The following is a 287705-nucleotide window of genomic DNA, read 5'->3' on the forward strand; positions in this document are numbered from 1 at the left end:
TTACTAAAACCAGCATCATCTGCAGTCTTTATCGACAAATTTCGGATATATTCATTTATCAACTAGGCAGCAGTTAATTACATAAGGCATGTTAGACAGAATGTGTAACATTTGAAGTCAAACAAAAAGTGTAACAATGTAGCCCCAATTAAGGCCAACTACATCAAATTGTGTTAATATACCCCCCCCCCCCCCATGTGAAACCCATGCCAGTTTCCCATGGTTCCTATCATTTGAGGTCAACCAATTATAACAATGTTACCATCTGACCCAATCTTAAACCTATGGATAATTTTAAGATATGATTTGCCCTTATCCTAGAGTGCCCCCGCTATATAAGCATCACACGTCCCCCAACCCCATACAATTACTGTCTTGGATGTATTGATATCGAGGTGCACCGGTGGAAGGAAGGAACGTGGGATGGACGAGTTAAGGAAAAACGAACGAACGAATGAATGAAGGAATGAACAGATCAAAAGGTACACATGAAAAAATATAATAATATATTTTTTATTCCACTCTATTTCAATGTCGATACTTTAGTTTTGTTTCTACAGCAGTCATAGACAATTCGCAGTCTTAGTTTTCAGTGATTTAAATACACACGTTCACTGTACATTTAAAGCAAAAAGGAATGCAACACTAGTGCCTTCTGCGCTTCTCATATTAGGGTCACTAGCCACATATTGTCCGATGAAGCTTTCATCAGCAATTTATTATGCAGTTTGTGCAAAGTCAGGCATCCTTACTAATCAGTTTCATCCGGGACGGTGTCAACGTCACAGACGTTATGAGATTAAACTTATAATTATGTGTGTGTGTTTTTATGCGCGCTTGTGATAAATCGGCTGGCCGCCATGTATAAGCGTATCATGCTCTGATAAATGGCGTGAAAGCCAAAGCAGCAGCAAACCTTGGGTCTTTAATTGTTAATAACAGACTTAAGTCAGTGGGATGGTTTATACAGTTGAATAGAAAAAGCGATAGGACGCTGCTCTTCTGCAGACCTCTAACTTTTTATGTTACGCTTCGTGTACAAAATTATACATAGACATTTGCGGAAGTGAGACATTTTATGCAATACGTCATATTAAAAAGTATTATTACAACATAATAAAGTCATTTGGGACAGCAGTCAAATACACAATAATCTAATACGGATTGCTCAGTCACTCAATACACAATTGTTAAGTTGAACGTACATGTATTACATTGTGTGTGTCCACATCAAAGATCTCTTGTTTGGACAAGTATTTTGTTGTCCCCTAAATATAAATACGGATGAAACAAGATCTCTTCTGTTTGTCAGACCATGCCATTCAAACAAAGCAGACGACATAATTGGTACATCTATTTTTAGAGTTAAACGACATTTAATGCTACCTTGCAATTTAGATAACAATCGATTCTTGCGATGTGCAGTAGAGGAACACATAATCGAGCTCATTTTTTTCTTGTTTGATGCATGTTTTCAATCACGGTGTTCTCGTAATATATTATTCATGAGACAAATATGTTTCTTCCTATAAGTAATTGGCCTGAAAAGAATAATTAAATCTGCCGAAGACAATATATTGCAATCAATATTTGAAATAAATGATATCTTGCAGCATTTGGATATATAAGGACCATCCAGGCATGCTTTATTAACCAGTTATTGTTTTAACAATATTCTCACGATTAGAAAATCATTGAGGCAGTACACTGTAAGGTTTAAAAGAGGGCCGTGCATTCTTAAACCATAATGCCTTTCGTGACATAGGGACACTGATAACATAATACGATAGAGCGAGACAAAAATCGGATGATCCCTTGAAGCCAATACATGCTATTTGACAGACTGTTTACATGTGAGGTTCTCGGTGGGAACTAATCCTAATTCATATCATTTATATAAGAGACAAATTATTATTTCTAAATCGACTCTGTTCTTCATCCTACATGTGATTATTTACGAATATAACAAGTAAGAAGCCAAATTTAACAAGCGTTTCAAATCACAAATCAAATTAATTTTATTAAGGTGTAGTATGTGCTTAACTGTTAATTTAGAAAGAAAGAAAATGTTTGAGAAAAATATAATTATGTATGAATGGATAAATCCTGCAGAAACGCAGGTCGATCTGGAATCTAAAATAGGAAACTGTCCGCTTCATGTCTGAAAATTCTTAAATCTGAGCATGCGTAATTGGTTTCAAAGCACTTGCAGATAGATACATAGGGTAATATAAGTATCTATTAAGAACAAGGCACTGTACAACATATGTGCGATTCAATTTTAGGTGGAATATCTGAATATCAAAGTGTATTCATAAACATCATTCCAGACTAGTTTCATAAACGATTCCGGAATTCTTCTTTGGCCAAAGGACTGGAATACGGAGCAGCTTCAATCGCAAAGTAGGTGCTCTGCTCAAATTATTTTTCTGATGCATTTATTCTAATCCAAAATTTCTTATTTTATTCACTAAACTAGAGATATGTATGCATTCAACATTTGACACCAGCATTTACCATCTAAATTCATGCACGTGTACATTTAGTAGCAGATTATATGTAGTTAGGCACAGTCTATGGTCTTTATCAGACATCATGCCAGTCGTCATATAGTAAGTTCCAAAACCTAACTGAAAGTGGCAGGCTAAATGTATACAATATCCATCATCTATTTTCGCTAAAGATTAGAGAAGTGGCTTTTATATATATATATATATATATATATATATATATATATATATATATATATATATATATATATATATATATATATATATATATATATATATATTCTGCTATGCTAGCCTAGTGGTTAGAACGTACGCCTCTGATGCGGGAGGTCGCGGGTTCGAACTGCGGCTGAGTCTTAACAAAAATTATAAAAAAGGTACTAACAGCGGCCCAACTTGGCGCTCAGCATTGAGGTTAGTGTTTGGACTGGTCGGCCTGGTGTCAGGATCATGTGACTGGGTGGGCATCATGCTACATTTCTGTGGCATGATGCCCCAGTGCTAGGCATCAGTATTAACTGCCACACTGCAGACAACGGAAAAATTGTTAAAGCTACGTTAAAAATACAAATTATATATCTCGAAAGTGAAATGCAGGAACCACTGTTGCATGATTAATTTTGTCTCTTATATTATGGAAGGAAATACGGTCGAAATGCTAGCGGTAGTAGACTACTCATACTAGTACCAGTCAGTAATTATTCAATAAAATACTTTACCCTTGAGACCTTTTAAAATAATGAAAAGTCGGGAAAACCTAACATTTTCAATATAGACTCATTGCAAAATAACCCCTCACAGTTGGATTATACATGTAAGTTTTTGATGGAGCTACAAGACAGATATAAATATAAAATGTATTAGTCTGCGTCGTTTCAATCACCAATTTTAAGGTCATTTTGAAATTGGTTTATTTTATTGATCAATCGTGTTGATTCATGAATAGACTGCTACTTAAAGGCAATCAATCCTGGCTGTCTTTCCTTTATTTCCTCATTTCTGCACAAATTATCTTAAGTTCTTTCTTTATTTTTATTTCATCTCTCCGTTATTCATTTCGACTCTACTTTTATTTGTATTTAATCAGTTTTACATATAAATATTAGATTATATTTTTTGTTATATTTATTATTTTCTTTTTGTAATTGATTCTTGCTGATTGCGCTAGGACCATTCAAAGTTTGCCGAGAAACCTTTTCAAAAACGTTATCTTGTTTTGACCGTTTGAGAAAGTAAATGAATTCTAACTGGAATTTTATAGTCAAAACCAGGATCCTTTATATGGACGGTCTGAAGAAGTAAATCAATTCTGACTGGGATTTTATAGTCAAAACCAAGATCCATTTAATGGGCGAACACAACAATGGTAGACCATATTGTAATAAATTTAATGACAAATAATTTTTAACCCTTTATTTTCTTGTTTCTTGCATAAATGTTACAGTTTTAATAAATTATGTTGATATATGTACGATGTCATTTATTTTCGGCTGCATGCTAATGAAAGTGAATTCCTGTACGTCATCTTGCTACAGTTCGTAAATATCGATAAATGTGGTCTGACATCTGTCCGTCATTTTAGTTGTGTTGAACCGAGAGTAACCCTGGAGAGTAACACTTTATTCAAAACATGCGTTTATTGTCAAGGTCGCCAAAACCATTAGTTACCATTGGATTGGTAGCTAGAATCCTCAAACGGAGAGGTAATGTTAATCCAACTTAGGACGTTATTTGTACATAGCACGTTATATTACCACTGATCTCTAGAGGAACCAAAAGTAGTGGCTACTGACCGTTTTCGTGATTTTTCGAATCTGTCCAGGTTTAACCAGACTGCTTGAGAACTACTGGTCACATGATCTCTGTTTTGCGTGTTAGGAGAACATGATCCTTGTCCAGGCTCATTTGAAATCCCTATAGATGAACATGATCCTTGTCCAGGCTCATTTGAAATCGCTATAGATGAACATGATCCTTGTCCAGGCTCATTTGAAATCCCTATAGATGTTTTCTTTGGACTAAATATCATTAGCAAAAACGAAGATTGATAATGATGCCTAATGACACTTTAGTCTGCAGACACTAATATGATCGTATATAGATATTGGTGTACGTTACAATCCCATCATAATCAGGGGTCGGAAGAGATGTTTGCCGAGTACCTGACGTCATCATTTATATAGACACACGTGTACCTTACAATCCCATCATAATCAGGCGTCGGAAGAGATGTTTGCCGAGTACCTGACGTCATCATTTATATAGACACACGTGTACCTTACAATCCCATCATAATCAGGCGTCGGAAGAGATGTTTGCCGAGTACCTGATTTCATCGTATGTATGTATGTATGGTCATCAAAAACCTTCTTAATGGTACTAACAGCTGCCTCGCTTGGTGCTTAGTATTAAGAGGTTAGTGTTAGGACTGGTTGGCCTGTGACTGGGTGGGACATTATACTACATGTCTGCGGCATGATGCCCCAGTGCTAGACATCACTATAAACTGCTACATTGCAGACATCGAAGCGATATACTGAAAAATTGTTAAAGCTACGTTAAAAATCCAAATCACATCACATAACACACATGTTTGCATTGTCATCAAAAACCTTCTTAACTGAGTTCACACACACACACACTTTTCTGTCGTACAGGACATAAGTGGAAATACTCGACAGGAATGTTTTCCATTATTTACTGACATTGTTAAAGTGGCGAATCTCTGGTCGAGGTTCATATTTTAGGAGATATGTAGGTCACGCACATAGTCCTGTATGCAACTTGCACTGAAACACCTCATCTCTTCCATTTGTTTTATGTAAGAGAATTAACTTAAGCAACACTCAAAAATACGTACGCTCACTTATTTTCAATAAAAAAACTTGAACTATCAAATATCTTTCTTTATATGTAATGTGAAGAAAAAAAAAATTGGAATTTTAACGTAGCTTTAACAATGTTTCAGTCATATCGCTACGATGTCTGCAGCGTGGCAGTTTATAGTGATGTCTAGCACTGGGGCATCATGTGCAGACATGTATCATCATGTTCCACCCAGTCACATTACGCTAACACCAGGCCGACCAGTCCTAACACTAAATTCTTAATGCTGAGCGCCAAGAGAGGCCGCTACTAGTACATTTTTTAAATAAGTTTTTGGTATGACTCGGCCGGGGTTCGAATCCACGACCACAACCGAGGCCGACGCTCTATCCACTTAAGCCATCGGAGCGGTGAAATTTTTGTTATGTCTAATAACAATTAGAACCGAACAAACGGCAACATCCAACACGAACACAACTTTATGATAATCAAGCATCATTCCTTGATATCTAACAAATGAATGCATGCAATTGAAATAAATAAATACATAGATTATTCTGTGCATATTTGAAGACTGTGGTGTTCAAAAATGTTGCTGTTTCGCTTTTGTTAGATACGAAGCGTCAGATTTAGACAATAGTTACAACGACATATGTTATGCACATTAATTTATCGTAACGGCGCATAGCTTTGAATTTATCTGACCTTCGTTTGGATGCAGGAAAAAGTGGATTGCTATGTTGTTAATTTTATGTTTTCTTCACTCTCGGGGAAAACTGGAACAGTATGAATCGGACTCGTGCTGGTGGTTCTTTTTTTTTTTAGTCTGATGGGTCGAGGTAAATTTTTTCAGCCACTGTCAGCCTAAGTAATGTTCAGCATCAAACTTTGACCGTTTTCTACGGAAACAAGTTTGATCTATCTATTCAAGATGATACAGAGAGTTTGATTTGCTCATTGAAGTTGACACATGTAGTTTGATTCGTCCATTCACAACGACAGGCGATATAATTCGTCCAGTCAAGATGAAACAGAGATTTTGATTAGTCCATTTAAGATGACGCACACAGCAATGATACGACCTCCATTGAGGTTCTTGGTGTATCATATGCTACATATTTTTGGCACTGAAAGAATCATACAGTAAATTTCACTGTCATGAAAAGCGTAAATATCTTCTGACAATTGGAAATTAAGAAAGATAAAGATTTTTTGTATTAAAATGTTTTTATGGAAATGTTGAGACAAATAATACCTATTATTTGTTATATTCGATTGGCCCATGGAACTCAAAACCACTTCTAATTCACCTTAGGTGACACACTTTAGTTGAGCCGATCAGGTCTTTACTACTCACGTTAAACACTTTCTTCTGATCCATTTTTTGAGATATTAAAAGAAGCATTTTAAACTGCTTGAGGGCATCTTACATCCAAAAGAAGAAACTCAGGAAGAATGTATTTTCTCTGTATGTTCCTGGAATTTTACTAACACTTGAAGAATGCTAAATGTACTCAATAGAACGCAGCGTGTAAGCCCGAACATAAAATCAGATGTTTCAGTTGTTCAACCTCCTGGTCTTTTCGTAGGATGACTAAGATAACAGGTGAAATTCGACTGGTTTCTTCAACGGTATTTTGCACTACAAAATCCCTGTCAGTTCATCAGAACGTATCTATATTTATAAAATGCAACATAACCGATGCGGACTTTGTTCTATCCATGCTGGTGCCTAACATACGATAAAAACTCATGTTCATCTGAACTTCTAGCTAAAGTACTTTATCAATAATGTGCAAAAATTATAGAAATCTGTAAGAAGTATATTAGACTAGTAATAAACGTTGAGACATACAGCGAATCGTGTCACACACACACACACACACACACACGCATTCAGACAAGCACACACACACACACACACACACACACACACACTATCAAGGCCAGTTTACAATTGAATTAAAAGAAAATGAAAGACTATATCAGTAAGAGTACCATAAGAGTAAAGTAACGTTTCATTTTTTTAAACTAGCTGGCTCTGTTAGATAATGTCAGATAGGTTGTAACTGAAATTTCGCAGTGACAATTTAAAACTTTCTTTAATGCTGCATTTAATTTTCACATGGAACCTTATAATCAACCAGTTATATTTTGCAGTAAACGAGAAGCAAAATATTGATTGAATTAGAGGAAAGTACATTGTTCTATATTACGCGGACATTAAAGCCCGAACCTGACACCCAAAGGGTACGGGTAGTGCGCTTAGACTATCCATTCTATATGCCGTATTTGGACATTTTATTATCATTCACATATAAATTAGTTTGTGTGTCTGTTGTTTTTATATAAAAACAAACATCATTTCAACCTTTATCTGTGTATCGTATGACTTTAAAGGATTTATTAAAATTGCTTTGCCTGTAGAAACGTATAATGCATTCTCTTGTTCTCTTTCCTCCCGACACGTTCAAACTGCATATGCTCATTGGTTAAGACGTTGGCTGTGACCAGATTTTTCCAACATCTGGTACTGTTGTGCGATCTTGGGCAAGGCACTTTACTTGTCTCGGCACGATGTACCTTCAAACTCAAGTGTCACGTAACCACGCCCACCCCCAACAAAGAAAGAAGTGAAAATGGTACTTTTTTATAATCATTATATTCTCTACTGACTACATCACTTCACGCAAATAGCTAATCGCTTGTCTGACATGTGGATCGCCGACCAGTTATAGTGCCTGCGAATGTCACAAAAGCTGGTAAATGTTACAAATGACATTTAATGGTGATATTTCATGCAACGGTAAATGTCACATTTGGTGAATATGCAAGCTGAATTAACAGTAAATGGAAGACTTTGCGACATTTACTTTCAATTCTGCAGCTGCAAATGCTACAAAATTGTGGCAAATATTATTCATCAAGTACAGATTCAACGGTAACTGTCATATTGTTTCCGATAAACATTAGCTGTTTGTGTAAGGGTTTGTCATCATATCAGGTCCTTTGCGAAGATAATACAATTGAGTTCTTCCCTATTCTGTCAGTCTATGTTTGTTTTCGTTTTTACTGCGGGCGAACTTGCCTCCCTTATTCCTTCTGTCCATCTTTACCTCTCGTTTGAAACTCACAATGATGATTGGTACATTTCTTTTACTATTTACTTGCCTACCCCAATATAACTATATATCCGTCGCTGTATCTCTTTGTCTGTCTATAAATAGATGACATTTTCCAAAACTTTATTAGCTGTGCATTTAGTTTGTATTGGCCTAAACAGTCGTATTTACGACTACTTTCACAAAATTACTATATTATTTTCAGAAATAGGCAAACATGATAATACACAAACATTGCCGTTAAGAAATTACCTTGTTAGACTGAGCCAGAAAAATGCGCAACTTACGTTTATGAAGGGCAATTACTTAAGACAGTATGATTAAATTCAGTTCTGGCCATCATTAAAGCCGTCTGAGATCACCTGAAAATTAATTTAATATTCCCCGCCAACATTGCAAATGCCTACATGAAATCTTCACAAGTCGTTAATATTGACGAATTGACGGACACTGGTCATTTCTTATTTTCAGTCGTGAAAGGCGGCAACTGTTTTAAACGTTTGTCTTGAGCTATCAAACTCTATTCTCTATGTCGCGTGCAACATATATGGACATACGTGACATTTACTGGGTCTATTGCGCATGTTGCAAAAGCGGAACATCCTGTACTGACAAAAAATTCTAGATGTGATTTTGACCTGTGTTTTTGACATTTACCAGTGTAATGTTGATTTGCAAGCGCCGTCACACGTGACATGTACATGTTGTATAATGCGCATAGAAAATGAATAAGTAATCAATAATGAAGAAAAATAACAATCATCGAGAATATTGAAATCAAACGTCGATTGATTTTCTTTTTGGCAATGATAATGATAACATTATATACAACATTTAATTTATTTATATGCTTTTCTTTACATTGTTATATTTTAAAATAATATTCCTGTCAGTTATTAATAGCTCTGGAATTTGAAGTGTTATTTTTTTTGAGAGAATATGTTATGAAAAGTGTTCTCCAAAGGAACGGGAAGATGCTGACAAATTTAACGCCGACTCCTCTCTCCATGAATATAAATATGCAGTAAAGAAGGATTCAAATCTGGTGTCGTACGCGGAGAATTGATTGCAAAATTTTAATTCTACGGGAAAGTTATAAGGATGAAATAGGTATTTCGTATTAGAAATAATTTAGAGATTTAAAGCAATGATATGGGCGTTGCTTTTTGCAACGGTGCGTCATCTAAGAGGAAGGAAGGATATATATATATATATATATATATATATATATATATATATATATATATATATATATATATATATATATATATATATATATATGTTAGAAGGCATCTTTACTGATTTCATTTCGATTGCACATTAAAATTCTAAAACACGTATTAATAACACTCTTGAGGTCTCAAATGCTTTAACACGACCTGGTTATTACGGTTATAAGCCAGAAAGGGGCCAATTAAGGACGACGATCACGTACACCTGCATGCGCTAAATGCTAGTATTATCAGTGGCATTGTTAGAGTACTTGGGATGTGTACGCAGGGGATACTAAAAACTCTGTTATTATTCAGCTTGTTTGTTTTCACTATTTTCTAGGTTTGTGTGTGTGTACGCAGCTGCCGATTGTCGTGCACCTACGTCACTGATTAAATACAAGACTGAAATGGGGCAATTCAAAAATATTGCTGCTGTGCTAACATTAAATTTTGGACTAGTGAGAATGAACAGTTATAACCGGGCAAAATGAAAGTGTTTTAAATACCCTAATGTTAAATGACAACTATATTTCCTGAACTTAATGTAAATTTGAACGAGTGGAAGCGTTTTGCTTCCATAAACAAGGGAAATGAGCGCGAATAATTACAGAACAGTCACTTGAAAAACATTTCCATTAAAATAATGAGAAACCTATAATTCGAATAAAATGCAAATTGAGGCAAACGATCAATTTGCATGATTTCAGCGTTGGCATGAGGAGAGTTGGTCTTTTCTCAATTGGTCCTCTCAGCTGAATACTTCATATAATTTCACGTTCACTTGAGGCAAACGATCAATTTGCATGATTTCAGCGTTGGCATGAGGAGAGTTGGTCTTTTCTCAATTGGTCCTCTCAGCTGAATACTTCATATAATTTCACGTTCACCTTGTGTGTGTGCTGGGGGGGGGGGGACAATCCTTCAAAATACTTATATATAGGAGGAGAATGAAGTGGGGTGGTGAGGATGAAAGTTTGCAACTATTCCCTGTAGCGAAGTAAGTGCGAAAGTCAATAATATTGTCCCCGGTTGCCTCGAACCCTCGCACCGCCAGTAAGTACAATATCATAGTAGGTATTTTAGGAACCCTTGTCTGCTGCAAATAAGTTACCTCTATCAGTTACTTAAAAAGTCGACGATGCAAACGTAAATTATTATTGAAAAAATTAAATATGAGTCCCTGGTATCGTGATTTTAAAACTTTAACAAATATATGTTGCACTTCATACGGCTATCAAATTATTTGACCTGAGTTTCATATGTATCTATGACGCTATCTTACGCACGAATCAATGTCCTATATAAAACAATCAAATGAAAAATGGTATCTAACATTTGTATGTTAAGAACAAAATAATATATAAACATGTTAAAATAAATTACGTTAGATCATAAAAATTCAAGAATATTTAACTGATTATATCTAATAGATACCCATGACTTCATCCATAGAAATACCTGTTTTTATACGCGTCAATTGGAGGGTATCAATTGCGGAAAATTAGTGATTTTGATGAAAATGTACTCTATATCCACATACGACAAGACATTTTTGGCTCAAGTGATGTGTTTAATTACTAAATTACTGCCTCGTTTCGGTGTAGGCGGGGTATGGGGTTGGTTTCTAGCAACATTTTAGGTTATTTAAGGTGATGTTCTGAAGGTGTCAATCACTGACCGGAGCAGGATCAAATTGAAACGTGTATTTTGTCGTGCACACTCTAAGTGCTTATGTGTTGTTATGCTTTTTTTTTAATAGAATACGTTATATTAATCTGTGTAACATAAAAAAATTACAGACAAAAATTGTACTTTGGATGTAAAAGTAATTAAATCTACAGAATAATAATTATGCAATTGAAATCGAGAAGCACTTGTCAGCTCCAGTTACTTGTCTCGCACAGCCATTTCTATTTGAGATAGTTTTGTCACGATGTACGTTACCCCCTCCCCCTACACCCAAAGCAAAAATATAAGAAATCTTTTTCTTTATTTCATGATACAGATAAAATGGGAAAGATAACAGCATAGCTTGAGCAGTTTTTAATGAAGTTAAACAATCATGAAATGGCCCACCAACAAAACTGTGTTGTATTTTAAATATGTGCCACTGCAAGAGGAAAAGAGAAATTACTTATCATTATTCGGTTGCGGAAGGTCGTTGGTTCGAACCCCGGCCGAATCGTACAATGACTTCTAAAAATGGTAATGACATCTGTCTAGCTAGGCGCTCAGCATTAAGAGGTTAGTGTTAGGACTGGTTAGCCTGGTGTCAGGATAATGTGACTGCGTGGGACATCATGCTACATGTCTGCGGCATCATGCCCCATGTTAGACATCACATTTCTTAGAGTAAAATGATTGGGTCTTATCAAAGACATAGGTGGGCTGAATAATAATTTGTTTATATGTAAACATGACCACGTGACCCTTATCGGAGCGTAAAATTTAAGTTTTAAAACATCATATTAGAGAAGTAAGCACAGTTGGGCTTGTTCCTTTACAGTAGAAGGTGTTGTGTCGTTTGGAGTTATTGCAAATTACTTGGATTCAAAAGGATTAATTCTTTTTTCCCTGGAAAATACGTGTGCTTATATACAATTTCTGAACGAAGACAGCTCTTACAAAAATTTATTTGGATTTCCAAAACTGGAGCGATATTTCTTGTTTCTACAAGGAACTGTAGATTCAACACTAGAGGTTACATCATACGACATCGTCTTCCATCTTGGATTCTTCGTCGGGACTCGAACTTGAAATTATTAGAACATTATATTATTAGGACTCCTAAAATTTTATAAAGTTCTTAAAAGGTAAAACTAATGAATTACACAAAGCATCTCTTTAGGGAGATAAACCCTTCCAAATAAACGGAAACGTAATTCACAAACAAAAAATAAAGTTAACAAAAAATTAAAATCTTGTACAGTTTGAATAAAATTAAAAGATAAAAGATAACACAATTATAAAATTGCCTTGAATGGTCTGGTCAAAATTTATCTATGGAAAGATTTTTTTCCGATGATACATCGTCATACTGTTCCTTAATTGATTAAGATTAAAAAAGTAAAAATAAAATTCGGTCTAACAGGGTATAAAACAGTACACTCGGAAAAAAATTTGTTCCAATGTCAGAGGACGTCCTCGTCGTATACACTCTGGTCGAGGTTTCACTCCTTAATGAGGTATGCTTAAGTCCGGTATATGAGGCCCATATAGAAATTATAGTGCCTCATTTACCGGTATATGAGGCCCATATAGAAATTATAGTGCATCATTTACCGGTATATGAGGCCCATATAGAAATTATAGTGCTTCATTTACCGGTATATGAGGCCCATATAGAAATTATAGTGCATCATTTAGCGACCAGGAAATCCACAAGAGTGATAACATCATGATACCAATGTTTAAGTATTATCATATTATACATCAACACTGGACAAAAAATGACCATACGAGTTTTGAAATTCTGTGTGTGATGTGGTTTGGATTTTTAACGTAGCTTTAACAATTTTTCAGTCATATCGCTACGATATCTGCAATGGGGCAGTTTATAGTGACGTCTAGCACTGGGGCATCATGTCGCAGACATGTAGCATGATGTCCCACCCAGTCACATTATCCTGACACCGGGCCGACCAGTCCTAACACTAACCTCTTAATGCTGAGCGCCAAGCGAGGCAGCTATTAGTACCGTTTTTGCAAGTCTTTGGTATGACTCGGTCGGGGATCGAACCCACGACCTCCCGCATCCGAGACGGACGCTCTAACCACTAGGCCACCGGAGCGGTTTTGAAATTCTACTGCAGTAGTTGGATTATGATATTATTGTGGTGACAAGGTTAATGCTCCGTAATCTTTTAATTTGTCAAATAAATTTTAAAACAATAAAGAATTTCCATAAGCGTATGGGTAATGATAATGAACAGAATCATTGAATGCTTATTCAAGATGTTGAAAGTGCAAATACTACACGAGTCCATCGGTTACAACCTATCTTGACGACATCCAGCAGTACCGTATGTATGTAATCGCTTTTAAGAAGAGTCAAACTGCCAACAACGAAGACCATGATCTGCCTGAGCATAATTCGCCTGCAGACTAGGATATATTTTGTTTATTCTACTAATTGCTACTAACAAGCTGCACAGACCCAGATCTGCCAGTGCATTATGCGACGGCAGATCTGGGTCTGTGCAATTTATAGTTGGACTCGACTTATAAGCTTGTACACGCGGTAGATACTAAAATAAAGTTTCTAATTTGATAACTCTATAATCCGTATTCTTCATCTTCTACAATGTACAACGTGAACATACATATTTGTTTGATGTATTCCGTTTGTTTTTGTTGTTGTTTTTTTTATTTTTGAGGTAGCTTGGACAATTTTAGTCATATCGCTACGATGTCCTCATTATGGAAGTTTATAGTGATGTCTAGCACCAGGGCATCACGCCGCAGACACGTAGCATCATGTCCCACTCATTTGCAGTATTCTGACATCAGGCCGACCAGTCATAACACTAACTTCTTAATGCTGAACGCAAAGAGAAGCAGCTGCAAGTACCATTTTTATAAGTCTTTGGTTCGATGAAATCTATTCCTTTTTCTAAAACTAAAAATCCAGAGTAGGATTTGGTATTGTTCAAATACACGTGCTTCTGTATTTCTCACTTGAGTTGATTTGCATCGCTTTGTGTAATTTAGACTGATCCATAATACCAAATTTCGTTCAGAAAAGTTTATCCTTGAAGGTACTTTCATGGATTTGGTTATAGAGATGTTTTGAGTTTATTTATCACTGAAAATATTCTTCGTACATTTAGTGAATTTTGAAATCATTAATGATCATATTGTAATATTTGTTACGTTGCATTGTTTCACGAAACATATCTGATTAGTTTCGGTGCTAATTAAAGTGCGAATTCTTCCTAAGTTCACTCTTCGTTCTAATATAGGGGATATCGGAAATAGAAAATTCAGATGGATTTTTGACATAAATAGAAACTGATTCTTCAACAGTTAGCTCTAAGGCTTTAAATTTCGCTCAATACGTTCCGTTTTTGACGGAAAAGGCAGTTTGGTTATCTGTTGCATATTCATTTCATATTCTCGCCAGTCGATACTTTCTTTGTGAACAAGAGAAATTTAGTGAATGATTCAGTTGAAAGTTTTCTCGACACGTTGAGTTAGACCAGGATCTCATCATGAGGTAAGCTGACTTTATTCGTCATTTTAATATAGAATGATATGCATATTAATGAATGAAGTAAACTGTACGGTATATACAATACTGCATATTCTGATTTAAATATATGACAGGTTTTAGAAAAAGAAAAATTATGTTTGACCAAATTAGCTAAATGGACGAACACTTAAAAATTAACAGACCCAAATATATGAGAGTAACATGTAATGTTGTAATGATTTACCGTGTTATCTGCTTCTCGCTGCGGTCCGGTGCAGAGATTTGGACTATAACGGGGTCAGTGATTGGTTGAGGTGTGGAGGGAAAGGTAGGGCTTGGCCTAGGAAAATTTGCCAGGACGATTTCCCACAACTATGTCATGTTCAAGTGTCCGTACAAAGTGCATACAAATCTTGGTATGGAATGACTAATCTCAAAGTTGTGAGTCACTAGTCTCTCTTTCTCTCAGATACTATTTTTCGTTTGGAAAGAATACACAAAAAGAACAAGCACGTCATCATCGGGTCAAGACAGGCTCTTGTTCGTCAGCGAAAGTGTCTTCTTATTGATTGGTCAGTAACTATGTTTGGAAGCGAAAATATGATTGATTCCCTAAATCAGAATGAAAGGTCATGACGGGTCAGCCTCCGTAAAATTGTTTCTCTTGATTGAAATAATTGGTTCCGAAGGTTTATGTATATTGATCGGGAACAAGAAACTCTATCTCAAACATCCATGGGTGAAAAGACAGCGTAACGGAATTCCGCCTATGACCTTAGAGAATAGACTACCTCGATCTGTTCGCAAAACAGTTATCCATGTCTCGCATGGCGCGCTAGCATCGGACTCATGTCGATAACCTTCAATCTGAGCATGTGTACCTTGAGTTGGCATGATGTAAGTTACAGCCAAAAGCACGCCAGTTCCGCCAATAGTTAATCTGACAGGTTGATTACAGTACTTTGCCATCAACTCTTCCAAAAAGGGATATAAAGTCGTATATTTTACCGAAATTGTTCAAATATTTCGTATTTCTTAAGATTTAAAAAATATTTTAATACAAAATGACAAAACGCTTTGTATTTACAGACCATTCAGATTAGAAATAGGCGGATCTAGCACGCTTTCTGGAATTTACGCATGGCATGGCAACTCGCCGTGAACATACACAAATAACACGTTCGTAGACGCAATAAGATGTTCGCGAGCGGCAGCGATAAATATATAAATACGTTATACAATTTTCTCCCTATCATTTCCGTTATACAAGGAGCTCCCTATCCTACCAGTCTATCGCGATAGCCAAAATCCCATTTCTGTTAGGCAGTAATGTTATACCTTTAGCATCGTTCTCGAGATGCTCATATTACAAGAGACGAGGTCGATGAAGCGCCGATTGGAGATTGTGAAAGAGATCGATTTCTTAGTATTGGGAAATTCGAGACATTCGTAACACCTATCTCTGCTTTGAACATTTTTTTGTGGCTATTAATCGATAGCCTGTTTTTTTAATAAGATCTAAAGATTTAGAGACTATTTGCTGATAACGAAATCTCGTATAGATTATTAAACGGTGCGGAGATAGTAGTGTTGATAACTATTTTGTCCAGTGAGATAGTAGTGTTGATGACTATTTTGTCCAGTGAGATAGTAGTGTTGACTTTTTTGTCCAGTGAGATAGTAGTGTTGATGACTATTTTGTCCAGTGAGATAGTAGCGTTGATGATTATTTTGTCCAGTGAGATAGTAGTGTTGATGACTATTTTTTCCAGTGAGATAGTAGTGTTGATGACTATTTTGTCCAGTGAGATAGTAGTGTTGATGACTATTTTGTCCAGTGAGATAGTAGTGTTGATGACTATCTTGTCCAGTGAGATAGTAGTGCTCATAAATATTTTGGTCAAAGTAAATCAAGTTTAATGACAAATTTGTCCCATTTAATGATCAGTTTGTCCCAGAGTGCCGTTTGTCGATATTTGGAATACCATTGAGAGAGAGAGAGAGAGAGAGAGAGAGAGAGAGAGAGAGAGAGAGAGAGTGTGTGGTTGGGTGGGTGAGCGTGAAACAGAATCGATTTGAGATTCGAGCAAATGAAACACCCACCTTAGAAATGGTCTTTGTTGCAATAAAGAGAGATACTGATTCGTAAACGCGGACGATGAACACGGACAGATGAGTGGAAAGACATACAGACTTACGGGTAGATAGACAAGTAATGAGACAGAACTTTTGAAAATCTGAATTATTCCAATTTTAGTCCAGAAATCAAAATTATGAGTGTCGTACATTAAAATAAAAGTTACCTGCTTTATAAAAATGAGTCTGCATTCAATCCTTTCTTAATCTTTTTGAGACGATGGAAATCCGCCGCAACGAAATTCATGCTCAGGTTGTAATGATCGACGCTTGGGAGCTTACTGTCAATCTTACGGTGTTAACTATACGTGACTACTCTACAACTGTTAACTCTAACACGCTTTAATTTGATTAAGCATTTTAATTGACTACAAAGGTGTGACACTGGATATAAATTTTGGCTGAGCCTTGAGACAAATGACTTAACGCGCAGGCACTGAGTGTCATTTGAAGATCTAAAATATTGTCTCGAATTACTACAAGCATCTATTATATCGTACGTTTCCTACAGTTGTCTTATCCAATATTGAACCTGTTAACCGTTATAAAATGCTATATTAGCTAAGTTCATCAATATTTCTTTATCTTTACTTATTTTGCAAAGAGAGCATAACCATCCCTAAAATGAAACATGCCTGCACCTGACTGTCAAAACATTGTAATTAGGGACTAGGCTATAAGATGATGTATCCTCTGTTTCAAACCCAGGTTTCGGAAATCTCTTGAGCAGTCGAGATTGAATATGACAGGTATGGGAAACCGGAATTACTGGATCAGAAACAGCAAGATAATAGTCATCAGCTTTTGTTACCTTGGTAATAAAACTTCTGAAACGATATCAGGACTATCAAGTCGGCGGCGATCAAATTGTCATTATAAATTATGTTCAGAAACAAACAATTTGCGGTCTAGTCTGGAAGTGAAGGAATTACAACTGTTTATTGTAGTGTTTTCGTGAACATCGGAATGCTACTGTGACTCCCCCAGCGCACCTCCAAAAGATCCGCACCCCAACTAACTACGTATGAATGACATTGGTATATATATATATATATATATATATATATATATATATATATATATATATATATATATATATATATATATATATATATATATATATATATATGTGTGTGTGTGTGTGTGTGTGTGTGTGTGTGTGTGTGTGTGTGCATTGAAGCACCTGCAGCAAGAGTCTACGTATATTAAGAACATGTGTGTACAACCAAATAATACTTAGCTCTGCGTACATTAATATAAATGTACCAGTTTACAAAGATTGCCAATTCATTAACGATAGATGTGCGTGGTCTGCTAAATACTGTCTGTGTTCAAGTTTGATACTATTTCCTATTTATCCATATACACATTTTTGGGTAATTTTATGAATAATAATCCTTCCAAATTCTTAAAGATTGCCAGAGTTTACATTTGACATTCAGAACTTTCTGCCAAAAATGCTGGATTAAAAAACATTTTTTTTTTTGCTGTCCAGACAATATTCCGCGTTTTTTATATTCCTTGTTGAATGTATTGAACCCGCTCCACTTCTCTCTCTCTCTCTCTCTCAACGATAACAATACTCACGCATTATCCTTAGTAGTCATGCATACCTAATGTGGATAGTAGACTGTGCACTACAGCTTATTTATACTTCTATTTAATCTATGATCGTATAAAAAAAGTAGGACGGTGCCCGGACATATCGTATTTGTGAATCATTGTGGAAGGAAAACTTTGGGTTGATTTATTTTCCATCGGAGTGAGACAAATAGAAAGTTAATGAACCACTCTATGTTCTAAATCTCGATAATTCTCTATCGTCACGGGAAATTGCTTGGGTCGTTTGGTAACTGAGACAGCTTCATAACAGCGTGACCTTTATTCAGTACATTCGTTTTGAATGCCTTACCTAAATCCATGTAATGGTATCTATATGTTGGCATTAATGTTCATTGATATGATCTGTGTTAAGCCTTAAAATTAACCTCTCTCTCTCTCTCTCTCTCTCTCTCTCTCTCATAGCTTTTGGTTAAATATGCTTCCAGCTTTGGGAAGTTTCGCATATGAGTTTAAATCATGAATACATGTACGTGGGTCTATGAGCCACGCAACACGATTGCGTGTTTTCGGGAGCTTTTGATGGGCTTCAGTGAGTATGCTTACTTAGTAAAGACATAATTTTAGATATATAAAAAATTTGTCATTACCTGGAGATATCCTAATTGTTTTTTCACTTTGTTGTTTTGAAGTGACCCACTGAAGGAGCAAATCGTCCTAATTGTATACCTTGCAACGCAACAGCCGTTATATGAAACGAGCTTATGAGATACATACTATATTCTCGACTGTATGGTCAAGATTGTGCTGATGTGTAGTTATACCCGATATATGCATTGAACGGTCTAGACATCTGGAAAGTCTATCGTTTTACCTGTGCAACAAACTTGACAAATCTGGTTGCCCAGCACATATTTTGTTGCTAGATACATTATTGTAGCCATATAGTCCTAATTGAAAACAATCCGTGTAACTCACTATCCATTTTGCTAATTGAAAATGTCACACATATGTTTAACCCTAATTGCAAAGAATAGTTGTAACTCACTATCACTCCCGCTAATAGAAAGTGTCATACATACATATTGTTACGACTCTATGGTCATAAACTAAGCAAGAGAAAGAAACAAAACAAACAAGTTTGTAAAACAAATTAAGATATAATAAAATTATCTAAATGATAAAATAAAGATTTAAGAGGAACATACAGATTTATGAATGAAATTCAAATTAATTATAAAAGGTTCTACACAAGCCCAGAAGAATCAAATTTTGCGAATGAATTTGGGTCCTCGAATGTGCTGATGAGCCAGCATGTTTCATGTATCACAATGGCATTGCATAGAACACCTTTGGATTAATTTACAATAATCCAAGAATAATATTTTTATCCAATGTGAACTTTGTATTTCCGATGAATAATCCAAACAAATGTCTACCCTCAAATTATATTTATACACATATTAAACACATTTGTAGACTGATGTTAAGAAGAACATATGAAATAAGAATTAGCAATGAATTAATTCCAAAGTTCTCTCTTTATAGCCAGGAGTCTATTATGAATACTTATCGCAGTATAACCCACGTGACAAACTTCTTACTTAATTCCAATTAATTCCAAATTCACAATAACTACTATCAGTAGTGTGTGTGTGTGTTTAAGATTTGGATTTTTAACGTAGCTTTAACAATTTTTACTGTGACAGTTTATAGTGATATCTAGCACCGGGACATCATGCCGCAGACATGTAGCATGATGTCCCACCCAGTCACATTATCCTGACACCAGGCCGACCAATCCTAGCACTAACCTCTTAATACTAAGCGCCAAGCGAGGCATCTGTTAGTACCATTTTGTATGTCTTTGGTTTGACGCGGCCGGAGATCGGACCCATGACCTCTTGCATCCGAGGCGGAGGCTCTAGCAACTAGGCCACCGGAGCGGTACCATCAGTAGTAGTAGTAGTAGTAGTAGTAGTAGTAGTAGCAGTAGTAGTAGTAGTAGTAGTAGTAATAGTAATGATAATAATAATAATAATAATAATAATAATAATAATAATACTTTATTTACTAATGTAGGCAGCCTGACCGTATTACAAAGTACAATACTAGTAAATATTTTGTGCGCCATTGTATACATGAATTAAATGTAGTTCTTCACATGAGTATACATATACAATTTCCTATTTATAAAATCATTGTATGAAATTATAAAGTCATAACTACCACTGAGTGTATCATTAACCATTCGTGTTGAGTTATCAGAGATTGTCTAAAACGAAAAGCTGAACTCATTTAGTAAGAATAATTTCTTATAATTAATATAATAATGTTATATTATTATGGCTCACGAAGGATACAAAAATATCAACTTACGGATATTTATAGTAAACATCATTTAAATAGTTCTTTTTTAAATGGCCATAAATTGGACAAATACAAACACAACGGAATTCATCTTATACCAAATAAACAGTATTTATCCGGCATAATTCACAGTAACATTTTTTCTCTCAATCCTACATGCCTACAAGTTTCGATTCGATTTTCAGCATATGCCCTAGCAATTAACATCGTAAGAAAATATGATAATCCATATGATATGTATTGTTCCAGTTCTAATTTTAATTTATTCATGCTATAATACACACAATTGTTTTTAGTCCCCCAAATCTTGATTTAGACAGACGTGTACAAAACTGAAGAGAAATAACATGTCTTTAACTTTGGTATTCCAGGTGGCACGGTTGGTTTCGTCTAATCTTTTCAACATTAAATAACTTTGGTATGGCTAGCGAGGTCTTGCAACCTTCAGTAAATATTGAATACATCGTACAAAATGCAGATCGTACAAAGTGGGTATCTTTAGCACTTCCCTAACACTAATAACATTATTGTCAGTTATAGGAACGCTTAAATACTATTTGCAAATGTTGTATTACACAATTTCAGTATCTCTACTACATTCATATCTTTGCAGTTCTGATCCATAGCACGTAATTTCTTTTATCACAGTATAAAAAAAAAACATTTTACAAACATCCTCTACACTAAAACAGCCAAACCGTTTTGATAATTAGAAATCCTTGTAGTTGCTTTCATTGTATCTGCTTTGCTTTGTTAAAACCAACTTTGGGGTGACAAATAGACCCATATACTTGTAGTCAGGCACACATTCAATACGTCTTTCTTTGAAAAACCAAACCTCTTTTTGCTTAAGATATGTTCCATTTCTGAAAAACAATTATTTTAATCTTATAGAAATTGATCATCGTACTAGTTTTATCACGGAAATGTACAATGACATTTTTGTTGGTTCTTTTGCAGACCTATTGTATCAACAGAGGTAGCAACATCAAAGTAAAGTACCTTAAGATTGTAATAAAATCATTAGTAAAAAAGGAAAACATGAAAGGGCTCAATACACAACCTTGCTTTATACCTAATGTACATTCGAAGTAAGTAGTTATTCTATTAGGTGTTCGGACACAGCTCGAAGTAAATAGTTCTAAATTTAGGTATTCGGACACAGCTTTCCAAATTTATATACATGTCTGTGCAAATGTTCACTATTCTACCATCCATACCTTTAGGTATTAATAACGACAATAAGTTAACATGCTGTACTTCATCAAAAGTTGTTTTAAAATCGACAAAAAGAGAATTCTAAAATCTACCTTTCCTTTGAAAGTTATATGTTAATCTCGTTTAGTTCCCCTACCTCGTGATATTCCTCCGCAGAACATTTCTTTTGATTCTGTCCTTTTACGCATGTCATAAGATCTTGTGAAAGAGTGTATTTAGTTCACTAAGAACCCATATAGATGATAATGACAATACGAGATGATTCTTTCTGGAAATTGCTAAACGTTTGACTATGGTTATCTTTCCAAACGGAGCTAAATCCATTTGATCCCTAATTCCTTACATTTTAGATTGGTGATGTAGAGTTGTTGTTGTTGTTGTTCTAGGGTTTAACGCCGTTTTTCAGCACAAGATAGGCCATATATGGCGGCCAGTATAACTGGGTGATGTAGAGTAAATGTTTCCTTGTTAGTTGAAACCCGAAAACAACAACTCGGTTTATCAGCGATTAATTTTATAGTCTGGACGATGTTTCATACCATCAGCTCTTTTCCTATCCAAGCTTGCCATCTTTGTTTATTTATTTCAATATTTATACTAAGGGGAGAGAATTTAGAATATTGATATGAGCCATCAGGAGTAAGTGGCATATCATCAACATGCATAGAAATATTATATATTATATTGCCCATATTTATTCCCACAATTCTTTTTTCTTTCTACAAATTGCAAAAAATATGATTCGGTTGCTTTGATACTGGTTAATATTGGGATGAGGGTGTTGATTTGCTGATGTTTGCGGTCAGGGAATCAGTTCAAGAGTTATAAGGTTTTAGTCGTTTTGTACTAGGTTTTGGACAAACTATCCGTGGACCATTGAAGTCATTAAAAGAGAAAAACGTATACTACTCATGCATATGATATAAATCTTGACTGAACTATTGGAAAGAAAGAATATTGGAAAGAAAAGCTGGAGAACTCAAAGTTAGCACTGGTTTACCACATTGATTCTGTCTGATTTCTTAAGCCAACTCAGTCTTCGAGGATAAAATGACAATTAAAGTTTGTGATTATGTGCGGAAAGTAGAATTTTGGGTCATGTAATGAAGGTATGTTTAAATCTTTTATATTTTGATTTCTATAAATTCCCGTTCATCACAAAAGAAACCAGAGTCAAGAAATATAAACAAAAATAAACAAACCGACCATCTAAACAAGGCACTTTAACTTAAAACAGTGGCATACATCAGGATGAATGACGTACTCTGTTAATCTACCTTCACACACCAAATATCGCTTAGATATGAAATTGTATACTTTATGCAGCGGTTTATTGACAGTGACAGACTACAACTACCCTTAAAATAGCAACCGTAAATAAATGTTGGTGTAAAATATCTGAAAAGATCGTACATACGTTAGATGCGTAATAAATTATTTAATCATCTATAATGCCTTCAGACATAAAATCCATGATAACTGGGGGACACTTGTGGCTTAATAATAATAATAATAATAATAATAATAATAATATATTTATTATTTTTTTATTATTCTTATTCTTATTATTCTTATTTTTCTTCTTTTTCTTCTTCTTCTTCTTTATATTATTATTATTATTATTATTATTATTATTACTAAATATCTTAATCCACTTGAAAACCGGTTCGTACTACGTAATCAATATTTCTTCATGGCTTTGATGTTTATCATTGGTGGTTATTAATGTAAATAAGACACAAAATCAGAAAATTCAAAGAAACCAAACTATCTTGGTTAACCGAAAATGTTATGATCATGTCTACGAGACAATTTGGCTCAAAAATAGTTAATAAATTTATGATTTTTTTAGCTTGTGAGTTTTACTAGCGATGTTAACACATACGAAGGAGTTCGTTGCACCTAAAGTTAAAATTGTATTACTTTTACTGTTATTTTAAAGACTTTATTAAATTTAATGGTTTAACAAGAGACCACATTATCTAACCATGTAATGCAATGGATCAAACCTAGTGGCTTACTAGGTCATAATCTGCACATATATATATATATATATATATATATATATATATATATATATATATATATATATATATATATATATATATATATATATATATTATATATATATTCTTAATATATTACATCATGCGGCACGCTTTATTAAGGTCACGGGCATTCTAGCTAATATGCCGAAACTGGAATTCCCACCCAAATGGTATGGTACATATCGAGCCTCATATAGGATGGAACAAACATACAAGAATAATGTTTATATCTGGGTTCACTGCAAGATTCCTCTCACACTGTGCTTTTTATTGACTTGGATGATAAACAAGAGAGTTTTTGTAATTTATCCATTGGCCTCCCGCGCGAACCATGTGTATAATTTTGTGATGGCGATATGTCTGGCAATAAAAATGTTTATGGCTGTACAACTGGATGGGTTTTGATAGGCTTACTGATTTAAACATTCTGATAATCTGAGAACAGGGTTCTTTCATAAGTAAATGTGCAATGTCAAATTTTTATTTTATAATATAAACGTAACTTTTTTTAAAAAGTCATGCAACATTTCTCAGTATAAGCATTTAAAAGTGACGGATCCCAAAATAAAACGGTCGCATTCATTACTCTCCTTTTAATAGGTACAGGACATCATATCAGTCCGATTACACATCTACCAACCTGATCAATGAAGAGAACAATATTGAAATTTACGTTATTTTATTCTATTTTTTTTTTTAAAGCCGGAAGAAATGTCTTAACATATGTCAGCCACATTTTCATAACATTAACATTTTATCAACGTATTGTAGCGTGTTCTTTGTAGTAGTATGTGCTTTGTTTATTCTTTCTTTCATTTATGGCACTTCCTTATGTATACAAGTTCATTACGAGCATTGAGAAATTTTATTTTTTAGATCACCAGGCAGAGAATGTCAACGTTTTCCAGTGTAAAATATGCCATATGAATAGAATGAGAGACCAGTATTTATAAGTATCCAACCAATAAGCTTTATAAGTTCATTCTATCATACGGTTGTGAAATGATGATTTAATTTCCAGAAATAACGATTTATTTTTTAAAATATACTATCCAATGTTCATCCGCATACTTTTGTATTGCATTTACATCTTCCTCGGCCCAATTCCCTAGCATTAGCCTGGCTCTGTTTACAAAACAGTGACCCAATGGTCATAACACTCAATTAATCAACCAGGCTTCCTCCAGCTATAGACGTATATACAAATTTTGGAAGAAAAGATTTTTGCAACCATTATTTACATACAATGAAGTCTTGGCTGGGCATAGATTATATGCGTTGATAAATCAATTGTTTTCTACGTCCAGATATTTCAAGCATTCATCCTAAGTCGTACACAGGTCGACCTCTATCTGCCGATCAAATACCTGAACTCGTTTTAAGCTAGACAGCCCATGGCTAAGAAACAGTAATCATCTTCGAAATGGTCCGGTTACATTTTTATCACTAGCAGGTCAAGTTATGCTTCTAAATATACGTCTACATACATAACCGTCCTTCTTCGTGTATCGCGAACTTAATTGCGAACATATGAGGTTTGCCGTCGCATTAAACATAGGTAGTATTTTCGCAATACAAGCAATACACATGGTAACAAAAAAAAAACAAAAACAAGCACAATCTGCAAGATCAGGTCTTACCTTCTGTCGTGGTTCAAACACTCGGTGATCATAAACATTTCAATGCATGACATATGTTGCGATTCGTCAATATGGACTAATCTGAAAGCGATTTCAGTAGAACTCATTAAAGGAATCAGTAAAAAAAACGCTATCTTTTAACAAAATCCTACAGATGTCATTTTTACCTTACATAAATTCAACAAGGAGTAGGATAAACATATCTTGATCAATGTATCAGAGCGCAGATGTCACCTAAACAGATTCACTGATTGCCAGTTATTGAACCATATAATATATGAACATGATATATAAAACAAGGATTCTGCGGAACGCGACATCTAGCCTTTTTCAGAGTTATGGCCTTGGAAATTTTGTAACCTTACCTAGAATGTATCATGCTCACAGTGTCGCATTTTGGGGCCCAAAACTAGCGACAGAAATATAATTACAATATGAACCTTCTGTGTTCAACAATTGAAAAGAAATCTTTGCTTGCTGTCGAGTGCCATTGACTGTTTCAATGGCCTCAGTTAACTTTTCTTCACTGCCATTCACGTTGTGATAACGCTTTTGTATCAGCTCTCTATCTTTCTATCACTTTTCTCTTTGATACTGAGAACTATTTATTAATCAGGAAATGACATTTTCTTCACCATATTGAAGGTCTGCTGGACTTCTCATTCGTATATCTTCTCTCGTTTAGAGACTTACAACTTGTGACTTGAAGTCGTCTGTCTGTCTGTATGTCTGTCTCTCTTTATATATATTTATGTATAGTTTAAATATTTTTCTTCGAACGGTACATATTGACATATATTTCAGATGTGCTTTATTAGTGCAACGGTCACTTCCTTCGTACTAAATTATAATGAACATCATGATGATCTCAGTGAAGTCTATTGCGCACAATGGATGACAATATTTGTTTTTATTTAGATGCTATACAATGAGAAACTTCTACATCTTATTGAGTACAATTAGTTTTCGCTGTCCTTTAGAATCTAGTTATCTTGACCATGTGGAAAAAAAACATTAAACAGTTCTCGATCACATGACAACTATTGAACAATGTCCACCGGTAAGACGTTTTGATCAGGAGGTAAAATTATTCCTGATGCCCATTGCAGTCTTTTTTGACCGTCAGAATATAAACGGGTCGTTTTCACAAGTATGTTTGTCTCCTTTTTTGTGGCGGGGTAATATTTCGGTCTAGGAATACGGAAGGAAGTCAAGCTTTAAATATGATTTTTTAAGGTCATCATGGCTATCAGCATTCGATCGGATGTACAAAAAGGGTTGGAATCCACAAAAGCATAGGCACGTTCCTATGACGTTCATTTCCTACCCTTCAAATTATAGTAATGTTGGTGTATTCTAATGCAGGATTTGTTAGCAGAAGGCAAGAAAACGCTACAACAGCGAGATATGCTTGCTTCCCCCCCCCCCCTCCGCCCCCAGATCGGACTATTCAGCCACCGTAACCTCATCAAATTGTCGTCTAATTTATTACGCAAGGTGAATGTAGTTCTTGACAACGTTATAAAAGTCTGTCAAGAAACTGTGAAACCATTAATCATTTGTGACCACAGGTAAAATATAGCAATAAATAAAATTATTATCTTTAATGGACGTATCATTGAAGGACGTTAGTGTTCCTTACCACATTCTCAATTGACTCAACCTATCTTCGCCATAGAAAAGTCTGGTGCAAAAGAAAAATTCTGATAATTCCTAAACAAGCGTTACCTAAATATATGGAAAACTGATTTCATTGGTTGAGATCAGGTGATGTCTTACATAAATGTGCTGATAGTTGGACGTCATACATATTGACATTTTCATTAGTCATTGAGATACACCTCCTGCGTAGCAAATAACATTAAATTATATAATTTTAATGTGTTAATATTATTTTGGTTCGATTGCAAATATACGCACCGAAAAATATTGAGATAGGGAGAAAAGTCTTTGTGATTTCACTTCTACCAAGTTTATTTTTTAAGACGCGTCTTCTATCGGTAACAGAGGTCAATTAAACATTCTACATGTCCCTCGTATGGCTTTGATCACACAGAGTCGTGCGAGAGTCTGGTTGAACGAGAGTAAGTTATTTTCTTCTGGATAAGCAAAAAGTTGATTCTGTTAGATTGCCACTCACGGTTGGTTATGTGTCTCTGAATGTGGATTAGTTGTGTAATTTGCTCTTGTTGGATTGCCACTCACGGTTGATTATGGGTCTAGATGTGGATCAGTTGTGTAGATGCTCCGGTTGGATTGCAATTCACGGTTGATTACGTGTCTAGATGTGGATTAATTGTTTAGATGCTCCTGTTGTATTGCCGCACATGGCTGATTATGTGTCTCTGCATGTGGATTAATTGTGTAGATGCTCCTGTTGGATTGCCACACATGGCTGATTATGTTTCTAGATGTGGATTAATTGTGTAGATGCTCCTGTTGGATTGCCACTGTAACGCCCCATTCTTTGCAAAGGGTGCGGGTTGATTGGCGGATTGTACCATCTTTCAAGGTGTCCGCTTTATTCGGTTCTCGTTATCTAGGAGATGATCGCCCTCTGTGTTATTTCCCGGATCGATTAAGCTTATAGGTAGAATAAGTAGAGATCTGAGCAGATATATAGAACAGAACGACCCGATCCCCTGTATATAAAAATCAAAATTTAATCAATTACACAAACAGTGGTGATAATACAATACATTAGGAAGACTCACTTCTTTTTGGAATAAATCTTTCACTGAATATCAAAACACAAATATATTTATAAAATAGCCGATCTGTTTTACTGATAGAATTAGTTAATCATATGATCGAGTGAACAATCGAAGTCATTGCCTTGTACTATTGCATAACCTGTTTAGCTCTGGTTCACTCCAATTTCATTGTAGCTGTTCTCTGTCCTTTCGCCTTTTCTGTTTCTTCCTTTACCTTTTTCTCTCCAACCTTCCTACTGTTTCCCCTCCCTTCGGCCCTCAAACTTTGTGTGGGTAGGTGTATATGTAAGCATGTAGATACACAGAAACCTGGATACGTCAGTGGGTATGTACATCTGAGGATACGTCTGGGAAGACGTCTGAAGAGCTACATTCCACTTTTAAAACAAACAGAGAACAACCTAAATTTTCTGCCGGTTATCCTACTGGGGATAGATCATTACTCCCCTCTCGTTATCAGATCTTACTATCGATATTGAAACAGATACCAAAGGTTATTAGTCCGCCCCAGTCGGGCAAATCAAAACAAAGTTTCACAAGATTAATGTGCTTCCCAATGGCTGATTCATCATTTGTATTAACAGCACACAAGATATAACAGTTCCGTTCTAGTCTCAATTATACAAATTAATGAATGAAATTCATTATATGATTGAAATACGCTATTTCAGTGAATTCACACATTCAAGTTTTTATCATGCGTGAAATCACACTGCATGGCGTAACAACGTTAATCTCAGTCAATATGTACTCAAGTCTTTATCATACGCGAAATTACCTTCAAAATCGATGAATTGACACGGATTCTCGTAACTCATATCAACTAAAATAATACATGAAATTCTTAGAACCTAATTCCTATACAAACAAGACGACAAATGCAAACAATTCGACAACCTTATATAAAGAAGATTATTGTACGAATTCATATATATATATATATATATATATATATATATATATATATATATATATATATATATATATATATATATATATATATATATATATATATAAGCTGAACACAGTCAATCTCATATCAAAAGAATTGATCAACGAAATTAAACAAATAAATTCATGCACGAATTTCGTGAAATTGACGCAGATACTTTTGTGCTTTAAAGCGTTTCCCGCTTCTACCGCCAAAATTGTGTTTGTAGACCTTCCAGACGTCCGGTCCCTTAAACAAATGTTTTGCGAGAAAATTCTTTCAAATTCATTCTCGGAGTTCCCTGTACCTTTACTCTTGCAGCAAATCTTAGACTAATTAGATTTGTCGATGGAGGATATTTACAGCTAGGGAATATCGTGTGGGAAACACGCCACTATTTAGCGTAACCAACCAGGATGAAATATATTTACCGCCTTTTATAAAGAGGCGCCAAAATTGCGGTCAGCTTGCCCTAGGTTTTCGAATAACTGTTTCTGGAATTTTTCAGTTCTGACAGTTCCACTACGAAATCGAAGTTAGTCATGTCCCTAACAGTATGTCTGGCTGCTAGATGAACTAAAGCTTAATTAAGAATCTCTACCTCTGCCGACCAGACATTAGAAATCATTGCAGTATAGCGATGTAACAAGCGTCTGTCCTCATAAATCTAATTAATTGTTCTCTGGCCCCAAACTAATGTGCTGTTCGTAGATCGACATAAATTTGCCCTCTCACAGTCACACATGGTTGATTACGTGTCTAGATGTAGATTAATTGTGTAGATGCTCCTGTTGGATTGCCACACATGAATGGTTATGTCTTTGGATGTGGATTAGGTGTGAAGATACTCCTGTTGGCATACACGGTTGATTATATGTCTAAACGTGGATTAGTTATGTGATGCTCCAGCTGGATTGCCACACACGGTTGATTTGTTTATATATGTGAATTAGTTGTGAAGATGTTCCTAGTTTGAATATACACCACACGCTTTCCGTTAAAAAGAAAGAAGCAAGGAACAAGATAAATATTTACGTCTAAGGTCGTGATACAAAACACAAACACGGAGGAAGTGATACTTTGTTTAAATTATATTATGATTGTATAATATACAGAATCTCTTCGATATGGATGTGTTTTTTGCTAATTCGACAGCAAGATCAGTTTTGTTCTAAAACGAGCGATAGATAGATAGATAGATAGATAGATAGGAATTCCCGTTAACCAGCCTATGTTCCAAGTTTACCAAATATTTAGGCTCACTCATGTTTCAAAGCAATGACCGGATCTATGTAGATCTATAATTTACACGTTTGATTCTCGATTTGTGTGAAAAAATGACCGAGATTATTATAGAATTACTTAGTTAAAATTTAATAAAGAGTGATCATAACCAATTATTATATTCCATTCATGTTTTCCGAGGTAATAATAGTATTGTTCTCCTGAGACACCGCTAGTCCAATTGTATGTTTATTTCTGGCGTAGTGAGAAACGAGCAACGATAAAAGTTTGCAAAATAGATGCCTGCCGAAAGGATGACGTCACTTGATAACGTTATTTCTTTATCACGCCATTTTGGCCACATTATAGAAATTTCATGTTACAGCCAATATAATACGATGCATGGGACACCCTTCACTTCGTCCTCATAAAAAGCAGTTTATGTTTTTCATTTAATGTTACCTTATCTTAAATATACTTAAGTGTGAAATATACAACATTCTTATATGCTCATTTTTTTCTCAGTTAACTTGACATTTTGAGGATCGTGCCATATTTAGGGTATTATACTCACGGGCACTGCATATTGCACTCATGTGTGCCCAATAGTATATTAGGAACTACTTTGCAAACAAATCATGTACACTCACGTAATAGTTGCTTTACGTTTTGGTTGATTAAATTTGTTTCTGAATGAACTAAAGCATATGTTTCGTAGACTGCCACATACCAGCTGCTTTGCCATATTCCGCGTTAACTTTTTGATACAACGTTTTGGATTTAGGCAGGCGATAGACGCCAGATTTCACAAAATTTCTGGGTATCTACAAATGACATGCAAGTGACAAGGCATAAACTGTCTTCTTTAGCTGTTAATAAGTATGTCAAACAATATACTTACAGTTTTACATCCTGAATTTCCTCAAAATGAACATTCTTAATTCTGCATATCCGAATTACATGAGCCGTGTCATGGGTTCTCAAGCTTGATTACGCATTTTGAAATTGTACTGTAGTTTCGACTATATTCCAAGTGCAATTACACCCTCCTTGCTGCATTCAAAATGAAATACAGATTATGTTACATGTTTAGGCTCGAATAAACAGTAACACAGAAAGAGTGAAAACAACAAGCTTTTAAAAATTTAACAAATAATTTATTTTCTGGGAAAATTATGTAACAATCAAAATAGGAGAAGAACTTACAGTTTCAAGAATAACTGTTCTAATAATTTCAAATTCGAATCCTGGTGTAAAATCCAAGATGGATGACGATGACGTATGCTGTAATCAGTACTGTGCTTATCTACAGTTCCTTGTAGAAATACAAATAATGGCACTCCGGTATTAGAAATCCAAATTAAACTTGTAAACAATGTCTTTCCAAAATCTGTGTGAGCAATCTTCAAATATTTCCAGGGAATAAAGAATTACTCCTTTTGAAATCCAAATGATCTGAAAATAATTAACTCAAAATCTGGCAACAACAAAGAAAACAACTTGATACCAAGTGTAAAAGCCCGAAAACTGAGAAATCTCTCTCAAAACAAAGATTATATTGTATCATAATATGCAGTTTCGAAATTCCCCCAAGTTGCGAAATCAGAAAGGGTGGTCACGTGATCATGTTTATATCACGTACACAGAATATGTCATTGATTAGACCATTAAATTTCTCAAAGAAATAAAAAAATAAAAAAATTGTTTACGTCTTAAATGTAATCCCCTCATGACCTTGGAAACAACCAATCATTTTAAAATAAAATAGAACTTTGTTTACTAATTTTGAATCAAGGTCAGAATTTAGATCAACACCTGGTGTTTATGAAATGAATGATTCAGGTCAACCAATTGTCTGGAAAATTATCATCTCCAGTGAATAAATTTACATTATAATAGCATATACTGGAATAAAAAATTTAAAACTGACAAGCAATTAAATTAAAATAAATATGTATTAAATCAGATATACGTAACAATTATATTCCGTATCATCTTTTTGATAATTAAAATTGAAAGACTTCATATTTTCCCACATTATGATTTCTAACATTGAATGACAGATCAGAAACACACTTGCAGTTGTCATCACGCTGCACTGTCACCGCTGAAATCCGATGTACTTCATGTAGAATCGGCACAGATAAATCCAGTCCATAATCACGAAATTTCGTAGAAACGACAAAAATACCAAAATCTATTCATTCCAGATCATATGGAAAAGTTGTCGCAATGCGCATTCATTCACAATATGACTCCAAATTTCAATTTTAAGTAGACCAAAACGCCATTTTCTTTCAAAAGTTATGTCTAGCGAGCGACTAAGTTCAAATTTATCTGGGTGGAGTTAAGTGCGCATTATTAATGTTGTTGTTGTGTAATGATGAATCTGCTTTTCTGAATTAAATTTGGAATACGGCATACATTCATTTACGTTGTTTCGTGTAGTGTATTTTTGTTTACATAATTAAGCCTTAGGTAGAATAAGAAAATGAGCATATAATAAAAAATGTTACTGCATTTGTATGGGAAAATATGAACTCGTTATGTCGGATGATATACTGAACTCCCAAGGTCGTGCAGTATTTCCATCCGAAAATCTCGTTCATATTTTCTCTTAGAAATGCAGTAACCTATAATTATTATATGCTCATTTTTTCCCCGTTAACTTTACATTGTCAGAATCGTTCAATATTCCCCGATATTGAACGCGCGCGACAATACACATATAGCATTCACGTGAATAAAGGAACTACTTTCTTTTGTAAACAAACAATGGACTCAGACGCCAGCACTTTTGATTTGTAAACAAATCATGTACACTCGCGTAAGAGGCTCTTTACGTTGGGGTTGTTTAAATTTGTTTCCGAATGAACTAAAACATGTTTCGTGGACTGCAAAACCCCCAGCTGTTTTGGCACATTCCACGTTGATACAATGTTTCGGATTTAGGCTAGCTACATTATATAAATGACGGAAGATTAGGTCCTTACAAATAACATACAAGTGACAAGGTATATACTGTTTTCTTTAGCTGGTGATAAGAATGGCAAAATAAAATATACTTACAGTTTTACATCCTGAATTTCCTCAAAATGTATTTTCTTAATTCTGCAAATCCGAATTACATGAGCCATGTCATCGGTTTTCAATCTGGATTACACATTTCGAAATTGTGCTGTAATTTCAATGATAAGTGCAATTGCATACTCCTTATTGCACTCAAAATGAAATAAGCATTAAATTCCAGAGCGTCTTTTTTGATAATTGCAATTGAAAGACTTCATATTTTTCCCACATTATGATTTCAAACATTCAATGACAGAAACAGACACATTTGCAGACGTAAACACGCTTCTCCAGCGCCACTTCAATCCGATGTATTTCATGTATAATTTGCACAGATGAATCCAGTCCAGAATCACAAACTTTCGTCGAATCGAAACAAAATACCAAAATATATTCATTCCAGATCAAATGAAACAGTTGTTGCAGTGCGCATTCATTCACAATATGACTGCAAATTTCAATTTTATCTAGACACGCCATTTTCTTTCGAAAGTTATGTCGAGCGCGCGACTAAGTTCAAATTTATCTGGGCGGAGTTATGTGAGCATTAATAATGATGTCATTGTGTAATGACAAATCTGCGCTTGTGTATTTAGTTTGGAATACGGCATTCATTCATTTACGTTGTTTCTTGTAGTGTATTTTGTTTATATAATTAAACCTTAGGTAGAATAAAAAATGAGCATATAATAAAAAGGTTACTGCATTTGTATGAGAAAATATGAACTCGTTTTGTCGGAAGGATATACTGCACTCACAAGTCGTGCAGTATTCCATCCCAAAAACTCGTTCATATTTTCCCATACAAATGCAGTAACCTATAATTACTGGCCAAATAATTTTCATATTTTTTCATTCCTATATTTTCTCGTCAAAAATATATCCTTATATTTTGACATGTGACAATAATGCATTTCCTATCATGCCGTGCGATGCTTGATTGTGTATGCATACAGAAGGCACGAAAAATTAGCACATTGTAAGCTAGAAGAAATATATGGAAACTGCGTTACCTTCAGACATGTACATTCATTTTGCGGAAGAAATCTGACTCGACGCCGTAAGTTATTTCCGATACTACCTTGAAAACAGCGATGAACCCTTTGAGATGCATTGTTGAATCGGACTTGTTTTGTAATCAGATATGGCCAAATAGTTTACAAAATATCAAGAATTAAATTAATTGCACCAGATTAGGTCATCCCAACCCTTCCGCTCCTCTAAGTCCCCGATATTTATATGGCGAGCCTTTTAAATGGGTTGAAAGTGAGGTGCGCATGCAAGATGGGTATAACTCTAATATTCTTTAAGGAAATTACCATTCGACCAGAAGATCAAAACAGGTCTTTTTTGTGTGTGCACCATACCATGTATTCAAGTGATAACGTCATGCCCGGAATTATTTGTTTCTATGTAAAGTAAGGTGAGTAAAGGTACAAGGAAACGCTTAAACTACATTTTATCTTTTAAACAAAATCAGCCAAATTCGCGATCTACACATATATTTTTAGCAAAAGCAACATTTGTACTAATTTTTAAAGATATTTTTGAAACTTTTAGGCGATGCACATTGCCTGAAATTGAGTTTTGAATTGTAATCCAAACCTGAAGATGCATTGCAAGCATGAAGGATGTAGTCATATAATCAGTGACGTCATTCTAAAGACACGAAAACAGGTTACACTTTAAATGTATGTCAAAAGTTTGACCCAAATCGGCACACTATATAACTAAAAATTCATAACTTTTCAAACACTAGTTATGTAATTTTAACAGATGTGATCACCAGCGTCAGATGTATACATTTCTAGACTATTCATTTGGCGACTGATAGCGCCAACCTATGGACTTTAAAATACGTAGAAACCCTTTCATATTTTTGAGGTGTGTTGTTAAGTATATTTTCGGCTTTCAATTTACTACTCTATTTTCAGGTACAAGATGGTTCAATTAAAGTAATGAATATTAACACGAATTTAAATTCTTTGATTCGCGTCGATTATGTTTCCATTTCGGAGTAAATCTGTGCAAGGTAAATCAGAATTTACAATCGGTGACCAGTTGGTACCAAATTATCGAATATAGAAAACAAATATAGGGATACATGTTTTCCAAGTCGTATTAATTCTCTTGAAGACATTATAGGGATTTAATACATCTATTTAATTTAAAGTACTATAAAAATGTTTCCATTTTGACATGTTTGCAAATTATATTTTTTTCACAAGCGAATTGCAGATCTCCAAATTCCGGGAACTTTGAAATACACGCTACTTTAAGATTTCACATTTTCAATCAATCGTAATATCGTTGGATTTACGGGGGAAAATATAAATATGTAATAATAAAATCCCGGTTAATTAAACAGAGTTTTTTGTTCTTCTTAAAGACCCATATTTCAAGAAAGCTTGTGCATAGCTACTTTTCGAAATGGGGAAAAGGTGGGTGATTGAGGGTAGGTGTGGCGTGCTGAAGAGCAAATTTGATCTTTAAAGCTCTGATTTTGGAGAACGTTTGCATATAACCAAAAGGAAATTTTTATTTTCATCAAAACATTAGATACCCTCTACTTACTGCCATATATACATAGCCATAGGCACATATCTCATATTATTTTAAAATATAAATATTAAATGCACAGAGGATATGAAAAAGGATAATGTCAACAGGGCTTAAAATACCCATAAGAATAAAAAGAGCAAACCCCAATTATTTCTTTCCTTAAACCATTCTTTGATCAGAGCGTGTACCTCGGATGCGGGAGGTCGCGGGTTCGAACCCCAGCCGAGTAATATCAAAGACTTGTAAAAGTGGTACTAACAGCTGCCTCGCTAGACGCCCATTATTAAGAGGTTAGTGCTAGGACTGGTCGGCCTGGTGTCAGGATAATGCATGATGCCCCGGTGCTAAACATCACAATAAACTGCCACACTACAGCTATCGTACTTATATGACTAAAATTGTTAAAGCTACGTTAACAATCTACTCAATGGAATCTCCATAAACAGTCCATCGATGGGGTCCTTGTGTTTCCTAAGCAGCATCTAAACAGTTCTGACCAAATTGTACCCAGAGTTCTCACTTTATTTTCGCATCTATCTCAAACACTCATTTATTTATATAAAAACGTATCCCTGTTATTGATTTTCCTAATCAGTGTCATTGTCGGTTGTTGCTCTTCTTCATTATTCATTCTTGGTGATATGATTTGCAAAATATGGTCTTTATTCTCTACTGACACGTTAATAAAAATGTGTTTTACGTAAAATCCCCCTTGATCATTTATTAGAAGCAAATATTATTATAAGTAACCCGGGAATAATAATAATAATAATAATAATAATAATGAAGACTTTGTATAGCATCTAATTTTTAGAAGCTCTAAGCGCTTTACAACATTAAACAACACCTATAAGATAAAAAACATATAATGATATGATTACAAAAACAAACACCATGAAATTAGAAAACATTAAAAAGCATGCTGAGAATATTTAAGGTAGGAAAGATTATTAGGTCTTTAAGTTTGTTCTTGCAGTCGAAATAAGTGAGTTTTGAGAGCCCTCTTGAATATGATCACTGTGTCTTTGTGTCTAAGTTCAGTGGGCAATTCATTGCACGTTTACAAGACAAGAATAAATACATTGCTAGACTAATTAGAGTTTTATTTACAACTGCCAATCGATTCTTTCCCAGTGTGAGAGCGCAGTAAAAAATGTTAACCCATCGAATGATCCTGCAAGCATTTCTCGATTATATCATTCGGGAAAACAAACAGAGCCCACGCCCATGATGCAAGTTTACTTGAGCTTTTACGTAATGTTGGCTGTAATATTGAAGAGACGTTAACACTCTCATCTTCGTGCTCTTTTTGCCATATCTTTGCACATAAAGACGGTGTAATTATTACTAACTGAATTTTAAAATGTCATACAGTCACTAAAAATGCGGTACCACAGAAAATATCAACATTTTTTACACGCTGCTCCCCAATATTTTAACAATACGTAATCATAAATATTCAACCAATCGGAAGCCGATGTTTTACATCATTTGCTAGATTTAAGAGGATATATGCTCGGTATTTATCCCTTAAATTTCTATGACTTTGGCGATGAAATAGATGAATCTAGCGTGCTATTTACTTTTTGGGACACCTCCTCGCCCTAGAAATATAATCAAGCAAATTTTTTAAAATCTAAAAATACAAGAACAAAAATTAATAAAAATATAAATAATAAAAATGAATTGTAATAAATTTGGAGATGCGCATATGGTTATAGCGCCCGGTTTTAAGGAATTCTTAGATTTTTGTGATTACTTGTCTGATTATTGGAATTCGGTGCAATATAAATATTATTCTGCCCGAAATATTTAGCCATTTACTTGGAGCAAACGTCACGGATTAAAGTGTTGGTGAGTTTCCATGATGCCATGATTCACGAGTAGTGGATTCAGGTCCAAATCAAATGAGTGTCCATGGTTTAATAATACAGTCCCTACTAAAATCTAGTGGTGTACATAGGTAGTGTGACTGCAGTGGCAGTATTTACGGTAGGAAACCGGTAAATTACACTGTGGAACCAATAAGAAGGGACTCGGCAGATACCGTTTATGTCGCCATGGTGCCAAATGCAGTGCAGTTATACTGTCGGAAAGTGCCTGGAAACCATAGTTTGACTGGCCTAAGGTGGCGTAGTTAAAATAGTTCCCTGTTTTAAGGTACAATTGTATACTTTCTACGACGATAACTGCTGGCGGTACGGAAACCTAACGAAGAGAGGCCGTGTGTGTATGCGGATGGTGGATATTTGGCGGGTTGTTTTACCTGTGGTCTTGCATTGACTGGAGTAAAATTTACGTATAGAATTGACACGTCGGGCTTTCTAATTTAAAACTTAAGTTGTATGGAAGTCTTTGGAAATTTGGGGTAAACTTATGACTTCTAGCGGGAATCGCGTCAGGGTTTGACACCACTCGGTCACGTAAAGACTCGTGGCTTGTAACAGTATCTTAGCATGCATTTTAAAACATATTCCATAAAAGATTAATAGTGAAAAATTCTATGACAATCATACTTGAAAATTCTTTATTACTCTTATGGTATTTTAATTATTTGCCGACCCCATTTCAGTTTTATATATAAGTATGAGTATTCGTGATGTTTAATACATTTAAGGTCATATTTTTACTCCATGATACGAGTAGCATATAACGTTTCCTGCCGCCACCCTCCCTTCTAAAGTTTGCGGGTTCGTCACCAACCCAGGTAAGCCTGCGGTTGATTTGCCTTAGTGCATCCTTGTGGAATGCATTTGGGTTTTGTTTTCTGTGCATGATATGGTCAGATAACTAACTAACTAACCCACCCCACCCCCTCACCCAAGGGTTGTTACACTAACCGAAATTGAAAACGCATATGGTATCATAATGATTTCATATCAATCTGTTACATTTATTCTGGAGGACATGTTGTCTAATAGTATTAAAATAATTCGTTTATTGTTATCAATATTAGTCTATTATTTTTTACACAGAAATTTGAGATTGTAAAAATTTGCTTATGGGCTCTTTTGGGATTTAAATCAAAATCGAAAATTGTTCTTGTATTTGTCAACATTCAGTAAAACGTTTTAACATTGTAGTCTATTATAAGTATAATGAATATTATATCACATTACATAAATATCGATAACGTTGACTATTAATGTAACGTGATCACAATTATCACTACATCGTAACTGGTTTCAGCTAAATATACTACAGTTGTGCTAATGCCATACAATGTGCCGTCTTTGTCACGTACCTGTTTACTCTTGGCTGAAATCTAATATCTCGACTGGTGATAAAAAGTGTACTCCACTGACACTTTTTGTGTTCCTTTCTATTACCTCTTGTTTCCTGCCAAAACAATATAGAGAGGATACAGATATCAGTAAATAATTATGGTTATCGAATATCTAGTATCAAGCTATATATCCAAAGCGTAGTGTAATATTAACCCCTATTACAAGATATGTGCCACTTGCAGTCTGTGGTCCTGGTTCGGCCATGCCGGCTGACAGTTGCAATCTCAATCTTTTTTGCCCCCCTGCATACATAATAATGTACAGTAAGTTCTCGCCCACACCACATGTAGTAAAAGGAGACTTAGAGAAGCAACCGCTTTTGTCGCTTATTGCGTTTCGACTCCGTAGAGGAGAAATAGTTGAGGAGAAGAAAGGTCGGTTTTTAACCTCTCGAATTACAATCTACTACTTCGGCCTCAGCTTCAGGCTAGACAAGCAGTCAGAAGATTCCAATCTGATGAATCCGCTATCATGCTAAGCTTCAGGCTAGACAAGCAGTCAGAAGATTCCAATCTGATGATTCCGCTATCATGCCAAGCTTCAGAGACTACTATATATAAATAGCAAAGTCGTTTGCCCACTTATGTTTTTAACGGTCACAATTGTGACTAAAAGGTCCAAACGCTGTCACACTTGGAACATTACGAAGGACGTGACATATGAGGTAATAGCGAAGTCAATTGAGTAAGGATTTATTTTGCATGAGTATATCACCCTGTGTAGCCTTGGCATGACAAATACAACAAATCAGCGCTAATGGTATCCACTTGTTGGGCTTCTAGGCAGGTTGGGAGAACATTTGACAAAGTTCTTTTGGGAAACATACATGACAATTACAACCAAAAGCAGGACATCTGGTTTTCAAAGAGTCAAGAACAAGTTAACAAGAGACTCCGAAGAAAATACTGTTTCAAGTCAAAGAAATTGGCCTATATTTCTCATCGTTGAGTCAACTTATAAGAATCAGACGGAGTAATCTCTAGCCGTTTGTGGTAGAAAAACGATACATGTCTTGGCTGGAGAACCAAAAAGTATTTTAAAAATACGTAGCAAAGAGCCAATCACTTGCAGATTGTAGCTGCAAAGTTCACTCTGAAAATCGGCTTTGCAAAAGCAGTTTGTGCATTATTCATCAATATTATATTTGTAGTTACAATGATCTATTATAAACTACCATCAGGTATCTCCACACAAATGTCTTAGCTTTTGCAGAGGAGTCATGCGATGCGATCCATATTACTTGATCACGGAAGTAAGAACATTTTCCATGTGAAGCGTATAAAAATTTGCAATATCGACAGGTTAATTCTAAAGAACATTTGCACTCTACTGTTCAACCTTTCCCTGCCAGCATCGATCAAAGCAGGATTCCTGAACAACTTTTTGACCCATTTGAACTAAAATTTCTTACAGTGTATTAACTACTAAAACAATGGCCACAACAAGGATGACTGCAAAAGCACATCGGTCTTATCCAGTTGTATGCAGATAGACTACTAAAGATTTTCATGCAAGAAGAAAATCTCCTTCTAAAATTGTCAGGGTGACCACTTCTGATATTTCAGATGATATCTAACGCATGAAACATGAACAAGACATGAACTTTCCAGATGCCATATGTTTGGAAAGTATAACTCTACCTATCACTCTTACGCGAACGCTAATAAGGGGGAGAAGAAATCTTCCATGAACTCTGTTTTGTACCCAAGCAGATATTTCATTGCATCATGGTGAAACCAAGTTTATAATTTTGACTCCTTTTTAAACAGTGCAAAATTATCCTAAATGGAGGGTGAAGCAGCAATTCCAAATAATCACTGTAACTATGTGACAATTAAGAAACCCGTCACTACAAGAGAAAAACAAGTATGATACGGCTCACAAAAGAAGCACCATACCGCTGGCCGTATTGTTTGACGTAACACTGTGACAAAGAGGAAATCCAACGATACTGGCGAAGAACCGCTTAGATCTGGGCCACTAAAAGAGAGCAAACCTCATGTCATATGTTGTAAAATAATTTAGAAACAAGAAAGGAGATGATTAAAGAATCTACTAGAATTCTGAAATTACAAACTGATGGATCTATCTGAGTCTTAAATAAATTTGGAAGAACAGGGTATAGAAACTGAATTGCTCACTGATTCTGCACTAGAGAATCCCCACAGAAGTCGTGTACTTCTACCACTTCTATAAATATGTCACAGACAATAATGCAATATAATTGCCAAGGACGCAAGGTAAATATTGATGAAACATGTCAACTTAAAGAAGATGAGCCGCCTTTGAGATCCTTTGAAGAAAGAAAACGAACAAGATAATATAAAATAAAACTCTTACACTACAAACGTGTTTTTTTGAAAAAAAAATACAAGCTGATTAGGTCGACATTGGAGTGTCTGGCATCGTAGATGGCAAGAATCCTCAGCCAGAACAATCGCAGTTCTACATTACAGCCTATTGCCATTCTTGTCCGTACACGAAACTCTTCACTTTGCTTAATAAATCTACGCCCAGCACTCCCATCAACTAATCTGATCTCCATAATGTTACTGCAGTTAAGAGCACCTTTTTTCAAACTTGGTGACTTGAATTACCACCATGCATTTGGGTGTGCACAGATATCAATGAAAGAGGAATGAAAATAAGAGAGTTTATTTTATAACACAATATTCGCTTTTTTAATGTTAGGGTATGTTCCTAACGGCTACAAGATCCTATCTTTCCTTAGATCTAACCATCTGCAATCCATCGACTTTCACTTAACTCCTCTTGGGATGTTGGTGACGACTTTTGGCCTCTTTTCTAAATACCTACTAAGTAATACACTTGAATCACACGAATTAGGATAGCGATATAAACTGAATACGGCAGATCGAGAAACGTTTCAGTTTCTCTACTAACCAAGCTTGATAATTTAACATTTCGATAAAATAAACTACTTAACGGTTTTGATAAAATCTGGGACATCTTCGACTTTCCGCCATCATAGAGTGCGGCAATAGTGATACCGGTATCAAAACCTAGAAAGGACCATACCGGCCCTTCCGGCTGTAGTTCCGAAGTATTAACAATATCTACTTGCAAACCGTGGAATTAATGATGAATGTCGGACACCTCTCGTATATTGAGTCCAAACAAACGTCAGTTAGACTTTCCACGTTGATTCGGTGTCCAGGGAAACACATTTGATCATCTGGTAAGTCATTACAAACATTTGTTAGAGAAGCATTTATCTATGAAGAACCAGGGTCGACAAGGGGGTGGGGTGGGGTGGGGCAACCAGAGATATATCCACGAAGCCCGGAACAACACTTTTTAGTTTTAAAAAGGAAAGCTTTTGTTTTAACAAGAACTAGGAGAGGCCCGGGTGTTCCTCACCCCAGGGTCCGTGATCGCTCTCTACGGTACTGTTAAGAACATGTAGTAGCATATTCACGGAGAAAACCTCTGAGACTATATAAGTACGGCCTATTGAATTACTTATTCAGCATATCTTCCATATATAGAAGTTTGGAAAAAGAAACATTTCAACACTAGGATATAGTTGCAGGATAATGTCAGTCACGCTTTTCAAGATCAGAATAAAGAACACGGTCAAATCCCATAATCCCTGAAATGACTGTTACTGAGCCACGTTTTTAAGTGCTATATAGATACACAGTTATGCATACGATTGACAGTTAACTAACAAACAGGTTAAAATTTTGGAATATAAAACTGATGAATGCACTTCTGTAAATTACTTAAAATTAAGGATGACCCAAAACCCATCATGGGAGAGTTACTTCCCTTGTATGAGGAAAGCCGCCAATAGGAGGTGTTATTGTACTTTTTTCATATTGGACACACATACCTGACCCATGTATAGTGCATACCTTGCTATTGACCACTGACAGAGCAACACGTTATTATCGCGTGTATCGACTAACATCATGTGAAACAGGTTTGCTATGAACTCGGTTAGGAAGCTTTATAATAATGTATCGTGAGAGTATATCTTGGACAGCTGTAAAATAATTCGGTTTATATAACACATTTGCATGTTATAGGTTTGGTTTATATTTTTACTGTGATTTTTGTTACGCATTTATCATATAAAGAATTAAACATTATTATATACCGTTAATCTTGCATGTTGTAGTCTCTGATATTTACCTTTGTTTGAAAGTGCATACGTTCATAATGGACTCTTGGATGCAGTTTTCAGACATGAACCTATTCAGTTACATTTGTTAGCATATATCCAAACAAGATAAATAAAGAATATATAGGTAAACAACTAAATACATGAAAAGAAATCAAGATTCCATTCTTATCTACAAGATTTATCATGGATTTCTTGCGTCTCGAAATATTAAGTCTTCATTAATGGTCTTTTTTTCCCACCAGATTACCCATCCTTCCACTTTCCCCATTCGTTGTTTCATAGCAAACTGGCTAAGAGCGATATATAAAGAGGTAAGTGTACTATTCGTATCCGTCAAAAGATGATTGGGGATCATACGCTGTAAAATGTGAACTTTCAGTAATTTACATTCCTAAGCGCCAAATTTTTATTCCGAGGTATAAAAAAGATTGCTGCATAGTTAGCACGTGTGCCCCTTGGGCGATCTACTTTTGAATAGGTCCTATCACGCGGACCTGACCTGGCATGGTAGTTCCGTGTCTTGTACCCGGAAAATCGACTTAAAATATATGCATTTCCGTCAGTCCTTGCGAATCCCTTGAATATTGGGAGAATACTGGAGCATGCGTTTCAACAAGACAGTGGCAGAAATTATATTGAGGTGACAATGACGATGAGAAGCGAGATTGACACATGGGAAGCAATTTGGGGGTACACACAGAATATATCTCAGCATGACTTGAAAGCGAATCCTTGATATTCTGCGGCACTTGTTTTGGATTGTTGGAGCGATTTTGTATGAGAAACAAAATGTCTTATGGAATTATTGGTGTACAGTTCTTAAGACGCACAGTCAACATCAGGTTTGATTAAATAAACCCCGAATTAAGGTCTACGTTTTATCTAAATTCCCAAACAGGCGAGTCCACCTTATTTATTGGGGTGGACTCAGATGATGAAGATTCCAATTTTCAAATGTCATAAAGTCGTATTGTATGAAAGCTTGATTAGTTGGTAATTTTATAGGATTAGCACAAGTCAACTCCACCATATATGTAACCTTGCTTAAGATTATAAATGTTAGTTGTTTACCATCTTAAGAAAGGTCGATTGACTGATTCACATCTATATACCAATTATGGAATTTTATTTGATTGAAATAAAGGTAGCAGGATAATAGATATCATGCTCTGACGAATATACATTTAAGATTAGCAGGAGTAGCCATTGTTGTATTTATCGGTTCATTTGTACATCAATGGACATGTCTCCTCTTACGTCCGCGCATGTGCAAAGGTAAAGGATACTATGTATCTGTTACTGATACACAGATAGTAAGTTAAAATAGTTTCTGCCTTGGCAGGTGTGTGGTCGCGTTCAGGTTTAATTCAGCGTATCGTTTCTTACTCTGGCAAATACTACTTTATCTCCATCGTTGCAACAATATCACATTCATTTATAAGAACGCAGCAAATGGATACAGAATTTGTGTCATGCATGACTTTATAACGGCAGCTGTATGTACAAAATATATGTACAGGGTTTCGTTTAAAAATGCTATTTAAAGTCATTGAATAGCAACGGATTTAAAATCGCACAGACAATCGGCACTGTAGTTACAGTTATAGAGGAACATATTCACCCATTATTCAAGTAAGTGGTTGTTATGTTGTTTTTTTAAAAAAAATCTTTTTATTTTTATTTGTTTAATCACTATTCGTTTTTGTTTGTAATATAGTATCGTACAGTGGAACCTAAATGCATAACTTAAAATTATTTTGCCAAAAAATGACTAAATGATCTCTTTACTGATTTCTAATTCTCTGATCTAATCGAATGATTTACAAGCATTTCCGTGTTTTACAGTGTCACCAATATGGAATGATGTTCAGGGGAATCATACGCGATCAGCGTTGTAATTGAGCGCGCACTATATTGAGATAAGCTCTGAAAAGGCTGTGCATAAAATATAAAATGGTGTGTTTAGGGTATCTCAATGGATAAGATCTATAATCAAGTAAAAAAATTGATTTGTAATAATATAACAAAATTGAAAAAATTGAATTGTTTCTATGACCACATTAAAAGAGGATCTGAAGTAAACTAAGGGATCATTGTAATATGATACATGTCGACTTGAGCTGTGTGCCTCTCCTTGAAGACCGTGATATGCAACTGTATCAAGGAGAATCATACATGTAACGTTATTTTCCACTGTAACTGTGGGGATGAGGAGAGCTCAGAAGAAGCACCTGGTGGATCATTTCTGGGTACATGCCTGATTATTTTGATATTTTGTGTCATACTTACAGAGATGTGAATGGTTAATTTGAACATTATATATGTCATTTAGGTATTGAATTTGTGTGTGTGTGTAAGTATCACTTATGTAAATTTCACTGAAACTAACAAATCCTACGAAAAGATCAAAGATTTGTTATTTATTATGAGCTCATTTTTGAATTGACTGGTATAAAACATTTCCGTTATCTTTTTAATGACGAAATTACATTCATTCATTTTTCTGTTATATTTAAACTTGTTATTATCATTGGGAATCATCAATTATTCTAACTGACTCTACGGTGTAGTAAAAGTATTATCCCTTAGTAAGTGCCACTTAAAAACACAATTATTGTAATTTATTGTGATCATGACATGTTTATTGGCTGGAAGATCAATTGTTTTCATTGAAGAAAGAATGCTACATCAGTTAAGTGTACGTGATATTAGCCAGGCACAACAGTACAGTATAGCCACGTCTGGTTTAATGCCCAGTTTAACATTTTCTCAAATACAAAGAAAGGAATGCATCTCAACTTTATGTCAAGTTTGCCCATCCCTTCCTCAGCATATCGCTTTTCAAAGCTTATTCCACTTATGTGTTCAAAATAAACAACCCTTGCACAAACACGAACCAGGCTCACGCACCCAATCCCACCATCATCTTCCCTTGAGTGTATTGGGCAGCTTTGCTATGAAACCTATTGGACGATTTGACTTCATCGTAGAAAATTGGCGTGACGGACAAACTCGCGATGCCATTGAGCTGCGAGATTTAAAACATGTCATCTAGACTAAAATTCAAGATATTGCCATCAACTATATTCAATATATCCAAATAACGTTGTTATTTACTCAAAAAATAAAATATCAAACTATTTTGATGTTGTTGGAAGGGCGATTATTTTCGTCTCAAAAGCAATTAGAACGTGTGTTTGATTAAGTATCCGAGTTTATGATTTTTTATGTTACCATAAATGCGATTAAAACGTGACATTGATTAGGTATCCGATTTATGTTTCTTTATGTTACCATAAGTGATGTGCAGTTTCGATTCATTTCTTGCAAACATTCAATGAGACAAAGTTAAGTTATTGTGTATGCATGCACAGTGCAAAAGAAGTTTAAACGGAGAGGAAAAGCTTCTTTCAACACAGATGCTAATAATTGGAAAGGTTATCGTGACCTTGACAATGATAATAAAAGAAAGAGTTGTGCTTTCTTTAGGGTTCTTTTTTGCCACTGTTGTTTATTTAAAACTGATCATATTGTTTAGCTGTATGAAGTGTCTTAAACACAATTTTAAAACATATATCATCGGCAACGCTAGTCTTGATGCAACAGACCTACTTGTCTACAATTAATTATTTACACATATGGATCCTATTACCTTCTGCACATACAAAACCATATGGTCTTGTATAGATGAATGGCGGTATAAGACATAAACCAGACCCTTAGTCAATATATATATATATATATATATATATATATATATATATATATATATATATATATATATATATATATATATATATGTGTGTGTGTGTGTGTGTGTGTGTGTGTGTGTCTTTACTTTCTAATAGATTCTTTGCTGTTATTTACTGCCTCTCTTTGCGTTTTTGAAAACGCTTAACATATAAATCATGTTATCTTATTTTACAAAATGCATTGTTTTGAAAAAATAACAGCTGGAAAATGATATTTGAGTGGTAGGTTGGAAGCTTATTTCACCTCTGTCTATTAGTATGCATCCATGCGCTCAGAAGATTTGCGTTTGTATGTGTATGTGTATATGTGTGTGTGTGTGTGTGTGTGTGTGAGAGAGAGAGAGAGAGAGAGAGAGAGAGAGAGAGAGAGAGAGAGAGAGAATTTTGAAGTGATCAGCTTATAAAGACGTCGGTTCCTTGTAGTGACGAATTTCATAGAATGGGATATATCTATGTTTCTAACAAAAGTGCATTATGCACAGATAAGAGCTTTGAATTACAAATGAAAAACTATTCATACCCATTAAATGCTTAAAACAAGCTTGTTGTGTGTGCGTGTTGTAGGTACATATGCTTTGTTGACGCTGAAATGGACACAGTCTAGTGAGAATGCAGGCTAGAAATACAGAGAACGATACTGAATTAATTATATATCGCACACGTTACCGAACATTTTCAACTTTTATGCTAACCAGATGCTTGTGGAAAACCAGATTTGCAAGATAGCTGTGTCAAATAGATGAGATAACATGGCGGTTTAAACGAGCAGTATATTTCTGTGACGATTTTTGATATTTCATTACTTTTATAGCACAGCCTGGTTCTTTGTTTTCAGGAAATGGTTACATTCTTTAGTTTACAGTTGTTGCACAACGAACTCATATATATGCAACAGTGCACAGCAATTTCTTTTGTTTTCAAACTGAAACATAAGTAGGTTTGGGCCTTCATCAACTAACATAACTGAACGAATTTGATGTTAGACTCTGAGATGTTAGCAGTATTGGAATGTTTTGGTTTGGTTGGGTCTTTCACGGCACAGCAACACATGTAGGTTGTTGTTGTTGTTGTTGTAGGGTGGAATAAGAACCCTGGAGAAACCCGGGAAGAACCACCGACCCACAAAACGCTACTGGCAAGCTTCTCACTTATCCACGTTAGCCGAGCCCGAGACTCGAACCCACGAAGACAGAGGTGATATGGCAATAATCCGGAACGTTGAGCGCTTTAGACGACATGGCAATTCGGGGCCCCACATGTAGGACGTTTAGGACATAGGTGATTGGAGTAAAGTGCCTTGCCTACGGGCATACCACCGTAGCTGACCCAGGCTAGTCCTTTGTTATAATTCGAACCCGCATCCTTCCGGATTTGGAGGCTCTCCGACTAGAAAATTGAATGAATGTTTAAAAGTATGACAAGTCTTACAGTGTAGATTTACATAACAGGGGTGTAGTGCTGTGAGAACGCGTGTGAACGGTGTTCCTTTACCTTTTTGCGCGTTCCATCACACTGTTTGACCCGTCCTTTTTCCGCATCTGAATAACATGATTTCGCCTACTTCTTTATTTAGCACTGCAGCACTGTTTATATACAGTGTTTATTTTATTGAAAGCATGTTGCCAGCAGGGCCGGCGCTACCATATAGGCAAACTAGGCAGCCGCCTAGGGCGCTGATTTCGGGGGGGGGGGGGGGGGGGCATTTTTTTAAAAACATTATTGTTTATAAACTATGAAATTGATATATTCCGGGGGGGGGGGCAGAATCTAACCTTGCCTAGGGCGCCATATATTCTGGCCGAGTCTGGCGCCGGCCCTGGTTGCCAGGGAAAGCGAAATAAGAACACCTGACTGTGATTTCTATAAAGAAAATAAAACAAAAAAAAGACTATCATCTGTCTATCAATATTGAAACATGAGCTGGTTGTTTGAAGGAATTTCACACAATTCATTGTGGAAACATTTTCAGATGATGACTGTCTTGATTAAATGTTGAATGCTTTACTTAATGTATTACCGGCCTATTTTAAAATTTCGTATTTGCTTGTCATTTAAGGACAAAATATAAGTTAATAGATATTTACTATTCTGTCATTCATCCGCCCTTATAGAACATGCACAAAGACATGTAAGTGTTATATATATATATATATATATATATATATATATATATATATATATATATATATATATATATATGCAAGTTATTTATTTGTGTAAGCTCCAAAGTGTGGGTTATTTATTTTTATAAGTTACAGAGTGCAATAATGTGAATTAAATCCAACAAAAATCATAGATATACTATCACAAGTCCAAAAGTATAGAATATTTCCAATAGTCATGAATGTTATGATGTACCAACGATGTAATCAGAAATGTCTTAATGCATTCACGGTAGTTCCAAAATGATATTTTAGCCAAGAAGTACATGAGCATTTTGTAATTCCAATGAATAATTTACATAAATGATTCACCTCAAATCTCAGCACAACTGAAAATGATTCAACCGACTGATCTCGCAACAGAAGTGAAACAGGAATGAATACTTATTCAGAAAGCGTCTATTTATACAGACACAATAGAAAAATCTGGAATTCCATAGAAATGAATAATTTCTAATTGAAAAATTCCATCAAAATATTTCTGGAATATTCTAAACATCAGAAGCAATATAAACATCTTATTTACTACTCGCAACCATGAACAAAAGATAGCTATGTAAACATGTTAATTACCAGTGAACATTATCTAAACGTGCAGTCCATAATCATTTACAAAAATTAAGCACACCATATAGATATACATAACCTGTTTAGTACTTCACATATGCATATGCGTTAATCATCTTTAAATTATGAATATTATCATCTTTCTCGCTTTCTTCATTACAACCGGCCCTACTACTGTCACTATAATCCGTAGCAAAAGCTTAGTTAAGCTTTTCATTACAAACAACTATCATGCGGGAGGTCTTGGGTTCGATTCCCGGCCGAGTTATACCAAAGGTTTACAAAAATGGTACTAACAGCTGCCTCGCTTGGCGCTCAGCATTAAGAGGTTAGTGTTAGTACTGGTCGGCCTGGTGTCAAGATAATGTGACTGGGTGGGACATCATGCTACATGTCTGCGACATGATGCCCCAGTGCTAGACATCACTAGAAACTGCCACACTGCAGACATCGTAGCGATATGACTGAAAAATTGTTAAAACTATATTAAAAATCCAAATCACACACACACACACACACACACACACACACACACACACATCCTGTTATAATTTTTTTATAAAAAAAAAATTATTTCGCACTTACCATTAAAACGCATCCATTTTATTAGTATATAAAATCTTCAAAAGTAATTTTAGAATGTGCATGTAAGAGATATATTACTGCGTTGAAACAACTAGGTTGACTGTTGTAATTATCAATTTTGTTCTAGAATTATACGTCTTGAAAAATTAGAAAGACACGAGGCTATAATTATTTGATTATAGAAAATGCAATAGATACAAAATGCGATGTCATTGTTAGGGCACCGTATGTAAACGTAGATGTAAATATACACCAGCGAAATAATTTGGAGCTGTTCACAGTCGTTACTCCCCATGGTATAAATGAGAGAACGTTTGCTGCTTCACATATGCAATACCAGTGAAACTGCATGGTACTTCACATATGCAAAACCAGTGAAACTGTTTGTTACTTCACATGTACAGAACCAGTGAAACTGCATGGTACTTCATATATGCAATACCAGTGAAACTGTTTGTTACTTGACATATGCAATACCAATGAGACTGTTTAGTACTTCACATATGCGATACTAGTGAGACTGATTAGTACTTCACATATGCAATACCAATGAGACTGATTGCTATTTCACATATGCAGTACCAGTGAAACTGTTTGGTACTTCACATATGCGGTACCAGTGAGACTGATTAGTACTTCACATATGCAATACCAGTGAAACTGTTTAGTGCTTCACATATACAATACCTGTGAGACTGATTACTATTTCACATGTGCAAAACCAGTTAAGCTGCATGGTACTTCACATATGCAGTACCAATGAGACTGATTGCTATTTCACATATGCAGTAGCAGTGAATCTGTTTGGTACTTCACATATGCAGTACCAGTGAGACTGATTACTATTTCACATGTGCAGTACCAGCGAAACTGTTTAGTACTTCACATATGCAATACCAGTGAAACTGTTTAGTACTTCACATACGCAATACCAGTGAGACTGAATACTATTTCACATGTGCAGTACCAGTGAAACTGTTTAGTACTTCACATATACAATACCAGTGAAACTGTTTAGTACTTCACATATGCAATACCAGTGAAAATGTTTAGTACTTCACATATGCAATACCAGTGAAACTGTTTAGTAGTTCACAGATGCAATACCAGTAAAACTGTTTAGTACTTCACATATGCAATACCAGTGAGACTGATTACTATTTCACATATGCAGTACCAGTGAAACTGTTAGTACGTCACCTATGCAATACCAGTGAAACTGTTTAGTACTTCACATATGGAATTTCCAGTGACACTGATTGCTATTTCACATATGCAGTACCAGTGAAACTGTTTAGTAAGTCACCTGTGCAATACCACTGAAGCTGATTGGTGCTTCACATATGCGACACTAGTGATAACAAGGATAACAATGACTCTTTTAGTACTTAGAGAAGACGTGAGTGAAATTGCATTGGGTATCCCGTCTATAATTTAAAGCCAAATTAAAGCATTGTATGTTCATTTTTTTAAGGATTAATTGTTGAAAAAAATGTGTCGGTCAGTGCTAAGATTATACCAACAGGAAATCGTGTAAAATAGTATGCCTCGCCTGCTTCGCCGGTTTTTAATCCAAAATATTAGCATAATATAATTTATATGGTTGCTAACAAGGGTGATAACGGTGAACTTACACATTAAGTTTCATGACCATACATGCAACTGTGAATCGGAATCTGATAAATATTTTGAATGGAGCATTAAAAAGCACATGTATATCACTTTTAAACTGCATATGCCTTCTGCTCTTGAAATTTCAAATGTGAACATATCCATAAAATTTCATGATTGTATAATCAAAGTGCCTCATAATGTAAGCTTAAAAAGTAGATTACTGTGACCAAAATTTGCTGGTAATTAAAACTGCAGTATCCTTCAAGGTGAACGCACCAGTGATCTTCACGATTGTACATAAAATACTGCCAATGAAACAGACTGACACTCATTAACGAAACTAGTATCGCAGTTTTTGCTTGCTTGCATTGTATACAACTGTTAAATCCGGCCTCTAATCCTCATGTCTGTCCGTCCGTGCATGTGGCACTAATTAACGCAACCACTCCCGTAGTTTTTCATTGATTGTCCATAAACATGGTAAATATTATGATCATCACTAGAGGAATTACATACGCATCGACTAACCACTTTGCTCCCACAAATTTAGTTGCAATTATTGTCTTGTTTGTCTTGTAACAGTGTATGATATAATCTCGTTCCTGCCATTTATGATTAATTTCCATACAACTTGGCAAATATTATGTTCATCACCTGAAGATACGCAAATGGACAAATCAATTTCATCCTGCAGTTTTGTTAGTTATTGCCTTTATGCCACGTAGCTAAATCCAACATTTGATAATATCTTGTTAAAGGAAGATGTACATATCAATAAATCACTTTGTTCCTACACATTTTGTTCGAGTTATTGCCCTTTTCTGTAGATAAAAGCATTGCATGACAATATCGTTCGCATAACTAGTCCTACAGTGTCTGATGGGGTGTCTTCAAACTTGGTGTATGATTTGGATTTTTAACTTAACTTTAACAATTTTTCAGTCATACTGCTACGATGTCTGCAGTGTGGCAGTTTATAGTGATGCCTAGCACTGAGGCATCATGCCGCAGACAAATAGTATGATGTCCCACCCACTAACATCATCCTGACACCAGGCCGACCAGTCCTAACACTAACCTCTTGATGCTGAGCGCCAAGCGAGGCAGCTGTTAGTACCATTTTTATATCAAACTTGGTAAATATAATAATCGTTACCTGAGATGTGCGTATGAACAGATAACTTTGGTCCCGCAATTATTGTTAGACTCATTGCCTATTTTGTCTTGGAGCTTAATGCAATGTACAGCACAATCTCGTTATTGCAACCATTTTCTCTTGAAAATATTTTGATCGCTGTGAAACTTGGTGAAAGTTATGGCCAGGATCCAGTGATGCACTTATTAGCTATCTATTTTGCACCCATGACGTTTTAAAGAGTTATTGCCCTTTTTGTCTTAAAGCTGGGTGCAGGGCATAACATAATTTTGTAGATGCAAATACTCTTGCAGTATTAAGTGGATAACTGTGACATTTATTATTTATTATGGTCGTCATCAGAAAATATGTATGTTCTGTAAAACGTGTTCGGTTATATAAGTTTTAGCATCAACCATGAGTGAAATAAAGGCGTAGTGTAAGTGATGGAGCATCAAGTTGATAAAATTCCATCTGTGTGTTTGGTCTGTAGAACGTCCATCTATGTGTTTGGTCTGCAGAACGTCCATCTGTGTTTGGTCTGCAGAACGTTCATCTGTGTTTGGTCTGCAGAACGTTCATCTGTGTGTTTGGTCTGTAGAACGCCCATCTGTGTGTTTGGTCTGCAGAACGTCCATCTGTATTTGGTCTGCAGAATGTCCATCTGTGTGTTTGGTCTGCAGAACGTCCATCTGTTGTTTCAAATTTATATGATATTCTTAATTTTGACGCAATCCCCCGCGTTCGCTCCATCTTCCATTTTGTCTGTGTCAATTGCATATCATTATCATCGGCATTGTCTTCGTTGTAGTCATTAACATCATCGTCATCATCGTTGTTGATAAAAACTGGAGTAATCATTAAATTTTCTTGGAATGCAATTAATTTACAATGTTGCTTACCAATCATCTTCATATCTGTCTTGTGAAACAGAAGATAAGATGGTGTAAGAGACATAGGTGATTTTTGTTAAAATGACAGAGATGAAAGGACTTTACGGTGTATTTGAAGTATACGACCAATATAATGAGTTAGGAGTACGATTGTATTTTTAGGAAATAACGGCGCTACCCATTCGGCCACATAGATCAAAGGGATACATAACAATAGGAAAGAAGTTTGTCATGATTAATTTGCCACTTGTTTAGACATGCTATATAGAAACGCAGACGTCTATTTGAACCGGATGAATAATTTTGGACAGTTAAAAGTCGGAACACATCAAGTTCCAGGTGGGATATTGTATAAGATGTCACATATACGTATCCTAAAAATAGCAATATTAATCAGTTAAGAATACTTCTTGCCACTGTTTGCCAAGATCCTATAAAACTCGCAAAAGATTAATTACAAAACAATAGACACATGATGGTAGCTTAATACCAGTGATAAGGCTTCGGCTGTATTAATCTATTCTAATTAATGCTACAAAAAGTAGTTGCTACCACTAAGAGTGGTCTGCTTTTGTTCTGAAGAAGTTAGCGTTCTATGCATATACAGAAGATTAAATATTAACCAGTTCTACGCATTCATTTTTGCATACTAAGAAAATGGCATATACTGTGACTCTGACATTAATTGGTATTTTCAAAACAAAAGTTTTAGAGTGGCGTCTTTTCGTAAGTCAACATGTTACGTTACATTCTTCTCTACTCAACACGTTTGCTATCAGATAAGTTCACAGTCCTACACACGCTGCTAGTTTTTCCTAATGAACTATTGACTAAGTTCATATACTCGCATTCTCAAGAGAAATTAATTATTTGAAACGAGATAAATTTCCATCATTTTGCGGAAGATATGATTTTTTTATTTTTTGTTTTGTTGCTTGCTTGTGGAAATGTTACATATGGAGACCTATTTACACTCTTATTTCTTTATACCGTTCGTTTAAATAGTTTTCATTCGGAGAAGACGTATTATAGTTTAAAATTAAAACGAATGCTTGCTTGGAGGAAAGGAAAGTAATTGTTGAAGTGAAACACGAGAAAATAAAAAATAAAAAATGTCATAGTCCAGATATTGATTTGTTCTTCTGTAAAGAGTCAATATTACTTGAATGCAGATATTTTTCCTTTTTCATTTTAGCTGGAATGTATGGGATACGGTTATACCGAATTTTTGACAATGACCCTTCTTCAATAAGGAGACGTTAGACCTTCTAATCCTAAATTATTCCTCCAGATAAGGTTTATTCCTGACTGTGATTGGAAGGAACAAAAAAGGAGTCGATAACCCATCTAGACGGGATGGAGGAACAATCAATTCATAAGGCATATATAACTAAGACACTTGTTTAAATCTGCATATTAAACTTGGCATTTCCTGCCTTGCTTTTCTTCGTTCCTATAAAGACATTGCGACGTTAACGATTTCTACATCATGTATATAAAAATGAATTGTTACCTTTTAGGCTCTTTTAAACAGTAACAAGTAAAGAGTGAAGACAACTAGCTTTGTAAAATTTACCAAATAATTTATTTCCCTAGAAAAACAAGGTAAAAATGAAAAAAAAACTTACGGTTTTACGAGTCAAATCCAAAAATAATCCAAGAATTAAAAAATAGAAGTCCTATAAATAAAAAGTCATAAATGAATCTGAATTGGAACTCTGATAACAAATCCAAGATGGAGAACGGTGTCGTTTGCAATAGTCAGAGTTATCATAATCTGTCAACAGTTCCTTGCTGAACCACAGAAAATAATATTCCAGTTTTGAATTCCGAATAAAATGTCAATAAATGTATTTGTTCAAAAATTCTGTATAAGCACTTAAATATTTCAAGGGGAAAGAATTAATAATTCCATAAAATAAATTTCAACTCAAACTGGTGACAACAAAACACGTATAAGTGTCAATAGCCCAACTGACTAAATTGTCTATAAAAAAAGGTTATACACTAATTAAGGACGCAAAACAGATTCCAGTATGAGGGTCACGTGATCATGTTTCTAGAATAAGATAGAAGCTTTTCACATGCTTATCATCACCTACTCCCAGTATGGCATCGACTAAAACCAATGATTTTTACTTTGGGAAAGAATTTTGTTTACTTCAACCAACTGATTACTGAAACACGGTCAGGAACTATGTCAACATTAGATACAAGGCTTCTATTATTAGTGTTTGCATGAAGAAAAAAACAGTCAGGTCAAATACTGAATTTCTGGAAAATGTCAAATCCAGTAAATATAATTACATTACAATAGCATGTAATGGGATAAAAATTTAAAACTAACAAACAAAAAATTGAATTAAATCAAATATAAATTAAGCCAATTATACATATCACTTCCCCCCATAAAGAAAAACAAAGATTTATATAATAAAGCTTTCTTCTTACCATAGATTAGTTATATATGAGGTTTAAAAAAATAACATTAGAAGAACTCTTATGCATTATGCAAAGTGTACATGAAATAATACGTTTCTATACACAGGAAAGTGCATCTGCTATAAATTATCTTTTCCCTTGATGTGCTTGATATCAATATTATATTCCTGTAACAACAAACCTTAGTAGTCTTCGATTTTTTATTATTTTGCCGATGAAAGTAAGGGGTTTGTGATCACTAAGCACAATAATCTAAGAAGGACCTGAACTAATGTAAACTTCAGAATGTTGTAATGCCAATATCGAAGCCAAACATTCCTTCTCGATTGCTGAGTAATTTTGGTGGTACCTATTTAATTTCTTAGAAAAATAGCACACTGGATCATCAACACCGTTTTCGTCTTCTTGAATCAACAGTGCTCCAAACCCAACTTCACTTGCATCAACATACAGTTTAAATGAGTGGCTGAAATTTGGATCTTTAAAAACTGGCGTGCTTTTAAGTATGGCTTTTAACTTATCAAAAGCCTCCTGACATTTTTCAGCCCAAAGGAACTTGTTCTTCTTGCTCAATAAATTTGTCAGGGGTTCAGCAATTATCGAAAAATTGGAACAAAATTTCCGATAGTATCCAGCCATACCTAACAATTGCATCAGCTGCTTTTTACTAACAGGCACAGGGAATACAGAGATAGCCTTGACCTTAGCATCTACAGGTTAACTTGTTTAAGTCCCATACGTATGTCCTAGAAATGTTACACTAGCACGGTAAAACTCACTTCTGGATAAATTAATTGTCAAACTTGCATCAGTGAGTCTGTCAAACAATTTTCGAATTGTCGCTAAATGTATTTTTCCAGGTGTCGTTGTAGAAAAAAGGGCATTGTTAAAAATCGTTTAGGTTGGCAAAGAAAACGCATGGGAATGGCCGTATTGGTTGGCAACATCATTTGGATCAAGAAGAGAAATTCGCATTCTCCTATCGGACTAAATTGTCAATGTGAATTTATTGACATTTCCAATAGAACTAAATTGTCGATGTGAATTGTATTGACATTTCCAATAGGACTGTATTGGCAATGTGAATTGTATTGGCATTTCCAATAGGACTGTATTGGCCATGTGAATTGTATTGGCATTTTCAACAGAACTAAATTGTCATGTGAATTGTATTGGCATTTCCAATAGGACTGTATTGGCAATGCGAATTGTATTGGCATTTCCAATAGGACTGTATTGGCAATGTGAATTGTATTGGCATTTCCAAAAGGACTGTATTGGCAATGTGAATTGTATTAGCATTTCCAACAGAGCTAAATTGTCATGTGAATGGTATTGGCATTTTCCTGGAAAAGTTATACGTAGCGTACCTTAATATGTTGTTTCATTGTGCAAAATGATGACCCAACCAGTTGTTTACGCCCATAACGACGAAGTAGTCGACAGGTCTAGTAACTGAAAGAGAATTGTTGTCTTTCAAACTTGTATATTACGTAATGGGATAATAAATTCATCCCTTGGAAACAAAAGATTTATAACACCACAGTGGTGGTAAAAGTGGAATCCCCAATTTCGCGTATCGCTTTTAAAACTAATTTCTTTTTCCAAATTTGGAATACATCTGCCACTAACTAAGATATATTTCGATACATCATTCATTCTTTACTCTCTCTCTCTCTCTCTCTCTCTCTCTCTCTCTCTCTCTCTCTCTCTCTCTCTCTCTCTCTCTCTTTAGCTTAGTTGGCAAAATGTCAGACTCGCAATCCAAGCGTCGCGGATTCGATACCCGTTCAAGCCAACTCTGGTCATATGCATTGGCGTGTCCTTGGCAAGGGCACGTAGCAGCCAATACATCGGCATTACTTAACCAATAATGTGTTATTAGTGCAGCTAAAACCAACAAACAGAAAACTTTCTCATTCGCAATAGGATGAACATACCTAATATGCACCTAAACACAAAGAAGCAGCGAAGAATGGTAAGATGGTTACAAAACAAACTCTAAAGCACAACACCTATATTTCAAGTACATTTCTCATTTTTGTATATGAAGCGATCTGTTTTGTAATGAGTGATCTTAAACAACACCAATTTTATTCGATAATCCGTGACGCCGCCATTCAAAGTACATCATACACTGAATAGTTAACAAATGTTCAGTCTCTTCAGCTGCAATTTCCACGAAATGTAAAACCAAATCTTAGTTATGTATCGATTTCAGTTCTATTCATACTCACATTTATGTTCGAAAGCAGCCAAAAAATCGGACATGGACAAGTGTTGATTGGAAACCGACATCAGGTGATTGGAAACCAACATCAGGTGATCGGAAACAGACATCAGGTGACTATAAAAGTCTCATGATAAGACCTTTATCAAATCAGTCTATCGGCTTTTTAATGCCACATAAGTTTCATTGTAGAGGTAGGGAAAAAGCTGGCAAGGTCGCAATCATTTAGTTGATATATATAATGTACTGTAAGCTTTTGGATTTTCCTGCACGAGGATACTACTCACGTACCAATAATGTTCAGCGGTATTTATGGTCGCTCTTTCTACTGACTAACGGAAAACCGTCTCTTCCTTTTTCATATAGAAAGTAATTAATTAAATAGGGACATTTTTTGAAGCATTGTATGTAGCAGAGTAATATGTTGAAAGCCCTAAATTATTAGAACATTCCCAAACTTCTCTTTGTCGACGCATTAAAACGGCTGACGGTTAGTTGCATGCACACGATTTGGATTATTAATCTAAATGAGACAGCACCCAGAACAGCATCTTCGCTAGCCAAGATTCAGACATATTAACCCTATTGACACCTTGGCAAATCGATCAGATGTTTAATTTCTTTGGATATTTAATTGGATGCGGTGGCAATCAACCGCATCTATTAAAAATTAAGCTGTTCAGATATGGACACTGTTTCAACATAATCAAGACAAGGGATGCACACATCTGGAATGGACTTAGAAATAAGCGATTTCCTGTAATGGCTTTTATCTGGTACGTAGTAATACTTTCAAAACTGAAACTTAAAACGTATCCTTGTGAAGTCAGTTGCCTCCACGGTTTTGGCCTGTGTGCAATGCACATCTGCTACACGCTATTCAGCTAGTTGGCATTACATACTAAGTAAGGCAACTCATGAAATCCGACAGATGTTGCTAGGACAAAGCATGCAAATATCTGATCGATCCGCCAAGGTGTGGATAGGGTTAACATATCGGAACCTTGGCTAACGAATGTCAGAAGATAGATGAAAAGAAGAGAAGAAAAAAACATACATACTTGGTTGGATATAAGTTGTCAGTAACATTGCTAGACCTATAAATGTTGTATGGAGGCGACATTTATTCTTTCTCAAACTTCATCTATATGTTGATGTATTTGTGGCGCATCTCGTATTTTATTTGGAGAATGTCATGACATATGCAGAAATATGGGAATATGAAACTGATTGTTCTACTATAGTGTACGTCAAACAATAAATTAGCGGCTTAAAGTGAATACAGTACTGAATTCAAGTACTTGTAGATTCGTTAAGTTCAAAAGAAAAAGAAAGATTGTGATAGTAAACTGTAACGTAATGTCTCACTAACCTCGCTTCCACAGATTTGTTGAAATGTAGACAATGTAATTTACGAATTCCCAAGTGAGACGTAGACACGCCTTTCTTGGAAATCATAACAACTATAACCACGCATAACACGCTTTATTTCAAAGATGGCGACCATTGTGTACGCACGCACAACAGTGTTTAAGGATTTTGACTTTTAATTTAGCGGAATATTACTTGAAATATATTAAATAACTCTTAAATTGAAACAGCAACAATGCAAATATTATAGCGAAAGCTACATAGAGAATGAGAAACTTTGCAAGAGCGAAGCCAATGTAATTCGTCTATCAACCAGTGCCATAGGTGGCAGCGAGAAAGTGACAAACCACACTCATTGAAGAAGAATGAATGCATATTGACGGCGGAATACGTCTTTTTCTCTTTAAAGGTATCATAGATAACATCAATGTTACCAGACTTTTCATAGCTATATTCTGACAAGCATGTGATCAGTCCTTATATGATGTCCTGTGCGCGTTTTTGTTTTCCTTTGTATTATACCATCTTCCCTTGCTTGTCTCTTTCTAGCATTAAGTATGCTTGGGTTTAATCTAAATATACTTTCTTGGAATGTCACAGGCATATGTCAAGGTTTCACTGGACAGTTTATCTGGTGAATTTCCATCCGACAATGACCTACTGCAGAAAAAGAAGAATAATGTTACACTGAAGATACAAATAAAAACAATCTAATGATTTTTGTAGAAAGAATGCATATTAGATTTCGACTGCGGCAGTCAGGTTAATTTCTCTTACAACTGGTGGCTTTTATACTGAGCCAACACTGCCACCAACCCCTCTTTTTTACATTCGTTTTTGGCAGCAAAGAACTATTTTGAATATTGTCCTGTGACAAGGCAGCTAAAGGAATCAACATGTGCCTTATGCATGAATAAAGTTCACTAGTATTATCACAAATTAGCATACTTTTCATCATCCCTTAACCATCTCGATTATTAGATATTTACCTATGTAGCAGATATACGTAAAGACGTATGTCAAGTAGACCGTTCATTTGCAGCCCGAGTTACGCATTTGATCCTCAATGCTAGTCTAACCGTGACAGGCAGTCTCCAAACAAGCCAACCCATTTTCAAGCCTAACTCAAAGTAAATCTGAACCACATTACAGATTTAGCTTCTGTGTGAATTTATAAATGCTAGGCTTGTGATAATTAGCTTCATGCCTTCTACTTAAAAAAATAGGGAGGTGTCAAAATACGAAACTATCTAGTGAGACCCAAATGCCGTTTATCTTAACCAAGTTCTATCAGAACAACATATTGATATATGTGGCATTTCCAAACATTGATTATTGCAGAAAGAGTCTATGTTCTTCGACTAGATTGATGCTAATGATTTGTCAACTGCCACTGTTGACCAGGATACGGTCTGGCCATTACAAAGAATCTGTTGATAGGATCAGTGTCTTGTGGCATATTAAATAAAATATTGATACTAATCTTTTAGAGATTGATGATGACCGTATTGTTAATATCAGATTAAGGTTATCTTATAATAAGCTCGCATTCTTCATTCAGGTCTAATTACCGTGTCATAGATACACTACGGTAATCTACTTTGATTATATAGAAACAATGCAAGGCCTTAACAGTAGGTATTCAGAGTATGGCATCGTTGTCCTTATGGGTGATTTTGATTCCAATCCGGGTTCACACACAAAGGACACAAGAACTAAATGTTGCATTTCCTTTCGGTTTGCAACAATTTATATTCCTTGAATGGTGTTGATGTTTGCAGTGATCCCTGTTAGCCATATATTTTCTATTATGGTACAAATAAGTCTCTAATTGACACTTCAGTAATAGATATGGTAAAAGAGGCAGTGATAACTGGAGATGATGCTATGAACCTTTCAGATCAAATACATATATTTGGATGTTTATAATTTTTTAATCTTACAAGACGGCTGATTCAAACTTCTGTCATTTGAAGTACAATTAGAAAAAACTGACAGTAGCAAAGTACATGAATATGCCCAAGAATTACGCTGATTTGGTGGGTGGGTGCAATATGACATTTTTTAAATTAAATAAGAAGCAAATTAATTTATTGCATTGCGAAATTGTTCATGCTATAGCAGAAAGAATCTACCCATTTTAAAATTAAAATCTTTCTTAAAAACCTTCCTGAAAACTGATTTGAAGGGATTGGATAAGGCCATAATTAAAGAAGCAAGCGTGGATTCAGAATGGAACAGTTGATGGTCGAAATATATATTATTCACCCCGTTACAAAAATGCGAAAACATCCTTTTCGGAAACTCCACAGAAAATGTGTAAGATCTTTTGAAGCAACAAAATGATGAAATTGATAAGTCTGCACAGGCAGAACAAAACCAGTTTGGACAGCTATAGCTTTTAGAAACCTGAAATCTCAAAGATCGTTTAAATGCAATTTTGCGGTATTGTTTATCGTGATATTGTCGACCGGCGAGAATTATACTTTGAAACGTTGTATTCCCCTCTGAAGTTAAACGATAAGCATGATGATTTCCACAAGGACATTGGTGAAATTGTGGGAACATGGAAGGAGTCGTCCTGTAGTGATTCGTCAGATTACTTTACACATGATGAGCTTTCTTCTGTGCTTTCTGACGTTAAATCAGTGATGAAAATACTATAAATTATAAACATCTTAAGTATTGTGGAAATACACTTAGATCAGTCTTGGTTACTATTTATAACTCCATGTTGAAATTGGTGAATGTTCCTGATCAACTAAAACAAGGTCTGACGCTAACACTCTTTATGGTAGGGAATATAATAAAGCGTGATCCTAATCTATAGCGGATAATAACACTTCTTCCATTTATCTGTAAGGTTTCTGAAAAAGATTTTATTAAATAGGCTACAAAGTGGTCTTATGTTTCCTGAGTTTTAAATTAATCCGGAAGGGGGGGGGTCGGGTCAGACTTGTCTAGATTGTAACAGGACCTATTTAGCATATGAGTTATTGTGTTATGCTAATGAAAACAAAATAAAGTTGAATGCAGCTTTTCTTGACACATAAAAAGCTTTTGATGACGCATGACATGACTGTTTATTTTACAAAATACATCATATTGTTATCAATATGGAAAGTGATTGTGAACTTAAACTCGAACATGTCGAAGGTTAATATGTCGAAATGAATTCCTCGAAGATTTCTGGTTAAAAAGTAACACGTTAAGGTGGGATATTATTCTCGTGGCTTCCCACTGTGTTTATGAATGTAATATCCACGTATAAGCGTGATTTTATTATTCTTATAGTCATTGCCCCTATCGTTCTTTAGCAGATGATATGCTTCTTTTAAACCTATTGACTTCGGGCTAGGATCAGTTATAGTTTGCGTGTAAAGACTACTCCACAAAGTGAGGATTTGGGTATAATTACAACAAAAACAACATTGTAGCTTTCGTCTAACTTCAAAAGAAACATCAGACGATGGTTATTGGGTTTTGAGACAGTTCAAGAACAAAGTTATAATGACATTCAGGTGTTAATGTGTCAAAATATAGCAGAATAGATAACAAACTTAAAGAGGCTAAAGGTAAACTTGTAAGTACGTTATTCAGTTTTATTGATATAGAAATAAATATGAATGGATTTAGTCCGCTCAGAGCTAAGATTATTTATAAAACTATTGTAATACCCCGATCATTGTATAGTTGTGAACGTTGATTTAACCCAAACCCCAAAATAGACTTGTATTAGAGAGAGGCCATCGATTTTGCGCTGAACATATACACGGTATCTTTAGATATACAGGAAATGACGTTGCTTTAAGCCTATTAGGTATTGTACCAATCCAAAATTGCACTGATATAATAATAATAATAAAAAAACATTATATAAGCATTATATAACCTGCATCTTTCAAGGTCGATTCCTGGTTAATAAATCTAAATGGAAAGGTTTTGCTAAATTCAAGGTCCATTTCTCGTATGAAAATGCCCTGAAATGTAGATCTTGTAAAGATATTTTTCTTAGTCGATTTCACAAGTTATTGATTAATGGTAGCGTGATTCTCTCTGTGATATGGGAAGCAAGAAAACATTTCCAGGATATTTTAAGTCGTGTCTGCTCGTTGCCAATAGTGTGACGAAGTCTTTTTCATCTCTGGAAGAATCGACATGAACTCGTTGACGAACAATCTGTACCTCAGTGGTTTAATTTCTGTGCGTATGCAATTTTCTTACACAAGACCGTGAAAGGTTTTGGCGTGATGTTATTGATAAATTGGTGCTGCATGTTCAATATAAATTTGGTGAGTGCTATCTTAAACATAACGACCCTTGATTTGTTAATTCTTTTAAGCAATGAGCACGTGATGTGTTTCCATCTCATGTGTATTGTAAATGTTGTTTCCATGAAGAAAAAATATACAACACACGTTTGAATGTGTCGATGCTTATAATGAACGTATTCCTAGTTAACTCTGGGTCTGTAACTCTATAATTTAGTTTATTAACACCAAAATAGTATGTGGGTTTCATCATTGGTAGTTTAGCTATACAGCATTGTTATATGAAGGAAACAATAATTGCATTCGATAATACGTTTTGGAATAAGAATAATTGGTATACTTCTAAAGATACCTTTCAACCGTGACAGCAATGTTCACTTAAATGGGGTGTGTGTGTGTGTGTGTGTGTGTGTGTGTGTGTGTGTTTTGGATTTTTAACGTAGTTTTAACCGTTTTTCAGTCATATCACTACCATGTCTGCAGTGTGACAATCAATAGTGATGTCTAGGACTGGGACATCATGCCGCAGACGTGTAGCATGATGTCCCACCCAGTCACATTATCCTGACACCAGGCCGACCAGTCCTAACACTAACCTCTTAATGCTGAGCGCCAAGCGAGGCAGCTGCAAGTACCATTTTTATAAGTCTTTGGTATGACTCGGCTTGGGTTCGAACCCGCAACCTCCCGCATCCGAGGCGGACGCTCTAACCATTAGGGCATCGGACTTGAATGGTGATATCACTGTTATAATGTGTAAAAAAAAAAAAAGCAACTGGAAAACGAATTATGATCTGAAAATATGCCCAGTTAATTTTGCTTAGTTCCCATGCTAAATGTTCTCCACATATGCATGTATTATGTGTGATCATTTGTTATTGTATGATATTTCTAAACTTTAATCACGGCAACTTTATTGTTTCGTAATTTTTTTACTATTGATTGTGTTCTTCGTTATATACTGTTAACATAAATATATCAGTCAATCAATCAGACTTGACCTGTGCCGGCTTCGTATTAATGTTAAGTCACTCCGCACGGTATTAGAGTACATTTTTTCGTAGGATCAAATTCTGCGGAGAATGGAAATTGCAGATTTTTAATTAAGCTTCATTTTATGCATTTTCTTGTCGAATGTGATTGTGATGCACCAGTTTTAACGTCTAAGAATAGCATTATTTATGGATAAAGATAGAATTCACGTGATTCATGTTGCTAAGGATGCTTTGTTCTCTTTCTAATAACTAAATGTGATGCTGTTTGGTATATACATGTATCTAATTATAAGTAGTAAGATTGTGTAATATTATTTCCTCTTACTATATTGTATCTTATTATAGTGGGGTTTTATCTTATTATTTCATCTTATTATAATACGGTTGTATCTTATTATAATAAGATTATATCATAATATTTCATCTTCTAATAATAGGGTTGTATCTTATTGTAGGATTGTATCTTATTATTTCATCTTGTCATAATACGGTTGTATCTTATTATATGATAGTATCCTATTTTTTAATTGTAGTATAGTCAGGTTGTATCTTATTTTAACCATTCGGGAAAGTGCGAAACATACGATATCACTTGCAACTTGATTCTTGCACCCGAATGCATTGGCTGTCTTGGGTGCTACATAATGCCAAAATAGATGCTATACCGATAATTAGAGATCGAAATTCAGCTCTAAATTGAAACATTCATGCATCAGCCATTGAAAAGTCATTCTAAAGTTACAAAACCAATACCGAGAAAAGAATTTCAGGCTCAGAGTAGGTCCGTATTAAGGAATGATTGCATGAGAAAAACATTCTTGTAAATAGATAGTTGGTGCCGTATACATTAAACTATGAAGATAAACTTACCAAATTGTGTTGATTTTTTTTAGTTGAGAAAGTATCTGAGTAGGACAAAGTAGCCGCATTTCTGTGTTTTACAACTTATCCACTGAATACATAAAACATCGACTTAGGAAAGCCGTAGAGTAATACATGAAAGGAAAAACTGTGCTGTAAAGACAACGACTGGCATATTGAGATAGACCAAAATATTGAACGGGAATATTTTACGAAGCAGCAACATTCATGCAGGCAAGTACAGTATCAAACGCACACAATTAAGTTAGCCATGGAACAGAGTAAAATTTCCAAAGTCATTATCATTTATATTTTAGCGTGGTCTTTAACGCGGGTGTATTTCGTCTTTTTCATTCCTGTGTTTAATGTAAAAAACGAATGTAACAAAAATAAATAAAAGTTTTAATTATGTTAACTGTGTGAGTTTGTAAAATATAATACAAACGGTTTAATAGACAGAAATTTAATGTTTATAGTAAGCGACAAGCTATTTTAAAAACCAATTCATTATTCTTTATACATGTTAGACGTCGTTTCATTTGCCGTAAAGGTACAATAAATGTTTATAACGATGCAGATCAGGCGTTCGCGTAGCGCTTAGTTTGTCTTTGTTACCTATTGCTTAATGCTGATGGCATCAGATATACCGTGACCGGCGATAGCAGCAGAAGCAGAGAAAACCTCGGTATGCCAACAATATATGGAGTTAAGTATAGATCTTGATATTACAAACCGTTGGACGACTATAGATAACATTGAAAAAGATAATTAATACCAAGGTTGTTTTACATAGGTTAAATTTGATGTTATTCTAACACTAACCCTTTTTGTCTCCCGTTAAAACACACTAGGAAATGTATGCGCTTAGCGCTTATTTAGATATTTCCTTTAGAATGTTGCGTGTCCCTAATGGGATGCACTCAGGATAACGTAACATTGCGACTTCATCACGACAGTTCGCAGCCAGTGGTTAAATAAGACGTTTACTTTCAGTAGCACTACGTTCACTAGTTCCATAAATAAGCCCCAAACATGTACTGATACTGACAGACGTACTGTGATATCCATATAGTCGTGCAGTTGGTGTAATCAAGCAGGCCCGGCTCTAGGGTGTGCGGGGCCCAAGGCAGCATGCGCGGCACGCCCAAGGCAGAAAGCAATAAGCGCAGGGTCCCAAGCAAAAAACTTTGCATTGCCTGAAAGCACGGTCCCATGGCTGTTGCCTCGTTCGCCTTCCCGTAAGGCCGGGCCTGTAGTCAAGCATGTAAGCAACACACTAATATACATATTTTACACTTATCGATATTTGTCTCAGTTCTTGCATTAACCTCGGCTGAATGGTCGATTCGGCGAAATATACAGAATATTTCTGGATCAAATCCTATGGTTGACAACTTGTAAATCCACGTGGATCAACATAATCCTACATCCTGTCACCATTCCGAACTGCATGGTTACTTCCATGAGAACCAGCAGTCAAACAGATGCAACTTTCTCTCATTTGAAAGTTTCGGTGGCTTTGATCATGTGCCCGTGTTGAGATTTCCTAGTGTTTCGCCATAAACACAAAATTCGTTATCAATGAACGGAAGAGCCCGATTTATCGCTGTATCAATGAGTGTGTTTGGAAGAGAAACTCTGATTAGCTCATTCAAATATAGTGAAAGGTCATGTTGGGTCACAACGGCAAAACAATATTACTCGCGCTCGAAGAAACTGATTAAACAGGTTTATGCGTTTTCATGAGAAATGATGAAATCACAGGACATATGTCACAGGTGATAGCGGAGCGTAGCCAGTTATCGCTCGTTACATGCGAGGATGAAAAGCGTTGACACAACTGCATACCATTGTCCTTAAAATACTTGTGAAAGTATACACCTAGCAAGACAAAAACTTGACGATTTAAGATCATTTGGCATAATTTTATTTAGTTGTAAAGTTGACCCAAACCCACATCGTGTCATTAATTTAAATCAAATGAAATCTGCTTCACTGATTTTACACTCAGACCTTAACGCTGGTTTTCTCCTTATCGTTATAAAAAAATAAAGAAGTATTTCGTAAATCTACACTTAACATCAACAAAAATAAACATATTCAGAACCTGTTTGGCATATTTTACTACAAGTATCTAAGACATGTATTTGAAGGCTTGGAAAAAGCTGGCTTTCTGGTGAGCTTTGAAGCACTGATTTCATCACCACCATGTTGAAGGAATTTGCCTTGAAATGTTCCTATTTACCTAAATGTGTATAAATGAAAATTATGCTCACAGTTTTTCGTTTCAATATCAATGCGTGCTTTAACATGGACGCATATCTTTAAAAAATTGTCAGGGTTTCGTTTCCTCTTCTCATGAACGAATTTAGCATTTGAAACGGTTTTCAAAGTTCGCTATGCAGTTTCCGGTTAACGTTACCATTAGGTCTCTTTTGGGAATATCTTGTTTTTAAATATGTCGTTTCTGTGTTCTCAAGGCATTATTAAAGTAATATAGGAGGGATAATTTATTCCTTACCGTAATTAGTGTAAACATATGAATTATTTACCATCCACTGTTTACTAATGCCACACTGTTCACTCTCATCTGTTCTTGAATGACAGCTCCACGACTGCAGCAAGCCGACCATTGTGGTATTCAGGTTAACGTTTCCTAAACCATTTGGGATGCTATAACAAATACCATTTATGTTTTATCTTGTTTCAGACATAATAACTGAAAAACTGGATTTCAGAACGCTCTTTGAGGTTTGAGAAGGTTAAGGGTTTTAAGGATTTTTTTTTTGAAGATTTTGAAATGGTTACTTGTACATGACACGTTTTCTCTGCGAAAAGACAATCCACTTCTTTATACAACCCAAATCCAATTTTTGAATGAGGTGTCAAGCCTCACGTTTTGATTGTGTGCTAATTTAATATCGAAGATTATTTCGGACTTACTGGTAGCGCATTTAATTGGGAGAAGTCTAAATAAACAGCAAATGCATTATTTTCAAGTTCGTGCCTTGGGAAAGCCTTTAGGTACAGCTTCCTCCAGTTTCAATATTTGTTGTCTAACTGTCTACTTAGTCACCCGAGACGTTTAAACAATAAGGAAATTAGCATTTTGGATTATATTAAGATTTATGGAATCAGCAAAATACATCACGTCCATTTGTACTTAGGGAACATATATATATTTCTGTTATAAAAGAAAGAAAATGACGTGCTTCCACCAAACTGAAATAGACGTCTTTTCTTTCGAGCAGACAAGGAAAATTCCAGGTAATTCAGATTTATTATTTTCTGAAGTTGAATTATCCTTAAAGTTGAAAAATTTAGTTTCTTATTCTTCAAAGATTTATTTATTTATTCTTGCCTTGTTAACGAGAGGTTGCTTTACTCTTAGACTTATATTTTGTAATGGATAAAATCATTATGTTGGTGTGTATTAATTAATCATTATAGATTATGTCTGTATCCTGGCTACATGAACTATTGTATGATTGTATTCATCTTAATAATATGGCTGTGTTTTAGAAGAAATCCTGGAAACTTTACTTCAAATTAACACACATTTTAATGATCATTATCGGCCGGATCTAAAATATCTGTGTATGCGCAGGTAGTAATGGTGGTGGTGGCGATGGTGTAGGGGGAGGGGTAAAAGTAACAGATTAGTATGAAAAGAGAGGATGCGAACACATTTTTTAAATTTATGGTTTATTTTGGTGGAGATTCTTGTAATTTGTAATTTCTTCGCTTCTCATGGCTTTATTCTCCACCTCTTCCAGCAGAACTTCCAATATCCTTCTCCATCTCCTAACGTTTCTCGCTTCTCAATCCCAATAATATGCTTCTACCATCTTCTAACATGTCTCGCTACTCCATTCCAATATACTTCTATCATCTTCTGACGTATCTCGCATTTACACTCCAATATCCTTCTGCCGTCTTCTAACGTTTATCGCTACTCCATTCCAATACACTTATATCATCTTCTAACGTTTATCGCTACTTCATTTCCAACATACTTCTATCATCTTTTAACGTGTCTTGCTTCTTCATTAGAATATTGCTGGTGCCATTTGTTTCCTCGCTGCTTTTCCGAAACAATAAGGTTCTAGGTTTAATGAGTTGTTTTAGGCGAAGGGGGAAATATTGCAAAATTATGCCTGACTACTATTATATGGGCCAGTGGAAACATAAAATTAGATAAAACCGTTACACAGAGACGTTTGATGCGTCAATTATGGTTCATACATATAGTTTTATGGCGTACAGATGCGAAGGGCATCTGATTGTAAACGGAAATCATTAGTTGAGTACAGATTCTTTGATGTTGGTGATTACGGCGATAGTTACAATAAGACGACAAACGTTGTTCGTTCTTTCAAACATTTATATAATATCTAACAACGGTTAGAAAAATGAATGGAAGAAATAATGATATGCTCCAATTGCATCACGAGAAGGAAACTAGTGAGGATGTGTGCTTAAAAAGATTGTGATTGGATTTAAAACTGATTAACCATTGATTTTCTTTGCATGGAGTAGGGAGACGTAAATTAATTATTGTACACCAAGAGTCGTTTGCTTGAGACATTTTACTTTTCGCGTTGATAATTGGAATTTTCTGGTTGAATCCGTCGTGTTTGTCTATCATTAGGCAATTATGAAAATATCTTTTTAAGGTATCATACACTCTTCAGTTCCATTATTTTCGGCTAAGGAAGAGTACTCAAACTTGTCATCGCTTTTATAAGTTGTTACTGAGAGAGAGAGAGAGAGAGAGAGAGAGAGAGAGAGAGAGAGAGAGATGATAAGTACCGAGTCGTAATAAGATATTAATAACTACTATTAGTAGCCATTAGCAGCCATATGCAGTATAAGTATATAAAATTCCAATTGTTCTGAATGGACTGAAGTTTCTGCAATCTGATTGGATATAAACGGTCACGTGATTCTTATCAAGAATTTTTAACATATAATTTTTATAAATTCTGCGAACTATTTTGGTTCCCAGTTACCAGGTAATTTTACATGAAACTTTATCTATACCAACGTCTTACTCTAACAAGCCTCACCAACCAACTTTGTGATTTCCGACGAAAATGTGCAACTCATGACCGAAAACGCCCATCAGAAGTTGAAACAAGGTAAATGCACAGTTATTCCTGCATTTTAACACACCCGTTTTAACAAAGACAAAGAAAGCATATGGCAGGTTTTACAAAACGATCTTGAGAAATCATTGCACTTTGTTCAATGGTGTTTCACCGGCTGTTATTCATGTTCAGTGTCTTATGTCGAGCAAGGAATGTCATTAACAGTGTACACGAGATTGCTTTTAAAAGATCGAAATACGTAGAAATCAGGAACAAAACATGATATTACAACACGAGCCATACACAAGCGAAATGTTAGAAAGAAAGGAGTAGCCTGGTTTAATCAAGCATTTCATATATATATATATATATATATATATATATATATATATATATATATATATATATATATATTAATGAAGTTTGAGCTATGTATTCAGTTGCAGTGAAGACGATAATGAACGAAAACTTCTAACAACCTTAAAGTGATAAAATTTGCTGATATGATGACAGAAAGGAAGTAAATTAGAATTATAAGGATTAAATGATCATGGTTGGGTATTTATCGATGTGTACATTATACCTAATCACTGACAATGTTAAGATATAGTCCTAACGGTCCAGGGTGGCCGACTGACCTAAGGTTTTCGCCTTTATAGATCACTAACGTCTCACTTCTATCCGCATAGTTTCTAGTCTCGGGCTTGGCGTACGTGGGTACGTCAGAAAGCTTGTCAGTAGGTAAAATTTACACATTGATAAATACTTAACAATGATCATTTAATCCTATAGTACAAAAATCGAGTGAGAAAGTTTACACATGAACAACAGTTATGTGACATAATACTAAGTAGTAAATGCAGTTCCTATATGTTAACCGCAATATAAGACATATTCTCGGGAATATGTTGTACTAAAGTATGTACGAATTTTATAGGGAAAAATAATTGAAGAAAGTCTTAATTGCAAATAGTATACTGATTCTAGGCATAAGTACACAATTTCAAGAGACCTGATATGTCTTGAAAACATTTATTCCAGTTTTCACTGATTATACAAACTTGTAGCATTATACTAAGCAACGGCCATCACAATCATTTCAGGCATTGTTGCCAATAGCATGTGTATGTGTGTGTGTGTGTGTGTGTGTGTGTGTGTGTGTGATTTGGATTTTTAACATAGTTTTAAAACGTTTTCAGGCATATCGCTACGATATCTGCAGTGTATCAGTTTATAGTGATGTCTAGCACTAGGGCATCATGCCGTAGATATGTAGCATCATGACCCACCAAGTCACATTATCAGGACACCAGGCTGACCAGTCCTAACACTAACATCATAAAGCTGAGCGCCAAGCGAGGCAGCTGCTTATAAGTCATTGCATGATTCGGTTGGGGTTCGAACCCGCGACCTTCCGCATTCAAGGCGGATGCTCTAACCACTTAGACGACTGGAGCGGTTCCGTAGGTACGTAGTAGTTTTTGTTGTTGGTTTAATGCCATTTTTTAGCAGATGATATGCTATAACTGGTGGTCAGTATGTCTGGTGGAGGAAAACCCCAGGAAGAGCCACCTATCCACTGGAAGCTAATGACAAGCATTCTCGCGTACCCACGTATGCCGAGTCCGAGACTCTAAACCATGCGGATAGAGGTGATATGTCAGTGATTTGTAGAGGCGAGCGCCTTAGATCACTCGGCCAGAAATTCATTTTCATTATCATTAGTCTGTCTCCTTTTTTCATAACCTGGTTAGCTCAGTCAGTCTCATGCATTTTAATGACACTAAAACAGGTACTTTGAAATAAAATCCACATAATATATTTATCTATAAAATAAGTTACAATGACTTCCATTCGTACTCTTTCAGATCTGACCAGTAATTTTCGTCTAATTGCTTGTTAAATATGTAAAGACTTTAATCCAGAGAATCAAAAGAAGTGCGTTACAATTTCACATTTTGACTCCTGAAACACCACGCCCATGTTTCATTATAGATCTCACGTTATTCATGCTCAAACTAAGATCTTAGAATATCGTATTTTTAGTACACATTGAATTTTCTGCAAGCATCAGTAAATTCCATCTCTTGAATTTAGTTATATCGTATTACATGGGCTTCGTTTTAAACCTATGGACCCGTTGGATCCTCAGGACAGCGTTAAAAAGAGGGAGCACTGTACTAATTATAAGGCTGTAAACCCTTAGATCACGTCGATAGCATTATAAAGAGTGAGTACTGTACTTATTATAAGGCTGTAAACTCTTAGATCATGTCGACAGCGTTAAAAGCTGCGAGCACTGTACTTATTATAAGGCTGTAAACTCTTAGATCACGTCAGTAGTGTTAAAAAGGGAGTACTGTACCTTATTATAACGCTGTAGGCTCTTAGATCACGTCAGGAGTGTTATACGAGGGAGTACTGTACCTTATTATAACGCTGTTGACTCTTCAGAGCCCGTGAATAGTGTTACAGTCGTTTATCACATTCTGGCGGGTTCTGTAATCTCGCGGCATTGACTTTTTCCGTTCTGGTATATACTAGTACCATCTGCCGGTCGTTTCTATCGGTAGTTTTATTAAATTGAAATATGTTATCAGAACTAAATAATAAATTCTTTCAACAATATTTCCTTTTTTGGAAATAAATAAGGAAAAAATTGATGAATAGAAAATGTATCAAAGACTTATTTTTCCTTTGACCCTATCCAAGTACATATTTTGTACATCTCATACCGAAAGCCAAATCACGTCCATCTGAGAGAAATCAAGGTCATCTAATGATTATGTTTACACTCTGTTACGACTCTATGGTCTTAAAATAAATAATAGAAAAGAGTGAACACACAATCCCTTTTGTAAAATTCAACAAATAAATTATTTCCTTAGAATACAAAGTGACAATATGAAAATAACTTACGGCATTGCGAATTAAATCCAAAATAATCATAGAATTTCTAATACAAGTCGTGATAAATAAGTTTATAATTTGAATAAACTTTAGTGGATTTCAAATTATTTTCATTACTGAAGGTGCCTATAGTGACATCTAGTCTCGAATATACCAATTTACCATCGGCTTGAAATTTATGATGTGCCAACAATCTTTTGATGAATCACAATAATTTAATCCATGATGTCCTTATATGAGTTCACTATAATTCCCAGTTAATGGCTCTGTCCAAAATTATTACTGAGCACTTTGTAATTCCAGACAATACTAATTTGAATATTTTAAGTTCCAACTTAAATGAATCTGCTTCAAGATCTTACAACAAAGAAATAAATTTCCAATAAAACATTAGTATAATAAAAAAACCTAAGACAAATGAGGGCCAAAAGTTCATTTATAGAACAATGTAAGTTATGCTAAGAAGGTCTAATTAAATGATACTGAAGAACATGATAAACATAATGTCCTCGACTCATACTAAAATAATAATCTTAACAGGCACTCACAGAAAAACATAAACTATGTGTTCGTTGCTTACAGAATTAAAAATGCAATGATTCTGGTCCGGTAGACAATAAACTTGATTTTGGACACGGTCAGCTACAAGACACAATTCTATATAACCCATAGCACAACCTTACAAACAATGCAAATTAAATATGTCGTAAGGCTGACCTCGTTAAAATGTCACTTATTGCCAACAGACAAGGTAGAGGATAAGGATCGTTATGTTGAAATCTTGGCGTCCTCCCGCTATGCTGCAATCGTATAGTATGTATGTATGTGTATATACATACATACATACATATATATATATATATATATATATATATATATATATATATATATATATATATATATATATATATATATATATATATATATATATATATATATATATGAATATGATATTCCAAAAATATGTAAATTAAGTTATACTAGTAATCAACATTCATTACAATAGTTGGTGAAAATCTGTAATAAATACGTAATAGGTAATTAATTCTTGTATTTAATAAAGAGGGAACTAAACAAGTGAAAGTAGAAGAGTGACGTTTCCAGAAAGCATCACAGCTGCCTCTACAAAGTACATGGTCAATTCCTTTGATATCATGTCCATATAAAAGATGTGCAACTAACACAGTCAGCCACACCAGTGAATGAAAAAGGCGAAATTTTGCAAAGTAATTTTTTAATAACCCACCCACCCTGTGGCATAGCTAGGATATTTGGGCCTCGATGCATGGACCCCTATGCAAAGCTTACCGATGGGCCATTGCAATGTTAATGTTGCGGGTCCAAAATTACGGTATTTGATGGGCAGTATGTCGTCTATTCCTATTTTGTTTCTATATTGTAATAAAGATTATTTGTTTGGATGGGATCATAGACCACCTCTATGCTTCGCATACTCTTGCTATATGGTTGCCACGCCCATGCCCCCTCCCCCGATAAAATCATCTATTGAGCAGCATGTACCATTTGACAAACACAGTACCAATGTGGATGAGAAAAAAAGGGATGACAGAGTAGAAAGTTACCAGTCCTGAGTAGCTTATTAATTTTCAGAAAGAAACTTTGATTGTAAATTATGATACATGTGGTGAATTCACAATGATTACATTTCAAATGTTGAGGAGAGAACGTGTTTTCATGCGTCTCTCTGCGTCTTCAGAGAATAACTGTATATATCATTTTATACACTCATAACGAACGTATATATTTAATATTTTAATTTTAAGTATTTTGCTACGCACGACGTTGTAGTGTGTTATTGCTTACTTCGTTTTTATTTTATAATCTGTTTGAGACCCTTAAAGCAATTACATCATTTGCCGCGAAAATACGAGAATCTCGTTTTATATTGCAGAACATACAACACTTTCTATCAATCGTTCTTCATAGCAAAATTGGCTTTATTTAAAATATTCCCTGAATATAATGAATGTAGATACATAGTAAATAAACAATTACGGCAACTTCCATTAGCTGGCATCTTTTTATTTGTGATTCGTTTCTTGCTTGGTACCACGAGACTACGGTATGCCAGAATATTTTGAAGTGGTACTGTATTTGCAAGGCAAATGTAGCCATTACGTCCTTTTTCAGCGAGTATGATTGATAGGTTTGGCGATATTGATATCAAAGTATATTCTGAGGCTAGGTCGGGACAATTTTGTGAATTCAAAGCTTTCTTCCTTTGTGGCGCAGTCTGATGACTTGCAAATACGACCAACCCCCCAAAAGGCTGACGAAACTTTAATTAAACTTAATGCATCTATTACACTTTAGCCAAATGTACACTCGTTTTAGGACTAAGTAGAATTCACGATGCATGTTATCTTTCATTTAATTAATTTTTCTCCCTTACCGACCTTCTGATACATCTCACTCATTATATTATAAACTTATGTATGTATGTATGTATGTATGTATGTAGGTATGTATGTATGTACGTATGTATGTACGTACGTACGTACGTACGTACGTACGTACGTATGTATGTATGTATGTATGTATGTATGTATGTGGTTGATATTGTAAATTTGTTATGGATACTATTGTTGACTTTAGCATGCAAGTCTGTCTGTCTGTCTGTCTGTCTGTATGTATGTATGTGTGTATGTGTGTGTGTATGTATGTATGTATGTATGCATGCATGTATGTATGTATGTATGTATGTATGTATGTATGTATGTATGTATGTATGTATGTATGTATGTGTGTGTGTGTGTGTATGTATGCATGGATGCATGCATGCCTGTCTGTCTGTATGTATGTATGTACGTTTGTATGTATGACTGTATGTCTGTCTGTATGTCTGTATGTATGTGTGTCTGTATGTCTGTCTGTCTGTATGTATGTATGTATGTATGATGTATGTATGTATGTATGTATGTATGTATGTATGTATGTATGTATGTATAATGTGGTTGATATTGTACATTTTTGATGGATAATACTGTTGACTTGAGCAGTCTAACCAGATAATAAATCATATTGAATCAGGCGTCATTAAGCTATTACAATAATCGCCACTTGAAATTTCGAAACAGTGCTGATATATTAGCCCAATACTTTTAATATATAGGATGTACAAGATGACCGCTATCGCTTAACCGGCTTGAAGCAGCTGTTCTGAATTTTGTGCAGTTTTTCATGATATATATGCTTGTTGCGTGTCGTCCTCTACGTTATTGTGTTCATCATGTATTGGCTGTTCAGTGTGTACCTGTTTCACCATCTCCTTGTTTTGGAAACGAGAACAATTAGACTTTTTCTCAGCTGTCTTGCTCCACTGCTACAACTTCCTTTGTTGTTGAACAAACCGCCATCACGTGATACTCGCCAGTCAACCCGTTTATGCTATGATGGACCCTCATTAATTGCTTTAAATGATTACTCCCTGGCTCTCAACACTACATTGTACTCTAGAGTAAACGAACTGGGAATAGATTCATTATTACTTAAATGTAAACAGAAGCGAAAAACGAAACGTTGTTTCAAAGCTGTCCGGCGTAGAACAGGACGAATAATTCCAGTTATCTCCCTTATGCCCTTTCCGCCTCAACAATTTAAAAATTCGACCGTTAATCTAGATAACCTAATTCAAATCCCTATTAAGTCGTCAACCTTTGTGTCAACTATCCAAGAGATACCTCTGCGTATTGCATTGTTCAATGCCAATCAGTAGGACCACAGGAAATGCGCACAGAAATAGTTAATTTTATCAAAAATCAGAATATCGACGTCTTTTTCCTGACAGAAACATGGCTGAAAGCATCAGGCGATGAGCCCAAGTGCGTGGATCTAACACCCACCGGTTGCTCCATCAAGCCGTTCCCCTGGAGTATGGAAATTCGATTGGTTGCAACCTGAATATTCTTGGAGATTTCAGCTTTCACTGTGACTGTCCCGGAAACCCAAACGCATAAAAACTCCTAGATTTCATTAATGTTTTCAACCTCAAACAGTCAGTTAACCAACCCACCCATAAACATGATCACATTTTAGACTGGATTCTTCATTGACCTGATGATAATATTCTACGTTCCTCTCTGATATACCGAGAACTTGAATCAGATCAGCTCTGCATTATATGCCATCTTCCACCTGCCACTAAGACAAACCTCCGTATGATAAATAGAACCAAACTAATGCATGGCATCCAAGCAAACCTAACAACTTGCCTACCACCTACAGCAGAACAACTCGATAACTGCCTGCATTCATTGCTCGACAAACATGCCCCAGCTACCAAAGTGCAGAGTATCAATTCAAAAGTGTTCTCCATGGTATAGCAGTGTTAGGGACCAACTTCGCACTTCTAAAAGAGACCGCCGTAAAGCTGAGAGGCTTTGGCTTTCCACCAGACTCACTATTCATAAGAAAATCTATGAAGCCGCTAAGAAGAACGTCACAAGCATAGTCCATGCAGGAAAATCAGCCTACTACGGTACTAAGATCATGGAATGTTCCAGCTGCAAAGAGCTATTCGAGATTGCTAACCAGTTCCAACTACCTTCTCTCTAGTCAACCATCCGGACATGTTTGCAAATTTCTTCCGTGACAAAGTACAAACCATTAAAGATAAGCTTGACACTACAATTTCAGTTGACTCGTCGTCACCATACAGTTGAGATACAGAATTTGAGCGGCAACCATTAACAGCATTTGACCCTGTCTCTACGGATTTAATACGTACAGTCGCGATGAAGAGTGCACCAAAGTCATGTGACCTTGATCAAATTCCAACAATACTGCTGCTTGAGTGCTTGATCCATTATTGCCTTCACTAACTGATGTTATTAATACCTCTCTCTCATCCGGGGAATTCCCATCATTTTTCAAAATTTCCATTGTAAAGTCTCTGCTGAAGAAACCAACACTCGACCATAACGATTTAAAGAACTACCGCCCAGTTTATAATCTCCCATTCATATAAAAAATCTTAGAAAAGCTGTTCTATCCCAAGTTGTATATCATCTGAATTCAAACAGTCTTTTTAGCAATGTACAATCTGCATATCGCACTTGCCACAGTACTAAAACTATTCTTCCAAAAGTAGTTAATGACATTATCTCTGCTTTGGATAGAGGAAAGATTACAGTCGTCACCCTCCTTGATTTGTCTGCAGCATTTGACACAATAGACCATGATACATTACTTCACCGTCTCCAGCATGTATTTGGCATTCATGATACAGCTTTACTGTGGGTCAAGTCCTACTTGGTTAACAGGACACAAATTGTGTCTGCAAATGGAATACACTCCCGCCCAGTTAATCTATGTTGTGGTGTTCCACAGGGATCTGTTGTTGGACCTGTTCTCTTCATTCTGTACACTAAACCGCTCTCAAGTGTCATAGATCATCATCCAGTGTTTCACCAGTTGTACGCTGAAGACACCAAAATATACAAATCTAGCCACGCAGCTGAAGCTGATGCTACCATCAAAGGCAATTAGAGGTGCATTTCTATGTGAAATCATGAATGACACGTAACAAGCTGCAGATGAATGATGATAAAACTGAGGCCATTCCGATCACAACACAAAGACTTTCTCATTCACATCCTTTACCTCAAACAATAAATATCAGCAACACCAACATTAAATTCACACAGTCAATACGAAACCTAGGTGTCAGTCTGGACAGTACTCTCACGTTACACCAACATGTCATGAACATATGCAAGGCTGCATATCTTGAGCTGAGACGCATCAGCTTCATTCGCAAATATATTTAAGTTGATACCACTAAAACACTTGTAAGTTCATTAGTACCTTCAAGACTGGACTATTGTAACTAAATTATGTCTGGTTCATCTCAATATCAACTTCAGAAACTTCAAAAAGTTCAAAACACAGCTGCTCGGATCATACTTAGAGTACCACGATCAGAGCACACCTCCCCGCTGCTCTGTACCCTACACTGTCTATCCATTCGATCCAGAATCAAACACAAAATGTGTTCTCTGTGCTACGTTTCACTGACGGACTGCAGTCCGACATACCTATCCGACCTCACCCAAGTGTACACACCAGCAAGATACTTACGCTCCTCTTCTGACAATCGTATACTCATTATTCCCACTACGAAAACGAAGTCATATGGACAATGTTCTTTTGCATACCAGGGCCCAGCAACGTAGAATGAATTGCTCACTGAACATGGACACAAAAACACAGTGATCTCATTCAAGAGTGCCCTTAAAACTCACTTATTTCGACTGCAAGACCAAACTTAAAAACCTAATAATGTTCTCTACCATAAATATTTACAGCATGTTTTTATGTTTTCTAATTTCATGGTGTTTGTTTTCTGTAATATCATTATATATGTTTTTATGTTATAGGTGTTGTCTAATGTTGTAAAGCGCTTAGAGCTATATCTATATATGGGTAGTTGTTAGTTGGATATAGTTAATTCATCTGTCCTGTGTTAGTCGCTATGGCAAATTCTTTTTCACAGCTACCCTATTAATTTTTCTTTTGCATACTAGACGCAGCGTTTCGCGGAATATTTCTGTTAGAGAAAAAAAAAATTAATGGGTAAACGTGGTTATTGGCAGCAATGTCTTGATTCTTAAAGGAAGGAACAGAGCCTCTATAACGTGTATAAAAAGACTTCCAATGACGTAATCAAAACAATAAAGCCAATCACACTGATCGATGAGATATAAAGACTGACTTAGCAGTTCCTGGGGCATTTTCAGTTTTCTATCCTCTACGCGTTTGTATTGATAATTGACAAGCTTTCAGCACGATAGATGTATGTGTCTGCTTTCATTGTGTGCTAAACGCCTTTATCCACCAATTAGGAGCAAACTACCGGTATTTGTAAATGCTTTTATTGCCGGATGTACATGCATCAATTTCATGTAAGTAAATTGAAATTCATAATCAAACACGATTGTAATAAAGCAATGGTCAGGTTTTCACAAACGTGCTTTATGTCTTTGACTGCACGTTGCATCAATCATTATTTCTAATTGTTAAATTATGTATTTATTCTTTGCTGTTTGATCGATCGATCGTAGATAGGTAAGCATACTGAGACAAATAGATGAAAAGACAGGAGAAACATAAAGAAGAGGTGCTTTGACAGAATGCCTGATTGGGTGATAGATGAGGCTTTTATGCAGCCTTTTAAAATTTCAGAACTTAATAAATTTCTTCTATTATTCAGACTTTTGTAAAAAGAATATATATCTGGGTGGAAAAACGTTCATATTTCGCCTTACTATTTTGCAATGAACAAAATAACAAAATAACAAATAACAAAAGAACAAAAATAACAAAATAACAAAAATAATAAAAATAACAAAATAACAAAAATAACAAAATAAGAAAATAACAAAAATAACCAAATAACATTCTAGAAAAGATACAGATTTACATCAATAATTGTGCACTATCTAATGTGATGCCTTGAGCTGAATTTGTATGGAAGTTATTTGTGTACAATTCACAGCAGTAAAGAAAGTAAACGTTAAATGCAAGAATATACAAGGGAACAATGAGTAACGCCATGAGTACATTTCTCTGAAAGCATCTTAACACTTTAAATGCTTTTTTCCCTCTTTGACATCATTATTTTCGGTTTCCAGTTCTCGTGAATTGTTTGACAGAAAAAAAGACAAACTATTCGATACGGCCCTATTTTTTCCAAACATATCTTTAAGATAAAGTCTGATATTGTTAAATCCAGGTAAAATTTCTTTCGTAAAGTCTTGAACAGGTTTATATTTAAGGGCAAAGACAGAGGTGATACAACTTAAGAAACCTTTGTAACGGAGATCATATTGCTTTAAACATCGCTCATATACCGTACGAGACGAGCATATATGAATCGTCTCAATAATCTGTAGCCATCTTTAAATGGACAAACCCGCCAAAGAACTTTGTTTCATCTGCAACAAAGCAGATACAAGAGAACCAGCCTCTTGTGTTTATTTTTTGGCATAAGTGTAATGGTGATAACACATCCTGGAAGTCGATGTTTCAATAACACGAACAGGAGAAAACACATTTCAACTGCATGGATTCTAACCCACGATGTTAAATTTGTCCTGTTCCCTCAATGATGTACCTCACTTGCAGATAAGTGTTGTTATCTTGGGTTTTAAATGTATGTAGCGATTAAGAAAAAACTGTTTGGCTTGTATGTGGTTCTACATGCATCCAAGGCAAATAAAAAGCAAAACATTATGAGTGTTAAATTACTTGTAAATACCTCACTGAGACGTAAGGTTGTTCTACTTCAGGAAGAGTCGAACAACATATCAAAACATGCATCTGACATGTATTCAAACACCTGGGAAAGCAGCCATAATTCAGCTCGTATTAATTAATTCTTTCAATAATAATTATGGGTGTATAAATATATGGCAAGATTAATATTGCATTACGAGGTTTACAACACAATATTTGGGAAGCATTTAATAATACATGGGTATTGTTTACACTCATCCATTGTTCTAAGTTTAACCCGAAAGTGACATAATAATATGTAAGTGATTCCTCTAGACAGCTCGGCAATGAGACCGTGATTTCCTGGAACATAAAATTTATTGCGACATTCTTTTTTAATGTGATACCGGTAAGTGCTTGGAGATTAATTTTTCTTATGCTATTAACGGGTATCAGTAAGAGTTGATTATGTTGAAACAATTAGTAATTAATATGACTCTGTGTTTAAGCTTGATTACAGCTGAATGTTATGAACGATATGAATCTTGACAACAGATTTTAGACTCTTTATATCTTTTTACCTTTGCAACAATCGATTTTGCTTCCTCGGATCTGACTGAAATTTCGGACATTGAAAATTAATACAAAATCAAATCGTGTTTTCGTTGAGAAAAAGCAAGAAAAAAGGTCCTTAATTGTATCTTGAGCGAATCAATTGATAAGACAATAACAGACTTAAACGTTGTGCTCTTTCTTTGGTATTTTATCATACACTGAAAAACTTAACTTCTCTCTTTGCGATCTTTAGTGCGTCAAACGTTCCTACATAAAAAGCACGATATTCGGGGTATTGGGCTGCTAGCATGTGAAAAAAGTATTTGGCGGTATTCATTGCAGAATGTAAACATTCCCAACTACTCAGATAATCACCGAGAAAAAAAGCATCTTAAATAAAAATAACCAAAAGAAGAAAAAACAATTCAATTTCTTTGGGTTTTAATAACAAATTTGTGATAGAAATTTTTACTTGATCGTTCTCTCTAACAGTATATTTATTTCATGGATTGAAGAAAACAATATTATTTATTTTGAAATGCGGCTTTTGGATATAATCCAGTTTCAATGATGCAAAAGCGCTGTTACACGCAAGTTACCTACGTTCCTCTTCTGACAATCGTATACTCATTATTCCCACTACGAAAACGAAGTCATATGGACAACGTTCTTTTGCATACTGGGGCCCAGCAACGTGGAACGAATTGCCCACTGAACTTAGACACAAATACACAGTGATCCCATTCAAGATTGCTCTTAAAACTAACTTATTTTTACTGCAAGAACAAACTTAAAGACCTAATAATGTTTCCTATCATAAATATTTACAGCATGTTTTTATGTTTTCTAATTTCATGGTGTTTGTTGTCTGTAATAATATCATTATATATGTTTTTTATGTTATATGTGTTGTCTAATGTTGTAAAGCGCTTAGAGCTTCAAAAGATTAGGCGCTATACAAAGTCCTCATTATTATTATTATTATTATTATTATTATTTTTATTATCATTATTATTATTATTATTATTATTATTATTATTATTATTTTTATTATCATTATTATTATTATTATTATTATTATTATTATTATTATTATTTTTATTATCATTATTATCATTATTATTATTATTATTATTATTATTATTTTTATTATCATTATTATTATTATTATTATTATTATTATTATTATTATTATCATTATTATTATTATTATTATTATTATTATTATTTTTATTATCATTATTATTATTATTATTATTATTATTATTTTTATTATCATTATTATTATCATTATTATCATTATTATTATTATTATTATTATTATTATTTTTATTATCATTATTATTATTATTATTATTATTTTTATTATCATTATTATTATTATTATTATTATTATTTTTTTTTATTATCATTATTATTATTATTATTATTATTATTATTATTATTTTTATTATCATTATTATTATCATTATTATCATTATTATTATTATTATTATTATTATTATTTTTATTATCATTATTATTATTATTATTATTATTATTATTTTTATTATCATTATTATTATTATTATTACTATTATTATTATTTTTATTATCATTATTATTATTATTATTATTATTATTATTATTATTATTATTGTATAAACCTATAGGCAGCGTCAAGATTGGTGCTGCAGTTGTTAAGTTTCCATCAATAGTTGCTCTAGGGAAGATAAACATTCACCATCATGTGTAACATACACAAAGTACATACTCTGACAGAGAGATAGAAATGGACACAGATAGAATATACATATACAAACACATGCGTACAGATATAAATATCCGAACGATTTTGTCTTTCTTCTCCAACACGTGATGAAATCACAGAACGAGAATCGATGCGTATTTTTAGAGCTATTACGGAGAGTGTTTAAACTTTTTGTTTGGTTGCAAATAACTTTATTTCTATATGTCTATATACTGTGTTAAACAAATGGAAACCTTCATCAATTAAATTTGAAATGTTAAAAAAAACCGATGAAATAGTGACAAAGATTATGATGAAAACACGAACCCATAGCCATTTAAATAAAAATTCTTCTCCCCCATCCATGTTTTTCTTCTCAGTACAGGACAACATACATTGTTTGTTAGAGACGGGCATTTTGGAGCGTTTTTTTTTTCGTGAAGTACATATCTGTGATCATGTACTTCATAACCAGAACGGCTGACTGTAATAGAAGGGTGTAACCATTTCGTACAATGAGAAAATAGCAGTACAATCCGAATTGGGGAACAATTGGAATCCTTCGGCCTTTCTAGTTGAACGGGGAAGTACCGAATATTGTGTTCGGATAAATTTGACTGCATTAAAATAGAAATAACACGCACAGTATACCCGGCAAGAAAACCAGGAGTTCCGTTTTTAAGTACGTGATATCAATGGATACTGGGTACCGTGTACATTTCCTGATATTACATTTCATTATGTGGTACCATTCTTCTTTAGTGTTTCTTACGTTAGTATATAAACAGTAACAAAAACTTTTGCAATATTTGTCATGCTGTTTATGGTTTCTTTCGTTTTTTTTATAACAAATATATAGTTTTTAGTGATGTCTAGAACTGGGGTATCATGCCGCAAACATATAGCATGATGTACCACCAGTTACATTATCCTGACACCAGGCCGACCAGTCCTAACGCCTAACCTCTTAATGCTGGGCGCCAAGCGAGGCAGCTGTAAGTAATATTTGTATAATATCATTGGTATGACTCGGCCGGGGATCGAACCCACGACCTCCCGCATTAGAGGCGGACGTTCTAACCACTAGGCCACCTGAGCGCTTAAAACTATAGCAGATTTCAATTAAACATGGTAAGTATTTAACATAACATAATATTACATACAATAACAAAGCTTCAGCAACGTCTCATGACTTAAAAATTGCTTGTCCATCCGTACTGTTTGCAATATTTTGGGTTTTGCAACGTAACTTTATCCGATATTATTGGATACACATAAGAATTGGATAAGAAACTTCATACTGAATAAGTCTTATACAGTTTGTATTTTGATCAATTATAAAATCGAAGAAAATTTCTACCCTGGTACCTGACCATTAAAAACAGAATTAAAAGACTTTTCATTTCGTAAAGAAAACATGAGATTTGTCTGATTTACAGTAGTGTGCCCGCAGAGCAATTGTTCCTTCTTTTACAAGTTACAGCCGAGACATAGGCATAACGTTTCTGACATAGTTGTTGGTACATGAGTCAACGTGAACATTTGCAAAATTTGGCCAGTTTAACGACATTGTAGCATGTACTGTCGTCAAACTTAATTCATGTATTATTATTGGAGGATGCTAAGTATATCCTCCACATGCAGATATTGACCTAGGTAACCGACATTTCACGCTTCAGTGAATACGCTAAGCTGTTGCATTTACGATCATGAAACTTAATGATAAGTTCGACATGGAGGATACTACTATCAGCAAATGTAGATCATTGCAACCTACATGTTCAAGCTCAAGTGATCAAAAAATTAGATGGGTGTGTTGACATTTGAAATCATCACTTGCAGGAGGTGCATATATGTAATTTTCATGCTCAGGTTTTGCATTTACATGCAGATCTGTGTCAGAGACAAGTCAAGCACCAAACATCAACGATCAAGAAACACACAGACCCTCCCCTCGCTACACTAACGTAAGCCCTTCTAAACAAACGTAAATACAAAATACTACAGGATAAAAGGTAAAGCTGCTAAAATTCCTTAAAGGGTTTATAAAATAATAACGATATAAATACAAAATCCTTAAAATATATTGTCACATCTTGAACATATACTGTAATTCTTCAGAAAGTATCTGAATTTCTCTGGTCGTACTTCATCATAAAGTTTCTTATTCGAACTGCCCTCCTCATCCCTAAAAATACAAAACAAGACCACCACCACCCAAAAAAGGAAAAAACAAAACAAACAAGTAAAGAACGATCCCCCAAAACAAAAAACAAAACCAAACAATCCCTTATTAAAGGGTGAAAGTCAATGTACTCCATAAGAATGCATTCCACTGATAGCAAGATATGTACCCTAGTCGGAATACGCCCTTCTGAATGTATGCATAAGTCGGGAGGCGGGGTTGGGGGGGCGAGTGGCCGAGGACAAATTCGTATGCCTAAAATGGAATTCAATTTGTATGCTTAAAATGGAATTAAATTCGTATGCCTAAAATGGAATTAAATTCGTATGCCTAAAATGGAATTAAATTTGCTTATTGAGCATGCATAGTTTGGTATTTGTATCTAACGACATAATCATACGTCGTATTACATAAACTAGTGGATAGTTTGGTATTTGTATCTAACGACATCATCATACGTCGTATTACATAAACTAGTGGATAGTTTGATGGTATACAGAAGAGCCAGTTCCTTGGATTAAGTATTAGTTCATAAGATCGAAATGCTCCAGAAAAGGCATATGTCCCGGATTACGTATCTGATCTTACTTCTGGAGGTACGATTTGTACGCTGATCCGTAGCTTTGGTTCATTCGTTGTAGAGACTTTCAAATTTGGGACCATTATATATATATATATATATATATATATATATATATATATATATATATATATATATATATATATATATATGTGTGTGTGTGTGTGTGTGTGTGTGTGTGTGGTTTGGATTTTTAACGTAACATGCAATTACACTGGCATATTTTCTGTTTAATAATAATAATAATAATAATAATAATAAAAATAAAAAACAACAACAAATATAAATCTTACTCACCAAGGAGTTTATTCAGTTTTTCGATTTTTATGTAACAAAAATTGTTCTTGATGACATGCACACCTGAGCGCGTCATCGAGAATCAGAATGAGTATTAATAAGATACGAATGCATTATAAAATAATGGTGTTTCAATTAAAACATGTGTGCACATAAGGTGAGCCGATCTTGATAGCCTTCAAATGTGCATAGCTATTATTAGATGGATGCTCAATATCAAAAACTTGTTAGGTTGTTTTTCCTATAAAGCGGTAATTATTTATAGATCCCGTATCATATTCTTCCTTGCAGCATGTGCTCCCTGTAAATGATGTTGAATCAAACAAGGCGTACACATGTTTAATACTCACCAACCCATACAAAGTCGGTCGAAGGCCACGTGATATGCTTTGACCGATTTTCTTTTCCTTGAACTAATAATGAACCAAGCCGTGCCAGCGCGTACATATTTTCCTTACTTACTTTTTTTTTTGTGTATCTGCGTTTCAGACATACTGTTACAATGTTCTATACTAATTCACATCATTATCAACATGCGGTGTTCTATTCTTCATGGTAAATGCACTTTATTTATGAAAAAGGTTTTACGTTTTGTCTGAATTCATTTTGCACATTCGAGTGAGAAACATCTGTTTTGTGTTTCAATTTTTTTTAAACATTAATAACTCGTTTAAATGTTAATAAATGAATATTTACTGTTAGTTATGTAAGAATATACTTAAAATTATCATCGTCCTCGCGTATTCAATCTTGCAAAATAGAAATGTCCCACTTTTTAATTTGGCTATTGAGATTGTTTATATCAATATGTTATTTATTATTTTTATATTTCATGCGTGCTCTTTGGTACCTTGGGTTAAACTTTATGTACTCCATCTATGTATGAACACGTGTATTTGTTTTTTTTTTTACCTGCATAAGAATGAGCAATACGTTATGTACATGAAGATATCCATTTCTTATTTTACCTGCATACAAAGCCTATCATTTCATGCCCTACTACTCCATGACTGAAAACCATTGATCTTTCTGATTTTGAACATAATGTTCTAATCCTTTATAAACACTGCTGTATTTCTCTTAGTTAAAAATTCTGCTTGAAAGAACAAAATGGACATTTATAAAGTACCTTTATGGGGTAAAATTTTCAGGAAAATAAGACTAGACATGTTTAAGTTAGACAGAGTAAATATAAACCCAACAAACAACAATTAAATGATTCCATTAATGTATTTTTGAGGGACGAAAACGGCTTATATCTGTCTAGCTCATTTGTATTTAATCAATGATTACTAAATTTATATATTGGATAAAGAAAGCAATTACAGGGTGAACACGCATATTTTGTAGAAGGAAAAGAACTCATCACTTTATCAGCAGGTAAGGAATATTGTCAGCATTAAAATTAAAATTTAATGCAATATAATTAAATTAATAACGAAAAGCAGTGGACGTATAGTCGCAACCATGACACAATATTGTATGATGCGGAAAAATCCGCACATGTGGTCAGCCTATTATATAACAATTTGTAACCCTTAGTTACGTTTACAATTGTTATACTATGTTAAAATTCAATCAAAAATAACTCTCAACTGTACCCTGATACCCAAGACAGAGCAGTTGGGAAATACAAAAAAGCAACTTAGTAGTTGGAATGAGACGGAGAGAATTCACACATGCTATATATACTTATGTGCAACTTTTCCTGAACATTTCTCTTTAAACTTTAATTTGAATACCATCTCAAGGTGTGGGTACTTACTGTCTGTCTGTCTGTCTGTCTCTCTCTCTCTCTCTCTCTCTCTCTCTCTCTCTCTCTCTATATATATATATATATATATATATATATATATATATATATATATTAAGCCCATTACATTTATCTAATTTAAAGTTCGTATGTCGAAAAATTAATATCAGTTTCGTGTGATATGAAAAGTCACATAAATCTTTAACGAACGTCTTCGATAATTGAAATTGTAATTAAGATGAAAGCCAACTCATTCTTCCAATCATCGCTTTAAAAATCAATTACCCACCACAAGCTCAGGAGCATTTTCAAAGTGAGGGATCCTAGTAAAACCTGGGATGAGATGATACTGCACACTCATAAAAGGGATATTATGCCCTGGAAATTACATTGTTGATAAAGCGTGTGATTTGAATTAGAACTCATTTATGACAACATTTATTAAAAGTACGAGTTGTGCAATGATAGTTTTCCGAATATAATATTTACTGAATTCGACTCTCTGTCTGTCTGTCTGTATCTCTCTTTCTTGGTAAAGAGGGGTTGTTAGTTAGATTTGGATGTCGTTATCTAGAAGATGACCTCCCTCGATTTTATTGCCTGGTGTGAGTGGAGAGATAGAACATCAACAGATAACTGAACATAACTATTGAGAAGAAAAAAGACAATAGGGCCCCCTTTAGACAAAATAATAACAATTTAATCAATGACATACACTAATAGTGCCAGATTCAATTCAAGCAAATTTACGTTACGAATTTCAATAGCAGTGTTCTATTACTGATTCGTTTCATCATGATAACGAGAGTGGTAAAACAAGCACAATGTCCACGCATGATTTGCATCACCTAGCGTTGCTTCCCGTCTTCGTCTTCGTGTATCCCACGTCTTCCCACCTTCACGTGTATACGTCTGATTTTTCTTAATCATTTTATCCTAAACGCTCGATCTCTTATCCAGACTTCCGTCTTTCGGACTGTCCCAGACTGTTCCAGAGAGCTGTTTCCCTGAAGGAAAAGATTAACACTCAGTCTCTATTTGTATCACCTTCTATATGTATATAAAATTCTCTCACTTTCGATACACAGAAAGCATAAAATAGCTATCAAAACACTGCATAAACTCTGACATAAGGTGACCTAAACGGTTAATGGTCGTTACAAATTTAGACTGTATTTGGACTCTTCACATAAAACCTTGCTGGCTTGAATGTACTAAAAGTTTAATGTTCAAGGTATTCAGTTTTAATGTCCAATGCTTATTAAAAATTCGATACATTACACACACACAAACTCTCTCTCTCTCTCTCTCTCTCTCTCTGTGCCCCCCCACCCCCATTTGGATCATGATCTTGTATGATTGCAGTCTAACAGTGAAGTTTGCACAAAAGTGAAAAGTTCTAGTAAAAAACGCTTCACATAAACTGGAGCACATCCTTTCATCGATTTTTGTGTATTGAAAAAATGTGGGGCATGCGGAACATGTACTAACATCTTGAGCATACAAATAAGAATTTTAAAAAAAAACATCAGGCAAGTTAATAAATTACGGATCCAGTTAAAAAAATACTATTTTGCAGGAGAGGGTACAAAGTTCATCAAACATCAAATGAATTAGTGTTATTTTTTGTAGTAAAATTTTCACTTACACACCGTTCACAGCACACACACACACACACACACACACACACACACACAGCACCACCACCACCACCAACAACAACAACAGCAACAACAAAATGTGAAGAAAATAAGTTCGCTAAAGTGAAAGTATTTTCCTCGTCTTGATCTGCTGTTCAGCAACGAACGTATTACAAGCAAAACAACATAAATATTGTTTGAAACTGACTCGCAAAATCGGGCTAAGCATTTCAAAACACCGAGAACTCCAGTTTTTTTAGATGCAGGGTGTAAATGTAGAGAAAAACTATAATCTATCACTTTCTCATGATGCCAATAACCTATCATCTCAGGCGTGCGACTTAACACGAGATAACATGGGCTAGTGGCTTTGTTGGAATTGTTAAGAGATTTATTTCAGCCAAGATATAGGATTTAAATAAAGGTGTCTGCGAAATAATGCTTAATAACTGTATTTAACAGTCGGATGTCCTGATACAAATTACGCTTATACTATTGTAGTGTCTGCAAATTTCGGTACATGCCATACCTTTGTTTGAGGAGTACACATAAACATAAGTAAAACTTATTTTTTTATTTTTTTAGGTACCTAAATTTTGCAAATTATTAGTAAGATAATTCTTGTTATTATTCTGTGTCAAATCTTATAATAATAATAATAATAATTAATAATAATAATAATAATAATAATGAGGACTTTGTATAGCGTCTAATCTTTAGGAGCTCTAAGCGCTTTACAACATTAGACAACACCTATAAGATAAACAAACATATAATGATATGATTACAAAAACAAACACCATGAAATTAGAAAACATAAAAAAACATACTGAGAATACATAAGGTAGGAAACATTATTAGGTCTTTAAGTTTGTTTTTGCAGTCGAAATAAGTGAGTTTTGAGAGCACCCTTGAATGGGATCACTGTCTTTGTGTCTAAGTTCAGTGGGCAAGTCATTCCACGTTGCTGGGCCCTGGTATGCAAAAGAACGCTGTCCATATGACTTTGTTTTCATAGCGGGAATAATGAGTATACGATTGTCAGAAGAGGAGCGTAAGTATCTTGCTGGTGTTTACACATGGGTGAGGTCGGATAGGTATTTTGGACTAGAGTCCGATGGTGAAACGTAGCACAGAGAACAAATTTTGTGTTTGATTCTGGATCGAATGGATAGCCAGTGTAGGGTACAGAGCAGCGGGGAGGTGTGCTCTGATCGTGGTACGCTAAGTATGATCCGAGCAGCTGAGTTTTGAACGTTTTGAAGTTTCTGGAGCAGATTTTGAGATACACCAGACAGAATTGAGTTACAATAGTCCAGTCTTGAAAGTACTAATGAACACACAAGTGTTTTATTGGCATCAACTGAAAGATATTTGCGAATTGAGCTGATGCGTCTCAGTTCAAGATATGCAGCCTTACATATGTTCATGACATGTTGGTGCAATGTGAGAGTACTGTCCAGAGTAACACCTAGGTTTCGTACCGATTGTGTGAATTTAATATTGGTGTTGCTGATATTTATTGTTTGAGGTAAAGGATGTGAATGAGAAAGTCTTTGTGTTGTGATCAGAATGGCCTCAGCTTTATCATCATTCATCTGCAGCTTGTTACATGTCATCCATGATTTCACATCAGAAATGCACCTCTCTACACCTTGGATGGTAGCATCAACTTCATTTGGTGGCTAGATTTGTATATTTGGGGGACCGCTCCGGTGGTCTAGTGGTTAGAGCGTCCGCCTCGGATGCGGGAGGTCGTGGGTTCGATCCCCGGCCGAGTCATACCAAAGACTTACAAAAATGGTACTAACAGCTGCCTCGCTTGGCGCTCAGCATTAAGAGGTTAGTGTTAGGACTGGTCGGCCCGGTGTCAGGATAATGTGACTGGGTGGGACATCATGCTACATGTCTGCGGCATGATGCCTCAGTGCTAGACATCACTATAAACTGCCACATTGCAGACATCGTAGCGATATGACTGAAAAATTGTTAAAGCTACGTTAAAAATCAAAATCACATCACATCACATCACTGTATATTTGGGTGTCATCAGCGTACAATTGGTGAGACACTGGATGATGATCTATGACACTTGAGAGCGACTGAGTGTATAGAATGAAGAGAACAGGTCCAAGAACAGACCCCTGTGGAACACCACAACATAGATCAACTGGGCTGGAGTGTATTCCATTTGCAGATACAATCTGTGTCCTGTTGACCAAGTAGGACTTGAACCACAGTAAGGCTGTATCATGAATGTCAAATACATGCTGGAGACGGTGAAGTAATATATCATGGTCTATTGTGTCAGATGCTGCAGACAAATCAAGGAGGGTGAGGACTGTAATCTTTCCGCTCTCCAACGCAGAGAGAATGTCATTAACTACTTTTAGAAGAGTAATTTCAGTACTGTGGCAAGGGCGATATGCAGATTGTACATTGCTAAAAGACTGTTTGAATTCAGATGAGATACAAGCTGGGATAGAACAAGCTTTTCTAAGATTTTTTATATGAATGGGAGATTATAAACTGGGCGGTAGTTCTTTAAATCGTTATGGTCTAGTGTTGGTTTCTTCAGCAGAAGCTTTACAATGAAAAATGAAGTGAAGGCAATACACACTCAAGCAGCAGTGATGTTGGAATTGGATCAAGTTCACATGACTTTGTTGCACTCTTCATCAGGATTGTACGTACGAAATCCATAGAGACATATTCAAATGCTACTAATGGTTGTCGCTCAAATTCTGACAGTATACCACTGTATTAAGCAGTAAATTGAAGGGTAGGAAAATCGTGAGACTATATAGTAGTAACATTGTAGTTCTTTTTCTAATTATATTGTTGTCTTTCATCTTTAGCACATTGTTGCTAGGTATACAAAAAATATAAGCTAAACTTAATAGTTTCATTAAAGCCTTATAATTACAGGTTACTGCATTTGTATTCGTATGGAATACTGCACGACCTTGGGAGTGCAGCATATCCATCAGACAAAACAAGTTCATATTTTCCCATATAAATGCATTAACCTTTTTATTATATCCTATTTTTTTATTTCTACATAATGCTTAATTATATTAACAAAATACACTTCACAAAAAAGTAACTGAATGTATGCCGCATTCCAAACTAAATACACAAGCGTATATTCATCATTACACAACAACAACATTATTACTGCGCACATAACTCCGCCCAGATAAATTTGAACTTAGTCGCGCGCTCAACATAACGTTCGAAAGGAAATCGCGGGTCTAGTTAAAATTTAAATTTGGAGTGATATTGTGAATGAATGCGCATTGCAACAACTTTTCATTTGATCTGGAACGAAAAGATTTTGGTATTTTCTTTGATTCTACGAAATTGCGTGATTATGGACTGGATTTATATGTGACAACTCCACATAAAATACATGGGATTGAAGAAGCGATGGAGAAGCGTGTTCACATCTGCAAATGTGTTTCTGATTTGGTCATTGAATGTTTTAAATTATATTGTGGGAAAAATATGAAGTCTTTCAATTGCAATTATCAAAACGACGCTATGGAATTGAATGTTTATTTCATTTTAAATGCAGTAAAGAGGATGTAATTGCACTTATCATTGAAATTACAGTACAATTTCGAAACGTGTAATCAAGATTGCGAACCTATGACATGTAATTCGGATTTGCAGAATTAAGAAAGTACATTTTGAGGAAATTCAGGATGTATAACTGTAAGTATATATGTTTTTGCCATTCTTATCACCAAATAAAGAAGACAGTATATGACTTGTCACTTGTATGTTATTTGTAAGGACCCTTTCTTGCGTCTGTTGTATACTGTAGATAGCCTAAATCCGAAACACTGTATCAACGCGGAATGTGCCAAAGCAGCTGGTATGTGGCAGTCCACGAAACATCTGTTTGAGTTCATTCAGAAATAAATTTAAACAACCACAACGTAAAGCACCTCTTACGCGAGTGTACATTTTTTGTATACAAATCAAAAGTGCTGGCGTCTGCGTCCATTGTTTGTTTACAATAGAAAGTAGTTCCTTTATGCACGTGGATGCAATATGTGTATTTGCACGCTAGTTCAGCTTCGGGTAATATTGAACGATTCTGACAATGTAAAGTTAACGGAGAAAAAAATGAGCATATAGTAAGTTATTTATATTTTAGAAAAAGTAAAACAAAGTGTACACTGAATGCTGTTATTTCTTAATCAGTTAACCTGAGTTCATGATTTGTCTAGTAACCGCTTCGGTGGCCTAAGTAGTTAGGGCTTCGGTCTTGGGTGTGGGAGAACGCGGGTTCGAATTCCATCTGAGCCATACCAAAGACTTCTAAATATGGTACTAGCAGCCGCCTAGGTAGGCGCTCCTTTTTAAGAGGTTAGTCTTAAGTCTGGTCCTTCTTGGGTCAGGACAATATGACCGGATGGAACTTGATACCACATGTTTGTCCCAGTGCTAGACATCACTCTAAACTGCCCTACTGTAGACATTGAAGCGATATGAGTAGTATAGTGGGCCACCCTAGCGACAATGGAAAACCCAGTCAAAAGGTTGTGGGCAACTCTGGCGACAAGAGAAATTTAACATGGGGAATTTAATGGACCACTCTAGCGACAATGGAACAGATGAGGTGACGTCACGGTACTAGTCACTCCTAACAATGTAGCAAGGACTGACCTCAATCGGTCCAAAGAGAGGGAAAAAACATAGAACGCTTGGCGGGAATGGGACTTACGGGACATATACATGTAAACACATACAACATACAGACATAGACGGATGAACATTAATCTATCACGCAAACAACTATACAACCGACTAAATAAAATTAGACAAGAAAGCAAATCTTTTCGAGGCACATAAAAGGCCATGTAAAGGGCCTTTGCGTTTTTTCTTCTATTTTCTCCAGTTCTTCAACCATCTCTTCACTTTTTCAATGATTCCTTTCTTCTTCTTCTTCTTCTCGTCTCGTGTCCAGTTAAGATGTCCTATCAATCTAAAATGTTTCTGCACCTTCATCCAGTTTTAGTTCACTTTTTCAAAGTCCTTTTTTCTTTCTGTTTTCTTTTTCCAATCTCTCTTTAGCCCAGTTAACTTTAATGTTTTTCACCTCTTCCTCTAGCACTTTTCTTATCATTTCTTCTCCTGTTTTAAATTGATCTAGCCCCCGTTCACAAAAGACCACTCTGTGAAATTCAATATGTCTTGTAAAAAACACTTCACTTTCATCCCATTATTAAGGGCCTGCTTCAATGTTCCCACTCTCACATACTGAGGATGAACGAAGCCTCTTAATTTCTCCACTTCCTCCTCTATGATTCCTTTGGTCTTACCTAAGTGTCCTAATTGTTTTAATGCCTCAAAGTGCGGTTGTGTTGTACGTGTAGGTGAGTTTGCGCACTGACAATACCCATGTCCTAGTGGCATGTATCCCTCGCCCCTCGACATTATATTTACATTCTGCTCCCCCATGCAAGTCCTTCCCTGTGTATAATACTTTTATAGAGTTATTATCTTAATAGAATATGTATGTCCATATTAATAGCTGTTTAAGGGATTGAATTATTTAATTATTAGTTTAGTACATTATTAATAGTAGACGGAAATATTTTGCTGTGTATACAGGCTCCCTGGAGAGTTTCAAAAGACATATCTTGTTTTAGACCCTAACAATAGAGTTTGTATGAATCTGATTAGTGAATTATTAGCTTACTAAATTACTAATGGAAGACAGATATCATTTGCTGTGTTACTTACTTATTTATATTGAATTAACGACTTTTTCGCCCAACAGGGGCATGTACGTCGGTTTTATTCCTGCACAACAGGATGTTTAATTACTCCTGGGAGGAAAGGAATAAGTGCCTCATGCTCCAGACATTACGTGTTCACAGAACACTGTTTAATTCAGCCGTCAGGTTGTAGGACTATTATGTCCCTAACGACCTTAATGTAGGGCTACATGAGTGGGATTGGACCCAACATACACTCATGCCTAAATAACAGAATTTCAGCCTGCCATCACTGAGCATAAGTGTCAGCAGTATGTGACGCCAGTAGCGATTGGTCGCCAATATGACGTCACATCTGGACACCCAGCTAGACGGGTGGAAATAATTCCACATCTCCGTCAATGTACGAATGTCCGTGAGAGGCAAGGAAGGAAAGGAACCCGGCAAAAAAGGCGCGAACGCACAGGAGTCCTCAACGCCAGCCCGTACTTAATCAAATAGAATCCAGTTATTTAAATGAACAATAAAAATACATGCCAATAATTTGTAAGCCATCTATGCAATTTTGCAAATCAGCTAAGTCAGATATTTTGAAAATGATTTATTATGAAGCTGGAATTTAGTGTACAGAGTGTACATTAGATATACTAATTAAATACCAATCGGTAAAGTCAAAATGACTTATAAATAGTTTGTATCACGCATAATGAAAAATTAGAGAATAAAATTTTTGATGGCGGTGACCAAACGGACCAAATTAGGATACTAAAAACAGAGATATTATCAAAAGCAGTTTCCAGCCAAAATGGAAACTGCATAATTCACTTAGGCAATTTTGGCAGGTAGCTCGAAATTTTCCATATCGAGATTCCTGGGGTCATCAGAAGGTAAGGCAGCACCTGATTTTCAGCGCTGCTATCCTCAGTCCACATGATTCAGTCAGTACCACTCTTTAGCCCGAGGGTCCACCCGTCCATTGGACTGCTAACACCCCAGCTGGTAGTTTGCTTACATACTGAAGTGTAAAGTTTCCTTCTATTATTCAATAGCAGAAGACTCGTTGATATTCAGGTATTACCGGACATATGTCTTTCTTCTTCCACAATTATGTGGGTCCATGTGTCCGCACGTACATCATGTTTCCCATGCACCCACATAACACTCCGTCAAGATACCAGTCAGGGCTCTGATGTTACTCCTTCAATGTCGCCAAAGTGAATGATTCAGCAAAGACAGCTTTCCAGCGAAGTTATTCTGCATTACACTTGGTCGTCCCGGGAAAACATGTCGGTCCTTGTTTGGCTGGTGGCTCATCATTTGATGAACCTTCGTGATATAATAGCCGCGACGCAGGCGCCAAGATGCAGTGCACCACGATGTTAGCCGGTCCACGTTCTCTTGATGGATGGGGCTATGTGTACTATTGATTGACTGACTAATTGAATTTAACATGATTTCGTTCTCCTGTACCTGTAACACGGTTTATCCCTACACTGCAGGAAATTTTATTGCTCCTGTGGGAAGGAATTTGTGCTACTACTCCCAGGTATTTATGTGATCAGAGAGCACTTTTTAATTGAAGCCGTCAAGTCATGGGACTAATTGAAGTCCCTAACTACCTGAATGGAGGGCTTGAAACGAGTGGGAAAAGACCCAACACATACTCATTGTTCATGTATGTATCCACTGAGCAGGGTGAAGTGTTTATGAGCGGGAATAGACCCAATACACACTCATATTTATGATGTAATTGTCCTGAGTTTTCATAAACACACATACACACATATTCACATCAGTAATGAAGTGTGTTTATAATCACACTACTTCACACTCACTCAAAATGGCAATTTGAATAATCTCTTTTCTAGAGTACTGAGGTAGCCCTGAGAATGGCTGTTTTTTAACTCCAAATATACCTGGCTAAAGTTTACATCTCTCGGTTCTGGCACCACAGACACATCTTCGACTCCAATCCTACTCCCAATTGATGCGTGTGGCTGGTAAAGCAGAGGGGGGTTGACTGGCTTCACTCTCACAGTCTTCATTTTCAAGGATCGTGAAGACTTCCCTCTCTCTTCTCCTGTGCCACATGAGTGGATGCTGTGGCCTCCTTATTTCCTCTTTCCAGTTTTCAGTCTGGCGAACCACTGGTCATTGTACTGGTGACAAAGGCTGTGGCTGTGGTTCTGGTAATGTCTGTGGAGGCGTCCTCACCTCAGACATGACCTCACACAGAGGTCTTAACATGAGGTGAGGCAGGATGCCTCTCATCTGTCCCTCTTCTTCTTTTTTCTTTTTTCCTCTTCCTCCTCTTCTATCCTGCCTTTTTTGGCTATAGCCTTCATAGCCAGCTCATCCAATAAAATTCTGGCATAACACAGGTACATTTGGAGTTCAAGCAATTTAGCAATTCTGTTGCTCATGTTGTTTCTTTGGCGATGGATAGCCAGACGGACGAGTCCTCCCTTTAAATGTGTCAAGCCCGGACGTGAAGGAAAACATCTACATATACCAAAACGTACATGACACATATCATCATTCCAAAAAACATGAACACGTGTACCTAAAAGTAACACTCCTCACTTTTTACCTACAAATGCTAACTACAAACACATAAAGATTATTTTTAAGAAGCTACGGAAAAGAAGTGCTTATAGACACACAAATATTTTTTAAAACTTACTAACATACAATTGCCAACTGAATTAGCATCTCTTTTCTAGAGTATTGGGGTAGCCCTAAAAAGGGCTGTTTTTTGTTGACGGGAGTTTATGGCAATCTTTTATCGTCTAAGATTGCCTACCCGTCTGGCGACAGGCTTTTCCACAAGATAAGGTCTGCTTTTTCAGAAAGAGAAGGAGAATTCTTTCGTGTATGCACGGCAGTCGACAAAACCTATGTATCATTCCTGCTGCTGCTGTTGTTGCTGTATCTCTCTCTCTCTCTCTCTCTCTCTGCTTATCAAATCTGCACTTCTCCGTCCATTCTTCTTTTTCCTTCTTGATTTCCTCCCTGGAGAGCTCTTATATCAGGCCCTCGGTCACTTTTAACATTCTGACATTATCTATCTCTTCAGGCTTTGTCTGACACGATGTCAATTCACGTAAGCTTCGTTCAGCATGACTAGTTTGAGCCCATTTTCATAGGAGGACGATTCAACAATGGATGGTCAAACTGAGAGAGAGAGAGAGAGAGAGAGAGAGAGAGAGAGAGAGAGAGAGAGTCTTGGATTATAGTGGCGTTCGTACTGATGTACACGTGTCTCTGGTTTATGTCCGCACGGCGGACTGATAAATTGTTTCGGGGGAAGGCATTAGAGCCACATCCCCCAGGTGTTATGTGCTCACAGAGCACTGCTAATTTAGCCATCATGTCGTGGGACTAGATGTCCCTAACGAGCAGAATGAAGGGCTTTCATGAGTGGGAATGGACACAACATTGCATTTGTTAATGATGTTCCTTGTGGGATGGCTGGGGTTGTGTATGGAAATTTTAGCTGCATATATTAGTGTTAATTCTTCTCTTCTTAATGTTCAAGATGTTTCGCCTGAATCTGTAGTTCTTTAGAGCTACTTTGGAGTGTGCCTGTACATATGCGTATAGCTTTTGCTTGGATTATTCGAGTCTTTTAAGATCTGATGGTTTGGCAGAGGCATAGATCTGACACCCATAATCCAGTTTGGATCTAATTCAGGCCATGTAGAGTGTTAACAGTGTATCTTGGTCTACACCCCATTGTAAACCTTTGATGTTTTTCAAGAGACTAAGGTCTCCGTTACATTTTCGTACTAATTCGGTGATGTGATGATTCTATGTGAGATGTTGGTTCGCCTTGGATATACAGGGTTGGTGGTTCTATATTGTACCCTTTGGGGGTAGGGGTGATAGTATTTCCGTTGTTTTTCCTTTTGCTAGTTTGAACCCCCATTTATCGGCCCATTTGCCGATGTTAGTTAAATTGATTCGTAGTTCAGTTATTAGTTGTTGTTTGCGTGAGATCAACAGAGCGTTCTAGATCGTTTATTATATTGTTAAATAGGGTCGGGCTTAGGACACTTCTTTGTGGGGTGCCAATCTCTAGCACAAATTCTTCTGAATATTTTGCCCCATTTATGTGATGCGTCTGTCTTTTAAGATGTTTTTGATCCATTTGTGCATGTTGCCTTTGGTTACATAGTGGTTCAATTTCACAATGAGGTCATCAGTCCAGACTAGATCGAATGCTTTCTCAAGGTCTAAGAAAATAGCTAGGAGGTGTCGATCGTATTTTCGTTTAGTATTAAAAGCTAGTTTGATGCGAGACTCGAGCCTTATTAGTTAGTCTAGAGTGGATCTTTTATTGCGGAAGCCACTTTGGTTTTGTGAGTGAAGGTTCTTGCTTTCAAGGTGATGTTTGAGTCTGCTATTTCTAAGTGCTGATCTCCATTCGTCTAAGCTGAATATGTCATTTAGGGGAGAAATCCTTGGGTCTAGGTCAGTAAAGAGGTATGAATATTAATAATCTATTTTTGTTCTGTGTGCTTGAATTATGTTTGCTCATTCCAGCGAAATATTTTGCTAGATGTTCTGTCTTTTCTTTGTTAGTTGATGCACCCTCGATATTTGGAATATTGTTACTATTTTTGCCGCGCATTGCTTTTATTTTATTCCAAACCTGTTTTGAACTGCATTGCTTGATTTCAAGGGTGGAGCAATATGTTTGCCAAGATGTTTCCGTTGCTCTTTCGATGATATTGTTCGCTTGTTTTTCTTTTGTTTTATAGTCTGTATAGTCAGTTGATTGTCCTGCATGGCGAAATTTATTGTGGGCTATCTTTTTCTTCTTGATTATATTTTTGCAATCGTCGTTCCACCATGGGATGGCTTGTTTTTTATTTGGAGTGATATCAGTTCCAGTAGTGGGGATGCTTTGAGTGACGGCTGCATTTATCGCTTCAAGGAGTTTTTGGTTGTATTTGTCGATGTCGTCTTCCCGTAGGTTGGCTACAGTTATTCCGGCGAGCAAGGAATTTAATGAATGCCAGTTGGCTTTGTCTAGTCTCCGTTTAGAAACGTTTGAGGAAGTGGCAACTGGATTGGAAAGGTCTATGATAATAATTATGGAGACGGGGGTTGCTGCCCAACGTGGAGTCTCTGTCTACTTCCCAATTAATTATAGATGCTAATTTGGGTGTGCAAATTGTTAGGCCAATTGCCGATAGTGATCCATCCTTTGGTAAAATTCTGGTTTTAGTACCATCATTTAATATGACGAGATTGTTGTTGAGGACCCATTCTTCTTTTAATTTGCCTCTCTTGTTTTGGTGCTTCCCCCCCCCCCCATCTTTTGCTATATATCATATATTCAATCGTTGTGCTGATTAATTGGGCATAGTTAAGAGGGGAAACGGCACATGGCTTGCCAGCGTCATAGATATTAAATATTTCGAATACAAGTTGCCCACTATGGATGAGTATTGATTGATACTCAAGTGGTGTGGGATTATTGGGGTCATTTGTAGTTTTAGAGTGCTGTTGGAATGATCTATTTGGGAGTGTGTCGCTGACAAAGATGGCTAAACCACCACCCCTTTTCTCATTGTCTCTTATGGTGAAATTACTGATTGAATAACCTGGGATTTTTGGTATATTTGTAGATTTATGGTGAATGAGGGTTTCTCGGATAACTGTCATGATGCGATCGTTTCATCTTGACTGCAAAAAGTCAAATAACTACATTTTAAATGCTTTGGGTCCCTATATCCATGTAAAACCAAAGTCTTCCCTATATAAAGGGACAGTGTCTTCCCTTCATGTATTCATTTCATTCTCAAACCGAACGGAGGAGCCAACATAGATAGAACTTCTGATCAGACCTTTATGAGGCGTCATACGAGAGTTTTCTTCAGACAAGCCGAAGGACTGCTACCTCTCCTTTTCTAGATAAAATAAGATACTTGCTATATCTGTAAGAATAAATGGCATTGGGCTACAAAATGTCCAGACCGTCAAAAAAGCAAGACAGGTATCAGAAGAAACAAAAGTCAAGATACCTGTTATCATTGTCAAGAAAAAGGACATCGGTCTTCAGAAACAACAGGAGCAAGAGGAAGAGAAGGGTTCCGGACAGGAATAATAAGAAGAGTACCATCCCCAAATGAAGAAACCAGACACTTCCAGAAAGAGGAAAAAGAGAAGAAAACAAGAGGAGAAAGTGAGGAAGAAGAAGAGGAAAAAAACTGTGAAAGTGAAGAAATACAACAAAATCAGAGAGAGTTAATAAATAAAAAGACAGAAAAGAAGTCTATGAATTTTTTAAAGTGTTGTGAATTGGATTGTAACTTTTCACCAGAGAATATACCCGACAGAAAACTTAAGGGTTTCTTGGTTTTGATTGTTTAGAATAAGGACCTACATTCACGCACTCATTCACACACGTGCATCCTGGGAAAAAAAGGGATTTTGAGTTTCAATCGATTTTGGTAAAATGAATGATATCTCTATTCAAAAAAAGTGGGTGGCCCTGAAAAGGAGCGTTGGGTGTTGTTATTTTGTTTTTAATTCAGGAACGGGACGTATTCAGCTTTAACTGCATTAAACCTTTGCCACGGCCAAGGCCTACTTCTGTGTTCCGCTAGTCCAATTCCCGCCAAGCGTTCTAGAAACATTTCCTCTCTTTGGACCGAATAATGCGAGCCCCTTGCTAGATTGTTACCTGCGACTAGGACCGTGACATCACCTCATCTGTTCCGTTGTCGCCAGAGCGCGTGTATGTGTGTGTGTGTGTGTGTGTGTTTCGTGAATGAGATGTTTATTTATAAATTAATTGAACAAATCTGACATCATACTCGTGGCATAATGTCCAAAAAAAAAGGATTTAACAGAATGATGCTCACTGAGTTAAACAACTGATATAGGGAAATGATGTTCTTCCTAACTGGTAACATTTAGAACATGTAAGTCAAATAAGTAATCATACATGAATCACCGTACGGAACAAATATAATCGAAATAATTGATATATGTGTATGTCACCATGGACGATCAATGTTTTAAATACAAATATGAACATTGCTTCATCTATTACCAAGGATGGATAACAAGGATAATGAATAATTGATTTTACTCAAAGTGGTAATGAATAATGACTTAGCAACGGAACAGCTGTAACTCATTGCGTTCAGTTGACGATCACGACGTAGTTCCGGTTCCACAGCTCTCGTCGAATGGTCAAAGAACCACCACGTATAACCAGCCCAATTCAGTCTGCCAAAGGATACCTTGAGAGCTTCAAAATTCCATGTAAACCCGTTGGTCTCTAAGTTTTGGTCCCTCACTGCGAATAAACTAGTACTGTCCTCTTATTCAACGTCACGATAGCCAGCGGCGTACGGGTTCCTACACCGTGTTACGACTTCCCATACAAATTAGCTAAAAATATAATAAATAGAGCCGTATAGTATATGAGACAAGGATAGGTCTGAACGCATGAGATACGTTACGCATGTGCTAACATGAATTTGTTTTGTTACATCTTAAATCATTTCATTAGAACTACTGTACAGAAATTATTATTAATATAATAACCACGTTCGAGCATGAATCTGTCTCTGACAAAAATAATCTTACTAAATTTAACAACTCGAACATTTCTCTTATTTTAATACATATCACACTTAAATGAATTCGATTTGTGTGTTCAATAATTCAATGGCTACCTTAAAACAGAATATAGTTTATATGCTGGCGTGACGTAAAACTTTAGTCTTACTGTTATGTATATTTGATTTAATTTATATTTTATTAAATTTAATTGTTTGTAAGTTTAAAAATCATTTTTTTTCAATGCATGTCAAAGTTATGTAATTTTGTTTACTAGGAATTTCATATTTTTCAGAAAAATCAGTTTGACCTGAATCTCTTTATAAATACCTAATAATAGAAACGCTGTTTCTATTTCTGACTTAGTTCCCGACCTTGATTCAGAAATCACTGAGAGAAGTAAATAACTTTTTATTTTATTTTATTCTCGGAGTAAAATGATTGGTTTTTATCAAGGTCATACTGGGGTTACGTGATTTTGTTATATGTAAACAGCCTCCATTTCACAATTATGAGCTTTCTGAATTTGCGCATTATTTTGTTTAATAATGATGCTTAAAGAAAGATCTCTGAGTTGGTCTTTTTTCATTACACTGAAAGTGTCTGTTGTGGCAGTTTAGAGTTGTTTATAATTTTTATTTAAATTATTTGGATTCTAAAGGATAATTCTTTTTCTTGGACATATTTGAGTACTCATACAAAATTCTTGGACAAGGACATTTATTTAAATTTTGTTCTTACTTCAAACACCGGAATGTTATTTTCTGTGGTTCACAAAAGACTGCAAACATCACCACTATACTGACTACAGTATACGTCATCGCCTTCATTTTAGATTTTTCGTTGGGACTCAAACTTGAATTCATTAGAACATTTCATTGCTAGGACTTCTAAATTTGTTTCGTGGATTATTCACGGAATATTTTTGGATATGATTCTTAAAACCTTAATTTCTTCTTTTTTTTTGGATTAGTGTTTTTTTCTAGGGAAATACATTATTTGTTATATTTTTCAAAGCTTCTTGTTTTCTCTCTCTCTCTCTATTGTTACTGTTTATTAGAGTCTAAACAAGTAGCACAAGATTACAATCTGTAAAATGTAGAATAAATAATTCAATATCCAATATATCAACAAATTCTACCTCATCATGGATCAGTAACGCCTGAAGAATTATTTTCCGGAAAGGGGGTGGGGACGGTTGAGAATGTAGTGGTCAGCTATTAAGTTTTACGGGCATAGGACAAAACATGTTTTGAGATGAAAACCCGAAGGGGGTCCAAGTGCCCTCCCTCTTATGCCCTTATTTATGGACGCCTATGATGAACGGATAGCAAAACGAATTATATTTCACATACGTCTGCAGCTGAAGATTGCTTTCGGGAAGGTTATTGGTGTATGTCTTTTTCAACGCAGAATCAGCACCTGGTTTGGTTGGGTATTGCCCGCTGTAAGATATGTTGCTTTCCTGACTTTTTATTTGTTCAGGAAGCATTTCAAGTTGTGGACAGCTTCCTGACAAAACTAGTTGGTTTGTGATAGTACAGTCAGACATAATTCAGGAAGTACCCTGGTTATGGTGCAGATCGTCTTTCACTGCAATATATTTGCTCGTGCAACATTGGCTGAAAGGAACTGAGTATTTTGAAAAAAAGAAAGACAAAAATAAACCACCATCGGGCAACCTGTAAGCGCTAACGAAACCCGAGCATATAGTCATCATATATCAGTTCCGTGACAGTATGTGTGTGTGTGTGTGTGTGTGTGTGTGTGTGTGTGTCTGTGGGTGTGGGTGGGTGGATGGATGGATGGATGTGTATTTATGTATGTATGTATGTATGTATGTATGTATGAATGCGTTTGCGTGTGTGTGTGTGATTTGGATTTTTAACGTAGCTTTAAAAAAATTCAGTCATTTCGATATGATGTTTGCAGTGTGACAGTTTATAGTGATATCTAGCACTGGGGCATCATTCCGCAGACATGTAGCATGATGTCCCACCCGGTCACATTATCTTGACACCAGGCCAACCAGTCCTAACACTAACCTCTTAATGCTGACCGCCAAGCGAGGCGGCTGTTAGTAAAACGAGCAAAAATCTTGCAGTGAAACACCTGATTTCCAACTTACGACCAAAGCGGACGCTTTAACCACTAGGCCACCGGAGCGGTCCATGTACATGTATGTATGTATGTATGTATGTATGTATGTATGTATAGATGGATCGATGCATGTATGCATTCATGCATGCCTGTATCTATGTATTTGTCTGTCTTTCTATGAATCCATCTTACTATTCATTTGTTTGACTATTTACAGTCTATAAACTCATTTCTATCCATCTGAATATCTCTCTCTCTCTTTATCTATCTATATATATCTACATATATATAGATGTATATATATATATATATATATATATATATATATATATATATATATATATATATATATATATATATATATATATATATGTTTGTATGTATATATGTGTATATATATATAGGTGTATATATATGTGTGTGTGTGTATATATATATATATATATATATATATATATATATATATATATATATATATATATATATATATATATATATATATATATGTATGTATGTGTGTGTGTGTGTGTATATACACACACACACACACACACACACACACATATATATATATATATATATATATATATATATATATATATATATATATATATATATATATATATATATATATATATATATATATATATATATAATCTCTTGGCATCCGTCCGTCTACGGTAGACGATGGCGTAGCTCCAAAGTACGCTTTTGCTTATCCTTCTTTTTAGCTCTCTTTTCAGCTTGTTTTATTCTTCTCTTTTCATCTGCGTTTTGAACTCCCTGCCTGACAGCTAGACGCCAGCTGGAACGGATGTTTGCACAGCTCTCCCAGTCGTTGACATTGATGTTTGCTCTCTTCATATCCTTCTTGCAAACATCTTTGTAGCGCAGATGTGGTCGTCCAGTTGGTCATGCACCTTCTGCTAAACCCCCATATAACAGGTCCTTGGGAATGCGACCTGGGTCCATTCTCTTGACATGGCCAAGCCAGCGAAGGCGCCTCTCGCTGAGTATGGAGAACATGCTGTTCATGTTGGCGCGTTCTAGAACCTCTGTGTTGGGTACTTTGTCCTGCCACTGGATGTGCAGAATGCGGCGCAGACATCTCAGGTGGAAGCTGTTGAGTTTCCTCTCGTGTCTTGCATAGGAGGTCCATGTTTCGCTGCTGTAGAGAAGTGAGCTGAGCACGCAGGCTTGGTAGACACGCAGTTTGGTCTTCTCTGTGAGGTTGGGGTTGTTCCAGACCCTCTGGTTAAGTCTGACCATCACTGCTGCTGCCTTGGCAATCCTGCCGCTCACCTCAGAATCAATGGAGAGTGAGCTGGAGATGTTAGACCCGAGGTATGTGAAGTTCTCGACAACTTCCAAATTGTACCCATCGATGGAGACAGAGGGAGGGGAGTCTGTGTCCTGTGCCATGACATTCGTTTTCTTCAAACTGATGGTCAGTCCAAATTCCTTACATGCATGGGAGAGGCGGCATACCAGCTGCTGAAGTGCATCTTCGTGTGTGATGTCAAGGCTGCATCGTCGGCAAAGAGCAATTCACGGATGAGTACCTCTGTGACTTTAGTCTTAGCACGGAGACGGGCGATGTTGAACAGCTTGCCGTCAGCCCTGGTATGGATGTACACTCCCTCGTTGCAGTCCTTGAATGCGTACTGGAGAAGCATGGAGAAGAAGATGGCAAAGAGCGTCGGGGCAAGGACACAGCCTTGTTTGACTCCGCTAATGACTGGGAATGCATCAGATGTTGTGGTCTAAGGTTGACATTGCCCGGGGTGGGAGTGGGAGACAAGCGCCCCAATCCTCCAAAATGCCCCATACGGCCTGCGTCTCTTACTGCCTCTGTCAACTAAAATCCAGCCCCTGGCCTTCGCGAGTGGTTTAGATTTGAAGCCCGGCAGACCATGTTTTCTACTAACAGGAGAAGGGGTGAAGGCGGCCCACTGGCGCCTTAAAACCAGTTGCTTCGGGTAGATGGGACTCGTAAACCTTGGATGGTAGCTCATCTAGGAGAAGGAAAACTCCGATTCCAAACCTCTGCTGCCTTGTGGCAATAGCCACTCATAGGAAAGGCTAAGGGAGTAAACGCCGACAGAAAACCCATAGATTGAGTCCCTAAGGCGGTATGATATTGACTTCAACGTCATTCCGGCAACTCCTGCGACGCCGTTGGTGCCAAGTTGTATCGGCATTCGTCGTTCCCTTGGGCACACCAGCTGCGTGGAGAGGGGGGATCTGCTGTATGGGCAACAGCTGATTCTCCATACCACCCTGCCCAGGCTTCATAGCTCCACTGGAGAGGACACTCCAGCGTTGTCGTACGGCGTCGGCACAACACGAGAAGTAGCAGTTTACCCAGAGGTGTAGCTGGGGGGGGGGGGGGCAGGGGGGTACATATGTCCCCGGGCGCCAAGGTACAGGGGCGCCAAAATGAGGCTTACAACGTTACATTATAATAAGTAAACAAGGGTAATATTCAAAAATATGATTAAACGGGGAGGGGGCTGGGGCGCCAATTTTATAGTTCGTCCCCGGGCGCAAAATATCATAGCTACGCCTCTGAGTTTACCGGTTCTAAGTCAAAGCTCGATTGGCGTAGAGCTTGGCGCCAGGGGTTACTTCTGACGGTGGGAGAGATCACCAGGTCTCACTGGACAGCTACCGCCCGCCTCAAGCTGGGCAGCCCCCAGTCAGTAAGGTGCTGCCCGCCATGGCCTGCCTGCTTCGCTGGGTGCGTGGAGCTTAGAGAACCATCTCGACAAGTGGGCCACAAAACTCTGCACCAGGAAAGACTAAAAGAAGAAATAAAAAGACTCCAACTCTTCGTTTTGCAACCTGGAACATCAGGACCATGTGTCCTGGATTGACCACTGACCTACAGCAGATCGACGATGCACGGAAGACTGCCGTCATTGACAGAGAACTCTCCCGACTGAACATCGACATTGCCTGCCTCCAGAATACCCGACTGGCTGACAGCGGCACCATCAGGGAAGCCAATTACACATTCTTTTGGCAGGGGAAGCCCTTGGATGAACCTAGGCAGCATGGTGTAGGCTTTGCCTCAAGAACACGCTAATCGCCTTCATTGAACCTCCATCATCAGATACTGAGAGAATCCTTGCCCTCCGGCTGTCAACATCCTTAGGCCCGGTCAACATCTTCAGCGTGTACCCTCTGCTCCACCTACGAGAAGAAAAACAAGTTTTATGAGGCTCTGGATCAGGCAATATCCAGTATCCCCAACAATGAAAGCCTTTACTTACTAGGAGACTTCAATGCTAGATTGGGAGCTGACCATGAGGCCTGGTCCACCTCTCTCGGCTTTTACGGAAGGGGCAAGATCAACGAGAATGGTTAGCGACTGCTGCAGATGTGCTGCTCCCACAGCCTATGTGTGACCAACACTTTCTTCAAATGCAAGGAGATCCACCAGGTGTCGTGGAGACACCCACGTTCACGCCACTGGCACCACCTAGACCTCGTCATCACCAGGCGTGCAGAACTGGCCAGTGTCCTCCTTACCCGCAGATACCACAGTGCCGATTGTGACACGGACCATTCCCTCGTGGCCAGCAAGGTGCGAATATTACCCAAGAAGCTGCACCACGCCAAAAAGAGGGGTCACCCACGTATCAACACCTGCTGTGCAAGCAACCCAGAGAAAACACAGCAGTTCATCAGCAAACTGAAGGAAGCCCTCACCAAAGTGACACCTGATGACACCATTGACTCCATGTGGTCCCATATCCGTGACTCTGTGTACAATTCAGCCATCACAGCTTACGGGAAGAGGGAGCGAAAGAATGTCGACTAATATGAGGCAAACTGGGAGGAGATGGAACCTGTGACTGAGGCAAAGAGGAAAGCCCTCCTGGCATACAAGGCTGCACCTAGCCCCAGAACACTACAAGCCCTCAGGATTGCAAGGAATAACGCCCAGAAGACCGCCCGCCGCTGTGCCAGCACCTACTGGCTGAACCTTTGCAACAGTATACAGACAGCTGATGACATCGGGGATACAAGAGGAATGTATGAGGGTATCAAAAAGGCGACAGGCCCCCCCCCCCCAGCTACAAGACCGCCTCCCCTCAAGTCCAAGACGGGCGAAGTCATCACAGACCAGGGGAAACAACTGCAGCAATGGGTTGAGCACTATCTCGAGCTATATGCAACCCAAAACAATGTCACTGGAACTGCCCTGGACGCCATTCCAGACCTGCCTGTCATGGAGGAGCTAGACACACAGCCCACCCTGGAAGAGCTCGGAAAAGCCATCGATTGCCTTGCCTTTGGGAAGGCTCCTGGAAGCGACGGCATTCCGCCTGAAGTCCTCAAGAGCGGAAAACCAGCACTGCTCCAGCCCCTACACACACTCCTCTGCCTTTGCTGGGAACAGGGATACATCCCACAGGACATGCGTGACGCCAACATCGTCACTTTGTGCAAAAACAAAGGAGACCGTAGCAGCTGCAACAACTATTGGGGCATCTCCCTCCTCAGCATCGTCGGAAAGGCTTTCGCCCGTGTTGCCTTGGCGCGCTTGCATATCCTAGCCTCCCGCGTCTACCCAGAGTCCCAGTGTGGATTTCGAGCCGGCAGGTCAACTGTAGACATGATCTTCTCACTACGTCAGCTGCAGGAGAAGTGTCGCGAGCAGCAGATGCCCCTCTACATTGCCTTCATAGACCTGACGAAGGCGTTTGACATGGTTAGTTGGAGTGGACTCTTCAGACTCCTGCAGAAGATCGGCTGCCCCCCACGTCTGCTTGCTGTCATTTTGTCGTTCCACGAGAACATGCATATATATATATATATATATATATATATATATATATATATATATATATATATATATATATATATATATATATATATATATATATACATACATACATACAGACATACACACACACTCACACACAAACACACACACACACACACACACACACACATATATATATATATATATATATATATATATATATATATATATATATATATATATATATATATATATATACATATGTGTGTGTGTGTGTTACACCTGTCATTATCCATTATTTGCTATTTGACGGTCTAAGCACCTATTAGCAGACACTTGACGAGTCTTATTATTTCGATCATTAGTCTATAAAATGGTCGGAAACTGACATTTAAATAATGCATTTACTTTTCAAAACAGAAGATTAGGAAGCTCCTGAAACTGAGTAAGCTTATGTACGAGATTCAGTTTCAACCCACAGCCAATCAGATAGGTGTTTTCATGCAGTAAACGTCTTTTTCATTGGTTGACATGCATTTTTAATCAAAGAGTCGCTGTCGACATAAATTGGAATGGTCTTCAGGCAAATACAAATTTACCTTTGGTGCACTCCATATAAGTTATTTCAGAATAATGTATTATTCTAATTACCAGAACGAGTACCCAGTATGTTGTTTTAGAGTGCAAGATCTTATCATAATATGGGCTGTAAAAATGCGTCTTAATTATCTAGATACTGCGCTTGTCTTCTTTACAAATCATTGTCAGCTCCCATCAGTTACAAACGACCATATGTGATACAGAAAACATGCAGCTTATCAGAGCTGCGCTGATGCAAATATTGTGCAAAAAAGGATTGTTTAATACTGTATTGAAACTTATTATGACAAGGGATGTAACTCCGCAAATCTTAATTGATTTTTGAACTGGTGCTTAATCGTTAAGCCTGCCTTCGAAGTTATTGAAGACAGGTTTCCACGCTGCTATAATGTGAAACTTGATAGTGATTTTGAAGTTAATAGATAGGTTCTAAGCGAGTAGGGCGAAAAAGCTTATTCCACTGTGGTTTCATCTTGTACAAGAACAATAGAACGCACTGCAGATGAAACAAAAACTTACATACTTCATTATACATACTTCATTATAAATGCTTGCCTAGTGCTAAGTTTGGATTTTATTTGTGATTTGAGATGGAAGAGGAAACATACTGTACATGAATGGTTATGTGTTGTTTACCGTGGAAAAAGACGACGGATTTGAATTTAACAGGAAATAGATACATATCTATAAATTTGCTCTAACCGTCGAAATTGTTGTTTGGTTCTTAGGAGGAGTAGAGTTGGAAATGATTCATTTCGTAGGGAAGACCAGAGCAGCGCAGTTGTGTGCAGTTCGCACAGAAACAAACCCACGTTTGGTCCTAACTGAGCATAGATCATGCGTGTGACTTTACAGTGTTTGTACATTGTATATATTCAGTTTTGGTTTAATGCTTTACGGCACAGCAAATATTTAGGTTATTTAGTGACGAACCAACTGGAGTAAAATGTTTTGCCTAAGGGCACAACACTGTAGCTTTCCAACACTTGTTCGATGGTAGGGTTCGAACCCGCATCCTTGCGGTCGTGAGTTCGGCACGCTAATCACAGAGCGACCGTGGTACCGAGAAGTATTACGTTATGCGTTGAAAGGATTGAAACAATTACATAATTAGAGGCTGTTTTATGAGTGACTACTATCTAGGAACATCCTGCATTAATGGCTTTTTCATAGGCAATTATCAGACAATCGACTGGGGACTGAAGTAAGTGGAAAATTAGAAACAGATTACTTTATGTTATGGATATTATAAAGGAATGAATGATAAATAAAATGCTATCTTTCTTTTTCTTTTTCTCTTTATTTCCTTGTTTCTGCGGAGTGGGCTTATCATATATATCTGGTCTGCAACCACTGTATTTGCATAGAGAGTTTTCATATTATAGGATGGCAAATTACGGTAGAAACAGCACTCTGCGCGGATTGTTTACATTCTGTGAATACATTTAGATCCAGTCTTGGACTGCCCATGTTGATTCTGTTCAGAGAATTTGCAAATATCAGTCTGAGAAAAAACAATGGCAAAAATGTGCCCTTTGGAGTTTGTTCGCATCGAGCAGATACACCTTGATTTCATCCCTTGAAAAGGTGTCGACGTCTTAAACATTGTGTTAAAATGTACATGGCGTTAAAAGACGATTGGATGGTATAAAGCCTATTTGATTTTACAATACTATTTTCCTTACCGTGATGTTGTATTTTTAATGTAGCTTTAACAGTTTTTCAGTCATATCAGTCTGCAGTGTGGCAGTTGAAAGTGATGTCTAGCACTGGGGCATCATGTCATAGACATATAGCATGATATCATAACCAGTCACACTAGGTCGACCAGTAAGAACACTAACCTCTTAGTGCTGAGAGCCAAGTGAGGTAGCTTTTTTATCAGCCTTTGGTATTACTCAGCAGGGGCTCTACTCTGCGACCTCCAGCATCCGAAGCGGACGCTCTAACCACTAGGCAACCGGAACAGTCCTTCGTTTTGTTTATTAATATATTTTTAGTTACTCAACGTACAAACAGCGCCGTCTAATATTCCTCGCTTTCGTTTCACGTCGTTTTTACAAAAAATGTCGTTGATATTCTTTTGAGTTGTATTTCACTCATGCTATTAAAGCAACAACTATTTAGAAAGCATAAAAAGAGGGTATGTAATGAAAACAAAACTGCGTTCGTGTTTTGTACTGAGTCTGGGGATAGAACTCGTTTGATATTGCATATGAATACGTCTCGGCCGCCGACTCAGAACAAAAGACAAATACAGTTTTGTGTATATATGTTTCGAAAGAGGAGAGTAATGTTTGTTTATCGTACCAAGACTGCGTGTAGTTGTCCTGCCATCTACATGGGTATCCGCATCACGAGTCACGTGTCCACGTTTCATAGTTCTTGATCGCTTCTGCATTTCGAACCGAAGTGGCACGTGCATCAGGCTTGAAAGGGTAATATGATATATGAAATGTAACTTTAGATCGTGTGTGTATTGTAAAACCCACTTTGTCTGGGTAATTTCTTGCACAGACAAAATATGTCTTAGTACTCATAGTTTTAAACAAACGCGTTAGTAAAAAAAATCACACGAGATTTCAATTTATAATTTTTATTTCAGGATGCGCTAATATGTTGGTTGTTATCTACAGACTTAATGCGGCAGCCGGAGTTTCAGTAAATGAAATCAAGGGAGGTGAATTGCCTTTTGATAACGGTAGGACACATCCACTTATACCCAGAGACAGAGAGACAGACAGACAGACAGGCAGACACACAGAGACAGACAGGCCCAATTAATTGTGAATTTTATGGGTAAAAGAAATCGGTAAACGGTGATATTACTACATTTTGCTTGACACAGCGTTGATTCACACCAATGTAGATTAGAAAACCTTTTTACCATTTAAATAGTTTAGTAGTCGACTGTTTACTCTCGAGTTTGTCACTTCGCCTAAATATGCCCTTTAAGCAAAGCCCACTCTCCTGTTGATCTCGTGGTTTTGGCGAGCAAATAATTTACTAATGACATGACATAATGGCTAAATCACGTTTCGTACGCTTATTAATACATATATTAATATGAATATGAAAACTATGCTCTACTGATTAGTGTTGTGTTAAGAATCGATAAGACACACGCACCCACGCACGCATGCACGCTTCCACACACACACACACACACACACACACGGGGATTTATAAATCCACTTTCCCGACACCAGGACAAGTTCACATTCGATTCAGGCAAGTTCAAGTTTGAAAGAAACTTGCCCACGGGCAAGTCCAAACATTGCTAGAGAGATGCAATATACAAGGTTTTATTGAATATCGGTAGTCTGAGTAAAATGAATAAAACACTAGCTCTGTTCTTTTTTTCTTTTTTTGGGGGGGAGGCACCGGACAAATGCCCCCCCCCCCCCCCCCGCCTAAGAATAAAAGTGTTTTTATGGTTCACTGAGTCCCCCAGATATGTTAAATTGTTTTTTAATTTAAACAGAATTTCGATCAAAAATTTTAAACTAATTTTTGACAGGGTATTTATTTCCTAGTGTATTCTATAGGATTGTTCTTCCGAGTCGGTTTCGATCACCTGACTCGGAGTCACTCTCCTAGTATCTTTGTTACCTTGGCTAAAGGTCGCCTACGTCCCGTGTTTGCTATGTGTGAATGTGCTGTATGGTTTGTTCATGCTATAGCTGTGTTCGTGTTGGGACAGCCGTCTATATCGAATTCTTCCCTAGTTGTCCTGCGATCCTTATAACATGGATCTTCTAGATTTTGTACATATTTATATTTCCAAGTTTTTAGAATAAGAAATTTGAATTTTGGGCGAAGTAACGGTGTAATAATATTTTTAGGAAGAAAAAAAACCTATTGTTTTAGTGTGTGCTATGTGTGTGTCGTTCTTCGCAAATCTATATTCTGCTGAGGTCAGCTGTGTTCGAGAGAGCTCCATATTTACTTAATTTTTTTTTACTTCACTCTCTCGAACAAGGCTACCTTTATTTATTTATTATGTTTCCGAAAAGGGTAGCCAAAATTTGTATTTCCTATACAGTTGAGTGACAGTATAGGTGTTAGTATAGATTGGTTTCTATTGTGTTGTATGTCTACTTTTCCGGACCATGTCGCATGTCTGTTCCTTCCTTCCTAGCTCAATGTGAGTGTAGGTCTCTGTCCGTGTTTCGTTCCAATAATTCTCAAAGATGAAAGAAAGGTATTAGTATTCAATATACATTTGCTTAAGTATAAATGGAGAGGTATACGTTCTACTATTATTTATCAAGAGTAGGCAGGAGTAATGTCCCATTGGGGTAACTACCGTTGGTAGTTATCATTTCATATGCCTCTCACTCTAGTTTATTTCCCTATGACTATTATTTGGCCACAGGCCCTCACTGTTGTAACGATTTAGTCAGTAATTTTATATAGTGTATTTTCAGTCAAATTCCCATCAAGATATAAAATGCTTTGTTTTTTTATATTTATCTGTTTTGTTTATTTCAGGTATTACCTTTTCCTTATTAATTTTTGTTTTTTCACATTGCATTATCACATGGAATTTAGAAAATGGGCCTATTTTACACAGTGGACATTTTGGCGGTACTCTGACCATGCACCGTCTCACTGCAGCCTCGCCTGTCAACCATGCATTGTGCATGTATTTGAAGCAGAGGCTTTGAATTTTAAGGGAGCCTAGTTTCATCCAGTGCCCCCATGCTCTGTCCCAGTTAACGTATAAATTTTCTTTTTCTGCCGTGCTTTTAATAATTTTTGTTACGTCCTCCCTTATCCAGTTATATGTTAAGGTTTCTTCTTTATTCCATAGTTCTTTTTTATCTCTATATTTTATTATTAATATTTTTATGTTTTTGAATGTTCTTGGAATTTCTAATAGTTTTATTAATTTATTATTTTTGTAAATACCGTCCCTATTTCTTATGGAGAATCCATAACGGCATATGTAAATACCTTCCCATGGACTCTTCGGTTCTACCCTTAGCCTCTTAAATCTATTTAAAATATTGCCTGCTTTAAGTAGTATACGGCTGGGGAGTCCTACCCCTCCCCTTTCTTTAGCTTTATATAGTGTTTCTTTATTAATGCAATGAAGTTTAAAATCCCAAATGTAGTCTATTATATTATTTTCTATTGTGCTTAATGCTTTGTTACTAATATCTATAGATTTTAAGATATAATTAATATGGGCGTACATGTATGTTTTCGCTACTTGTACTCTCTCCATTAGGCATAGTGGCGTTAGTGCCCAGATTTTCACATTCTGTTCGATTGCTTCTCTTATTTGTCTGCAGTTTTCCTTCTCTTCTTTTTCTCCAAAATTGACTCCCAAAACTTTGACCTTTTTCTTGATTAAATGTGGGGTAAACCTGGGTGGTTTCCTCTCCAGTTTCCTGTTTTGAGTATTTCCGTTTTCTCATGATTAATCTGTGATCCTGATGCTTTGCTAAATTTGTCAAATTCTTGGATCAGGTGTTTAAAGGAGTTATGATCCTTTATAAAGTTTGTACAGTCGTCGGCGTGTTGTAACATTTTCACTTCTTTTATATTCGGTATTTTAATACCTTCAATATCTTTATTTAGTTCAATGCTCATGCTTAGTATTTCAATTGCTATTACATATCATAGCATAGATAGTGGGCAGCCTTGCCTCACCGATCTTTTAATATCCAATTTACCCGTCTTTGCTCCATTCACCTGCCCTCTTGAAGTTATTTTTTGTACAGGATTTTGGTCCATATTTGAAATCTGTTTCCAAAGCCAAATTTCTCTAAGACATTTTGTATATAGTTGTGTTCTAATCTATCAAAGCTTTTTCTTGGTCAAAAAGTACCATAGCAGCTTTTTGTCCACTATCATTTATATGTTCAATAAGTGTTTTTATATTTAATATATTATTTTATATGTCTCTGCCTTTGGGACCACATGTTTGATTTATATTTATTATTTTCCCCATTTCCTTTTTTATCCTATTCGCTAAAATTATTGCTTTTTATTTTATAGTCCGTATTTCGGCTGGAGATGGGCCTCCAATTTTTAAGATCTTCCCTATCCCCCTCTCCTTTATACAGTAGTGTTATGATCCCTTCCCTCATACTCTCTGTCATGACATAATTTCTAAGTAAAATATTATTATACAACTATTCTAAGATGAGCGACAACTCACCACAGAATTTCGCATAGAAGTCCGTGGTGAGTCCATCTCCACCTGGGGATTTTCCTTTGCTGAGGGTTCGGATACTTTCCACTATTTCTTTTTGCGAGATGAACTCATCACATAAGTCTTTATGTGCTGATGATATCCTCTGGCACTGAATATTTTTTAGATAGTCATCAATTTTGTAGTCTTCAATTTTTTGAGATGTATATATTTGGGTGTAGTATTCCTCAATGTATTTGAGTATTTTATTTTTATCAGTAGTTTTTGCCCCATTAATTCTCAAGGTCTCCATAATTTTTTCTCCCCCTCCTAATTTCTTCTCGCTTAAAAAGCCCTTCCGCTTTTCTATATATGTGTGAATTTTCCCGCTCTCATTTCTTTACCCCTGATGTTTTCTTCTATTATTTTGTTTGGTCTATCGTTTAGTTTTTTTTTCCATATCTGCTGTGTTTTCCCTCTTTAACTGCCGTTCACTTTCCTCTTTCTCCATTTTAAATTGTTTACTTCTGATATTTGAAGTTTCAATAGCTATACTTTTTATTTTTAATTTAAACTTATCCTGATCTCTAATAATATCCATGTTTCCTCTTTCAGTAAACCTTTTTAATTCATTTTTAATTTCGTTTATAAAATTTGGATCCTCCAATAACTTATTGTTAAATTTCCAGCCCCCTTTTCCCCAGTTCTTTTTAGCTTTAAAATTTACTGTCATGTATATAAGTTCGTGATCAGAGATCTTAAAATCAATAATTCCTGCCTCTTTGTGTGTTTCTTCGTTAAAGTTTGTACACAAGAATTTATCTATTCTACTCCCTTTGTTTATTTTATATTCATATGTATATTGTTTCCTAAGTATATTAACTGCCGGTATACATCTTTAGATGTATGCCTATTTATGAAGTTTTCCATTTCTATCTTAAATCTTATATCATTGGTTGTTAGTTCCCCCTCCCTATCTATATTATCCTCTACCCAGTTATAGTCCCCTCCTAATATTACGTCTTCCACTGTATATCTTTATAGATATTTTGATAGATTTCTAATAAATTCCTGTCTTGGATATTTGTTGGAAGGCATACAGAGGTTAATAAAATGTATTTTCCCAATTTTGACATGTAGTAGTCTCCCTTTAAAATCTTTACCCTCTTCTTTTCTCTTCCGTTGGATTCCTGGTTTATTTTTAATTATTGTTGCCACCCCACCCCACCCCCTTTCACATCATTCCCCTCAAAATCATTTTTCAACAGAATTCCATTTAAGTGACTTTCACAAAAAGATATCACATCATTTTTAAGACCATTATGGGTTTCTTGTAAAAAACAAAGAATATCATAATTTAGGTCTTTATTGAATTTGGCAAGTTTTTCTATATTTATTCCATTTACATTTATTGAGTATACTTGGAAGTTCGTTTCTTCCATTTCTGGTTGCCTCCAGGTTGCCGCATTTATGGTTGCCACTTGATTTTCTTCTGATTTTTATTCATAATAAATGTTTAGACTTTTATTCAACGGGGGCACTGGCTTCAGAGTCAACCCCCCCCCGTCAAAAGGGTGGGTGGGGTTTCTTCTGTTGAATTTGTATTTCCTTTGCTTGCTTGTTCAGTCTTGTTCTCTGTCGTATTGTCTTCCATTTCTTTTCTTTGCATTTCATCCGTCTCACTCTCGTATTCACGTCCTGTTTCATAATCATAATCATTTCCAGTTTATTTGTCATTTTCCTGTTCAAATCTAGTTTCATTTTCTGTTTCTGTTTCCATTGTTACTATTGTTTCTTCTTCGATTGCTTCCTCCCTTTTCTTTTTGGTTATGGTTTTCTTCCTCTCTGTCACATTTTTCGTTTCTTCTATTGTATAATCTTCATTTCTTCCTGTTTCGCCCTCCTGGGGTGATTCTGGTCCTGTGGCTGCTTTTCATTTTATTCTCAACTTTGGTATGGGCGTGGATGTTAGAGGTTGAATTCCTATTATGTCATTCCCAGTATGGTTGTCCTGTTCCTCTTCCTCTGATAGGCATCCGTACCTATTTCTCAACGTTAGTCCCTCTTTGTTGTTTGGGGTTTTTGAAGGTCCCGATTTGTTTGGGCTAAGTACTTTATGCCACTCCGGTGTTGATTGATTCTTTATCCCTTATTTCTGTTAGGTCCATATTCGCGAGTGAGCTTCCCGTTACTTCCTTATTTTGCTCTTTTTCAGTTCTGACTTCTTTTATGAGTTTTAGTATCGGATCGGGTTCTTGCATGTTACGATTTAGTGGTGCAGCTGCCACCCTACTTGCGTACGTATCCCTGTTGGTTGTGCCTTGCGCTGTTTGTTCTACGCCTGGGCAATCACGTGGTTCGTGTCCCGTTTGAAAACATCTGGGGCATCTCCGATCTTGCTCTGCTCCTCTATACCAGCTTCTGAGTTTGAACCCATGACATAGAAAAAAGGGGTATTTTCTTTGCATCTTCTTTTTGCACATAAATAATTCTGTTTCCGGATTTGATCGGCGCAAAACCCCAAATTGTTGCCATCTTGTGGGTTACAACCTTCGCTCCGAATTTCTTTTCAACTTTTAGAACAAGTTGATCTGTATCCACTTCGATTGGAAGTCCCACAATATGAATCTCTGTTAACTTAGGCTCGATATTCTTTGTAAAGGGTTCTGTCTCCATTACCACTACTCTCATTCCTTCTATTTCCATTTCTGTCATTTCTAATAACGGAGTTCGATCTTTTGTGTATATCACATATTTGTTCAGTCCTCCATTTTTGAAGCGCATCTATCTTCCCGATCTCTGCTCCCATGACATGTAATGCCATCAGTATTTCCGCTTGTCTTGGTGCTTGTGTGGCTCCTTCAAAATCCAAAGTCTGACATCCTTGTGGATGGTGCACAAGTAGTCGTCTATCTTCTACTCTAGTTCTGAAGTACTGGTTCAGTTTAGATCTTGTCATTACATTTCTTTCCTCCATGGTTTCCATTGTAGTAAGACAAAGGCTAAATCTCTTGATTAAAGTTCATATAACACAATTCCTTGAAAAAAACAGGTACCACACCACTGTATAAAGATTCAATGTATATAAAGTTATTGTAATGTCAATACTAGGGCGGTCGTGTTATAGTAAGTCTCTTGAAATAGGATAGCACTAATCCCCTTGGGTTGAGTACTTCTCAAACCTACCTTTGGCTGACCGTCCAAGAAAGTTAATATGAACAAAATAAACACAAATGGCAAAACTAACAATAAAATAGTGCAAAGTTTCCCAACTGGAGCTTTGTTACCGTCAAACTGCGATGTTCATTTCATAATGCTTTATGTTCTGCCCTGCAATCTCGCTGCACATAATGTACCTGCCCCTTTACTTAGTGTTTATATGTATCACATTTTTCAAGATAACTGACCACAGTTTATTTCATCTATTGTACGTGTCATTTCCTTCCTATAGCCAATATCAAGTCTCAAATGTTCTCGCGCAAACTTGATAATGTGATTATTTACTTTTTAAAGCAAGTTTTGACGGATAAGGAATATACACATTAAAATCGCAATATGTGTGCGTACCCGGAATTCACCGGAATTAACCGACTTTCATGTCCTAAGTAGCCTCAGTCAGTTTCTTAGATTTCTGACCATAAACAATCTGCTTTTCAAAGCTTGTTTTGATGTCAATTTTAGAGTGAGTCTGTTTTAATTGTTAATAACACAAACTCATGTCATTTCTTTGACGGGTGTGTTTAAAAATAAACGGCATGCGTCTGTAACGATTAACCGACAGAAGAACTTCGTTCATAATATGATGGATATTACAAAATTGTAGCACTGACAAGCGGTATTTATGATCTGTTGTTTACGTGATAATTACAGGAGACCGATTCTTACTTGCTCAGCTAACAATTAAATGGACAAATGTAAGTGCTCTCAAATCATCCTGAAATTGGAATTGTGAGATATTTTGATACATGTCGGCAATGTAAGTGCTCTCAAATCATCCTGAAATTGGAACTGTGAGATATTTTGATATATGTCGGCAATGTAAGTGCTCTCAAATCATCCTGAAATTGGAATTGTGAGATATTTTGATACATGTCGGCAATGTAAGTGCTCTCAAATCATCCTGAAATTGGAATTGTGAGATATTTTGATACATGTCGGCAATGTAAGTGCTCTCAAATCATCCTGAAATTGAAATTGTGAGATATTTTGTTACATGTCGGCAATTTAAAGATGACCATATGATCATCGCAAAATAAACTTAGTGTTCACATATCCTTCAGTCGTGAGTAAAAATATTGTTAGTCTCTTTCACTCTCTGTCTGTCCTTCTGTCTGTCTCTCTGTCTGTCCCTCTGTTCCTCTGTCTGTTTGTCTGTCTGTCTGTCTCTCAAACATCTAGGATGTTTGCAAACCTTTTTATATCTATCCTTGTACAAATCTTCTTTTTGTTCTTCAAATTATAAACGCATTCTAATTCTTTCTAATGTACAATTATATACCTTTAATTATGGTCAAGTAATTTTAAGGTGCCAACAAAGATGAAAAACTACAAATTTTAAATACATAAAAATATAATGCGATGGCCATTAAAATACAACATATTTTGTTTCATGTTACTGTTTTACTCATTTTGGGATTGTTTGTTTGAGGCAAATTCTCTCTCTCTCTCTCTCTCTCTCTCTCTCTCCTACCTTTAATTTCCTAGCGTACTTGGTCTAAATTTCAGAGAATAATGAATAAATACAGTAACTATAAATGAGAACCCCCCTTCTCCAGTGCATTTCGAGTTGATTCAGTGTAGGCTAGTTGTCGTTAAGCATTTTTTTTTAAATTTCTAAATTATCGGATCAGAGATTCCCCATGTAGGATGGCTTTAATCAATAACAGAGATATGTGAGAGGGAAATAGATCAGGGTATGTCGAAAATTAGTACATAATACTTTGGTAGGAAAAGTTCTCTTTGTCAGAATTCATTTCAGGGTTCATCTCAAGAAAACTGCAGATGGTCATCAATTCGTACGAAAAATGTATTATTCATTATTCTTTATTGACTGTTGTTAAGCTTATGATATCTTGCACTGACTCGCCTTAAAACAATAATAAAGCAATACCTGTCATCTCACCTACATCCTGGAAAATTGTTCGGAGTAAGCGCTTACCTAAAGTATTTGTTTCCTTGGTGTGGATCCTTCCTTTGGCACCTCCTTAATTAATTTTAAAATGAAAAATATATTAAGTTTGCAAGTAGATTTTTAAACAGCACAGTGCTGTCATAATCAAATTGGAAATAAAAAAGTATATGATGTATGCTATATATTTTAGAAAACATAACTATCTTAATATTGAGCAAACCGTCTGTATCGTCACAAAAGTGAAATGCGATATATATATATATATATATATATATATATATATATATATATATATATATATATATATATATTGTAATAACCGGCATTTAGGGAGTGAGGTATGCATGCGGTAAACACAATTCATACAAGCCGTCCAATTCGGTATAGATTTTTTTTTAAAATTATAAATCTGTGCATTAGCAGTGAATTGCTCAAATGAGTTGACATTACTATTTTCTAGGATCCTGTGTTTTGTTTACTTGTCGATTAATAGTTAGCTGGTATAGTCTACGTGTTTTTGTGATAGCGAAAATAGGGAGTATCATGCCGGCGGCTGGCATCCTTGATAATTCGATTAATGGCTATTTCTAGCTAACAGCTTAAGACTGTACACTACATACTCAATGTGTTTATAGTCCCTGGGGTTTCATTTGTATACGTCATTGCATTTAAGTTTGTTTTTCCTCTTCTTTGTTTATTTGGTACATATAACTGTTGACTACCCTTTCATGCGGTCTACCTCGGTAATATTGTAAGAGTGCATAACACGGTTTCCGAACCATTGCTATAGCGACAGACTAACACGGCATGTGCCGCGAAATGCAAAACTTAATTTTTTTTTTCTTTCTCTATTTTTACTTATGGCAATTCATTCGCAATGTAGCAATGTGTAAAATATCCCGCTGGTAATTTCCATAAATAATCACTGTGAAAATTTACTAAATATACACATGCAATACTAGCGCATGATGGTTTGAACATTCCAACAAGGATTGTGGGTTTTGTGGGCTTTGTGGGTATTGTGGGTTTTGTGGGTATTGTGGGTTTTGTGGGCGTTGTGGGTTTTGTGGGTATTGTGGGTTTTGTGGGCGTTGTGGGTATTGTGGGTTTTGTGGGGTTTGTCAGGAGTATATAAGGCTTTGTGGGCTGCTTGAGGGGGTTCAGTCAGCTAGCAGCCATCAAACTAGGTACATCACAGTTATTGTGTTTTATTTTTTTTATTTTATTTTTTATTTTGTTTTGTTTAGTTTATTAGAGAATTATGTAACTTTAGGCAATATTTTGGACAGTAAATATTTTTTATAAAGTTTATTTAAGTGCAAATCAATTTTTATTTAAGTTATTTTTTTATTATTTTTAATTCCTTTCTCTCTTCCAACTTATACACATTCTAGTCATTTCTAATTTATTTTACAAGCAACATATTGTTTTATCATTTGTTATTTGAAATTCAGTTATATGGTCAAGTGAGTGTTGTCCTCACAGACCAGTACTTTTATTCATTTCTTTATTTATTTTCTTTATTTAATTAGTTTTATGAAGCTAAAGACATACAGAAAAGTTTTGCTACATTACAAATATATAATTCCTTTTTCTTAAATTATAGGTCCAACAAAGTTCTTAGGGAAATAAAATGTCTAAGTCATTGTGAGTGTTTTCCTCACTGACTTGACATTCTAACTTCAATTCAACAATACTTGATTATTCTAGCAATCTATAAAACACAAGTTATTTGTCTATTTTATAATTTACTAGTTGTCTAAGTCATTGTGAGTGTTTTCCTCACCGACTTGACATTCTAAATTCAATTCAACAATACTTGATTATGCTGGCAATCTAAACAATGTAAGTTATGTTTCTATTTTATAATGTATTAGTTGTCAAAGTCATTGTGAGTGTTTTCCTCACTGACTTGATATCCAATTTACTTCCATTTATACCAATACACTTCAAATAAGTATTACGCGAAGGTTGAAGTGTAAAGTCAAGCAAGTGTTTTCCTTGCAGATTTTTACATTTCACGATTACAATCAAATCATAGTTTCTCTTCTGTAGTAACCTTTAATGCAACTAAATTCACATATGGTAACTCTAATATAATCTTTACTCATCAGAAGAAATAATATAATGAACTAATAGCATAGTGCAAATGTGTATCCTGACCTTGCATGAAATTATCATATACCATACAGTACCTTCAAACAATGATAATATTTTGGTTTAGGACAAAACAACAAGACTGTCATGGTCATGAACTGGCTTTATTCGCCGTTTCTTAATAAATGAATCATCTTGTGTTATGGTTGAAAAGAAATCAAGAGTTCGAGTTTACTCCATTCTCCCCCTCCTCAGTCAGCTGATAAGAAGCATACTCATCCCTGGTGCGATACTCCAAGATAGGATTATCAGGACCTAGCTTGGCCGTTACAAAGTCTGGTGGCAGCGGTGGGATCTGCCATTGTGGAAGACAGATCCTGAGATTCAAACCCAGGTCCAAGAGAAGTTGCAAGTACCTCAGGAGGAGGTTCCGCTGGAGATATCTTGCTGATACAGAGCTCCAAACAAGCGAGTCTGGGTATACTGCACCTTAATTTGAGCTGTTGTATCTGTCATGGGCAAACGGAGCAATCAAAAAGCTCAGGGGATGAGTCAACTGACTGTCAAGCAGGACTAGATCCAAGGCAAAGGGTCCTCATGTGAAGTAGAAATGGATGCTGGATGCAGATTTCCAGTGGAATCAGCAGTTGAAGATCACAGTGAATTTGGTGAGGATGTCATCTCTGAAAAAGACAACAGGACACATATGAGAAATGAAGATTTAAACGATAATAGGGCAACTGATATTGATTATAATGCAGGGCCAAGCAGGTCATGTGAAGCTACTGAGAGAAGGTCAAGAAGATTAAATGCATCTGTCCAGGTGTTGCCAGCCACCAGAGAGTGGCAGAGGAATCTACATGGTGTTGACCAAGTTGATGTTATTGGAGAAAATGCTGAAATGGCCAAGGAAAATTCTACAGATCTGACTGGAAGCGTTGTATCTGCAGTAAGTACTGCAATGCAAGGGTTTATGAAAGAGGTATCTGGGACAATGCGGAGTATAGAGAATGTATTACAAGGGTTGGTGGCTAGGGCCCAGTCACCATCTTGTGGAAATACTCCAGCTGGGGAGTCTCGAGATTCAGTTATTGAGACAAGAAGAAGTAATAGAAAAGTGCATTCGGCAAGGACACGAATGTCACAGGATAGCGAAGGTAATGCTGATGATATTATGAGTTCATCAGATGGGAGTGATGTTGAAGTTGAAGGGTATAGTTCGGGCATTTCCAGATCTAGTCTGAATACGGGACAGGCCACAAGTTTCAGAACTGCAAGGAGTCATAGTGTGCGACTTCCTGCATTTACTGGGAAAGAATCATGGAATGTATGGATTAACAGGTTTACAGCAATAGCTGATAGGCAACACTGGACCGATGAGCAGAAACTGGACGAGTTATTACCACGCCTGCATGGACAGGCTGGGGACTTTGTATTCAGTCAGCTTCCTAGAAAGACCTTAGGAAATTTCAGAGCACTAGTGAATGAGCTGAACAATCGCTATCGTATTGTGGAGACAACAAAGACTTATGCTGGGCAATTCAGCAGAAGGAAGCAAAAACCAGGAGAGCTTGCAGAGGAGTATGCTGCAGAGTTAAAGCGGCTGTATGACAAGGCACATCCTAACAGAGACACAAGAACCAGAAGAGAAGATTTACTTAGAAGATTTTTAGATGGTCTGTATGATGACAGAGCACGTTTCCAGGTAGAATATGTCAAGGAACCAAATGACATTGATGAAGCAGTGTATCATGTAGTAAATTTTATGCAAACCAAGACACGTCCCAATGTCCATGAATCTGCGCAAGATAGAACATTTAAAAAGATGACCAGAAGGACTACACCACAGGGAGTTGAGTCAGATTTAGATGATGATTGTGAATTAATTGAGGAAGGTGAGTACGGAACAGGTGAGCATGTATACCGGGTACCAGTAAAGAATGATGGTGTGAAGAAAACACAGAATACAGTAAAGGGTGGACCTGTCACTCTAAAGACAAGAAAAGAAGACACGATAGAAAGTGAGGAATCTAGCGGGAATAAATCCCAAGACAAAGAAATTCTACAACAGATAGTTGATAAAATAAAGAAAATTGAAGATGGGTTGAAGAGAATACAGCAAAACAATATGTCCACATTGCTACACAAGGGAGGCAGGCAACAAATGCAAACTTATCTGAGGAGAACTGAGGGGAATGGTCACAATCTAACCTGTTTTAGTTGTGGGGAGCAGGGACATTTTTCAAGAGACTGCCGATTTAAGCATACAAAACTCTATGCTGATGGACCGAGGTCAAATATGCAAACTGGAGAACCCACTCTTCAAGAGAAATCAGTCACCATTCCGACTGCTTGCAACTCTGATGCTTTAAATGAGATAGGGCTGGCTCCACGGGCCTAAGTGCAGCCCCATATGACAAGGGCCCACATATGGAAGATAATGATCAAATAAATCCAGAATTTATCAGACGACGCATCCCAAAGTATGATGGAATTTACATTAAGGGTTCAATAGAAGGGGTGAAACTGATGTTTACTGCAGATACGGGTGCAACAAAGACCATTATTGCTGACAGAGTTTATAATCAAATACCTGAGGAGAAACGTCCACCGTTAAAGAAGTCTGTAACTTTGGCTGGAGCAGGTGGGACACTGTTAAAAGAATTGGGAAAAGCCACATTTCATCTAGAATTGGGACCACTGAAACTGGACAGGGAGGTTATAGTTGCAAAATTGAAGACGAAGGACTTCTTGGAATAGACATACTGTAAAATGAGAATGATGGACCTGCCGACATTTTGCTAAGCAAAGGGGTAATTAAACTTCATGGCGTAGCAATACCATGCATACAGATTGGACTTAATGATGATACAGTGAGAAACGTAAGAACAGCAGACAATTCCATCATACCAGGAAATAGTGAAGCAGTAATAGATGTTTTTGTGGATAGGAAGGAAGAAGATGGAATTATAAAACAAAATGAGTTTCTGATTGAACGAAGTGAAAATTTTACAGATAAATATTCCTTGATTGTGGCTCCTGCCCTAGTGGACACAAAAGATAAAGTCACTCAGAAACTTAGAGTACTCAATTCATACCCAACAGCTGTATCTATCAAACAGGATACACGCACTGGACAAGCATACAGACATGACGGTATTCAAATGACACTCTTTGACACTGAAGATACTGAAGAAACCAGAAATTTTAGCCAAATCCGCAGAATCAAAAATCAGAAGTCAGAAAGACAATGTCTTAGTGGGATGAAGAGTAACTTCGAAAGAGTGGATGTAAAAAGAGATATCTCTGCTGGGACTGAAAGCTGCATTGTACCAGAACACTTACAAGATTTGTATGAGAGTACTGTTGCAACAAAAGGCCCACAAGAATCAAAAGTGATAGCAAATTTACTTAATAAGTTTGCAAATACATTCTCCAGAGATGACAATGATTTAGGATTGACAACACTAATTGAGCACAACATTGACACTAAAGATGCAAAACCAGTCAAACAACCCCCAAGACGAGTGCCATTGGCCTTTGCTGCAGATGAAAAGAAAGCAATACAAGAACTGGAGGATAAAGGAGTAATACAGAAATCAACTTCACCTTGGGCATCACCCATTGTGCTGGTTAGAAAGAAGAATGGCCAGGTTTGACCTTGCGTTGATTACAGACAACTGAATGCAGTAACTGTTAAAGATGCTTTTCCTTTACCCCGTGTGCAAGATTGCTTGGATGCTGTCGCTGGAGCAGAGTCCTTCTCAACACTGGATCTTACCTCAGGGTATCACCAAATTCCAGTAAGGGGTGAAGACATTCCAAAGACAGCTTTCGTCACCAAGTATGGACTCTTTGAATACAAGACTATGCCCATGGGACTTACCGGAGCCCCAGGTACTTTTCAACGCCTAGTTGAGTTAGTACTTCAAGGACTTCAATGGCAAACCTGTCTAATTTACATTGATGACATCATTGTTTTTGGGGAAAACTTTGAGGAACACATGTTACGACTTGAAGAAGTGTTGCAAAGAATACAAAATGCTGGATTAAAATTGAAGCCAGATAAATGTCATTTACTACAAAAGGAGGTGAAATTTTTGGGTCATATTGTTAGCAAGGAAGGAGTAAAACCATGCCCTAGGAACATCATGAAAATACTAGAATGGCCGACACCTGCAAATGTAACAGAGGTACGACAAATACTAGGGATGGGAAGTTATTATCGCCGTTTTGTGAAACATTTTTCCAAGATTGTACGCCCTTTGGTGGAATTGACACGCAAGGGGAAATCTTTTCAGTGGACACCATTATGTGATGAAGCATTTGAACATCTAAAGACAGCGCTTACAAGTCCAGATATCATGGCTTATCCTTTATCTACTTGTGAGTTTATTCTCGACACCGATGCCAGTGATGTGGGAATAGGTGCTGTTCTCAGTCAATACCAAGATGGGAAGGAACGAGTGATAGCCTTTGCCAGTCGATCTTTAAACAGAGCAGAGAAAAACTACTGTGCAACGGACAAGGAACTATTAGCAGTACGTTATTTTGTTGAATATTTTAGACAATACCTTTTGGGCAGAACCTTCAAAATCAGGACAGACCATCAAGCTTTAGTTTGGCTGTTCAAACTGAAAGAACCAAAGGGACGGATAGCTAGATGGATTGAAATCCTATCAGCATATAACTTTACAGTGGAATACTGTCGTGGCACCAAGCATGGCAATGCAGATACTCTCAGCAGGTGTCCTAATCCACGTGATTGCAACTGTGATGATGTTGATATGATGGAACCTTTGCGCTGTGGACCATGTTGGAAATGTAGGAAAAGAGAAGACAACATGATGGGATATGTCTCAGCAACAAACAGATTGGGTCCTAAGCAGGCAGAGGGTCTTCAGATTGTTAATTTAGAAGAAACTAAAGATGACCATCAAGTAGTTGACAGTCTGACCTTTAATGATGTAGAACAAGTGATGGGTTCCAATCAGGCAGAGGGTCCCACTGTCAGGACTGAACAAGAGAGTGAGAATTTAAGAACTGTGAAAACCAGAGCTCAATACAGAAAGGATTTACAGACAAAGTTAGTCCCTGAAAAGGAGAACGAAGTTCATTGCAGAAAAGAGAATAAATCAGACAGTTGGGTACCGTGGACTGGAAACTACAGCATGATGAAACTCCAACAACTACAAGAAGAGGATGAAGATATAGGACCCATCATGAAGGCAAAACAAGAAAATAAGCAACAATCAAGTGCAGCAATTACTGCTTTGAGTCCAGCAACTCGACATTATTGGTTATTATGGGATATCTTAGAACTTCAGGATGGGGTTCTGTTTAAGAAGTTCATCAGGAAAGATGGCACTGGAGAACATTTACAATTCATTGTTCCTTGGGTACTGAGGAGGGATATAATGTTTCAGATGCATGACTCTGTGTTATCTGGACACTTAGGAATAAAGAAGACACGTGAGAAAACCCTTCAAAGATTTTACTGGTTTGAAATGCGGGAAGACATTAAGAACTGGGTAATGAAATGTGATATTTGTGCTGCAAATAAGAAACCCAACAAGAACCCAAGAGCACCATTGGGTAACATGGCAGTTGGAGCACCCTTAGATAGGTTGGCAACAGATATTTTGGGGCCTTTACCTCAGACACCTAGGGGAAACCAGTACATTTTGGTTGCAACTGATCATTTTACCAAATGGGTCGAAATATTTGCAGTACCTGACCAGACTGCTGAAACGTGTGCACAGAAAATACTGGAGGAGGTTATTAGCAGATTTGGATGCCCTTTGACCATACATTCTGATCAAGGTCGGAACTATGAAAGTGAAATTTTCATAAAGTTATGCCAGATGTTAGAAATACGGAAAACTAGAACAAGTGTTAGAAATCCAAGATGTAATGGACTAGTAGAGAGGTTCAACCGTACTCTTCTAAGGATGATCAAAGCCTATTTAAAGGGAGAGCAAGAGAACTGGGATTTGCACCTAGGTTGTTTAGCAGCTGCTTATCGAGCAACACCACACGAGTCCACAGGTTTAACACCAAACTTACTGATGTTAGGACGAGAAGTAAGGTTGCCTGTAGAACTTACATTTGGATATGGGCAGAACCAGACAAGAGGAAATTTCACAAGTTATGGTGAGTATGTTGATCTGATTAGAGATAGGATGCATCATGCTCATCAGGTTGCCAGAAAACATTTACAGTCTGCAGCAAGACACCAGAAAGACTTATATGATGCCAAGGTGTCTCAGAGTTCTTACCAGCCAGGAGATTTAGTGTGGTTAATAGCTGATGGTAGGAAGATAGATGTGTCACCAAAATTGCAGAACATGTATGATGGGTCATATGTTGTCAAGCGGACAATAAGTTGTTTAAATTATCTGATACAGCTGGATTCATTCGGGAAAGAAAAACTTGTTCATCACAACAAACTGAAGAAATATACAGGTGAAAAACCCCCAAGATGGACGATAAAGGCTTCCAGAATGGCGGTCCTGGCATCAAGAACTGGAAAAGAACATTAGTTATTTAAAACACAGTTCATAAATATTGACAGAGCTGGTTGTGAAGTAGTAGTATAATGTCAATTTTGAATAGTTAGTGCAAGGACTATATATTTGAAACTAAACAGGGTTGAAAAACAAGAAAAATGATAATAATATTTTTATATTAATTTTTTTTTTCTGGGCTCACCTAAGTGATGATGCATTATCTATTGGCATATCAAACTGCATGCCGCATACATTTATTTTGGCCAGTACAGGCATACAACCAATGTTTCAAGTAGACGTGTGCTCCTAATGACAATTATTTTTTTCATTTTTTTTCTCCCTCTATAGTCATGCATTGCATTCTATTGGCATATATATTATTGTTGTAAACTACACTGATATTTGATTTTAAAATGTCATGCATGCATAACTGATTTGGCTCACTGCTCTGAAGTTTGCCAATTATATGTTCAACTTACCCTGAAATATCATGCGTTGTAAACTTTAATTTTAACAGTATATTATCAGTCAGTAAATATAATACATTATATACATATTCAGCTTTTCTAGAATTGCTTATATCAGGATAGCAACATGAGTTTTTATATTAACACATTTGCTGTTTAAAGGAAAGTTGAAAACTTCAAAAATAAGTTACTTCATACAGATGTAAAGTATTTTTTTTTCTTTCTACAATATGTAGTCTGAAATTGGTTCATAGGATCACAATAGGTATGCAAGTTTGTTTCTTTTAACAGTCATATGCAGTTTAGTATTGAATAATGAATAAGTTCATTTAGTATTGTCACATATATTTGAAATTACTGAATTTTTCTTACTGTGCAATTTATACTTTATAATAGGGAAACAAAACTTGTACCCAGAATTGCTCTTAAGCTAAATTAGTGTACATATGTTCTTAAACATTTCATTGTTAACATTGTACTTGTGCTTGAAACCTGTGACATCTGTAGGCTCGGAATTTGGAATTTAAGATATTTAAAAATATTATTGATATCAGTGTTGAATTACAGTATCTATTGTTTATAGATAATCTGAGTAATTTAATTCCATGTTCTTGTTCTTGAAGATGTTGAGTTTTCTGTGTAAATTATAACCATTATATTTCAACTACTCCTACCATTACTACAGTACTTTCTATAAAATTTAAAGCATCAGTTTTGTGTATGCAAGTGCCTTCAGTGTAAATTTTAAGAGTGTTGTGAGGACACTAACACTCTTGGCAGAGGGTATTGTAATAACCTGCATTTAGGGAGTGAGGTATGCATGCGGTAAACACAATTCATACAAGCCGTCCAATTCGGTATAGATTTTTTTTTAAAATTATAAATCTGTGCATTAGCAGTGAATTGCTCAAATGAGTTGACATTACTATTTTCTAGGATCCTGTGTTTTGTTTACTTGTCGATTAATAGTTAGCTGGTATAGTCTACGTGTTTTTGTGATAGCGAAAATAGGGAGTATCATGCCGGCGGCTGGCATCCTTGATAATTCGATTAATGGCTATTTCTAGTTAACAGCTTAAGACTGTACACTACATACTCAATGTGTTTATAGTCCCTGGGGTTTCATTTGTATACGTCATTGCATTTAAGTTTGTTTTTCCTCTTCTTTGTTTATTTGGTACATATAACTGTTGACTACCCTTTCATGCGGTCTACCTCGGTAATATTGTAAGAGTGCATAACACGGTTTCCGAACCATTGCTATAGCGACAGACTAACACGGCATGTGCCGCGAAATGCAAAACTTAATTTTTTTTTTCTTTCTCTATTTTTACTTATGGCAATTCATTCGCAATGTAGCAATGTGTAAAATATCCCGCTGGTAATTTCCATAAATAATCACTGTGAAAATTAACTAAATATACACATGCAATACTAGCGCATGATGGTTTGAACATTCCAACAAGGATTGTGGGTTTTGTGGGCTTTGTGGGTATTGTGGGTTTTGTGGGTATTGTGGGTTTTGTGGGCGTTGTGGGTTTTGTGGGCGTTGTGGGTATTGTGGGTTTTGTGGGTTTTGTCAGGAGTATATAAGGCTTTGTGGGCTGCTTGAGGGGGTTCAGTCAGCTAGCAGCCATCAAACTAGGTACATCACAGTTATTGTGTTTTATTTTTTTTATTTTTTTTTTTATTTTGTTTTGTTTAGTTTATTAGAGAATTATGTAACTTTAGGCAATATTTTGGACAGTAAATATTTTTTATAAAGTTTATTTAAGTGCAAATCAATTTTTATTTAAGTTATTTTTTTATTATTTTTAATTCCTTTCTCTCTTCCAACTTATACACATTCTAGTCATTTCTAATTTATTTTACAAGCAACATAGATATTGTTTTATCATTTATTATTTGAAATTCAGTTATATGGTCAAGTGAGTGTTGTCCTCACAGACCAGTACTTTTATTCATTTCTTTATTTATTTTCTTTATTTAATTAGTTTTATGAAGCTAAAGACATACAGAAAAGTTTTGCTACATTACAAATATATAATTCCTTTTTCTTAAATTATAGGTCCAACAAAGTTCTTAGGGAAATAAAATGTCTAAGTCATTGTGAGTGTTTTCCTCACTGACTTGACATTCTAACTTCAATTCAACAATACTTGATTATTCTAGCAATCTATAAAACACAAGTTATTTGTCTATTTTATAATTTACTAGTTGTCTAAGTCATTGTGAGTGTTTTCCTCACCGACTTGACATTCTAAATTCAATTCAACAATACTTGATTATGCTGGCAATCTAAACAATGTAAGTTATGTTTCTATTTTATAATGTATTAGTTGTCAAAGTCATTGTGAGTGTTTTCCTCACTGACTTGATATCCAATTTACTTCCATTTATACCAATACACTTCAAATAAGTATTACGCGAAGGTTGAAGTGTAAAGTCAAGCAAGTGTTTTCCTTGCAGATTTTTACATTTCACGATTACAATCAAATCATAGTTTCTCTTCTGTAGTAACCTTTAATGCAACTAAATTCACATATGGTAACTCTAATATAATCTTTACTCATCAGAAGAAATAATATAATGAACTAATAGCATAGTGCAAATGTGTATCCTGACCTTGCATGAAATTATCATATACCATACAGTACCTTCAAACAATGATAATATTTTGGTTTAGGACAAAACAACAAGACTGTCATGGTCATGAACTGGCTTTATTCGCCGTTTCTTAATAAATGAATCATCTTGTGTTATGGTTGAAAAGAAATCAAGAGTTCGAGTTTACTCCATTCTCCCCCTCCTCAGTCAGCTGATAAGAAGCATACTCATCCCTGGTGCGATACTCCAAGATAGTATTATCAGGACCTAGCTTGGCCGTTACAATATATATACATACATATATATATATATATATATATATATATATATATATATATATATATATATATATATATATATAGTTATGTATATTTGATTTAATTTATATCTGATTAAATTGTTTGTAAGTTTTAAAATCTTTCTATTTTTAATTTCAGTATATGTCAAAATTGTGTAGTTCTGTTTACTAGGAACATGTACTTTTTCCAGAAAATAGTTTGACCTTGACTAATCATTTCTGTAAACACATAAGGCTGACATAGTTCCCGGCCTTAATGCAAAATTAGTAACAGTCACGTGAACAAGTTTTTATATATTTATATTTATTGTGGGAATAATAATTTTTTTGATTGAGGCTGTGTTGGATACGTGACCTTCGATTTGTAAATAGTTCTTATTGAACTTTTATTCTCGGAGTAAAATGATTGGTTCTTATCAAAGACATACAGGGGCTTCGTATTTTTTGATTTGTAAACATGTTCACATGATCCATATCAGGGCATCTGTTTTGCATAAAATTCAAGTTTTAAGCCATCGTTTTAGGGAAATGATCTCAGTTGGGCTTCTAAACACTGAGACATAAAGGTGTTTCTTTTGTTGTGTCATCTTGGGAATTACATTTTAAAGTTTATTCAGATTATTTGGATTCAAAAGGGTTAATTCGTTTCTTTGGAAATATATTGAGTGCTCATATACAATTCTTGAACAAAGACATTTGAATTCATTAGAACATTTCATTATTAGGACTTCTAAAAGTTTATTTGTGGATTATTCTTTGATTATTTTTTATTTGATTCTTAAAACCACAAGTTCTTTTTTTTTTTTTTTTTACAATATTTTTCTAGGGAAATAAATAACTATTTTAATTTTTCAAAGCTTGTTTCCTACCTTAAATATTCTCAGTATGTTTTTATGTTTTCTAATTTCATGGTGTTTGTGTTTGTAATCATATCATTATATATATTTTTTATCTTATAGGTGTTGTCTAATGTTGTAAAACGCCTAGAGCTTCTAGAGATTAGGTGCTATACAGAGTTCTCATTATTATTATTGATTCATATATATATATATATATATATATATATATATATATATATATATATATATATATATATATATATGCCTTGCAACAATAAACTTTTCGATTTCTTACAATGTATATTTTAGGGTTGGGTATGGAAATCAGCAAAGTATTGCAACGTGAAGGTTATCGCACGAGTTGTAAGTGATGTGTGGTACGAGTTGCATGGAGTATGTGACACATAGTACGATTTGTACGAAGTGATGCGCATTATGAGTTTTGTGGAGTAAGTGACGTGCCTTTGAAACATTATGCGCATAAAACTCCAAAAGCTCGGGTGCAAAACTTTGACAATCTAAAGCATTATTTAGAATATGGTTAGACTCAAAACACTTCCAAAATATTATAAACTTATGTCCTTCCCTAGAATAATAAATTTAATCAAATTATATCCAATCCATGTACCATGTCTAATTTGAAATGAATATAAGTTTCCTGGCTACAAAGCTTCTAGCTTATGGAGCTACAAGTGCTTATCTTACAATTGTCGAAAACTTCATACATTTCCACAACAACAACATTTTGTTACGGCCAGCGTGTGTCTCGATATTTCAACCTTTTCATCAGTTCATGTATCCAACCATCTCTTTGCCGTTTTCCTCCTGTATCATTATGTCATTTTCCCGTTTTCTTCCCTCCGTAACTGCCAATTTCTCTCGTTGTACCTGTCTACTTCCCTAATACTGAGTTGATGCTCAAACTGGTATAAAATAATTCAGTTTGTAACACCATTTCATGTCTACCAAAACTAACATTCAGACTGGTTCTTTCAACGGTTTTGAAACACAAAACTTCAATTTAAGCTTCAAAAGGCTAAGCCATATACAGAAAGTGGAAATATCATATTGAATCCAGTTCTATAAATGGCAAATTAAATGCATAATTGAAATTTTTCTATAAGGTAGAAGAACTCACTAAGATGATCAAATTCCTTACATATTTCGTGTATATTCCTTCAACTTTGATGAGATCAAGTGGTCTTCACATATTTTTTATGTTTGACACTAAGTTAGATACAGTATAATCTTTCAAGATTATTGGGTAGGCGCGTTTAACGTAAGATCAGGGTGAATGTTAATTCCTTTGTATCTCTGGAGATGATTCTGTTCACTACCCACTGTTGTATTGGAGACAATCCTATATAAGAATTAGGCTGTCCAGATGGCTTCAGCTTCGTTTTTAATCTGAGGAGTTTGGCTTGTTGTGATGCGTACATGATATCGACTTTTATGTTTTAGAGAATATTAATGTCCAATATCAGAGACGATGCTTTCTTCAAATTTGATTATTGGAGATTTATTTGATGGCACTAAAATGGCACATGATTTCCTGAACAATGAACTTCATAAACTAATTAAAATTTATTCTGTGATCGCTATTCTTTGACTTAATCAAGCAGTGAAGTATATGGAATGCGCGCAGCCAAGGGGCTCACTAGTTGGACATATACATGCATTTATGACAATAGAAGAAGAAAAATACAGTTAGAAAAAAGTAAATTGATTGAGCTTGGTAAGACCTGTAGATGTGGAGTACGGTCTTCCAACACTGATATTCTCCTGGGAGATGGGCTAAAGGTGGGATTGGATCAATACACGTAGGTAGTGATGAGGAAGTCGAAACAAATGTGAATTTGCTTTCTCTCAGTTTGAGAGAATGGCTTTACATGTTAGATCCCACCTCCCCAATTTTAGTTCCTACCTACCCTATCTCCCGGAGAAAGACAAAGGTTGTTCAGCTGTTATGGGAATTTATTTCAGAATTGGTGAATTCTGATACAAATGCGACTACGTTTTGGTCTATAAATTTAGCACAAACTATGAAAACAAGTTTTTCAAAATTTATTTCACCTGTAAACATGTGTTTTTATGGCTTTTGTGTGAAATATAAGGAGTCTGTACATTATCAAAACCATTACCGATCCTATATGTTTCAGACACTATTTTAAGTGCTTTTTTTTTCAAATCCTTACTTTGAAAAGTAGATTGATTTTAATTAGTTGCTTATTATTATCACTATAAGAATACATTGTGTCATTTGAAGCATGAACTCCATTCACTATGTAAATAGATACATTGACGTTACTTGTGGGCCATTTGTTCCAGCGATTATGCAGAAACATCTCATGGTATTTGTTGAAATAATCTTTCAGAAAATCATGACAATTGAGATAACCGATATTTCATGTCAGTGGGAATAAGTGCCTGTCCTGTATTGAGTTACAAAAGATTAGATAGAACTTCAAATATTTTCCATCAATTTTTATAATCTGTCTTATCACGTATTTATTTCAAGAAAACTTTATATTGTGATTCAGTCATGGAAAACATTGTTAAATCGGCGCAGTAAAGGATGGATGTGTAGTTGGAAGCACAAATGAACAAGATTTCATTCTCATTTAAAAAGGCAAACACAAAATAGTTTTCTTCCTACATTTAAAGGGAGAAAGAAATGTATAATTTGGGAACGAAATTCACATGCTTGGCCTGAATAAAATTTTTTAAAAATGTATTAAGAATAGTGATAACGTAGGTGTATTTGTTGAGTAGAAATCATGTAGAGTGGAAATGTATTTGTTGAGTATAAATCATGTATTGTTATACAACTCTACTGACAGAAATCAGTAGAGTAGCATAACAATACATGATTTCTACTCAACAAATACATCTACGTTTATCACTGTATGAGGGAGTATAATATATTTGATAGCTTCTGTGTCAGATAATTAGAATGATTAATCATTCAATTCTTAAAATGATGCATATCCAAATTATTTACCTACTGACAATCCGATTATTGAAGATCTGTTGAAAAAATATGTTGAAAATTATCTAAATTTGTTCGAAGATTCATCTGCAAGGGTTAAATATGTTTTGATTTTTATCAGTAGAGACCCTTTTTATGCCGATTTTATCTGTCTCTAGAGTGTTATTCTCACAAAATTTACTCTTATGGATTATTTGCTAAAATGAAAGTCATAAAATGAAAATGCAGATTTGACTTAAGAGTCTGACAAGCATTAACCCTAATTATTGCACACGTTGCAGATTTCATCCTCTCTCATCAACCCATGCAAATTAACAGTCTTAAGTTCGATTTAAATCTTCCAATAACATATTGTTCAATATCATTTTCGGTTACGTTCGTGATCTTTCTAAATTGTTGAGGCATTATAAGACTAATGGTCTTTGATTTTAATGCACTAGTACAGTTATTGTATTGACGTTTTACTACTCATCAACACAAATTAGGTTATTTAGCGTCGAGAATGCTGGAGTAAAGTACCATGTTCAAGGACACACTTTACAGTTATCCTAATTTTATAAATAAAAGTCTGCATCTAGAGAACCAGTTACAAGAACAAAAACTCAAGCGCCAAGTTCTTTGATACAAAGCTTTTAGCTTTATTTATAACTTTTTTTTATTTCGGTTACTTTGAAATTCGCGTCGAAGGAAATACGAGCTTTTTTTACGGGCATAATACTGTCTTTTTTCAAAGTACGTTGATTAAACAAAACATGAATCTTTAGCTTCTTAGAATGTTGGTTTTACGAGACAAATTGAACATTACTTTTACTTGTGATTTTAAAGTTTAAATCTAGTTAGTTTTTATTACAGATTGGAGCAATGACAAACAATTGTTCTTGCAAAAGCAAAAACGCAATTCTTCATGTAACTTTAAGTCACCATACTTCTTTCACGACCAGATGCTATAGTCACATTAGTTGAGAACAAGGCAGCCATGGTCTTATGTAATGGTTCTAGTCTTGAGATTTCATTGAGATCGTATTTTGATACACATTGACGTGTATCAGTCTAGAAAAAACAGATATCTCAGTCTATTTTAAATCCATTTTTCTGTTCATTTAAACCTACATCTATTAGATAATTATAATTTCCTCTTAACCTCATTCAATGTATGCATGTATGTATTTATATATGCATGTATGCATGTATGTATGTATGTATGTATGTATATGTGTGTGCATGCATGCATGTATGTATGCATGTATGTATACATGTGTTAGCTTTTAATGACACTATAATATTCCTGTCTGCGTCATTTCGAGTCTCGGATTCGGATAATGTGGGTATGTGAGAAAGATTGCCAGTAGCTTCTCGTGGGTCGGTGGTTCTTTCAGGGGTTTTCCCGGGTTCTTCCTCCACCATTAATACTGGCCGCCATGTATAGCCTATTGTGCTGAAAAATGGCGTTAAACCCCACAAAAACAACAACAACAACAACCAATCAAACATCAGGTTAGAAAACTTAAAATTTGAATATTTGCAGACAACGTTTAGGATTATATAGCCTTCTAAAATAAATGTAAACGTGAAGTACTACAAGACAAAGTACACGATGAAGATGTAAAATAATTCTTGAAAATGTAAAAAAACCTAAAATATAAAGGTACAAAATATATTAGAATTATGGGCAAAAGCTTCGAACTACATTACTCACGTTGCTGCATTACCCAATGTCCCATGTGAAAACTACTATTTAAAGTACGACTCCAGTTCTACCAACACTTTGTGTCCGGTTTAAATTTTTTAAGTAAAAGAGAATAATATTGGCAACACTTACTTGAAATTGCTCTATTATCCGTTTTCTTTCCTTTATCCATTCGGGGTATTGGATGTAATTGGTTCATTTCTAAGTATTTCCTTCTTATACACTCTTAAAGATTTTCATGGTATTTTAATTAGGTCTGGATACAGTATCAGATGCATGTTGAATATATTCCGCAAGAAGCTTCTTCAAGTTCATGGCAGGTCTAGCTGAGTTGAACACGTTATGCGAATAATTAACAATGAACACGTTATGCAAATAATTAACAATGAACACGTTATGCAAATAATTAACAATGGTCAAAACTAATGCTGAAGTAGGAATCAAATTTTAGGAATTCTAAATGCGCTGTGTACAATATTTTAGTTTTCTTCACTAAAAAGTGCTTCTGGCACACTCTGACACGCTGGTAAAACGTTAGATTCATATTCAAATATTGCAGGTTCGATACTCCTATGTTACGTGTTTAGGCTCTTTTAAACAGTAACGCAAGAAAGAGGGAAAACAACCAGCTTTTAAAAATTTAATAATTTATTTCCCTGGAAAAATACTGTAAAACTGAAAAAATATGAACTTACGGTTTTAAGAATCAAATTCAAAAATAATCCAAGAATAATCCACGAATAAAATTTTAGAAATTCTAATAATGAAATGTTTTAATTATTTCAAGTTCGAGTCCCGACGAAGAATCCAAGATGGAAGTCGATGACGTATTCTGTAACTTGTACTGTGTTGAAGTCTACAGTTCCTTGTAGAAACACAATAATTTATCCTCCGGTCTTGCAAATCCAATTTTTTTTTTTTCAAGAAATGTCCTTGTTCAAGAATTCTGCAGAAATACAATAATATTTCCAGAGAAACGAATTAACCTTTTTAGAGTCCAAATAATCTGAAGAAAAATTAACAAATAACTCAAAAACTAAAACATTAAATGTTGGTCACAACAGAAGAAAACAACTTGACATCAAGTGTTTAAAAGCCCGAGACCCTCTCTCTCTCTCTTTCTCTTTCTCTTTCTCTCTCTTTCTCTCTCTCTCTCTCTGAACATCACTATTAATACTAAATATTTCGCAAATTTGGAAATACCTATATGCGAAATAGAGGATCACGTGATCATGTTTATATATAAAATAAAATCACGCAGCCCCTGTATGTCCTTGATAAGAACCAATGATTTTATTCTGACAATAAAAGTTGTTTACTTGACCCTCAATCAAGACCTGGAACTAAGTCAAAAATAGAAACAGTTTTTCTAATATTATGTATGTAAGGAAAGATTCGGGTCAAACTGAATTTTCTGGAAAATATCAAATTCCTAGTAAACGAAAATACATTACATTGACATATAAAGAAAATAAAAGGATTCCAAAATCCACAAACAATCAAATCAAATCAAACACAAATTAAATCAAATATAAATTAAATCAAATGTACGTAACAATACCCATCCATGCCAGCTGTCTAGGCTAACTTATGTAAGACGATTCATATATAATCTATACATTTCTACACCATTAGAGTTTACCTTTCTGAATGTGCATTACCATTTAAAATTAGTTTTCTATCTATTCGAGAGGTTGGGTAGTGTTAGGTGCAGACTTAGACTGGGACAGGAAGGAGTAACGTTAACCTCTTAGCAAGAGGGGTGGATAATTGGATTTGGATGGCGATATCTAGAGGATGACCTCCCTAGATAGCATAGCCCGGTGGGAATGGAAAGATAGAATTTCAACAGAGAACTGAGTAAGACGATTGGGAAGAAATAATGCAATACGAGCCCCCTTCGACAAGAAAAATAACAAATTTCATCAAAACAAATTACTAGCGGTAATTCCATTCAACCTAAGTTATGTCAGCAGAATTTAATAGCAGTATCTAATTTGGATTTATTTCATCAAAATAACGAGGGGTGAAAAGAGCGCAATGTCCACGATTGATTGCATCACCATCCTCCCTTAACAGTGTATCAACGTCTTCCTATTTCCTCCAGAGTTCCTATTCCAAACGCTTTATTTCTTCCTGGACTTTCTAGTCCTTTATTCTGAACTCTCCTCAGAAAGCTGTTCCTTACTGCTGTTCTCTTTCAGAATTTGTGCGTCCTGGCACTAAACCCTGTTTTTTTTTTAATTAAAAGACAGCCACCTGGTCCCCGTTTCTTGTTTAATGAGGAAAGCACTTTTCACTTAGGATTCATCGGATTCAAACTACTCTCTCTCAGGAATTTTAAGATTAAAGAATTTCGACCGATGTCGTCACTTTAAATTCACACTACTTATGAAGTGTACGCCTTAATTTACTCTGCCCAATCATAAGCAGCGGTTCCTAAATCATCCAAAGATAATCATTTGTTTCGTCAGATTTAGACAGCCCAGAATCTGTGAACTAAGGTGCATATCAATTTAGTTTTGAAAATGATAATTTATCATGGGTTCCTATCAAGCGGTTACGGTTGGTAGCTCAAATGTTTACTTTCTCAGGACAGAGATGTAATGCCCTAGGCTAATCTCAATGAGTCATACATGCTAGCCTTTCAAGTTTTAACAATGACATGGAGAAGGGGGGTATGTATAGAAAAAACAGTTGGAGTGACCCTTCACAAAATCTTTTCTGGCTTAAATGTGATAAAATTTAATTGCTCAACGCATTCAACTATGAAGTTCAATAGAATTCAAACTTCGATGCTTTACAGAAGTGTTATCAGAAATCGAGTCCAACGATTGATTAAAAGATTGATTCGCAACATGGCTGGGTTATTTGTTACTAAGGAATTCAAACAAAGTGCCGAGGTTAAGAATACACCATGGCAGCGGATCTGCGTTAATCGCATCATTGGATTCGAAACCACATCCCTTCAGCTAACCACTGCATCACCCCGGCTGCTACTTCTGTTATTGGCCTCCTACTAAAAGCAGGGAGACGCATGGGACCAACGCTACATCTCTTAGTTGGCAACGAAGGGGCTTAATGTTTGACGAGCACAGTAATGTTCTCATTAAATGGCCTAGTGATTAGAGCGTCCGCCTCGGATGCGGGAGGTCGTGGGTTCGACCCCCGGCCGAGCCATATCAAAGACGTACAAAAATTGTACTAACAGCTACCTCGCTTGGCGCTCAGCATTAAGAGGTTGGTGTTAGGACTGGTCGGTCTGATGTCAGGATAATGTGACTGGGTGAGACATCATGCTACATGTCTGCGGCATGATGCCCCAGTGCTAGACATCACTATAAACTGCCACACTGCAGACATCGTAGCCATATGACTGAAAAATTGTTAAAAGCTACGTTAAATATCCAAATCACATCACTTCACACACACACACACACACACACACACATACATATATATATATATATATATATATATATATATATATCGTAATCGAGCACAAGAAACTCAGTTTAAAGAGATAGATGTAATGTGAGAGTGAAGTTGAACAGTTCTGATTAGTACATATATAACACAGGTTACAGTAGATACGTGCAGGTGTATTGTAATTAGAGAGAAGGATGCAATTAACTGTAAATAATTGTAGAGGAAGTGTTTTTAAGAGATGCGTGCAATGTCTCTCAAAATAGAGGCAGAGGAAGTCAAACAGGAGATTGTTTGAGACTGTGCAATCAAATTCTAAGTTGTGGCAAAGGATGATCATTAAAATAGGTGGATTGTCAGAGAAATCGGTAAGAATACGCATAAAGTGTTCTATAAATCAGTATTTTAAAGTATTTACGGTCGACATAGCTGAACATAAATCAGAAGAAATTTTGAATAACTCCTGCGTGTTTTCTGCCGTCAGCTCTTTAGAGCGGTGGAGGACGGTTGATTTAATTTAAGACATTAAGGAAATTTATTTTCACCATACATTTCCTGCATAGAAATATACTTTATGACATGCTTTTCTATAAATGCCAAAACTGAATAGCTTTTAAAATGCTAAATTTTTGTCCTAAGATTTCATCTGAGAGACAAAAAGTACTCAGTAGTGCTATATGAAAAGAAAGCAAACAAAACAAAACAAAAAGATACTTCAATAATTACTTACAAACGATTACAGTTTTATAGAATGAAGACATCCTGTTTTCTTTGGTCAGTATGCAGTCATTCAATCCATGTTTTTATTTTTCGAACAAATTTTGGTTGTGATTTTTATACTTTTCCAAAAGAATATGTCAATAAATATAACAGATATGTGCCAATTCTGCCAAAATATATTTTCTTTCGCACGACATTTGTCCAAAGTGTTCTGATTCTCTAAGCATTTGTCCAATTTCGATAAATTTATTGTAACAAAGAGGTTTGATTTTGTCCAAATTTATATAAGTGTTTTTAAGTTATAAACATATGCCGAAAATCTTTATGTTATGTAGCCAGCTATGTTTATTCAGCAGCGTGCATTTCATGCATTTTCCAGCACGTTTTCTATTTGTATTCATTGCATTAAGCGTTGCAGCTTGTCTTGTTTTCTTGCGAAAATTCTTTGAATCCAAACTGCAGTTTAACATGGAATTTACTAATCTTTCTACATAATAACGGTATTAAGAACATGGCTGAATCCTTGGTCGCACAAATATTGCCCACACGTTTATTTTGTTGTGTGATATATGGCTACATCCATTCGAATAATGACTGGCCCATAGATTAAGACTTTGCCATACATTTCCATGTATCCCAGATTATTCAAAATGGTTTCAATGCATTCCTTATCCGACATTCTAAATGGAAACTGTCACATATCGGTCAAAATATAAATACTACCATAGTATCTAACGTTTGCCATTGTAGAAACCATTATAATCTAAATGTGATGCGTTTGTTTAGATAAAGGAAAATTAAATAACGTCTTTCCAACACATTTTGTTAATATGTCTTTACTTGTATCGTAATGTTGTCTGATGTTGTGACCATTCTTCGTTATTTGTTCATAATGGTATATTTTCCAACAAGATAATTTAAATCTGTTGAAAATCGAAGACGAAAAGTTATCAACAGACAGAACATTAAATACGCATCAATGTACAAAGCATTTCAAGTTTCCAAATTGATTTATGCCAGGGGAAGATTTCTTACTTCATGATAAGGTGTAATTGTTGGAACTGTGTGTGAAGAAATAACTTTAAATACACCTGTTTCAAACAGATTACGCGAACCCCCCATCTCCCACTCTCTGTTTAACACATGTACCCCCATCTCCCACTCTCCGTTTAACACATGTACCCTTTAGCCGGCCATTCCATATCAATGCTGCTACTTGGCCGTCTTATATATATAAAAAAAAAAACTTTCTTGAAATACTTCGTACCATAATAATACACGTGACTTGTATGTATTACTCTTGTTAAATATGTAACCGATGTCTTCTCATACAGTCAGTGAGAAGAAGTGCCTTGAGAAACACACATTTATGACTGTCCATTATCAGATTTTAAAGATTTTTTAAATATTTTTTTAGTTTATTTTTTTGGTTAATCTACGCATAAGTTGAGCCTCGGGTGTCTAGTACACATTTTATGTTACTGTGTCAAACAACATCAGAGACGTGAGAGCAGGGGTGAATTTATGTCTACTTTATTTGCCAGGAACGATATTTTTATTACGCTGAAATTATTTTCATGACAACTTAATTTACTTGGCATGCTGGCTCTAAAGAAGAGACTTCTATAGTAGATTAAAAAGCTCTCACTATTACCCATTGAGGTTGGCTTTAATTACTTTATTGCGCGTTGCTGTTCTTTTTTCCTTTCTGTAATTTGCCAAAAATACACTCTGATTAACTAAACTAGCTGGACCGGTTTTGGTTCTCCTTGACCGAGTTTTTTGTTTTCAAAACATATGTTATGGAACCAATCCATATGCATTCGTTCACCATATGCACAACAAATACTTCTTTTGGGGTTAGTTATAATTCCTGGAGATCAGAATAAGGTTGGTCAGCAATTGATTTTGTCAAAATCGCCAAACTGCGCTAATTATATTTATAATGGATATATCCAGAAATGATGGATGGGAATGTACCCCTAAATGACACTCAGTCTCACCTGTGAGTCTGATACTGTTTTGCGATTTTTTCATTGTCAGCGTGCGTCACGTTCTTGTTTGTTACCAATAGCTAGGGTGTAATGGATAATTAACGCAACCTTTCAGAATGTTGCATAACCGAAACCTTCATATCAAGCAGCTACCAGTAGTTGCAATGATAACACTGCTAATGAAGTGCATGCGTGAAGGAAATGTAACAATTAAGATGCAACAAAAACTCTCCCTCCTCCTCCTCCTCCTCCTACTACTACTACTAGTAATAACCAGAATTATAATATAAGCTATATGGAAAATATCAAGTTAATTCACATTGACAACGAGAGCTAAAATACAATCGCCAAACACTCTTACACTAAATTCCTGGCCAGGTCTGAATCGGCATAAAGAATTCATTCGACTCAAACTTGTACTTAGGTCGCTATTCCAGACTATATGGGTCTCAAATTTAAAAAAAAACAAAACCAAAACAAAACAGAAAACAAAACAACAAACAAACCAACCAACAAACAAAACACTAACAAAACTGGCCATGTCTTGTGGTCCACTGGATACTGTAGAAAAGGTTGGTGCCTGAAATTTAACTTAAATACATGTTAAAAGTGACCAGAGTATTCAAATGATTAGGTACGTTCTAGTGAAATATCATAGGTGCTAGTAAAATCATTAGAAACCATTATTAGTACCTACACTATAATTTGTTTCTCCATTCTGTTGAATCTTGGGGGCTACAAATAAAGGGAAAACAACGGAAGCAATAATAGAGTAAATATGGGCAAATTGGAATTCAGGATACAACAAAAATATTCCCTTCTAAATTGTTATTAGTCCGATATATTCTCTTCCTCAAGAATTATAGTAACGTAGACCTTCCAATCCATTCACTGTTTGAACAGATGTCTAGGCTTAGCATTCTTCAGGCTAAATTGTATAGTCATTAGTTGTAAGCTGTCGTTATAACTCTGCTAATCCAGACATCGTATTTATGATATTAACCAATTTTTAACCAATAAGTACCAATTACTGTCATAATCTCCCCAGATACCTTGTTCTAAAAGGTAGCTTATCCCTGTTTTCTTAATTGAAAGGGCTTGCTTTGCTCTTTGCACTTTGGAGAGAGTTCGATTAGGCGACCCGAAACAGTTGGACACGTACCTACAGCACACTTCAAGAATTCGAATAATGTGCCAGATGCTTACTCTATATATTCAGGTGCAAGAAAGACGAATAAATGAACGCTTCAACGGTAGAAGCGATGTTCATATAGTAAACAATAGTATCTAAACGAATGCTTCAACGATAGATTTTGTGTTCATATTGCAAAACATAATAAATTATGAATCGGTCTGGAATCAACACAAGATGAATAATATAATGTTTCAATGGTAGAACCCGTGTTCTTCTGGAAAACATGGTAAACAATGAACTGGTCTTGAATCAAAAACAGTTTATAGCAACATGAAATCGGAAGACGTATTTCTATCTTTATTGCTATAACGCTATATTTTCATGCCATCATGTAAGCATTTTCACTTCTTTAGCATTGCCTCTCTAACAGCTCGACTGAAATATACACAGTTATCAGATTCATTAGTGCTATACAAATTCGAAAATATTGTTGGATTTATCGCGAGTTCTATAGCTGGAATGAGGCAATTAGTACAATAGGATTCGACTTGAGGGTCGATGTTAAGTTAATTCTGGACCGAAGTTATTATGAATCAAAGGGGAAAAAAGGCCGCGAAGATAAAAACCGGACGACCAATCACTATATTAAATCTGCACGCGATCAGAAAATCAATAAATGGAGGAGCAGCTACCTTTCAACAACTGCATACGCTTTGCTAGGTTAGATGCCTTCTTTTTCTCAATGTAATTATACGTTGAGGAAAATAAATGAAGTCTATACAAATTGGATAGGTTATTGTTCACCACGCTGCCCAGAACATGAACGTGCCCCATGTATTTTTCCTCAACGATATGAGAGCATGCCGCTTAAATGCATATAATGTTCTCATACGAATGCTTTCCCTACGTGTGTCCAACGAAAGCCCGCTCTTTTTTAGCTAGGGTGTTATTCTTTTGACGTTTTCAGCTGCTTCTCGTGTGTAATTTTCTCTTTTGCTTTTATTTCGCATACTATCTTAAGTTTTGTTTTTTGATATTCTTTCTCCCGTATTGTACAATTGGGACCTTTTCTATAACAAAAATGAAACAGATTAACGTTTGGTTTTACAAGCCTAGTAACATGCAAAGACATGCATTAAGCTAAATACATAAATTTGCCATGGTGATGTAAAGTAATGGTATCAGACAGAGAGTAATGGTTTGAAATTGCTGATCCAGGAAGGGTCAGGCGGCGTGCGTGCGCGTCCCGTTCCCTTCCTTTAGAAAATTAGCACGAAACAACCGGTACGTGTCCTGGAAAGGCTTAGAATGTAGGAACTTCTGTGGCTCCTGATAGAGGTTCAGTCCCAAAGACCCATCGCCTACTTGTTGAATCTCCTCCCGCCCCCAAATAACCCAACAAACAAGCAAAATATTCCTAGCAAAAAATCTGTGGGTATGTGAGAAAGCTTGCCAGTAGGTTCTCGAGGGTCGGTGGTTCTTTCCGGGTTTTTCCTGGGTTCTTCCTCCACTATTAATACTAGCCGCCATGTATAGCCGTGTGCTGAAAAATGGCGTTAAATCCTACAACAACAACCCAGCAAAAAAATCAAAATAAAAGCAAACAAAGAAACAACCCATATTTCTCGATCCGTCCCTGCAATGTTAGAACTGAAACGTGATAACACTCTACCTGTAGATGTTATCGTACAGATGCAGCTCATGGTTTAAATTCCAGCAGGTTCTATCGTACAGATGCACCTCATGGTTTAAATTCCAGTTGATAGATAGGATTTACGTAGATGTCTAGATAGATACCTTTATGATTATATGGATCAAAATTCGAAATTCAGGATCTGAGATTAGTAATTTTTCTCGTGGTTTATATATAGGTAAAACCCATTATAACGCGATTCCGCTTATAACACGACGGCAGCATGGCTCACATTTTTTAATCTAAGGTGACCTCGCTTTTTAACATTCTAAATATATGTGTTCGGAATGCCAATTTTTCGTATTCCTAGCAGATGTGTAATCGCAGCATTTCGTTTAATGTTGCCTTAACTTCCGAAATTTTCTAAAACATATTGCAGTGTTATATTTGTTAACGAGTATATTTGATGTGTGATGAAACCCGGTGAACCAAACAAACGATATATGATCAAGATGTTAGATATTACTGATATTGAAATTTCAATGGACATTTTCAGTGGGGAAGTTTTTCGACAAATTTGTGAACGCGATCCCGTTTATATCGTGATGTTATTATTTGGACCCCAATCATCGCATTATAACGGGTTTAACCTGCATTTCGCATTAATCGGACTGAAAGTTTGATAGACCATACACATTCTTATAGGTTAGTACATTTTTGTAAGTTTAGCAAATTTGTGTCATTTTCTGTTGTCTGTAGTTTTTAAGACCAATTAAGAATAATTCACATCAATTGCAAATCTCTAAATGGAAATCAATGTACAAAACACTATAAATATTTTTTTTAAAGTCACCTTCATTAAACAACACACTTTTTGCATGAGTCACAATGTCCAAGACACTCCCACCGAAATATGCAACAAATGAGTAGCTGAGTGTCTTAACGGGCTGAGGATTTTATTTCACACCGGTACTTTCTATTTAATTCACGTGATTGCTATCACACATGTTTTATTATGACGCCGTTTTAAAGGGCCGATGCTTTTATTTCCTCCCGGTGATTGATTTGCACAGGTTTGGCTGTATGCGCTAAAAAGGATGTTGCACGGCACCATATCCATAAATCTTGAAGGTGCACCTGAACCAAATTAGAACAGATGTTCTTTCGTAAAATTGCATGTGAAATGGAAAAAATATGTACACCTTACGGATTCGCCTGACGTACCATATACATGTGATCCCATTGTGGTGTGCAACGTGAACAATTGAAGGTGGGGCAGATATTTTTCATCTAATTTTAAAGTATTTTACTGCTTCCTTTTTGTTATTATTCCAAGCAACTTAGGAATCGGGCTGAATGTATTTATAATACCATTAAGAATGATATGCATTATGTTTTGATAAAATGCATGATGGTACAGCGTAAAGCTCTCTCAAATATTTTAGCCAAGATATTGGCATTACATCAATCTGTAATATTTGAACAATCTATATTCTTCTTGTAAGTCTGTTCCCAGGTAGAACACAGGGCGTAAGAGGCCACTAACAATCTGTAAGCGGTTTTCAAATGTATTATTTTCCTCCATTTTCCTCAAATGCGCGAGGCCGTGGGTTCGATACCCGGCCGAGTCATACCAAAGACTTACAAAAATGGTACTAAGAGCTGCCTCGCTTGGCGCTCAGCATTAAGAGGTTAGTGTTAGGAGTGGTCGGTCTGGTGTCAGAATAATGTGACTGGGTGTGACATCATGCTGCATGTCTGCGACGTGATGTCCCACTGCTAGGCATCACTATAAAGTGCTACACTGCAGACATTGTAGCAATATGACTGAAAAATGGTTAAAGCTACGTTAAAAATCCAAATCACACACACACGCACACACACACACACACACACACACACACCTCCATTCGTGGTTTTTATAACTTCCTATATTTGTTTTCTTGATGGTATAACTCGGATGTTACTAGCTTGTTTTCAATCCAATTTCGATTCATTTTTCTTTTTTATTTTGTTTGAAATTTCTCATGTAATTCTAAAACTTTGGATCTTCAGACATGGTCCGGTAAACTTCGGTAATGCAAGCATAATTAATTGAGTACTCGACATTTAAGCTAATATCTTTTTCGGTCTACCCACACGTAAACACATTTATATTGTTCGCAACCTAGAAAACTCGAAGAAAAATTGTAGACCCAGATCATTTCGAAATTGCAAGCCCTGTTGTCCATGTTATAAAGACCCAAATTGAGTAACCATATGAAAAATGTGAATTTGCATCTCGATTGGTTGAGGAAGGGCAATCTAGTGTAATATTATTGGAGATCTGAAAAACCTGGTGCGCCTTATTAGTTGGTATGTTGTAAAATGCACACAAATGCATTACATTTAGCTTGGTATGTTGTAACATCCACACACATACATTCAAGTTGGGTTGGCATTTTATAAAATGCACATATACGCATTAAATTTGTGTTGGTATGTTATAAATTGCGCACATATACATTCAGTTTGGGTTTTATATTGTAAAATTCACACCAATGCATTAAATTTGGGTTGGTTTGTTATAAATTTCACACAACTGCATTACATTTGGATTGGCATGATGTTACATGTGGGTTGGAAATATGAGCCGACTCTTTAATCTGTATCATATTTGAAAGCACAATTTACTGTTTCATTTTCGTGACAAATTGTCAGTTTTACTTGCTTTTGAGTATCATATACACTCTTGCAGTGATTTCCATACAATAATTATTTTAAAGAAATAGAACGTCGATAAGAATAAGTCTCAACAAATAGACAAGTGTTGTAAATAATGACGTGATATGCAGTGTGTGGTGATAGACATAGAAATAGGCAAGAGTTTCTTTTACTAAGGAAATTCAAATATATTTGTTTTCTTACGACAAGTGTTTTTAGCCTTGCTCAAGCATTGAACGTACTAAATAACGTATCACTGATAGTGCAATGCTAACGGAACCCCAGATCTCCGAGAGGTTTCTCAGACGCTACCCTGCTCAGATGACTCTTGCATCTTACTTCTAGCCGCGTGAGTTTGAGTCTCGACGTGGCCAACGTGGAGGTGTAAGAAAGCTTGGCAGTAGGTACCCATGGGGTCCGTTATTCTTTCCGGGGTCTTCCTGGGTTCTTTCTCACCAAATATACCGGCCTCCATGTATCGTGTACGGAAAAATAGCGTCCATCTGCATCCCACCCCACCCCTAAAAACAACAACAACAACACAAAAAGGTACTAGATTCAGCCTGAAGGTGTTAGAACGCTTATCGGGATTCCTGGTACAAGTATGATTTCAGTGTGAAAGCAAACAGAGCTTATGAACGCGTCCTCGTGCTACCAACTGTGAAGGCCACAGAATCATACATAAACGAGTTAGACTTTTGCTTGAAAGTAGCCGTTAGTGTTCACTGATTTGCTTGTTGGACTTGTGGTCATATAAGGACGTGGTTTCCAATAGTAATCACCGGGACCGACAACCAAAGTATATTGTTTTGCAATGCAGTGTACCAATTGTCTCTGCACTTTAAAAACCCGGGTTGCTGTGCATCATCCCACCAAACCCCCACTTCCAAAAACAAACCAAAAAGAAAATATAATAATAGAAAACATAAACAAAGAAACAAATAAAACAAAGCAAGAAACAGAAGAAAACAAAAACAAAACAAAGCGACAAAAAATTTTTACTTGAATAAAACTAGTAGCAATCATATTTGTGCGTAATGAAACGTTCACGCATTGCTCGATTATGTCTTTGAAGATAGACAGTAGAGTTATAATTTAGTGCAAGTACTGACAAGTGTTTCCTAGATATTTTATGTTAAAGTTTTGAGCAAAGTTACCTTCGTACTCTTGAAACTTTAAAAACTTCCACAACTGGGCAGAATTTCACCAACAGAATATAAGTCCTGCGTAAGTTAACCTTTAAAAGCCAGTAATTTAATTTGCTGACATTTAAGTCGGACTTACAATTGACTAATCAGGTGTCTTATGTCTGAATCCAAGGCTGTCACATCGTCCATCTTTTTACTGAAGATACGTCATTTCGAGTAATGAATTTATCCGGTGAAGGTGTTTAGCCTCCTAGTTTCCTAAATGAACAGTTTTAATCACTCAGAAGACTAGTCCGTCTTTAAACTGCATGGACTGTTTATTAGGAGTAATCAGTACAACTAAGATGATAGACCCTAATATGCAGGCACATTATGATACGGTGTATCATGATCTATGTTGTTTCTGACTCGACGTATATGCGAGTACATACGGTGCTGCACATTTTGCTTCTACATCGTCTGATCGACCTCAATAGAAACGAAAGGGTATATCAGAAGATTTAACTTAGTCAAGAATTTAAAATAGGTACGACAAACCATTTCATTACAAAGCTCCGTGTGTGTGTGTGTGTGTGTGTGTGTGTGTGTATGTGTATGTGTGTGTGATTTGGAATTTTAACGTAACTTTAACAATTATGCAGTCATGTCGCTACCATGTCTGCAGTGTGGCAGTTTAGAGTCATGTCTAGCACTGGGGCATCATGCCGCAGACACGTATCATGATGTCTCACCCAGTCACATTATCCTGACACCAGACCGACCAGTCCTAACACTAACCTCTTAATGCTGAGCGCCAAGCGAGGCAGCTGTTAGTACCATTTTTGTAAGTGTTTTATATGACTCGGCCGAGGATCGAACACACGACCTCCCGCATCCCAGGCGGGCGCTCTTACCACTAGGCCACCGGAGCGGTCCTGTAGTGTTTTATTGTCAGTTGCTTACACTGACTCTCATAGCAAAGTCGCTGCTGTTTAAAGATTTACTTAACGTACGAATCCTTGAAAACTATTTCAGTTTAATAGTTTAAATATAAACCTTATTAGGTGTGGATTATGTTACTATATTATTATTATTATTATTATTATTATTATTATTATCATTATTAGCTAGGCTATCGTATGTCTGATTGGCTGAGCTTCTTACCACTCTGGAGAACGTATTTCTAAGACAAACGTTGCAAATATATTTTCGTGGCAATTATATCATGTAGGTCTCCGATGGGTACACATTTTCAACGAGATGGAAGCATCTGGATCATAGGGGCTCGTATCGTTGCTTAAATTTGACCTGTCATACATGTACTATATAATAATTACAAGGGAGGAAACTTCTCTCCTTTCTCGCGCGAACCATTTAAGAAAAAACACTGTTATTTCAAGCCACATTTCAAGTAGCGTAATAAATTTGGTACCGATGTTTGGCTCAGGCATTCGACTGTGTACCCCTATCAAAAGTTTGAATATCATACCTTTAAGGAATGCCAAATCATTTTCCCACGGTACCGCTCGACATGTGCCTGATCGCGCCCGCTTAATATGCAAGAACAAAGCCCTGAATGGAATACTGTGCCCTCTCACTGATGAAAAGAAAATGACATCCTGTATTTATTTAGAACTTATTTTCAGTAGGCCAATGAGAAGGTAGTATTTCATTCAGTGCGTAGTTTTTGCATATTAAGCGGGCGCGATCAGGTGTGATCTGGATGTGGTCATATTGGCTGACAATATAAACAGTCTAGCCACTCAATTTCCAGTCAGCTGTTGATCAAAACTTGTTAAATGGTCTTAATTCATGAAGATGTTACAATTATTTGTTATCAGCAATATCTATACATATTTATGTTGTAATCTTGCATCTGACTGGCTGAGGTTGTTACTACTCTGAAAAACCAAATTTTGATCAGAGTTTACTCAGACTTGGTAAATAACATTGTATTATTACGTTCTTGGACAGGTTCTAGCATAATGGAGATAGCGTATATTAATGTGGTGACACTGGATTTGACTGGCTGAGCTTTTGACGCCTCAAGAGACAATATTTCTCTCACAAATTAGATTAAATGTAAATTGGTGTATATCATCAAATCATTGGATTAGTTAATCCATAAGCTATATCTATAACATTAACTATACCTTTATTTTAGGATCGCTCAGTTGGCCTATGTATTTAGAGCGTCAGCTAAACCCTGTCGAGTCATACCCAAGTCTCATAAAAATGGTACTAACATCTGCCTCTCTTGGCGCCTTGAATTAAGAATTTAGTGTTAGTACTGGTCGGCCTGGTGTCAGGATAACGTGGCTGGGTGGGATATGATGCTACATGTCTACGGCATGATGCCCCGGAAATAGACATCACTATAAACTGCAACACTGCAGACATCTATATGACTACAATATTTAATGTACCGTTAATCCATAACACACACATTTATTTTCGGAAATAATTTTACCAAACGATAGCAGAATAGGTAACGTTAGATAAAGGTTACATAGGCTAGCATATTTATAGTTCTTTGTAAGTCCTGCTTAGATAAATAGTCAGAATTTATTTTAATGCGATCCAGGTGAACAATTTCAAACCCAATCGGGCCTCTTGATTTGAAAAAAAGGATCTAAGACTAAGAAATGACCCCATCCCTATTACATTAAAGTCCTGATTAATTCTTACTGGTTTTATTTTAATACATTTTTTTGGGGGAAGATTTCATTGAGTTAGGTATTTTACGTTGATGAAACCTTTGGACTTAATGCAAATTCTAATTCCGTTTATTTTGCTACTATGTTTATTAAAGCACCACATGTAAGACCTTCTTCAGCTTTCCCGGTCGTGGTAGTGACAAATTACGACACGTAATGATCATAATATGTATCGATACTTGCCACGTGATGATAGGAGGGCCCGGGGGCATGTCGGTACACAAGTTACAAAAAAGGGATAATAATCAAAATGAGAAAGATTCCCCTCAAGAGATAGCTGTGAGCATCGAGAAAACTATCACGATGCTTATCTAATGCTCCAGCCTAATGCAGACGAATCAGCTAAAATCTTTACTCGGCTTGATAATCGTGTTTAACTATAAGTGCCAGCTGGTGTATCACCTACACTATTCAGTTAGCTATTTGAGGTTCATTGAAATCCTTTATTTGATGCCTACTCTTGCGCTATAGTGTTATAATTGAAAAGTGTAAAAGCGTGTGTGTGTGTGTGTGTGTGTGTGTGTGAGAGAGAGAGAGAGAGTTAATTGTAATGTATATTCCAAACAACAATGCGTAAATCTGACTTATTTACTGCGTTTAAGATACTGTTTAACAAGTCACTGATATCAAGCTATTTGTTTATGACGCAATGCCCTTATCAGCAGGACTGATGTACCTTGCATGAATAAGCATCGAATTGTCTTGAAAAACACTTTCATCGCTCACCTGAACTACGGACCACAATTTCCTTTGGAAAACAACTGAATTAAATGTAATGTGTTTTCCTTCCGTGATAAACAATTTTTGGGATTCAATACATGCAATGGAAAGATTGAATCGTTTTGTTGTTTTTCCTGTACGATATATTTAGCCTTGAATTTGGTTTCGCGGAATAAAAAAGAATGTGGCACAATAACGCAAACCTAGACAAGTTACCGTCGTCCGAACATTATATCCTGAAGATCAAGAGCGACAAGCCCAATAAAATCATATCATTAAACAATTAAGAGTTATAACTTTAAACTATATTTACTTTTATTTTTTTAGAATAAGGAGATATAAAATTATTTTACGTATGGAGAAACACACAAAAACATATAAATGTATATAAGCAGAACATTACACTATGTAATATTTTTTTTTTAGATAAAGGCCTCTATGACGGCGGTATCCAATTTCAGCTTGCGATCCAAAAGAGAGTACCTGGATGTATTTGCCCTCAGTAGGGTCGCGAAGGGTCATCAGAAAAAAAACATATAAGACAAAAAGGCTCGTATTGTTGCTTAAAAATGACCTGTCATACATGTACAATATAATAACAACAAGGGAGGACACTTCTCTCCTTTCTCGCGCGACCCATTTAAGAATAAACGCTGTTATTTCAAGCCACGTTTCGCGTAGCATAATAAATTTGGTACCGATGTTTAGCTCAGACATTCAACTGTGTATTCCTATCAAAAGTTTGACTTAATAACATACCTTTAATGAATGCCAAATTATTTTCCCACGGTACCGCTCAACATGTACCTGATGGCGCTCGCTTAATATGCAAAAACAACGCCCTGAATGAAATACTACCTTCTCATTGGCCAACTGAAAATAAGTTATAAATAAATACAGGACGTCATTTTCTTTTAACCAATAATTGGATAGTATTCCAGTCAGCGCTTTCTTCTTGCATATTAAGCGGGCGCGATCAGGTACATGTCGAGTGGTACTGTGGGAAAATGATTTGGCATTCCTTAAAGATATGATATTAAGTCAAACTTTCGATAGGGATACACAGTCTAATGTCTGAGCTAAACATCGGTACCAAATGTATTACGCTACGTGAAATGGGGCTTGAAATAACAGCGTTTATTCTAAATGGGTTGCACGAGAAAGAAGAGATGTGTCCTCCCTTGTAGTTATTATATAAAACTTGTAGGACAGATCAATTTTAAGCAACGATACGAGCCCCTGTGATATAAGACTGATGATCGGGAGGTCCTGTTGGTGGTCAGTTTAGGGTCGCTGCCAGTGTGTATTTAAATTGCTATTCAAGCAATATTTGTGACATGTGAAGTACCTTTGTGTAATCTGATCTATTGGGGTGCTATTTATTACATGCAGACAGAGAGAGAGAGAGAATGTGTAAATTTATTATCAATAAGATTATTCTTATTATATATATATATATATATATATATATATATATATATATATATATATATATATATATATATATGTATGTCTGTGTATGTGTGTGAGTCTGACCATTGTACAAGAATTGTCTACTGTACCGGTTTACCTTAAGAATTGTCCAGCACTTTAAAATCTACTATAAATCTTTATCAAAACTTCAAATTTAAAGGTGAATTAGAAAAGTTTCATGTATAAGTAAAATGTTCTGTTATAATAATAAGAAAGTTAGTAACATTTGGAATACCAGTTTTAAATATTATAGTTTTGTCAAGTTTCTTGCTACTACTACTAGTACTGTCCCAACTATCATCACCACCACTACCACTACTACTACAAATACTACCACTAACAAAATCTTTATTTTATGAGGCTGATACAATCGGTTCAGAAACTTATATCCCTTGTGTAACCATCAATTATCTACAAGTAGACATCTTTGAGTATCATACTTTTTGTCAGCCACTATTCTAACCTAATCCAAAAATGATTTTTTTTTCTATATTAAAATTATCAACGTACAGTTGACCTCTTCTGCATTCTGCAAAGAACAAAACTACATTTATCATTATCTATAATTCTTGTTTTGTGTAAAAATGAAATTATACGTAAAATGTTACACACTGTTATAAGCTGAAAATCCCTCAGTTTCTTGTCATCGATGTAAGCACTCAGAGATAAATAATGAATTATTTGATACATAACAGCAAAATTCATTGCAAATGCACGTGGTTTTTTCATGCTATTAATGCTGCATCCGTTTTTATCAACATATATGCAAAAAAGACATTATAATTTGCTTTAAAATATTTCAGATATTCTCGATTTGTGAAATTTTTACTGACAATTGAATCTTTCAAATCTTACGAAATTGTATTTCTTATCGACACACAGCCTACAAATGTTGCTTTCAATCCATTCATATTGAATCAATTCGTCATGAAAGTAGAAGATTCCATCACGTGCAACTATATCGATAATATGATGGATGAACTTGTCCTGCCAATTTTAAATAGAAAACTGTTGTTGTTGTTATTGTTGTGGGGTTTAACGCCATTTTTCAGCACACGATAGGCTATACATGGCGGCCAGTATTAATGGTGGAGGAAGAACCCGGAAAACCCCGGAAGAACCACCGACCCACGAGAAGCTACTGGCAAGCTTTCTCACATACCCACATTGGCTGAATCGGAGACTCGAACCGCCGCAGACAGAGATAAGATGGTAGTGGTCCGTAACGGAGAGCGCTTTAGACCACTCGGCCACTCGGGCCCCCAGAAAACTTTCGTGAGCTTGATATATTCGAATTATACCATTTTGGTAAAAATAAAATCTTTGATTAATACCTGATTCCAAAGTGTGTGTGTCTGTATGTCTGTCTGTCTGTGTCTGTCTGTCTGTCTCTCTCTCTCTCTCTATCTCTCTCTCTCTCTCTCTCTCTCTCTCTATATATATATATATATATATATATATATATATATATATATATATATATATATATATATATATATATATGTATGTATGTATGTATGTATGTATGTATGTATGTGTGTGTGTGTGTGAACGATTCTACAAATCTTATTACTTTTGTTGTAGACGTCATTTCTCAACCATGATATATTCAGTCCTTTCTATGACATCTTCAATGCGTTTCATGGCGTCTTCCATGCTTTCCATGACATCTTTGATGCTTTTCGTGACATTTTCAGTGCTTTTCATGGCATATTTTGTCCTTTCCACGAGATCTTCAATGCTTTTCGTGACATCTTCAATGCTTTCCAAGGCATATTCGGTCCTTTCCATGACATCTTCGATGCTTTTCGCGATATCTTCAATGCTTGCCATATCATATTCTGTCCTTTCCATGACATCTTCGATTCTTTGTATGACACATGCATTGATTTCCATGACATATTCGTTGCTTTCCATGACATCTTCAATGGTTCAATAAAATATTTAATTTCAACCATCTTCAGACCGCCATGCTTATGATCTAGAGAAATCACACCTTTTGAAATATCATCAGATTCTAAATTACAACAACCACAACAATTTGTCCTGGATTTAGTAGAACACAATACCTTTTTCATTATGATTACTAGAAGACAAGTTTATGATCGATGTGGTAAACGCACCATATAGTGGACACGCTGGTAGATGTTCCTGTTTAAAGTGACTAAGACAGGCTAATTTCAATAAAGACAATTGAGACAAAATCAGTAAAAATTTCCCTATTACAAACATCAACAGAAAGTTTGTTTTCTGCTCCTTTTATTGATGTATACTGTACTTGCATTTTTCTTAGATGACAAAAGGATGTTTCTATTTTCATATATGAAACAAAATCATTAGTAAAATCTATCAGCGGGTTAGCAATATGGCCGCCAATAAAAGCATGTAAATGTATTTGTCTATGAGCGTTCCTTATGGAATAAGACAGTTTTTGTTGTGTGGAAGCCATAGCTTTTAATGTGTGTGTGTGTGTGTGTGTATGTGTGTGTGTGCGTGTGTGTGTGTGTTTACTTTTAAAGTAGCTTTAGCAATATGAGTCATATCGCAGTGTGGTAGTTCATAGTGATGTTTAGCACTTGCGCATCATGTCGCAGACATGTGGCGTGTCCCACCCAGTCACATTATCCTGACACCAGGCCCGACAAGTCATAACACTAACCTCTTAATTCTGAGCGTCAAGAGTGGCAGCTACTAGTAACATTTTGTATAAATCTTTGGTATGACTTGGCCTGTGTTCAAAGCCGCGACCTCCAGCATCCGTGGCTCACGTCCACAGTTTTTAATGATAAAATGAATAGATACCTGCAGTAACAAATAAATAAATTACGATGGAAAATTAGCTGATCTATTGATGTTTGAAATCAAATACAAATTTCTTTCTTGAGAAAATGTCTCTATTGAAAATATTTCGAAATTTCCGTTTATTTACATGATATTTCGCAATTTTTAATCATTGAAAGACCATTCTCGTTATAAGAATATTTGTGATCCACATCCATCCATATCAGACTGGTCTATTTGTTTTCATTCACGTCAAGCTGTGGAAAATTCAAGATAAGAATAGAGGTAAAACTGCTCATGAGAATTATTGTAGTAACAGAAAAGGGAAACAAACTCATATGCACAAGAAGAGTTAAACAGTCGGTTTTATTTGACATTTGCTACCTTCTGTTCAACCTTTTCATTGTACGTTAACAAGGAGCCTCGTTTTCAGCCAAAGCAGACAGCATTCATTTGGAAAATGCTCTATATGTATTCGTAAAATAAAGCATCAATGAATTATTGAAAGATCTACATATTATGTTTTGTACTTATTATGTCTCTGAAGACGCAACTTTCATTTTTGTATGTAACACATGAAACACGTAGTAAGATCAAAAGTAAGTAAGTTTTTGTACAGCTAGGTAAACAAACCGTCTCTATCTATGCCATATATATGCCATGTGTCTTAAAATATGTATGATTATAATTGTTATTTTCCCAAACAGCACTCTTTTACAGCATATATGGTTATGTACATTATAGTCACAACCATTCGACACATTTTGCTTATAACAGTGGTAAGCATGCGGCTGCAAGTGGGAGAAAAATCGCAACCATGCAGAAGAGCGCATAGGGTTTATTTGTATCCCCGAAATAACTTTGTGTTGGAGGATAGCAATATTTATGACAGAGAATATAAGAAATAGTCCATGCAGTCTCGTTCGAGACATAAGTCATTCATATCATAACAGTTTTATTACTTTTATATCAGACCGAACTATTTTAGCTTGGAGAAAGAAAACAACAACAAAAAATCACATTATAGCCAGTATTTAACAATTTCTAGATGATAATTGAGTGAGCTTCCTCGGGGAAATTACATAAAGACGATTTTATTTAAACGCAGTTCATATTCTCTGATGGCTTTCTTCCCTTCGTCGGTAAATATACACCATTCTAACGGAACACATTCTGTATTACGCTTTATGGTATATATATATATATATATATATATATATATATATATATATATATATATATATATATATATATATATATGGATTTTGATCGAATTTTTAAAGATGTTTTTAATTACGATTATTTTATTCTAAATCATCTAGGCAGAAAATCCTTGAGACTGACATTTTTAAAGGACAAGAGCGTTCTCTTTCCATGCAGTCACGTAAGCACAGCGGAAATTGCCGAGTAGTTGAAATAGCGAATCCATCCATGAAGTTCCGCTTAATTACATCTTTCTGATTAGAGGCCCACTTAATTCCAAACTTTATACCTCATCAGGTCTGTCTCAAATCCTTTAAGTCTTTCCAATTTGATGAATTATGCCACAAACAAATATTCCAGTTTCGATCATCTTCACGGTTTTAATTAACCGACATAATTTTGAATGCTTCTTTGGAGGAACAGACGTGTTCGGTAATTACAAAGATTTGCAGGAGAAATTGATTACTTTAGATGCAAAGTACTATATACAATTAAGGACAAATATACATCAGTTAGGGCTTTCTATCATCAATATCGAAATTATGTGTTTACTAATGTGCATAATTATTTGTAAATTAGTGCTTATGTTATCAAAGTTTCGGAGTCTTTCTATACTTCTCTCCTATCTATGTTCAACGAAATGCAGAAAAAGACATCAACATTCTTTTTTTTATCAAACATCAACCGGAAACAAAATACATAAGTACAAGGCGCAATTACATTATTATTAGTTAATTCATGTCAAATTATACCATTCGAAGTATAAAATATTATCACTTATATATTAAACAAATGTTGGAATGTCAGACAAATTATGTCTGAATAGAATTTACTGCTATTGGAATGGTATGTCCTGTGTTGTTTCAATGTTTATGGTTGAAATATGTAAAGGCAAAATTATTTTGAATGTAACCTGACGCTTTCATCATTGTTGGTTTTTTATCAGATACACGTAGTATAGCTCTTAGTCTAAAACATTCTTCCAAAACATATTCATCTATTTTGAATTTTTAAAGAATTTGGCTAGAGACAGTTTGCACTATGCCTGCCTGGGCGTGATATCAGCAAAAGATAGTGCAACACAGTTTCACAAATAACTCATGCAACACTAATTTCAGCTTAAATTTGTAATAATTCCATTGACATTACACACATCAGTTGTATGATGCAATTATATATATATATATATATATATATATATATATATATATATATATATATATATATATATATATATATATATATATATATATATATATTTATATAAGTATATTAAATATATTTACTATATGTCTGTCATGAGATAAAATTCAGACTATTTTAAATAGTTATGACTATCCTATGATTTAATGATATTTTAAGTCTTCATTTATTTAAGGTTATGATATTATGTAACAGAATTGTTGGCATTCAAACTTGCAAACGAACACACACGTGCAGACGAATAAGCATGCAAACATCAAACCAGGCATGCCTTTGCTCCCTATATATGTATACAAAATAAATTTTAAAAAATCCCCCCCCCCAACAGTAGTTATACAAGATGTTTTAATACGTTTTATTAATTTTTTTTAGGTATCAGAGCAGATTTACATAAAGAGCGAAGTGAGGGACACTAGAAGGGAGGAACGGCAAAAACTCCTGAAGTGTGCTAGGTGAATTCTCCATCTTGAATTCCTCAAGATTCTAAGACTTTCTTCCTGTCCATGAGGGAATCAAAAAGTTATACAATTTTATTTCATCAGAGAGTTTTATTTCAGAATTGTTATAATCAAATGTTACATATCGTTAGTTGTTCAGCGCTGAAAGGATCTAATTATATTTCTAGGAATCCGATGAATTTTCGATTGAAGTGATTGATCAAGTTTAAAACACGTCAAATCTTCAAGTGTATTCGTACCTTCAATTTTAGAAAGAGAAGGCTTTTTATGATATTTTATGCTGCAAATGATACAGAATTGAAAACCCAATTTGTGTTTGCTCTATATAGTAAATACCACTAGATAAGTGCTGTGTTGGCACACAATTCCAGGAATGGAATGTATTGATGAATAGGCTTGTGCTATCTTATGGTATTGATTTGTCATCATTTATCAGAGGCTCTACAAGAGAATAATTTCAAAACCTTACCGATGTCCTGAGTAATAAATACTTGACGACAAACAAGAAAATCTGATTCATAAGTCCGGAACGCAAATGTCACAAATAGTGGAGCTTCCTCTGGATTTCTCCCGCAAGTAATTACGTGTGAGATTGTATTTTATCATCACTACGGGAGGACTGTGAAAAGTTATTGCAATTCTTGCGGCATAAATTACGCAAATGCTCGGTTCGCATATGGAAACATCAAGAAATGAATTTTTATGAGTATGTTTACTGAAATGTGATAAATTAGAAGTTTATTGAAAAGGCGGGATTTAAGACACCCACAGATGTAATGACGTGTTTCTTGGCGGATTCAAGGAGCTTCTATAGAGCATACCGTTTCAAATTGCTTTTGAGAGCAAATAAAATCAAATTCAGCCGCTTCTCTACATTCTGGTGAAGCAGTGTCAGATGATGAACTAATCAGAATATGCTATTTCAATACTTAAGGTCGTCCTATAGTCAGGAAACCAGAATGATGAATTGAACATTAGATGCAAGAAAAAGCTATCTACTTTTTGTTTCAGGCAAAGAGCCAAATATTTGTACATTGAGTACTGTGAATAAGTCAATTTCAACCATAAAACAACAATATGGGACAATATAGATCTCGAAAATTGACGTTTTCTGAATTTGCTCTTCGAAATGACATTGTTACGTCCGACCATCCCCAAGCAAAGTATTCATTCGGTACCATCTAAGGATCATGGTCATGTTGTGAATGTGCACATCGCTCTTGTACAATCCATACGCAAAAAAAACAAAGGGACATTATATGCGAACATGTGTTGGAAGCATGAATATTCCTGTTCGTTGTATGCGAACATGTGTTAGGAAACATGATGATTCCTGTACATTGTATGCTAACATGTGCTTGGTAGCATGAAGATTCGTGTACCTTTTGAGTTATTTCTTACCTAACGCTCAAAATAATTTACTCTGGATGTATACTGGTTAATAGCATTTCTCGATTTTAATGTTGCTACGTGACATGTTTTTTGGGGACAAAATTGTCTATTAGACGGAAAAATATGAAATATTAGGATAATTCAACGTTGTGGAGAAGTGATAAAACCACAAATGGAGATTCCCTATGAAAAAAACATTCGCCATTTGCCCGTTCATGAGCCCGATCTGCCAAGGAATTACACATCCGTAGTGTTTAATTCTTCAGTAGCCGGACTTGGACCATGTGAACTTCCTACGGTGAACATTTCTTTGGTTGGAGGTGAGTAAAGGCAATATTTACCTGATATTTTAGTAAATAATATAAAGTGTTGTAGTGATAGCTGTAGCCTATATACAGAAGGTTCGAAGGTTGAAGACAAGTTTGAAGCTGTCATGGAAGCATTCGATGACACCATTCCCATTCGGTTATCAAATAAACCATCTGTTTTTACTGCAGAAATTACAGCCTTATTTAAAGCTTTATACTGCATTTCACTCTTTCAAAAATAATATTCATAATCTTTTTCCAATTCATTTTTCACAAAGAAGGCCTTGCAAACTTTTATAAATGACAATCTTTTAATATATCGGATGTTACAGAAACATGTTCATAAAATCAAAAAAATGTATTATATGCTGCTTGCTGCCTATCCTTATCGGCATAAAGGGTAATCAAATGTCAGTAAAGCAGCTCTATCAACCGAAATGGTAGATTCTATATATTCACTTTAAATATATCATAAATCTTTATGTTTGCCACAACTGGCAAACGAGGTGGACTGAATATTCCACATACAAACTTAAGAACATCAAACCCACCATTGGAGAGTAACATCCTCGATTATAACAAATTGCAGAGATGTGGCGGTATTGTGCCGATAGAGTATCAGAGACATATACCTGAGAGATACATACATCTTGAACCGTGAACCTCGACCAGGGTGCACATCATACCAGTATCCGCTCACAGTGGAGTACATTTTTATCGAGTGGGATGATTTCCACCCCGTAAGGCCGACGTATTGTGACGTGAAGAGGTCGACAATCTTTGACTTTAACGTCCGCATGTGATTTTACATGCTACTTTGTTTTAGATATCTTTCACAGAAATTGAAATATGCTCACATTTTATATTTGATCTTATACTTCACATTAACACTTATTTGGAATGTTTTTCATCCAAAATTGTTGGCCCATTTTTCATGTTTAACTACCTCTATCTCCCGTTACCACCATATAACCACTTTTGTGCTGATGTGCCGTAAAATGTACTTAATACTTACATACTTATCTATTAACAGCAGGAGTAATCAACAGTTTGGCATGGAGTAGTATTTGAAGCAGCAATATAGTTTTACAGATTATAACAAAAGTATGTATGTATGTATGTATGTATGTATGACTGACTGACTGACTGTATGACTGCTAAGATATCTGCAGTATGGCAGTTAATAGGGATGTCTAGCACTGGGTCATCATGCCGCATACATGTAGCATGGTGTCCCACCCAGTCACATTATCCTGACACCAGTCCGACCAGTCCTAACACTAACCTCTTAATGCTGAGCGAGAAGCGAGGCAGCTGTTAGTACCATTTTTGTAAGTCTTTGGTATGATTCGGCCGGGGATCGAGCCCACAACCTCCCGCAACCGAGGCGGACATTCTAACTACTAGGCCACCGAAGTGGTTTATGTATATATGTATGCATGTATGTATGTATGTATGTATGTATGTATGTATGTATGTATGTATGTATGTATGTATGTATGTATGTATGTACTTGTGTTTTGAGGCAGCATAGGTAGTAAAATCAAACTTGCCTAAGTCTTATTCCTCGCATTGTCTTTGGTCCTTTTCTAAACCTTATACGGTTGCCAAAATCAAAGGTTAACGATTATTTGTAAAAAGGACAGCCAGTAAAACCTTACTATACAGAAACGAAATCTTCAAGGCTAAAATATTTGTTAGCATTTTTTTAACAGCACCATACGACTAGCTTTCAAGTTCCGTATCGCTTTCAGCTGAGATCAAAAGATCTTTTTGATGATATAAAAACATCACATATAGAATAATGATGAACATTATATAAAATGTTGAGCATTGTTCGATAAAATACTGACACATAAATCGTTGCCGTTGTCGGTGACGGTTCTTTTGTACCAGTGGTAAGTTTTGGCCACTTAAAAGTTATGAAGCAACCCTCTCATTTTGTATGGAAATGGTTAAAGGTGATATACGTGTGGTCATCTTCGATTTTCATGCCCTACCCTTTTTTGTACTAAACTGAATCTCCGAAACAATATTGTTTAATACAAACTATCATTAGATAGCAGTACAGCACAAAAGAACGTCTAAAGTTTTATAGTCAAAATACCTTGCTTGGAACTGCTGACTCACTTTACAATCGATAATGGAAAACTTATTACCTTAATATAAATTAGCAAGGAATCTTATTACCTTAATATAAATTAGCAAGGAAACTTATTACCGTAATATAAATTAGCAAGGAATCTTATTACCTTAATATAAATTAGCAAGGAAACTTATTACCTTAAAATAAATTAGCAAGGAATCTTATTACCTTAATATAAATTAGCAAGGAATCTTATTACCTTGATATAAATTAGCAAGGAATCTTATTACCTTAATATAAATTAGCAAGGAATCTTATTACCTTAATATAAATTAGCAAGGAAACTTATTACCTTAATATAAATTAGCAAGGAATCTTATTACCGTAATATAAAATAGTACTAGGATCGATTGCGATTGTAAGTAAAACCATATTCGAATTTGTTTCCCACTTGTATGCACTATGATTATTATTCATTATCCTAATAGTTTTAATAGTTTGTCCAACTACACGAATGTGAAGCTCTACGTAGACATGTAGAGCGTTATTATTTGGAAACTATGTTTCCATACTGCTTGTGCAAGGGGGTATAATATCAACTATTTTGTTGATTCGGTTCCATCGATGATCCAATACTAGTGTTAAATCTCATTTTAGGACTTGACAAAGCTTGTTTTATTTCCAATTTTCAAATTAAGAGTCCCAGTCTCGACTCGTAATTCCTGATTTATCGTTACACATTATTCTATCGAAGTACTTTCTTGAAGTGCGATTTAATGCATTTGTATAATAAGGTCGTGCAGCTTACAAAGAGGTTCCAAATGAAGATGCAGTTTCATCAATGATTTGGATGAATTCATTGTTGGATTGAGAAAAACACCATGCGCCAATAGAATGTGTGTAATAAAATAAAATAAAATCCATTTGATTAATTTTATTTCAGGCAGTCTAACATTCAGAATTAAAAAAGAATTGAACTGTGCAGTTCATGCCATTTTAAATAGCATTAAGGCCCTTTGTTTTTAGTAATATTCATTTCTTTCCATCTCCATCTAAACACAAAAGATGTCTTCAAATTTTAAACCTTTTCTGTTTGGGGAAAGGTGTGGGATCGGGTGGGGGACTGCGGGGGTAGGATATGATTTTTATTAAGGGTTACTGAGCTGTTTTTATAGCTGACATAATTCGAAAAGGCGTGTCCGAAACAAATAACTTCAGCAGTTGCGACTTTATCGGAGAAATACTGTATGCATTTGTATGAGATTGGGACGATTTGGGAAGTGAGAATTGAGTGCTTAAGTCATAAACATGAGTACTGTCAAACAATGAGTTAGAAGTGAGAATTGAGTGCTTAAGTCATAAACATGAGTACTGTCAAACAATGAGTTAGAAGTGAGAATTGAGTGCTTAAGTCATAAACATGAGTACTGTCAAGCAATGAGTTAGAAGTGAGAATTGAGTGCTTAAGTCATAAACATGAGTACTGTCAAACAATGAGTTAGAAGTGAGAATTGAGTGTTTAAGTCATAAACATGAGTACTGTCAAACAATGAGTTAGAAGTGAGAATTGAGTGCTTAAGTCATAAACATGAGTACTGTCAAACAATGAGTTAGAAGTGCTGCAATAAGCAGTATTTATTTGCTGAAACATAAAAGGAATAAAACAAAATAACGAACTAAACAGCTTGGTTTTCATTACTGATACTACTACTATGGCAACAAACTTTCTGCTCATTGTCTTGTACAGCAATAACATCAACATCATCAACTACAATGTATACTTGCTGATAAGAGTCCAGCTACAAATGCACCGATCTGGGTATGTGCAGTTTGTTAGGAGTAATCAGTAGAATAAACATCGTAGACCCTGATCTGCAGTCGTATTATGCTACGGCAGATCAGGATCTTTTTGTTGTGTGCTGTTTGACTAAACTTGCAAACGAGTGTGTATGGTATCACCGTTGCTCTCTCCGCTGCTGCTACCAATGTTACTAGCAATATAATAATACTCCCTCTGCTGCTGCTATCGAGTAACATCCTAATTGTTTGCAAAAATGTGATTCCAGAGCACCCGGTTATATTTGTCTTTGTAGGCGTATAAACTTGTTTTCATTTCCAGTCATTGATCTGATAGGTTGGGTGAATTAAGGTAATCAGATGCAGTACTTAAATTTCCACCAGTATGCTTTAATCGAAAGCAAAAATTATTCACGCATGATTTATTTTCTCTTGCATGAGTGGCGCAGATTGCTAAAGAAGATTCTATGAAACGTATGGATTAGTTGAGACAACGTACGTTCTGAAAACAAAACTAGTGCCGTTTGGTTGTATATGCACAGTTCCTGAGATGGGATGTGACTTTTATGTTGGTTAAAAAAACCTCCACAATTATAAGATAAATATGCAGGAAATCGTTTGTAGCACTATTCAGGAGCACATATAATTATCAAAATGAGATGTTATTGCACAGATATAAAGAAACAGCAAACGAAAACAATATCAACAAAAGAACCCCAAAATAACGCTTCCCCCCCCCCAGTAAATGGTCCATCGGAACCCTCCAAAATCATCAAAGTATCGGAAAACTATTTTATTGTCAATATCCTATTGATGTTTTCAACAGAACCACAAAACAGCAAGTTTGTGTCACGTTTTATTGAGATTTTATCAGTGTTTGTGCAAAGGACGTGATTCCAGTCGTTCTTGCGATACTGAACTGAGTAAAGGATTATGGTACTTGATTTGATGACATCGCGTACTAATTTTGTTTTGATAATGGACTTTTATTCTACGATTAACGCACTGCATGTTTACCATTGGTAGTAGTGGATTACTTGTATTCAAACACAAGGCATTTGCAAATAATCAGACAAGATGCAATCGTTTGTTATTGCAATTAACAAGACAGTGGCCGATCTCTGATTTTAAGTGTTAGCAAATTCACGAATCATTTGCATTAATGACTGTTGATGTACAATTATGATCGTGTTTATTGTACATTTGGAATAGTTGTTGTTTTTGTTTTATTTACTTTCATGCATCTGCTTGCGATACAGTTCGATGCATAGAAGCAACAAAAATAGCATGTTAACAACTTGCCAGTGAATCCATTGTAAAAAAACCAAACATTTTCGAAGGACATTTATCATAAATTGTGTATTTATTTGAACTGTCTCTTTCTATTGTTGAAAGCAGTATCAGATTAAAGTTCAACCAGGATCCTAATCAATTTAAGAGACCGTCCCTCTCCTCGCCTCCCAAAAATATATAAAAATTAAAAAAGCATAAAATATCGTTTCACTGCTTCGTAGGGCCCCCTTCAGAAGGGGATTCTTGGCAAATGCTTCATTTACTCCGCCTTTAATCCTGTCCGGGTTGTAAGGAGTGATCATCAATTGGTGTAATGATTATTTTGGGATTCGAGTGATTTTGTCTCACGTTAAAATGACAGTTTGCCATGACATGGTAGTCTGTCATGCGACTTTCAGTTATATCTCACGTATATGAAGGAGCATAAACGAGTGCACAGTAAGGGCCGTTTCTAGACGTTATTATACCTTTCGTGCGTTTAACTGAAGATAGTAGAAGTAATATTCTTTATCTGTTTGCCTCCGATGCTGACACAGGAACATTGATCTTTCTCGACGCCTATTTTCTTCTTTGCTATCCTATCATTGAGATAGAAAATAATGACAATGATCCATTATCGTATCTAACTAAGATCATTGATAAAATGTTTGGACGGTTGTAAAGGATCTGCCCTTATAAACGTGTCGCTCATATTAGCATTTGATGCCAACATAGCGAGATAATAAAATGAAAACTTAGACCATCCTTTATAACGTCTTTGGCTGTAATGATGACATAGTCCTCATAATAAATACAATATTAAGGGGATAGTCTTTACCCAAAATCTCTGTAAAAGCTGTGTCTCCGTTAACAATACAAAACCTCTATAATACATAAGTAAACATAAATTATGTGTAGAAAGTATACATGGTTTTATTATTTATTATTTAAAGTCCTGATGAAATTGTTCATTCTTATGTCATATTCTTTTAAATACTGTCTGTTTGTCTCACCATAAGGAGCTCACGTTTAAACAAGAAACACTAAAGTTATGTGGGTGTGAATAAAAAATAAAAGTCGCAATATCAGAGCTTACGAAGCTTATGATGAACGTTGTTTATTTATCTGGAACATTTGTTTGTATTAGAAATTAACATCCCTACAATAATGCTAACCATTCATAAGGATTTTTCAGCTGGTCCAGTAGTCCCGACCACAAGTCAACAAAAAAAACGACACAGCAAACAACAAACAAACATGTGAATGCTTCTAATTTTACACAAAGCTTATGTAAGCTATCAAGACTTCTTCATTTGAAAATGTAGTAACTACCAAACGTACACTATACCTTTTATTAATGTCTGATACATCAGATATTTAAAAAAAAAATGTAAAATAGCAAAAACAAAAATAAGAAACCCGAGAAAAAAGATATTTTAATTTTTTAACATTCAAATTGAATAGTTACATGAAGTTCAAAATAATTCTTCACACCAAATCCTTGATATGTGCGTGGGTTATTTTTAGGGCAATGCAACTGTTGAAATAATAATTATCGCAAAGACTCATGACGGTAATTATGGGAAAATAACGCGTATTCCGTTTTTTATGTACATACCAGAATATGCGACCTTTCATATTCGATAACGATCATGCTTAATATTTGCTTCCCGATCGATTAACCCATTCATTTGTAGGTACTCGCCTTTTAACTCCTCTCTGTGCGACGATAGCATCGATGAACCGTAAGATTAAGAAATGTTTAAAGCAAGACGAAGATGCTATTGTTTCTTTTTTGTGTCTGTAAAGCAGGAAGTAAACCGGAAGTCATGCCATTTAAAACGTTTTGTTCCATGCTGCCACCAACCGAATTAAAGGGACGCGACTGACTGCTATCCGTCATCGTACTCGAGTATCTCACTCATGATCATCTCTCTGTCTTCTGTTCGAGATTAGCTGATTTATATAGATAGATGACTTTATTTAAGTTGAAGAACTACTTCAGCCACAAATTATGGCAGCAAATAATGTTTAAACTAAACTATGCATTAAACTTTGTAAAATGTTATTGGCATAAATATACGATACCCGTTGTTTTGAAAGACTACAACATGGTATATGATAAATTATAATAAGGCAAAAACGTGTTAGCTAGCGTTTTCGCCAGTGATCAGCATTTTGGCAGTATAATGTGTTAAATTTGTATACTAAAGAAATTGAACTCTGAGATGCTTTGTTATCATAAAACTGGAAACAAAGGACAAATAAGTTTGGAGACATAAATCAATCTGCATATGATAAGGACACGTGTATTAGACCGTTAGCAGCTAAACGTTAAATCGAATCAATTTTACCATCTTGGTAATCGTTAGTCATGTATTCATAGGAATATGTATTCGGTGATGCTATCAATGTTATTTTATATGGAGCCGAGCTGATTGCTGCGATAAAACTTTGTTAGCATTAATTGGTATCCTCTTCACTCTAACACAATGAAATGACTTTGATTTTGGAAAAAGACTTTTGGACAAAATGCAGTTTCATAGATTCTTGTTAGAACAAGCTATCATCGGAGCCTGATGTTTTGTCTGGGTATAAAATGCAAGAAGAATTGCTAGGTACAAGTTTTGTTCTCAAGGATGGATTTTCTGCATAGGAAGGGTTAATTAAAGTTATATTTAGTGCGATATTCCACTGACAGTAAATTAGTTTAAAGTAAATGTTTATATTACCAACATTAGTGTTACTGTGCAAAGTAATCCGATGCTTTTTAGTAATGTCTGGGACAGGCATTTGTACCAGGGTGAAAGCGCGACGTGTATAAATTAGAATATAAAATATTACAGACAAATAAAGGTTATTCTATAATACTTGAGGAGACAGTGTAGGAAATACAAATCACGGCGTTTTTGCATTGCTTTCCAAATATGGTACAGAAGGAACAACAGTAATAGTAAGTGTATGGGTGCAACATTTGCAAGTTATTATATTTTAAGTGAATGCATCTCTTCAGATTTAAGATAGGTTTTGTTGTTGATCGACAGTGGCTAGAGGTAACCTTTTTCTTATAAATCATTATGGTTGAAAAAGCAGTGCGATTGGTGTACTGGTGGTCTTGCAGTTTTCTTGCCTACCACGAGAAATAACTCATCAGAGCGTACCTTGTAAATAAGGTAAGGACACATCTTGCATTCGTCATTCGCCATTAGGTAGTTTCTTTTGTGAGTGTGTTTCAAGAAACCTCACATTTCATAGAAATCTTCAAGGTAAAGCAAAAATAGCATATGCTTGAATAAAGGTTCCAATTAAAAAGTGTAGTAAAATATTTAATTCAAACAATTAAAAAATCTCATAAGCAAAGTCTGTAGGTGAAGACCAAAGTATTTCCTGTATGATATTGTGCCATTGTTTCAGAGTACATATATCATTTGGAAACGTCAAGTTTATGATATTTATACATTTTACTGAATTTGACACGTTTACGTATTGACATAAATATTTCAGAATTTGAAGCATACAGATATATGTTTTTGTCATTATCGTGATCTACATAATGAACAAGGGATTCGAATTTCATCTGGGAAGAAAAAACATGCAGAATATTTTTGGCATTACTGAATACAACGAATGAAGTCGAATGCTTCTTATATTCAAATTATGAATCGTAACGATTATGTGTTTCGTGGATTATTATTTATTAACAAAAGCTCCACTGTTACGACTATATGGTCAAAAACTAAGTAACAATTAGAAGCAATGCCATCAAGTTTTGTAAGACTTAAATAAATTAGTTATCAAAGTTATAATGAAAATGGGAGAGGAACTTACAGTATTATACAGTGAATCCGAAAGATTCCTGAAAGAGTTGTACTGAAGTCCAAGACAAATGAAAAGTTCCGTATAAACATAAGAACCGGAAATGTACTGGTCCACTCAGAATCATGATATTATCAAAAATGGCATTGTTCAGAACTCCTTTTGAATAATTCTCGATATTTCTTGAATAAATATTACAGTCCAAACATTACCACTTTCTATTTCCTCTGAACAGTCCAAACAAACCCTTTTCCTCTCAAATAATATATAAGCACATAATATATAAGTACAAAATAATCACGTGCTAAGACTGATGTTTCAACAGAAACATAATAGATGAGAATCACTACAAAATAGGAATGAAATCTGAATGCTTCGTTTTCTCCTTATATACACCTTCTCTTACGACTACATTTCATAACATACCCCCACGTGACCGATCATACTACTAATTGTAATGATTCAAAATACCTATTCATCTGACCTAACTCATCCGATAAGAATTAACTTAATTCTTCTAAGATACCACATGACTAATCTGATGTTTGGGGGAAAAGGCTGAATTTCGTAAAATGATTCACAAATAATTCTATCAATATGAACTATCAAGACGAACGTAAGCATCTAATAGTGGATCCTACGCTATTCTGCGCTCTTAATATTCCTGAATCAGACCCTAGTCACGTAGGCAAACTCTAACTAAAGATATTAACTAGAATTTATACATGGATACAATTTTTAAAAAATTAGATACAATCAGGTAAAAAATACTCCTGTACACTTAAATATTTTGACTTTGATAAAGGCTGCTTTAGATTATGCATACTAACGTCGTATTTAATTATTTTATGATAACGTGCATATGGTATGTCAGCTATTTATTAGCATTTTAATAGTCGTAATTATCACCGCCGTTTGTTAATTTAAACTAATGTACAGTTGTTGTAATTTACTTTCTCTTTTGGTCTCTATTTTAAATCACAGTTTTAAATATAAAACTGGTATTACTAACGAAATGTCCATTTGCTCCCAAAGGATCATCTCATCTCCCATGCTGTTACAGTTATATCTGATAAATTGATAACTTGCAGGCATACACTTCCATGATGTTACAGTTATATTTGATAAATTGACAACTTACAGGCATACACTTATATGCTGTTAAGTTATATTTGATAAATTGATAACTTGCTGGCATACACTTCTATGCTGCTACAGTTATATTTGATAAATTGATAACTTGCAGGCATACACTTCCATGCAATATTATTTATGCAGTAATTTCTTAAACGTTATTATAATCATATATTTTGGTAAAATAAATTGTTAAATATGACCTGATATTGTTTCTAGAACATTCTTATTGCACGATATTTGAAACCGTGTTATTCTGACCCTTAAATAATTGCAAAATGCGTTATATAACAAACTTTAAAAACAAACCGAGAATAGTCTGTTTAAAAATCCTCACTTTTTATGACGTTTATTAACTTACTAAAATTTTCATTTATTATGTAATTGCAATTTTTTACGTACCAGTTTTAAAGTTAACAGTGTACAATATCACCAAATTCTAACCCCTCTGCCATGTTATAAATGCCTTGTCTCTCATTAAAATTAAACCTCAATTCACCCCCTCCCCGCAATGTTGGTCTATTATCCAGACCAATGGACGTTTAATATTTATAGCTTGATTTATTTCTTGTGTTGTTTCAACCTTGCTTCCTGAATAGCGAAACAGCGAAGTTCCCTTTCTTTCTCCAGGCACAGATCGAAAATTGTTTGTGCAACCAATATCCCATGACATTTAAAAAAAATAGAAACGTTTTCCCATTTGAACGATTCTCGTCCCAAGTGCATTATCGTGTTTTTGATTGTATAAGTTGACGATATTGTTACGCAAAGATAAATTCTTACATAAACCATCGGCGGCAAGTAATCTAGAAGTCGTCAGATTAAACTCAAATCTAAGGCTTCAAGTGTTCCTTTCGGTTGAGATATTCTGATACATGCTTATCAAGGAAGTCAGTACAATTACTATTCGCTGCACCAGATAGTTGATGCATTTAATTGTGGCTTGATTTGTTCGCCTGAAATCCTGAAGCCATTTCATGACAGCCTTGACTACGTATGATTAATTTAGTATTTGTTGCATTAAACGCTGGAAAAAAATTAAAATTTCAATACCTCCGCCACAAAAGCAAACCTCTTCTAAAGATATAAATTGTAGTTCACGGTTCAGTAATTTTATATCTTGTTACATGAATGTTTTATAAACCTACGATTTCAGCATGGTGCCGTGCATCATATCGGTTTTGGCGGTGATTTAACTTGGCTGTATAAGGAAACGAAACAATTGTTAAGTATGTAAGATTTATACTTAGTTTACAAAGTAACGAACAATAATAATGCATCCATTATTCATATTTTCCTCAATTAACGATTGGTATGATTCATGTGTGCTTCTGTCATGTGCATATAAATTTTACTGAGTGCAATAATATGAGTGAATCTACAGTAGCTGCGAACAGTCACAAGCTTCAAGTCTCTAGAGTATCTGGTAAAGTTTGAAACCTGAGGTTCTTTCCAGAATTACGCAGACAACAACTACACAGGATGGCTCAAGTCTATTTGAAACGAAAACTACATTACGCTTGGGTCCAAGACCAAGCTTATATTCTCCCTCATCATGTCCATATTCCTGTATGCATTTGAGACATGCTCCCTGACATCAGAACTAGAGAGAAGAATCCATGCCTTTAAAGGATGTTATCGAACGATCCTGAAAATCTCTTACCAAGACACGTATCTAATGAGGCGGTGCGTCTTAGAATCCAAAGTGCAATTAGACCATTTGAAGATCTGCCCAACACAGTAAAGAAAAACGCAAACTAAAATGGTATAGTTACGTCTCAGGCTCCTCTGTCCTGTCAAAGACATTCCAACATGGTACAGTGAGAAGAATGAGAAAACAAAGCAGACAGAAGAAGAAATGGAAAGATGACATCAAATGGTCGACATACATGGACTTTTCAAAGTCCCAAAGAGCAGTGGAGAACATGGCAAAATGGAGAGGGATGTTCGCAAAGACATCCGTGGCGCCCTTACGACAGCCACGTTACGGGAATTCTGGCAAAGACATCCGTGGCGCCCCTACGAAATGAAAATAATGAATAATAGGCTGCTTTAAACATGATCTCTTTCTCTTTCTTTATTTCTCTCCTGTTGAAATATCACCTGCCTTATGCAGCAAACCCCACAGCCCACGTGCAAGGACAAACACTTATGCTAGTACCTGATCTAAAGAGTCAAAGAAAGATGCGATATTTTTTAAAACGAAGACATGAAGTTATTCGGAAGCAATCAAATCAGTGTCTGTCTTGATGAATTTATTTTGCTTCAGTTTTTAATCGTAATCGTAAGCACAGCTTTTCACATCAAAACATAGGAAAACCTTAGAAATGTAACCATAATTATATGCCCTCTATTTGTGTATCATATAGTACAATATGATTTCATATGATATAACTCTGAATAACTACTTCTACACGACACGACATTTTAATACTCCTTCTTCTTATGCGGTATATAATCTAGTTATTATTTCAAGGTTATCATTTGGTATAGTCAGGGCCGGCGCTACCATATAGGCGAACTAGGCAGCCGCATAGGGCGCTGATTTCAGGGGGCGCATTTTTAAAAAAATTATTGTTCATAAATTTTCAAATTGATATATTCGGGGGGGGGGGGGGGCGCCAAAATCTAACTTTGCCTAGGGCGCCAGATAGTCTGGCAGGGTCTGGCGCCGGCCCTGGGTATAGTCTCTGCTGCTTCTTTTTCCTGATGGTGAATTGGCTTATTTATGTCGATTGTTTCCATATATTTTTTCTTAAAGACATTAAGTATCTTTCCTTAAACCTCTCACACTCATTCATATATGTGTATTAATGCATATCTTTACTCATATTTTGTCTCATTTCCTTCGAAATGTTGCATTGTTTGGGTGAGCTGATCATCGTTTTATTTTAGCGAGCTGTTATAGCTATTATCCCAAATCGGAACCCTATCTATGAATCTAATGATCCCTTTTTTATTGTGATCCTTTTCAATACAACACTTTAAAATCCTTAGCAATCGCAATGTATCTTTCATGATTTCTTTTTGGTATTCTTGCAACATCTGTTACTTGGCACGTTCTTCTAAGGACTAATACTCATGTCATAATCATAGCAAGAAAAAATATGGAAAAAGATTGCTATATGGTGCAATCCAAAGGTGACGTTTGACAAATGAAAAATTACGTTTCTCAAAATATACCTTTCCGAATCGATGAAAAGGAGGTGGAACAACAAGATACAATATAAAACGTAAAGATGTTAGAATTCTGTGAAATCTAATATACCAGATAAAATCCCTCAGATTTGTTGTATCAACCGGATTCTCTTACAATATATAAAGTGTTCTCGGATGGTACTACCTCGTCCAGTTTCATTTTGACATTCACGTCCAGATACTATCTCGCATGGTGGAAATCAACACACTGAGCATGAATATGTTCCACTGTCATGGTATGCATTCTGTCGAGGATCACCCTTCAGAAAAGCATTATTAAATAATGTGTCCGATACGTGATCGGGAGCATACTTGCCAACGATGGGTTTGACATCCTTAAGTTTTGTGTGGTGATTTCCCTTCTCATACTTTTCGATATGTATCGAACATGCTGATTTTGTACTATATTTCAAGTTAGTATATGGAATATTCCATTCAGGAATGGGTGACTGCAGAACAGGTTGGCTGCTTTATCTGCATCTTCTCAAGTGGTTGTTAGTAAGAATGCTTCTATTTTTTTTTTTAATATTGGAGATAGTGTATCGTAGACGGCCCTCATACCTAACTTCAATTAGCCGTTCACTATGCCGTACATCCACGAAGTGCCATGAGTTTTCTTCTGTCAAACCGGAGGACAACTATTTGTTCTTTAGTAAGAAAAACATCTGTAATAAAACATTCTTCGAGTGTGACAAGATTTTCTATTGTGTTATTCTGGCGTCTGAATCCATACGAAACGTTTGTTAGCAGTTTGTTGCATATGAGCTACCAGAATACTCTTTTAATATCGGCTCTATTGTATTGCCAATAAAGTTTGTTATGATATGAGACGATAGTTGGAAGGGTTGATATGATTCTTTCCAGATTTGTGCTTGCGTATTACCGTTGCGTCTTGCTAGGACTGTCGGAAGTTACCACTTTCCTAAATTAGGAAATGTTTAGCATGCATTTAGTACTGTGTCCAGAAGCTGGTAGTAGATATCAACTGGTTCTACTGAAGTGTCCGAGGCTAGATCAAGAGTCCTGTTACTCTCTGAGAGCGAAAGGTGTGTTGTAATCTACAACATTTGCTGATTTTCAATTTAAAGGATCCTTTTCTTTTAGATTTTTGATACGGCGGAAGTTTTCAGCATACTTCTCTTGTGAGGAGTGTTTCCAGAATATTGCGGTCAATGTATTAGACATTTCTGATACTGCTGTAACCGTTTGATCGGAGTTCTTAAACTGTCCGATACAGATCTTTTTATATTTCCTGAATGATTTTAGTACCACATTCCAACTGATTAAGAGATCCCCATGGCTTCATATCTCTCTGTTTTTATGTTAAGTTGTTGCATTCTCACTGAACAGTTTTAGGGTCTTTTTCCCTTCTTTGATGTCGTCTTTGCATACACAACCAGACCGTGGTTTGCCTACTCGCTAGGTACCACTTACGTTTGTTATTGAATCCCTAGCAACGCCTTTGAATCTCTTTGTATAAAGAATTATTGAATCCAAGACTTTGTAAAAATGATCAGCTGTCAGATTAGATTTTCGGATTAAAACGTTTGAGGTCAATTTCCATCTCTCTCTCTCTCTCTCTCTCTCTCTCTCTCTCTCTCTCTATATATATATATATATATATATATATATATATATATATATATATATATATATATATATATATATATATATATATATATATATATAACTTTGGTTGTATGTAATTCAAATTACAATTGCAATCTTAGCAAATTTCTGAGCAGAAGTACGAAATGACAAGATGCCACAAAGGCTGTCGTTAAATAAGTTTAGTTGATTTTATTCAGAGGTGATTCATTTACATTAGGTAGAATGAATTTCATGTTCCGTTTAATTTAGGTGCACAACATCAGCGGGCACCCAACTATTGAAAGGCTAATCTTATATTTTCTGTAAATGTAAATGTTGCAGTAATAATCGATTCTTGTGTTAGCCTGTAAATATCATCTTAAGATTAATTGTCTGGCATTGTTTAACCATAACATGTATTTACCCGTTTGATATCAGGTGTATAAACAGCTTACGCATTTTGTACAAAACCCTACAGGTGTCTTTTATGGTCCTTTAGCTGTAAGACTGATTATTTATCTCGAGATGAATCAGGACTAAATATTCAAATGTGATCATATTCCTCACACATGGAAAGGTTTACAATCAATTGACATGAAATATTAGTTGATAATGATTTGTAAGACATTCTAATGTTTGTCTTACACCTTCCTTAGCAGAAAAGAACAGAATTTTATTGATTTGACATATTCAGAAACCCACACAGTGAATACAATACATAGTTCATATACAATGCACTGTTGCATAAATGAATGAATAATAGCGATAAAACTTGAGTGTGCACAAATCCTCGAGGAGAGAGAGATATAGAAGGAGAAAGAACTCGACTATTAGAGATGATAATCTCAGTGCGAATATTTACCTAGGTATTTTAAAGGTATTAAATCTTCATTTATGAGTAATTGTATTAGTTTATAAATGCTTGGTTTCTGCAAATGATAAGGATCAATATAAGATTTTCTCAGTAACAGGTATATAGGACATACTATGACAAAAATGATATTCGTCTTGGATCTCAGTATTTACACACAGGTTGTCATGTTGTTTGTTTGCTACTTGTCTGCCGGTCTCGATATCTAATAAGTGTGACGAATCCATGATCTAATAAAAACCTTTCTGTGGTTGGCATTAGCATATATTCCAAGATACAAAGCAGTTACATGTATGATGGTTTCGTAGCAACTACTGAACTCCAGTCTGAATGGAATATTTCGTTTAGTGTTCAGTTATAAACGATGAAAATGACGAAATATGGACCGAATTAAGTTAAAACCAGACTTTTCCATATCGTGAGATCAATATTATAATTCTCACATTGGAAAACAAGTTCTTGTAATTCTTTCTTTCGCATTCAGTAAGCATTAATTGGTATATTTTTCAAGGAATATGATTATTATTGTTTCGCATTTTTATCAGCAAATGGAGCGGACATATCTCTTTGGAAAAAGTGGATATCGGCATAATTATCCACCTACAAATGTATTGTTAGAAACTTTAACATCTAGTAACCAACTGCAATATTTTTTGTACCCGTTCTATATTGCCTGCTTTCAAACTTCCCCAAATTTTGAAGAAATAGGAGAAAACTGGAGATACAATACGACAAATAAATCACTGAGTATAAGTCACCAGACATTGTAGATTGTTAATATTACCGAGAAGTACGATCATTGCTTGGACACCTTTTCCAGCATTATTTTCTATAATACATCGAAACGAGCTTCTGTTGGCAAAACAAGTTCAAAATAATTGAAATTATATACATCTCTGTATTTAAATGAAACGCATAGTTTTCTAGCTCCTTTGTCAAAAAATCATAACCTTTGTTTTATCAATATTTGCAATCATCTTCTATCTTATATGATCTACACATAACTTATTTAATGTTGCTTTTAGACTATCTGCTATCTCTAAAAATATAACCGTATCATCCGCAAACAATGAAATATATAAAGACATTTCTTCTACAATGATAACGGCCTCTGTATTGGTCTGTAATGCAATGATATCGGCCTCTATATTGGTTTGTAATGCAATGATAACGGCCTCTGTATTGGTCTGTAATGCAATGATATCGGCCTCTATATTGGTCTTTAATGCAATGATAACGGCCTCAATATTGGTCCGTAATGCAATGATAACGGCCTCTATATTGGTCTGTAATACAATGATATTGGCCTGCAGTGCAATTACCAGATCGTTTATATGAAGAGTAAATTGAAGTGAAGAGTGGCTATAAGCGCAGTCTATATAGTCTGATATCATGTTTAAATATTTACACATGACAGTGCTAAACTGTAAATTATTATTATTATTATTATTATTATTATGTCACCTGGCATTATACTACTTTCGGCCGTAGACTTATCCTTTCATCATAATCAGCATTTTTGAAAATCAATAAAGTACACAGAATCATTTTCTTTACACAAAGTAGCTTTTGAATGCAAATATTATTATACAAATGGCGTCTACTGTATTAGTATTTGTCTTAAAGCCAAATTGTGCATCAGTAATGATATTATATTTGCTTACCACAGATGACAATCTTTGATTTAATATGCTGGTGAAAACGTCAGTTGTGCAGCTAAGCAATGTTATCCCTCAAAAATGCTTTTGTATTGGATAGATAACGTGTTTATAATTTGGTATAATAAGACCCTTGGTCCAATTTGAATGACAAAACCCGCTGCTAAACATCGTATTAAAAATCTCAGCAATCAGTTTGATTAAGGTGGAAATGACTCAGTGATGAATCCATTCAAAACTGTATCAAGGCCTGGTGTTTTATTGCTTCTTTAAATTTTATTTATAGATGAGCTAAATTGTTCAGTTTTGAGCACTGAGTTTTGTAAATATCAGTCCACTTAAATTCTGATTTATGCCTTCGTCTTGCATGTATATATCCTGCTCTAAGTGACCAGTATAAGTGCATGAAAAGATGTTGCGAATTTCTTAATATTTATTATTTATCAAACATTTGCATACCTGATCCAAATCCAACCTTTATATAGTAAATTAAATCATATATTTCTCTGTAGTGCAATGTTGTTTAAGCAAGTATCAGGGGTTAACGCTTTTGAAGGCAATTGGAGCACTGGATTCAAACGAGACCACCTGTATTTAGTAGATTTGTTGATTTGGAAGAAATATATGAATTAAATTTTTTAACATATTATGCAAATTTCACTATCAGAAAGTTAGTAAGAGTGAATAGTTTTTATTGAATAACGCATTTATAATTACTGATTACTTAGCGCGAATGACCTCTGCTTTTCAACTTGTAGAGCATAGAAGACTCTCATCTTTCAGAACTGGACTTTTTTGTTTGAGGCTACAATAATCAAAGAGTGAGCGGCCGAGTTGATATTGTAAATAATGTTTTGCTGAGGCACGATAATAATACATTCGGGAGTAGGTATAGTTAGTAGCCAGATTAATATTTTATATATACTACAGGATAGTGGAGCGATTTCTTACTAACGTGAACAATATCATCATATCATGTCAGTAATATGAATGTGTAACCATATTACTGAAGGTACATGACAATGTCTACTATCAGGAAACTTGGCCATTTTAATATAAAAATATCTCCATCAGAGCCTCAAGTTGTAAAAGTAAACTGAAACGGTACTCAACCAGACCGAATTACCGACATCCATTTAATGTTGTTCGCACCCAGTATCTATTCATTTCTTAACAAATCATATCTATTGCTTGGAAAACATGCTTGAACTATAGATATTTGTTTACACACACACACACACACACACACACACACACACACAGAGCTGTTGCTGTTACTACTATTACTACTACCACTACTACTACTTATAGAGGTGATTATCTGTCATCTGAAAGAAGATAAATCCGCGGCATCCCTCAAGAACGACTGTGTGGGAGACAAATGTGAAGATATTTCGTATATTTTCATTTCAAGGAAACAGGTCATTGATCCAAAAGACACTTTTGAAACACAAAACAAAAGGAAACAAAATAATTTCTTTTCATATGATATGACCGCAAATAATAGTTAAATATAGTAAACGTGACCGAGTTCTTTCAATATCGTAGTTTGCAATATTTTTATTGAAATGTATTGTTGCTGATATGTTTCTGGAGCATCAAGTCACCAATAAAATTGATACAACGACGTGCCGACGAGAACAATATATAAGGATTAAGTTTTGTAAGATTGTGCACTGGAACCCTTGTAAAGTAATTGCTACAAACATGCGAGTCATTGTAAGATTTTTAACATTGTAAGATTTGTAAGATTTGCAACATTGTAAGATTTGTAATATTGTAAGGTTTGTAACATCGTAAGATTTGTAAGTTTTGTAATATTATAAGATTTGTAACATTTGTAACATAATTTTAAAACATTTGTAACATCGTAAGATTTGTAACATTGTAACATTTGAGAGTTTTGTAACATTGTAAGATTTGTTGTGACTAGTGAGGAATGTTGATATTTTAGGATAAAATTTCTATTCCTCATTCAATGCAAATTATCTTTGTTGCAACAGATCTTAGTAATATTAACGAGGTGGTTTAATAAAGAAGGCCTTCTTTTTATGGTACTAACTCCTCCATTATTGTTTATATCGTATTAAAATCATATAACCTGGAGTCAAATATTTGTTTTGTGTACCAAAGACTTTCTACAATATCGCTAAATAGCAATATAATAACTTCGAACTGTATAATCATTGAAAATAAGTCACTAAGAAAATAAATTAGATGACTATTGTAGGTCTTTCGAGTCAAAGGAAAGCTTTTACAGTTCAATCAAAATAAATTCAAGGTCGGTGGATACGTTTCTTCGATCTTAATAGATTCTAAAACGTATATAATGTGTAAATCAAGGAATTGATGACAGGTTTGTCAATAGTTCTCGTGTAAACACCGTATTAGTCACTATAGCAGCTGCGTGTAATCGAGCACTTACTGCTGGAACTAAATCCATTTCGGCACGAAGATAACTTAAATCAATAGGTCATTAAATGCACCATGTTTACTTACTGATTCAAGCAGACCTAAATATGTAACCATCAGGACTAATACAAATAGAGAATAGCAGTTCCCTAGTAAAGACTCTACTCAAAGTGTCTTGAAACGATATAATTATTACCGTTTTGTCTTGTCTTCGTGTATGACAGTTTTGAAATTCAACAAACCTATTCTAATAATTTCTATGACGTTTTGTATTTTTTAATCTTGACTGTTTCAGAAAAAAGATTGGAAATGGAAGAATATGAGCTAAACGCCTGATTGATAAAGGGTATTAGAGCTCACATATTTAAATGCAATGTTTTCCAAAATATATTTCGTTTTTATCACTCTGTTCGATTGGAGTGAGATTTCTATTATACGTGATTGTAGAATTTTCGTGTAGCTATAATGGAAACTAATTTACAAAAGTATCTATTCTGTGATACCATGTTTTCCTGACGCAACATATATGACCTTATTGTTTACAAATGAATCTCTCCAATATGTCTGCAATGACGGGAATTCAGTCAGTAATTAACAGCACACAAAGACGTTATTTTGCAGATGCTTCTATTGATTCCTTTTTGGTAACGCTGTTTATTGAAACAAAATATCTTTATTTCCCTTATTTTCCCGTTATACATATCAAAAGCTTTACCGTTAAACTAGTTCCTTTACCTTTTCTAGAATACATTTTGCATTGCCTCATGTGTTACCACTCATTCCTTTAATGGTAGATATCCATATTTTATGATCCATGAACCATCATGGGATGCATTCGGTTCCGATGCTGAAGTATAAAATTAGATACATGACGTTCTTTATGAAAATGGATCTCTTTGTTTTACAAAGCCTACACATTAAAAGCACAAGAACACCGTAAAATTGAGGGCCAGTGGATCGTTACTGCATTAGTTTATGTCTGTGTTTGTCTTCCTTAATCTACTGACCTATCTATTCATTCATATGGTTCTTGCCTTCCTTTCTTAATATAAGGACTTAATGACGCTGTCGTCCACGTACGTTTGTTGACCACAGCCTTCCTTATTGCGGTAACCTCCAGCATCATGTTGTATTTCCTCATTCACTATCTTATAGAAAATCGTGGTTACGATGACCCCGTTATGATGACTCCGTTATGATGACCCCGATAATATCATGACTTCGTTTGCATTGATATTTGATTCTGCAAAAGGCGTATAACAGTTTATCAAGTATGTATGTATATATGTATGTCTGTATCAATGTTTTAGGGCACATTGGCACAACGGAGACTCCGAAATGCCAAGTAAAGTTAGTGTTAAACAAATACAAAAGGTGATTGCACCAAAATTAGAATTAAACCTTCCAAGTAAATATAAACATCCGGTACAAGATAAAATATAAACAGAAACGATTTTAACATTCTGCAAACGTTATACAAAATACAAATTGAAGATAAGAAATGTAAATTCCTTGCCACATTAATAAGCTTTATGGCATACATTATATTGTCTTACAAATCCAATATTTTCTGGGTTGGTACATCCTCTTGGTGTATTTTACAGTGGTTTAACGTCAACATAATTCTGTCTCACTGGGTTTAACGTCAACATAATTCTGTCTTACAGGGTTTAACGTAAACACAATTCTGTCTCACAATGTTTAAAGTCAACATAATTCTGTCTCACAGGGTTTAACGTCAACATAATTCTGTCTCGCATGGTTTAACGTCAACATAATTCTGTCTCACAGGGCAAGAATGTGCTCCATGGTCAACGTTCACCCGTCAGGAGCCATGCATGATTTGCCTCTAGCAAAAAGTGTATGATGCTCTCAAGTTTGTGTGAACTTTTCATGTCATATATTTTGCCAAATATATTAACCAATATGATAACTTATACAATGCGAGTCAGTATACAGAATAGTCCACTCCGAAACGAGTACCTTCAGGGCAGCGTTGGCTCCTTCATCTGCCTTTTCATAACCCTTTGTACCCGTTTGACTAGGCCGCTAAAAGTACAGAATACATTGCTTTTTCCAGATTGTACGAAAACACAATGGTACTGTAGTATCTAGGATACTAACGGATAGTCAGGTATGAGATTTTGCAAAGCTTTCGGTGTGAAACATTGATCGAAAAAGATGAAAAAATTGAGTAATTCAGAATAGTTTAATGCTTTGTGTGGGTATGGATGTAATTTCGGCAGTACTTATTGAAGCTTTATCCGGTAACTTGTTCGAGTGTCAACGGGTGTTCAAATGGCAGCTCAACTTTATCTTCATCTTTCGAACCATCTGTATACAGGAACGTATGTATGTATGTATGCATGTATGTATGTATGTATGTATGTATGTATGTATGTATGTATGTATATATGTATGTATGTATGGATGGATGGATGGATGGATGGATGGATGGATGTATGAATGGATGGATGGATGGATCGATGGATGGATGCATGGATGGAACCTTAGCACGTAAATGGCTCTGTACTGCCAACATAAGGCAATGTTCCAAAACTGTAAAATTAAATTGAATAAAAAAAATTGGAACATAAAGCTTGCTAAATAAATATATAACTGTATAAGACGAAATGGAAAACGAAAAGATGTACACATTTTGTAAGAGGTAAATACAAGAACAGATAATGGTAACACATATAAAAATCTTAAACATTATTACAATCTTTTGTATATATCGCATTCCTTTAAAATTTCCAAGATTTGCTCGGGTGGTTCGTTCTTGAGGTTTGTACAAGCAGTTAAGGCAAACTGCATCTGTCTCTCTGCGTAGAGAAGGACACACTCGACAAAAATGTGTCCCACTCTCAGAGAACACATTCCGGTGGAGGTTCGCCGATGGGGTGGTACGGCACGAGTGTGATATGTGGGCTTGCTGCGCGGTGGACACAATGCGGTTTCATCTCTCCGAAGGATACCACTGGAGGAAGTATTTGATGATCTTAAGTCTGTCTAAAGAGTTGACATTCCTCATATTTTGCTCAGTATGACACAAATGCTGATTTGAGTAGGATTTCAAGTATAGAGAATCTTCCTTTCGGAAACTGGATGACCTCGGGGCAGCTTTGGGTGCTTTATCAAAAGTATAATTGCCCCTTATAACCATGTGACCAGCAGCCAACATTTAAGAATAGTTTTCCCGGATTGGATGACAACATCATGTTTCTCTATTATTCCGGATATTAACAGATTTCAATTTGGACAGGCAATCCCAAAGATGATATAATTCGTTTTTGAGAGGTTTCTATACAGTTCAAGGTTATGAGTGTGACTGTAATATCCTCCGTAACATTGATTTAGACTTTATGAGGTAATCGGTTCGTCGCCTTCTTTTAAACCGTCTGTATACAAGGAAGTATGACTACGATAGAAGCCTCTAATTCTATTGAATTCAGTCTGGAAAGGGAAAGGATATGTGCAGGACCTTTTGAATTCGCAAAAGTGAAACAAAATCAATTGGAGGATTTGATAATCACGGTGGTGACTTGAGCATATTCAAGTTTCATATTTTCTCAACATTGATTTTGCTGTTTCTGAGGACAGATTCATATGCACATACGTGGGAATGAAGTTTGGTTTCTGAACGTATTATGGTATTGGACCTAACCAGTACATCACATGCGGGGTTAGATAAAATAGAAGATAGTTTTGGTAGGATTCTGCAGTCACATTCAATCTTTGAGAAAAATAAATGGTTCTTTTACCTTAACAAAGAGGCATTTAGAAAGTTCTAAATGCACCCAGACACTAATTCCCTTATTGTGAATCAGCTCAACCATATGCATGTAGAATTTACAAAATTGATTCGTGTATAATCGAGCGATGCTCAAGTTTCAATCTTACTAATGACCTGTATAACTGGATTAAACCATTATATTAGCTCCCCAAACTGTATTTGTCACAACTCGTATAAAATTCAGGGCTTTATTTTGCCATTTATCCCAGAGGTGTGTGTCTTTAAAATAAAGAGTCAAAACCAACCGGTTTTGTAAAATTCAACAAATAATTTACTTTCAGAGTGTAAAATGCGAAAATTTAAAACGAAATTAAAATATTGTGAATTAAAAATAGAATCCTAAAAGTCAAACATCCCTTATCAATTATGGAATAATTTCTCTGGTATTTGTTTAGCACACTGGATAATCAACACCACATGTTCATCTTGAAAAAACTCTACCACCCCTATGTCATTTACACCTACATACATTTCACATTATTGACTGAGACATGGATATGATTTTTTTTTATCAAAGACTATTGACATTTTCCGACCAATAATTATTCTAGAAATTGCTCAGGTGTTCTGCAGGTTTAGAAAACTTGTAGCAAAATCTCCGATAATATCCAGCCGTACAAAAAAAAAATCGCATCAGTTGACTTTTACTGATTGGCTATGGGAACTCAGACAGCCTGGCTATAATTTATATATGTCCTTAAAACGTTAAACTCGTTTTTACTTAAATCAGTTATCAAATTTACATCACTGAGTCTTTCACGAATTTTCGGATGGATTCCAACTGATCATTACATGTGTCGGTGTAGATGATGACTTCATCGAATGATGTAATCGTGACAATTATCTAGACCAGATGTAATCATGTTCATTAAATGTTGGAAAGTGCTATCTAAATCTTTCATCCCAAATGACATTACTTTATATTTATAAAGTCGATGTGGAGTTAAGAATGGCAAACTGTCATTTGCCTTTTCCGTGGGTGGAGTTTGCCAGAATCCTTGCAGAAGGTCAAACCTGGTGACATATTTTGCGTTTTCAAATTTGTCAATGCAGTCATTGATTCTTGGCAAAGAAAATGGCTCGGTTTTGGTCACACTATTCAGTTTATATAGTCTGTGCGCATGAGGAAAGCATTATCTGGTTTCGGCACAAGAATATATGGTGATCTCTAGTCACCTTTACTTAGTTGTATGCAATAATTCTAGAGCAATTATTTGGTATCATTTTTTGAACATTGCTGTTTGAGATGATTCATCTATGAAGATGCAAATTCACAAATGCGCAATCTACAAGTTCACTGTGATGGGAAATTTAATTTGTTCGTGTTGGAACATCTGAAAATAAGTGATCATCTTCAAATAATGGCTGTTTTAGCTGACTTGTGATTGTTTCTTGGTTAAGAATATGCCGTACTTCTGAATTCTTAAGATTATTTCCATCAACGTTTCTACAATACTACTTTATTCCATTGCTTAAATACTCACTCTATGGGAGAAGTAAAACCAAATTTAACTGACGAATGATTAACAGCACTCTCTCTAAAAAACATACTACTTTAACGTCTTTATATGGCAAAATTGTTTTCGCCTGGCAGGAATGTTGATAATACATAGCAAGAAGCATGGGCAAGAGAGACAGAAATTTATCATCAGGCTGAAATATTCTTTCCTTTGTATTTCTCTCCTACCTTAATTACATGTTTTACTAGAATGAAGATTAGTTCTTGCTACTTCATAAGCCTTTGATAACTTGTATTTTAAATCATACACACCGCTCTTGTGACCTAGTGGTTAGAGCGTCCGCTTCGGATGCGGGAGGTCGTGGGTTCGATCACCGGCCGCGTCATACCAAAGACCTATAAAATAGTACTAACAGCTGCCTCGCTTGGCGCTCAGCATTAAGAGGTTAGTGTAAGAACTGGTCGGCCTGGTGTCACGATAATGTGGCTGGGTAGGACTTCATGCTATATGTCTGCGACTTGATGTCCCAGGTCTAGGCACCACTGTAAGATGCCACACTGCAGACATCGTCGCGATATGACTGAAAAATTGTTAAAAACGTTAAAAATCCAAATCACACACACACAAATCTTATACATGGTCAAGAAGATTACTTTCTGATTTTTCCGTTGAAAAAATTTCTTTTTGATAACTTCAATGGTCCACGGACAATGTGTCCAAATACTAGTTCAATAAGACGAACCCCTATTGAAGCTTGAAACGATTTCCTAACAGCAAATAACAGAAAATCCACATCATAAATCTTTTCAGGAAAGGCGAAATTCGGTTTAAAATTTTTCAACGCTTTTACTACGGTCTCAGTTCTAATTCTTCTTAAAGGGATTCCCTCTGGAAATGTTGTGAACACACACATTATGGTTAACAAGTATTGTTTATCTGCCTTGTCTTTTAGTAATAGACAGACAAATTCTACCATTGATCTTTCTGCTAAACTGTTCACCAAATGCAGAAATATTTTGCAGATGATCCTGAGGGACCTTCTGATTGTGTTTTCCTACTATTTAGCAAGCGCGACAACATCTACATTATTTACAAAGATCACTTTAATTTTCGACCTATGTAAAGTGGTTCAAGCTCTTGTGCTAAGTCTTATTGATAAATGGCCAACTAAATGAGTTTCAAGTGCTAGACTACGATTTTTCTGTCTATACGATTTAAGAACAACAATCTGACAGCACACTGACACTTAGTCACCAGCGGGTACCTCAGGTTGTCTCCATTTTCACAAAAGGACCTCATGTTTCACAAGATAAACAAATATTTGTGTGGATTCAGTTTCGCTAATAGTTATGTGAAAATAACGTGAGATCTCAGAATCCTGTTTCTGTCTGACAAAACGTGATTGTCGTTTGTTGTCCTAATTAGAATAAAGGGATTGAGACATAAAAAGAGATAACTCTGATAAATATCTTTTGCTTGATCCATACAAGGAGCAAAATTGACCTCATCAAAAACCTGACCAATAACTGTGTCTGCTAGAGGAATAATTTCCACATCAATATAAATCTCCCAAGTTTTATTCTCTAGTAGCTTCACGGGTTGGGTATAAGTCAGGAATATCTTTTTAAATTGGATTATCTCCTAATCCAAACAAGTCTTGTCAGTAACAACTGCATTCAACACGATCTTATCTCGTTTTATGACATTTCTCAGCAGTAAATGAATACACTCGATGGGTTAAGACGTCACTAGTCCGACTGTTACGAGTCCTGAGAAAAGGTTAGGTGACAAATTTACACAATGGAGACGACCATTAAGAAATCCGTACTATATTCCCTAAATAGAAAAGATAATTTGGAGAAGACATTTCAGAAAACAGTAATATACCTGATAATAAAAGACCCTAAGAAACTTACCTGTCCCTTAAAATTTTTATATGGATAAGCTAATAACAATTAGACTGGAGTTTATTTGACTCAACACATGTATTGCTTTCAATACAAGAACCTTACTTGGGCCTCTTAGAAATAAGAAAATGTGGAATAGGTCTGTCTTGATCCTGCTGCGTATTATTCAGCATGTAGCAATCAGAGAAATAAAGTGCCAATTCTTCTTGCACTTGTTTCACAAAGGAAGAAATACGGATGTCTGATCAGTCCTATCAGAAACCTGATTCCTAAAAGTTGTGCCAGATTGGGACTTGGATTGCTAGTATGAAACTGAAATGACGTTTTACGGAATAAAAACAGCTGAGAGGAAGACCTACTGATTAAGGAACTCTGATTCAAGGAATAATCATTGTCTGTACGATCAACATTTTCTGAAGTTTCGACCCTTTGCGCAACTAGGTAGGTCTTGATGTCACTATGGACGCAACTCTTGAACTTTTCAACAAATATGAGTTGTCTGATGTAATGGTAATCTTGACTAAACTTTTTGGCTGAACACCACCTATCAAATAATTGTTCTTTTTCTCTTGCAAATTTGACATGGCTCCGTCCAGTTTCGTTTTAACAGCTCCTACAATTTTGTCGATATGCCGTAGGTACCAACTTATAGCCCTTAAAAATACATTCCTGAGCTGCATCATAATTAGCACTTTGAGGAATCGACAGTGAACTTTAGACTTCATACTATTTGTGGGTAGACACTTTTATATGGCACTAATGCCGGTTTCGTGGGCGCTGCCATTCTGCAGAACGTGGTACATCAGCCTTTATAGGAGTGACAGAATACACACGTGTATGGGTAAAAATAGTATCGATCTTTTATTAACATCTTTATTAGTACTTCTTGATTTTATGGAGATAGATGCGAATATAAAATAGAGAAAACATGGTGGGCTTCATGCGATATGAATGGATGTTCGAAGAATCGAACAAACATATATGGGACAAAGCTCAGCGTGAAATACACGGATAACTTAACGAATGTTTATGTTTGTTACGTATAAATTCCATATAACGCCGAAGAACACAAAAGCTAAGCTCATGTTTGCTCTGAACATTTCCATGACAGAACACAAACTGAACGAAACTTGTGTCCTAAACTGAAAGTGGGATATTGCAAAAAATTAACGCCCGGTCGATGCAAGATTCAGAGACACAAAATGAAGGTTAAACAAAAATGGAAAACAAAAGACCAGTTCATATCAACAGTGAAAGGATGACAAAGTTATTGCACAGTTTGAAATCAGGTGATAAAGGTGATAATTTCAACTTGTGGTATGAATGTTGCACCATCCTCTGTTGCACACTCAAGTACTTCTACATAGTATTATAAATCGGATTATTTTTTAATCATAATAATCACACTGATGTAAAACCTGGATAGACATGCAAACAATATTTACCCAGACAAGTTTTAATCCAACTGAGTTCAAATCAAATTACACAAAAGTACAATGATAGCAGTTAAACATTTGGTGACAATGATGCACTCTTGTATACAGGTGTAACAAAACAAGTGTTTTTTTATACCTTGGCTGATGTTATGACTGGATATTTAATATACCTAAATTTGAAATGCACTCGGTAAATAAGCGTGTGTGATTTGGATTTTGAACGTAACTTTAACAATTGTTTAGTCATATCGCTACGATGAATGCAGTGTGGCAGTTTATAGTGATGTCTAGCACTAGGGCATCATGCCGCAAACGTGTTACATGATGTCCCATCCAGTCACATTATCCTGACACCAGGCCGACCAGTCCTATACTAACCTCTTAATGCTGAGCGCCAAGCGAGGCAGCTGTTAGTACCATTTTTGTAAGTCTTTGGTATTTTTCACCCGGGGATTGAACCCACGACCTCCCGCACCCTAGGCGGACACTCTAGGCCACCGGATCGGTTTGAGACTTTCTGAAATTATGTCTCATAACAATTCCGTCCCGTCGGCAAAGGATATACACCTCATTTATTTTCGTAACGTTCTACGACAATCGGACTAATGTTTTCAACATGATGTCAGAGTTTTCATGACAATAATTCAGTAACATTCCCACATAGGAACAAGATGACACTTACTTTACTTTGAAAGGTTTTATTTCCTGACCGTCCACTGCTTTCTCCGAAATCAAATAGTTATAAATATCTCCATATATAACATTAGGCCAGATTCTCATATCATCCATCTATACTGTGATATTCTCTATTCCTGCAGGTTCTGAATTTTTTTCACAGGAGAGTCAATTTCTGATTAAATGTATACAGTCTTAGTGTCGATGTACGGTGTGATGTGTATTGTCTTCATTTATTTCACCTCTAGCGGAGTGAACATTAACGCCACTCTAGCGGCAGAGTCAAGTACTAAGATGGATAATTGGAGAAAGCGTCTATAATTATGTAATAAAATAGTCCAATGCTTTCCTAGCCATTTCAAATTTGCAGCAGTTTCTACAAAAATGAGGACAGTATTTATTTCCTCTAAAAGGTGGTCCTAATATAATATTTGTGGTGACATCAACATCAGAACTTGTATGTAAAGTGGAGGAGTTTTTTCATTGGCCATCTCTAACTCTTTTAATAGAAATTGCATTTTCAAATCTTTTTTCATTTGCATTTTCTATTCCTATCTGTTCTCTTTTTCATTTGTGCATTTGCCTTTGTCTCTCTTTCATGTTTCTGTAACTACACCCCTTTATGCTTTCTGCATCTGCCTGTGCCACCCTTTCTTCTCTTTCGTAAGCTGAAGCCTTCTAAATTCTATTTCCATCTGGTGTTTTAATTTCGATTCTATTAATTCCATTTCAGAACCAGATTGAGACGTACTAATCAAACCACAAAGCACTTTTACTCAACAAATAAATCCTCGTCCAGCAAATATTGGACCAAAATATTTTATTTCTTGCTCCTTTAAAGAAGCTTTTACCCCAGATAGATCATGTTTTGCAATCTGAAGCAATTCGTCTTTTTCATGTTATTTGACCCATCTTGGGTATGATTTAAAGTAAGGTTCTCCACTTTAGATAACATCGTGAATAGTGCAAGTTTGTTCGCTTCTCTATGGATTGATCAAATGCATACAATTTGAAAGATCTGACTTAAAAAATTATGATTAAAACTAATTTAAGTTTTAAAAAACAAATTTAATTTTTCGGAAGTATTTTACAGCAGTTAGTATCCCATAGAAAACTAAGACTCAGACATGGAGCCAGGCTGTAGGTTAGTTTCCTTTCTAAAACAAAGTTGTCAGAAGGTTTCCAAGTGGAAAACTAGTGCTCTGAACTCAGATTCAAATATATTTACCTCCATTAATTAATAATGATCTGAATATTTCATATAGAATCACAGAGAAAGATTAGCTATGGATTATGTTGTTTATAAAATAAATGGTACTAGTCATGTAGACCATTAATTGGATATTGGACTAAGGTCAAGTAAAATATATATTCATGGAGAAAAGCCAACAAAAACCAAACCCAACAAACAACACAACTTTAGCTTGCATAACATATGTATTACATGTGGCATAAAAGTTTGTTTAAGGTCGTAAATAAGGCCTAAAATTTGCTTCCTCCAGAACATGAATAAGACAACCATCAAGCTAGATATTTGGGTCATCATAAGTACGATGTAAAATTGGTATAGATTACTGCAGTTAATTTTCGATTTGGAAAATGTGAATTCGTGTTCTGTCTATTTCTTATTTTTGTTTGCGGTCGCCTGTTGTTGACGTTCAATATTAGGCAAAATATTTGATCTGTAGCAGATCAGTCGTCAACATACAATAAGCAACCAGTTCCTGAATTAGGGCATTTCACTAAGCTATTAATATTGATGTTGAACAGGGTGACTTATATTATGCTGCTCCGAGGCACACCCATCTCCGAAGGATAACTTTCTGAAAGGGCATTAACTACCTTTAAGTCCAATCTTTCAAACTTTTGGAGATGAAACTAGACAGACGTACCGTTAGACCCAAGTTAAATATGTCGTTAAATATGATGTGCTTCTTTGTGCTGTAATACCCTTTTTAAGTAAACACGTGTAGCATCTATATGAACATTGTTTATGAAACTGTATCTAATAAAGGCTTAAAGTTTGACATTATGGTCCATTGTGCTCCTCTGGCATTTGGATTCACACTGAACTTCAGAAAGTATGCTTTTCTATTCATGATACCAGAGTAGTCTATCGTTTATCATCCATTTCATGGTTTTGCAAATTCATCGTTTTGATGCTACAGGACGATTGTCGAAAGACCCGTATGGTCCTTTCCAGATTTGGTTATTAGTATCACTGTTGCCTCTCGCCAAGAGTTCGAGAAGTCGTCAGTTTCTCTACTTTTGTTGCAAATGTTTAACAGAATATTGAGAGCTGTGTCAATTACGTTTTTCAGAACTTAATATAGCATATCATTTGGTCCTGCTGAGGCTGATTAAGACTGTTGTTACTCTAAGAGTGACAAGATTATTGTAACCATTGCTGAAAACGTTTGATACAGCGAAGGTTTTTAGAATAAGTCTCATGCGAAGAGTTCTTGGAGAATATTTCGAATATTTTATTTGAAATTTCTTTAATGCTTGTGACCATTTCATCCGACTTCTTTAAATGCTTGTTACAGCTACTTTTATTTGTACCAATGATGATTTACCATGTTCCATGCTGACTTAATGGAGAAGCGCGAACTGAACCCAAAGATACACGATCTCCATGATATGCTCTTACTCTCTGTCATGGCACAATACTTAAGACTTTCAGTTGATAATTAGAAATCAAATGTTTAAGGACCTTTTCTTGCTCATAACATAGGTTTTGTTTTGCATTCTCTACTATGTTGAGGAATCACGGACGTTTTGGTATTGTATCCACAGCAGCATCCTGATATTTGTTGGTAAAGAAGAGCATTGGATCTACAACGTGATGAAAACGATTAGCTGGTAGTATTACTTCTTAAATATACTGGAAATTAATCACTGCCCCATAGGTCCTTGCCAATTTCCAAGAGAAGGCAAGTAAAAGAGAAAGATTGAAGATAGATAAAATAATAAAGAGTAAGGATAAAGATAGTTATACGACTTACCATTAAAAATGCAACGATTGTGTTTAGAAACAAACGCCGCTGTCGTCTTCTTTCCCTCTTTAATTCGTGTCTGTACAGCCGAAAAGTTAATTGTGGCCATTAAATTTAGCAAGCAATACAAAAGAGCTGACTGCCAGTCAATAAGATGGTCATGATCAGATTGACTTATTATCGTGTTTGAAATTTTATGTAGCTACACAAACGACTAAGGCCTGTAAAGTTGTAAAGTAAAGTAAGGCCTGTAAAATTATGTTGAGGTTTATTTGACTGTGAGATATTGTATTGTTTATGATGATGGACACTTCTTCAGCAGCCTTATCAGTATTGCTTGAAAAGCTGCTGTACGTGGTGAAGCTTTTAAAATTGATTAATTTATTTGCTTTAAAGCTGTTGTCCCGAAGACAAATATATGTAGGAACACGTTCTATAAGGAGAAGACTTATTTCGTCAATATTTGTTCTTAACCGTTGAAAAGTCCATTCTATTAACGTCATATTTATGAATGTGGAGTGATATGTGATTTCTGAGAGGTTTCCCTTGTGCGATATCAGAGGGGTGTCTGGTGTTCATACTCGCTAGATTTTCAAACGTATTATAAAGTTCTATATAATTGTCTGTTCCTTTGGGAAGTCTATGTATTTTCTTATTCCTGTCCTTGTTAGGTTTAGAGTATACATCGCCGCTGGCGTCAGCTGTTTCGTTGGAGCGGATTTAACTGGTTGCTTCGTAGCAAAGTTGTAAATCTTCTCTCGTACGTTGGGGGTCAGTGGTTTGATAGTCGTTGGGCTGGATAATTCGGTTTTTCGTTTGTAGCATTAGATGTTCTACTTGCTAGAATATCAACCTGAATTATATGAGCTAGTGCGGATTTAGCTGGCGTGTGACTCAATTTGGCTTGACCTCCGGACCACGTAATATCTCTCCAAGTACAGACATACTTTAGGAAGGTTCTTCCATCTACTAGCGGTGGCGAAGGTTTTGCTAGATGTGTTTAGTTTAACTTTGGCTTCTAAACAATTTTGGCTCCATTAAATCTCATATCATTCTCCCATTACAAGTGTTTGATCTCTTTTTCTTGTTGCATGTTAGGGCAGACAATAGAATATGAGCTCTGTTCTGTCTGGCAATTCACAAAAGAGATTTTTTAAGCATTGATGATTAATCCTGACCTTGATGGGCTCGTATGGAGCAGACTGGTGTGTTATTTTAGCCATCATTGTGTTGGCCATATTTGTGGCAGTTGAAACACCGCAAAGTATTATGAATGAAAGAGTCAACTGAGATGCTCAAGAAAGACTAAATAAAGTGTGGCAGCTGAATGGAACTATGCAAGTGTTTTACTTCATCAAGTTGCATTTACTGCGACTGTTAATTCGTTTTACTTGGGAGACGGTCTACGAACATAAGTATTCGAGTATCTTATCTCAAAGCTGTCAGGACAAGGGGCGAAGCACTGTGGTTATCACAAATGGTGATAGGTTAATTCTTATCTTTTGATGCAGTGAGAACAAATCATGGCCAGTTTCTAGAACTCAGACAAATTTCCTCATCAAAATAGCTAGTTGAATTATGCATGTTCCTTATGAGACAAGTCCTCACACTACTGATTGCTGCAGTGGCATAATAAAAATATCATTATCTGTGATCCCTATCAACCTCAGGTAGCAACATAGTATATCAATTTTGATCAATTTAATGAGTTGCTCATGTCAAGGCTGCATAGTGTTATATACGCACGCAAAGTGTAAACTTTAATCGAGTAACGCTTGCCAACACCCTCACGGCTAAATCTTTCTTAAGGCTTGGTCCAAAACACTAAAAACATCATGTAGATTAAACATAAATGGTACTTACACTATATGCTGAACATATTAACTGAGTCTCTTGAACATAGCCCCGATGCTTGGCGTGAAGATGCCCTGCAAAGGGACACAAGTTTAGCTCATGTCGAGGCAGTTTGCTCTTAGAGTAGCCTCACGAAATGAAGCGATGACACATTGCGTCTTTTCTACAACTTCCACACCGCAAGGGGTAGACATGAACTAAAGAAGTTATAAGAATTGTCATGTGAAGAGTTCTTCGAGAAAGTTTCAGCCAAAGTATTTGTGAATTATGTAGATGTGATGACCATTTCTTGCGATCTCTTTAGATGCTTTAATTTTTCCATTTTTAAACATATTCCATACTGATTTATTAGTGGTGCGAAAGATCAGCTTAGAAGCATTGGATCTCCATGTTTTTCAATTGCTGTCTCTGATATTACAACGAGCTTTGGCTCGTTGTTTGCTATAATTATTCAAATATTTCAGTTATTGGATTGACATTGAAATGGAGTGCTAGGAGGGAACAATATTTGATACGTGGAAGAGTTATTTATCAATACACGAAAGGCTACGTTCATCAAATTAGTAATGAGATTATTTTGACTGAGACATCGAAATCTTTATAATGATTAACACTCTCACAGCAACTTATCATTTTTTCTTGAGAAGCTACTGTAGGTTATGACGACTATGACTAACTATGTCCTTGAGTATTAAAACGTATCCCTGAACAAAACCCATCAAGCTGCTCATGTTTGTTAAGGAGAAGACTAATTACATCAATATTTCGCTTCATTTCTCGGCGAATTCCATTGTATTATGATGTGAGGGATTTACGAATGTTAGGAAAGTACGAGACTTCGAGGAGGTTTCATGGTGCGATATCATGGGACTATGCAGTGTCCATACCCTCTAGACTCCCAGTTATTCAAGAGGTTGACTGGATTGTGAGATCCTGTGGGGATTTCCAGTAGATTTAGTAAGTCTCTTCATGTTTTAACTAGAGAAGACATTGCCTTTGGCGGCAGCGTTCGGCTGTTCTTTTGGTGGTCGAATGTTTTCTCGTAGGAGAGTTTGGTATCGTCTATGGTACACCGGATTTTACATCCTCTGAACCTATGGGGCTGAATCTGTGTGGGTTTTTGTTTGTAGCATTAACTGTTGCTGGCACGGAATTCGCTGCCTTCAAGGTTTTGAATTTGGTTTGATCATGAGACCGTGTAATGTCTGTCTGGTACAAACAACATCTGTAGAAGGTTTCGTCTCCACCTTGGCTGCACTGGCGTAGGATTTGCCATCTGTGTTAAGTTGACATGTGACATTCACACATTTTCTAACCTCAGGAAAGTTGAGGTATAAATGTTTTAAATATGGACTAACCTTTTACTAACTCGTATGTCACCTATCATTTTGACGTCTCCTGTAGTCATCTCTTCCTGTCTGTTGTGTCATTAGGCTTACACAAATGTCACAAGTTTTTTTCACTATTTTCTTTAGAATTCTATTTTTTTAGATGCCAACATTCTTTCTTTTAAAGTATTACAGCTTTAATCACTACATTATTTAGCAGCACTTAGTAATTATTGATTGTATTATTATTATTATTATTATTATTATTATTATTATTACTATTATTATTATTTCAGATGAATTTTGTGAACCTATTTTTGACGGTTTGCTGTGTTGGCCAGCCACATCTGTTGGGAAGAATGCTTCACAGCTATGCCCTGTTGTCACCGATGGAGATAGTAAGTCACGCATATGTCCACTCAGCAAACTGCACTCTGATTTCTTTATCACAATCGCTTTGTTTAAGTGGTTATCAGAGTACGAACTTATCAAGAGATAATTTTAAATCCGTCATTTTGTTAAAGTACATGTCCGTTTGATATGCTTTTCCGTTTCGTTTCTATATCTAAAGAGACATATAAAGACTTTGTGAAATACTGAATAACGTACGGAAATAGTTGGTCTCAAACTAGGCTATTCATTTGGGTTTCCATTGTATTCATCCCCCGTTCAATTTCTTGAGCTGCCTTAGTTATGCGAAAGGCTTGACTTGCAACATAGTAGATGCAGTCTTTCTCGAAATTTCTATATGGCAGCGGTTCGACAATATTCTTTTTATGTCTAAAATTGTATTCCCGAACTTAATTTTAATTTAAGTGCCACATACAGGAACTCATTCTACAAATCTGAGTTGGGTCATCTTTTACCAATTATACCATTTTCTCGTCAGTATAGCATAAAACTGGCCAAAGCAATAACCATAATGTATATGAACTGCTATCTTTGCTTCTTATAATCGTTTGTTTTTATTATCAGTACCATATGCGTATCGAGCCTGTTTAGAAAATGGAAGCTGGGCAAGTAAGTCAGACTATTCAGAATGTCTGCTTGTCTTAAATCCTCCGAGTTCAACACCAGGGATTCCAATAGATCTTGTAAGTTCTTTTCTTTTTTAACCGAGTAACCCAGAATTCTGATAATGGTATATCTTTGGGCATTTTATGAATGCCTCGGCATAAATTAACATTTAAAATGAACTCAAAAAAGAATGTCATATTTGTAACTTCGTAGATCAAATGCAGTTAAATAGAGTTTTTATATCTAGTAGCGTTTTGCTGCACTTCATCACAATACTGTCAGTCTGGTGTAAACTAAACGGAATATTCCTAAATTTTAAAGAAAAGAATGCTCAAACAGTTTAGAAGATAAATAATTCAAAATAAATATAAATATATAGTACAGAAAGGTATGATATAAAATGTTAGATTTGATAAGATTCTGATAAATAAATAAAATAAAAAATAAGGGTAACACAAAAAATCCTTTTACACTTATTGTCAAAATTTGTTTTTAATCTGCGTTTCGTCAAAAAGCGAAGAGTTTCTCATCATAATGGTTCATTATTGGGTTATCATAAAAAGACAAAGAAAAGAAACGTTGATCTCACAGAGTGGAGATAGAAAAGCGAAAGAATGCGTTCAAATGTCAGTGCACACTATTAGGGCATTCACTTTTCTCGAGATCAAACCTTTAGAAGGTACCCGTGAGTCAGGTATGTGCTTCACAGGCGATTAACACAATATTATAAAATCTCTGAGATTTGGTCTACATCATGATACCATACTTCAGGTACGGTTTTCATGTTTCATTATTGTTTGTTTATATTTCATTACACATAGTAAGTTGAAATACATTTTATGTTTCGATGTTACTGTGACAATGGATAATCACAGGGATCTAAGATCCATCCGCCTGAGCATCAATGTAACCGACATAGCATAACACCTCGGGACGAATCCAGTTGAATTTTTGCCACCATACTCTCACAAAAATTGTGGATAGCCAGAATCAACTGGCTTAAACACAACATTCTGCTCTTTCCATATATTTTCCTGAACTTCACACAGACTTGTACTAAAACGTAAATGAACATTTGACAAGGCAGATTAGTTTTAATAACACGTTCTCCTTAACGGGATCAGATTTGCTTACTAACCACGGTACTTACCTGACTGAGCGATTGCATTATAATTATTATTATTACAGGAAATGGTCCGCCTTGCAGAAATATTGCGAGATATCTACTTCATACTCAGTATCGTGTCTCTGTTTCTCCTTATCATCACCATTTTCATTTTCTCCTATTTCAGGTAAGTAAAACGTATCTGCAATAAAATAAATCAAAACTATATATGTGTATGAAGAGAAAAAAAATCGTACATACTTACTTTGAAATTTCTGCTATTTGCCGATAACACTGAAAACCCGTTTTCACTCTAATACAAGCAATGTGTTATGCTCACATTCGATATATAACAAAGTAAATTTTGTGCGTTTACGTTATACATCTCACATACCAAATTGTCAATATATATATATATATATATATATATATATATATATATATATATACCAAACAGAAAAAAGCTAAATCTTTGTGTTTCGGATGTAACGAACCCACATCCTTCTATGGTTTAGAGACAGTATTATATACAACCATCATTTCCTTTACATTTTTATTTATCTGAGACAACTAGCTGCAAAAGAAAGAAACTACTAATGTATATACTATACTGAGTAATAGCACATAAACTTTATAACACAGATAAATCCCTTTGTCAAATTGCACTAAAATATCCCAAATTTTCTTCCTAACACTGAGATTTGTTCCATATTGTTTTTATTGCTTAATTAGATACTATGATGTTTTCACTTAAACCTTAAACAGGCATGAAATATTAAAATGTAATCGTTCTGTTATAAAGTAGCCTCAAAAGGAAATTTCTTTCTTTACCTTGAGGTTTTCGTCAGTTATTTATATTTTTAAAAAATCAACAATTCCATGTTCTGCTACTGTAAATCTTTCATCCTTTCTACGATTACTAATATAATTAGTTGCATACAATCAAGATTATTTGAACTCTCAATCTGAGGAGAAAGTTTGAGACATTTAGTGAAAAGGTTTCCAGCTGCATGTTCATAAATGAATGAACTCCCTTACATATAGGCTGATACCACCTTAGGATGTATAACTGCTGCTGAAACTGGAATGTAGACACATTTTAGAGTATTTACGTTGGATTAAAATGGATTACTTTGTTATAAACACTGATTTATAAAGAACACATTGAAACTAGATCTAGTGCGGAGCGTTATTAGGATAATGACCTATTTAAAGTAATAATTGTTGATTTAATCTGTTGCATTGTGCTATGCCACTGAAACTGTATGAGTGCTTGGTGTAATTAAATAGAAAGTACGCAATTAAATGAAAACCCATCTCATGCAATTATTATCCTTGCGGCTTTGGCGTCTTTTTCCTTTTTTTTGGTACTGTTATAAACAATACATAAAAGCGACATAATTTTCAAAATTCTCGAATAACGTATATGATTATGTACATTCAAATTCGCGAGTCCAGTCGAGGATAGCTATTGCTCCATGTCATGGGTTTGTATGTTTTATTTTGTTTTCTTTTAGGAGTCTTCAATGCAGCAGGATATCCATCCATAAGCATCTGGTTGTATCCTTTATTCTCCGTTTTATTATCATAATCATTGTTGTGGGACCATACATCTCCCAAAGACGATACTCCATGTACGACGGACCGACATATAGAGATATCGTAAGTAATCTCCCCATAATTCTATTACGAGCCCAAAAATGTAGTAGTCGTAGTTGTAGTAGTAATAGTAGTAGTAGTAGTAGTAGTAGTGTGTGTGTATTTGTGTGTGTGTGTGTGTGTGTGTGTGTGTGTGTGTGTGGTGTAATTTAGGTTTTTAATGTAGCTTTAACATTTTTCCAGTCATGTCGCTACGATGCATGCAGTGTGGCAGTTTAAAGTGATGTCTAGCACTGAGGTATCATGCCCCAGATATCCCACCCAGTCACATTACTCTGACACCAGACCTACCAGTCGTAGCACTAACATCTTAATGTTGAGCGCCTAGCGAGGCAGATGCTAGTACTATTTTTATAAGTCTTTGGTATGACTTGGCAGGGGTTCGAACCTACGTCCTCCCACATCTGGGGCGGACGCTCTAACCACTAGGCCATGGGAGTGGTCTGTAGTAGTATAATTAGTAGTATTGTTTAACGGAACCTCAGCACAAGAGCAATTATGCAGTGCCAAATAGATACATTTCACAAACTGTACGAAAGACTTGCAAATAATTTAGGATTATATACCCTTCCAAATACATTTAAACATGATCAAATGCTTCAATTCTGCAAAATGTTAATAAAATAACAGATAAAGCGCCAGAATATGCAATGTGATATCACGTAAAAACGAATTAACTCAAACATGGGTTTATTTATTACGTACCGAATTTGCAGCTTTTTAGTATATTACAGTAAACATTTCTCAGTACCTACGCTAGTAGTATGCATACAAAAATGTACAGGTGGACTTTTTAAAGTGAATATAATAATTTGTATCGTTATAATTCTATACTTTTTAAGATTATGTGATTTATATCAGTTTTGATTACAGGAAGGAATGTAGCAATTAGGGAATGAAGTCCTTGTCTCATTTATTGTTATGTATAAGAATTTCAGCCCAGCATTTACATTTTTAAAGACTTTTTAATTGTGAATTTAAAGAACAATTGCACATTTAGTATTCTAGTTGCATGTTTGTAATGTTTCCAAAAACGTATCTAATGTTATAGTGGCATGTTTGCAATATTTCAAAACATTAATAAGTGTTTGTAATAGTAACCGGAAGAGAAAGAAAGTTTAACCACGTGTTAGCACAATCCCGGCTATTTTGAGAGATGAAAATTAAAAAATTCAAACAACACTAGTTGCAAAAAGAACCTCTAATAAGAGAAAGTTTTCCCCATAGAAGAAACATGAAGTACAAAACCATAAACGCTAACGATGTTAATATTTTATAAAAAGTATATAAAATCAAGGATAAAGGTTAAAGCATGTAAAATCCTTCAAACATGTTGTCAAAATGTATTTTATAAACTGATTTCCATGTAACGTCAGCTGTAAAAATTGGAGATTTATAAGGTAACCGGCTCGAGACGATGCCTAGTAGTTTTACAAAGGTATTCCGGACCTTGTCTACATCTTTCGAACTGTATATCTACAGAAACGCATAGTCCCAATAGAAAGTTTTTATTTCAGTGAATTTATTCCGAGGAACAACAGGATATGTGTTGGACTTATTGAATTCGCAACGATCAAATATTCTTTTTTATGGGGGGGGGGTGATGAGTGATGGTAGGTGAACACACAATATTATATAATTTGCAACACTTATTTTTATTTATATTTTTGCTGCTTGTGTTTGAGGACTCACTCCTGTACCGAAGGAGGAATAAAATTTGTTTTCAAATTATACAACACTTTTGTAAAGAAACGTGTATGTACGTTTCTTTTAAAATCAAAACAAAATACGTTAATGAATTCTTATACTAACCTCACTATCATACATAGAGCATATCATACATTTTTTCAGGGTTGTATGCATTAGCTTTTTAAATCTCAGCCGAGATAAGTCGGTCAAGGCATCGGCATAAAATGACAGCCCTAAAATCACATTTCCGTAATTGATGCATTACATGGCTTCAACATAACGTCTTATAAAAATAAACTAAAAGCAAAATGGCCATATCTACGCAGACACTTCCCCTAATTTTACTAAAAGCAATAGAAAGTAAGAGAAAACGAGGTAGTGCACAGACGACATAGATCTAATCTCTCTCTCTCTCTCTCTCTCTCTCTCTCTCTCTCTCTCTCTCTCTCTCTCTCTCTCTATATATATATATATATATATATATATATATATATATATATATATATATCTTAGCCAAGATATCCGATTCGATGCAAGATATTTCCAATAATTTTGCTAGAAGCAATATATTTCACAAATACAATGTAGCGCACCGAAGACACTGAATAAATCGCCATTGTGTAGGCTAGCTGTCCTGAGTTCCTTTGCTGTTTGAAATTCTACAAATTAAGGTCACTGCCAAAAGTCCAGAAATATTATGCATTCTCATCATGTTTGATGGCATGAACTTTTGAGAGTGGTCACTAAAATATGATGTATGAGGAACCTTAGCGTGGTCTGGAGGAAATATTTTTTTTTGTTTTCATATCATGTAGACTTTATTATTACCTTAGAAGGTTACATCCATGTCCAGTAAGAGTTGAAAGTCATCCATTAACACCGACGTTCTTAGTGTTCTGTTTCTTTCGCATGGATTTATTTAATTTTAGCATTTTCATCGTAGTGAGGATTATCCGCATTAGTTGTTAAGCATGCAGGTAAGGATAGTTCATACAGACTGTTACTCCTGTGAAAATTAGAGAAAATGATCTTAGGACACAGTATTGGGAAGGTCTAGACAAGAAATCAAATTTAAATATACGTTTCGTTAATGTGCACAAAAATCACCAACAAAAACAGAAGAATAAAAAGCATTTCAAGAAATTTAAAATGTAAATGGTGATGTATATTTTACTGTAAATGGTGATTTATATTTGACTGGCATGTTTAAAATAATGATCATCTCGCAAAAGTCGAGGTAAAGATGCGGAATATTTACCTTACCCTAAAATATTTAAGAGCGTCAATACAACACGAAAGTAATATCAGCCAATTAGATACAAGTGCTTATAGGGATGTTTGCCTGCCCATTAGAACAAAGAAATAATCTACAACGTTTTAACATTAATTTCGTTATTTGTTTTCTTTTCAGGATTGGCTTTGTAAGATAATAACAACACTGTCACAATACACCACACTGGCCAATATATTTTGGATGTTCGTAGAGGGACTTTTCTTACATAATCAACTTGTGGTAGCTGTTTTTACGACGGAAGCACCTTTTAAATTATTTTATTGTATTGGATGGGGTATGATTATAATTCATTTAATAGAATCGTATACTTTATATATTCGTCATCAAGACATTACACTATAATGACGTATATTAAAGAGCGTAATGCATATTCTGCTTTCGCTAACTCAACATGAAGTTTTTTTAATACCAGTCGCTTAACTGAAATTGATTGACACTCAATGTCTTCTTTAAGTTTAAACAATGTACTAAACATCACAAAGGTGATATAACATAATGATTTATTTCAATTTAAATTTCAGTGTCAGAACTGACTTGACATAAAATGAACTTTTAGAGATTTCCTTTGAGTTATGAGTTACGAACTATGTCTACATTTTGAATAAAAAAGACCCGCACGGAAATCGAATCCAGTGCGTGAGAAATCAATACAATACTCATGTACATTATGATACATCAATACAATACTTATATACAGTATGCCTATGTAAAGTACAAATAAACTTTTGGTTGATAATTATGTGCATAGGTAGATTAGTAAATAATATATAGTTTCATATATCGTCCTGCGTTAATCGTTTTATATTTCACATTTTGTTTTAAAGCTATCCACTGATTAAATTTTGCAACATGTACAAAATAATATTTACCCTTTCCTCAGGGATGCCCGCGTTAATCACAGTGAGCTGGTCGCTAGTTCTCCATTTTTATCATGATAGTCCATGCTGGCAGGATTATTCTCAAACTGAATACGCTTGGATCATCACTGCACCCTACATCATAGCCTTAGCTGTGAGTATTTGGCGTTGCTGTAGCATTTTTACCTCTTAAGACTACAAAGTGTTTACTTGTGTCATTGTAACATGGTGTCATAAATATGGCATATTTCCATACGACATGAGATCCAGTAACATTATCTTAAGCTGTCACCTTGTTCAGAATCTGGATCTCGTAATGACTGGATATTGTAAAGGAACCATACAGTTGTGCTCTACATAGTGTATATTCAATGTAAGCATATAAGTTATAATCTTTTTGGGAAAGGACAGTATGTCGAATATTTGTCTTATTAAAACTATACGGATTCTATCCAACGTCTGCTTTGTATCACAAGTCCGCTATTTTGCATGTAACTGTTTTAGATAGGTTTGTCTTATATCCGAAAGAAAGCGATGTACGACAATTGTAACTTTTAATAGTAGGGAAATATTCACGATAGGTTGTACCCATCAGCAAGAAATTTCATATTTTGGTTATTTTGCTGTTCGAGTGGCGTTCAGGCTAAAAGACCAGTTTTCAATGCGTCAGCTTACTGAGAACATCTGCCACCAAAAATAAATATATGCATGAAACAAACATAAAGGAAGTAATTATCATGTCAACCTACACTTTGTTCCGTCATTAAGAGATTTCGATACTGACAGCTATTTAAAATGGCCAGCACAGTTTTCTTCAAGCTGATGAAACGATAAGATTGATGGCTGATTTCGGATGTACGACTCACCAACACTGTATGACAATAGTGTAGCAATAAAGTTATACTATAAAGATGCAACAAACAGGTTTATTACCGAAGTGATAAAAGTAGATGATAATACAGATATCTGTATGAAATAAATTGATGCATTCTGGAAGCATTCAATATATAAAGTTGTCCTTCGATTTGGTCTATTAATCACAGCCCTTCTACCTTTTGGTATTATTTTGGGAAAATAATCTAGGACCAGTACATTTGTTTTATACTCGTAATAACCATGTGACCATATTATTTCAAGGTAATAGCTAGTCATTTCCTTGTTAATACATTTACTATCACTTAACAGAATGTTCCAAATTTGAGTGGTAATCGTTCGCAACATGATTAACTTGGGTCTTCAATATTAAAGTCTTGTTTACAATTTTACAATTTAACAACTTTTCGAATTCTTTTTGTCGTAAACTAGAGATGATCAAATTATTTTATACCAAATGGTCTCAGCTAGCCACAACATATGTCCGATCAGTTTATAACTATCATTAAAATGCAATTATTCTGTTAATACTGTTCTTTTGCAAATCTTTCACGCAAAACCATGTCAATAAAGAGAAACAAAAAGCCCAAACGTTGGAAGAAACCAATTCATGATGCTATTTTAAAGCTTTGTGATCCTAATAATTTTTCTCTTTTTGCCGTTTCTGGTATCTTCAACATGGATGTCACGGACATTCTCTTATATTTTGGCCCTTCGTAAACCCCAAATTGAAGTTAGTTATACCAAATGGAGACAAACCCCCATACACCTCGTGTGCCCTTTTCTATTTACCTCTGAAATATAAATCTAGTGAACAGGGAATTGGCGGTAAATACTAAATAACCAATGGTATCATCAGTATTATGAACTTTCACATAAGTTGGCTTATGTGAGATATTTAGAGAATAATTGAAGTTTTGAACTACTTTTATAGACATCATTATGTTTTAGAAATTTCCAAAGTAGCAGAATTACTTTTGACTTTTTTCATGTACATGATTCTTGATGAATTTTAATAACGCAACCGTTAGTTTAATTTCCGATTGTCTTCCCTTTTTCTTGCAGATCAATCTTGTATTTCTTGTGAATATCATCCGGGTGCTTGTATCCAAGCTAAGGGCCAATAACAGAATTGAATCAACTAACATGAAGTATGCATGCAAAGTCTTGCACATAGGAATTATAGTCATATTACAATACAGCACAGAATTAGAACTCTATAAGCGTCGTAGATTCGTGTCCATTAGCAAATGTTGGAATAATATTGAACTTTAATGTTTTTAATAAATTTGTTTAGCTCAGATATCAAAATTTCCTAAATATTAGTTAGAAATTCGCTTAATGTCTGTGATTTTCACTTCCACATTTTTATTCTAAAAATCAAGTCATATCCATTGAAGACCTTCTTTTTAACATTATTGTACGATACAATATATCCTATGTGAATTTTACATATGAAAATAATCTAATCAAGAATTTTATCCCGTAGTGATATCTTTAAGAAAAGTTTTTTCACAGTCTTGCAAGTTTCGTTACAATTTATATTATTCTTGTATATATTAAAGTTATACTGTGATGTGTTCTTTGATAGAACATTGACTCAAAATATTTTTGTCCACCAGAAAAGCTATCAAAGCAACCATAATTCTCCTACCACTACTTGGAATTACGAATCTGCTCTTTTTCTGGAATCCAGCAGACAACAGGAAAGCCAAAACAGCTTACTACATCACAAACGCCGTCTTGCACTCATCTCAAGTAAGTATTCATCCCTATTACCGTTAGATAGACAATTTACCATATAACTGAATGGATAATGCATTTGTGGTCTGATGTTTTCATAATAAGAGGTCATGCCATAAATGCATTAATTGATTGATTATAGATTTTACCGTGCTGGAGCGTTTTAATTACATATGATAAAATAGGATGTATCGAAAAGATTTATTACCTACTAGCGATAACGAAGTACAAAAAACACAACGATGATATGGTGATAAGATGCAGGTTCCAGATCAGCGGGGGATGTAAATGGTGTGTATAAACGGTAATTGGATAATAAAAGATAAATTATGGTGATTAAAAGCACAAATGTTGGCCAAAAATACCCAAAGATAATAAAATATTAAACAAGCTATAGTTTCTAACATGTGTTCACTTCCTACAATAAATTTAATATGCAATTCACGTTCACTATAACAGACAGTTTGTTCATGAACTAAACATTGTAGTAACGATCGTGTGTTGGAAATCGAAACAATTTATCATACATTGCTTTATGGTGAAGGGTTCATTGCAAGAAACACACCTACGAGGGTTATATATCTTTGACCTGTTCTAATAATTGCGATTACCGCCTCGTCCCTAAGAATGTCCATTAGGTTGCTATGATCACATGAAGCTTGTTACCAAGAGTATCATTCCACGTGTCTGCTACTTACTAATGTTACGAGCATATGCTCTTAACAGAAACGAGTTAAAGACAACAAGCTTTGTAAAATTTAACAAATAATGCCTTTTCCTAAAAGATAAAGTGAAAATGAGATAAAGAACTTACGATATTGCGAATTAAATCCCAAAATATTCCAGGAATTATAAACACAAATCCTAATAATTAAAAGTCCTAAATAAAACTCAGATCAAGTCCCGAAGAGATACAAAACTGATTGCGATGACGTGTCTGTTAAAGCCTACGGAGTGCTGATGTGTCAACAATCTCTTTTTGACTCACAGACTGGTAAAATCCTTACAGTCACAAGATTATATACTTCTCTGCTTGACCTCAGGTCACAATTAGCATTTTCAAAAAACAACCATTACATAATTGCAAATAATCTTTTAGAATGATCTAATGAGCGTTGTTTAGTGACAACATAATAACCAATAAAATTCACTTAGGAATCTCCAAAACCCTGACCCAAATGAACATATTTACTATTTTTTTACCTGAAAAATAATCCTGATATTACGCTATTATTAGTTGTTTACATAAACAAAATAAAATAAATCAATCAAGGTAAGCAGAAATGAATTCAATTGTGGAGAAGGTCAATTGCAAAATACAGTGTTACATTACATTAGCATGTAATGAAATAAAAGAAAATTAAACTAATAAACAAACAATCAAATTAAATGTGCGTATCACAAAGTAAATGGTTTTGATGCCAGGTTAAAAATCAGTGCATGACATCTAAAATCGGACATTGTAGAGATAGAGCTATTTCAACACAGCGGTCTGCTTTTTCGTTACCTTTCAAACCAATAAGGCTGGTTAACCAAAAGTACTCTGTATTGTGAGGTTGATATTTTTAAAGAGAATATGGATCAATAGTAGGTTTTACAACTTCCCATTGTGTAGTGACTGAAGCATTGACAGCGATTTGGAGAAGATGAAAGAGTTTCAAATATGTTTGGTTTCGATATATTTCAGGGCAGGGTCCATTGCAGCAGCATCTTCCTCATCATTTGAGTAGTCAGTGTAACTTCTTGTGTTGTTTTAAATTTGGAAAGACGTTTTCTATAAGAGTTATGAAAAATATAAGGATTTGTTACGGATTTGTTCCTTCATGCAGCGTAAAAGTACATTGTGTTGTTTAAGTAGATAGGTAGGTGTCTCAGAAACATAAGATGTTTGCATTTTTAAAGGTGAAATGTAGCACTTTCAAGGCTAGAAAATGTCAAAGATAGCTATGATATTTGGTTTATTTTGGTATAATGTTTTCTTTTTGGGTTGGAAAACATAAACATTTGCAGCGTTCAAAGGGTTGGATCTTACTATTAGGGCACATTGTACAGATAATGTTATTTTGTGATGTGACAGAGGTGGCTAATTCTCTGCAACCAAAAGGCATTCACATGAGAACATCGTAAATCCTCCCAAAACGTATCATATTGATTGATGGTGATTTGTGTCAGGTATGTTTAAGTACGACGTTCTGGCTGTACCATAAACAAAAATTCCATAGCCCAGTTTAGATCTAAAAACGGTTTAATATAGGTTAAAAACGACGTTTCTATAAGCACGCTAGTCTGCCTGCATTCGCTGCCATTTTCAGTAAATCATGGGTTTTCAAGCATTTAAATTTCAGCTTCATGTGCGAAATGAAGGTACCTTTCCTGTTGAAGCCAATAACTAAAACATGAGTTTAGGTTCATTTTGTTTCTTTCGTAGCTGACAGAAACGAATGCATGCTCATTATAATTTTGCGACTTAAAAACCACTTACACAATTTTGAATCATGTTTATATTTTGTTGCAATTGTCTATCAATTGTATGCATGTGTTTCGCTCGATAACATATGAAAAAACTGTAAGCATATAAGGAACAATTCACATCGGGAACCAAATGCTTGGTAATGTATTAAATTTGATGTTAAAAAGAGTGACAGATAATAGGGGCATACCCATCTCTTGCTTGTAGATATCAGATAAAGTGGTGTCCACTCGTACGACTAATGGTCACAAACGTAAGTAACAGAACGATGCAAAAGCACAAGTTTTATAAAACTGAAACCCAGTTTAATAATCAAAGTTACAAATGAAACATTTAAGGGGAAATTAAAGTATTATAAAGTGAATCCAAGCTAGTTCATATAAAGGTCTATGAAAGTCCTTTCTTTTAAATGTATATGCCGGAAATGTACAGGTCCTCCAAAAACCGTAACTTCGTCAAGAAGGCGGTGTCCATAATTCCTTCGAGTAATTTAAAAGAGTCCAAAATAATATTATAGTCCAACTAATGAGCACTTTCTATTTCCACTGATCTGTCCAAGCAAATGTTTTCTCGTCTCAAAAAACATCTACGTACAACATAAAATACGTCTGCTAACTTACAGCAAGAATACAGTTAGTCAGCAAGATGACTCCAAACATCGGAATGAATCTGATTGCTTAGTTTTCTCCTTATATACACCGTATATGGCGACTATACTTCTCAATAGACCGCACGTGACATCATACACTATTGATTTTAAATCAGCTAAGAATAGTCATGTTTCCTCGCACAAACAATGTGAAACCACATAAATATTCTCGAAACATGTATACCCCAACAGTCACTGAGAAACTTTGCCATAGGCGCCATTTTAAGTCTACTATTAAGATTATTATTACTATTTTTCAAACCGCTCCGTTGACTTGTGGTTAGAGCATTCGCATTGAATGCTGGAGGTCATGGATTCAAACCCCGGCTGCCTCATACCAAATACTTATAAAACTGGTACTAACAGAAGTATCGCTAGGCGCTCAGCATTAAGAGGTTAGCATTAGGACTGGACTGGTCGGCCTGATGCCAGGATAATGTGAATGGGTGGGACATGATGCAACATGTCTGCGGCATGATGCCCCAGTGCTAGACATCACTATAAGCTGCGACCATACAGACATCGTATCGATATGACTGAAAAATTGTTAAGGCAAAGTTAAAAATCCAAATCACACACACAAACACACACACACACACGCGCACGCACGCACGCACACACACACACATGAGGTAGGAATTTGTGTCCAATACGGAAGTGGGGCACTAGCAACTCATGCCTTCGAGGAATGCCACTCACCAATAATGGTTTGGTTGAGTTTAAATTACACGTATTTGTCAAGTATGAAAAGCATTATGATTTATGCAATATTAAGCAATGATTGAAGTCAGAATGTGGAATCTTCCAGCTGGACCGCTTTGTTTCTCTTTTGCTGCTCTTTCATTATCATTTATTATATTGTCACTAGACAGCCAAACGTGCATACTTCTTTCCTAGACTGCATGACAAAATTCCTGCTTCTGTAATATCTGGGATATTAACGAGTTGTCAGCGATACGAATCTGCAAGGTTTTAGTGTAGAAAGTGCATCTAAAAATGATGAAACTTGTAAAATGTTTTAAATTTCAACGTGGTTCAAAGCCTTGAGTATTCCTGTTATTTATGCAGTAAAACTGAGTCCTTATCTAGCAAACAACTCAACATAGTGTCATGGAGTGTTGCAATGCCAGCTCCTACTTTGTCTTCATCTTTCGAGCCTCAGGATATATAGACGCATGACTATGATATGAGCCCTGATTTCATTAACGTTAAAGAACAGGAGGTTTCAAATTCACGTTGTCAAATAGTAGCTTGGAAGCTTTCGATAATCATGTCTGTAAGCTAGGAACACCAAATTTTTAACAAATTAAATGTTGCTGTTTCTAAATGATGACGAAGTACTGTGCCAAAAGGTGGAATGAAGTTTAGTTTCTGACGGAACAGACTCTGGCATTTGGGCCTAAATACGACATCATGGGTTAGATGGATCAGAAGATAGTTTGGTAGCATACTGAAAAGCCCGTTTTGTTCTTTATACGGATAGGAGGAGTAGTGATGAGGCAAACTCTGTATGAAAAGACATTGCTATGACTTTTTCATACACGTATACAGGAACCTAAGAAACGTTATCTAAAACTGCTCAATGTTTCCAAGCAAATTAGAGTTAGCGACAAGTTTATTTTTCCAATTTCTCTACCGCTCAACACCTGTTTGCTGACTGTTTGCCATCCGTGTACATAAAGACCATTTAAGATCGTTTATGTCGTCATACCTTTTGTATTAGTTTCTTGATCTATACACGTTTTCAATCATATGCTCTCAAAACAATGACTTTCAAACAACATTTTCGCACAATAGAGATATATACTGCAGCGAGGTATCCTGTCATCGCACGGATTCAAGAAACGTAATTTTTTATTTCTTAGATTGCACAATCAATCAGTGCAATTTCCATCATAAACTGCAATCCAACATATGGCTCCAGCTTACTTCAAAACAGATTATTAATTTCTTGCATGTGTAACAAAATGAAAAATGAAAATAGCCAACGCCACTAAAATTTGCCTGATAACTGATGCTCACTGTCTTAATGGCAATGTCACGCTTGAATTTTAATTAAAGAGCCTCTTTGATGTCACATCATCATTATATTGATCTTTAAAGATTTATTAAACTCATGGGATATACAAACAACTATTAGATTTCGCTTTAGGTCAGGTATATTATTTCATTTAACTTGGCAGTTGCGTCATTGGCATACGTGCTGTAATACGTGCTGTACATATTTCTATCAATTCCTCAGAGACTATCGGCCCTTTAAATCGTGGCTAAATAAATATTTTAGTGGCTTTCCAGGTTTTCTTGGGTATGTCTCTATAGTTTTAGAATAGGAAGGAAACCTTTGTCAAGATTATTTTCTAGTGAGTATTATAAAACATAAAGTAAGAACAAAATTCTCACCGCTGCTTCGGAATGATGCAAATTTTAATATTGTTTGGACTATTTTCCTCTTTTGACTAATAGATTTCCCCTTCATTTATATTATAAATAATCTTTAGTTAACCTAGGTACGAAATACATAAGATTAATTACATGTGGTAGATCGCCTACATCTGTATATAGCTCTGTATTTGACTGATAATCAGTTCAAAATATGATTCTTACCTGTACCACTAAACATTTAAATGCTTCGCTATTTTCTTACTACATTTATAATATAGGATCGATGCGATAAAGCATGACTTGCAAATGCAAATATATTTTACAATCTACACTGGGGAAGACTGATAGTGATTAATATGCCATGAACACATGCATACAACAGGAAGAAAAGAAGAGGAAATGATGCATTTTATCTCCTATTGTGCTAAAAACCAGCCGCAGTAACTAAATACAGGAAACTTGTACTGGTTTGTGTAAATCAAGTGTGCATTTAAGAGTACATTTTTATAAAGACTGATAAGGATGGTTTCAATGTTATCAACTTGAAGTATCCAACTGATTGGAAACACCAATCTCTGCAAAACATTCCAAGTTTACTTCCTTTACATTACAGTGCACTATAGCGCATGTTAAAATACGCCCCCATCAACATGCACCTCATAATGTCAAACGACTAATATTTTTCAAATGTAAGATGTATAGAAAACTATTTTCTCCTAAAGCTCTACCGTACAAGCAGTTCGCTTTCACTTCAAAATTTGCATTCAATATTGAGACTGTTACATTTTGAGCACGCAGCCTGAAAGCACACCTCACCAACCATTCCGATAATTTCTTCCACGAAATTGTATGAAATAGAAATGTTTAAAAGGCAGTTTTCCAGTCATGCACTTGAACAGCTGTTAATGATTACTTCATCTGAGAGTATGATTTTGTTGGGTGTCGGTAACAACTAACGGGAAGCCGTGAATAACGTCTGCAATGTAAATTAAAACTCGAAGTTAAGCATCGTTGGTTTGATTTTAGTGTTATCTCTTACATTTCAAAATGATATAATAAAAACGATTTCTTTTTTTCTGAGTTTCGTTTATTGAGAGGAGTAAATATCTGTGTGAATATGTAAAATGCGACTCAATTACATTGTTTCTTTTTGTAAAGCCTTCAGCTGAATAATTTGATATGATGTATTTTTTAACCAGATCCCAAATAGGGGTCACAAGATAAGAGACGTAATATGAACCAGAATCGTGAATATCTTTACATATTGACATCAAAACAGACAGAGCTCATTGATCGATTTATGCTCAGAATTACATCGACTAAGAATGACAGTTCGCATTAGCCAATCTGATATGGTGGGGACTTAACGTGTATCGTATATTTTGCATCTGTTGACACGAGTTACGAATCAGCTGTCATTTTGTGGAAACTAAACATCATTTTGGCATGTTAGAATCAGAGAGGATCAACAACAGAAATTTGAAAAGATTTGATCACTAAACCTCAGACGCACTGTCCATTCACTTTAACCTCTGGTCTAATCTGAACGCGCAGTACCGGTAATAGATTACCAGAAATGAACCACAAGTGCAAAGTAGCATTCTTCTTTCAAATTGTCAACACTCACTCCCCCAAACATGTACAAGGTAATTCACTTAATATTTTGTCTGCAATCTCACTTTTGGGTATAATTCAGTAATATATAAAAGTATATATCAATTATATCAAATTTATATCAAAGAAAGTAAAACAACTTTATGGTTCAAAGAGCAACAATTTTGGTGACAAATACCTACTAGCTGTGGTATGATATATCTTTTTTAAAAGATATATATAATCAATATAAATTTCTAGTTGTAAGCATATATGTAAACATCCTAAATCTGTCGGTTTAAATTCTGTATATCTTGATGGGATTTTGAATTTAAACAAAACAAAAACAAAAACATAAACAAAAAACAAAAAGCCATGAACACCGATAAATGTGTGCGACTAGTTTTATATTTACTACATGCTTCTTCAGACACAAATGTTTTGAAGAAACGAATGACGTCTAAATATTTATAAACAATTACGTCATTTACTTAACGTCATTATAAATGGTTAACGTCATTATAAATGGCGTACATCATCATCTGATCATAGCAATTTCAAACGTATAGCTGACGTTCTATATTTTCGTATTTTGCATAGGATTAGACTTTTCAAGACAAAGAGTTTCCCAGGCTTTCCTCACTGGTTATACAGTCTATTTAAAAGACCTTGTATATTTTAGGTATTGTTAAACGAACTTCACGAAAGACAAAAATATGTTGTTCCAAGAAAATGACAGATATAAAGTGAAGTTGTTTGCATCTGCAACATGCACAGTGAAGAAAATGTTGGCATATCTCTATGTTACTTGCATTTACTGTGGCTGAAACGTCTTTACATACTAACTTATGGAAAATGTACATGACTGAAGCACACGGTTAACCAAAATGGCTGCTCTCATATGCTTAAAAATTGATCCTGAATTAGTTTAATATAAACTGTCTTTAACAGTTCTTAAAGTAAGGAACACAAATTTTGCACAGTACGCAATATAGCTTCTGACTGCGCAATAAATTAATTATAAAATATATAAAAGGTAACAACAGTTATCGGCTCGTGCTGTTACAATTTACATTTGAAGTTCAGAAAGCAAACTGAACAAACGGAGCTAGCAGTTTTTTTACAGGTACACACTGGAAGTAAGGTGCAAGATGTACATTCTATATCTCAAGTTACATCCATCAACCATACACAACACATAAAGGGATCTAAAAGTTCTTTTAACAATACCTAAGGTATGTAAGGTCTGTTCAGGTAGAAAGGATAATCAGTGTGGAAAATCGGGAAACTTTCTTATCTTTGATAATTTAACCTTCTGTAATAAGCAATGCAGGGACCGCTTATGAAAACTGAATCCGTGAAATCACAACAGAAACAAACAGTCATACATACAATTATATTTCTATAAATGATATATTATTTATACAACATATCACTTCTTTTACGAAAATTGTATATAGCGTCTTAGTATAAAGGTCATTGGGATACAAAGTATTTAACCGATAAATCTCATAACATTCTTGAACAGTATTCATCTATCCGTGCACAGTATATATTGGCATGACATTTTAAAAAAGCAGAGAGTGAATACTGGTACTACAATGCATTGAAACAATAATTGAGTAATTATACAATATTTTATCTGAAAGCGGCGAATATTAAATCTTCTAAAAACTCGTTGACGTGCTTGTCCAAAATAGTACATTTGTTTTCCAGGTTCTCAAGTAAATTTCATCATCTGATCCTCAGTGTTATAAAGTTGAGAAAACATTTTTTGGGGTATATATTATACATGTATACGTACCGGTATGACAGTTTGTCTCTATATCGTGATTTCATTCGTGGGATTTATACTTAATAAGAAGACTACATACTAAGTCCTATAGTTGATTGGGGGGGGGGGGGCAAATTGCATGTCTAATTTACCTTTATAATTTTAATAGACGATTTCAAATATATTTTTCTTTTACAATATAATTGGATTAGTTGATTATATGCATAATTTTGTTTTTGCTTCTTTACAGGGCATCTTTGTTTCCATCCTTTATTGTTTTCTCAATGGAGAGGTTAGTAGACCAGAAAAGTAAAAGCAATTTAACTATCTTATCAAACCGTTTAGAACACTGCCTCTAATATTTAGTTCTTATTCAGTCGGTTTACTAGGGTGGGTTCTGTTTGAATGCTGTTACCACGCTTTGAATATTGCTTCCGGCTAATTTGCAAATGAAACTTTATTCCTGCTTAACAAAATAAATATGCAGATGTCGTTCAGAATATTGTTTTACTGTGCAACATCAGTTTTAGTCAATACTTTATCAAGAAGACGCACTTCACCTATCTTGGATGAAATATTAAAATTTACATTTAATGGAAACATCTCCATCCTGGCATTTAAGTTTGTAGCTTCTTTTAAAGCTGTGTCAGTGTTTGTGGAAGGAAAACGCTTAACACGTCTGTATCCTGTACATAAATAACGAATCGATATGAGAGTTTTTAACCGTCGTGTGCATTCAAATAGATCAAGAAATATCCGGAACAATAATTTTCTATTGGACATCACAGAAAAATAAATTTCTGAATTAGCTTGGCATTAATGCTGAAACTGATGACAATTATAGCTTCTTGTAAAATCGACTAAATTTTCCAATTTCAGGTGCGAAGAGTTCTTCGGCAGAAGTGGTATCGTTTTAAAATCACCCATTTAAATCACCGGGCAAGCGGTAGACGTCGAAGTTCAAGGACATCCTCTTTTTTCCTATCCCAAACTGAGGTACATCCTTTGAAGGCAATTCGCGAAACGTTATGCCCCAATAGACATGGACGCCATATTTGTGACAGCTCATCAACCTCTGAACCAGACTATCTAGTAGAGGGTTTCAAGCAGTGCTGCACTTGCAATTGGTCATGTGATCACTGTAATCGGGATATACAGTTAGTTCCAAAAGGATAAAATATATATATAAATGGACAGCTTGATAGTATGCTATTACCCTTTGGTCTTTCGTTAGAAAACGTTTCAGTATGAATGGATTGAGTTTATCACGTGAATGATACTCACAACACACGCAAGGGTGTGTGGAGCACAGCAGAGTAATCGCACTATTTACCTCATGTTTACCTCAGATAACTCATCGGCCGTATCTAGTACATGAAATTGCTAGAGCTATTTATATGATCTTGAAACAACTGTCTTAATTTCGACGATTTCGACCAGAGAGAACAATTATGACAGTAAGCAAAGATTTGTATATAAGTGCAAAGAGACATGCACAAATACGTCATCATACGCATAACTATTCATATAAAACTTAATACTTGTCAATTAATCAAATTCACTTAAGTCAAAAACAATGCTCAGTAAACATATACAGTTCTAAATTCACATTGAAAGTTTATTCGCTGACGAATAGGTCCATGTCTTTCACATAACATTTAGTAACGTTGTTGTTTTACCTAACAATTAGTAGTGAACATGATAGATTGTTATGTCCGACTTTAAATACTTTTATTTTACTGTGGGCATACCAAAACTTGAATAGTTTCCATCAATAAAGTATAATTTGTGGTCCAAATTCATATCGATTATTTGGAACAATATCGTTAAGTCTTAAAATGGATGCATATTTAAGTTCGAATTATTAACACTTACAATGGGCATCATATTTGTTACTATAACATATGTATTTGAGCTAAAATTAAGTCTCATTCATCGAGTTACATTTTTAGCAGTATTAGTACCTATTGAAGCATTAATAGTGTGAGGGTATAACAAAATGTCAGCACAATAATGACTTGTGCAGACTAGAAAGTAAAATTCCAAAAATGTTTTGAAATACATTTGTAAGTCTTGCTGATGCAAAGTTAATGACACCGATTAAAAGAAACAATTTAAGCTATATTTCAGGCCTTATTTTCAGTTTTAACTAGGTAACTGTTTAAACATAAATCTAAAAATTCTTTAAAGGGTTTCTTTCCAGTTTGTTTTAAACGTTTAGTTTGGTTGTATCATTTAAGATACTCAGTGTTATAATATCAAGAATAAAAAGCCCGATCATAGACACCCTTGCTATTTTCCTGAAGAAAAACAGGTCTGATATGTATGCAAATTTTACATTACCAGTCAAAAACCGAGAGCCTGTGATGTTAGGGAAGGGAATCGGCTTCCCGCGATATTCCGTGGTGGCGTATTTAATAAAGCGTTCTGCACCTGCAAATTGTTAAAATCAAACTCATCGAATAAGTAACTTTTTCTTGGTATAATACAAGTACGAATTTTAAACTCAGCTAAATTTAGAAACAAAGTTTCCCACATAAATATCCTATTAGACGCTGCCGCTTTGGCATATAAATAACCCGGCAACTGCCATACCTACTTTAACTATGCATGTAACAAGTGTAGGTAGGATTTGGTGTTGTTCAAATCATTCAGGAATGTCTATGATTATTCTTCTATACTTAGTGTTTACCTGTCGTTTAATTAACAATCTATAATATTTCTTTTGAAGTTATTATAGATTTCCACGTACGGTGTTAGCTATATTGATTTAGCAATGGCGTTTCTTGAATCTATCATGTATTTTATGGGAAGGGCTAATTTATTGTGATTACAAATTCTTTGCACCGTGTATCGATAGCATTAGTGCAAAGGGATCGGTATTCTAATTTTGTACACAAAATTAAAGGCGAGATAAGAAAGATTTCTGAGAGGTATTCTATTGTTTCGTCAACCTTTACAGAAAGGATTCAGTCTGTGATTTATGTAAAGATTATATCAGAATTCAAACAATCAGCGTAACAAAACAAAGAATAAAAAAGAATAAAAAGAATAATAACTTATACAACTTAAATATCTACTCTAACATAAGCTTTCCGTGACAAGAACTAATTGTATGAACAGGATAATACTAACAAAATAACAAAAGAAAACATAGCAGATGATGACAACGATTAAAGTTGTAATAATAATAATAATAATGACGATGACGATTTAAGTTGGAATTATGTAATAATAATACTACTAATACTAATAACAATAATAATAAGATGGTGATGATGATGATGAAGATGAAAAAGAAAAGCAATTATAATTGTTGCCATCTTCACCTTCGTTATTATTATCACTGTTATTCGTAAAATAAAAAGTATCCAAAAATGAAGTTGATAATTCTTCTGTTAATGTCATGAATCCTAAAATAGACTGACATATGGTCACATTTTTTGATAAAGTGGATAGTTCAACTGATTGAAAGAAAAACATAATACATACCGATATTTAGTACACTAAAATAATTTTCTTCCACCCTTCTCAGATTTCACTGCGTCATGTCACCTGGCAAAATGTTTAGGTTCAGGATCACGATTGATCGCCCTAAAGTAGAGCAGTCAATTTTCACATTTAATGCTTATTTGGTTGCAAATGGGCATGGGAGGGGTTTGGAAATATTGCAAATACATATTTGTTATATGTAGATTGCACAAGATAATTTTACAAATCCGAAAGAAATCCTTTATTGCCACCGCGACCGTTATATATAGATATACGAGACATAACTGTACACTCAAGGGTATTATCTGTCTTGGATCATTTGCAATAAAGAAGAGTTTATTCCAATCCTGATACCCAGTTCTCTTTTCTTTTTCTTTATATATCATGAATGAGACTCTGCTCTTTGTATTTTTTATTAAGGAAGATATAAAAGATAAGTATTTCTTATGTTAAGTGAATAATATGAATATTCTAACAAAATCCTTCCAGCAATACATTTTCTTTCAGTATGTTTCATATTCATGACTCGTTTGATGCTGAAATTATCATATTAGCCATTATTTATATTATAATTTGACTTTGAATGCAATATATTGTAAGCAGAAAAAAGCTTGCTTGTTATTAATATCTGGCAATTGTGGGAACTTTCATCTTTTCGAACAGGATGCAGAACACACAAGTTCTGATAGATCGGTGAGTGTAAAGTTTGTTGCTTTGACTAACATCTCATTCGTTTCAAGAAATCGTTTTATGATATTTCATTGACACAAAATCGCAGTTATTGATACATATCTCTGTTTCCAAAAACTTTCGCAAATATTTGGTTCACAGACTTTGGTAACAAATATGTACTGTAATACACTGCTATACGTTTGAATCTAATTCCAACTCATGCAAGGGACTTTAGCGAATGACTTCATTTTTTATTGATAAGTGTCGTTTGTGTCTTTGGTGTGTAAAAGCTTTTATTTGCTAACGTTTGTCTTCTTAATATACTAATCATGTCATCAATTCATTGAAATATGAAGCAGTTAGCTTTAGAAATGATACAATTTGTTAACGATGCCAGTAGACACATGCCCATTTCAGAATTAGCTAAGCTGAATTGGGTTAACATTTAGGAGAGTTATGTATTGATGAACAACTCTTCTTGTAGAAGGAACGTTTGTTAGCCAATTTATTTTGATGTCAATATTACCATAGTTACAAATTATTTTTCATATCTAATGAAAATGGCATGAGGTTGAAGTTTTGTTCTGTTCCAACAGTAATGCTTGCTCTTTGCAACTCACTGCAAGAAGAAACACAAAGATACCATATCAATAAACTTGATTACTTTATTCTCGCTTCATACTCCATTGTGTTCATGATTTCCGGTTTGACCTTTAATATATGAGCTTGAAATTATACCATGCTAAAGACACCATCTGGGTATGATGTAGGCACATCATTTCAGATGGCAAAACATGTTGCCGCTTATAGACAACTCTAATTCTGATGCTAGTTGCATTTGGAAAGTTATAAACTCAAGAAATTATAATACTTCACGTAAATGTTAAACTTTACATTCTTCAGAACCAACAACAGCAGCATGCAGTTTGCTATCAATTTTAAGTTTGACAAACATGTTTGAATACACTGAAATACCTGTCTTGGCAACATGGTGGTTAAATAATTACATGTGTTTTTTTATTTTGGTTTTGTCTTCTTTTATACATATTCATATAGTCACAATGCACAAACGTGCGAGTACATGCATGCAACTTACAGGTTATGCCATGTGATTTTTATTCTTATTTTAAATGTTTTGGAAAATATATATGGTATCACGATTCTAATAGACAATATATTCGATTATGTCTAAAGTAACATTGTTAACAGCATGGATAGTCAGCTTAACTGTTTGGCGAAACAAATATTGAATAGTAAATCAAACTTTCTACAGTTAATTCTTCTTTTGGTGAAAATATAATGAATATATTGAAGGATATATGATATTTACACACACACACACACACACACACACACACACACACACACACAGAGATATATATATATATATATATATATATATATATATATATATATATATATATATATATATATATATTTGTGTCCAAATATCACATGCTTCTATTTGTTCATTATATATATATATATATATATATATATATATATATATATATATATATATATATATATATATATATATATATATATCTTGCGGACACAAACGGTAATCTCGCAATCTTCAAACCAGATATACTACATTTTCATATATAGATAATATAGGGATACCTTGTGAAATATATATTTTGATACCTTTCGAAGAAAGTATAGTCTAAAATATTTCCGAAATCATGCTTGCATACACCATACGATGGATAAAAATACGAACTGAAAATTATTATTGAACCTACTATCCCAACGTTTGCTTGCATGAGCAATATACATGCATACATACATACATACATACCTACATACATACATACATACATACATACATACATACATACATACATACATACATAAGGAAAATTGGTAACAATGCAGCCATGAACCAGTTTCTCAACATCGTCATCGTCGAAATTCTTTGTCGAAGGAAGAATCAGCTAGCAAAAATAAACAAGGAAGAAACACCTAAGCGGAGAGAAGACCTGAACTATTTACATGTCTGAATGAGAGGAGAAATCTAATGCGAAGAGTTAAGTAAAGAAGAAGAAAAAGAATCACATGAAGAACATTATCAAAATGATCAAAGATGAAATAAAGTAAATTTACGCGAGCAGAATGTAGTAATTTTGAAACGTGTTCAATAATATTAACGTCAAACACTAAGCGTGACTTTAATTGTTGACTGGAAAAGGTAATGGTCTGAAACTGTACTTACAAGTGTTAAGATTAAAGAGTTTTCAAAGCAAATATTAAAGTTCTCGCTCGTTGTCACACAAGTGTCTTCAAATCATAAAAAATAATTTCCACATTTGAGTTTGTGAAGGGAGAATCATTGTATATAATAAAGAAACATTTATGCAATTGTATATATATATATATATATATATATATATATATATATATATATATATATATATATATATATATATATATATATATATATATATATATAATATTTGCAATTAAAATTGATGACATTTGTCAGAGGATATTCATTTCTAGTGTTTGAAAAGTTTGCTTACTACCTTGTATATGACGATAACGTTCAAGGGTAGAAACTTGTACTAACTAATTATTAAAATTAAAAATTAAAACATTAATTATGAACCCCTTGATAACGAACATATTATTTACTATTTTACAATGCGCGAACTGAAAGGAAGTTTACAGATAAATTTACATCAATTTCCTTCTAATGTTAGGAGTATGCCAAATATTTGAAAATTTATTGTGCTGCCTTTTTTTAAAATATTCTTTCAGTGTAACAATTTAAATACCTTATAAATATGTTTAAAGCTGTTTATTTGCATATGGAACTAAAGAATAACAAAGCGTGTTCATAATTTCTCAAGATAAATCCTAAATTAATGAGATCCTCCTAAAATAAAAAATATTAAATTTCGCTTTTATTTCAGGCCCACAACGTTACTTCCCAACACTCGAGACCTTTACAGGCTTCCACGGAGAACACACAAAGTTCTGAAAAGATTGATAATACCAATACGTCCTCAGTCTGTGATGAAGATGAGATTACAAGAGATAGCGATTTGCAGTTCCTGAAACCGAAGATTCGTTTCGAGGAAGAAATAAATGGTTCTCCTTACGTGCTTTCTGATAGCACCATCACGAGGGAAGGATCTGAAGAAGAAGGAGACGAAAATGTTGGCAGAATACCAACAGACGATATTCCTCTCTTACAGTTGCAGTTTAACCCCAGTGTAAAGTCAAATGATGGACGTTTCATGGGTACTATGGCATGGAATGAATCGGAGAACAAATTTTCAGTGCTTTCCGTAAACAGAAACCCAGAAATTAATGCAAATCGACCAGACTCCGAAAACATGCCTTTGCACACCATTGGCGAGGATGATGAAAACATCCCGGATCATGAGAACATACGTATGTCAAGCGATAGTACATCACCAAATAACAATAATAAAACATGTGAAAGGTGCAATGTAAACCTTGCAAACGCAGAATCAGCAATGCCGTGCAATAGTAAAGTTATTGTCAGAAATGTAATGTTAAATAACGAGACAAAACCAGATATAAGAAACAGTTACCTTTATGAGGAAAATCTTGATCATTTCTTTGCTAACGAAGAAAGAGAAAGTTTTATCTAAACATAATGAAAGTGTCGACAAAATGTATCTAAACCTAATGAAAGTGCGGACAGGATATAATGTATAGTGAGTGTATATTAGGTGGTTTATTACTAACTTGTGCTAACCACAGAGTGACTTTGACTTCTTGGAAAAACACACTATGCTGCATCATAGTAACGTCTCATTTTGTGCTATCAATGTTTAACTTCATACGATATTGGAATAGTTTTATGTAATATACTTGGCCCAGGAGCAACAGCTCAAGACATATATAAAATAATAGTGCTGGAATTGTCTGCAACTGCCAAGAATACTAATTTATCTTTTATAAAAGATTGGAAGCGTCTTGTGACATTCAGATTATGTCTGCTTGGCGAGTATTGAAGATAATCCACTTTAGTACCATTACCGTAAGTTCTTATATCATGGAAAAGTTGTTCTGTTTTGAAATATATGATTTCAGGTGTGGAGAGTTAAGAAAAATAAAACAATGTTCCTGCTTTGGAAAGGAAAACGAGTTTTTTGGGAAACTATAGCGGTTTGATTACAGAAAAGAGTAGAAGGTACTTCAACATAATCCTAGAAAAGTATGACAACATGCATTAGAAATAAACACAGCAACATTAAACAGGTTCAAACAAGACGACAAAATGAACATTAGAGATGATTTAGCGAAGGTAAACAGTCTTCAAGCGTTTGACTGCTTCCTCTTAAACATATCTAATACATTATTGACAAGCGGATAAAGTAGTACGAAAGCTCCTTTTATTGCATCTTGAATTATAATAGAATTTGCAAATGTTAAGACAATTCTTGTGCAAGAGGTTTTATGTACGATGCAAGATTTAACTGCAAATATGTGGACTGCTAGAGTGAGTTCTCTTAGAAAGACCCCACCTCAATATATATTGATCATCCGAGAACAATACTTTTCAAGATCGATTAAAAAATAAGACTGAGGAAAAGGGGAGCGATAAAAACAAGTGAACTGCAGATGATCTAAGGGTATAGTGAGTCAAAGAAAAAGGTTGAAATCATGAAATTTTTATTCATCTTTACTAGACACTTCTACGTGATAATGACTTATATTCGTTATTAGTTTGTTTATTTACTCATTGTTTACATTGAATTTCAACCGTTTGGCTGAAAACATTGTTCTAGGGTGTTACTCGGATAGAAAGTATTTTTGTTTCTTCTCCATAACTGGCTGCATCGAATCAGAATTTATAGTTTAATTTTGTAAATAGATTAACTTTTGAACAGTGGTCCGTTGTTACATTGCTTAGATTGTCCGCGTGAATATTTGTAAATGTATCGGATAAGACAGAATCTCAATTTCCCGAGTGCATTATAACTTGATAGTAGAACGGAAGCCTGCTGTCATCACTATTTCAAACATGTACAAAAGGTGGAGGATAGTATGTGTAGTTTTTTTGGACAGGTATTATTATCGGGTGATCCACAATTCTGGAATATTTTATGATTATAGGTTACTGCAATTGTATGGGAAAGTATGAATGAGGGTTATTTTTAATAATACTGCATGACCTTTGGGAGTGAAGTATTATTCCGAGAAAACGAGCTCATATTTACTCATACTAATTCAGTAACCTTTTTACTATATGATCATTTTGTTATTCCACAGAAGGCTTAATTATAAAAAAGTACATAATAAGAAACAAAGTAATTAAATTTATGTTGTATTCAAAACTATATACACAACCGTAGATTCATCAATACACAATAACAATATTAATGCGCACATAGCACCGCTCAGCGACCTTTTAACTTCGCGCACTCGATAGTAGTCTGAACAAGAATTCACGTTTTGGTCTACTTAAAATTGAAATTTAGAGTCAAACTGTCAATGAACGCGCATCGCAACAATTTCTCCATTTCGTCTGGAATGGATGGACTTTATTTTTATGCTGATCGAATTCAATTTTGCTTTTCTAACTATGATGGACAGGATTATTGGGTCAATTTGGTGCAGATTTCAGATGGAAATGTACTCGAAATTTCAATACAGTTTCGGTGTATATCACCTTTGGAGGACATGTCCTTCGGATTCACAGAACTAAGAACATATATTTTGATGAACTTCAAGATCCATACATGTAAGTATATTTATTACTATTCTCATTACCAGCAACAGAATACATATGGTTATGCCCTGTTACTTGCATCTCGCTGTTAGACGGACCCCATATATGACTTGTATCATACAGTGTGTGTCTTTGATCGTGTGCCTAATATTGTATCAAAATAGTTACAAGAGAAAAAATTGCAAAGCAGCTGTTGTGTGACAGTTCATATAGCCAGTGAAAATAAAACTCTTTCATCGTGTTGGCTTATTGGCACTGAGATATTTAGTTTGCTGCCAAAACCATAATATTTTCTCCAATCTAGTATTTTGATAGACTTGTAAAATGGTTCGTCTCTAATAGATATGCAGTAGTCCTTGGCCTCAATGTGATATTGTACGCAATATTTTAAAAGACCCTAATAATAGTCTGAACCATTCTATTGGCTGAAAAATATTTTTTCTATTTTTCAAACGGAATTTTGTATTACTGCTCTCTCACATTTGTTGTTGACACTGTGAATATCACGTTCATTCGTGTGCTTGTTTGAAAGTTTCGTTTCTGACACAGTGAACTCGTCCACATCGTTAACTTTATCATCTATGCTTTCAAATGGACCAAGCAGCTTGTTTAGTTCATTCACAAACACATTTTATCAACCAAACCCTAACGTGTCTACTACATGAGAGTACGTGGTTTTCTTACAACGTACTTTCTAATACACTAAACTATTTTGAAACTATGGTGTTGCTGTGAAGATACAAGTAATACATGTGATTATAAAACCTTTTACAGCTTTCATATGGAGACATTTGAATTAAATATCAAATTTTGGTTTCTGTTTATACATGATTTTCTTTTTCATACACACAGATAGCTGAAATCGTAAATGTTAATATGTTTTAGCTGTTTTGAAGTAGTATTGCTTTCTATCATTCTATAAAGGGTGGCAAACAGCTACCATACACTTAAAAGGCTGTTTTTAATCTTGGCTCATATTTTAATAACATTTTGTTCGGCATATTCGCACGTAAAGATTATACCATAGGTTTTCAAAGTTAAAAGTTATGACCCAAACTGCAGTTCTGATTTATATGTATTTATTCTAATTTTGCAAATTGTATGGCAGTGTATCTTCAAAATTACTTCCTTTTCCAATTTCCTTTTCGTATCTCTCCGGACTAAAGAGAGGGAAAGGAAAACTGAATCCGTTACAAAATATTGAAAATAAAGTCAAGATTTGGTAACGTGCATTACTTTTAGCTTAATACAAATGATTTCCGTTACATTTTCACAATCGTTTGTAGTAGCTTGCTATTATGAATTGATTTCTGTCTGGTCAAAAAAATAATTTCATGTTTTCTAATAAAAATCGACTAATATCAGAAGTGGAATAATGTTTCTTATAAGTGGTATAATATTTATTAAAAGTGGTATAATGTTTGCTATAAACATGTGTATAATATTTGCTATAAACATGTGTAATTTATTTCCAGAGTTTTATTTAAAGCTTTACAGTTGCCAGTGACAAACCTGTTATTCTCACTTCACATCTCACTTGTTAATCATCATTATATAATTAGTATATTTATATGAATCGCTTTATTACAGTCGGTTTAATGCAAAGGTGGGTCACAATAATTAATTGTCTTTACACCGCAAATTTCTTTCTGAATAAAACAAATGATTTCATGTGCATGCTATGCTTTACTCTTTGTTCCATTTTATTTAAGGCATATAGTTTTTTATCAAGCTTCATTATGCAGTTATTGTGCCTTATGATTATGTAGAGAAAGCGGTACAATTAGAATTTCATGCGAGGTAAATCTAAACAAGGGCTACGGAATTAAAACAGGGGAAGAAATATCTGAATGCGCTTTTCCATAGCCTTATTTATAATTAATTAAGAAGGACATATTCTACCATCAGTATAACAATTTATTTCAAGGTAGAGACCTTTACGTTACGTTTTGAAAATTTTTTTCTTATCGCTTTGGAATGTATTTATGTAGCAGTGTTTAACGGCACATCAGCAAAAAGTAGTCATCTAGCACAACCATAAGGTTATTTACCGAAATTGAAAGAATGAAATCCACGCAAATTTGTAAGATGCATCTTTATAAATAAAAATTCTAAGACTCCGTACATAAGAACTAAATATAAAACGCAAGCATGTAAATAGTCTGCAATAATCGCCGAATATTCATAAGATTATAAATTGTATATGATTTTATGCGTGTCCTTTGAAATATTAGTTGATCGAGTGTTTGTTCAATTTCTATCAAATATTAAAACTGTTAGCTTTGTGTTCATCTAGTGATGTATTGTTTCACCACGAAAACAGCACAAGCCACTAAGTTAAACGCAAAGTCAAAGAAAGTAAAATATATCAAGTCAGTATTGTACATTACGAACAGAGATAATAACGCCTGCAAACACTGAATTGTACATTACGAACAGAGATAATAACGCCTGCAAAAACCGTATTGTACATTACGAACAGAGATAATAACGCCTGCAAACACCGTATTGTACATTACGAAAAGAGATAATAACGCCTGCAAACACCGATATACAGCAAGTTTCAAGACACAAAAATAGCTATCGTTCCTTTGAGATGAAAGCACTTTTCCTCCAAGAATCTAAGTGCGAGCATAAACTAAAATATTATTAAGACTCCCTTCATTTTCAAGATGAAACACTTGTACATTTATCGCATAATAACTCGCGGATAGAAAAAGGAAAACAAATCGATATGTCATCGTAGGTTTATTTTAGCTATGTCTGAAACGAAGAAAAGATACTCGAACAGAATCTGCTAGTTGCCATGGTAGGCAAGAATGTTGTTTTCTATATTAGATAAAAAGCCTTGAAAATTGATTATAATATATACAGGATCAAGTTTTAGAAACTACGATAACTTTGATAATATTCACTACTCAAAAAGTCTATGAAATGTTCTAATCCATATCGTTCACCACACTGAATTAAAAATGGTGTTGGTGTCGGGGCAAACCGACTTACTTCACTAAGGCATAGCTGAACAACATAGTAGCTGTCTTTGCGTTGGTTGTTATAATTCATATTTAAATGAACTTATTTGTCCTATTATCTTACCAATAAATGCAATTTAGGCATACAAATTATATTAGATTAGTCTTAGCTCCTATTGGACATTAGTGAAAACCTTCTCACGGTCAAAATAAATGTTTGTCATTAAACCTCGTCCGTTTTATTGCATTATGGTGGAAGATATTTCTGTGGAGTAAGGTCTTCTTGGGGGTTTTCTTTAAGCAGTATAAAAAGGATATCCAGTTTCAATATTTTCAACAAAAAAACCTTGTTGATGAGCTTGATAGCATTGTCAGATCCTTTAGAAATGGAAGTTGGGGATACGGGTTGCAGAGTGACGTAAGGCAATGGCCGTTACAGATCCATCGCATATCTCACGTGTTACCGCTTGAGTTCTCATCTCGACTCGATCAATTTGGATATGTGACAAAGCCTGTCAATAGTTTTAAGCGGGTCGGAGGTTCATCCCACGGTCTTCCTCCTATAAAAGTATCAGGGTGATGAAAAAGGCGATATAAAATCACACAAACCAAACCAGCTGTACATATACTAAATGCTCACTTTGTTTGACCTGGTTTAACCATTTGCAGGGTTGGACCATTAGTTTGTTTTTTATGGGCCGGATCCAACTGGTTTTGTTCTAGAAATATAGAAAATCTTTCTAGTCACGCTGTTACTTATACCACTTAGACAAAGGATTGGCTGTTCTCTATGTGAGCTGCATCTAACCGGTTTCTTCCTAGCTGTATTTGGTGTCTTCTTTCCTACACTGTCATTAAAATTACTTTCATTTGTTTCTTCACTACTGCAGTTCTTAGAACAGAAACATCTGTGAACTTTGCATCTTAATTCATGACTCGTTCTCATATGATCTGCCGATACAACTTAGAGGGGATGTGGATACTTTCTGTCTTCAGGGACATTTAGATCTAATCAGTGTTTAACAAGTTACGTTTCCTTCCCTTACTTTAGCATAGCTCAGTCAGTAGACGTTATGGTTCTGATAATTCACACAGAAGATTCTCTACATGACGGTCAATCCATCATGTATGTATGTATGTAGGTAGGTAGGTAGGTAGGTAGGTAGGTAGGTAGGTATGTAGGTAGGTAGGTAGGTATGTATGTAGGTAGGTAGGTAGGTAGGTAGGTAAGTAGGTAGGTAGGTAGGTATGTATGCATGTATGTAAAGCTTTCCGGCACCACATCAAATAGAGGATATGTTGTGCCAACAAAAGGTGAAGTTCCAAATATGTAACACATAAACTGCATCAAAATTATGAAGAATGAGCCTTCCAAATAACTATATAAATAAGCACAAGACACAATTTAAAACGGAAAGACGCAAAATGTAAATAAAGAAATAAAATTATCCTTAAAAGTGACTAAAATTTCTTTCAAAAACCGGATTCCCGTAAACATTAACGCCAAAATGCTTTTGTCAAACAGGATGGAAATCAATATACTCGACAAGGATGTGATTCCCTGTCAGTGAACACCGGAATGAAAATATTCCTGTCAAGGCTGACCTAGAAGAAGGTATTTTGGCATACGTGTCCGATACACGATTGGCACATCACCGACAGTGGGTTTCATGCTGTTAAGCTTATTTGTGAGTTCATTCCACATACTTTGCGAAATATAGCTTACATACTGATTTATACAATATTTCAAGTTAGTAAATGAACTCTTCCGTTCAGAAACAGGTGACTGCAGTGCAGCGTTGGCTGTTTATTTTCTCTTTAATTAGCCTTGATGCAATTGAGAATAGGAAGCTAATGAAACACAACACTTGTCTCCAAATGCTATCAGCTCATCTTTTTCTCTAACATCTGGGAGAAAAACGGGATATTCAATTGAAGGTTCTGTAAATCTTGCAATGTTGATAGATAATCAGAAATATGTATTTTTGTAATTTGCGGTGCTTCAACAGACACGTGAAGTTCAAACTACCAGCATGGCTTTAATTCTGCACTTATTTAGTGCCGATTTTATACGATAATCGGCTCGAAATGGTGCAATGGGAGCTCCAACGTTTTCTCCATATTTCTCTTCGTTTTGTATACAACCACATATAGCTGCAATACAAGTTCGTGATTTCATCGAATTTGCACTAACAAATTAGGGTATTTGTTAAACACGTTTGAATGCACAATACTCAAACAACGTTTTAGGAGAATTTTGTAATATTTGCAGCATTAATTGTGTTGTTGTTGAAGACTTACAATACGTATGATGAAACATTTGTTCAGTGTCTGTGGAGGTGGAGTCAGTTACATTACAGCCATGGATAGCACATCAGAGGGATGAAATGGAGGGTTATCTTGGGTTATCTTGACAACAATGAAGAACACACAACATGTAGATCATTCGTGGTGCAGTTCAGGTCTCTCTAATTTTCGAAATCAAAACGCGTTAATGTTTTGCAGAACCACATCATATCCACTGACATATTAAAATGCAAAGGCAGTATTCAAACATCTTCCTATAACATTTTTCAGGCATCATTCCCTCTGGTTTGATAGCATGTCTCAGATCTGTGGGTCTGAAGTATCTGCGATAAATAGCTCATTAAAGCTTGTGCAATATTGGAAAAAGAACCAGCCGGGGGCGGGGGGAATTATGGCGGACGAGGGTTTGGACTTTTCCAACCTCACTACTACAAGAGGAATCAAGCCGAATTAAGTGTCAAAGACTTAACAGACTGCAGGTTGAAGAAATTAGAACAATATTTTTAAGGGTAAATGTATAAAACGCTACATACTGGGTTAAAACTGTTCGCATTTTCCAGGATATGATGCCGATCCTCTAGCACAACATTTGAAAATCAAAATCTGAGAATTTGCACCCTCTCATAAATTTCAGTGATGGAATGCCTGGTCATTGAAAGTGGTATCAAAGTCCCCAAAGTAATGATCTAAACGTAAGTAAGCTGCACTAGTGTCAGGGCAACATATTTAAAATCGCATGTAGCAAATTTTGCCAACATAATAGCCGCTTGTTTTATCTTTTGCTCCCTTGCTGTGTCCAAACGTACACAGTAACGTACATCCTTTGTCTTTATTATCATGATTATGATTATGATAATGACTATTATGGCAATAAATTTGTCACTCCTACCAGGCACTGCATATAAAACCAGCTGAAGGAAAGTTCCTAGTTTGTTTAAACACTCCACAATTCATTCTCAGGCCTTTTTTCTGTCATTGTTGGCAGGCAAGAATTGTTCGTCTTTTGCTTTTTATTTTAACGGTACTTGTAAGAAAGTATTGACAATATAATGCCGAGAAAACGGGATCTGCCTGTCCAAGGGAGCCAACCGAGGATGGTCTGGTATCAAATCCACGGCCCTTGGATTACATGTCTGACGCTCAACGAAATGAGCTACAACGCCTTGTCAGGGAAGCAAAAACTTTGCAAATTTATTAGTGCAGTATTCTAGTAAATGACATAATGTAATGCTGTGCAAATAGCTGTCTTCACAAAAGACAACGGTCTTCAACTGGCTTTTGATGATAATACGTTCCGAGTAAAAAAGGTACGTCTGATATTAAGCACTTGCTAATTTTACAAGTTATTTTCACCACACTACACTTCCAATTATCTCGAACATGGCTTATATCAGGCATTTTCTCACCAAAAGCTGTCATAATGTTTTTAATGTTTCGAACCTTCCCATTTTCACTGTTTTATCTCTTTCAATGTCACTCGAACTATGTGTGCCATGCCCCCCCCCCCGCCCCTTTTCTGCAGCTCAGTTTTAGTCCCTGACACGCTGGTATCTCTGACCTGTAATTATGTTTCTATGCACTTTATGCTTATCTCTTTGTCTGACGTCGTTACAATTCTGATTTTCTCACCAGAAAGACCGTTCCAATTTGTGTAAATTAGGAGGATTACAACGTCAAGGTAGGCAATACATGTTACAGAACAAGCCTGTAAACCAAAGATTCTGAAAGTTTTATGGATCACCTGCTTGTACGAAATGTACCTTCATCATCATCATATGCTTGGTTAGTGCTGAACGATGCCTGTCAGCCTTGGTGTAAGAAGATCTAAAATCAATTTGTGCTGTTAGAAAGTAACAGTCATACATGCATTGAAAGGCGACAAAATGAGACATATTTTACGCTTTGATATTATAACAGCATCGTCTTTGGTGTGAGATGACGTAATAAAGACCTCTTGCACATCCAATGAAAATGATACGGCAAGCAGAATCTTGCAAATACAAGCCTATGTGTGTCATTGTATAATGTTGCGATGTTTAAGTTATTTACTAACACTTCTTGCGACTATAACACAATGTTTAGTTACCTTCGCTGTTTTGATGGAACCACTTTTATATCAGTAACACCAGTAAGCGTGCGCTATTACTTTTATTAAATCTAGGAAATTTTAGCGATTAGCTTTCCATTTTCTAATATGCGCAGCAATAACAATGCCTGACAATGTATTCCTCAAACACTTCGCCTATAATACAAAATGGAAATATATAATGAATGATCTGCACGATATGCATGTCAAATGCTGTTAACACAATTTTATATAGGTGTTTCCTTCAGATAAAGAATTCAATGTACGAGTTAAGCTTTGAAATATTAGAATTAATAACATTGCTTAACTAGTGATGTGGATCGCTCACTAGATGTTGAGGACTTACTTGATCTATACACATTGAAGGCCCTATGAACAACATATCAACAAGATTCTGTATTATGCCATCAACAATGATTTCAAAATCTGACAATAATTTAACAGTATACATGCAAATTCTGTCAGCTACGAAGAAACATGATTATCCTAAATTCTCTCTGGACATAACACCTGTACTGGTGGTTGAGGAAACAAAGTTTTAGGTATTGTCCTCGGAAGAAAACATTGCACATTGTAAAAAATAATGGCATTAGAATATCTTCCAGCCATGACAATACAAAAATGCAAATTTGAAAAATCAAAATTCGTTGGTTTCTGTGACACCAAACTGTCTTCTAATACAGCCGAACATTCTTTTGACAAATCCGAGAAAAATACATCCAGTTTTCATAAATCTTGAAAGGAACCTATTTTCCAATTTAAGAGCAGCAAAAGAATTCGCACTGACACCTCAAGGGATGTTGAAATGTCTGCTGCAGTCTTCATTATTGGAAATCACACAAGAACATTTCGCTTGCCAGATGGTGCTTGGATATGTTCAGCCGAAGTCAAGGCAATAGACTTTTCTTTGAAATATCTCCAAAAGAATGAGACTATCATCTTCTCCGACTCTCAATCAGTACCTCAGTCTCTCCATATTTGCATCGAACGGACCGGACTGTGTATCTCTTATAATATGGTTCCAAGCGATGACGGTATTAAAGGTAATGCAAGAGGTGACCGCGTTGCCAAAATAACCCTCTATCCACAGCTATCTGATTCTAAAGTAGCATACACTGACTGACTGTAAAGCTGGGATGTAAAACATCCTTATTTAGTAAGTGGTAAGGCATCATGGAATATTTATATAACCAATCATATATATTAAAAGGCGAAGACCTTCCTAATTGTGCGTTTTTCAACAAGTCCTTCACCATGATACAGGTTATAATAAACGGTTTTTATCTCCTACCTATACGCGATCGTTTTATACTGTAAATATGTCTTATATTTTATATTTCTTGAAGGAAATCGACACTTATTCTACAATATGGCTACTGTGCAACCTATATGCTTTTAGTATGGGTATCACATACCACTACAGCTGAAGATTACAGCTTCCTGACAAAACTAGTTGTGCTGTGATGAAACGACGACAGTTTACCATTTGAATACACTGATCGTGGTTGACATTTGACAACAAGAGAATCTGAGGTAATCGTTTGTCTCACTGCAAGCACATTGCTCGTGCAGCATTGGGTGAACCAATGTCAAAATTTTAAAATACCTGAAGACGAAATTAGCCTACCTCAATGCAAAGCTTTACGAGGTATCGAAACCCTAGTACATTGTTTCGTTGATACATACTGCATTAATATTACGTACACATATTATGTACACATAATTGCGTGACAATGCATAAAAATCGACTTATGGATGGGCATAAAAGTATCATACCTTTCTTGATACAGTGTGTGATGTGGTCTTTAAAGTAGCTTTAACAACTTTAAGTCATATCACTACTATGTTGTTGTTGTTGTTGTTGTTGTGGGGTTTAACGCCATTTTTTAGCACACGATAGGCTATGCATGGCGGCCACTATAAACGGTGGAGGAAGAACCCGGGAAAAGCCCGGGAAGAACCACCGACCCACGAGAAGCTACTGGCAAGCTTTCTCACCTACACACATTGGCCAAATCCTAGACTCGAACCCACGCAGACAGAGGTGAGACGGCAGTGATCCGTAACGAAGAGCACTTTAGACCACACGGCCATCACTACGATGTCTGCAGTGTGGCAGTTTATAGTGATGTCTAGCACTGGGGCGTAATGTCACAGACATGTAGCATTATGTCCCATCCTGTCCCATTCTCCTGACGCCAGGCTGATCAGTCCTAACACTAACCTCTTAATGCTGAGCCCAAGCAAGGCAGCTGTTAGTACCATTTTTGCAAGTGTTTGGTATGTCTCGGCCGGGGATCTAACCCACGACCTCCCACATCCTAAGCGGACGCTTTAGCCATTATGCCACCGGAGCGGTCTCTTGATATAATAATTGATAACATATGATATTTATTGATAAAGCTTAGTTTTAAAGAAAACATTTTGACGATATAATAAAATCGATGTACAGTTATGTGAAATTAAGTGTTAAATATGGTAATATGTTTAGCGAATTCTCTTGCACTCTGGGTGTCCGGCAAGGTGAACTTTTTTCACCATTTCTTCAAGAATAAAAGGTATATTTTTTTAGCAACCATTGTTCTTAACCTTCAAATATGGAATTCACTTAAAGTAAGGGCAACAAGAAATTTTAAATATATTTGCTTGTCTTCGTCTGGTTATACATGTAATGGTTCTATTAGTGAATCACAGAGAACAGTGGATGGGGAACCTTAAAAGCAAAATTTCACTTAAAAAACTACAGATAACGGCAATACATTAAATCTTGAACTTTATTACCCAGGAATCGGTTAAATCTGGTCCACTAAAAGTGTAGCAGAACCCTATCACCACTGGAAATGCATGATTTAAACCATAAATGGAGAGATTTAAAGAGTTCCGAAAGTATCTGACGAGATCCTATCAAACTCTTTAAGACATTTGAAGGATTAGAACATTTTGGTCACTGACAGACCCCTGATATTGTACCACATAAAAATCCCATAACTCCCGTGCTTCCACTACTTTAACTGATGTCAGAAACTATAATATAATGAACTGGCGAGGTTTATAGGTGATACTGTTGAAATTATTCTTCGACTTAATGAATATAAGCTCTCTAGCTTCAGGAGACCAGATAAAAGGAACGATAACTTTAGTCTTACATTTTGACGACGCACATGCATTTTTAAAGGAATACTGATACGGATGCCGGATGTGTGTCTCAATCCTACTTTACAGACTTTAATTGTTTGTGTATCCATTCATGAAACTCACATACACTGCTCAATATATGTCTATCCAGTCGCAGCCTGATGTCAATAATCTTACTGAACAGCTACCAACATGTTTTTATATTACTTGATTATCTTAACGGGAAAATGTTGATGCCGTAAGGATATGAGAGAAAGACGAAAGTAGGAGCCTTTGTTTTACAACACATTTTGGACCCTTTAATCATGGTTATGTACTTGCCTACACCCAAACATATGATCTGAATCGTGTTTAGATCTGACCATCTGTAATTTATCTTTTATTTGTCATTGCTTGAGAAGTTGACGGTCAATGGGGTAGTTACCACTATCCAAAATACTTAAGAACCAATAACCTGACACCTCAATTGTAAGGACAGATATGGAAATTTAATAATGCAGCATGGAACATATTCCAATGCTATGGGAATCAAATTTGAAAGCTGATCGTTTAACAACGTAAATGATCAAATATCTCTACCTAAAAAGATACTCCAGGATAAATTGTTGGGAAAGAAAGAAAGAAATGGCCGGCGATTCTAAACGTCTCAATAAACCTTGTTTTGATCATGAATAAAATTCATTTGTCACAAAGGGTAATCCTTTAAAACCAAACATTCTACCACTGGCACAGGAAGTGTCTTCGTTGAGAAACAGGAAAATACCTTTTTCGAAATACTAGATGTTCACCACTTATCATCACCCTCAAAATAATATTCATGTTTGCCAATTTAAAACGTCTTCAAGATATCTCGTTCATTATCTGATTAATTCAATGAAATCAAGAGTCTATTGTTATGGCGAAATGGCCCTGAATAGAGTTAGTTGGAATGAGGAAGACAACGTCGGAGCTGCCACAGCAAAACCCTAAGGCACCATTTGGAGTCCATTTGCTGAGACAGCTTCAACCTCTACTGCACACATTACAGCGATACTGAAATCTCTGAACTAAAATACGTTTGGCTTACTGTTGACATAATTTTGTCGGATGGTAATAGAAGGCAGAAAAAGCGGATGATGCAATAAACCACTTTGAAAGGAAGACTCCATGTGTTGACTTAAAATACTAAACAAATTTCCAAAGATTTGGTAATTGGCAAAGTAGGAGGTTTTAGAACCCTAAAAATTTTAGGGTATGAACCCCATTCTTGGAGAGTGGAGTTCCCTGTATAGAACAAATCGTAGAGAAGATCTGGTATTTTGCCAAACGCGTATCGGACATGTAACTGTTTCGTTAACTCCTCCTGAAGGCTAAACATCGACCATCGAGTGCGTTGACTTCCATTCTGTTGAATAGAAGTAATTTTAATGCACACTGGATGTAAACTCGATGACGAAATTATGTGACGGTGTATCACCCAAGAAACTCTTTGACGTTGTGAGGAAATGTGTTTTGTATAATATATTTGAAACATTGTTTTGAAGGATTGTACACATTACCTTTACCTTTGATTTCATGTACTTCTTTTACCGAATTTTTATGCTTGCACACTTATAAATAAATATTTATACGTAATATTTACATTAATTCGGCACAATTTATGTTCATAGAGTTTCTGTACAATTTTTCATTTGGACTTTCATCGAAATGTACGATAAGTTGGCATTACAAAGCCGTAAAGTATATATGTCTCGAATGTAACTGTAGTTCGCTTCCACTAGAAACATGAATTCTTAAATTATGGAATTTTAACACAAAGCTTGTCACACAAAAGTTTCTCAAGTTGTTGTCTCCGTCGAACATTTTAAGCGCCATTGTGTACTTCAAGTACGAAGCTGGCGGCATTTATGGGCTGACGATAACGATTAATGAGAAAACATGGTAATGATAACATGGCAATGATAACGAATAATGTATGCAATCAAAACAAACATCATTCACGTATGTTATACATATTTACTTTAAGTACTTGCATGTTAGATTTAATTTTTTTTTTCCATTACATGCTATTATAAAGTAACGTTGTTTACTAGGTTTGACATTTTCCAAAAATTCAGTTCAGTTCTGTTTGACCTGACTGTTATAATAATAGAAACACTGTATTAAGTTTCTGACCTTGATTCAAAAACGATAGCAGTAGTGGTAAACAACGTTCTAAAAATTCTTTGCCAGAGTAAGAATCATTCATTTCAGTTAAGGCTTTGACGGGAGTAAATATTTTCAGATGTTCCTATGAGAACAAACACAATTTACTATGACGTTTAAATTGTAAATTCCACACCTATGAAACAACATGCATACTGGATGAACTCTCTCAAAAAGAAATAGTTGAAGAAAAAAGAAACAATATTTGCTGGAGAATGATTTCATAGAGTCCAGCATAGGTGACTGGAGTTCACCATGAATACTTGTTCCTGAACTAGATAAAATTTTCCGTATGTGCACTGATTATATGAAGGTAAACAGTGTGGCTAAAACAGATTTATTTCCATAACCAGGAATCGATGACTGCATTGATAAGATCAGAAATGCAAAGTATGTCACCAATTTGACCTTCTTAAAGGATTTGGGCAAATTCCACTGACGGAAAGAGCAAAGGAAATTTCGGCATTCATGATTCCAGATGGACTTTATCAATATAAAATGATGCCGTTTGGGATGAAATGTTCACCAAGTACTTTTCAACGTCTAATGACCATGACTACTTCTGGTCTCGATAATGGTGATGCTTACATTGATGATGTCATCATCTACAATGACACCTGGAATGAAAATTTAGCAACAATTCGAAAATTCGTTGACAGAATCACTGATGCAAGTTTGACAAATAATTTATCCAAATGTTCCTTAATTGCTTAACCCCTAGCAAATTTATTGAGCAAGAAAACCAAGTTTCATAGGACTGAAAAAGGTCAAGAGGCTTTTGATAAGTTAAAGGCCATACATAAGAGTGCACCAGTTCCTACAATTCCAAAGTTCAGCCAATCATTTAAATCGTCTGTTGATGCAAGTGATGTAGGGGTCGGAGAAGTATTGATTCAAAAAGATAAAAATAGTGGTAATCATCCAGTGTGCTACTTTTCTAAAAACTTATATAAGCAACAAGTCAATTATTCAACAATCGAGAAGGAATGCTTGGCTTTGCTATTTTTATTACAACATTTAGAAGTTTACATTAGTTCAGCTTCTTCTTCGATTATTGTGTTTAGTGACCACAACCCCTCACTTTCGTCGGCAAGACGAAGAACCAAAATCAAAGACTACTAATGTGGAGCTTGTTGTTACAGGGATATAATATTGACATTAGGCACATTAAGGCAAAATACAATTTAATGGCAGATGCGCTTTCCCGTGTATAGAAATATATCATTTCATTTATACTTTGTATTATTCATAACATTTCTTCTTTCCTTATTATTTTAATATAAACCACATGTATAACTGACTTATGGTAAAAAAAAAATGCTTTATTATATAAATCTTTCTTTTTCTTTCATGAGGGAAAATGTTATATATATTTAATTAAATTATTTGTTTGTTAGTTTTAATTTGTTTTATTCCATTAAGTACTATTATATGGTAACTTTGTTTAATACATTTGACATTTTGCAGAAATTCAGTTCAGTTCTGTTTGATCTATAATATTAATTGAAACACTGTATCTAGTCTCTGACCTTGATTAAGAAACAGTAGTAGATCTGGTAAACAATTCTTTTATTTCTTTTTAATTATTTCCCAGAGAATGAATCATTGATTTCAGTTATGGCCATACTCGAAGTACATGATGTTAGGCACGTAAAAGGCTTCTATATTGTTCTGGAAGGATGACCATGTGAACCTCATCCGAGAGTCTGTTTTGCGTCTTAAGTTATGATTATACCAAATGTTTTGTACAGAAGTAGTCATTGGGCTTTAAACTTTTGACATGTTAATTTGTTTTGTTGTGACCAGTTTGTGCCGAGATTTTATTTTCTTCAGATTATTGAATTTCAAATGATCATTTTCCCTGGTAATACTAGTGTTCTAAATCAATTCCTGGACAAGAAAATCTATCGACAATTTTACTATAAAGCGACTTTTATCTATCTTCTAATGATTTTTTAGGTACATTTATTTGAATAACTTTAAATATACATGTTATGTGTTAACACATTCCCTTTTTGAGTCACAAGATGAGATACATATTATGGACTTACATCTTAAATATTTACGAATATTTAGATAAGGACTCATGGGTGACTGATTTATCTATGCTCTAATAAAAATCGATTTAAAAGCATATAGCTGGGTTTACTGAGGGATCGCCCTAATAAATATTTTATCACTATGGCTTCCATTAGCCAAATTGAAATTTGACATGCATCACACATTTAAATATGTTTACATGGGTGCTGAATCAGTTGTAAGAAAGTGGGATTTGAAACTTTGGTCGTGACAGGATAGATGTTGAAAAGTGAACGTGGATTTTGACAAGATTCTATCCCAACATCTCATCTTGCTCTACACACTAGTCTGATCTGAACATGGCATGCTGCTTAGTGAATCCAATAGATGGTTCAAAAATTCTTACAAGTTTAAAATAGATTCTTAGGGTTTGCCACGAATGAAACTTCTGCACCTAGTGACGAACGATTTTCAGGAGCACATTATATAGTTTTCATAAAAAAAATAGTACGAAGTTTTCAGTATATAATTTGACCAGTTGATGCCTATACCACAAATACGGTATAAGGTATATCTTTTTTTTATTATATTGTTTTCTAAACACAGTATCGACATGCTCTCGTGAAACCAGCCAATACATTGTTCTTCATATTTATCGCTTATTTAGCTTATGTTAAACTATCACTCAGGAATGAAAACTAATTCTAGACCGTTCAATAACGATAATAAGAAAGAAAATTCAACTATCTCCAAAGAATATTCGGACTACATTTGATTACATCGTATATTAGGCATGATTACTTGATAACAAGTTTTGTTATTTCTTGTTATTTCATGATATTTGGGCTAATGTTCTTTTATATTCAAGTTTTTCTTTCCTCGGACAGGTTCTGATTACATGCGTTAACTATGATTTGAATATTACTTCTGGCAGAAAATTTAGAATTTGGAAATGAAACTTCATTCTTGCTTAACAAGGATACAATACAAGTATCATTCAGATTATTTTCATACCACACACATCAAGACTTTATGTAGAAGACGCACTTGATTTAACTCTGTTTACCGATTACAACTTAAAAGTAATGTTTCCTTCTCCATACACGCTTATCAGTGCCTGGATTGTTTGGAAGAGAATTACGTGTCTGTAGAAAACAGTCTCTTTTCTACATATGATTATCAAAGCATTAACATCATCTTCAATCGTCACAAACACATGTATGAAGAAAACTCTGAACCGATTGTTTTTACTGTAAACTATTCAATATCATATTTTTCAGTTGACCACGTTTTAATGCAACACCGATCATGACTTTAGCTTATACAGAGTCAACTAAATGTATCCATCGCAGGTGCGATGAGTTCTTTAGCAGAAGAAGCATCGTTTTAAAATCCGTGTTTTAAATCGCTGGTAGGGCAATAGAGAATTACAAGGATGGTCTCTGTTTTTTTCATAGCATAAACTTAGATTCATCGCATGTAGACTATTTGGGACATCATACGTCGCAAAATACACGTACTCCATCATTGTGTGAGAGCTCATTAGCCTCTGAACCACACTGACAAGCAGACGGTAGTTAACAGTGACGCACGTGGAACTGGTCACGTAAGCTCTGTTATCGACTGATTGATAGATCGTAGTTTTACGGCGCACCAGCACTATAAGGCTATTTAGCGCCATAGACAATGTTAAATGGAAGATTATTTCCAGATAATCAAAGGATTATTATCTCACAGAGATAATAAAATCAAACAGTAAAAAGCAAGACGATGAGATTGTGAGGGTAATACATAACGCATCCCGATAAACAGGCAAACTAAATAGTGTATGTCAATAAATATTTTGATGGAATGGTTTTTTTGTACGAATCTAAGCAAATTCATTACGGGAAATTATTCAAAGAGATAGCATGAAAGTTATATCTTAGTATAAATGTTTTCTTCTTCCAGGAATTTTAAAATGCAAGAGACGTTCATTGTATCAAAAAGTTCCTTCATGTGACGAACATTGTAGCATGGGTTGGAGACCGAAACAATCTATCATAAAGTGCTTAAGTGTGAATGGTTCATTGCAAGAAACGGACTCAGGTCAGTCTCCGCCTGTTAGCGTGTATGAGTGGGTAATATAAGTATGACTAATTTTAATTCTTGCAACGACTACCTCTCGTTCCTACGGATGATTCTGCAGGAGGAAGCCGTGTCTCCTTGGGTTGGCTTGATCTCATGGTGTTTGTTATTCACTGCATCATTATATGATGGCTGCCACTTGAAGTATAAAGACTTGTTGATACTAGGTTTAAAATCAGTGTATGTTATTTAAAAATCAGATGATTCTAGCGATATGGCCATTTTAGCAGCACGATCTGCTTTATTATTGCCTTTAAGACCAATATAGCTGGGTAACCAGAAATATACTATATTATGAGAAGTCCACAGATCGATCTCAGTATTCGAGACATACCGTTTGTTCCAAAGAGTTTTTATGAAAAAAAAAAGACAGCATGATAATACGCTGTTCCCTCCTTCATTTTAATAGAAAAATCTTTTCGTATGAAAAGAGTAATTAATTACAATTTTGAACGGAGAAGTATTTGCAGAGTAGCAATACCGTTGCCCCGTTTACTTTATGTTTACTTTAGACAATTAAACAGTTATATACATTAGCCAAAATTTCATCCAGCAATTATATAACGTGTTAAGGAATGCTGTCTTTATTTCGTCGACTTCGACTAGAACATACAGAATTGTAACCGAAATGTACGTAAATGCATACATAATACTGTCATTTGTTGATGCACGTGTTCGTAGAATAATATATACTTGTATATTAAAAGACCTTATATTTTGTTTCTGATATATATATGAGACTTGCCAAACAAAATAGAAAACGACCTGAATACAAACGTCATCATGATGTGTTCATTATATATATATATATATATATATATATATATATATATATATATATATATATATATATATATATATATATATATATATATATATATATATATATATATATATATACATTGGGATATTATCTGTACTGAGACATTTATAAAACATAACTTACTATTTCAATCCTATTTTCAAGGGTTTATCATTTTCCTTTTTATCTCTGCTACTTATATGTGTTGGCATTGTGGAGGATAATTCGTACTCATAGAAAGTAAATAATATAATTATTCGTTTGAAATTCTGCTAAATTGGTTTGCTGGTTTTAACTGCACCTTCAATACATTATTGACTATATCATGCAGAGGAGATGAGAGCTGAGAGCCCTGCTTATGAACGCTGAAGTTTCCGACGTGCGCGTGCTCAAAACCTGACTTTCGCTTGTTATTGTTTAATAGCCTGTTTGATGTTGATGTTGCAATTATTTTATTAGTCAACATTTGTATTGACATTTGACTGAATGCAAAATGTTGTAACCAAAATACTTGTTATTAGTTGTCTGCAATTGCTGAAATTTGTGCTTCTTAATAGGATGCAGATCACACCTGTTAATTTTGTGCGTCAAGTTTGTTCTTTTGAGTAATATATCATTCATTTCGAGAGACTCTTTTATGGTTTTGCTGTCAAATATATTGTAATCATTAGTGTTTGCATCTGCAAATGTTGGCTCATGCAATAAATATATTACCATGTGTACACAGATATCGCTGCCTCGTGTATCAGACTAATTGCGATTTAAACAGGATATTTCGTGTGTATGTAATGACAATTTTCCGGCGACTCAGCACGACAGTGTTTCCAAAACTGTAAAATACATCCAAAAAAACAAACCCTTCCAAATAATGCAAACCTCAAATAAACAAAGGAAAAATGTAAACTGTAAAGTTGTTAAAATGCTATAAAATATCCAAAATAGAGGCAGAATACGTCTAATCCTTAAAACATATTGTCAAAATTGTGATAAAATCCGCATTTCCTCACAAGACCTAACTTTAGTGTAGTACATTACCATACAGTTTCTTAAGTAGTTCACGCAAAGATGCTTCTGTTATACAGGGTGGAAGTCTTTACATTCGTCATAATGCTGCGCCACTGTTACTGCAGACTTACATGAGATGCATTCTGGCTGAAGTTAAATCTGCAGGACATATGCATGAGTCAGATATGCGGGTCCAATACGCGGTCGGCAAAGAAACATCTAATCCATGATATTTGTTTAATACGAGGGATGTCGGTCTTTAATAATTGGTTTGATGTGGTTGAGGATATTGGTGGCGGTAGTGCAAAGTGTATGGTGGCTGTTCAAGTCGCCAAGAAAAACAAACGGTGTTGGTAACTGTTACTAACATGGTACCAGGTCACAACTAGTACTTCCAGTTCAGTTCCCACGAATGTAATCCTAGCCTATTTAAGGTCTTTGTTACCTCTCTCACCTGGTGATGATACAAGAATTAGATTTAGGTATTATTCATGGTATGGATTTGAAGGTAACTGTTTATGCTTTAGAATATGAGCTTATGGTGTGATTGTCTGTGTGCATTTCGGCGACAGTGCACAGTGTGTAATAAGACCTTGGTGATTATCTGTAATCCACTGCACGCTGCTTTGTTTACAGTCTAGCATCTCAAGGAAATGCTGGTGAACCTAAGACATGAATTTCACCGTTAAGTCATCTTTGAAGATATTTTCGGTTACCATATGATTGTAATTGATTGATTGGGACACAGTGGAAGATTGAGTACTGATAAACAAGCGTAGAGACTATATAGGAAAATTAATTGTGATCCGAGTCCTGTTAGGGTGGTCAACATCTGATTGATTGACTGGGGTGCTTGATTGGAGATATATTGAGGAAAGAGGTGAAATTTTAAGAAGATATACAGCAACGGCTACGCTATGGAATGTAGAATTCAGATCAGTTTGGTTATGAGGAGTTGTGTTATTTCTGTTATTTCTGTTGATGGACAATCCTTCAACAGCGTAATCATTGTTTGATACTTCGTTGTACTTGGTGAATGTTTTTGAACTTAACTCCGTCGTATTCTCTTAAATGGTCTTATAAAGGCAGCCAGTTCATGGATTATGTTCATCCAGCAGAAAATGAATTTCATCAGTACTTTTTTAAGAGCTCAAACATATTAACTAACTTTATAGGATCCATTCGAAATATAGTGGAGTTTTCAGTTTTGAGTATGCATTCGCACTGGAGCCAGCTATATGTTCCTCTTTTGGTGGACAATATTTAATCCGTATATGTGGAGAGGTTCGGTTTAATGTGTGATACAGTTAGTTTTCGATTATTGGGGCTAGTGTTAATCCTTTCTTTGGCTTGTCGTTGGTAGCACAACGTTTTCTAATTGTTATAACCGCACAATCATAATTTAAGTTTACTATTTGGTCTTGGTTCGTATGGCTGCAAGCACGGGTCTCGGTATCGTCACGACTCTGAACGTGATTTTACCTTTTGGCCATATAATGTATGTCGTGGTACAGACAGTATTTGTCGAAGGTTTAGCGTCAGATTGAGCTGCGCAGTCATCTTTATTTCCGGTAGTTCTGGGTGTAGGAATGGCTTCCATACATTTCCTGTCTTGGTAAAGCTCTTCCCTTTCTCCTGCTTTATGCCTAGAATATCGTTCTCGATTTTTCACATAGGGCAGTATCTGTAGTATGACAAATATTTTCCTTGGCAATTAGAGCAAGAATATTTTCGCGACCAATGAGACCCATCATAGTCCTCCTGCTGACATCTGCATCAGTTCTTTTCCTCTTGCAGATACCTTTGTGGTGGCAATAGTTCTGGCACTTGAAACAACGTACGTTATTGTTCGCGAACTCAGCAGTGATCGGTGTAAGCTAAAGGACGCAGTAGAAGGACTGGATGCATGCAGTTGTGGAAACCATAATTAATTTCACTTGTGCCACGTTCTGAGAACTGAGATTATCCATTACAAACCATTTTGAGGAAAGTAGATGTTCTGATGACCTTTTATAGATACATTCAAGAAGTAGCTGACCCAAACTAAGCTTAACTTTACAGATTTCAGCCTTCCAGCCATGCCCAGAAGAACTCGGCTATTCCAAAATATGTTATCGTAGTCTTTGGTCCTGAGGAATAGATTCAGTGACGTGAACGTTTGACTAGTGTTGAATACTCTGAACAGTTTTCTCATCTGAGTCACTGATTGAATTATTCTTTGTCCTTTTTAGACTAGGTTATACACAAATGGTTGACGTTTCTTAAGATCATAATGTCATCTTCTCTCCTGAACTGCATCAACACGAATAGGAAGGAGACAAAGATTTATGCCTATTTGCGTTTCTCATGCCAGGGCTGCATATGACATTTGCCGAGATTCTCGAGCAAACGAAACTAAAATGACTCTGCCACAATCCTTAGGGACTGTCCTTTGAAATATTTGAAGATCAACACCATGAAAAAATACCAAGGTGACTTTTAAAATTTATGCAAGTCAGTTATACCGAGTGTATTTAAAACAGCGCCAGAAGCTCGACTTGATTAGCTATTTGCTTAAACCGGATCTTACTGACCAACCGCGTACCTGATTGTTAAGACAAAGCTTTCCTGTTAATGTAATTTTGCATTTTAGCAATATATTCCTCCTTAATTATCAGTATTTGGTTGTGTAGGTTTTGATATACATTATGTAATAGACAGAGATATAACTGAGTTAAATGATTCAAAGCGAAGACGATTGATTGATTGATAGATTGATCGATCGATTGATTGACTGATTCATTGATTGGTCTATTGATTTATTGATTGATTGATTGGCTGGTTGATTGATTGATTGGCTGATTGATTGGTTGATTGGTTATAAATGGTATACGTAAATAAACACATGATTGATTGATTGACTGATTGGTTGATTGTATTTTTACGGCGCACCAGCACTGTTATGTTATTTAACGCCATGCAAAAGGTTAACTGTATTAACATTTAAAAATAATAAAAGGTTTTTATCGATCAAGTAAAACAAATATATGGGTATGGGTAATATATAAAGCTTCCGGATCAACGGGAACTGTAAATCGTATATGTTAATAAAGACAGATCAAAAGTTGTTGAAATTAAAGGACGGTAAAAACATTACATAAAAATGCTCAAGATGATGGCATAAAAATTATATCTTAAAGTAAATGTTCACTGCTTTCAGGAATGTCATGCACATTGTAATACTGATCGCGTATTGGTTGCTGGTTGAAACACTCTATCATAAAGTGCTTAACAGTAAAATCAGTATACGGTATTGTAAAATCAGATGGTTCTTTGGATAGGGCCATTTTAACAGCGCGATCTGCTTTTTCATTACCTTTTATACCAGCATGGCTAGATAACCAACAGTTTACTATATTGTGGGAGGTACTCAGCTTAGTATTTTGACGAGAACATTGGTCAACAATGGCTTTTGAAGTTTTATATTATGTAGTGACTGAAGTACTGATAGGAAGTCAAAGAAGATTATGCTGTTTAAAACACGTTTGTTTTCGATATATTGCAGATTATGATTGATTGATTATATTATTACGGCGCACAAGCACTGTTAGGCTATCTAGCGCCATACAAAATGTTATATGCAGGATCGTTTAAAAGTGTTGAAAGGTTTCGTATCGACCAGCGATATAACACCAAAGAGTTGAAAGTAAAACGACAAGATGGTAACGGTAATAAACAAAGCTTCCCGATCAACGGGAGATTAAATGATGTATGCAAATGAAGACAGGTGAAAAGGTATTGAATATAAGGGACGGTATATACATTACATAAAACTGCTCAAGGTGATGGCATAAACTTATTGTTTAGAAAAGAATGTTTACTTCTTTCAGGAATTCTATAATACAAGTCACGTGCACTTTTCCTTCATGTCAATGCAGATTGTAATACTGATAGCGCGTAGGCTGCAGGTTTAAACACTCTATCATCAAGTGCTTAACAATTGTATATTGTAAATTAGAAGAGGAATAACGAGAACCATAAGAAAGCTTAGCTGGCTTATCTTGTGACATAAGCAAGTAATCAGGCTTTTTCAACGAGTTTAAAATTAAATAAATATGAGTTTCTTGCGAAGAAATATTCGTAGTCATTTTTTTCATTACGGAAATAGGACCAACAAGTCACTGTCATTTTGAACGAGCATAACAAACAATATTTCACATAAGTGGTTTCCAGGATTGTAATTTTGAGACATCGCATTTCTGCAAAATGTGGTATATGGATGAAAAAACAAATGAATAAGTACAATAATGTGCTTTCTGTATGATTTCGCTAAGATTAGACGGGAATATGACTGTAATGTATTTCATAGACGGTTCCTTTTAAACGAGGCATTTGTGACTTTTGTAATATCTTGACAGCATTCAAACTAACGAATTTGAATCGTGTGCATAACCAATGCGACGATAACATAGTGCTACTAAATTGGCATTCATGTCTTCATAAGTAATCGATATTTTGTAAGCTTTTCTTTGAATGAAATTGGAAGCTGATATACTCCTCACGTTTGTTTTTTCTTCAGTACCAAGTACAGTTAGTGCTGAAAATCAGCCCAGGTCAGCCCTAGTCGGATGCCTTGTGTGTCCTTGGGAAACGCACTTAGCTCTCATTTCCTCAGCCAATAATTTGCAAAACTATCTACCGTCAAAACCCAACAAAATGAATGATAAAATACAGACAAATATTAAAACAGGTTTTCTCTGGTCATACATCATTATACAGTTTCTGTAACAAACTATAATGGTTCACAGGGTGGAAGTCGATACACTAGAAAAGAATGAATTCCACTGCCAGAGGACGCTGGCATGACACCTCGAGACGTATGTATTAGGTATGTGTGTTCGATACGCGATTGGAAAAATACCACCTCGGCAGAGCGATATGTCCTGTACGAGGGATGCCAATTGTGGGTATTTATGCCATGAAAAATTTACAGTTTTCATTTAATATATGAAATGCATACTGACGTCTAGATTTGAAGTTACTACATGGAATTTTCCATTAAAAAATGGGTGACTGCATATCACCACATGACTACTATAGCTTCATTTGCGTTTTTCTCTATATGAACGCTTTGCATGGTTTCAACGTGGAAACGGAATCGGAAGAAAATGGTTAGCTTTTGAGAGGCTTCAGTGTAGCTTTAACATTTGTTGGCTCTCATTTCTGCTGGAAACATTGAGACTTCAACAGTAGATCGTGCCACGTAATGTTGCATTGGCAGCTCCAACCATCACTCTATCGTTCAATTCGTCTGTACACAGGGACGTATGGCAAAGAATTGAAGTTCAATTTACTATGAATCAAGAGAGGAGTCCTTGATGACATTTGAATTTGCAAATGGCAAATTTTATTTACATGGTATATATAAATCAGTTTGTGATTTCGAAACTTAGAATATCGTCGTATTTCCAATATGGGCGTTTTCGGTTGACGATGGACGAATTCTAATGTCTAAAGATGGAATAAAGAATGGTTTGTATGGTACCTGGTTTTGGTGTATGGACCTAAAGACTACATCATGTGCGGGTTTAGATGGGTTTGATAGTATACTGAAATGTAAATTTCGATCGTTTGAAATAAATAGATGCTTTCTGAGGGGGTAGTTCCATGTGCACTCAAGGTCTGAGTCCCTAAGTATGTATCAGATAGAGGATCGGGGGTGGGTCTAATGCACACAGGGAATGTTCATATTGTTTCGTGACGTATCTAATATCAGGATGGAAAGTTAATATATGATTGAAAATGAGCCAAAAACATTTGGTCTCCAGCGCAACAGGAATTAAATCCACGGTCAAGATAGAGCCTTGAGCAATCATGAATTCGATATCTTCGGCAGAATGGCATACAAGGATTTTTAGACTGCAAACGTTTAAACAGTGGTTTTGGTCAATTCGTTACTGTATATACGCTTTTGTGTAATTAATTTCAGAAGTATCAGTACTCTTTTTTAGCAGACAAAAACCGTCAACATCTGTGATAAACAATCATTTTCTTCATAAAGGTATTTCGTAAGGCTATTAATTTTGTTGCTGAATAGGGTGACTGACAATATGCATGCCCTGATTTAAATGCAGCTCCTGAGGATACCTTCATAAAGGTGCTGCCTACCTTAGTGTTGAATATCTATCGTTCAAATCATTGAAGACAAAGTTAGGTAGGTAGACCAACAAGTAACTTTTTAAAATATGCAAATTGGCCAAGATGTCAAATCTTTCAATCCAGTGATGGGAATTAAAATCTAACCATACTTTTACATTTCGTAATAGCTAAAGCGGTTCATGGCTTCGTTACGGAGCGATAAAGTCAAGAACGTTCGGCTCTGGTAGAGTATAACTGTAACACTCATTCCAACAACGTGCTTTGCTCTAAGCGCGTTGTGAATAGTTTCATTAAGGTATTTTTGCACAAGGTGTTTTATGTTCAAGAGATTTGGACGGCTGTATTGAGATCAATATGTGTAATCTCATAGTCCATAACGTATCACAAATTAAACCAATCAATATACGCCACAACATCAAGCTGATTGCCACAAAACTAACTTCCTGACGTTCGACCAGATGAATGCTCTGATAGACAGACATGATTTCCATTAACAGAAAGCCTCTATTTTGAGGTTAGTGACTCACAACTATCCCAGACGAATGATATTAGCTCTTAATTATACTACCGAAAGGTCCTCTAATCCACCTAATGCTGCATTTGATGTAGTCTTCTAGCACAAATACCAAACATTCAACGCTCAGAAACCCAAACCATTCCAAAATTTGGTATACACGTTTATTCTTTGCAGTCGATGGTTTAATTATTCATGGTCGTTTTCAGACCAGGTCTAAAATAATTGTTTATGGTATTGATGTATTTTCCCATAATGGAATATTATTCTTTTTCCCTCCATGCCCCCCACTCGCCTCTGGACTTAGCATGAGGATAAAGATGTTCACTGGTTAATATCGTTTTTCAAATCGGGGCTAGACAGAGTGATATACTCAAGCAAAGAATAAATTTCATCCATTTGCCTTTACATGTATTCCCTTGTCCAAGAATAAAAGGCCCGCTTCTTAATTAAATTGATTACTTCGGGAAAAGATGGCGAACAGTGAAGGTCACTATCTTGAGCATGACTCTTGAACCTTGTGACCACACGTCTAACTTAAGTTGAGGCCCGGGTAATGTTGTACATTGGCGTAACACCCATCTGCCTTTCCTGTATTTAAATACAAACATTCTCTTGACTAACGACACGGAACGGAATCAACTGTAAACGGGTTGCCTCCGTATGTTGCCTCATATGAAATCCATCGGATGCATCGTCAACCTTGTAGCCTCTGCATATACTTAATGTATCTCTTTATCTACGACTGCAATGCTTTCATGAAAAGGCGAGTGAAAAATCTGTATTACTGAGCGATTTCGGGATTTTTTTTTACCTCCGCAATATTTTCGGACGATGTGAAGCTTAAAAAGAATGTTTCATCCTATTTCTTTAATTATTACCCCTACTTTGATATTTCCTGTATACAGCCGAATGTCCTCTGTCAGTATTTGCTTTTGTTCCCTGTGACAACGCTTGCGTAATCGACTTAGTCTCCCGACTAATGTTGGAGAAAAGCGAGGTATTTGGGCTAGCCTCTAACAATTTTAGAAGGGATAGCAACTGCAACGGCAACAAGATGTACTTTACCGACGTTGTAGCATATGTAGCTGTATAAACAAAAATCTTCCAGATCCGTTTGAATGATCTGATGTTGTAAACGTTATGATCTGAATCATTTTTCTAAGTTAATTAAACACGTCACAGTGAAAATAATTTATTTAAAGAAAGTTGGCAGCTACTCTGCAAGAGTTCAACATTTTACCCCACGAGCTACCGCGTTTCCCCTATCACATGAAGACCTCTCCGTTGGTCTAGTGATTAGAGCATCCGCCTCAGATGCGGGAGGTCGTTGGTTCGATCCCCGAGCGAGTCATACCAAAACTTACAATATTGGTACTAACAGCTGCCTCGCTTGGCGCTCAGCATAAAGAGGTTACTGTTAGGACTGGTCGGCCTGGTGTCAGGATAATGTGACTAGTTGGGACTTCATGCCACCTGTTTGTGGCACGATACCACAGTGCTAGACATCACTATAAACTGCCACACTGCGGACATTGTACCGATATGATTGCAAAAGTGTTAAAGCTACGTTAAAAATACAAATCACACACACACTATCACATGAATGTGTTATGATACGGTTTTCATGACCTTCTTCCCATGAGCAGGGATTACTTACAAGTTAAGAAATGTCTTCGTCCATGGTGTGAGAGTGAGAGAGAGAGAGAGGAAGAAGGAGTTCATGCTCTCTAACAAGGATGTCCCCAATAACTGTAGATACGGCTACATCTTGGGGAATGAGGTACAGAATCGCTGTAAGGAAAATACAGATCTGCTGTGACTCGAGGAACGAAATTTGTATTGATAAATATAATAATACATTCTAAAGATGCATTTATAAAGCCTTTATTTTTAAAATACAAGAAATACATAAAAAATTACACTTTCCCCTCGAGCTTACTAACTTCACTGTATAATTTCTGCCTTAAAAAAATCTAATACATATAGTTAAATCTCAGTTACATCATGATATCCAATGAGTATAAAATTCAATAGTTGTGATTAATGCAACAATCATTTTGAAGAAACGTATTTTACTAAATTTAAAATAGAATACTAATTTGGAATAGGTTACTAAACATTACTCATTATTACTTAAAGAATCTTTTATTTCCAAATCTAATCACGAAGTTGGTAGCGAATTCATCTTTTCCAGTAATATATACCACAAATACAATTAAACATTACAATATATTATAATAAAAAATATAAAGAACTTACAAAAATGTTGGAAAAAAATGAACTTTACCGTTAAAGTCTCAAATATTAAAACGTGAGCATTCTTTAAAGAAGTTTGCGAACACAGACAATTCTTAACTGTAAGGAAAACAACAGCTGTTCTGATTCGAGGAACGAACTAACCCTTCTTAAGCCCGCTTCTCTATTTATACGGTTCTTGTTTTCGCTCAGTCCAGTCAGAGCAAGACTCTTAACCTTTCCCAGGGCAATCGTGTGAACCATCTGCGTCAATCATTAATTATTGATTTAATAATTTGCCAGTTCAGCAGCTTCCCCCCAAATATCAATTGCTAACATTTAGAGACGAGCGAAATGTATTTTATGCTGACAATTGCTGACATTTAGATACGAGCGAAATGTATTTTATGCTGACAATTGCTGACATTTAGATACGAGCAAAATGTATTTCATGGATTTCTGCTCGTAAAGCGCGATCTTTATAAAATAGCATACATTTATATTACACAAATAGATAATCTGTATCTCAATATATTTTAGTGGAAAATTACTTTCAAAATAATTTAATGAAAAAATTACTTTTAATACAATTTAGAGAAAATTTCAATCTTAATACTTTTACTTAAAAGTTCTGTCCTAATAAATGAAATAAAGTAACATTCAAAACTTTTCCTATCGAAAAGCAAATATAAATTTTGATAAAATCGCTAATTAGGATAGTGTTATTGACAACTATGTAGCTTTCTCAGTTGAATACCCGATAATGTCCTATAAAATTCTAAAGCGGATTGAAAGTACCGATTCGTTCTTATATGAGCGTCATGATAATTTAAATCCAAACGCATTTCGAAACGCATCATCTCCTCCACGCGATAGTATGTTTTCCTTTACATAAACAATTACTCCTTTTTGCATGAGTCTCTCGATCACACGTGTTAAGTTCCCTGTATGCTACTAATATCATATCACCATGATTGACGTCACTTGGGGTGATTATTTTGTGAAAATGCATGAATCAAAACAATTTATGCCTGTAATTACAATTTTTACTTTGACAAAATTATCTACTTGTGTTGAACTTTAGTAGATAAGGTTGTATTCCTTCCCTGTGGCAAAGGAGACCAACTGTTGTAATAACCTGGCTTTGCGTAGTACATGCATCTGTTTATAGAACAGTGGATTTCAAAAAAGCAAATAGAATCAAAGAATATTAATAAGTACATGTTATAAGCAGCTCAGTACAAACGTAAAAACCCTCAAAAATGAAACTACACTGGAATGTGATTGTATGTAATGTAAGCGTATATAAGTCCGTGCATGCATTTAACTATGACTGACTGTCTAACTGACTTCATTACCTCTTCAACAAAGATTACATCAGGGTAATAAAAAGAAGGATTATACATAAGATTATGAGAAACAGCATTGACGACAACGCAAGCAAGATTGATCGATTGATTGATTTTATTTTTAACGGCGCATCAGCACTGTTTTAGGCTATTTAGGCCATACAAAATGTTATATGTATAATCTTTTAAAAATTATAAAAAGTCTCATGAAAAAAGAGAACCAGAGGTAATGTATGGATGTATGTATGCATGCATGCATGCATGCATGCATGTATGTATGTATGTATGTATGTATGTATGTATGTATGTATGTATGTATGTATGTACGTATGTATGAATGTATGTACGTACGTACGCATTTATGTATGTATGTATGTATGTATGTATGTATGTATGTATGTATGTATGTATGTATGTATGTATCCCCCTGCGGGTCCGGGGTTGTAGAATTGGCCCGACGTGCCTCGCTACGTGTCGTAAAAGGCGACTAAGTAGAGAGCAACCTGTTTGCCGTGGGTTGCGTCCCGTGTCGGGGAGGAAATGATCCTGGTAGTTGACCAGAGGCTTTCCATGCAATACACTACTTTGGCCTCTACTTGTCTTAGACGGGTGGTCCGGATCGGCCCGACAAATCGGCTGGTCACGCCGAGCCCTATGAAGTCTTTATTTACTCTCTCACCTTCTTTATATTTCTCCTTTTATCTCTCTTGATACCATCCTTGCCCCTATAGCCTATTCTTTTATCTTTCCCTTTCCCAAGTCTTAGAAGACTTCCTAGAAGGCGGTGGCTTAACGGGTCAATCGAGAGGTAATTTTACCGACCCTAGAAACTGCGACTTCACGGGTCAATCAAAGGTAATTTTATCAACTGAGTATGGCATCTGTGTATCCCTGACACTTGAAAAGTGTCCCCTTGTTGGGCTTCTTGGTGGGCGGGGAGCACGGGTGCTGAATTTGATTTCAGTCAAGATGGATATTTCCAAAAAAAATCAAAACAAACGTACGAAACCATAATCTGACTCTGATCACGAACCACGTAGGATCGAGAAAACTATAACAGGATTGACAGGTACATCAAAGAGCGTAAAAATGAAATCGGGTTGCCTTCTTGTTGAGTGTGAGCGACGAGGTCAGACAGACAATATCAAGAAAATTAAAACTTTCTTTGATATTCCAGTGACCTCATTCGCTCACACCACACTCAATACGTCCAAAGGCGTGATTCGCTGTCGTGACTTGGCTGGAGTCACCGATACAGATATCATTGAAGGAATGAAAAATGAAGGTGTCACTGCAGTACGAAGAATACGCATTAAATGTAACAACAGTCTGCAGGACACCAACACCATTGTACTCACCTTCAACAGGCCAACTCTACCCAAAGTGGTAAAAGTTTGCTTTTTGCAAGTGAAGGTCGAGATTTACATCCCAAACCCTCTTCGATGCTATAGCGTCAGAAATGCGGCCATCACGAAGACCGCTGCTCAAAAAGCCAAATATGTGGCCGATGCGGAGACAATTCTCATCAGGAATCTGATTGCAGAGCAACTCCGCATTGTGTCAACTGTGAAAAGGAGCACCACGCCAGTTCCAAAGATTGTGATACCTGGAAACAGGACAAGGAAATACAGAGGATAAAATATACATCTAACATACCCTATTCAGAAGCAGAAAACTCGGTGAAGAACAATCTGAAAACAACAAAGACGCTCAAACACGAACAGAAACACCCGATTCAGCACCAAGCTCAAACACCCCCATTACCAAGCACAGAAAAATACGGCATCTACGCAAACTACATTTAATAATACCCAACCACCGAGATCACCAAAAAATAAAAACAAATCTCACGGAAACAGGCAACAAAAGGGGTTAGATGACCCCAAACTCTATAATAGGTTTGTAGACATTGAGAGCATCGATGCAGAAGAAACTGCTCCATGCGCTCAGGGTAGCTCCAGACCTACAAACAAAAAATTCGCCCCCGTACTCCCTCCAGAGAAATAACCACACATCTTGCCTCTGCGGAAAGTCTACCCTAGGTCCACAATCTTCATTTTAAAAGCATAATGAGGAACAACATCATACAATGGAACTGCCGAGGCCTTAAAGCAAATTACAATGACATTCTCCTACTTTTAAACGAACATGATCCTGCGGTACTATGCCTTCAACAAACATTCTTGAAAGATACAGACAACATCACATTTAAAAACTACTCCCTGTTTAACGCTTACTCCCAAAATGTTGACAGGCCTCAGGAGGGGTTTATGTTATTGTAAACAACAGAGCCCCTCATAGCGTCATCCCTTTAAACACCAATTTGCAAGCCATTGCTGTAAGCGTCATTCTACATCGAGTGATTACATTTTGCTCCATTTACTTACCACCAAGCACTAACCTAGTACCAAACGAATTAGACAAACTTGTTCAACAACTCTCCGCACCCTTTGTTTTACTCGGGGATTTTAATGCCCATAACATTTTATGGGGATCAAATCACATAAGTGACAGAGGCCACAAAATAGACTTCATTTCCAGACCCGATTTGTGTCTATATAACACCAAATCACCGACATATTTACACCCAGGAACGGGTACATACACATGTATTGATTTGACAATTTGTTCTCCTTCGCTGCTTTTGGACTATGAATGGAAGGTCGCTGATGACCTTCACAGCAGTGATCACTTTCCAATCTCCCTTGAAAATATTAAATTTACAATTAATGACGCAACTCCAGAATGGAATATTCAGAAGGCCGACTGGGCTACGTTTGAAACACTCTGTCAAACTAGGCTCAATGAGGATACAGTTTTCAACATTAATGATCCTATTCAGCATTTTACTTATATTTTAATAGAGATTGCAGAAGAATCCATTCCCAAGTCCTCGCCGAACTGTAAAAGAACCCCAAAACCTTGGGTCACTAAGGAATGTAAGGAAGCCATTAGACAACGCCGAGAAGCATTGAAAAATTTTTATAATCATCCGACGCCCGAAAACTTAAATATATATCGTATTGTCCGGGCCAAAGCTCGAAGCATAATCAAAGAAAGTAAAAGAGCATCATGAAAGAAATATGTTTCTTCTTTAAGCTCTCGTTCCTCTGTTAAAAACGTTTGGGATACTATACGCAAAATAAACGGAAAGAGAAAACAAAATCCTCTCCAACATCTGAAACTGAGCAAAGTTCAAAACGTGACATTGCAAATGCTCTTGCTTACAGTTTCTACAAAAATTCATCATCTAATTATTCAGAAGCCTTCCGAAGACTTAAAACTCGAAAAGAAAAGTCACGTTTAAAATTCACATCCAACAACTCGGAAAGTTATAACCAACCGTTCTCACCAATGGAGCTTAGGGAGGCTTTAGATAAGGCCCATGATACATCCGCTGGGCCTGACGAAATACATTGCCAGTTTTTGAAACACCTTCCAGAATTATCATTAACATCTCTTTTGAAACTCTTCAATGATTTATGGATTGATGGTAATGTACCAAAACTTTGGAAAGAAGCAACTGTAATACCAGTTCCCATACCAGGTAAAGATAGCGAAGATCCCAACAGCTACCGACCTATTGCACTCACTAGCTGTGTGTGCAAAACAATGGAAAGAATGATCAATTCTCTGCTTGTATGGTACTTGAAAACTAACAATTTAATATCTCCTTTCCAAAGTGGCTTTCGATATGGCCGTAGCACCAATGATCAACTGGTTAGACTGGAAACATTTATTCGCGATGCATTTATCAAGAAAGAACATTTAGTAGTGGTTTTCTTTGATTTAGAAAAGGCCTATGACACGACATGGAAGTACGGGATACTAAATGACCTGCACGATCTGGGTCTAAAAGGCCGTCTGCCCTCTTTCGTATCAAACTTTCTTTCAGACAGAGAACTCAAAGTACGAGTGTGCTGTATCCTCTGAGTTCTGCACGAGCAAGATATGGGTGTGCCCCAGGGCAGTATTTTATCTGTGACGCTTTTCAACATCAAAATTAATAGCATCACCAAGTGTTTAGCTCCTGGTGTGGATTGCTCGTTATACGTTGATGATTTACTAATATGTTATCAATCAAAGCAGATGCTTACAATTGAAAGACAACTTCAGCAAAATATCAGCAAGATTCAAAATTGGGCCAGTGCAAACGGTTTCAAATTCTCGAAATCAAAAACACTATCATGCATTTATGTCAGTTACGAAGGCATCACGATGAACATAGCCTCACGCTGGACAGAACACCTATTCCAGTTGTTGAGGAAACAATGTTTTTAGGTATTATCTTTGACAGAAAACTGACCTTTATTCCACACCTAAAGAACTTGAAAGCTAAATGCTTAAAATCTCTAGATCTACTTAAAGTAGTAGCGCACAATGTCTGGGGTGCTGATAGAAAAGTCATACTCCATTTATATAGAACATTTATACGCTCCAAACTGGACTATGGTTGCGTTGTGTATGGTTCAGCCAGAAACTCATATCTTAAAATACTTGATCCAATTCATCACCAGGGAATAAGACTGGCTCTGGGAGCATTTAAAACATCCCCGTGTAAAAGCCTACTAGCTGAAGCAAACGAACCACCATTATTGCATCGTAGAAAAATAATTACCGCACAGTATGCTCTCAAATTAAAATCAAACCCTCTGAATCCTGCTTTTTCGGCTGTTTTTCAACCCAAATACAAAACCTTGTACGAATATAAACCAAACGTCATACCCTCCTTTGGCATTAGAATATCATCCAGCCTTGACAAAAATAGATCTTTCTAAAATTCAGAAAACGTCCATCTCCGAAACTCCAACCTGGCTACTTAAACAACCAAAAGTGCTTTTTAGGCTACACGATGGAAAAAAATCCGAGACAAGTCCTGTCTTCCACAACTCTTACCATGAACTCCTCACCGAATTTAAAAAAAATTACACAAGAATTTATACCGATGGATCAAAGGATGAGGAAAAGGCTGCTGCAGCCTTCGTTTGTTGAAATCACACAACGCAAGTTCGATTACCAAATGGAACATCAATTTTTTCAGCCGAAATCAGAGCAATAGACCTTGCTCTGCAACATATAGAAAGCAAACTTATTTTAAACAGCATCATCTTCTCCGACTCACTCTCAGTACTTCAGTCACTACTCAATAGAAAACTGGAGAATCCATTATTGAAAAACATACTCGTCAATAATAGCGAGATGAGTGTTTCCCACAATATAATATACTGTTGGTTATCTAGCCATATTGGTATTAAAGGTAACGAAAAAGCGGATCGCGCTGCTAAAATGGTCCTTACTCTAGAACCATCTGATTAAAAAAAGAAAAACATATACTGATTTTAAACATAGTGTCATAAAATCCTTACGTCAGAAGTGTCAGGCATCATGGAATGATGCAGCGAATAACAAACTTCATGCATGCAAGCCAACTCTAGGAGAATGGACTCCTTCCTACAGAACCATGCGTAGGGAGGAGGTACTCATTCCAAGAATCCGACTTGGTCATACTTATATCACCCACCAGAGTGCGTTTGTTGCAATGAACCATTCAATGTTAAGCACTTTATGATAGAGTGTTTTGACCTGCAACCTACGCGCGATCAGTATTACAATGTGCATGACATGAAGGAACATTTTGATACAATAAACATCACTTGTATTAAAGAGTTCCTGAAAGCAGTGAATATTTACTCTAAGCTCTAACTTTTATGCTATCACCTTGTGCAGCTTAATGCGATATATATATATATATATATATATATATATATATATATATATATATATATATATATATATATATATATATATATATATATATATATATATATATATATATATATATATATATGCCGTACCTTTTTTAATACATTTTCATCGTTCTTCATTAACATACACCATTACATCCCCCGTTGATCGGGAAGCTTTATTTTGCATTGTTACGATTTTATCGTTTTAATTTCAACTATTTGGTTTTTATATCTCTGGTCGATATGAGACTTTTTATAATTTTTGAAAGATTATACATATAACATTTTGTTTGGCGTTAAATAGCCTAACAGTGCTGATGCGCCGTTAAAATACAACCAATCAGTCAATCAACCTTTCATTACATTTAAATAACCCTATAGATAATCTTTTGCATGGCGCTAAATAGCCTAATCGTGCTGATGCGCCTTTAAAATATAATCAATCAATCAATCATTTGTTTATATTTTCCGTTAGTTTGCTATGAAATTGTTATTGAATATATGCTGGGAAATTTTTTAGAACTGTATCAAACATACTCTGACTAGATATTTTATACTTAGGTAGGTCAGTATTTCCACGACAATATCGAAGGTCTTATGATTGTTGTGAACGTTATTTACAAATCGATTCCAGAGTTTACAGTGAAATTACACTGAAAACGTTTCGCGAACTGATACGATAAATTTAACTGTTCTTGTCTCTATAATATACAGCAGTGGTCGATTAATTTGCCAACCACGTTTCTTTTAATGAGTTAAACTGCTGCAACGGTTCCTAATAAGCTGACAACGTGGGAGTGTAATGCCTAAAATTAAGTTGTTCATATCGTTTATAAAAGATATTAAAATTAAATCCGCTGAATCAAATAACTGGAGATTGTACTCATATTTTCTTTCATTCTGCGACAACCATTAAGTTTTTTCACATTCAAATGTTAGTTCTGGCATAATAGCTATCCTATTTTTCTCATCTTTGTTTTTTCAGTAAAGTTTTTACAGTATATAAAATCCGTGTTGTGCTGTAAATCTTACATGATTTTGACGGGTGGGTAGGGGGTTTAAGCGTCGAACATTCTTGTGATAGAAACTGCGTTTCATATTATATGAAGCTGAAGTGAATTATATGTCAACTGATGTTCTGTATGTTTCAAAATTGCCTAGTGCCTATTATTATCAGAATATGGAAAGTTACTTTAATTCATCCCAGCCAAATATGCATACAACCTCTTATCAGTTACATCCTGTAAAATCAAACTTGTTAATTCCGCTCAATGTGACAAGTGTGTCTGCATGTTGAAATCCATATGGTGCCCTTCCGCCTTATTTAGATAGCACTAGCCAAAGTTGTAGCTCTTCAGCAATGATACCGTACATGCTTATGTATATTACGCACACATCTGCGAATAGAGTAGAAACATATCTTCTGGGACTTTAAGCGCCGTAGACGAGGGAGTGGGGTTGTGTGCGGGGATGCTATTTGACGATCCTAAGTACCGTGGCAAACACCATCTTTTTAAATATTACTTATCCTAAAACACTCCTTTTTCTACCTGTTGATTGGTTGATTTTATTTTTAACGGCGCATCAGCACTGTAAGGCTATTTAGCGCCAAACAAAATATTATATGTATAATCTTTTAAAAATTATAAAAAGTCTCATATCGACCTGCGATAAAAAAAACAAATAGTTGAAATTAAAACGGTAAGATGGTAACGGTGCAAAATAAAGCTTCCCGATCAACGGGGAATGTAAATGTTGTATGTTAATGAAAAATAATGAAAAGGTATTAAAAAGGGACGGTGTATATATTGCATAACACTGCACAAGGTGATAGCATAAAAGTTAGAGCTTTGAGTAAATATTCACTGCTTTCAGGAACTCTATAATACGAGTCATGTTTATAGCATCAAAACGTTCCTTCATATCATGCACATTGTAATACTGATCGCGCGTAGGTTGCAGGTCAAAACACTCTATCATAAAGTGCTTGACAGTGAATGGTTTATTGCAAGAAACGCACTCTGGTGGGTCTTCACCATTTAGTATGTGGGAGTGGGTGATAAAAGTGTGACCAATTCGGATTCTTCCAATGACTACCTCCTCCCTACGCATGGTTCTGTAGGAAGGAGTCCATTCTCCTAGAATTGGCTTGATTGCATGAAGTGTGTTATTCAATGTATCATTCCATGATGCCTCCCACTTCTGACGTAAGGACTTTCTGACACTAGGTTTAAAATCAGTATATGGTATTTTAAAATCAGATGGTTCTTGAGTAATGGCCATTTTAGCAGCGCGATCAGCTTTTTCTTTACCTTTAATACCAATATGGCTAGGTAATGAACAGTATATTATATTGTGGGAGACACTCATCTCGGTATTTTTGACGAGTATGTTTTTCAATAATGGATTCTCCAGTTTTCTATTGAGGTTTTACATTTGGGTTGAAAAACAGCCGAAAAAGCAGGATTCAGAGGGTTTGATTTTAATTTGTGAGCATAACGTGCGGAAAGCATTTCTCTACGATGCGATAACGGTGGTTCGTTCGCTTCAGAGATCAGGCTTTCAAACGGGGATGTTTTAAATGCTCCCAGAGCCAGTCCTATTCCCTGATGATGAATTGAATCAAGCATTTTAAGATATGAGTTTCTGGCTGTACCATACACAACGCAACCATAGTCCAGTTTGGAGCGAATAAACGTTCTATACAAACCCAGGATGAAATTTCTATCAGCACCCCAGTCAGTGTGCATTATTACTTTAAGTAGGTTAAGTGCTTTTAAGCATTTAGCTTTCAAGCTCCTTAGGTGTGGCATAAAAGTCAGTTTTCTGTCAAAGATGATACCTAAAAATTTTGTTTCCTCAACAACTGGAATAGGTGTTCCGTCCAGCGTGAGTTTAGGTTCATCGTGGTGTCGTAGTAACTGAGAAATGCATGCATTCCGTTTTGATTTCGAGAACTTTAAGCCGTTCGTACTTGCCCAATTTTGTATCTTGTTTGTATTTTGCTGTAGTTGTCTTTCAATTGCATGCATGTGGTTTGATCGATAACATATGAGAAAATCATCAACATATAGCGAGCAATCCACACCAGGAGTCAAACACTTGGTGACGTTATTAATTTTGATGTTGAAAAGTGTCACTGATAAAATACTGCCCTGGTACACACCCATCTCTTGCTCGTGCAGATCTGAGAGAGTAGAGCCCACTCGTACCTTGAATTCTGTCTCAGAGAAAGTTGGATATGAAAGAGGGCAGACGGCCTTTTAGACCCAGATCGTGCAGGTCATTTAGTATCCCGTACTTCCATGTCGTGTCATAGGCCTTTTCTAAATCAAAGAAAACCGCTACTAAGTGTTCTTTCTTGATAAATGCATCGCGAATAAATGTTTCTAGTCTAACCAGATGATCGTTGGTGCCCCGGCCATATCGAAAGCCAGTTTGGAAAGGAGATATTAAATTGTTAGTTTCCAAGTACCAGACAAGCCGAGAATTGATTATTCGTTCTATTGTTTTGCACACCCAGCTTGTGAGTGCAATTGGTCAACAGCTGTTAGGATCTGCGATATCTTTACCGGGTTTCGGAACTGGTATTACTGTTGCCTCTTTCCAAATTTTTGATACATTACCAGTAATCCATAACTCATTGAAAATTTCCAGAAGGGCTGTTAATGAAGGTTCTGGGAGGTGTTTGAAAAACTGGTAATGGCCCAGTGGATGTATCGTGGGCCTTATTCAGAGATTCCATCAGCTGAAACAGGGTAAACGGTTGATTATAAGTTTCTGAGTTATTCGATGTAAATTTCAACCGTTTCTTTTCTTTGTGAGTTTTTAGTCTTCTGAAGGCTTCTGAATAATTAGAGGATGAGGAATTTTTTGAGAAGCTATCATCAAGTATATTAACAATGTCATCTTTGGAATTGATATTATTGTTGTTTCGTTTGAGATGTCGAAAGGAATTGTATTTTCCCTTTCCATTTATTTTGCGGATCGTGTCCCAAACTTTCTTTATAGAGGAACGAGAATTTAGAGTTGAAACATATTTTTTTGCATGATGCTCTTTTACTTTCTTTAATCGTGCAGCGGACTTTGGCCCGAACAATACGGTACTTAGTTAAATTTTCGGGCGTAGGACGATTATTAAAATTTTTCAGTCCTTCTCGGCGTTGTCTAATGGCCTCTTTACATTCTTTTGTGAACCACGGTTTTGAGGTTTTTTTACTGTTTGGTGAGGACTTGGGAATGGATTCTTCTGCAATGTCGATTAAAACAGAAGTAAAATATTCAAAAGGGTTATTGTCGTTTAAAGCAGTATCCCTGTTATATCTAGTTGTACAAAGTGTTTCAAATTTGGCCCAGTCGGCCTTCTTTAAATTCCAATGTGGAATTGCTTCGTCTATTGTAACGTCGGTGTTGTTAAGAGAGATTGGAAAGTGATTACTGCTGTGAAGGTCATCAACGACCTTCCATTCATAGTCCAAAAGCAGCGATGGGGAACAAATTGTCAAATCGATACATGTGTATGTACCCGTTCCTGGGTGTAAATATGTCGGTGATTTGGTGTTATATAGACACAAATCGGGTCTGGAAATGAAGTCTATTTTGTGGCCTCTGTCACTTATGTGATTTGATCCCCATAAAATGTTATGGGCATTAAAATCCCCGAGTAAAACAAAGGGTGCGGGGAGTTGTTGAACAAGGTTGTCTAATTCGTTTGGTACTAGGTTGGTGTTTGGTGGTATGTAAATAGAACAAAAGGTAATCACTCGATTTAGAGTGACGCTTACAGCAATGGCTTGTAAATTTGTGTTTAAAGGGATGGCGCTATGAGGGGCTCTGTTGTTCACAATAACACAGACTCCTCCTGAGGCCCCGTCAACATTTTGAGAGCAGGTGTTAAACAGGGAGTAGTTTTTAAGTGTGATGTTATCCGTATCTTTCAAAAATGTTTCCTGAAGACATAATACTGCTGGATCATGTTCGTTTAAAAGCAGAAGAATATCATGGTAGTTGGCTTTAAGTCCTCTACAGTTCCATTGTATGATGGTGTTCTTCATTACAAGTTTATATTGAAGATTCTGGAGCTAGGCTAGACCTTTCGCAGAGGCAATATGTTTGGTTATTTATCTGGAGGAAGTACGGGGGTATATTTTTTATTGTTAGGTCTGGAGCCACCTTGAGGACATGGAGCAGTTTCTTCTGCATCATATCCTCAAAGTCTCCAAACCTATTGTGCAGCTTTATGGGGTCATCAGACCCCTTTTGCTGCCTATTTGTTGGCGTCTTTTTTAACTGTTTGGTAATCTTGGTGGTGGAGTATTGTTGAATGTTGTTTGCGTCGATGTTGAGTTTTTCTGGGGTTTGTAATGCGGAATGTTCGAATCGGAAGTGGATTCAGGTGGGATTGTTTGCGCTTGGGCGTTTTTCGTTGCTGATTTCCTTCTCCTGTTTCATTGTGTCGCATTCCTTTGAATTAGCATGGTGTTCCTTGCCGCAGTTGATGCAATGCGGAGTGGCTTTGCACTCGGATTCCCGATGGGAGGGGCCGCCTCATCGGCCGCATATTTGGCTTCTAAAGCATCTGTATTCATGATGACCATATTGTTTGACATTTGTAGCATCGGAGGTGATTTGGTATGTATATCTCAACCTTAACTTGTAGGAATCCAACTTTGACCACTTTAGGTGTTGTTGGCTTGTTGAAGGTGAGTATAATAGTGTTGGTATCCTGCAGATTGTTGTTTCGTTTGATGCGAATTCTGCGGACTGCAGTGACACCTTCATTTTTCATGCCCTCGACGATTTCTTTATCGCTGACTCCAGCTAGCTCACGGCAACGAATGAGTGCGTTTTGATGTATTAAGTGTGGAGTGGGCGAAACAGGTTACTGGAATATCGTGAAAGGTTTTAATTTTTTGGATATTTTCAGTATGTGCTTTGCGCTCACACTCTACAAGTAGGCCGCCTGATTTTAGTTTTTTGACACTTTTTGGCTTGCCGACTAATCCAAGTATAGTCTTTTCGACTATAAATGGCGATAGAACAGCAAGTGGCTTCGATTCGTCTTTTGATTGGATGACCATGAAGCGAGGAAAAGATTCCACACTACAAGGTTCATCATCCGACTCTGATCCAGTTTTGGCACGTTTATTTTTATTTTATTTTTTAGAATTATCCATGATGGCTTGATTAAAATTCAGCAACCGTGCTCCCCGCCCACCAAGGAGCCCAACAAGGGAACACTTTTCAAGTGTCAGGGATACACAGATGCCATACTCAGTTGATAAAATTACCTTTGATTGACTCGTGAAGTCGCCAGTTTCTAGGGTCAGTAAAATTACCTCTCGATCGACCCGTTAAGCCATCGCCTTCTAGGAAGTCTTCTAAGACTTGGGAAAGGGAAAGATAAAAGAATAGGCTATAGGGGCAAGGATGGTATCAAGAGAGATACAAGGAGAAATATAAAGAAGGTGAGAGAGTAAATAGACTTCCTAGGGCTCTGCGTGACCAGCCGATTTGTCGGGACTATCCCGACCACCCGTCTAAGAGAAGTAGAGGCCAAAGTAGTGTATTGCATCAGAAAGCTTCTGCTCAACTACCAGGATCCTTTCCTCCCCCGACATGGGACGCAACCCACGGCAAACAATTTGCTCCCTACTTAGTCGCCTTTTACGACACGTAGCGAGGCACGCCAGGGGAATTCTACAACCCCGGACCCGCAGGGGGACTATGAAAAAGGTAATTATTTAGAATGGTTTAAGACATTATACAGATGCTTATCATTTCGGAGGCAAAATACAAATTTTAGTCTGGAATAGGGGGTGACCTTTATTTCTCATTTTCAGGTGAACAAACATATATGTTAAGTGAACTATTTTTGTTCCTATTATAGTTTAAATAGTTCTTTGTCCTAATATATCAATTCATCGCTTTCGTCCACCTGCGTTTGCACCGCCTATCCCGAATGGCAAATATCTATTATGTTGAACGATTATTTTACTCGAAAGTTGATGCCAAGAACTCTTATCAGACAGTCTCGTATACTGATCCATTATTAAGCTTGTTGTACCAGTCTCAGGATATTTATTTATAAAAGTGAGGTTAAAATGCTCTGGATGATGCCTCCTCTCCAGAAAAGGCTCTGTTGTATTTGACTGATTGATTGTGGATTTTATGAGATATTTTAAATATCAGAAATATAATATTGTACAGAGTATTAGCTTCGTCTATTCTTACGTTTGGCTGTCTTGATATTGCTCCTTTGGTTCAACTGTATACGCTAAAATTCATAGGAAGATACGCCAATACATCAGTATTCTATAATGAGCACAAAGCTAGTCAGGAAATGCTAAATAAAACACTACCTGAATCCTGGAAACAAATTTCTGTCTAGCAAATGTTATGTGCACTTTACAGTTAGGGAGGAAGGGTGGCTACTCGCTGTAATAAATCACTTTTTTTCCCATAGCGTCTTTTACTTCTACTGAAAAACAAATACATCCTCTGGTAGCCGAGACATGTGTGCGCATGCACGAACGATCTCGATTCTCTGTTCAGTTTTACTCTCGTCACCAAATTCGTGAAAGCACGAATGAAATAATAAAGCTATTTTTAAACTAAAGTAGGTTTTGAGTCAATATAAATGTCTAAAGAAATTGATAAAACTTAAAATTTTCATATTTAATTGACCATGGAAAATTTATCAGAATTTTATCTTCGAATATCATTGCGTCCGTGAATTTCTGCAGATAATACTGCTGAAAGCTTTTACGAGAACTTTTACCTATACAATTCGATTCCTCACATATAATAACTGCGAAGCTCAGAAAAATCCATGTACTACTTTAACAGCTGCATATCAACAGAGGAATTAGATACAAGGTTCATCTGCATTTCTCACTTCCTACAAATGATCCCATGAAACGACCTGACCTGATTGAAGATACATTTTAGTTAACAATAAATTAAATCAAACATTTACATGTGTCACTGGAATACGGAAGTCCACCACATTGGCCGATTTGCCTTAAATACAATGTATAACGAACGAACGTACGGTCATAGCTAGCGCTATATGTCATGATCACTGTTGTGGTGGGTTCAATAAAATGCACAAGAATAAACGAGTTTATGCTACAAGTATATTAGGTGGATGTAGTAGGAATAACAATATTGTATACAGAAGAGAAAAGCGTGAAACACCCCCTCTGCTACACGGGTCTCTGTCAAATTCACATGCCAGATAGACAGTTGTATGATCTTCTGGTTTGTACTTGTTCGTAATGTAAATTAATTTACAGCTCTATAGTAGTTAATGTCAACCTGGACTATTTGAATGAGTCAGATGCAAGTTCAGCTTCCTTGTTCTTCTCGTAATTTAGGATGTTATGCATTATCGAGGTCAGAATAACCATTTATACGTTTCAACTCTGCTTCACGTATTGTGTTTTGCACTGAGAAAAGTGTCTGATATTCCGGATTTAAAGCAAAATCAATAACCTGTCTAGACGGAACTGTCTTAATTTGTCAGCAATCTAGATAGCTACAAGCGCCTTACACGTTGAGACGTTACTGATCGAATGATAAAATGGAAATGTTTTTCTCTAACAGCTGACTGCGTAATAGCCACCAACAAAGGTTAAGACATAGAGAAGAAATTAAAATACGGAACTTAAATCAATTTAGACTATTGATCGCTTCGTTGTCTTAAGGCTGCGCATTGGGAGATATTTACTTTTCTTTTGTTCGAGAATGGAAATATATTACGTTTAGATTGATAAACAGTTAGAAAGACACATACAGAAAATGCACTTACAAATAGGTGGAAAAATGTATAATTTTAATAGATAGTTAATTAAAATCTACGTCATTAATAGTGAAATCTGATGCACTTAACAACTGACATGCACATGTGCTCGAAAGGAACTTGAAGTGCAAAAATTGTTGTAGAGAAAAATTGGCTTAAATAAGTTTTCTTTTAAGCATATATGGAATACAAGTACACACAGAAATCGCAATAGATTATCTAATCTGGATTATAAATATTCGAGTTGCTCTAGTCTGTGGTCTTCATTTTTTGTCACAAGAAATCGAAACATAGTAGTGGACTGCTATGTAGGTATGTATCCCTTCGCCAGTGTCCATGGACAGTGGAGAAAATGTAGAGTCTACCAATTTCCACCCAATGGGACAGAAGTACTTTGACGTGCACTGCTTTCAGAACCGAAGGTCGCATCACCAGAGACAATCTTGGAACTTATTTTATATAACAAACTAATCATCTTTTAGGAATTTTACTTGTGTTACCTTTATGTATTTTGTTCTAAATTTTTAAATTTCGTTTTAGTTTTGTATCTCTGCACTTAATTTCATATTTCGGCAAGGGTTTAACTTCACAAATTATTCTGCAATTCATTTAGAAGTTAAAATGACTTTCATTCAGGTCTTTTAATTACTAGTTGTATCTTTAATTCTTGGATTATTTTGGGATTTACTTTGCAATACCGTAAGTTCTTTGTCTCATTTTCACTTTGCAATTTAGGGAAATAAATTATTTGTTAAATTTTACAAAGCTTGTTGTCTTCACTCTTTTCTGTTACTTATTTTAAGAGCATAGACTCGTAACGTTCTAAATATATTAATGAGAGACTCGTAAATATCAATATATATGAATGAAAGAGGATAGAAGATAAAAAACATCGTTTCTAAATACAATCTTTTACGTTTAATACTACAGTATCCACCCACCTGTATCATATAACAACATCCTACTTGTCATTGTATCAGACTATCTGAAATCCATCTCTTCTACTTTACTTCTTTTGGCTAATTTGTTGATCACTTTCCTACATTTCTAAGAAGTAATATCCCCATACCTCAAGTGTTCGGGTACACATTTAAATAGAACTAGACAGATGATAAAACTTTTCAATCCGTTTGCGAGTCCAATCGGGCGGACGATTGTTCTGACATGTTAGTGCGTCCAATACTCTTATTTAGAAAGATATCACGGGTTGTTGCTTGGGATAGAATACAACACGAAGCGATTCCTAAATATATGAAGAAACAAGCATATTGTTTGATAACGCATGCAAAAACGCTTTAAGGAACGAAAAAGAAAACGTCATCAGTAGTGAAAGGGGTTAGTTTAGCCTCAATGGGAATTAGCATTACAGATCCCCCTGGGCAAGTTTAGCCTCAATGGAAATTTAACATTAACCACTCTGGGCAAGTTTAGCCTCAATGGAAATTTAACATGGGCAAAAATCCCTGGGCAAGTTAAGCCTCAATGGAATTTAACATTGGAAGAAAAAGACATTTGGGCCGGTTGAGCCTCAAGGGGAAATGGAATAGGGTTGGGACCCTATTTTTTTTTAAAGAAAAAAAAGGGTAGGCAATGGAAAGTCATTCTCTTTTCGAGACCTATGAGTGGCCCTGAAAAGGGCCTTTGGGTTTATGTTAATGTATCCATTAACATAAGGGGCACCGCATTGGTCTTCTTCTTGTCCTTAGGCTGCGCCTCACTGTAGGACCGTAAATCAGCACTCTTTTGAGGCATCCTTGTCTTTCTACGTAGATCCTACGTATCCACAGACTGGTGTCTGTCCTGTGGACAACGGTCCACTTGGATCGGACATACATTAGCATGTCCGTCCTAAACATCATTGAAGACACAAGGGTGGATGATTCAACTGTGGTCCACATCTTGAGGCGACGAGAACAGGTGAATCAATGCAGTGAACTGCGCTTATTTATAGGTAGAGGAAGGATTGAAACGGATTGAGTTCATTCACCAATCCGAGCACGCGTTACAAAATTCAGTCAGCCCGCATCCAATCCGAAGAGAGCAGTCTGTGACGTCACGTGGTCTATATAGATTTGCTAGCGCCTGTGTGCAGTCAATCTATGCGACAGTGATTCAACATGACGGAAACTCAGAAAACGATCCATTGGGGTGCACCAGCAGTGGAGACCGCCCAAGGGAACCCGGACTTACTTTCTGAAGAGGTAAATTGGGATTTTGTGGATTTTCTTACCTCGCAAGAATTTGTTCCGGAACCTTCGTCACCTTCTTCATTACCGCAAGTGGAGAATTTTAGACAGAGACAGAAAGAAGAATTGGAGAAATTTCTACAACGACAAAAGGAAGCGGAACAAGCTTTTCTCCTACAGCAGCAGCAGCAAGAAGAAGAGGTAAGAAAAAAAACAACAACAACAAGAAGTAGAGCAAAGAAACAAGAGGGTGAAAATCAAACGGTCACGATACTGTTAGACATTTTAGCGGAGTTAAGAAGTCTGAAACAAATGTATCAGACTTCTTTATCACGACCGAAGAGAATACGACCTTCCCGAGCTAAACACGTCAACCCTGTGACTAAGCCTGTCGTACCACCCTTAGTAATTTCAACCAAATCATCATCATCAACATTACACAGTCCAGAAGTAGGCCTTGGCCGTGGCAAAGGCTTAAGGCAGTTAAAGTTGATTGCTTAAACTCACCCCTTCACCAAAAAAGGCCATTTTCAGGGCCACCCACGTCTCTCGAAGAGATACACTTTCAATTGCCAATAACTCAAAAAAAAAACATTTTACCCCTATAGTACGTGTATATGAGTGCGTGAGTGTACCTTCTTATTTTAAAATCATAACTCAAAGACACTTACCTTATATAATTAATGTATTCTTTTCTTAATAGTTACAATACAATTCACAATTCACAACAGAACACTTTAAAAAGTTCATAGACTTCTTCTATCTCATTGTTTACTCACTCTGTTTTTTTTTCAATTTCGTCACCGTCACAGTCTTTTCCTCCTCTTCCTCCTCACTTTCTTCCCTTCTTCTTTTCTTCTCCTGTTTCATTTTCTTCACCTGGCTGCTTTCTTCCTCTGAAGAATCCCTCTCTTCTGAAGAATCCCTCTTTTCTTCTGACTCCTCTTCTTTCTTTTTTGGGCAATCTGGAGACCAATGTCCTTTTTCTTGACAATAATAACAGGTATCTTGACTTTTGTCTTTTCTAGCCCCTGTTTTTCTTTTTGACGGTCTGGACACTCTGAAGACCAATGCCCTTTCCTTCGACAGATATATCAAGTATCTTGACTTTTATCTTGAAAGGAAGGAGAGTAGTCCGTCGGCTGGTCTGAAGAGAATTTTCTAATGACCCCTCGCAAAGCTCTGATGAAACGTTCGATTTGGCTAGTCTCTTCCATCGTTCTGCTCGGTTTGAGAGTGAAATGAATAGTGAAAGGACAAGACACACACCCTTTTATATACGCTGGTCTGCCATGACTATAAATTAGCCCATGGTGTTTAAACTTGAGTCATTTGACGTTTTTCACATAAGATGAAACGATCCTATTCATTCGAGAAGAAAGAAGAAGAAAGCAAGAGGGAGAAACGTGATCTATCGCCTCGTACCAGGGCTGAAGTCTTGGCACAAATTCATGCCAGTGATTTTGAAGAGGACATGAGTGAACCAGAATCCGAACCCTCTAAACAATGTTCGCCACCCTTAGTCAACCCTGAAAAGTACTATTCCATTCGAGAGACGGAAAAGCGCTCCTCTAGAAAATTTAGAACCACGGCTTACAAATACACAGTGAAGTTTAAAGATTTCAAGTCCGAAGTACCGTTAGAGAAAGCAGAAGGGTTCATCACTGGGGTGTGGGATTCTTTGCTCACCGCACTCAAGCGACAATGTCAACCCAAAGAAGACGATCGCTTGAGACTTTCCATACAGCACGACGGTTTGAAATCCCCTGTTTGGATCGAGTTTAGCAGACCCGCAGAACTAACTGCTTCTAAAGTCATGGACAAGATTCAACACGTGCAACAATCCAATGACAAGTTTGACATCACCGATGGAAAAGCCACACTGGACATGACCCACGTCTCTCCTCCTCATGGGACCGGACAACGCAATAAGGTGTTCCTGGTGAACGACCTTCGCAGCACCAAAAAGAGTCTCGTCCAAATTCACAATTCTCAAGACCAGATGTGTTTAGCCCGAGCCATCGTGGTGGGACGAACCTATGCCGACAAGAACGACACGACAGAATGGAAAAGAGCCTGGAAAACTATTCGACAATCGGACCGAGCCACACAACGAAACGAAGCAGAACTCCTGTTACAACAAGCCGACTTGGCCAAAGACACACACTGTGGCATTCCTGAGATGCAAAAATTGCAAAATGTCCTAGCTCCACGCTACACCTTGAAAGTGCACCCTCAAGAAGTGCGCGGACCTCTGTTGTTTCGAGGGAGATACTTTAAGGACGGAAAATACATTCATGTCTATTATCACGATGACCATTTCGATACCATTACCAGTATCACTGCATTTCTGCGATAGTTATTACTGTGAGAAATGTGACTATGGCTATAACAATCGAGAGCAACACAAACATTGCGGATGGAAATGCTCAGGATGTTTGGCCTCTCCACCCTGTCTGAGCGAAGGACAAGAAAGAGTACATTGTCCTGCTTGTCTGCGTATGTTTGTCAGCCCTACCTGTTACCAACAACATCTCAAGACGCAAGGTTCACAGCAGAAATGTGCTTGTCAACTCCTGAGATTGTGCCCTACGTGTGGACAAGGCATACGTACCAATAATGTCAAGGCACACGTATGTTCAGGAAAAAAAAATGTCACATTTGTCATCACATCGTGGACTTGGAACACGAATGCTACGTGCAAAAATACCATCCCCCACCAGAGAAAGAGGACGGTCACAAGAAGAAAGGCAATTTCATCTTTTTCGATTTCGAATGCATGCAAGAGACTGGCATTCACATTCCTAATTTCTGCGTGGCTCATCGAGCGTGCGAGAAGTGCATTCAAGAACCAATCTTCAGTCATTGCCCTCACTGCAGCAAGATTCCTGGAGGACGGGAAAAAATCTTTCGAGGACCGAACACGCTAGCCGATTTCGCTCGATGGGTCTTAGACCCCATCGACAAGACGTGGAGCCAAGAGGACATCGAACGTTACGGAGATTTTCATCGTCATGCCACGGTGATGGCTCACAATTTCTCCGGATACGATGGACAGTTTCTTCTCAGATACTATACGGAACATGGCACCGAACGTCCTAAAGTCACTTTGAACGGAGCCAAAATCATTTTCATGCAAGTGGGACAAGTACAGTTTAAAGATTCGATGAGCTATTTGGCCATGCCTTTGAGCCGAATGCCTAAAACATTTGGAATGACAGAAATGGTTAAAGGGTACTTTCCACACTTTTTCAATACGGAAGCCAATCAACACGCCGTTCTACCCCATTTACCTGAGGCTCACTATTACGACCCCGACAACATGCGTACCGAACAACGAGAAGCTTTCTACGCTTGGTACCAGGCTCACGCTTCTGACCCTTTCGACTTTCAGGAAGAAATGCTAAAGTATTGTCGTTCCGACGTGGACATTTTACGACGTTGCTGTGGAAAATTTCGAAAACTGTTCATGGAACACGGAGGGGTCGATCCTTTGAAAGAAGCTTGCACCATTGCCAAAGCGTGTTCCTTAGTGTATCGACAACGATTCATGCCTGAAAACGCCGTAGCTGTCATCAGCCCTCAAACGACCCACTATGTCAAACGTCAATACTCGGTCAAAGCCCTACGCTGGTTACATTACTTGTGCGACAAGGAAGACAAGTGGATTCAGCATGCACGCAAAGAAGGGGGCGAAAAGACCATCGGAACGCATTCGGTCGATGGCTGGGACTTAGAAAACCCCAAGATCGTGTACGAGTTTAACGGTTGCTTATTTCACGGATGTCCCGTCTGTTACCCTGACCGTGGCACTAACAATCAGTTTTTACAACGAACCATGGAAGACTTGTACCAGGACACTTGTCAGCGACGCCTGAAGTTAGAAGAGGAAGGATATCAAGTGGTGGAAATGTGGGAACACGAGTACGATCACCGTATGAAAACCGATCCCGAGTTTAAACGCCTCGTGGAAAGTTACCAGTTCATGGACCTGCTGAACCCGAGGGATAGTTTGTACGGAGGAAGGACCAATGCCACCTGTTTGCTGCACCAAGCCGACGAAGAGAAAGGAGAAGAAATCAAATACTTGGACGTGTGTTCGCTGTATCCCTACGTGTGCAAATATTGTCGCTTTCCTGTAGGGCACCCGCAATTGTTAACGGAACACATCGACCTGAAAAACATTCGACAACACGAAGGCTTGATCAAGTGCAAAGTTTTGCCTCCCACGGACTTGTACCATCCCGTCTTACCTCACCATTGTCAAGGCAAACTGATGTTTCCATTGTGCCGTACTTGTGCCGAAACGTACAACCAAGATCAGCCTTGTCAGCACACCCAGGAAGAACTGGCCTTGACGGGAACCTGGGTTAGCGTAGAATTGTTCAAAGCTCTGGACATGGGATACCAACTGTTAGAAGTGTACGAAATTTGTCACTTTCCCAAGACACAACAATACCACAAGGGTGACCCCAGTCAGAAAGGCATTTTCGCTGACTACGTGGATGCCTTTTTGAAATTGAAACAAGAAGCCAGCGGCTATCCTTCCTGGTGTCACACTCCCGAAGACCAAACGACATTCAAAGAGAAATACTATGAACAAGAAGGCATCTCTTTAGACCACGTCGAGAAAAACGAAGGCAGGCGATCGTTTGCCAAAGTGATGTTAAATTGCTTGTGGGGTAAAATGGCACAACGACCGTGTTTACCCAAGACGGAATATTTGACAGAACATTCCCGCTACTTCCAGATGATTCACGACAAAACCAAATACATGAAACACGTGGACGTCGTTCGAGAGAATTTGATCTTGGTCAATTACGAAGAAGATCTGGACTTTGTACAAGACGACCCTTTTGGAAATGTCATCATTGCGGCTTACGTGACAGCTCATGCTCGCTTAAAGTTGTACGAAGCTTTAGAACTGTTAGGGGAACGCGTCCTGTACTTTGACACGGACAGTTGCATTTACATCCATCACCCGAGTCAACAGCACCCTGACATCGAAGGAGACCGTTTAGGAGCCTGGACAGACGAGCATCCCGACGACAAGATTCTAAGTTTCGTCAGTGGCGGTCCAAAAAATTACGGCTACGAATACCGGGACCCACAAGGAGAAGTGCACACGACGTGCAAAGTGAAAGGATTGACTCTGAATTATCGTACCAGTCGTGTGGTGAACTTTGGGGTATTGAAAGAAGCCTTGCAATCGGGAGAGGATGAACACTTTAAAGTGACCACCTATCAACCGAACAAGATTGTACGCTTACCCACTCACCACATCGTCAGTCGACCCTTGGAAAAAGTCTATCAAATCCTGTACCAGAAGCGAGTGCGACTGCCCAATCATTTCACTTTACCGTATGGACATGTTGGTATAAAACTTTGGTTGGAAGCGGATAGCCACCCATCAGAAGGATGACTTCGCCACAGCAAGAATCGAGTGAGAAACCCGATGAGAACTCCAAGTTCAAACCCTACCATTTTCCAGTCTTCTTACCTGACTATTGTGATTGTGCCCGTCGATTGGACACGTTTCAAGCATGGCCTACGGATAGGAAAGGATTACCTTCTTCGCATATTTTAGCTAGAACAGGATTTGTCTACTTGGGACCCGAGTCAGGATTGGGATATGAAGTAGTGTTTCGCTTGTGGCCTGAAGTTACGAATGGATCTATGTATCTATAAAGATTCAGCTATTCTGGAACATACTCGATGGTCTCCGCACTACCCTTAGCTTTCTATGGCCTTTCCACCCATGACATTACGGTACAATGATGACGGTACCTTAGAGACGGTACCTTCCAAAACAAGACATAAAAAACATAAAAAAGGAACGATGTACAAGCATTGCGACTAGTATAAAAAGGGGCTATGGTCAAGATCGATAGTTCATTGGGACTACCAAGACCGAGCGAACAAGATGTATACTTTCAGAGAAACACAAAACAAGTTTAGACAGGCACAATTCAAGTGTGGGGCTTCGGAAGTGGAATGCGATTGTGAGCCTTGCGATGGGTACGATGCTGTACGTTGTGACCTTAGCGATGCCGTAAAGCATCATGGGAACTTTGTTCTCACTACCCCTATCATGGAAAGTGATGCTGTGCGTGTCAAACCTGAGGGATGCGAAAGCGATGCCGCTCGTCCTCTTGGGCATTTTACTGGGTTTCGTTTTAAAGAGGAATGTTCACCTTCACGTTTACCTCCCTACGGATGTCATCCAGCTCTGAGCAAACTCCTGTCCATGTCACCCAACCCTCATCGAAACGAACCTGTGAAAGACGAATATTCGTTTCCTGTGCGTTTGTCGGAATACTGCGACTTTGAAAATCGTCTTCAATCGTTCAAAGGAAAATAGCCTAAGTATCTGGGAGGACCGACCCCCGAAGAATTAGCCAGAGCCGGATTGTTCTACTTGGGCGAAAGAGATAAAGTCAAGTGCTTCAGTTGCGGTGTGTCACTTCACCACTGGGAACCGCAAGATTCGGCCTACGTAGAACATGCTCGATGGTCACCGAATTGTCATTACTTACCTTTAGTGGGACCGAGACATTGAAGTAACTTACCATGTAGTTGACGAAGAAGAAACCAGATTGGTTAGGAGTCAAATGTTGGACATCACCGAGACCAGTATTTAAACTTCATTTCAAAAACGATATTGAATCATTACCTAAAGAACTGCAAGAGAAGATTTACAAAGAAGTTTGGCAGGGGTTTGCCAGAGTGAAATCTCAATGGGTCACTGTAGAACTTTTGTGCCGAGAAATTCACAAGAGGAAAGTGAAAAAAGTCAACCAGTGTGTTAGATTTCTCTGGGTCAAGTGTGCATTCGTCCTATTATATTACTCTAGACCGTTTACATCAAAAGAGTTCAGCGAGATTCTTGGACGTTACCCTGAATGGCAGTGGTCAGAAATTACTCACTATGTGGATTACTTTTGCTCTAGAAGAAGATTGTGAATTGTACGGACTGACCTATTCATGGATACTTTGCTAGAGAACATTCGTGCTTTGCCTGTGGAGTTGAGAGAACGCATTTACCGAGAGCTGATCAAAATACAAGTCAAACGTAAAGAACAATTGCATCCGTTACGTCACCAGATCTTTAACCACTGGTACCTGAATGGTATAAGAGAACTGATTCGTCAGAAATTGTTTCACTGGTCAGACCTTGTTCAATACTTCCAGGCCCCCGATGATCCACGTGTTGATCATTTTGGTTACTTCGAGATTCACCTAGTGCAACACATTGAGAAAGACAAGGTAAAGGATTACCGACATATTTTACGTGGAATCTACTTAGCGGAAGAGGAAACCTCTAAACGAAGTCTGACGTTTCGGTTACAGTATGCAACATTTAGATTCCCCACTGGAGAACGAAGATGTCAGACTAGAAAGTACGTGTATTGTTTCCAAAACAAAGAGACTATAAAAACAGGCTGCCATGCCACGACTTATGTCGTATGTAATCCAACAGATTCCGTGGAAGGAACTCAATGACCATATTCAAACCGTGGATCATTACCATCAATTATTACAAGAACTGTATCCATTCAATTTGGGACGACGCATAGTGTGTGTCTTAGTGACTTGTTTTCTAGGATTTCGTTTACCAGCCGATTCCTTGTGGACTCTTTACGAACAGTATTTACCACCCATTCAACATGAAAGTGGTGCCTTTAAATGTTCACCAGAGACTCCTTTTGCTCAAAGCCTTACGTTTTCATCTGGATACTTCTCGACCTCTACGGGAAAAAAAGATTCGTCAACTTTTAGCTACCCAAGACGTGTATGACGATGTGTGTGTAGCTTGTGACTTACATTCCCATTGGACAGATGTCCGTGCCTGGAAAGAATGGGATTTTGAGGCTTGGACCCAAGAAGTGGCCCAGTATGCACGAGAGTTGTGATCCTTCCTTTCAACATCCAAAGAAAAAAGTTACTTTTCAACCTGTGTTAGTGACGGTGCCAGAAGAACCCGTCACCCAGGACAGGACTGTCGTGGACAGGCCTGAAAGACCCTTTCGGGAGGACACTTGTGTGACCTTACCCCCTATAGAACTGGTCAGAACATTACCCAAAACATGTTGTACAGACACTTGTGTTTATTCCACGTTAATGGTTATCATGTGCATTTTATCCTTGTACTTAAGCCTTTGGCTTTTATGTATTTTTGTCTTTCGTGTTCATGTTTAAAACATTCAATAAACGTGTCCTGAAAAAAGTATATAAACTCTCGTCTTGTCTGTTTTCGTGCCACAAGTGACATTCCTGACACTATCGCTACCTCTTCTGTCTCTGCTCCCTCTTCCTCCACTGTCAAAGTCATCGACGAACACTTAGATCGTGCCAGTTGGGAGGCTTTGTATCTTCGCCATCCCTTTAACATGCTCATTGCTGGACCTAGCGGTTCAGGCAAAACCGAATTCGTCAAACGAACGATCGAACATAAACATCATTTGATCGATCGACCACCTCAGAGGATCGTGTGGTGTTACAAAGAGTGGCAATCGGTGTACAGCCTCTTGCGAGAAAGTCAAGGCGATTCCATCGTGTTTGTGGAAGGCATTCCTAAAGAAGACGACGGCATTGTCTCTGACTCCCGTCAAACCCATTTCGTCATTTTTGACGACATGTTAGGAGAAGACGAAGAAGAAATTAAACTGTGGTTCACGCGCAAAGGGCATCACCGTAATGCCAGTATCGTTTACATCACCCAAAATTTGTTTCAACAAAGTAAAGCCCATCGCACCATCAGTCTCAATGCGCATTACGTGGTCTTGTTTAAAAGCCCTCGAGATAAATCGCAAGTGCAAGTCTTAGCCAAACAGTTAGGAACGCCTTGGCTGACTCAGGCGTACGACGATGCCACTCAAACTCCACACGCCTATTTACTCGTCGATTTGAAACCTACGACCCCCGATGATTTGCGATTTCGTACCCACTTGTTTCACCACTGGGGCCAAGACGGAGGGCCTGTCCTGTACACGTCTCCGTCCTCGACTTAATTTCACTCCACAAAAAAATCTATAAAAACCTCAGACCCTTTTCGTCTGTCTCACACAACGTCAACATGACGTCCCTTCAGTCGCATCTTCCCGTCAAATTGATTCGTGCCTTGTATGGCATCAGTCGAGAAAGAAATCGATAAATACGAGCTCGTGTCTTAGAAGCTAGTCTCAAAGAAGTCTTACGATGGTTCACGGTGACGGCACGTCAATTAGTCCAAGGAATCATTCAGATTCCTCATCAAACCAAACGCTTTTTTGATCGAAACAAAGTCGCTTTGACCCAACTGGCCGATCCCCGCATCGACACCCAAACCAAAAAACAAATCATTTTGAAACCTGGAGGGAGCGGTAATCTAGGAGGGGTCATCATTCGCTCTCTCTTAAGATGGGATCCTAATGCCCCCAAACTTCTCCCCAAGAAAAATGTCAAACGAAGCTCCAAGAAGAAGAAAAAGACCAGGTCCCCAAGGACAACTTCTCCCGTGGCGGGACCCTCCTCTTACCAGACACCACCCCGAAAAAAGAAAAGAAAAGCCCCCAGAAAAAAAAAAACAGAAAGTCCCCTGAAAAAGAAAAGCCCACAGAAGAAAACTAGTCGCAAGAGAGGCACTTCGGCCAGGACGCAACCTTACACTCGCAAACCACGACCTGCCACGGCGGTGACTGCGTCTCCGGCAGCCTCACGTTCATCCCACTTCTCCGTTGATGACACCAAGAACTGAAGAGTACTTGGAGACGTTGATCACACGAAGAACTTCTCCGTTGATGACCCCAAGAAGAACTTCCCCAGTGGCAGGACCCTCCAATTTAGTGACAGTGGCTGCTGCTCACAAAGTACCTTCTCCCAAAATCAAAGTCCACGAAAGATCGGGCATGTTACAAAGTTTACTGGATTTGTCCAAGCAAGAGCTGGTTCGATTTAGTCCGTTGCGTACCCCTGCACGATGTGTCATGCCTGTCCTCAAGTTAATACGACGTAAAGACAATCAGTGGCGACGCGTTCCAGTATAAAAAAGGCATGTGACCAAGTCGGGGTATCAGTGTTTTTGGTGCTCCTGAAGACTCAAAGATGTCACCCTCCAGAAAACATCCCTATTCTAAACAACTCCAAGGAAAGAAAAGAAAAGGACTACCTCCTCGTTTAGTCAAACATGGGGACATGTTATCTGTCCTGTCCAAAGCTTCTCCACCTCTACGAAAAAAAACTCATTCAATCAGCCTCCAAAAAGGTCATCGATACCGTGTGCGAATGTTGTTTGAACGTCTTGAAAGGCACGATCCCTTTGTCCAAACACCAGAAACAATGCTTAGGCAAACATCGTCACGTTCTTCGCCAAATGGTTCAAAAGAAAATTCCCATTCGTCAAAAGAAGATGTTGGTCCAACGTGGAGGTATTTTACCCCTCTTGTTAAGCCCCTTACTGAAAGGAGTCTTGGAAACCATGTTGGGAGGACTGGTGGGAGCAAGATAAAAAGGCCCTCGGAAGTCCCAAGATCTCAGAATCGACCCCTGACAACCCCATGGAAGGACGAAAACTAGCTTTAGTGCCTTACAAACGATGGATGGAATACCATCGTTGGCAAGAAGAACGCAGCCCGCATTTACCTCCCAATCCCCATTTGAGCGAGATGTCCCAGTTACATCACGAATTGCAGTCCTTGATGGATCGCCAAGATTTGTCCGAAACAGGAAAATCGCAAAAGTACGGTCAACTCTTGCAACGACTGCAACTCTTACACCAGAAAGCTTTAGACGAAACAGCTCTATCAACTCTGAAAGATTTTAAGACCTTGATGAAAAGTCCAGCACCATCATCACTACCACCACCACCACCACCACCACTACTACCATCCCCAGGGGTCACCAGAGATGCTACCCCACGAAGACCTGAGGAAGAAGATATGCGAGAAGTGTTTCAAACACCGTCAGCAGCTCCCATTTCGAGTAAGATTGCAGCATCCTTGTTGACCCCGTCCCCCACACCCCAACGAGAAGAAATGAAAGCTTGGGTTAAAAAGATGATGTCCACTCCTCCTTCAACAGAAGTGAAAAAGAAAGAAGGGAAACCAGAAGTGAAAAAAGAAAAGAAGACCAAAGCCATTCCATTGCCACCTCCACCACTACCTTCGACTTCTACTCCCGTAGCCCATCGGACACGTAAATCCGTCTCCAAACCACCCTTTCGTCCCACCCAAAGTAGCATCCTCGAAGAGTGGGTGCCTTATTAAGAAACAAAAATATGGAGAAGGTGTTAGCCAGCATTTACTGCGATCCCTCCCATCCTGCAGGTTACGCAGGAGTTCAAAAATTGTATCGTGCTGCCAAAACTCGACTGAAAAGTCTCCGTTTACCTCAAGTGCAACGATGGTTACAAGAACAAGCTACCTACACTTTACACAAACCCATTCGACGCAAGTTTGCCAGAAGTCGCACCCGAGTGGAAGGCATCGATCATCAATGGCAAGCCGATTTAGCCGATGTCTCTCATTTGGCCAGCTACAATCGTGGCTACAAATATATGTTTTGTGTCATCGACGTCTTTTCCAAATTTGCCTGGGTCGTGCCCTTGACTTCCAAATCGAGCAGCGAGTTAGTGCGAGCCCTGCAACGGGTGTTGAAACAAAGTGGTCGTCACCC

General features: G+C 35.9%; 2 protein-coding genes across 4 annotated transcripts; both read left to right on the forward strand.

Annotated features, from left to right (window-relative positions):
- The first annotated feature begins 2276 nt into the window (after window positions 1–2276).
- Window positions 2277–232112, forward strand: LOC149776002 (calcitonin gene-related peptide type 1 receptor-like). Of its 3 annotated transcripts, none has more exons than XM_089941462.1 (15): window positions 2277–2403; window positions 115017–115112; window positions 164388–166185; window positions 201756–201857; window positions 202435–202553; window positions 203665–203768; window positions 205099–205243; window positions 208341–208497; window positions 209104–209234; window positions 211019–211104; window positions 211576–211711; window positions 220815–220856; window positions 221444–221560; window positions 224720–224749; window positions 227647–232112. In XM_089941462.1, the coding sequence occupies exons 3-15, from the start codon at window positions 166038–166040 to the stop codon at window positions 228352–228354; spliced, it is 2025 nt and encodes a 674-aa protein (XP_089797588.1). In that variant the 5' UTR covers window positions 2277–2403; window positions 115017–115112; window positions 164388–166037; the 3' UTR covers window positions 228355–232112. The 3 variants fall into 3 exon arrangements, with proteins under 3 accessions (XP_089797588.1, XP_089797587.1, XP_089797589.1); XM_089941461.1 differs by lacking the exon at window positions 2277–2403 and adding an exon at window positions 45133–45404; XM_089941463.1 differs by lacking the exons at window positions 2277–2403; window positions 115017–115112 and adding an exon at window positions 45133–45404.
- Window positions 126476–128475, forward strand: LOC149776003 (uncharacterized). Its single transcript, XM_089942201.1, has one exon. The coding sequence runs from the start codon at window positions 126491–126493 to the stop codon at window positions 128183–128185; it is 1695 nt and encodes a 564-aa protein (XP_089798327.1). The 5' UTR covers window positions 126476–126490; the 3' UTR covers window positions 128186–128475.
- Window positions 232113–287705: the final 55593 nt, after the last annotated feature.

This window comes from Sinohyriopsis cumingii, chromosome 18 (genome assembly GCF_028554795.1).
Source record: "Sinohyriopsis cumingii isolate HCF-2022 chromosome 18, ASM2855479v2, whole genome shotgun sequence".
Classification (NCBI taxonomy): domain Eukaryota; kingdom Metazoa; phylum Mollusca; class Bivalvia; order Unionida; family Unionidae; genus Sinohyriopsis; species Sinohyriopsis cumingii.

Excerpts from the sequence above, each read along its gene's own strand:
- LOC149776003 (XM_089942201.1), top strand. The coding sequence starts at position 126,491 with ATGAGAAATGAAGATTTAAACGATAATAGGGCAACTGATATTGATTAT.
- LOC149776002 (XM_089941462.1), top strand. The coding sequence starts at position 166,038 with ATGGAGATTCCCTATGAAAAAAACATTCGCCATTTGCCCGTTCATGAG. Across the intron at positions 211,712-220,814 it reads CCGTCTTGCACTCATCTCAA|GGCATCTTTGTTTCCATCCT; the intron begins GTAAGTATTCAT and ends GCTTCTTTACAG. Across the intron at positions 220,857-221,443 it reads ATTGTTTTCTCAATGGAGAG|GTGCGAAGAGTTCTTCGGCA; the intron begins GTTAGTAGACCA and ends TTCCAATTTCAG.